Genomic DNA, 288,358 nt, shown 5'->3' on the forward strand with positions numbered 1-288,358 from the left:
AAAGTTCACAATGACATTACCCTTTCTGTTGATGCTAAATGTCCTGTTGTATTAGTGCTGCTAGATCTAACAGCTGCTTTTGATACAGTGGACCATTCGGTCCTTCTGTCCCAGCTAAACCACCATCTTGGCATTCGCGGTGCAGCACTTGAGTGGTTCACCTCGTACCTAACCAAAAGGACCTTTTTAGTACAGATAGATGAACTATCATCCTCCACTGCTTCCCTGTGTTGTGGAGTACCCCAGGGTTCCATTCTTGGGCCTGTCCTGTTTTCACGCTATATGCTGCCCCTGAGGTCAGTTATAGCTAAATACAAGCTTGCAGTCCACTGCTATGCAGATGATGTTCAGATTTTTTTACCTGTAATGTCAAGGAAACATGACGCGCTTGAATCGTTGTTTGATTGTATTGCAGATATCAAGTTGTGGTTAGGACAAAATTTTCTTCACTTAAATGAAGAAAAAACTGAATATATTTTGTGTGGTGAATCTGCCCACTTAAATTTTGGCTCACTGACCTCAAGGCTCAGAACAACTGCTAAAAATCACAGGGTCATTCTTGACAACACTTTTAAATTTGACAAACAAATTGACAGTGTGGTCAGAGCAAGCTTTTTTCAATTACTTCTTTTAACAAAAGTCAAGACATTTTTAAATCGCAATGATCTTGAGAAAACGATTCATGCTTTTATTAGCTCTAGAATAGATTATTGCAACTCACTTTATGTTGGTGTCTCTCAGTCGTCCCTGAGTCGCCTCCAACTTGTGCAGAATGCTGCAGCATGATTTTTAACCAACACATCCAAACGCCAACACTTCACCCCAGTCCTTTATTTGCTCCACTGGCATCCTGTTTTTTTTAGAGTTGATTTTAAAATTTAACTTTTTGTTTTTAAAGTTCTTAATGGCCTCGCCCCGCCCTACCTGGCCGAACTGTTGATGGTCCGAAATCCAAACCGGGCCTTGAGGTCATCTAATCAACTCCTTTTGGAAGTTCCGAAAACTAAATACAAACACTGGGGTGATTGGGCCTTCTCTGTTGCTGGGCCCAAACTGTCGTACAAACTGCCTCCTGATATGCGCACCATTACTGACTTTGGTCTTTTTAAATCCAGGCTTAAAACATATTTATTCAGACTGGCTTTCAACTCTTAGTAATGTTGTGACACATTATCATTATTTATATTTTGTTGTATTAATGTATTTTATTCTATTTTATTCTCCTATTTTACTGTTTTAGTATGACTTTAACTTGTTTTTAATTTGATCTTACTGGAAAGCACTTTGGTCACCTTGAGTGTTGTAAAGTACTAATTCTCTAAATGGCTGTACATGCCTATCCTGATCATGGCACCCTTTGTAACTTAAAGTTTAGCCCCCCTAGTGGAAGTTAAAGCATAATACATCAAAGTTAGGGCTTCAAATGACCTTCATATTGATATAATGAATCACATTGTACTGTTTTTGTCTTCAGAGTTACATTGTGTACTTGACATTGGTTATGTGGTGGTAAAGCACCATTTGTTTTTTATAAGTACAGGTTTGAAATAAATGTGGTTTGAAGTACTTCTCCCATCTTTGAAGTAAGTTGACAATACTGAGCTAGTGTTTTTTGCCATTTATTTATTGGATTAGGAACTGGTTCTGCCACCTAATTGTCACAAAGAAAATGTTATTTCTTTGCCTGGAATGTTCGTAAGTATGAAATAAACGTATCTATATATGCTGATAAGCAGGTGGTGCTGCAAGGCCGAGTTACGAATAAGATCTGTGAAGAGGCAAGCCCTGCATTCTTAGTAAGAATTATTACTATTTTTTGCAAATTAGTGAAATTCAAAATTGATAAGTTCACCATGATCCTGTGAAGCAGATGGCAGGGTCTCACTTGAAAAGTTAATAGTTTAATATCTTTCTCAAAACTAAAGACTAGATCCTTTTCTACAATGTTTGTCTGTGTAAAGATGCTTTTCCTAAACAAACGGGAGGTGAAGAGGAGGAGGTGGTATTTCAGGTTGAGTCTCTGTAATGTTGCTGACGGCTGTGGACACTTTTATTAACTACTGTCAATGTTTAACTGCCTCTTTATTGTCCCTCAGAGGAGTGGACCTTGTGCTGCAGCAAGACGCCAACATGAAGACACATGCAGGTAAAACAAAAACACACTTTGGGTTTTAAATGTATAGTTTTATATTATTTTGATGATAATTTCTTGCATTGCTACTTAAATAAACATATGTACAGTAGATGAACTTCAGAATAAACCTAGAACTTAACTAGCCATATACTTTGCAAGTCGTCTTCTTTCAGTCTGATTTCCAGTACTGAAATTGTATATATAGATAAGTTTCAAATGAGATAAATAGTAAATAAGCTCCCTAGTAACATTGATCTTAATTGGTCTTAGTCACAAATAGTTTTTTGCTCTCAATTTGATGTAGTTTTGAAATTGTAGATGCCAAAGCAGGGTGACGGTAGCTCAGTTGATTGAGTGTTTGTCGTCTGATCTGAAGGTTGGCAGTTTGAATCCCCTTCTCGACATAAACATCATTGGTTGAGCCACTGACCTAAAGATTGGAGATGCAATTCCAGCTCCCACATATATATATATATATATATATATATATATATATATATATATATATATATATATATATATATATATATATATATATATATATATATATATATATATATATATATATATATATATATGTGTGTGTGTGTGTGTGGGGGGGGTGTATATATGTATGTATATGTGTTCTTGGTTCTTTACTTTTTCTGCTTTAATAGTAAATCAAACATATTCAAAAATGTTGTTGTTAGGGCTGGTCAGCTATTAGTACTTATTCATACCTTTTTTAAAATTCATTCTTTGTGTTTAGCCTCCCAGAACATTTTGGACTTTCCTCGGTAAGCATTAAGCATTATCTTGTGAATTTCATGTCACTGTTCTGTAAATTACAAATTACTCAGTTTCCTCTGATGACACACCGACACTGACATACTTCTTATCAGATAACTTACAACAACATACTTTTTATAGCTTTTTCATGCTCATAAAACTGAAGCCACATTCACTCTGGCTCCCTGGTTGTTTTTAATTACTTAGAAAATCATTGCATGGAGAAGGGACAGTGCCAGGTTTTTTTCCCAAGTCAAAGGTTTTTAGAGTACATTTTTGAACCTATATATATTTATTTTAAGTTTAATAACACGTAAGAAAAATTAAAGGTACACTATGTAACATTTCTTCAAGGAGATGTTGCTGCTTTACTTGGAATGTTCCACTGGTAGCTTAACATGCATTCTAACTGTTAGCGGTCTCGCCTCTCCACAGATCTGATTGACATGCCCTGGTTTGGTCCTGGCTTGGTCCTGGTCTGATCCCCTAGTTTAGTTGGCATGATGGCATCACTTGCTTGCCTTCATGGAAATAGATACATTTAATACCTCTCCATGGCAGCAGGTGGCAGATTCTTCAGAAAAGTTACATAGTGCACCTTTAACCCTGGGATTTTTGCCAATAAATTTGCATAAAGAGATAAATAAGTAATCATGAAATATTTCACTCTCACCCACGTTTTCTACAGCTCTAGCGATCTATCTCATCTGATTTGTTTTTATCAATTATTACAGTTACCAGTTATTACTACTTATCTGGTTGTTTGATTTATTAACTCAAACATGTCATTATAATATAACTCATGTCATGTTTTAGCTTTACATTCAATCCAAAAGAAGGCATTGACAATCCAGCTTTGAACATTAATGATGACGACGGTGAGTGATAAAACGTATCCCGAGCCCCTGATTAAGAGTCCATTCAGAAAATTATTTACAAATTCTCTGTTATGTTTGAGTTTAGAGCAGGTTGTGGTACCCCGGCTGCTCCACCTGCACCGCATCGAAGGGCAGAGTTTTGGCTTCTCTCTCCGATGGGATGATGGTATGGGGAGCAGTGAGGGGGGCGGTCCAGAGGGGGGTCTGGAGGTGAGCGTGGTGCAGCCCTTTGGTCAGGCTGAACAGTGCGGACTGAGGCTCGGAGACAGAATCCTGGAAGTCAATGAGGAGGATGTCATCAATACAGACTTCAACAAGGTCTGTGTTTATTTATTATTATAACTATTATTATATACTATTATTTACTATATTACCAGAGTTTAGTAGAAGACTTAGGGTGTATTGACATTTGGTCTTGGTTTGGTCCTGGTCTGATCCCCTAGTTTAGCCCTAGTCTAATCTGGCTTTAGTCCAAGTTTAGCCCCAATTTTGATGTAGTGAAGTGCTTTATTTAATCTTTTGTGTCAGATTAAATTGACAATTAAAAATCTGAAATTGCCTCCAAAGTGTCGCCCAGTTTTTGAGCAAAATTCATTAAAGTTTCTTATTTTCAGTTTTTGAGTAATTAATCATTTAGTTTTTTTCTTTGACCTGCAGGTGGTGAGGAAGATCAAATTCTGTGGTTGTCATCTGTTTCTGCTGGTGTTGAGAAAACACGAATATGAACAGGTAGCAGCATCAATATAAGCTCAAAAATACTTTGCTGGTGTCATCTGCATGTTTCCATAGATGTTGCTAAGTTTTATGTCATTTTGTGGAACATTTCAGGCAACACAATTCCATGGAGACAGTTTGAGCCACTCCACATGAAAACTTGTATAGTGCCCCTTTAATGCAATATACACAATTAAAGGCACTGTGCCTGATTTTTAGTGTCTTAAAAAACATGAAAAACAAAGCTAGTTAATTTTGAATGGTTTGCACTAGTCCAAAGTTATTCCTCACTTATATACATTCCGAGGAGCCAGTTATTCACTGAAATTACTTTATAAGCACTTTTAACAACAATAGAGCGGAGTTTTGCCGTGACAGTAAAGCTAACAACAACTAGCATGCAAATGCACACTTCCTGATTATCAGACAAAAAAATGCTATATAATTACATGTAGACAGCATGCAGCAAACTTATTTTGACCTTAAGAGCTGCTTATACAATATATCTGAACTGGTACAAGACAAATTTAGCTCAAATGTATGGAACGATTATTCAGTATTTCAGTATTCAGTATTTGTCCACTGACCCACAAGTTGATGATGCGATTTCAGCTCCCACAGATGAATGCTGTTGTTGTGTTCTTGGGCAAGACACTTAACTCGCCTCGCTCCTAGTGTCTGTGTGCACTGCTGTATGAATGTGTTTGTGAATGGGTGAGTGGTTCCTTGATGTAAAGTGCTTTGAGAGAAGTGGAAAAATACTATATAAAAATATGACCATTTGCCATTCATCGGTATATATTGAGTGTATCTGACCTGCTCTCTTTGCTCTTGTTTCTGCTCTTGCCTCCGGTCTTGTCTCTGGTTCAGGCCGTGTCTTCAGATCTGGATTTAAAGTCTTTAGTCAAATCGTTTAAAGGGGAAAATTTCTACAGACCGAAACTGTGCCACATCAAACGAGACCCTGAACATGGCCTCGGCTTCAATCTCATCACACTGGAAGGTACTTTTTTAAGACAAAGAAACTATAACCTACATAGAGCATTATTTTATATTTTGCTCCTGGCTGACTTCAAAGCTGACTTCAAAGCTTTTTATTTTGTTTGTTGAAAAATTTGACATTTTTACCACAGCATGTATGACCCAGAGCCTGAATTTGTATAATAATCAAAAGTGAGCAGTGGGCAAAGATAGGGGCTAGGGGAAACTTACTTAAGCCTCGATGGAAGGACAATACAGGATTAGTTAAACATGCATAAATCAATCAGTAGGATTCAGCTGTGTTGTGTAGTCATTTGGTACAAATGAAAAATCTGCTACTTGCTAGTGGCAGCTATTCATAGGAGGGGCCGACAGCTACCCAGCCCTATATTGTAATAATGTTTACACTGACATCTGCTCCCATTGGGCACCACAGTTTTTTTAATGCCAAATCAGCTGACTTCTTTCTTTTTTTAAGTTGTTTTAGAAGAATGTTGTGATTTAAAATGTGTGAATTTTAACATAATTATTCACGGGTGTTGTAGATTATGACTATATAGCAGACACAAGCACAACAGGTCTTCTCTAAACATATGGGTGTGAGTGCATATGCAGATTGGCACCATATCAATGCCAGACTCCAGGTATCTCTGGCTTCATAATTATAATTAGTTTAATCCAGTATATTCAGTTGCACTTATTTTGCACAGAAGTTTAGATAGCCATATGTTTTTTTAAATGTGCTATATCCATAAACCTTCCCTTGTAACAGTTAAGTGAATTCTCAGGTCATAGAGGGCAGTTCATAGTTAGCACAGACAGCAGAGGTCCTGCAGAGAGAGCTGGAGTCTGCAGTGGGGACAAACTCATCTGGATCAATGGGACCAGAGCCTCTTCACTAACACAGTCCACCCTCAACAGAATGGTAATCACACAGTATCATGCACAACACACTTCACAAAAGATCAAGGTTTCATTTTTTATTTTTTTTCGATAACTGTTAATTACAAAAACATTGGACATGATAATCAAGTTGTTGATGTTTTCATTTAGTGTTTTGGTTCTCTTAACCCTTATTATCCAGTCAGAAAAACAGAATGAGCTCCTTACATTGGATTGCCAGATCTAAACCCAGAAGAAACCTAAATAATCCTCACCACCGGAACCACACAAGAACATCCACAACATAGTTGATTCAGTGCAATATCATTTGCTTTATGCTTTTTTTCTTGGATAATTTAAACTTGGAAAATTTTTTCTTTTTTTTTTTTTTTTTTTTTTTTTTTTTGATTTATTGGGCTTTTATTGAAATTACTGGCTATTATTTTGGTTATTTTTTTGTTTAGTGATTATGAAGATGTTGGAGGCTGTAAAATTTTTTCCTTTGACCATAAAGTTGGTGGGTCATTTCTTCTCACTGAACTCAATGCTTGTACTTGCGTTGTGTCCTTGAGCAAGACACTTGTAACAATATTGTCTATTCCAGTCACAGTGTGAAGCTGGTTGCAACAAAAAGTATGTTGGCTTTTAACATGTTGTAACTGTAACTGTAAGGGAGCATACGATAACATATTATTTTTGTGTACATTTTGACTTTATACAACTAGACTATTGCAATAATAATAATAATAATAATAATAATAATAATAATAATAATAATAATAATAATAATAATAATAATACATTATATTATGACTCTTCAGTCAACAGAATCCTAGAGTACTACAACAAAAAAGAACTTTGAAATACTAATTGCTAAAAGCTAAAAACATCAACAGTAAGCTTTTATAAATAAAAAGGTCTTTAGATTAGCTTTAAAAAAGTCCAGGCTCTGTGTGGCTCTCAGCTGGACAGGGAGGCAGTTCCAGAGTCGTAGTCCAGCTGAACATTGTTCTTTCAAAATATATCGTAATTCAAACTAACAAAATTGATTTATTTATGCTTGTTCCCAGATGAGAAAGAACCCAGACTCAGTGACTCTGTTGGTCATAAACAGTGTCAGTGAGGAGTGTTTTATAAAAAGGAAAATGCACATTGTCCCTGAAGTGGCCGAGTGTCGTAATTTCCCTCATAAAGCCAGGACCATGAACCTGGCCAAAGGGAAAGATGGATACGGGTTTCTACTTAGACAGGAGCGGATTGCCTTCAGTGATAGAACAGGTAAGGAATACTACACAACACTACCGACATATAAAGAAAATATGACAAGGGCAAGGTGTATTAATTGTGTTTATGTAGTTGTACTACATGATGTACACTTTGAGGGGAAGGTTTATTTACCTTTATTCACAGCAAGATACACTGCCTGGTCAAAAAAGAAAGGTCACACACTGTAATATTTGCTTGGACCACCTTTAGCTTTGATTACAGCACACATTCGCTGTGGCATTGTTTCGATAAGCTTCTGCAATATCACAAGATTTTTTTTCCATCCAGTATTGTATTAATTTTTGACCAAGACCTTGCATTGATGATGGTGGAGTCTGACTGCTGCGCAAAGCCTTCTCCAGCACGTCCCAGAGGTTCTCAATGGGGTTAAAGTCTGGATTCTGTGGTGGCCAATCCATGTATGAAAATGATGTCTCATGCTCCCTGAACCACTCTTCCACAATTTGAGCCCAATGAGTGCTGGCATTGTCATCTTGGAATATGCCCGTGTCATCAGGGAAGAAAAAAATCCATTGATGGAATAACCTGGTCATTCAGTATATTCAGGTAGTCAGCTGACCTTATTCTCTGAGCACATACTGTTGCTGAATCTAGACCTGACCAACTGGAGGAAGCTCGTATCTTTTTGCTTAGTTGAATCCAGATGGTGACTTTTTTTTGGGTCAGGCAGTGTATATTCACAAAATGCATGAGAATCCATATTGTCTGGCTTCTGCTGTCTGGCCCAGCACAACAGTTGGACAGAGATTTGACCGAACAGGGCAGCATTTCAGTTTGGATAGAAGCCAAAGACATAGAGTCCATAGAGTTATTTGGGTAACTCTACACAAGATTCCCTGTTTTTGGAAGAAATATCCAAACTGATCCAAAAATTCTGAAACTTAGGCATGACAAGGCGAGGCAAGGCAAGTTTATTTGTATAACACAATTTGTACACAAAGTAATTCAAAGTGTTTTACAGAATAAGAAAGACATTAAAATCACACAAATCAAAAGATAAATAATCACAAATAATCACCATAAAATTGACATTAAAACAGACGATTAGAAGAGTGGAGAATAAAAACCTTTCAGGCATATGCACAGCTAAACAGAACAGTTTTCAGCCTGGATTTAAACATCGCCAAAGTAGAGGCCTGTCTCACATATTCAGGGAGATTGTTCCAGGTTTTAGTTGCATAAACAGATACCCCATTTTTATTTCTGATTCTGGGCACCAGCAGGAGGCCGGTCCCTGAAGTCCTTAGAGTGTGACATGGTTCATATGGCACTAACATGTCGAAGATGTACTTTGGTGCCACAAAGACTTGTACACAAGCAGAGCTGCTTTAAAGTCTATTCTTTGAGCTACAGAAAGCCAGTGCAAAGACCTGAGCACAGGACTTAAGTACTCGTACTTCCTGGTTCTAGTCAGGACCTGAGCAGCAGCCTTTTGGATGTGCTGCAGCTGTCTTAAGGCTTGTTTGGAGAGACCAGTGAGCAGGCCATTATAGTAGTCTAACCTGCTGGAGACAATACATGGATAAGTCTCTCTGAGTCTGGTTTTGACAGGATACCTTTGATTTTTGTTTTTTAGAAGGTAAAAAGCTGCAGATGTTATTGATTTGATGTGGCTGTTAAAGTTCAAGTCTGCTGACACTTTCTCTATGTTTCTGTGGGGCAAAGACTATGACTTCAGTCTTGTCTGAGTTTAGCCGGAGAAAGACATAGAGACATAGACCTGAGTGTCATATGCATTGTTTTGGTAGGACACATTATTGCTGCGTATTAACTTGCCTAACGCCAGCATGTAGATATTGAACAACAGGGGTCCCAGGATTGAACCCTGGGGTACCCCACAGGTCAGGGACCTTTTATCTGAGACAAATTTTCCAATTTCAACAAAGTACTACCTGTTTTCTAGATAGGACTTGAACCATTTTAGTGCCATTCCAGAGATGCCCACCCAGCCCTCTAGTCTCTGTAAGAGGATGCCATGATCCACAGTGTCAAAGGCAGCACTCAGATCTAACAGGATCAAGACTGAGACTTTGCCTGCATCAGTGTTCAATCGGATGTCATTTGTCACCTTGATAAGAGCAGTCTCAGTGCTGTGTTGGGGTCTAAAACCTGACTGGAAAAAAATTTAAGGAGTTGTTAATTTGGAGAAAGTTAATAAGCTGTTGGTAAGCAACTTTTTTGAGGACTGTGCCTAAAAACGTCAGATTTGAGATTGGTTGGTAATTGTACAACATTGTGGCATCAAGACTGCTCTTCTTTAGGAGAGGCTTGATAACCGCAGTTTTCAAAGCTCTTGGGAATGTTCCAGATTTAAGTGACATGTTAACTATGCAAGCGAGTGATAACAGCAAACTACTGAGCACAGACTTGGCACATGTAGATGAACTCACACTGGGGACGATCTCTTGGACAGTTTTGTCAGTTACAGGTGCATAGTGAGTCAGTTCTAAGTGTCTAGGTGGGTGCTGGGTAGTTACTTGCTTCGTGGAATTAGTGGCATTTTTAATGCCCTGAACCTTGTCATTAAAGAATACTGCAAATTCATTGCACTTAGATGTGGAAATTAGTTATAATGGTAGTGGAGCTGGAGGGTTTGTTAATCTGTTTACTGTTGCAAACAGGACACGAGAGTTGTTACTGCAACTTCCAATAATGTCAGAAAAATACTTCTCCCTTGTTCTACATAAACTGTGGTTGTACATGTGCATCTTTTCTCTGTAAATCTCATAATGAACCTGGAGCTTTGAATTGCGCCATTCCTGCTCACCCCTCCGGCACTCCCTTTTTTGTGCCCTGACAGAGTCTTCTTTCCTCCATGGTGCTTTCTGCTTATCTTTAACCATTTTAACCTTCATCGGGGCAATGGTGTCCAGAACATTCGAAACACTCAAAGTCACAGAGTTCAACAAATCATCAAGTGTATGATATGCTTTGCATATCATTGCATTCAGCTCTCAAATGTGCATAAATGCTGTATTAGCGTTTTCCCAACAAAACATGTGTGAAAGAGAAATATTTTATTGCAATATTCCAAAAATTGCGATTTTATTGAAAATTCACCATGACCACATCCAAAGTCATATTCAAAATGTAATTGATAATCTTTAATCCCACATGAGATTAGTGGTTTTTGGCCAAATTTGAAGTGTTCACAATGAAAGCTGTGTGAGGAGATTGTCCTAAATGCGAGGGTGTGCGCTTTTGCCATTCCTAGGTTTAATCTAATATGGCCAACTTCCTGTACCATATGTATATATCATTTTTGTCATGTCCTGACATGTTCTATTTTTGATACAAGTTTCAGATTTTTATGTTGACTTTTTTCCGAGTTGGGCTCCCATTGGCCCAATGAAAATCAACATTTGAGGGGGCTGAGTCGTCTTTGGTTATTTTTTCTCGGGGTCTTTGGTGATAATTAGAGCTCATCGAGTTCTAATTTTTGATACCACTTACTGCCATGTCGGGGCGTGTTTACTACTTGATTTTTTAAATTTTCCATGCTCCGGACGCGATTTTAATGAGTCCCTCGCTGGGATGTTGTCCCAGGCTTGGGCCTAATAATAACTCTTTACAGGAGATATATTATGTAGATTATGCTGTTGCTAAATACCAAACATTTGAATACAACTCTACATATTTCTTTGATGTCTGCTGTGTCCAGTGCATGTGCTCCGAGAGGTGGACAGTGGTAGCCCGGCGGAGGAGGCTGGGATGGAGGATGGAGACCTGCTGTTGGCGGTGAACAGTGAACCAGTAGAGTCTATGGAGCACGAGGAAATAGTGAAACTGATCAGACAGAGCGGGGACAGGGTCAGCCTCACTGTGCTGTCTATGAGTGCCAGGGACTTCTACAGACAGGTTCGTATTAATTTATTAAACATGTACGCTAATCCTGAATTACATCAATCACAACAGTACAAAAAGATAAAAGCTAGCATTCTAAATCGGCCTTTACAAAACAATTAAAATACAAAAAAGCAGATAACATACGGGCAATGCAGTGTAGACTGTTTATTCATTTGGGCATACTATTAAACACGCATAAGGACACAAATTTAAAGGTATCACCGTGTAGCTTTTCACTGGGTTTTTATAGCTAAAACACCTTCAAAAACATGCCTTACTTCGAGAAGGGTCACCCCTTCACATTTAACTTACTTGCTTGTCTCCATTGAGATACCAGATAGGTAGGTAAAATACGATACTGTGGAACAATGCAATAAAATCTCTATGGAGACAAGTAGGTGACGGACCCCCACCAGAAAAGTTACATTTTACACTGAAATTCTGTTTTTGTGTTTAGTTGGGTATCCCTCCACTGTTATTCCATCAGGATCTTGAAGAAAGTTGCAATGAAAACGTTACACAAAATCAGGTGATTTTGACCTCACACAAAGCACAGTCTTTTGAATAAATGTAGGGTTATATATTCTTGACCATATTGCTTTTCTGTTTTTAGATGAACCCAAAAGTTGAAGTATTTTTGTGATGGAGTCTGAAGAGAAGAAGGGAGGAACAAATAAATGTCCTTTGTAAGCCAAGGAAGTAATTAATGTCAAAATTGTAAAATAAGAAGTTCAATTATTAACCAGTATATCAGCTGTCTATAAATTGTATATTGTACATATCCATTTTACATGAAAAATTTAATGAATGTCTCATTTAGTTGTGCTATGCTTCCATCTAGTCTAGCTCGTTACTTGAATGACAAACACGTGTAATGCTAGTAGACCTAGGCCCAATCCTAATTGTACTCCTTAGCCAAAGGAGCCAAGGGAACATAATTTTGGAAGGGGTTGCTGAGATATTGAGATAATTTTGCATTTACACTTTCACCCTTTGCCACCAACACAAACAGCTTCTGGACTCCTGTGGTCATGCGTACGAAGTAAATCAGACCACAAAAAATCATATCACACTACAGTTTGAGGACAGCCTTAGCGCTCTTACTCTCTATACTGCATATACCCCTATGTACCCCTAATGTACGGTAACACAACCATGGCTAGATTCTTTTATTCTGTTTTATTTTTGCTTTTCTACCTCTGCTTTATTTTTCCTGTACTTGTTGTTTTAGCTCCAAAACAAGGATAATCGGATTTTGACTGTGAATGTAACAGCAGCCTAGCAGAAGTAGGCCTGCGTGTTTAAATATTTACTCATTTAGACAAAACTGACATATAACTAAATAAAGTTTTTGTTGTACGGATGTATGCTGGATGTGAAGAAAATTGTGTAGTATAAATGTAAACAGTGCTTTCATAAAAATCACATCACTTATCACTTAGTATTGCTCATTAAAACAGATAAACACTGATTTATTTTTTGCAGTTTTTTTTATTTTTATTTGCACTTGAAATTTTTAACAGTAAAGAAAAAATTGAGTTAATAGTTCATAGGCCTGAAAGACCTCCTCCAGCTTTTCCAGGGCTCCTTACAGACTGTCCGATTGTCCTGTTTGTAGCTGGGTTGATACATTCCCCTCTGTTCCTTGTTGTGGTGCTCCGTAAAGGGTTTGTCCATGTATTGTCTCCTGCTCCTTCACTTGTCACTCTTTGTACGACCTAGAGAGGGGCCATTGTAAGCGCCTTGGTTAGCAGCACGATGATTAGCAGCATGATGATTAGAAGCATGTTCATTAGCAGCACCTTGGTTAGCACCTTGATACACTGGAGCACAAGTGGGCTGGACCCGGACCACCCTCTCCTGGGCTCCTGAGATATTGACTTTAATGACCAATTTCTGTTGTTTGGTCTGAACTGGTCCCTTCCTCTGGACCTTTGTGTGACGGACTGGCTGTTTCTTGTAGTGGTTCACCAAGTCCTTCTTCCACACCTTCTTTAAGTTTTCCTCCAGGGCTGACTGGGTTTTTGTTGTTTTTTGAAGTATCCTTTTTGGACCAAAGCCTGTAGGATGGGATTGTGCTGCTGGACACTGGTAGTCCTGCTCTCCATCCCTGGACAGTTCAGTGCAGGCCGGTAGACCATGTTATTTTTGAGAATGATGCCTTCACAAATTGTCAGGCAAGCCATCCCAGATGTGATCCCCTACATCATCTCTGCTGTGTTGTTTTTCACAAGCTTGGCAAATGAGACAGAGGTTGGCACTACACTGGGAGTTCTCGTGTTTAAACCACTCCTCATTAGTGGTTTAGAATAGGGCTTTGGGTACAACTCCCTCTGACCTCTCCACTGGTGCACTGATGGCATCTTGTTCATGTGGTCCATCGTATCTGCTTTTTCTTTCTGAAATATGTGGCAATCTCTCTCACGTGTTTGTGTAAAGTGAAGGTATTGCCTGTCTGTCTTACATACAAAGAACCAGTTCTGGAACCTGACATAAAGACCTTTTCCAAAACTGAGATCACTGCAGGTCTCAGCAGCGCCATAGTAACTGAGCCACTGGTAAGTGCAATATATTTATTTAGCATATTGATTTACTTTTTAATGTATTTTCAATTTATTTATTTATAGATCTCAGGATTGAATGTTAATTAAAGCTGCAAGTGGCATCAAATGGCCCTCACAGCCTGCACTTTGCACTCGGCCGACCCGGCACCCCCTAAGAATGGTGCTAACATGCCACTTTCTCTCTGTGCTATGTAGTGTTATGTAGAGTGAGGTATCGCCATGGCAACACGTACAGCATACAATACATTTCAAATTACTACAACTGATTAGTTGCATTACATTACATCACCCTTTCTTTGAGTCTTTTAAGACATAATAGCAGGTTAGTAAATCTACAGTGTTTCAATATGCATAAGTGCACAAATTATGCTATAAACTTGCTCTGAACATCAGAGACTAACTCAAAATACATTTACTTTAGTGAAAACCTTCTTTGAATAAGCACCATATAGGCTCAACTGTAAACATTTAGAACAATAGCCTAACAGCTCATCTTTTAGTTAACATAGTCTGCATATTAGTTAGATGGTTTTACAACTTTACCACTTAAGGTTTTGTGGACTGGAGTCCCAGTTGAACTATATTTCACTAGATCATTTAGATCAGTCATTGGATCCACTGATGAGGGAGATGAGTTTGGCTCTCCATCACAATCGACCGGTTGGTGTCCATCTTTCGCAGGTGTGGCTGGGGCACTGAAGATGGGTTTTGTATTATGGCGGTTCCTTCTCAGTACTCCTTCTGTTTGAACCAAGTACAATCTCGGGAAATCACACTGCTGCAGGACAATAGCTAGCTAGCTTTATCCATCCCTTTTCACTGTCCAGTTTCACTGCAACACTGAGCCCTGGTTGAAGTTCATGTAATGGTTTGGTACCATACCTGTTGTTGTAGGTGTTTTTATAGTTATCTTTTATTCTCTCATCAGTCTGTCTTACAAGCTGAAGGTCAGGCCATACTGGTTGAAACTTTGTTTCCAAGGTTGGGACTGTTGTTCAGATTTGTCTGCCTAACATGAGCTGAGCTAGGCTCATGCCAGTTACCTGTATGGGAGTCAGCCTACAGATCATGAGCACTAAGAAAGGATCAGACTGTCAGAAGTGCATTTAGATGTCTGCACAGCTCTCTCTGCCTCACCATTAGCCTGTGGATAGTGAGAGCTAGTGGCAATGTGCTTTATATTGTAGTCTTTGACGAACTGCATAAAACAAAAGACGAAGTTTAAATCTGTCAACTGCACAAATCGTTGTAAGAGTGAAGACGTTCCGCTTCTCATCCAAACCACTTCTTCAGTTCTGGTCAGAATGTCTCATGCCCCCATTCCTTCCTTGAACAGGAATGGGGACCTGAGACACAATCTCTCCCCCATTTATAATTCCATCCTCAGACCCAGAACAATGAGAACAATAGCAGGTTAAGGGTTGAATAGGGTAGTTTCAGCTGGAACTGAAGACAATAGATATTTACATCCAGTGTGGTTTGCCCCTCCCTTCAGAGAGATATAAGGCAGTGGCCACCAGCGTTCTGACCAGAACTGAAGAAGTGGCTTGGATGAGCTGCGAAAGGTCTGTACTCTTACAACAATTTGTCCAGTTGAGAGAATTAAACTTTGTCTTCTGCTGTGGATCAGACATGGACGACTGAGGGATTACACAGAAAAACTACATAAAGGTTCTCCCTGACAATAGGGAACCATTGTCAGTTACAAGTTCATTTGGACATCCCCATCTTGCGCAGATGTTTTTCAGGCATGGTGTGAAGTTAAAGGAAATATTTTGCAAGATTTCCAATAAAAAAATAAAAAATAAAAAAAACTTGAAAGTGCAGCGTGCACAAGTATTCAGCCCCCTTTTTGTTGAATGCAGCCAGAGGGATTTGTGCCCAAAGCCCTACTCTAAACCACCAATGAGGAGTGGTTCAAACAGGAGAACTCCCAGTGCTTTTAGAAGTTGCCTGATGATTTTGAAAAGATTGAATGTTGACCTAATGACTAAAAAGAGTCCACTTGTGTGTAATCTTGTCTCAGTATAAATGCTGCTGTGCTGGGAAGGCCACAGAAGTTTGTCAAGAGAGGGTTGGGGAGCAAACCACAAAATGAAGTCAAAGGAGCACACTAAACAAGTCAGAGTTGAAAAAGTTGTGGGGAAGTTTAAAACGGGGCTTGGAGATTTCCCAAGTGTTGAACATCTCAAGGAGCACTTTTCAATCCTTCATCCTCAAATGAAAAGAGTATGGCACAACTGCAACCCTACCCAGACATGACTGTCCACCAAAACTTACAGAACAAACAAGAGGAGCACTCATCAGAGATGCAGCCCATGATGACTCTGGAAGAGCTGCAGAGATCCACAGCTCAGGTGGGGGAATCTGTTCACAGGACAACTATTAGTCATGCACTACATAAATCTAGTCTTTATGGAAGAGTAGCAAGAAGAAAGCCATTGTTGAAAACCATCCATGAGAAGTCTTGTTTACAGTTCACTAGAAGTCATTTGGAGGACACAGCAAACATGTGGCAGAAGGTGCTCTGGTCTGATGAGACCAAAATCAAGCTTTTTCCCGTAAAAGCAAAATGCTATGTATGGAGGAAAACTAACACTGCACATCACTCTGAACACACCATCCCCACAGTCAAACAGTGGTGGCAGCATTATGCTGTGGGGGTGCTTTTCTTCAGCTGGAACAGGGAAGCTGGTCAGAGTTGATGGAAAGATGGATGGAGCTAAATATAGGGCAATCTTAGAAGAAGATACAATACAAATAGGAAACATCAAAATGGAGGGGGTGGCTCTTTATATTCACCAAAGTCTTAAAAGTAAACAAATTGATAACATGTCAATAGCAATCGACAACCTCTTGGAATGTATCACTGTGGAAATCCAAATCCGAAAAAGTAAGAATATACAGGTGAGCTGTATCTATAGAGCTCCTGATTCAAGTATAGATCTTTTTACTGAATCAATGGAAAAGTTGGAAAGACCTAGTTTTATGTGGAGACCTAAATATTGATGTATTGAAAGCTAAATCACTGAGCCAAATTGAATATTTTATTAATGCAATGTATAGTATGATGCTGCACCCAAAAATAATCAGACCAATGAGAATAACGGTCCACAGTGCTACACTAATTGACAACTTTTTTACAAATATCATAAGTGACAAAATTACAAGTGGAATCTTAGTCAATGATATTACAGGCCACCTACCGATTTTCATGTTTCTTGAGGTAAAGGACAAGAAAGCATACCAGTGTAACGGAAACATAACCAATTATAGTAGGGCAATCACTTGTGAATCCATAATGCTCTCAAGCAAAGTCTTAAGTCACAAAAATGGGAAAAAATTTTAAACAAAAATGATGTAGACATTGCATATAATAATATTATGAGGGATTTCAAATCATGTCTTGACTTGCACTGTCCCAGGTTAAAAACGAACCATATTAAACAAAACAATCATAATCCTTGGATGACAAGTGGCCTGGTTAATGCCTGCAAAAAGAAAAATATGTTATACAAAAAAATTATCAAGGCCAGGACAAAGGAATGTGAAATCAGATACAAAAAGTATAAAAATAAATTGACTGATATAATGAGGAAATGCAAGAAGGATTACTACAGGACTTTGCTCGACAGCAACAAAAATAATATAAAAGTATTAAAACGAGATAATTGATGCTAGGCATAAAAAATGTAGTTTTGCTGAATATTACACACACAATGATGTATATAGTAAATACACAGGAAGTGGCTGAAAGCTTCAACAAATATTTTGTAGAAGTTGGGCCTGAACTAGCCAAAACAAATGAACCATCTATTAATGATCAAGGAGAACAAGCTGCGATCTATGAAAACTCCAATCTCAGCTCCCTCTTCCTCAGTCCTGTCGATGAGACTGAGATCATCCAGGTTGTGGGACGGTTTAAGAGCAAAAAATCACAGGATTATGATGGTTTAGATATGAGTTTAATAAAAATAAATAAATAAATAAAAACAGTCATACATGAAATAGTCAAACCTATAAAACACATACGTAATTTATCTTTTATGACTGGTTAATTCCCATCAAAATGAAAATTGCAAAAGTATTGCCAATATTCAAAAAGTTGGAAATACATTCTTTTCTTGATTACAGGCCTATTTCACTGTTGCCTCAGCTATCAAAAATCCTCAAAAAACTTTATTGTGACCGCCTTAATAACTACATAAATCTACTACATGATAGCCAATACGGCTTTACAGAAAACCGTTCCACTGCACTTGCAATGATCGACTTGGTGGAGGAGGTGAGCAATAGCATAGAAAAAAACAAATACGCCCTTGCAATTTTTATTGACCTAAAAAGACATTTGATACGATTAATTATTCTATCTTAATCAATAAATTGGAGAAAAAGGGTATCAGGGGCTGTGCACTGCAATGGCTCACATCTTATTTATTAAAGCAGTTTGTTCAGATGGGAGAGCATGTGTCCACCTTGAGGCACACCACATGCGGTGTGCCTCAGGGTTCTGTGCTCGACCCAATTCTCTTTCTATTATATATAAATGATTTGCACTTCATTTAAAAAAAAAAACCTTAAACTAGTGCTTTTTGCAGATGACACTACAATTTTGTGTTCTGGGAAAAACCTGCAACAGGGAAATGACTAAATTAAAACAATGGTTTGACTGTAATAAATAGTTGCTAAATTTAAAAAATAAATAAATAAATTTATGGTTACAGGAAATAAAAAAAATTGATACTGAACTCAAAGTGATCATAAATAATGAAATACTTGAACGTGTTGATGAACATAATTTCCTTGGGGTTATTCTTGATGATAAACTATGCTGGAAGCCACAGTTTACTAGTGTGAAAAATAAAATAGCTAAATCTATAGTAGTTTTGAGGAAATCCAAATGTATGTTGGATGAAAAAGCACTATATACTGTATATTGCACATTAATACTGCCATATCTTAATTACTGTACTGAGGCATGGGGAAATACTTATAAGACAAATGTGAATAATATCTCCATCCTTCAGAAAAAGGCAATAAGGATCATTTGTAATGCTGGGTACAAGGAACATACGAATCCACTGTTTTTTAAGATGAAAATATTGAAATTTGAAGATATAGTTAAATTTAAAACTCTGCAAATTATGTACAAAGCACGTTACAATCTTCTTCCAAATAATATCCAAAACATGTTCCTAAATAGAGATAATACATATAATCTGAGGGGTCAAATGAACAGTGAAACAGTGCATTTGTACTACCCTGAAAAGTATGTTCATTACTCGACGTGGAGTTAACCTATGGAATGAACTAGATGAAAGCTTAAAATGCAGCGTTCCATTAGCAAACTTTAAAAGGATGTACAAGGTAAATGTATTTAAAAACTATGTCACTGAAGAGGGATCATAGTCAAAACTATGAATACTCACCTATGGTTTGGTAACAAGTTCTGTAATGTACATTTTTATCAGGTTTCTCTTACAGTTACCATACATGACTAGTGTACTATCATGTTTATTCTGGCTGGGCCAAATCTGTGTGCATCTATGTACACAGACAGACACATACACATAACACATGCATGCGCATGCACACGCACACGTGGTGTGTATGGGCATGTGCATGGATTAAGATTGACACGTACACTTTACACATAATACACGCATGCACATGCGTATGCACACGAGGTGTGTATGGGCATGTGCATGAATTAAGATTGACACGTACATATAACACAAGGTGAATTAAGAAACGGTACGTCTGTATTTATTACTTATTCAAGTTGCAAATATTAAATGTCTGTGTAACTGCGTATTCCCTGATTGACAGACATTTTTAAGTGTGTATCTGGTCGGGGCACACCTGCGCACAGACCTTCACCACTGCTTCAAAAACAGCCTTTTACAGCCTTTTAACTATTGGATGATTTGTTGTTTTTCTTGAAGGCTAACTTTTGCATACTTAGCTCTGTGTTTGGTGTCAAAATGCTGACATAGATTGTACTCTTTCACAACTGACCCTGCCTCATAATATAAAAAAAAACATACAGGTTTTTCTCCATGAAGCACAAACTTGTATTCACCATCACCTTTCTTGAAACTGCCTTCCATGCCTACAATTTTCCTCTTCCTACACACATGGGGATCATTATTTGCAAATATTTCTCAGTTCCACTTGTTGGGAAAATCTCATTAGTTTATGGCCAATGCACACATTAAAGCAGCATAGACTTATTTTAAAATGACAGTCATGCCTTTTACCTTGTCAGGGGCACATAAAATGATGTGGCGGGCCACATTTGGTTCCTGGACCTTGAGTTTGACACACGTCTTACAGGTTAGCGCGCCACATAGGAGCGCGCAGTATCACATTCAGGTTTACATTACCTGCAGTTTAACCTTCAGAAAAATAGTTTATTGCAGAAACAATTCAATCAATTAGGTTGTTCTCACACTGCCACTAGTTGGGCCAATGTGAAAGAGCTCCGAGCGCGAATGCATTATACCACAGTAAACCACATTAAACGGCCGGTCCGAGAAGCAGGAGATCTCGGAGCAGCTCCACCCGCGCTCTGGAGTGGGGCGAGTGCGGTGTGAACGCGGCCGATCTCGGGCCGACTTACGCAATGACAGTTAAAGTGCTTGGAATTGAGGGAAAAAAATAATGTATACATTTCTTTGAATGGGCGCTGCAGAGCTGCTGTTTGAAACATTCGTCTGACGAGGCAATTTGGATCAACTTAACACCAGTTTCCATAAGGAGATTGGTCTGATATGGCGTCATCGGGCTGTCTTCAAGTTGGGAGCACGTAAACAGAAATTGAGGGCGCGTAGACAGAAATCGAGGGCGTGAAACTAAAAGTGGGCTGTGCAAATGTGAACGCCTGCGCCCTCTCTGCCTGCGTCCTCTCTGTTGCGCAGACCAGCGTGGGCCTTATGAAGACACAAGACAGATAAGAAGGACCCTCCTCATACCCACACATTGGGGGACCCTAAAGCTGTCAGCATGCACATCTCAGGGCTCTCTACTTCTTAATCTTTCCGGAGAGTCTGTTGCTTCATTGTTTACTTTACCTGTCTGGAACTCATTAAACCCTTTCTGACTTTATGTTTCAGTCTCTTGGTCGTCTTTGACACACACCAGAAACAAACATTCTTACATGTTGATTAAAGCAATTCTCATGTTCAAGCCCAAGAGACAACTTCTGTTGTGATTTTGGGCTTTATAAAAAGGAATTGAATTGAAACTGAATTGAGTCAATTTGGACAGTCATGAAAAACCCAAACGTACGTTTATTCTTTATCGTAGAATTTGTAATTTTACAATCTCTACAATTTAATATCAGCGTACAACTGCCAAATGGACTAATTGTACAGGGAGAAAAAAAGCGCGAGCGCAGACAGAAAAGGAGAGGGCGCTGGAGGGTAAACAGCGCGAGAAGATGCCAACACCTGTCTCTGTCTGCGCAGGTGAACCTGGGTCTGGGTGTAGCGTTCCAAAAGCTTTTTCTCCGCCGCCACCACTCCTCCTCCGCGTACAGGGTGTATTAAGCCACAGGTGAAAGAAAAGACCAACCGCGTAAAGGAGAAGAGAGCGTATGCGCGCGTATTCAAGGGGCTCTGTCAGCTTGAAGTACGTTGTCATAGAAATAAGTTCGGCGATCAGCTGATGGACTCTCACGTGGCTCACGGTGTTTGTTTGGGGTGAATGATGGGCGGTGTTTGTGAACAACGCTGAGCCAAAAGTAAAGTAAACAGAACTTAATCTGGTGCGCGCTGGGGTCGCTCCAAAGAGCCACTAACATGTGCGAAAACGACCTTAAATGAGAATTTGTTTATTTTGATCTTATCTCTGTTAAAAGTAGATCTAGTATTGCTCAGGACAGATGCAGTACCAAACTTTGGTTAACAGAGCCTTCCTGCGGCCCAGGTAATCTAGCAGCACCCCTATTTTCCGCGATTATGCCCTTAACCCCTTGCTTTATCCCTTCCCCTTCATTTTGCGCATTCACAGCTCACGCCCCAGTCCAGCTACTCTGCTGCTGTGGAGTTTATAAAGTTTACCGGGGCAACAGACCTGAGTTCACATTTACGCCGCATATAACTGCTGTCGTGAGTCAATTCTCGGAGTTCCAAGCACCACGGCACGGAGACTGCCTCTGTCGCGCTACTGTGAATGAGGGGGAGAGCCCCCGTACGAAGGAGAGGACTGCACGGAACACGGTCCCTCTTTCCCGACTGTTGAGCCGCAGAGAGCGGGGAGAGCAGCGGGCTGAGCGCGAGGGCTTCACGGGGGGCGTCTCTCTTTCCGGCTTTGGGGTCAGCAGCGGTGTGAGAAGCAGCGGAGCAGAGACAGACTTAGCGATGAAGCAAACCCATAAGAAATAGTTAAAGAAGCCTATAATTACAGCATCAGTCTGTACAAGTTCACAGCATCATTACATTACAATATAGTAGCCTAATCATTAGTGTGTGTCACTGAGCTTGTTGTATGGCATATCATAATACCTAGTCCAAATTATTAATACATAATTTATCCAAATTACAGTCCCTATAATAAACCGTAAAGACCTGTATAATATAATAATATAGACTGGTATAATAATATAGCCTAACAATATATTACAGCATATTAAACTATATATTATGTTGTGTCCAATTTCCAAATGCTGGGTTTTCAGACCTTCCCATTAGCCCTCATTTTAAAGGGATAGGAGGAAGGGGTAAGGGTACAAAAGAGAATTGGGATTTGGCCCTAACGTTGAAATGAACTATTATCTTAACTTTTATGCAATGCGTTTACATCACGTCAAAGACAGCGATTGCATCACAGCTGTCTAACAAACCCACAGGAAGTTAGAAATTGGCTCTATATTTCAAGTAGTTCCTATGTTGTCTTGGATAAATATGGTTTACTTAATCCTATTGGTTCAGTTTTGCAGGGTACTCTTAGTAGCCTTAAGTGCTAAAAGTTAGCCCTATCACCTAAGGATGCGTTCACATGAAATATAGGGACTAAAGTTGGATTAAACCCAAAACTAAATCAGTGACTAGGCGAGGGTTTAACCTGGACTAATAGTTTCTGAATGGGCAAAACTCCTTAAAATACGGATGGAGACTGCATGCTCTCACTTGTTCCTTTCAATTTAAGCTTTGTGTGTCCTCTTCTCTTTTGGAAAAAACACCGCAAGTCACTTCTAACCTTTTATTTATAATGTTATGAAATACGCAGCGCTTGGAGGCGGAGCATCTACCGGAATCCACTCCACTCCCACTTCCTCCGTTCACGAGCTCAGAGCGAACTTCAGACCCGTATCTGTCTGTAGTGTTCCCGCGTGTCTCCCCTCACCTCCCGAGACCGTGGGACCGTTTAGCTCGCGGTGGAGAAGAACGCAGCGGAATTGGCATGGGTGCTTAAAACTGTATGTGCGACTGTGTGGGGAAACCAGCGGATAGTTTTGACAGACGGGGAATTAACTGAACATTAACATCTGGCAAGTCTGTGCCGCTGCCTCTGCCGTCATGTAAGTGACAGCTCCCAAATCACTCTGATCTGGGAGCTGATTTTGTCTGTGTCTGCTCTTACGCGCTGTATATGATTGTAAGAACAGCCTTTCATTTCGTCTTTTGGCAGATGTTTTGTTCACTATACTATGTAGCAATGGAAAAAAAAAGTTCAGTCTTTGGTTAATTTGTGCTTAAGTGTTGGCAGTGGTTGGTCTGGTTTGTAGGCTCGTGGTTTGCACTATAACAACAATAACCTTAATTCGTTTGTTTTCGCACTAGATCACTATTTCTCTATGGAATCATTTTTATGCAGTTTTCTGAATGATAATGTTAATAAGACATAAAACAGCCAGATAAACACGTTTTCATTTTGATACGACGAGAATAGCTTGAATTTAAATTATTGCTTCTAAAATGGTTAAACCAATGTTTTAGTTGTGTTGTAACCTGTAAAATGACAATGAGACTATTCTTAAACAGATTAATTTTGACGTCCCTGGTTTATAGCAGGTTTATTGCATGGTTTAATATAGATTTATTGAGTTGACTATATGAGTGGGGCTTGGCTTATCTTAGTTCAGGTTAACTGGTCAGATGTATGTGAATTTGGTCCTGTGTGAATTATCAACAAGGCTATTTATTATGTAGGACTTATTCTCAGTTCAGATCAGGTTTTGTCCTTACATTGGATAATCCTAATTAGTTTAATGTACACTGTGATACGTCTTTACAAAAGATAATAGCACAATAAAAACAATGCATTCTAGTGTTATTATAAATATAGTCTAATTCTAATTTACATATTCACAGTCCAGTCAGATTTGGACTTTATGTTGTTTTTTATAACCCAATTTATTTCAAGCTAGTTTAGTCCCTGTATGATTTTAATTACATAATCAGGTGCTACTGTTATTGCTTTTGAGTTACAATGTATTGGTTCATTCCTGAATTAGTAATCAGTAGTTCATTAATTAAACTGGGTTAAATCATGATATAGTCCTGACTAATTTCCATTTTCACATAGTTTAAATATGTTTGTCATTCTTTGCTTTGGTTTAGGTTGGAAAAATATTTCAAGGACAAGTTAAATTGGACACTTTGGTGCCACAAATGCTATTTAATAATCTGGTAGCAAACTTTTATACACACACACACACACACGTGCATCTGTTTTTAATGTTCTATATGGACTTAAATAATTATTTAGTTTTTTTTGTTTTTTTTTTGTTTATATTGTATTTTGAACAGGGCACCAATGCAAAAGAGCGTCTAAGTGCTCTCATTGGGTCTCCCTGTATAACTAAAGATAAATAAAACTAAAAACAACGTGTCATATTGAGACATAATGTGGTACAAGAATAGCCTTTTTTCATATTAATTACCCTGAACCGTTATGACTCTTACTGCAATTTTATATTGAGCTTGTTTCTAAGTGAACATGGTTGGCTGTCATTGGTCTGACTGATAATGTGATTACAGTCAATCTCATCTCAGTGTGCTCTCTGCTGAGCTCTGCACAAACTCCACCTGCCTCTCTCCTCTTCATCCTCCTCATCTTCCTCATCATCCTCATCCATGTCGAACTGCAGATCCCAATCAAAAAGATGCCTGCTTTTTAAGTTGAGCTTTGGAGCTAAAGAGTATGGCAATATTACACTGGCTCCGGCCTGAGTCTAAAGGGGTGCAAATGTTGGCCTGTCACAATAACACATTTTGAAGTTTGATATACTGCTGAAGTAAATATAGACAATAAACACAATAATTTGAACCACAAAAACTTTTCTAAATGTACAATCCCAATTCCAGTGAAGTTGGAACATTGTGTAAAACGTAAAAAATAAAATAAAAATAAAAACACAAAAAAAACAATACAATGATTTGCAAACCCTTTTCAACCTAAATTGAACTGAATAAACAATATAAACATATTGAACTGAATAAACAAAGACATGGTATTTAATGTTCAAACGGATAAACTTTATTGTTTTTATGCAAATATTCACTCATTTTCAATTTGATGTCTGCAACACGTTCCAATAAAGCTGGAACAGGGGCATGTTTACCACTGTGTTACATCACCTTTCCTTTTAACAACAATCAATAAGCATTTGGAAACTGAGGACACTAATTGTTGAAGCTTTGCAGGAGGAATCATTTCCCATTTTTGCTGAATGTACAACTTCAGTTGCTCAGCAGTCTCCGTTCTCACATTTTGCGCTTCATAATGTGCCACATATTTTCATTGGGAGACAGATCTGGACTGCAGGCAGGCCAGTCTAGTACCTGCACTCTTTTACTACGAAGCCACACTGTTGTAACACATGCAGAATGTGGCTTGGCATTGTCTTTTTAAAATTTTTTATTTTATGTATGATTTATTTAAAGATTTTCCAGAATAAATACAAAACAAAACAGATTACAAAGAAAGGTGCAGTATCCAAGGCTAATATCAGAGATATTACCAAAGATATACAGTTTTAAATGTACACACTTTAAAACATATATACACAAGGCCAACAGATGGCTTACACAGAAAAGTGCCTATCCCCTCCCCCCCCAAAACAAACCCCTAACAAATGAATGAGAGAGAAAAAACAAAACAAAGAACACAAGAATAAAAAACAGACAGAATATGCGCTACTAAAACACTTAGCAAAGTTCGATCAACCACTTGATATCCATGTATAGGTGGAATAGAAGGCAGTTCATGGGGTTATCTCCAGTGTCAAAGACATAACATGATCTAGAAAAGGTAACCAGACTTCAGTAAATTTAGAGTCAGACCCTTTGAGAGAGTGCCTTATTTTCTCCAGTTTCATAAAAGAGAGTGCATCTTTTATCCATTGAGAGTGAGTAAGTGGGTGAGGGTCTTTCCAGCGCATCAGGATGGACCACCTGGCCAACAAGAAATGCGACAATATCAGCAAAACAGGGTGACAGGGAGTGATTGGCTGGAAGAATCCCAAAAGAGCAGTCAATGGGGACCGCCAAACTCCAGCATTACAAATAATAGAAAGAGAGTCAAAAATAGTGTCCCAATATGTGGATAAGGCAGGGCTGGTCAGAAACATGTGAGATTGGCTAGGCCTAGATTGCATTTTACACAGTTGGAATTGGTGCCAGGGAAGATTCAGGCAAGCCTACTCTTAGACCAGTGCACTCTATGGACCACTTTACACTGAATAATACAGTGCTGTGCACAAATTGAACAGGAATGAATACGTTTGAGAACGGACCTCCACTGTTCATCATTGATCTCCACCTCGAGTTCCTCAGACCAAGCCACACGAAGATGATCAGATGTGACATCCAGAGAGGAAAATAACAAGCTATATATTTTGGAAATTGCACCTTTCAGAGAGGGCTTGATTTCCATGACAGTATCGAGGACAGTAGCATCAGGAATACTAGGAGAGCAAGGAAAGTGTGCCGATAAAGTTTCGGGCATTGGGCAGATTAAAGTTTGAGGATAGTTGGGCAAAAGAAGCCAAAACCCCCTCCACATAAAAATCCTTTACAGAAATCAATCCACGGTCCTCCATATATCAAAAGTTCCATCAGTAAGTGATGGAGGGAACAGAGGATTAGAAGAAAAAGGGGACAGGCGAGGGATTCCCTGAAACCCAAAATGTTCTTTAACCTGAGTCCAGATTTTAAGACAGTTCATGACTATAATGTTGTTAGAATATGTTGTAGGTGATGATTTAAGAGGAACGCACAAGAGGGAGAACAACAAAGCAGAATATCCTCTATTGGCTACCAAATTGGCATGTCATCATTATTATGGCACCAAAGTAACATTGACTGGATATTAACAGCCCAATAATAGAATAGAAAGTTTGGTAAGGCAAGGCCTCCATCCTCCCTGCCTTTTGCAATGTAATCTTCCGTATTCTGGGAGGTTTTTTGTTCCATAAAAATTGTGCAATAGAGCTATCAAGAGATTGGAAAAAATGTTTAGGAATAAACACTGGTATACGTTGAAAAAGATAGAGAAATTTAGATAGTATGTTCATTTTAATGCAACTAATTCTACCTGTAAGAGAGAGAGGCAGCATGGACCAACGATGCAGGTCCTGAGTAAACTGGTCAAGCAATGGATTAAAGTTGGTCTTAAAGAGATCTGAAAATTCCCTGAAAATACTTGATACTCTGTAGAGATACTTTAAAAGGCAAGCTGGCAAGAGGGTATGCAGTGGCAGCTGGATTGACCAGGAGAAGTTCGCTTTTATTAAGGTTCAATTTATAACCTGAAATTTCCCCAAATTCCTTAAGTAAAGTCCAAACTGGGGGCTTAGAGATATCTGGGTTTGAGACAAAAAGCAACAGGTTATCAGTGTATAAAGCTACTTTGTGAACCAAACCACCCCTCATGATGCCATGCATGGAACTGGATCTGATGGCAGCTGCAAGCGGCTCTATTGCGAAGAAGAGAGGAGGCAGGGGGCAACCCTGACAGTTTCCCCAGCCTAAAGAGAAATATTCAGAAAAAATATTGTTAGTGCAAACACAAGCCATGGGATAGGCATATAATAATTTGATCCAAGATATGAACTTGTCGCCAAAACCAAAGCGTTTCAAGGTGTAAAATAAATAAGGCCATTCTACCCGGTCGAAAGCCTTTTCAGCATCCATGGAGATAACTATTTCAGGGGTGTCGGATGTCGATTGGGAGTATAAAATGTCCATTAAGCGCCTGACATTGTGATATGAATGTCTGGTCTTAATAAACCCTGTCTGGTCAGGACTAATTTTTGTAGGCATTATTAGCTCCATATGTTTAGCCAACATTTTCGCTAGAACTTTAACATCCGCACATAACAATGAGATAGGACGGTAGTTACTGCAAAGACGAGAGTCTTTATCTTTCTTTAAAATAAAGGAGATAGTGGCATGCCGCAAAGTAACTGGGAGGACACCAGAGTCTGCAGATTCTTGTAACATGTCGAGCATCGGGGGGACAGCTTATCAATAAAAACCTCTTCTGATGGAAAACCATCAGGACCAGTTTTCCCACTCTGCATAGACATGATGGCATTCTTAAGTTCACCACTGGTGAAGGGCGCATCCAATTCAGCTGCTGTATCTGGCTCAATTGTAGGCATAGAAAGGTGTGCGAAAAAAGTTTCATAAGAGTTGTCAGCTGGTGGACATTCCATTGTGTATAGAGAAGAATAAAAGTCCTTAAATTGATCATTAATGGTCTGAGGGTGTGACTGTGTTTGTGACCGACCACGCAGCCTTCTCCCAGTAGTGAAATTGTCATTCCTGCCTGTAAATTATGTGTGTGTAGGATATTGTTGTTAGCCAGTTAGCGGGAAATCTGCTGTTGTGCATCTCATAGGCTAAGGCGTTGCTGTCAGTGTGTCTCACTGTCGCTGCGGTGTTTGCTACATTTTCGGCTAAATTATCAAGAGAGCCTGGGCATGGAGCTGACGGAACACCGGTCTTTCACATTTGTAGAAGACCTGAGCAGCATAATAAAACCACAGTTGGTAACAGTCTTATTCAATGCAATTTATAAAATTATTATCCCTAAACATTTCACATTTTATTTAAAATTAATGCAGATTCATAGATACAATACTCATGGCCTATGATCCAGAGGCTGTAAAGTGTACAGCCATGTGGCCGTGACAACAGAAACGTTATTTAAAAAGAGTTTAAGGAAATGTCTGATATTTCAGGGTAATGTTTAATAATCTTTCAATTGTTGGATGTTTTATTGAATATTAATCCATGTTTGAATTCACTTTTTAAGTTGCATAAATGTCTTTTTTTTTCCAATGCACCACCACAGTGTTCAATTTTATGTATTCATAAGGTTAATATTTGGGCTTTTTGCCTCTTCCTGCACCTGATTTAAAAAAAATAAAATAAATATAAATAATAATAAATAAATAACGTAATAGTCACAAATAACGGCAACGTGCCTGTGATAAAGCCTATAATTATTTCATTTCATCATTATTGTCATTATTCAGGAATTTGGATTTACATTTAGTCTGACTGTGTTTTATGTTTTTTTCTGCAAAGGCTCTTTAGACAAGTTCTTTGCCATTGCAGATGAAGTGACATCCACATCTTAAGATGCTGCTGAAGATGCTGAATGCCTGATGATAATAACTTATTACTTAAGTAATTTATCAGAATGTACACATTAGTAATTTATTAATATAAATAAATACAATATGGCACTCAACACATGGCCTAATGTTTTTTTGTGATATCAACACAGAATGTTACAGCCAATATTGTACTAAATTATCTATACTAATCTATTAACAACTGATAGACTTCAGTCACTTACTCTTGGCAGTGTTTATCATATCAAACATAAATATGTAAAGGAAAAAGTATGTTTAGTGGGTCTTAAAACTGATTTAGTCTAAACAGCTGTTTTTTGTAAAAATATCTATCATATAGCTTTTACAACCCGTACATACATTCTCATTCTCACATTCTCACTAGCCAATAGGGCCACATTATAATGCACCAACCTATTTCGATACCGGTACTGTGTCTGACGTAAGATTCTTGATGTCTATGGTGTGTTATTTATACAGCTATGTAGAGATCTGTGCAGTATCAAGATGCAATGAGGGATTTGTGTTGCTGATGTGGTGAGGGCCCCCAAGGCACACTCTGCTTAGGGCCCCCTAAAGGCTAAGGCCAGCCCTGGCTGTAATCTTCGTAAAAGCAGATCGGATGGTCCTTATAAGATAGGATTCTTCTCCCGCGGGCCTCACAGATGATCAGGTCTTTCACTTGGAATCTGTGGAGACGGAGGATCACAGGACATGGCTTGGCTCCTGGTGCAGCACGGTCAATCTCCGGTGGAGAAGGGAGCACGTTTTCACCAAATACCTCTGCCAGAAGTTGAGAGAAGAAAGCGGTTGAGCAAGGACCCTCTATGTTCTCAGGTAGGACTCAGGTAGGACAGTCTAAGAACAACGTTTCTCAATGTACAATTGCAAAGAATATAGGGATTTTGTCATCTATGGTCCATAATATCAAACGATTCAGAGAATCTGCAGAAATCTCTGCATGTAAGCAGGAAGGCTGAAAACCAACAGTGAATGCCCGTGACCTTCGATCCCTCAGGCAGCACTGTATTAAAAACAGACATGAATGTGTAAAGGATATCAGTTAACACAGTTCATCTCCAAGTGCAAGTTAAGTGCCATGCAAAGCGAAAGTCATATATCAACAACATCCAGAAACACCGCCGGCTTTTCCAATTGTTTTTGGAAATCATAAACTTCGTGTTTTGCAGGCCAAAAAGGAAAAGGACCATCCGGATTGTTATGATGATGGTATTGGGGTGTGTTATGATTAACTTTCACATCTGCGAAGGCACCATTAATGCTGGTACATACAGGTTTTGTAGCAACATAAGCTGCCATCCAAGCAAAATCTTTTTCAGGGACGTCCCTGCTTATTTCAGCAAGACAAAGCCAAGCCACATTCTGCATGTGTTACAACAATGCGGCTTCGTAGTAAAAGAGTGCAGGTACTAGACTGGCCTGCCTGCAGTGCAGACCTGTCTCTCATTGAAAATGTGTGGCACATTATGAAGCGCAAAATTGTTGAAGTTGTACATTCAGCAAGAATGGTAAGAGGATTCCTCCTTCAACAATTCAACAATTAATGTCCTCAGTTCCCAAACGCTTATTGATTGTTGTTAAAAACAAAGGTGATGTAACACAGTGGTAAACACGCCCCTGCAGACAAATTGAAAATGAGTGAATATTTGCATAAAAACAATAAAGTTTATCTGTTTGAACATTAAATATCATGCCTTTGTAGTATGTTCAGTTCAATATAGGTTGAAAAGGATTTACAAATCACTGTATTCTGTATTTTTATTTTTTTTAAGTTTTACTCAGCGTCCCAACTTTATTGGAATTGGGGTTGTACAATATTGTTAAAAAACATGAGCTGCAATAAATAACTGAAACAGTTTAATAATTAGTTTGCATCTGTAATGAGTCATAGAAATTATTAATTCACCTCAGTAATTTTACAGCTCAAATCTTATCATAAATCCAAAAAATAACCAAAAATTTCTCAGTAGTGCAAAGAAAATGTTCACACAATAAATACTGATCCTCAAAACATATTGTTCCCTCTAATGTATATTGAGCGATAAGTCTATATTGTAATTATCATGACAGGACTGGTGGCTGTGTATTTAAATAATGCATAAGATTTATATATTTTGAGTCCCAAAGATTCTTCACATTATTTATTCACTCCACAATCACTCAATCACTCTCACCACATTTAAAATAGGCAAGGTAGGTGTTAAGTTTGATAGATAACTTTAATGCCGGATGCCTCCTATTCCAGGCATGTCCCCTCAGGAGGGCACCCCGGGGATGACCCAGGACACGCTGGAGGGACTGTGTCTCTTGGCTGGTTTGGGAGTGTCTTGGGGTCCCACCGGAGGAGCTGGAGGAAGCGTCTGGTATGCAGGAAATCTTTGAGTCCCTGCTTAGACTGCTGCCCCAGCAACCTGGTCCTGGGTAAGCAGAAGAAAATGGATGGAGATAATGGTGTACTGTGGAACATTTCAGGGAAAGAAGACATGAATAAAAGCAGTTGGCATACCATCCATTAGAAAAGTTGTATAATGCATTTTTAGTACAAACAGTGAACTTGCCAACTACAGGTCACCCTGCTTAACAGCCCTAGTGCATTGATTTAACAGCACTCTAAATGTGTTATAACTGATGAGTCAAATAGTAAGAAACAGTGATCTGATTGTTAACAGTGTTCTGGATGCTGGTTTACTGTGGTGTCTTTTGACTGGGGGTGTGGGCTTATGTGTGTAAAAGATGGGTCCTCTGCAGCTCCATAGTTTATGCCCCTCTAGGGCTCCACTACCACTGCCTGATCATCACCACGGCACATTAACTCCTTCTCCTCCTCCTTCTCATCTGCTCCATCTTTCTCTGTTTATGTCTCTCCCTCCTTCTGTTCTCAAAGAGTTTAGTTATTTTAAAATGTATACTATTAAAACCTAATTATGAGATGTTATTTTGTAGTGTTTGCTTGGTATAGTATATTCGCAATTATCACCATTTACTCTTGCATTTTCCACTTAAAGCCGCACTGTGTAACTTTTCTGGGATGAGATGTTCTTGCTTTGCCTGGAATCTCCAACAGTATATGGCATTACACATATCTAAATTTATTTCATTACAGGTGGTTGCATGCTTTCTTACTGTGAGCACTAACATCCATGGTGATAAACAGACAAGATACATAGTGGACTTTAAAGGGCAGTCGTTATGGGTTTTTCCATGACCGATATCGATTGTTTAGAATCTAGAGGAACCTCTGCCGATAACCTCTGCCAATATTTTGGGCCGATGGGTAGGACCGATTTTGATTATTTTCCCCAAATTATGTAATTAAAATTGACTACAAACTTACCCACAGCTGTTTTTTGTACAGTTTCTTGTGTATTTTTTACACAGCCAATTGATCAAAACAAAATAACTGCCTCTATTGAAGATTTAAGGCCAATAGCCGATATGATAAAAGGTCCAAATGTTGTCCCGATATATAGGTATATCTCTAGTCATTTTAAAACATTGCACTCCAAGAAACCAAATAAAACGCAATGATTTAAAATGCTTAACGTTAAGTTATACTTTAGGAATGAACCAGGCCTAAACAAGAACTGATCAAGATGTAGAACTTGTTAGAAATCTGCTTTACTAGGACATAAACCACCAGTATGCCATGTACATCACTACTGCTGAATCTAGAGTCTACTGCTGAGTCTCCGTTTAATAGATACAGATACTCATTCTAAACAACATTGGAAGGAGGCCAGAATATTTAAATTCCTTAGCTATAACTTTCCATAAAACCAAACTGATGACAATGTTAATTTCCCAAAAGTGTTGATTCATTCTTCAGCAGAGTATATGACTGCAGTGTGAATCAAAGACGAGGTATTTGTGGGGTTCTAATGACAAATACTTAATACTTAATAGTACTTAATAATCTTTCTGCAGAAATTTTTGTAAACTGTTTTATGTCAGTTTTTTTTTATTTATTTATTTTTTTCGTATTTGTTTGAGTGTTGGAGGAGGGGATAAGTAGGCCATAAGTGAATTTCCACTATGTTTAACTGTTCTCCATATTTTTCTTATTCTTATTTTTTGTACTAGTATTCAAATTTTCTTACTTAATTTATTTCATAGACAGAGCCCTTCTAAGGATATGTGCTGTGTTCACTCATGTATAGAGATGTTGCCTGGTTTTAGCTCTATGTACTTGACCATTCCCTTTCTAATGGATCCAAGAGCTCTCACAATCACTGGGGCAATTGATGTTTTTAGTCCCCACTTTCTCTTGATTTCTATCTCGAAGTCGTTATATCTGCTAATCTTCTCTGCAGTTTTGACAGATGTGTTTATGTCAAGAGGCACAGCCATTTTTATGAGGAGGCAGGTTTTGTTGGTCTTGTTTCCTAGCATATGTCAGGTCTATTTGCTGCTATGGTCCGGTCTGCGTGGATTGATCTGTCCCAAAGAATTGTGATGTCATTCTTTTCAACAGCAATCTTAGGCTCGTGCTTGTATCATTTTTCATTCACATCAATAACATGTACTCTGCAGATGTAGGCTTGTCATGATAATTACTATATCAACTTATGGTTTCATATATGAAAACTGGAACAATATCTTTTGGGGCTCAGTAGTTATCGTGTGTACAATTTCTTTGCACAAGTAGTGAGATTTTGCCAGTTTTATTAGAGATATTTTCACTTTTTAGCCTGTCGGGTACCAGCCTTAAATGTCCAGCACAGGTCAATATTTTATTTCGACCTAAAAAAGCCTTATTTGAGCATTTTACTGTGAAGAGAACACTGCATAAAATGTGACTACACTGTTCTCTCATACATTTTGTAGTAAATCACAGTTGTGAATGAGTTTGTACTGAATTCAAATGATATAATTTGGGAAACATTACCTAAATTGGCCCCATATAACGCCCCAAAAATATTGACAGAACTTATCAGCCATCGGTTTCTCTGAATTCTAAACAATCGATATCGGCCTCAGTCATGGAAGAAAACCATATTGTTCGATCTCTTTTTTTATATAATAAGGTAAGATTTGAGCAGTAGTGGGTTGAATAAATCACTTCTATGGCAATTTATTAGTTCATGGTGTTTATTTTTTTTGCAGCTCAGGCCTTTTACTATAACTGTCTATTTAAAAATTGGTTTACTGGGATTATCTTGCTTTGTTTCAGTGGATTAAATAGTTTCAATATTATCATTTATGACAATATTTCTCTTTATATCATGCTTCCAAATGTGTTATCATGACTGGCTTATGCAGATGTTCCAGTGAATATAGGCTGTGTCGATGTATATATTAATTTTTTGCTAGTGCAGGACATCTACCAACCAGATGATCTATTGTTTCATTGAAAATTGCACATAGTCTGTGGGCTGGTGTTTTCCTCTTTGATGATTTCATGTTGGTAGCACCGTGTGGGAGACTCTGATCTTGCGTTGCTATGAAATGCCTCAGTCTTTCCTCTTTCGCCAGCTGGTGAGTTTTTTTTCCCGGTCAATATGAGCCTGCTTGACTCCTTCGGGGGATTTTCAATTTACCTTTTTAGTTTTCCATTTTGATCTCATTCTGGGAAGTGGTGGATGATGTACTCAATTTTGTTAACTTTTTTTAATTAAATATCATGGCTTTGTAGTTTATTCAGTTCAATATAGGTTGAAAAGGATTTGCAAATCATTGTATTCTGTATTTTTCTTTTTTTTAAGTTTTACACAGCGTCCCAACTTCATTGGAATTGGGGTTGTAAGTAAAAGTATTTAAGTACCCATTTAAAAATGTACTTCAAGAGTCAAAAATAAAACAATTTTACACTAGTGTTGTTAATTTGTTAATGTGTTAAATGAACTGATTTTGATACAAATCATACAGATGTTGGTCAACAATAGCAATCCAAATACATTAAATTTTTCTCCTGAATTTTGTGTATATATTTTTGTTTGGTTAAAGCTGAAGCTTGAACTCAAAAACGTTCCTTGTTTGCAGATTGAGTGGAGTCTCAAAGTCTCTTACAAACCAGAGCAGGGGGCCCATGGATTCAAGGTATTTTTCCAAGCTAATGGCACTGGTTTTATATAAGAGCCCAATTTGCAACTGGTATTGCCAAGATGTTCATAGATTCCATTTTATTGGCTGAGTTTAGTTTTAAGGATCATTTGGGTTCTTTGTTAATATTCCCTCCTGATCTGCTCCTTCATTGTGGAGTGTTACACACCCTCACCTTCAACTACTCCTAAATACTTGTATGTACCCTCTTTTTTAAAATCCTGGATGACAGTACTGACGACGTTGTTGTTGTTGTTTATATTATTATTATATTTTTATTATTATGTGTATAGGTTTATTAATGTTGTCTACTGTGGCTGGAGGGATATTTTTATTGTTATTATGTGTATAGGTTTATTAATGTTGTCTACTGTGGCTGGAGTCACAGGCGTTTTATTACCTGTGTTCTGATGAAATGTGAGATAGCTAAAAAATGTTCTGTCAGCAATTAAAAACAATGCCAAAGTCAAATTAATTTTGAGTTGTTTATCATTTAAGCTGGTGGCCAATTTAACTTAAAGGCCTTTTATCCCATATAGTGTAATGTAAAAGCAAGAACATAGCAGGATGAGAACCATGTGGAAACAGGCAGTTTGTTATGGTCCAATATCAGTGAGAGAAGGGACTAACGGGGTGGAGCTAAGAGTTCAAACTAAGTAACATGTTCTTCACTCATGGTTCAAACTGGGTACAGCACCTTTAAACCATAATTTTAACTGTTGTGATTTTGCAATGTATGTTCTTAACCTTATATTTGTGTTCTTTCAGGACTTTCATCCCTTCAGTCTTCATTCTTTTGCTGGTCCTTGATTCTCAGACAGCTGTCAGTCAGTCCAGTGACCCGTTAGGTGAGTATGCCTTGATTGGAAAATGGTGCTTTTTACATGGGATGGGTGGCTGAGGTTAGATCTGCAGACAGGGGACCTATTCCATTAAATTGGCAATTGCTCCTATAGCAATCACAATTTTGAAACTCATGGATAGGAGCCATTTTCAGTACATTTCACCATTGATGTTGATGGATTGATTTTAATTGTTAATCGCCACGGTCACTGTGCAATGGATAGGAGGACCAAAAAAGAAATGTATGGATGTAATGAAAGAAGACATGAAGCTAAGTCATTTTTTGAGTCTAATAGGAACAGTAACAAGACCTGCTCTGTAACTGATTGTCTAAGATTCAGTAGTAAGAATTCTGTAAAAGAAAGTATAATCAAATGACATGGCCTCTAAGTGAATGAAAGGCAGACAAAATAAGGTTGGTTATATGAATGATTGTCTTATATTTTTTCTATGTATATATATTAGAAATGCAATAATAAACATTTATATTACCCCCCCCCACATATATATATATATATATATATATATATATATATATATATATATATATATATATATATATATATATATATATATATATATAAATAAAAAAGGAATAAATAAAATGACAACTTCAGTTCACAGTGAAGTCAGTCCCATGAGTTCAGAATGTCCGTATGTGTGTGCACGCAAAGTCTTCCAGACTGAGTTTAAAAGTTTGTTTTAAAGCAAACAGCAAGAGAGAAAAGAGTTTGATCTCCTACAACAAAGTGGTGTATGGTTAGCTCGCCATCACAGTTGAAGTTGAAATTGCCAGAAATTATTGATAACAATAATTTCACATTTCTAAAACTCAAAGTGCACCTTTAAGTTAACTGCCTTTGTTTACAAAAGTGTCCTATAACTTCTAAAAGGTTTGGCCTTTAATTCGGTAAAAATAGAATTACAAGTCAGTCCGTGTTTAATTAATGCAGATGCAAATTAAGTTGTACTTGCCACACACTAGCGTTAGCATAGTTAGCCGTAGCTCTATGGGGTACAACAAGGGGCTCTATGGGGTACGACAAGCTTAGCCTACCGAAAGTGGTAAACTCAAACAAACAGCGGTTTAAAACAACAGAATGACTCACTGCTGAGCGGAGGGTTGAATGCGTAGTATGAAAGCAGTAGAATCAGATTTAGGCTTTAAATGATGAGCATGCTGACTCCAGAGCACGACCAGGACGAGCCACAGTGAGCAGCAGCGGGTGCACCGGAAGCAGGAAATGACAGGGGCACGCCAGGTAATATAGAGCTCACCGATGCGGTAATAGGTGGGGCATTTTAGGTCACGTGGGTTACATGTGGGAGTTGCAGTATTGACTGGAGTTTGGCTATGGCTCTGCAGAATCTCTTGCAGTCTTTCACTGGTCCCTGCTGAATGATTATTATTCAGACTCAGGCCACAACAGCCTACTGTGGGCTACTAAATATAATACAACAATCCCTTTGAGGTAGATGATATACCCAGTAATTCTTAATAAATGTTGCATATCTTTTAAACAACATTCACAGTGTTATCAATATTTCGAACGTATTGGCCTCCCTTAATGATCATTTACTTTTTTCTATCTTGGGGAAACAAGTGTAGGATTTGTTATGCAGTCGTCATGATGCTTATATAAAGTGGCATGTCAGAAAATGAAGGAATATCAATGTTACAACAGAAATTTCAAGAACCATCAAACATAATAGTTAGGGTAAGGTAATGGTAAGGTTAACAAGTAACAAAAATATATATGATAAATACGTTACAAATAATGATTTAAAAACATAATTTGCTGTAGGACACTGCAGAAGGCTTTTTAATGAGACGTCAGCCCTGCTCCACATTTACATCCTGTAAATGTGTCCTCAGAGAGAGATCAGTTACATAGAGAGAGACAGGACTAAAGACAGAGCCACAATGGATGGACCAGAGACAGGACCATAGATCGTTGGGGTTTAGGCTAAATGAATGAAGTGATTGAGCTCTCAGACAAGTGTTTAAAATGACCTCTAAATTTTTCATCATGTTTAATAATTAAAGATCAACAGCTAATCTACAGGCTTGATTTAGGGGTGTCTGGTACTGCGGTATGGGTAAACAACTGACACAGGTATATACTGATACTACTATATCCTTTATAAGTAGGCCCTTCACGATAACAAAGTTCACGATAATAAAGTTTGAAGCCTAATATACTTGCACAAAGATATATAGTGTGATAAACAATATTATTGAAACTACTTTATTCCTCTTGACACAATAACAATAAACCATAATAATCCCTTCTACAAATAAGTAAATATGACTCAATATAAATTCCCTCAAAATAAATAATATAAAAAGAACCAAACTGATTACTGACTATTAGAAATGACTAAGTGAAATCTATTAATGTTTTATACACTGTCTGGCCAAAAAAAAGTCACCACATGGATTTAGCTAAGCAAATAGGTACGAGCCTCGTATTGGATAATTACTGCATGGGCAATTATCTTTCACCTGGCAACAAGTTATTTAAACCCAACTGGTGCAATAAGTTGCTTCTCATTTCTTAAACAACCATGTTGAAAGACACATCCTTTGGTCATGGAAAAGATAGATAGTTAGTCTGTTTGAGAAGGGTCAAACCATTGGCATGCATCAAGCAGAGAAAACATCTAAGGAGATTGTAGAAACTACTAAAATTGGGTTAAATGTTCGACAAATTGTTAAAAACTGAAAGGATGGTAGGGACCGATCATCTTTGAGGAAGAAATGTGGCTGGAAAAAAATTCTGAATGATCATGCTATATGTCTGGGGATATCAAAGATTCAGAGTTGGGGTAAAAAGTTGAACAAAGTTCATTTACAAACACAAAAATGTAAATGTAGATTAGTTGCAGAGTAGTTTCAAGGAGCGGGATCACAGGGGATACATGGACGATCCTGTGACGAGTGTCAGATCCTTGGCCTCTTAACCGTATCTCTCCAGCTCTGCACTTGGTTGGAGAACCTGTCTAATGTCTGGTTCAAGATCTTGATGGCCGTTAGGTGGTTATGAACATCTCGAGTGAGGCGGGCACTGGTGGCCTGCAGGTGTCGTGGGTACCTGAATCTCTGCCCAGCTCTAGCCTCAGACAAAGAAGGGAGGGGGAAAGACAGCACAAAAACACAGGGCAGACTGGGATCTTGACAGATCATCATCAGTGATCACTTAAACGTTTGGTGAAATCAAATCGAAGAAAAACACTGGAACTCAGAGCTTTGTTTAATAGTGAAAGTAAGAGCATTTTCATACGCACAATAAGAAGGGAACTCAAGGGTTTGGGACTGAACAGCTGTGCAGCCTTAAGAAAACCACTAATCAGTGAGCCTAACCGGAAAAAAAGGTTTCAATTTGCTAGGGAACGCAAAGATTGGACTCTGGAGCAATGGAAGAAGGTCATGTGGTTTGATGAGTCCAGATTTACTCTGTTCCAGAGTGATGGGGACATCAGGGTAAGAAGAGAGGCAAATGAAGTTATGTACCCATCATGCATAGTGCCTACTGTACAAGCCTGTGGAGGCAGTGCTATGATCTGGGGTTGCTGCAGTTGGTCAGGTCTAGGTTCAGCAACAGTATGTGCTCAAAGAACGAGGTCAGCTGACTACATGAATATACTAAATGACCAGGTTATTCCATCAATGGATTTTTTCTTCCCTGATGGCATGGCCATATCCCAAGATGACAATGCCAGGATTGTGGTTCAGGGAGCATGAGACATAATTTTCACACATGGATTGGCCACCACAGAGTCCAGACCTTAACCCCATCTTGGGGATGTGCTGGAGAAGGCTTTGCGCAGTGATCAGACTCTAACATCATCAATGCAAGATCTTTGTGAAAAATTAATGCAACACAAATCTTCTGCTCCTGAGAAAACCACAGAGCTGTATGATCCACTGACCAATGACTGCCCACAAATCAGAGGACAGCCCATTTAAGCAGGACAATATCACTAACACTGCAGTTTCTCAGTCATTTTTATCAGCAAACTGCACACATACACTAGAGCTCTCAATTGTGAACATTTATGTTAGTGTTTTGTAATTTTCAAAAGACTGATGATAGGGAGTTGACAGTTGACAATATTATTTGCTTTCAATGTTTGGGATTCATCAAAGGTATTATGGATTACTCAAGCCCCCAAACAGCATTTTGTGTAGGGCATGGAGCTACTTCTACCTTGTTATTCTACCTAGGTCGCCTCTCCACAAATCTGACCTGTATCTTGGCCTAGTGTGCATGTGTCTAACTCAAATGTGGCCCGTCATGTCATTTTCTGTATAAATGTAATAAATAAAATGAATACATTTATGATATAGTGGTAATCTAATTTTAGTCATTAAAACTAAAATAATATTCATTTGCAGGTTTACAAAAACATTTAAACAAAAAGTACACACAGCAACAGTAGCTTAGTTGGTAGAGTGTTTGTCCACTGATCCAGAGGTTTGTGGTTTGAGTCCTGCCCCTGACCTAAAAACATAATTTGTATAGCGATCAAATTCACAGACCCACAGGTTGGTGGTGTGATTCCAGCTCGCAATATGATTACTGTCATAGTGTCTTTGTGAATGGGTGAGTGACCATGGGTAGAATAGATAGGTTAACTCTGTCTGTGTTAAAGGTATAAGGCATAATATTTTTAATAGAAAATACCATCATATTGCCTTATATCTGTAGAATGTTTTCATGATCATTACATTTACATAGAGCCCCTAATGCAAAAACACACAACCATAATGGTCCCATTGCATGCAGTGGAAAGAGCTCGGTGAGGTGAAGGTGACTGTGGATGAATGGGTCGAGCGGGAGTACAGGAAGAAGTGGAGAAAGCGGACACAGAGTAGGAGCAGAGCAGAGCCGTGTACGAGCAGGTTTTAATGGGAAGACTAATACTGTAGGGCTGTGAAAGTGACAGTTCAATTACCCACACCCCACACGAGCTCCAGGGGGAGACAAGAGCATTAATCCTGTACACTCAGACTGTTTTACATGTTCAACTAGACTGGGATGCACCATGGAGTTCCTGTTTGTATGCAATATTTTGAGGACTTTTTCTCATCCAAAAGAGATACCATTTTATTTCATATTGTTAATTGCTATGGTAACAGAGTTCTATCAGCGAAACTGGAATTTAGTCATTAAAGCAAAATCAACTTTTTGGAGCTTTCTAACATGTTATAACTTCCCTCATCAAAAACATGCCTGAAGAGGGTTTAGATGTCATCAATGCATGTTTGAGAAATTTAGAGATGTCTCCCTGGTCCTATTGGAACCCTCCTTATGGTTAGCTGTAATGCTCCAGCCACAATATACAAAAGCATGATGATACAAAAATAGTACAGGTTTACAAACTCGATAAGATGTGCAGTAGTTTCACTAGTGGAACGCTCACCGATTGCAATGTGACAGCGCTTTGAAGGGGGAGTTTTGACTCACTGTTTCAAAAACAAAAGTGAAACTTATAAAACATTTTCAAAATAATAATATAGTAACATGCTGATCTGACTAATATGTGTTAGCTGTTAATAATAAGTGTAATACCGCTTCGTCTTTTCTATTGAATATTATATAGTATCACTGATTTTTCTAGCCATAATTTACAGCATTATTAATGTGAAAAATATTTTGGTACAATATATGTGTGGGTGACACAAAACAGTTGGGAAATATAATTAAAAATAAAAGCAAATTGCCCTGATGAAGGCACTGTCAATCACATCTATTTTTGATTACCTTGGCCTCACTCTAGCAGAGCACTTGTAGATTTTTCTCTTGACCCACTAATGTACAGTCTTTTTCATTTTTTTTCAGATGGGAAACTTGTTGGAATATTATATAGATTTTTATAATATTTTATAATATAATATAGATTTTTTTTTGGTCATACAAATATTGAATATTTGACTATTTATAGTAATTGTATACGCAAAAGTATACAAAAGTATAAAGTGAAGTAGTTCTGTACTGGTTATTTTAATGTTCAATCAATGTTTGTGTGATACTTGAACCATGATCACAGGGCACAATAGCCTGGGATCCAGACTGGCTCTCTATATATTCTATATAGAAGATCTCTGAGTCTGGGCACCATCCTCTTCCCACTGTCTCAGGCCAAACTCAGACAGAGCAGTGTAATCAAGCTTGTGTAGTGACACAAGGGAAATAAGCAGCTTTGTAGTCATCCATCATTTAGAACAGTCGCTTCCAACGTGGGGTCCGAACCCAAATTTAGGTCCCCAGGGGTTTGTGGAAAAGAGGACCAAACTAGATTGTGTGAATTTTAATGAAGGGATTTTTTAACCACATATATTAGCATACATTGTTCAGTCAAGACAGTAGCTTCTCAGTTGGGAACCACTGATTTAGACCTTCTCTCACTTCAGATAAGCACTGTTCAGTGTGTTCATTAATTTGCGTGTCTCTGATTGGCTAATCTACCTATCAATCATGCATACCTGAATGTGAGGAAAAGAAATAAGGGTCCAGACTGTGTTATTGTAATTGTAAAAACATTGGATAGATTGCTAAATTATCATCAGTGAGACAATAAAAACAAGTTACAATATATTAATTTTGTCCTGATTGTCCATCCCTACTCTTCACTGTTACATACCATTTTCTTTAGTCCCCCTAGCGCCACTTTTTAGATTAGCTGACCTAGACCCTTTCCTTTTATAACCTGGTTAACCTTTTTGGCTAATTACTTCCCAGCTTAAGTGCACGCCCCTTTCGACTCGTACTTTTATTTCTGTTCCCAGGGGTAACACTGCTCCCTGTCCATGTTTAGAGCACAGATTATTTCCTATTGGCCGTCAGCACCTGGTCGCCCCATTGCCTTGGAAACACGGGGTTGTTAGCAGGATCATCACATAGTGGCCACTCATCATCTTCTGCCCTTCTTAACGAGCTCCATCCATTAAAACATCGACCGCACTGACAGATTCTGCGCTCCTTCTGGCACCACGGCAACGACAAATTTAATTAATATTTATTGGAGAATTATTAAGTCCAGACACAACCCCAATCTTTTCCCAATCCATTCCAAGTGTTTAAAGAGATACAACATGATTAGCTTGTACTGTTGCTTTGTGTTATGGTTAATCCAACACTCAATATCAACAGCAATCATGCTTTTGTCTCATGATTGCTTAAAGGTGCACTATGTAACTTTTGCAGTGAAGGGTCAGTCACCTGGTTATCTCCATCTCCATGGAGACAAGCAGGTGACACCACAGGTTAAGGAGTATTTTGTCAATACAGTAATGATACCAAGACAAATTTGGGACTGAATGTACAAAATAAAAAATCCTAAGGTCTAAAATGTTTAAAGGTGCACCATCTGACTTTTCTAATAGATGTTTCTGCACTGGCATGTCTCCATGGATATCTTACTGCTTTGCTTGGAATGTTCCACAGTGTTGCATTAAACCTTGCATGTATTTACTAAATTACTGCTACAAACCTCTTGAAAAAACATTCTTACTGTGAATGGATTTGCCTCCTCTCAGAGCTGACTTGAGCTAACTTTTGGTTTGATGGAGCAGAATTTAAACTGGCTACTTAGCTCTAATCTCAGAACATCTGTCTTTTACAAAACCTTCTTGTCCCCATGGAGACAGATATGTATAATGTCATACTCAAGAACATTCCAAAAGCAGTAAATCTCTTTGGAGAGAAGGAGCTTCAGTTTTAGTGTTGTAATAAGTAAGTGTAGGAGCAGTGCCTTTAGTTTGCCTGGTTAAAGGGGTGCCTTCGGCTTGGACTCTCTCAAACATTAAGTGCTGCAGTTTGGCTCAGGACCAAGGGCAGAGGCAGAGATGTGGTTTAAAACAAGCTGCTGCTGCACTGCTCTTTAATATCAGACTCTTTCAGTGTCCTTCAAAATGTGGGGCTCAAGTGAACACTCTTTATGCTGTATGCTGATAGTAAGTTAGTATTGCAGATTTTACTAATTTATTTATTTGATTTGTTGTTTCCAAACTAACTCTCACTTTATTTCATAGTTTGGCTGGGGGTGCGACTTACACTCGGATGCGACTTTTATGTGAATATTATTAAAATATATAATTTCACATCTTTGTTATTCTCACACTGACAACCGCGCAAGGGCACTCTAGGCTTGTGTACTAGTATGGCAGCCATATGGAAATGATGCTTCATCTACTTCCGGAGCAGGCGGAGTTTTCAAAAGCGACACTGAGAATAAAGAATTTGATGGATTTAGTGATTTGGAGTAAGAGCGAGAGTAAACTTGTTTGCTTGTTTTTTATGCTTTAGTTATCTGATTAACTGTTAAGATCTTAGGTTAACATACCAGACACATATTCAGTTCACGATCTATGCTTCATGTAGTTGAATAAATGTGTTATGTAACGTTTGTTTATTCATGTTACATTCCACTTGTTTGACCACAAGATGGCGACGGTGTGCTTGTAATACCTGTCGGAAAATGTACTTGACTCGTTTTCTTTTATACATTTCAGATTTAATTTCCCCCTTATTTATAATACCATAAAGGTGATCATTTCATTTCATTTGGAAAACTACTGTGAATGTTTATCAAAGTCTAGTTAAAGGTCACAAAAACTACTTCCTGTTCAGCCTTTTATGCTAATGCCTGGTCTGACCCAACAGAGCCCTATTGAAGAAACAATTGAAGTAAAATATAGTTTTTAGTTCACCGGTTTCTTTACTAGCTGGCCAAAGTGGCATGTATATTTTCCATGCGTTCATATGCAGTTTTGTGTGTATATGTAATATGAGCCAGAGCTTATGTTATATTTTATGTGTTTGATAGTTCTACGGTGTGAACTGTGATGACGAAGTAAGACCACAGTGAAAAGAACTCATGCTGGCTTGTCCACAAACACGAGAGTGTTTGTTGAGAGACACATGTTACATTAGCCTAGTTATCTGACACACCTTATCTGTCATAACGTTAGGCACGAGGGACCAAAAAGACTGAACTCTGGGAAGTTTTAACAGTGTTTACTTACAAAAATCCAAAAACGGTAAATGACGGTAGATTAGACGATGTGCCGGGAGTGAGGAGTTAGCCATGGTACAAGGAAAAAGCGTGAGTAGCTGAGTCAGAGAAAGGGAGAACAGTACCAGTATAGGGAAGCAGGGTCGAAGACGGGAGAGCTGAGCTGATCCAAGGAGCGGGATCTGGTGAGGAGCAAAAGGTATCCGCTAAGCAAGGTAAAAAGCAAGAAAAAACATGAACTGAGCCAAGAAAAGTATATCCACATGAACACGCGGACGATCTGGCGCCGTGTGTCAGGTCCTGGCTCCTCTTATCCACCGCACGTGCAGCTGATTGTGATTGCTTCCAGGTGCGCATGGGAGGAGCCAAGATCTCCGCCCAGCTCCAGGCTCAGACATGTGAGGGAGGGGGAAAGGACAGCAAATAAGGTAGGACAGACAGGGATCGTGACACTGACTAACTATTAATATCTTACGTAAACATACCAGACATATTTTCAGTTCTGTCTATGCTTCATGTAGCTGAATAAATATAAATGTGTTATGTTAGCATGCTGTACTGCTATTCAGCCTGTTCTCCTTTATTTAAAACAGCCTCTACTTCATTAAAACAGCATCCGGAGCTCGGTATATGGCAAAAATCAAGTAGCAAACATGGAAGACGACTCGGTAGCGCCCCCTCCAACTTTGATTTTCATTGGGCCAATGGGATTACGACCTGGAAAAAAGTCAACGTAAAAATCAGAAACTCACATAAAAAAAAAAAAAAACGACCATATCAGGACATGACAAAAATGATAAAATGGCCCCACCCTAAAATGTATAGGAAGTTGGCCATATTGAATCAAATCCGGGAATGACAAAAGCACACACCCTCGCATTTAGGACATCTTCTCTCAAACTGGCAAAAATCAGTTAATAAACATGCCTCGACATGCCAGTGAGTAATATAAAAACTTAGAACTTGACAAGCTCTAATTGTCACCAAAGACCCTGAGAAAAAAATAACGAAAGACGACTCGGTAGCGCCCCCTCCAACTTTGATTTTCATGGGGCCAGTGGGAGCCCGACCTGGAAAAAAGTAAACATAAAAATCTGAAACCCGCATCAAAAAATAGAACATGTCAGGACACGACAAAAATGATATTATGGCCCCACCCTGAAACATACAGGAAGTCGGCCATATAGGATCAAACCCGGGAATGACAAAAGCGCACACCCTTGCATTTAGGACATCTTCTCTCAAAGTTTTCTTTACAAACACTTCAAATTTGGCCAAAACACATTCAACTATATAGTCTGATTAAAGATTATCAATTAAATTCTGAGTATGATTTTGGATGTGGTCATGGTAAATTTTCAACAAAATCACAATTTTTAGTAAATTTCAAAATCATATTTCTCTTTCATATATTTTTTGTTTGGAAAAGGCCAATACAGCATTCATGCAGAGTTGCTGGCTGAAACCAATGATATCCAAATCATGGCACTATCCAACAAATTGACTTTCTTCAAATTTCATTTTCAAAAATTCAAGAAAATTGAATTGTGGTGGACTTATTTTTTTAAGGCCTTATTTTTGATGGGGCACACTGTGAGAAAGTCACATGACTGTAGCTTTTATAGTTTAGGAGAAAAATAATGGGTAGGGAAAAAAATTCCATTATTACTATTTAGGCCCTTGTTGACCCCTGAACATTAACGAAAAGTTTATTTTATTGGACCAAAATTTGAAGGTTGGTGAAATATTCATTATTTTTATGTGCAAAAAAATACATGTTTCAAAATGACTCAATAGCGCCACCTCAAAATCAAAATACATTACGCCAAAGAGAGACCTTTTTCATTGTAGACAAATGAAATTTAGTACAAACCTAGCTCATGTCAATACAAGTACAAAATTATATTATGACCCCACCCTAAACTCTACAGGAAGTCGGCCATTGTGGGCGGAACCCAATTTTTTTCAAAATTTTACTTATCCCATTTGAATTTTTTCATGTCATGAATTTTTATTCCAGAAACTTGCAAATTGCACAAAATGACCTAGAGCCATGTGGGATTATAGGCTGCTCTCTTGATTTTGCCATAGTCATAAAATGTGGGTGTGGCCAGCCTGCAAAGAGAAAAGACATTTTTTAAAGTATTACTTTGCACGTAACTGAAACTGATGCAGTGTCCTATTGCCTGGCATTAATATACATTTTATACAGAATGATGAACGCATTGATATACAATTTACATAGCTGAGACATGACTTTGCTCCACAGCACCCCCTTGAAATTTTGAAAGAGACCCAAAAAAATTAACGTAAATTTCGGACTATAGAGCGCACCTCAATATAAGCCGCACCAGCTAAATTTGAAAAGAAAATCAATTTTGTACATATATAAGCCGCTCCTGAATATAAGCCGCAGGTTTTCATATTGTAACATGAGATATGAACACGGGATGAACACACCTGCAGGTTTAGACAATAAAGCTGCACCAACATGGAAAATCTGCTTTTATTTCCTCTGAAAACTTTTGTCGTCTTTTTACATTGACCAAGTTGGATTCATTGATGCCGAGCTTACGTGCAGTGGCTCTATTTCAGGGGTCGGCAACCCGCGGCTCCGGAGCCGCATGCGCCTCTTTCAGCCTTATACTGCGGCTCTGCATGGTTTGGGAAAATAAATTTTAAGTATTTAATTGAAGTGTATTTTATTTGTGTTACCTCTTTTTTATTGTAGTTTAAATTGGAACATTATTATGATCTTAAAATAAAATTATATTTTCTTATTTTGCGTTGCTCAAAATAAGCGTCATACTCGCGGAACAATGTTCAAAACAAACACCGCTCATGTCTCACAGACACAGACACTGACACAGCTCATAGTCCTGCGTAAAGAGCCCTGATTTTCAGACACTGCGCACAGGGGTCAGGAGCAACTTTCGCCCGTCCCTAATGACACACTAATAAGCTCGTCCGTAGATGTATCATGAAAATCCTGCTGGAAATCGCCACAGAAATCTATTTGATGTAGTAGCAAGTATATTATCTGCTCTTGTCTCCGCGATGACGTTTCACGTATAACACATCAGACATGTCGCCCAAAAGTAGAGCCACAAGCGAGCGAAAATGAGCCAAAACAAAAGTCTTTGGAGAGCTTTTAACAAAGGGGAAAAGGCCAGCTGAGGAGCCAGAAGAGGAGACTACGACCTCCAAGAAAAAGAAAGATAAATTTAACAGACAATGCCTACTTAAAATCTGGGTTTGTCGCTACAGATGACTCTCACGTACAGTCCGCTCTGCATAATATGCGGGAAAAGCAAATGAGGCAATGAAACCTTCAAAACTGCTTTGGCACATGGAGAATAAGCACCTGGGAGTAAACGATACGAACGAACGATTTTTTTTTAAAGAAACTGCGGAGCAGAGTAGACATAAACACATAATCAGCTCAGAGCTCATACTGATGCAGCGGTTTGGTGAGTTGTATTTTTTTATGCACTTAAGTTATTTTTGCCATATTTATCTGCCACGTGTAGAAGGCTTGTCCGTGAAAATAAAACCTACATCATTCCGTTACATTATTATTATTATTATTATACACAGTATTATCTTCATTTTAGATGTCAAAAAGTATTTGCGGCTCCCAGTGTTTTATTTTACGTGGAAAGTGGGTCCAAATGGCTCTTTGCGTGTTAAAGGTTGCCGACCCCTGCTCTATTTCCTTCTTTATCTTAAAACCTGCATCATATCCATTTCATGATGCACAAAATGATCGTTCAAAAATCAAAACTAGTGAATTCTTCCCCACGTCTGTCTCACTTTTATGTTTACAGCTAGAGAGCGCCCCCCAGGGGCCGTTATCCAGTAAAATTCTATAAATATGCCGCACTGCTGTATAGGCCACAGGGTTCAAAGCTTGGGGAAAAAGTCACGGCTTATAGTCCGAAATTTACGGTACGTTGTCAAAAACAATTGAAATTTGACATGGACATCCGTATTGCCATACTGAACAAAAAAGCCAAGGAGAACATACCTCTATTTGCAATTGTGTTGCCATGGCAATGTCCAACATTTGTCATAGAAATACATGGGTTTTGGTTAAATGGGATGAAAAAAATTTGTTTGTCATAGACCATTGAAGTCTAGTATACATATTCCACTCTTCATACTGAACAAAAATCAATGAAGACATACCTCTATTTCCAACCGAGCAGGCATGAAAATGTTAGAAATGGTCTCATTGGAATGAATGGATGAATACATAGACGCTGATAATGGGGAGAGGGGCGAAGTAAGTGGGAAAGAAGAGCAGGATCTTCACAGTGATGTCTACCCTGCAGTCGCAAGGGGTGGCGAGGGCCTTTATCACTTCTTGCAGTTTTAATTTATTGTTATTATTATAACTTGCCTTTAAAGATAAAATGCTGTTTTGGTTTTTTTTGTAAAATCCCCCAAAATGCTATTTATAGTCCAGTGTGACTTATATATGTTTTTGTCTTCATTATTATGCATTTTTTCCCTGGTACGACTTATACTCCAAAGCAGTGTGTAGTCCAGAAAATACAGTATATTTTCTATGAGTAGTTTAAACTGCTGTGTGTATGCCAGGCTCTATGCTGGCCTCAAGTTTGGTGATAGAGTTCCTTAATATTATACAAAATGGATAAATCTTGATCAGTACTTATTCATTCATTCATTATTGTACTGTTGCAACACTGTATTTTTCCCACTATGAGACAGAGCACTATAAGCTTTCTTCTCTTATTATTTTTAAAGACATTGTGCTTTTGTCTGTTGTATAGTTATAATCTCTGACACCGAGGATCATGATGCTGCATTTTGGACAATTTAAATCGGAATTCTGATCAGCTAAAATTAAGTTGTAAACAATAAATAAAAGTATGTTGCCCCGTTACGATACATCGCCATAAAGGTTATCACAACAAAGCAAAGCATGCTGTCAGCCACTCCTATGGATAGTTTATCTTTTCATTTTTACCAAAATGACTACACAACGCTGCAGAATCCTTACTGTTTAAGAAAATAAAATTGGAAAACGAAGCAAGTATACAGTAGAGCAGTGGGTGTAAACTGGTGGTGGTGAAAAGAGGGGTAGATTGGAGCAATGGTGTGCAGGAGAATAAATATCACTCAAACATGCATGAATCCCTCTAAGCACAAGTTTGAGTAAAAAAAAAAAGTATATATGATTCTTCCTTTGTGTCCTTCAGAGCCCATGTGTTATGACTGGGGGGGGTCCAGTGTGGTGCACGTTTTGGTGGAGCAGTCTGGTTTCCTGTCCTGTCCACTCTTCTCTCACCCGGCTGTCTACAACTACTCCTCCACCCAGAGCACAGGACACAACCTATTCTGGTACAGGGTCCTGGAGGGACAGGACCTCGAGCAGCCCATCACCAAGAGGTACAAGGAAAGGTTTAAATACTAAAGGGAACAGATAAGGTTAAAACATTGCACTAGCTAACTAAATCATTATTAAAGAATATGTATATAACCTGCACTTAAAACCAAAATTAACTCAAATTAAAAACTGGAATGCCTTTCGGATTGACTATTCAGAACCATTTGATTTTGGGCCTTTTGGAACTGTTTTTACAGCTTGTCCATTTGAACTAGCTGTAGCCTATGTCCATATCATGCTATGATATGCTATAATTAATTAAAGATTTAAACTAAAGTTTAGAGATGCATCTTGAAGTCTATGGGGCTGCTCTATAAATTGCCTGTGGATGTAAATGGAAGTGGCTGAAGTGAAACAGATGGAGCGTCATGTAATGATTTCCACTGCAGCTCCCCGATTAGTGTCAGTCTCTAAATTTGTACTGGCTTCTAATGGACTGACCCTCATTTAACCTGTTTTCTCTTTTCTCAGACTGATGTAGTTTTGTGTTACAGTGCTAGGCTCAGCAAAGACAGAGACCGCCTGTGGCTACAGCCGGCTAATGCTAATGACACAGGACAATACATCTGCATGATACGGTATGCTATAGCACAAACACAACTAAAGTACCATAATTATAATAAATTTAGATATAATTATAATCAAATAATTGTCAGAATTTATAGTTTTGTCATCTGTCGCCATATTGGTTTTAGTTGCAAATGTAAACAAAGGTAAACTCCAAAGGAAATCTGCAATAACTGCCCTGTATGCCTATGGCGGAATGTTCAGCAGTTACCATGGTGACACAATGTACACATTAGGAACAACTACCAATTGAGAGGGTCTTATTTTACAGTACAAAATGACCTTACCTGCTGTAGTAGAGCAGTGCCTTGGCGTCACACCCTCAGGGAATGTCAATGACATCAGCTGCAAAGTATCAATTAATGGAAAAGCCTTAGATAAAACCAGTATGACAGCGACGGTCCTGGTAATCATGCATATCTGTGCTGAGTGCCCTGCTTGATGTTAATTGGCAAAAAAACAATGGGTATCCATCTTTTCTTGTAAATGTATACATTGTGTATAAAAAAATTGTATTGTAAAAGTCACACTTTGAAACAAAATCAGGCTGCTACAGACTAGTAAGGGTTGAAATAGGTTTGTAACCTACTTTCTCATTTCACAAGTTCATGATCAAGTATGCTAGCTGGGAAGCAAAAAAACATGTTTTATTATTTGTGTTTTTCTGTAACAAAGTGTCACACTTCCAATTGTGTGACATATGCTTGTGTGGGAGGTTCTTTCCACATTGCCAAAAATCAATCTTGTGCAAGTCACCAACCTAGTATTTTAATTTCTTAAATTTTGCTGTGTAGTTTATTCAGATGTGGAAATACAGGAGTGGTTTTTCCCCCAGTACACCATGGTTAGATAGCATCACCCTGTTTCCCTGTGTTCGATGCTTTGTGCATTAATCAGCTTAAGTGGCTCTGAAGACCTGCTGCTGCCACTGTACTAATGCAGATCCTCACAAAGATGTGGCAGTCACTGGCCCACTACCCACACCACACAGCTGTATATTGTGTGAGGGGACCTACAGTACACACTAGGGCTGCACTATACATCATAATTGAATCAAAATCGCAAAGGCTGCGATTATTTAGCCAATAGGACATTCTTTGAAAAGAATGACATTGCATGATACATAAAAAAAAAAAAAAAAAAAAAAAAAAAAATCTTGGGAGCTGTAGAGTTATCAAAAGTATGGAAAATCAGATACTAAAACTAGCATCAAAACAAAATACTTATTTGACCAGGTATCAACACTAAAAAGTTACATTCACAGGACAAAAATGAACCTTTCCTGAATAGCTTTAGAATGAGCTGTATCAGAACAGGCATAACACATAGACCACCTACACTCCTGTGGACCACTGGAACTGTTGTAACAACTGACATGGGGACCAAAAGAGACAGGAGCAGTTTAACAATGTTTATTTTACAGGTTTTAAATGTGCTAATGAAGGTAGATTCATAAGATAGTTTAGAGCAGGGTTGTTTGCAGTACATCGTGGGCAGGGGGGTCAGAGACGGGGTGAACAGTACCGGTAGAGGTGAGCTTGGTCGGAAGGTGTGAGGTTCATACCGGTCATGTAGAGCTAAGTAGGTCCAGGGAGCAGGATCTGATGAGGAGCAAAAACATCCAGTTTAGAAATGAGTGGCAAAATACAAAAACAAGAGATAGAGCTGTGCTGCAGTGGATACGCAGACAATCTAGCACTGAGTGGCACTGAGGCTACCTTTGTCCTCCCCAAGTGCACCATGATTGGCAATTAGTTGCAGGTGTAAATGGGAGGAGCCCAAGTCTCCGCCCAGCTCCAGGCTCTGACACAGAAGGGAGGGGGAAAACAGCACAAAACAAGGCAGACTGGAATCTTGACAGGAACCCACCTGGACAGCTGAGGAATTACCCAGATATAAGGTCACATGGTAAAATAAAAGAAAGTACTATGATTTAATGTTGAAAATTACATTCTATTGCTATCATCGTGATATCAGAATCGGTATTGAGTCTATTCCTTAGTATTGGAATCAAGTTGTATCATAACACTACTGTAGAGTAGACCTCTACAAACACATTCTGAAATTCATGGGCTCATCAAATTCATGGGTTTATCAGTTCATATTTCAACAGAATCCTTTTTTAAACATAATGTTATTAATCTAGATTTGCTGTAGTTAACAGAAAAAATAAATTTTTTGCTAAAAATGTGCTGCCCTAAATATAAACAACATTTTAACTACATTAAAAGTAATACTCCAAATTCAAATCATTTCACACCATGTTATTTTTCAGAACCACATTACTGGTGCTGCAACTGAATCATTTATAAAATATTTGGATTAAATTATATCTGATAACATGAATCTAATCATTTTTTTCACCTTAAACTTTTGTCTTGTATCTTAACTTTTTTATAGTAACTCTTAAGAAATATGATGGTGGAAAAGTTTTACTCTTTTCCAACAATGCTACTTTCGTTTGCTCTGGGCAGCTGTACAACCAGAAACTAATAACTAATATAGCCTCTTTATGAGGTAGAGTCCAGCACAGTGCCAACTGAAAACGAAATTATAATTACTGAGGTGCTCATAAACAAATTACAATATGGTGGAAAATTATGAACATGGTATAACATAATTGGTAGCTTTACCACACACACACAATAGCATCATTAAAGGGTATATTTAAACATTTTAGTTTATATATATATATATATAATATATATATATATATATATATATATATATATATATATATATATATATATATATTTTTTTTTTTTTTTTTTTTTTGAATAGGCATTTTTCTAGATTTTGCCTGCCTGTCAACTCAATTTAGCCAAAAATGACTATGCTTTGATGCCGGTGATAGGATAGTATTTGTTGAATATTTGACATTGTTGTTATTGTAATAAACCTAAAAAAATCAAGTGTTGCAAATGTGAAACAATGTAGTTCAGGTAAATATTTAGATAGGTTTTTTAGGTCAGTCAGTGCAGCTTCAGACCGCAGATGGAGAAATACAGATTGGCCCAATGTACTGATAGACTAAACTTCCTGTGTGGTCATGTGCCCGCCTACTTCCTGTTTCTCTTCCAGAAAAATACTAGATGTCTTCAACAGTCTCCCACTCATTCAGTTTAACCTTTATTTAACAAAGAAAGTCTCACTGACTTGACTAAGCTCTTTTTGCTCCAAAACTGTGAGGGCAGTGGGGGAGGAGGAGGGGTCCGAGGTGGGTTTGGCTGTGATGTCCATGATGGTGAGGGAGGTGGGGGAGGCATAAAAGCTATTTAACTTTTCTGCTAATTGTTTGTTGTCCACAGTGGGAGGGGCTTTGGGCCTGTAGTTGGTGATTTGCCTAAGCCCAATAACTTTTGAATGCTTCAGCCCACGGATATCAATGAGGGCTCTACTGAAAGCTTACACTTAGAGCAGGGGTGCCTTTTCATCGAGGGCCATATCTTGAAAAATATTCAACACGGAGGGCCAAAGACCAGTGGTCAATACAGTGGATAATTTAGATGGGTACATTTAACATACTTTAAATAAGGCTTGAAATATTAATATTAGGTCTGTATGACAATGCAATGTGATGTTATTTAGGTTATATTGGTCGGATTTCTCAAATTTGCAGTAAAAAGTAGTGATTATGATCAATTGTGCCAGTTCAACTGAAGGCCTGAGGGCGAATAAAAATTGGTCTGAGGGCCACATTTGGCCCCTGGTCCATAGTTTGGACACCCTTGACTTAGAGGAATCTGTGTCTGCACACCTAGCTGCTATATTACAGATGTAAATTTATATAGTATATCAAAACACAATACAAAATGTATATTTGTATATAAAATATAGTCAAAACAGGTGCTATGGGTCAAAACAAATATATATTTACAAACCACACACTGCAAACAGTAAACAAACACACACACTGCAAACTGAAAATCACTGCACATGATTATGGCTGGTCTGTGTCATTATAGCAGTCTATTTGTTGCTGGAAGCACAGGGGTATATTGCAGGTTAAACATTTCACTGGAGTTTTGGCATGTCACTTGCACTTCAACCTGCCCTGTGTGTCTTGTTACTGCCCGGATTGATGTACACAAGACGATGATACTTCTCCCTACTTCCTTCTTCCTGTTGTGGTTCCTGCCTCTTCCAGCTCCAAAACAAGAGTTTCGCTGAAGGCCTTTTTGTGCATATAGGAATTTTACTCTTTGATTTAATGTGTCCTTTATAGAGACTGAATGCATTCACAATGGCAATGTCCACAAAATGGTAAAAAAGATGTCTTGTACCATTTCTTTGATTTGTGTAAAACATCGTAATAGCCGATGACCGCATCTGATAGGTCAATGTCACCCATGTGCCTAAGGAAAAACACAAATGTGCACCGAAGCCATGCTGATGATTACACACAATATAGTTTACCTACAATTAAGTCAATAGCAGAATAAACTACGCTTACCGATCAGGAACAGCATCTAATCCATCAAAACATAAGGTCCTCTACTCCTGAGTCCACTCTGGAATCTTCACTTTTTGCCATGAACTGCTCCGGGTCCGAGATGCCTCTAGTTTAACTTGTACAAACATCCACAGTGTCCTCGATCGTGTACTTCCTTTGCTTTGTGCACCCAGTACGCACAGATTTCTGCATCCACCCAGCTTCATTTATGCACGCGTCCAGCTCCATTTGTTTATGGAAAACCGTGGCATGCCATTCATCGTCGTGTTCAGCTGCTCATTTGCTGTAAGGGGAAAACATCACTAAATGTGTGTAATGTAACTGGTTTATTCTACAAGGGTGAGAGTGGGGTGTAAACTTTCAGTCATCTGTAGCACTGAGTCGCTGTCTGGGGCTCCAGTAAACCACAACCCCCACCTTACTGGCAAACATTGGTGTCAATCACAAGCTAACACATTTGTTTAGCACTAAGGAAGAAAGTTGGCGCTGTCAGAATTTTATTATGCTTGAAATCGACAAAAAAAAATGCAAAAAAGTGACGGAGCAGATTTCACGTTTGGAATACTCCTGCAGCAGATTGGACATGAAGGTAAAAAGAAACATGAAAGTAAAAGTGACGGCCTGGGAACCGTATGTCTGCTCATTTTCTGTTGCAGGACCCCCTTGAAAAAGAGATCATGCATCGCAAGGGGCTATCCTTAATAAAATACTAATCAAAAACTGTTACAAACCAATTACATTACATAACTTTTGTCACAATACATAGGAGAGGAAACTCATTTCTTTTACTGTAATGTTGCACAGTATGGCATTAAACTTTTATTATCTCCATGGAAACAAGTAGGTTACTAGTCAGCTCTGTGGAGAAGTGATTCTTCTCATCATAACATGCAACGCAATAATATCTCCATCGAGAGTAGCTGACAAGGAAAAAAGTTACATAGATGTTAACAATCATGACTGATAATTTTATTTGATTATATGTCATAAAATGCAAAATTACATGAAATACATTTGTTTTAGATTCTGGTAAAAGATATTTTTCAAAGTAAATAAACTCTTTATTGTGGTTGCAGGAATAAGACATCTTGCAGTAAAATTGCGATGCGTCTCACTGTGCTTCGCCCTGAAGACGTCACCCATGGTAACAGTTGTGCACCTGCAGTTGCCGTGCCAGTGACACACGAAGTGATTCCCTTTCAGAAAGGGAAGATCCTGGATTGTCCTGATGCTCAGGAGGCCACCAAGATGGCCGACAGCCTCCCCACTGTGACCTGGGTTCATCTGACAAAAAACAAGGTTAAAATATTTACAATGATAATTTTAGATCAAGACCATGGGCATGTTTTTTTTACACAAAGCATTTACTGGAAAAACAATCATATGTTGTCAAAAACTTAATAACAGTGTTTAAAAAGTTATGGTGGCAAAAGGGTCCACAGTAAAACTTGCTAAATGCGTTTGATTGATTCACTGCATTGATTTCTGAAACCCAGGGAGCTGCCAACTTCACTTTTATTATCAAGGCTCTTTCTCTCCCACCCAATCAAATTTATTACATTATTATTTTTAAGGGTGCACTTTGTAACTTTTCTAGTGGAGCGGCTGCAACTTCCTGTACATAGGGGTATTATTGCTTTGTCTAGAATGTTCCTTAGTATGGCATTAAACTTGTAAACTTGCAGGTGATGGCACCAGGCCAAGATACAAGTCAGATCTGTGGAGAGATGAGCCCATTCACAGTTAGAATGCATGTATATTTGAGTTATAAAAAAAAAAAAAAAAACTCTAATTGAAGAAATGAGATATTATGTCAGTTTAATGCCATACAGTGTAACATTACAGACAAAGCAATAAAATCTCCATGGAGACAAGCTCGAGACATACCCCCTCCAGAAGAGTTATATAGTGCAGCTTTAAACTACCTTCACAAATCCATACTTGGTTATGATCAAATGAAAAATAGCATGTTAATACTTGCTTTTGGCTGATGATTAAAGTCCTTGGCATTGTATGTTGACTGTAACACTGACTAATGATGTGTAAAATTCACTCTGCATACTGGCTCTTGTAAAATCTTAAATTCAGCCTTGAATTTCAAAAAGCCATGAAGGCACACTATAAATTCGCTTTGGTATGTTTAGACCGACTCACACTACACTCACTCTATTACTCACATTATTGATATGACAAAAATATAACCACACTTGTTGTGGCGGCAACCCCTGAACCCAGTGGTGGACACTGGAAGTAAGGGATGCCGTCAGGCTGAAGAAGGAGTCCTATTGAGCCTTGTTGGTTTGTGGGACTTCTGAGGCAGCTGATGAGTAGCGTGCCGCGACTCGTGCTGTCACGGTGGCATAAACTCAGAGTTGGGAGGAGTTTGGGGAGGCCATGGAGGAGGACTATTGGACGGTCTCAAAGAAATTCTGGCAAACGATTCGACGCCTCAGGAGGAAGAAGCAGTTCTTCACCAACATTGTTTACAGTGCGGGCAGAAAGCTGCTGACCTCGACTGGGGATGTTGTCGAACAGTGGAAGGAATACTTTGAGGATCTCCTCAATCACACATCTTCCAAGGAAGAAGCAGAGACTGGGGACCCATCCGATAGTCGAACCTTGGATTCAGGAGGAGCAGTGCAGTTTTTGTCCTGGTCGCGGAACACTGGATCAGCTCTACACTCTCCATCGGGTGCTCGAGGGTTCATGAGAGTTTGCCCAACCAGTCCACATATGTGGTTTGTGGATCAGGAGAAGGCATTCGACCGCGTCCCTTGTGGTTTCTTTTGGGGGGTGTTCCGGGAGTATAGGGTCCGGGGCTCTTTGTTAAGGGCTGTTCGGTCCCTGTACGACCGGAGCAGGAGCTGTGTTCGCATTGCTGGCAGTAAGTCAGACCTGTTCCTGAAGCATGTTGGACTCTGCCAGGGCTGCCCTTTGTCACCGGTTCTGTTCATTATATTTATGGACAGAATTTCTAGGCGCAGTCAGGGAGGGGGTCTGGTTCTCAAACCACAGGATCTCATCACTGCTGTTTGCGGCTGATGTTGTTCTGATGGCTTCATCGAGCCTGGATTTGTAACAGGCACTGGGGCGCTTTGCAGCCGAGTGTGAAGCGGCTGGGATGAGAATCAGCTCTTCCAAATACCAGGCTATGGTTCTCAACCGGAAAAAGGTTGCTTGCCCTCTCCGGGCTGGTGGGAAGTCTCTGCCTCCAGTGGAGGAGTTCAAGTATCTTGGGGTCTTGTTCACGAGTGAGGGACAGATGGAGCGTGAGATTGACAGGTGGATCGGTGCAGCATCCACAGTGATGCAGTCGCTGTATCGGACCGTAGTGTTAAAGAAGGAGCTGAGTTGAAAGGCAAAGCTCTCGATTTACCGGTCAATTTATGCTCTTACCTATGGTCATGAGCTCTGGGTACTGACTGAAAGGATAAGATCGCAGATACAAGCGGCTGAAATGGGCTTCCTCCGCAGGGGCGCTCCCTTAGAAATAGGGTGAAGAGCTCAGTCTCACGGGAGGAGCCAGCTGAGGTGGCTCGGGCATCTGCTCATGATCCCTCCTGGACGCCCTCCTAGGGAGGTGTTATGGGCATGTCCCACCGGGAGGAGGCCCTGGGGAAGACCCAGGACACGCTGGAGAGACTATGTCTCTCCGCTGGTCTGGGAACGTCTTGGGGTCCCACTGGAGGTGTCTGGGGTGAGGGAAGTCTGGGAGTTCCTGCTTAGACCACTGTCCCTGCGACCCGACACCAGATAAGCAGAAGAAAATGGATGGATGGATATTACTTTGTTAAATGAATGTTTGTTTGTTTTTTTAATGCCAGAAAATGTATTCCTTGAGTGTAAATTGTGCCTGCATTTTAAGAAGGAATTTTGTGTTTTGAAGATAGAGGCATTCTGTTTTAGAACTCAGGTCTTCCTGTATTTTGTTCTAAATTTTTAATCTCTATGGCAGCGGTCCTGATCTTTTCATTGTTTCGCCTATGGATAGAAAATACCTATCCACTGATCCACAGTTAGTTGAGGGAGCAATTCCAGCTCCCACAGATGAATGCTGTTGTTATGTCCTTGGGCAAGACATTCAGTCTACCTTGCCCCCAGTGTCTGTGTACACTGGTGTATGAATGTGTGTGAATGGGTGAGTGGTTCAATTAATGTAAAGTGCTTTGAGTGCCTTGAAGGTCAAAAAGCGCTATATAAAAATGTGACCATTTACCATGTTTTGTTGATAAAGCCATGTCATTTTATTTAAAAATAATTGGTGGAGAATGGTGTAATCATGTCTTCTTGGTGTCAATTATCTAATCTATTATAGTCCAAAATATGTTCTTTCTGTTTTTTCTGCCCTCAGAAGTGTGACCAATTCCCAATCCGTTCCCCTGAACGACAGGTGAAGGGCCTGTCCCTGCAGGTGCATATCATGACGGAGTTTTTTCAAGGTCTGTACTTCTGCACCGTTCAGTACCAGCGCAGAGGAAGAGCTCTCACTTTCACTAGAGTCATCAATGTCTCCGCAATCAGTAAGCAACCATTCAACACAATATTATTGATATTACACATTGCCACATGAGATAAAGCTCGACTGTGTAACTTTTTTGTAAAAAAAAGTTGGATGTTTTTATTGTTTATTTGTTTATTTTCTTTCTGACACAGTCCCATCCATGAGCAGGCTTGTATCTACACAAAATTCAGTTTTGGCCTCCTTTTGCTTATCTGTTGTCCTTTCCTTTTATAATATTCCACAGTATGGCATAAACCTTATCTCCAAACAAAATGTTCCAAAGTAACATGCTATTTTTATGGAATCATGCAGGTGACATGCCACCTGCAGAAAGTTACACAGTGTTGCTTTAATATGGTTTGAATTAAAAATATTAATTAATGTATTTAATATTATATATTTACCTGTTTTTGCCTGGTGTATTTTTTTCATTTCAAGACAAAATATCTACACTTTTAAAAGCCTTAATAAAACATGAACACACACACACATATATATATATATATATATATATATATATATATATATATATATATATATATATATATTTTTTTTTTTTTTTTTTTTTTTTTTAAGAAGGACTCAGACTTAGAAACTACTTATTTAACTATTACTTAATCCTCTTAATTAATCCTACTAACTCCTTGCCCTCATGTCTTCATTCAACATCAGCATGAAACATTCTTAATAAACAATTTGTTAATTATGAATTAGGTTTTTGTCAATGCTTTATTAAGTCTAATTAAGGTTTATTTGTCACAAAGTGGTAACATCTAAACTAGTCAAAAGTTCTGTGAATTTAACTAACAGCAGTGGCGTTAAACTGGTCCTATGCCGTTTTCTTCTGTGTGTTTCAGACGACATAGGAAATCTAACTATTTTGCAGCCGACCAAAGATTATGTTTTCAACGTGAAACAAGGTAATATCCTCTTTGTAATTGTCTACACATATACACAAATAACAACATTGTATAAAATGTATTTATAAAGGACTTCTTGATAGACTGCTTGAATATCTCACTTGCTTGTCTAAAATCGATACAGGAACTTTTAATATAAGATCTCATGACTGTCTACATCTAAAAACTGGCCGCACAAGAACTGAAATGGGAAAAAAAGCTTTTGGTTATGTTACTTCCCAAAAATGGAATATATTTCAAAAACATGCAAAACTGGATAGATTGGTGCCACTAATGCACTTTAATAATCTGCTGGTGAACATTCATAATCACACCTGCTCCTGTATTTATTTGTTTTAAATGGAGGTATGTAGTTATTAGGTTTTTTTTTAATTTTTTTTATGTTTGGGTTTTTTTTTCTGCATTTTAAACAGGACACCCATGAAAAGGAGGGTCTGAGTGATCTCAAAATAAAGAAAGTTCACTTGGGTATGGTCCAGTGATGGGGCAGGACAGACGTATAAGATAACAGATCTCTTTTGTGCAATTTCAATATTCTAAATAGATTATAGTGTTGCCCACAAACCCAGTTCAGACTTCAGACTGGTGCATGCCATAGTTTCCATGATCAAAATGCTTCATCTGCTTTGCTTAAGTGTAAATGCGGTGGATGACCTGGCTGGAGAGGCCATTAGTGCAAATTGGCAGCCATGATTCAGTTTGCTTGAAGTCGGTTGTGGCTACAGAATAGGCTTAACATGAAGCACCAGAAGATTCTTGAAAAGCGCATTGTAAATCTGTTGTGTTAATAACAAAAAGGCTACTAAGCTAGTAGATGACCCAGCAAATTGAGCAAATTAAGATGTGTAGTTCTGTCAATGCCTTATATCTATCTGAGGATGACTTAGGGTCTACACAGACAATGCACAGCCCAGTTCATTTTATACCAATAAGCGGACTGGTTTTATTTCTTAGAGTCCATTTTAGGCAATAGATTAGACATAACTTTACGGCCACAGACAGGTAAAGTGAATAACACCGATTTCTTGCTAGGTTAAAGATTATGAGAAGTTTGATATCAACCTGTCCACGGACTGAAGGTGGCAATTACTAGTCTTACTACAATCTTGCACAAACATATTACCTATTTGTGTAGATCAATGTTTTTTTTATGTGCATTGTTCCTGATAAAACTAAACTGATTTTGAAAACTAGATGGCTAAATCAGAGGTTCTCCAAAACTGCAGCCTTGTGGGGTGTTCCCAATCATTATCAATCAAGTCTCACCCAATCTCCCAGAATACCTTTTTGGTTTCTGTGTCATACCCATACTGCTCCTCTCCTGACTGCTCCTATAGTGGCTCATTCCTAAATCTTAATTGGTTTTCTGTGGGAGCACCTTGCACAGAGACTGAACATTTCCTAAGTTAATCACACGGTCCGCATTAGTGGATTTTCCCACCCGCTGCTCGTAAAACCGCGGGACCTGAGTTTACGGCCTGTGACTGTTTGATGAATGGCCCTGACACTGTCCCAGGCCATACTCTTAGTTTTAGCCACGACAGCAAGTTTTATCAGCACTGTTTTAAGGGCCAAATATGATTAATTTGCTTTGATTCACAATAAAGCTGCCACATATCAAATGAAGACACAGAGCTCGGGCCAAAGACACACAAAACATAAGCAAAAGGCCCATACATCTAACCCTGATTTCACTTGACATAACCCACTATGTCAGTATCCCCCTCCCTATTACAGTCTACTTTCCAAATACATACGAAAGGTATAAGGCACATTTTATTGTCACCATAGAGACAATGGTTCTCTGCATTTGATGCATTCCTGTATGCCACTGTGGCAACATATCAAGAGCATTGAAATATATTTCCAGATCTTAAGCTAGGCTTGGTTAGGACTAACAAGCTGAAAGACTTGCTTATTGTGTATGTTTTAAGCTTTTAAATGGTCTGTATCCATAGACTGTATATATAAATAGATAAAGCTAACCTGCTGGTCTCTGCATTCCAAATAGGAAGTGAGTTTCTAGCTCCATCAACTAGAATTCACTCAAACTATCTTTCTCCATAACTGCTGCTGTAAGGCTCGTCATTTTGGTCTTAAAATGTTCATAATAAAAAAATGTGCTGTACATGATCCTGGTGTTTTTATTTCACTATTGTGTCCATAAAACTAGAAATGAACATTAATAACAGACAAATCAGGCACCTTCTTTCCCCAAGGTTGCTCCTGTTAGCATTAGCAAGTTTTGATTGACAGTGTTGCTAAGCGGCCACTGGGTGCTAAACCAGTTTGTGTAGATTTTGTTAACTGAGAAAAAAAAATAGACTGAAAGACATAACCTATGCATTTTACAAAGCTTTCTGTTGGGTAATAACTAATACAGAGTGTACTGACAGGGTCAATCGTTTTCATCAGCCTAAGAATCATGGGAAACAGCTGCCTGATACTATGCCACTTGATTCACTGTCATGGTGCATTTTCAAGAGTGAGATTACAGCACAATGAAGGTAGAAATGGGAACTTTGTGGAAACTACATGAGACTATCCCAGACAGTTGTTTCTGTGTCATGGTGCGATATCATGGTTTTGGAAAGGACAAAGTGGACCAAGCAAAAGGTCACACTGAAACATGTTGCTCAACATTAGTAAAAAAAAAAATATATATATATATATATAATGTAATATTGTTTATTTATTTATTTATTTTATAACATTTACTTATGTGAAGCACTTTGGTCAACTGACGTTTAAATGTCCTATTTAAATAAACTTGAATTTAATTGGTTATTAAATTGTTTATTGTGCAGATGAAGAAGCACGTCTCGTCTGTACAGCTCTGTTCCCGTATCTAAACACTCCGTGGGAAATGTGGTGGACTATTGACGGCAAAACTGTGGAGCAGTTCAATGACCCGAGGTTCTCTAAAACAGCCAGGTACAAAACACTCACACTTAAGGTGTATGCATCACACTTGAGCTGTATGCATTACACTTGAGCTGTATGTATTACACAAGGCCTGCAGTGATTAATTGGAATAATCATGACTGTTCAACTATTAAAATTGTATTTTAATAATTGCAATTGGTAGCTGCTTTAAATGCAGGTGTTTGCTGTAAATTAGTTACTAATAGAAATGATCAGATTCAGCATTTGTGAATTTACCTTTTGAATATTTCATGTCAAAGTATAATGTAATCAATGGAGATTTTCCCTCATTTGGCAGTATGACATGATCATGTTGGCAATTAAAATAATTGTTAGTTGCAGCCTTAAATTACAGATTATCTCTTTCTTTAATTTTTCACATATATGTTTTGTGTGATTTCTGTAGAAGACTGAAGGAGGACTATGGGGATCGTACAGAGCAGAGTGTCTTGATCATTCAGGATTTCCAGAGGGACGATTTGAACCGAGAGTTTAACTGCTCTGTGAAGAACGGCTGGGGCAACATGACCCTGCGCGCCAACCTCAAACTCGAAGGTGAGATGTCAGCATTGCATATTATTATATTATGTATAGTATTATTCTTTGGAAGAGTGTTTCCCAACCAGGGGTACGGGGACTGATGGAGGTATGATTTTATATGGAGTTAATATAATTAATTGAGATTTAGAAGCAGAACCACTCTTCAACCTCCTCCTGCTCCTCTCTCGAACCACAGCTGGGGAGGCGTTACATGCCTAAGACAGAGCCCCCATCTTGAGTGTCTACCCACGCTCCACATCTATTCATATGGTCAATACATATCTTTACCGTATACCATTGTTGTGGTCCTTGCTAGTGACAGAAAGTTGGAAATTAATAGTATTTGAATATTCAGCATTTTTTATAGCACATCTTATGTTAATGTTTCTGTAGGATATGTAGACATAAATATAATTAAAATAAGAAAATATGATTACAATTTGCAATATATGGATTTTTTTTATTACTAAAACAACACCAATACACAATAGAGTGGTACTTAAAGTGAGACAACACAGGACAAAATGGTTGGGACAAAAAGAGGACCATGTGGTAGCCTACTAAATAAACAATTTGATAGGCCTTTTCAGCCTTTATTAAAATTGAATTCTCTCAACTGGACAAAAGATGTTTTGCCATTCATCCAAGTGACTTCTTCAGTTCTGGTCAAAATGCTCCAGCAGTTTACGTTGCATTTCTTTTTTGGTATGTCTTCTACTGAGAAGAAAAAAAGAAAAAAAAAAACAGTTAAAACTCCCTACATTGCATTATTACGTTTACATAATACGTTACGTATTATGTTTAGGTCAGGGGTTCTTAACCTCTTTGACCTTGGGGCCTGACTTTTTCTGTGCAAAGTAACCCGGGACCCAATCTCATATCAAATGCATTATAGTATACTGATTCTGGGACCCTCAAGGAGGTGGTCGTGGTCAAGGTGGTCGTGGCCCTACTTTGGGCCCAGGTCCTATGGTTAAGAATCACTGGTTTAAGCTACTATTGGTGCCACAGTTGTTCTGGGACTGTCTTCCATTGGAGTTAGAAAATTTACACTGCCTTCTGATTACCACCAATAATGACTGCATGTAAAATAAATGATAAATACATACTCAGTTACACATACATAGCAATAAAATCTTCAACCATACAAATATACACAATTTTTACACTAATGTCATTCCTTAACCGTTCATGTTATACAGTGATGAATATTTAACATTTTCCTTAGAGATTTCAGACTCAAATGCTGGTATTGCTCATGTATTCTGTCTCTTCAGTCTCCCTGCCCTCACTGGAGCTTGGCTGTGGTCTCGGAGTCACGCTCTTCCTCATGCTCCTCCTCTTCATCATTTATCACGTGTTCTGGCTCGAGCTGCTGCTGCTCTACAGGTCCTGGTTTGGCACAGATGAACGACACACAGGTGAGTACTGCCAGAGGACATTTAAACAGGTCTCTTTTAGGCTTATGGGACAGATGAATAGTGACAGGACATTAAGAGCAGAGAGTTGGAGTGTGCACTGGTTTAACACTATAGTGGCAGATGCTATCGTCACCAATAAAGCGCGGTTGCGGACTTTCCATTATTTTATCTCCACAACCAATTGTTCTGTCATGTAAATTCAAACGGCGTCTCAAAGCAGAGGCATGGGACTATTTAAATATTTTACCGTCCTTATGGTAATTTGTGTCCATTGTCCCTCAAAGGTGACAATTAGAGCGCAGATGCCGCTGGGATTTTCCCAGTCACTTATTTGGTATGTCAAAGAAAAAATATGGATGGATATGTAAAATAGAGGTAGTTGTGTGAAAAAATGCAGTACATTCTGATACTTCCTTTAACATGATTTTTATGGCTAAAAAAATAAAAGTCCAGGCGAACTATACAGCTCTATATTGTGCTCAGTCTTTAAAGGGTTAAGCCCACACAATGTAAATATGCACTACAGATAAGCTATTATCAAATACACTAGTGCAAAAAGTCACCTGTTAGAAAAAACATAACATACTGGTTGAGTCTACCTCCGGCCAAATGTAAAATTCTTTAGTCATGTTAGGGTCTGACTAAATACACAATTGCATAAATGCATTGCTAATAATGAACTGTTTTTCACCATTTCCTCTATAACATGACCTCAACTTAGAGGTCGGTTAGGGTTAGGGGTTAGTGTTAAGGTTGAATGGGAGGGGGGAGATTCAGACTCAGGGTAAAACATTAGAACAAAGTTGAGAGTCGTGTCGTATGCAGTAGTTTTGGAGCAGGTTGTGGGTCATGAGGTCAGAGGCTGGGGTGTTCGTATCGGTCAAGGCGAGCTGGATCTGAGCCTGAGGTGTTCGTACTAGTCGTGCAGAGCTGGGTTGGAGGTGGAGGTGCAGAATAGTTCCAAGGGGTGGGATCTGGCGAAGAATGAGCAATAACCAGCTGAGTATTGAGATCATAAATGCAAAAACTAGACAGAGCCAAGCAGAACAGTACCATGGTGGATACACGGTCGAATAAACCAGAGAATGACATGAAAGGATGACTTGTGGAAATACAGGAAGAGGACTAGACGATCTGGCAACCTCTCTAACAATCTTCAGCCCCTTTGTACTCCAGATGCTGAGGCTTGATTGGAGATCGGCTGCAGGTGTGTACTGGGTAGTGCCAGAATCTCCACCCAAAAGGAAGGGGGTTAAACAGCACAGAACACACAAAAAAACCAAATCCTGACAGGTTATCAAGTATCAATTGTATTATCTATAATCAAAACTATTAAAAATGAGACAGAAACATCTAGTTTAATCTTCCAAATAAGGGTATAAAGTAATATATATCTGTTATATATTTGTTTTGTTTGATAATTTTAAGGCTTTTTGTACTTGAGCGTCAAGCAAGACATTTACAGCTACATTTTAGCACGTTTCTGATGCATTTTTGTCAGTTTTGCCCAGCCTTACGTCATCTTATGAATTACTTTTAGATACCAAACTAGTTTAACCAAACATATAGTTTTCCACAATTTTTCTTTCATTCTTTAATTCGCCTGTCAATAACACACACTGGCATTTGGTATACAATTGTACAGAAAGTGACCTTTTTTCTCACAGGATAAGATCAGTTCCCAGTAACACTATAGTCAGCTATGTTTCCACTCGATAACACCCAGCTTCCTGTACAGAATGATAAATATATTTCTTTTCATGTTTTTTTTTTTTTGTTTTGTTTTTTTAACAGACGATAAGGAGTTTGACGTGTACATCTCATATGCGCGAAACACCGAAGAGGAGCAGTTTGTCCTATCCACGCTCAGAAGTGTCTTGGAAAATGACCTGGGATACTCTGTGTGTATCTTTGACCGGGATAGTTTACCAGGAGGAAGTGAGTTTATCTACAGAACACCTGAATTACCCATAACACCACATTACATTAACCCATTCCCTCATTAACATATATTGTACTGTGGAAGGATGTTGTGACTTGAACTGACTGATTTGAACACACTAGGGTGACCATCTGTTCATCTGCCATTTAAGCCACTGTCCCACCTCCCACTAGGGAATGTCCCGTCTTCATTGACTGATTGATTGATTGATTTTGGTTTATTTGAATAGGGATGGTTTAAAAAAAAAAAATCTAAAACATCTGTACAAAACATTTGTAGCACACCAGCCTGATGAATGCATCATGAATGAATGCTTATAGCCTGAGCTAATTTACAACACTTTTTAACTTACAACACAGATAAATAAGTGGGATGACACTGATGCAAGACAACTACAATACCGGACACAGAGTCACATCTTAAGGCAAATAGCATAGGCAAGGCAAGGCAAGTTTATTTGTATAGCACAATTTGTACACAAAGTAATTCAAATTAAAACAGAAGAGTGCAGAATAAAAACCTTTCAGCCGTATGCACAGCTAAACCGAACTGTTTTGAGCCTGGATTTAAACATTGTCAAAGTCGAGGCCTGTCTCACATCTTCAGGAAGACTGTTCCAGGTTTTAGTTGCATGAAACTGAAACGCCAATTCCCCATGTTTAGTCTTGACTCTGGGCACCAGCAGGGGGGCAGTCCCTGAATTCCTCAGAGTGCGAGATGGTTCATATGACTCTAACATTTCAGAGATGTACTTCGGACCTAGGCCATGGAGAGACTTATACACAAGCAGAGCTGCTTTAAAGTCTATTCTTTGAGCTACAGGAAGCCAGTGCAGAGACCTGAGTACAGGACTGATGTGCTCGTACTTTCTGGTTCTAGTCAGGAGCCGAGCAGCAGCGTTCTGGATGTATTGCAGCTGTCTTAACACACGTTTGGAGAGGCCAGTGAGCAGGCTGTTACAGTAGTCTAACCTACTGGAGACAAATGCATGGATAAGTCTCTCTAAGTCTGGCTTTGACAGTATACCTTTGATTTTTGCAATGTTTTTTAGGTGGTAAAATGTTGCAGATGTTACTGATTTGATGTGGCTGTTAAAGTTCAAGTCTGAGTCCATTATTACCCCTAGATTTCTAGCCTGATTTGAAGGTTTTAGAGAGAGAGACTGGAGGTGACTGCTAACACTTTCTGTATGTTTCTGTGGGCCAAAGATGATAACTTCACAGGTCAGGGACACCTTATCTGAGACACACTTTCCAATTTCACAAAGTACTCCCTGTTTTCTAGATAGGACTTGAACCACTTTAGTGCCGTACCAGAGATGCCCACCCAGTCCTCTAGTCTCTGTAAGAGGATCCCATGATCCACAGTGTCAAAGGCAGCACTCAGATCTAACAGGATCAAGACTGAGACTTTGCCTGCATCAGTGTTCAGGTGGATGTCATTTGTCACCTTGATAAGAGCAGTCTCAGTGCTGTGGTGGGGTCTAAACCTGACTGGAAGATATCAAAGGAGTTGTTCATTTGGCGAAAATTAGTAAGCTGTTGGTAAACAACTTTTTCAAGGACTTTGCCTAGAAACAGCAGATTAGAGATTGGTCGGTAATTGTTTAACATTGTGGCATCAAGACTGCTCTTCTTTAGGAGAGGCTTGATAACCGCACTTTTCAAATCTCTTGGGACTGTTCCAGATTGAAGTGACATGTTAACTATGCAAGTGAGTGGTGACAGCAGACTGTTGAGCACAGACTTTAGAAATTTAGTGGGTAACACATTGAGGCAGCATGTAGATGAACTTAGACTGGTGACAATCTCTTGAACAGTTTTGTCAGTTACAGGTGCAAAGTGAGTCAGCTCTAAGTGTCTAGGTGGGTGCTGGGTTGTTATTTGCGTAGTGGAATTGAACTTTTATTGAATTTTGAATTTTTAATGCTCTGAACCTTGTCATTAAAGAATACTGGAAAACTCATTGCACTTAGATGTGGAAATTAGTTCTAACAGTAGTGGAGCTGGTGGGTTTGTTAATCTGTTTACTGTTGCAAACAGGACACAAGAGTTGCTACTACAACTTCCAGTAATGTCAGAAAAATACCTTTGCCTTGTTCTACATAAAGTGTGGTTGTGCATATGCATCTTTTCTCTGTATATCTCATAATGAACCTGGAGCTTTGACCCGCTTGGCCCTCCGGCTTTTCTGTGCCCTGACCGAGTCATCATTCCTCCATGGCGCTTTCTGCTTATATTTAACCATTTCAACCTTCATCGGGGCAATGGTGTCCAGAACATTTAAAACACTTGAAGTCACAGAGTTCAACAAATCATTGACATTAGAACATGAGGCATTTTCAAAGTGCATCATTTCCAAGAACAGTGCACCTGTTTTATCATTTATGTGTTTCCTTCGAACAACAGTAGGACCAGCCGCTGGTTTGGGAATAACAGACAGGTCAGAGAAGACACAGAAATGATCAGACAGAGCAACATTCATCACACTGACATTTGAAATATTTACTCCTTTAGTGATAAGCAGGTCCAGAGTGTGTCCTCTGTTGTGGGTGGGCTCGCTGATGTGCTGAGTTAGACCAAAGGTTTCAAGGACAGAACTGAGTTTAATGTTTCTGTCAAACACATTATCCACATGCACATTAAAATCACCTGTAATGACTACGACTGAAAGCATCTCAGTAAAATCATCAATAAAACTCAGACAGTGCTGGGGAGGTTTGTATATGACTAAGTAGAGTATGGAGGGGGGTTGTTTTAGCTCCATTTTAAAGGAAACATACTCAAAAGATGAAAACACCCCAAATGATAATCTGTGAGTAACTAAATTATCTCTAAAAAATGCACCACCTCCACCTTTTTTGTTTACTCGTGTTTCAGATTCAAATTTAAAGTTGGGTGGACTTGATTAGACTAGAATTGCATTGTTTTTGTCGAGCCATGTTTTGGTTAAAAACATAAAATCAAGAATAAAAGAGGAAATAAAATCATTAATTAATGATGTTACATAAAGATCTGACATTGAGTACAGCAAGTTTCAGATTAGTTTCAGTAGGACTGGATCCTATCTTCTTACAAGGAATGTGAACTAGATGTCTCTGATTGGACAGTCTAATTGTCCTTCTGTTAATCAGTCTATGTGGTGTAACTGTAGATATAGCTCCATCACAGGGCCTCAGCATGATATTATCTTTATCATGACTGTATGTCCTGAGACAGCAGAGGCCCTGTGTGTCCTAGCTCTTTGTGATAACAGCTCTGGGGGAGGGCAGGGAAGGGCGAGCTGGGGGAAGTTTAGGTGAGGGACCAGGTGAGGGCCAAGGAGGTGGGTACGGGGTGGGTAGTATAGTTGATGCCAGAACTCTTGATCGCACTATATTAGGTGTGAGAGGAGCCATCTTAATTCCTGATCTGATGAGGCTTTCTAGATGGTTGGGAAGGGCCATAGGTGAAGGTGGGGAGGAAAAAGAGTGAGGAGTCCCTAGAGGGAGTAGATGTAGGAAAGGGGGCCCAGGGCTGGTCTGTTGGCAGGGGAGGTGATGGGGGTGCTGCTGGGGCTGAAACCTCTATTGGGGCTGTCACAGACAGCTTCAAGGCTTGTGACGAGGGCCCTAGGGGAAGTGATGCTGGAGATGAATCCTTCACTTGGGAGGGTGGTGCTGCTGACTTTTTCTCTGGGGGAGATGGTTGTGGTGCTGGTGGTGACTCTTTCACTGGGGGAGGTGGTGGTTGTAGTTGCGGTGCTGCTGGTGCTGCTGGTGCTGCTGACACATTGGCTCCGTCTCTGGCTGGCACAGCAAGAATGCTTCACGCATTCTTTTTTTCTCTCACTGGGCCAGGACCCTGTCCAGGCCGGTTTCTCAGAGCGTGGAGGAGGTTATCTGTCAACACTCTCACTCCACCTCTGCTCAGGTGCGGGCCATTTCCCTTGAACAGGTCCTCTCGTTTCCAGAACAGATCAAAGTTCTCAATGTAATGCAGTCCTCTGGATACACATTCGTTGAACAGCCATGTGTTCAGCTGAAGCAGCTGAACACAATTGTAAAATTAGTTCATCTTCCTTCTGTCTATGCTAAGAAGAGGTCCATTGATGAATGTCTTAACCTCCATTTTATCAAGCTCCCCAAATAATATAATGAACTTCTTTTTTAAGAATTCAGTCTCATTCATTCTGGTGTCAACTGCACCCACGTGCACAATCAGCTGTTTAGCTCCTTGATATGTTGACAAAACTTTTGGCAGGAGTTTTGTAATCTCAGAGACAGTGTGACTGGGGTAAGAGCAGGTTTGGATTCCTCTGTGGCTCACATCTCTGATGGCACCATCTCCTAGCAGCAGCGTATCTCTGACCTTGACGTTTGGCATAGATCGCCTTTCTGCCACTGCTCTTTTGCCAACTTCATTGCTCATGTTTTGTGACAAAAATCCATTTTCTGTTTGTATATTAACATCAACATCAGTCTGTGACAGTGGCAAAAATCTGTTTGTAAGTTGTATTTTGGGTGATGTAACTATATTAGCATTGCCTCTTATCACTTGTTGCATTGGCTTTTCATTCTTGTCTTTACAAAATTTTGGAAAAGACACCGTATCACTCAGGTTTAAGTTGAAAGTAGCAGTTTTTTCACCCTCTTCTTTGAAAGTAACTGTGGGTTGCTTACCACTGGAAGTCACAGGGAGCGTCTGGTGAAGTCCTTTTTCAGATTCTAAAACAAATATCCATGCTTGTAACTCATTCATTTGTTGTTGATAGTTCCGACAGCGTTCGCAGAAAGAATTCCTTTGGTTTCTTCCCCCGGACATGTCGCTGGCTCGTCAGAAATTTGGTTAAAAAATGTAAAAATGGTTTAAAAGTCTTGGTTTACTTAAAAGACAATCATTAACTAAACAAATCTTCCAGCACTGGAAGAGGTAAAATGATTTAAAAAGTAAGTAAAGAAGGAAGCTGCAGGACTAAGCAAGGTTTGTGTCTGCACTCTTCAGAAGCAGGAAGTCAATAGCATAACATTATATCTTCATATATTATATTTGGACGTCCTGGGTTTCAGGGTTGTAATATTTGTAATTTGTAATTTCAATCTCTCTGTGCATTGCAATTGATAAAAACAAAAAACAATCATAGGCCATATTGTAGTTATTATCCATGATCCATGATGAGTCCATGTCGGACCTACAGTTTGAAATGGTCACCCCAAAAGACACAATCTAAGTCAAATAAGAGAAAGAACATTTAACATTATGATACTTTAGGTCTTCCTCAGTGCTGTATCTTCATTCATCCTTCCATTTGAGTCATTTAGGTTAAATAAAGATGGACTGGTGTAATTCTGTTGCCATTTCTAAGAAGAGAAATGAAAGTGTCTTACAGAAAATATGGCTCTTTGCCAATGTAGTAACTGACACATGTGAGATATGGATCTCAAAAACTTTCAAATACACAGAGTTATGGAGAAAATCTGCATTTTTTATCTTTAATCTTGTGTGGATGGGTGTTTTTAAAAATTAAAATATAGAGGGGGTGAATGACAGAAAGTGAGCTCTTAGTTGTAATATTAAAGGGTACATATTGTGTAAAATGTATGAACTTGATTTCAACAGCATTTCCTCATAAACTTGCTCAAAGTTTTATTTCGATTGCTTCATGCAGGTTTGAATAATCTGCAATTTGTATTGTAATATTTGTCTTATATTCAAGGCCTATATTTAAGACCTATATTCAAGGCCTATATTCAAGGCCGTAGAAGATTTTCTATTTTCATCTACCCCACGTACAGCTTATTAACTTATTTTTCACCTTATTCTGTAAGTTGCCTTGACAGCAACTAAGTTGTATGTGGACTACAAAGCTATTTTAAAACCTTACAGAGAATTTGTGTGTTGTTGGGTTGTTGGTCACATGAACTTTGAACATATTACACTAATCACCTTACTTTATATCATATTTTAATAGCAAACCTTTTCTCAAATTCTCCATTGAAATGAATGGGATACCTGCTTAACCGGAATTGCCACCACAAAGAAAGTGCACTTTAAGTATTTAGAGGCAAAAGTGGGCATGGCCGAATAAAGTCAATGCTCCAAAGCATAAAATTGTAACATAAACTCAAATTAATTATTTTTTGGGCAATTGTCCCAACTCTTCCAGCCCAGTTCATCTTTAAACCTTCCATTCTCCATCCTCACTCATCCCTCTCTCCCACAGCCATCACAGATGAGACTCTGAGTTTTGTGGCACGCAGTCGGCGCCTCCTGGTGGTCATCAGCCCCGGTTACGTCTTGCGGGGGTCCCAGGCGTTGCTGGAGCTCAAGGCTGGGATCGACGGCATGGCCCTGGGTGGGCACCTGAGGGTTATTCTGGTGCAGTACCGTCCTGTAAAGAGACAGATGTGGGTGAGAGAGCTGAGGAGGGCCCGGGTGGCATTGGTGTTGGTTCGTTGGCAGGGGGATGAGTCCAAACAGCTCACGTCTCGCTTTTGGAAGAGGCTGAGAGTGGAGTTACCTTTGCAGAGGAAAGCTGAGGAGACAGAGGGGGGTGGTAAGGATGTAGCTCTGATGAGAATGAGCAGTCAAAACTCTCAAAGCTCTCAAACTGGACTCATCTCACAGACAACCAAGAGCCCGCAGACTGTGTACAACTACGCAGCGTGACATCTGCTGTACTCATATTCATGTGTTACAGAATGATGAGAAATTAGGACTGTTGCCATAGCAATTAACAATTTAAACTAAATATTACATCTTTTCACTGTACTTTGTTCAAAATACTACTGTATAGAATTCTAAGATGGAACACTGGAAATGGAAATGTGATTGACCAATATATTGCACATTATCACTAGTTTATATCTACAGTACGTGCTCAGTGTCAAGCACCACTGGGCAGGGGAAGCTTAAGTATTCAAGTAACTGTGCTTACTTTGTCTGTGATTTAATTGTGAAAAGTTTTCAGTTTTTCTCAAACAAGGTATAAAATGCTGAGATATGATATCAGCCAAAGCAACAACATTTTGCTGGGCTGATATTTGCAAGTACTTGTATTGGTGAACTTTTCTGTTTAAAAAGTCCCTAAATTTAAATTTAATTTCCATTTTCAAACAAGGACCATTAGCTAGAGAAAGAGTGTTGCAGACAATCAAAAGCCCAAAGATTGATTTCAAAAGCTGTATGAACACAGAGCCTTAAACATGATCACAACTTCTCAACACAAAATATATATGCACAGAAATACTTTTTGCCTACAAGAGTTTAGTGAGGTTTTTTTTTTAAATTACAAATACAGCAGGACCATACAGTATTGAGGGTAACATAATAGGACAATTCATTCTTTAGTCTAATCATTTTTGCACAAGATTTACATTAGATTTTACATTTACATTTTAATCCTTGGACTAACCTGACTTGCTACAAAGCCCGTTTTATCAACAACAATTTACTTGTTAAAGTATGAATTATTAATTATTATTATTATATTATTAATTGCAATGCAGCTATAGCTTTTATCTGCTTTTCTAACCCACACTAACACAAGACTAGGACCATAATATATGGACTTAGCACTCAATTTCACGTGTCATGTTTATACTGTTAATATGCAATATATCTACTGTTTATGAGACACTTTTATAACTTTTTAATTTTACTTTATATAAACCTGAGGTATTTTAATTGTATAAGGGAGATATGTTGTAACAATGTATTTTTGTTATCTTATAAGTTACCATAGACGTCTGAAAATAACTGCATTCATAACATAAGTTGATTCGTAGTTTGTCCATAGATGGTAATAATTACATTATAAGTATATTATTATGTCCAAAACCACGTTTAGTTATAGCGTTTTCAACAACAGTGAACAGTCTTGACCAGGGTGAATCTCCTTTCTATGGATTCAATGTTGTCTGTATGCCAAAATGTATGGAATTATGTGTGTTGTGGAAAAATTACAATTCCAGATGAATAATAATCCATTTGCGAAGCCCAGTGAGTTTTGAAATACAAAAAAGGTTTATTCTTTGTTATAGCAGATATAGACAGCACAGGGCCCAGGCCTGCCCTGGCGACAGACTGGTAGCCTTTCAGCATCCTGAGTCTCTCCTAGAGCATCTCTCACCCTGGTCCTTAGTCTCCCTTCCTTCCCTAATCCCCCTGAGCATCTGAGCTCCGAGTATTTATACCAGAATGACAAAGTTGCATACATTTCAAAGCAGAGTGACTTTTGTTTCATACCCATACGATAATGCACTTTTACACTTGGACAGGTACAACAACATAGAGATTCCTGTAGGATGGAGACAGAGCCTTCACACATGTTAATGTCTGGTCTGGGTCTGACACGCTGACACAAATCAAATGCTTTTAAAGACATACAATGAGAATATTTTCTTCACAAAATGAATATACTTACATTTTCATCACACTTTTTCTCTTTTGATTATTCATTAATCATACTTCATAAACAATCATTGTCACAAACATACACAGAAACGTTAATTGTTGTGGTCCAAAACACATCTGAGCACGGAGGGACAGAGTAGGGGAGACTAAAGACTCGGGGAAGAGATGCTTTAGGAGACACTCGGGACGCCAAAAGGCTACCAGTCTGTGGCAAGCTCAGGCCTGGGCCCTGTCTTGACGGTATCTTCTGTAACTACGAATAAACCTTTTTTGTACTTCACAAATGGATTACTTTTCATCTAGAATTGTAATTTTTCCACAACAATGTGTAATATATATTTTATATATTTCTATATCATTATCCTTAAATGGCTGCACTTTAAGCTTCGGAGCAATATTGGCTTTTTTATATTGTCGTCAGTGTTAATTCAGAGCTACTTCAGCTTAATTTATTTAATGCATCTTTATTTATACAGGGAGAGCCAATGACAGTACTCAGACTTTTTATGAGCACCCTGTTAAAATACAGAACAGTACAACCAAAAATAAAATAAAACAAAATAACTACATGAGCAAGTTTAAAACTTTAAAAAACAGTGCGGTGTAGGTGTGATTATAAATGTGCAGATTATTAAAGTTCATTAGTGGCACCAAAGTATTTAGTTTTCATTTCCTGGAAATTTATTCCAATTTTGGGAAGCAAAATAACCAAAAGCTTTTTCCCATTTCAGTTCTAGTGTGGCCAGTTTTTAGATGTAGACAACTATTGAGGTTGTTATTGTGTTAAAAGTTCCCATATCAAAGTTCAACAAGCAAGTAGGATATTCAAGCAATCTATCAAGAAGTCTCTTATAATATATTTTATATAGTGTTGTTCTCTTCTGACAGATAGTGATGGCCAACTTACTTTTTCATAGAGTGTACAGTGTTTGGTTTAAATTCTGCACCTGCTATGGAGCGAAGGGCTGAGTGAAAGAATATATCTAAAGGTTTCAAAGTAGAGGCTGCATGTAGATTATATCTTCATAATCTAGTTGGAAAAGGTTGCTTGAACAATTTATTTTCAGTAATTCAATGGGATGCAGTTTTTGTTTCTAGAATATAACAATAATTTATATTTTAAATGGTTACATAATTTTGAGATATGTATTTTAAGACTTACCGGTAAATATTTTTAGAAAAAAAATCATATACTTCATTCAATGATAATTTAAGATTTTTGAGGGAATTTTGGATTTCATTCAAATATTGCTGCAGTTTTTAATTTGCCTGATCTGCAGCGAGAGCGCAATAGCGTTGTCTGCATATAAATGTATGAGGTTTTTCTATTAAATTGCAACCAATTTATTAACTAATTAATAAATATAGTAAAAAGTAGTGGTATTACACAATCTCGTTTCTTGTTTCAAGAGCTGTGAAAATGTCATTTAAAACTAGTATTTGCCGTGACCTCCCTATGCCCTTTTCTCAAGCCTGGCTAATAAGACTTCAAAAGGTCTAGTTGGAATAGAAATTAGTTATGTGAGATTTCTTACACCATATGGCTTTGCACACACAGAGTATTTTAACATTATTCATTACATTTTATTTAGACATATTACAACTGTCCCAAACACTGCAAATGAGAGCTTTGTTTATCACTGTAATGCTAACCTATTTTAAGCACTTTGTATTTCTGCCATTTCTCTTGTTTATAATTTACAATTAATCTTTATCTTATTTTTAAAGTGTTGTTTGCTTAAATGTATGTACTGCTCAAAGTATTTGGTTTGGGAGAATCACTTGAACACTTTGTCAATAAAATGTTTTACTGTCAAATTCATTTCAACTCCATCTCATCTTCCCATGCATGACATCAGGTAGGGTCACCATTTCAATATTTCATTACTCACAGAGGTAAAATATTTTTCTTTAAATCGTTATAATTATATTTCTACTGTCTAATTGTCACCAGGGTAGACAGGCTTGTATATGTCAGGCTTTGTATCACGTCTGCTGGGATGAAATTTTTTAAATTAATAATTATGCACTTACCTTACTACAACTACTACACTGAAAGCACTACAATAACAGATGTAGTGAGATCAGTCTTACCTCTATTAACAACAAATTATTACAAAATGGATTCTTATTTATGATTAATTGGGGCATTGTGTTATTCACTCCTGACTAATGGTAGCCAGAGCTGCCCTTGGGCTGACTGACACAGATGTGACTGCCAGGGTGGACAGTCTCGTCAACCAATCACTAATCACACTTTACAGTTATTCATTCTAATGTTCAAAGTACTTTAAGTGTCTTGCACTTAATGGGAATAGGATTTGAACCATCAACCTTGGGTAAAGGTAACAATTGACTTCTCCAGCCATTCTTACAAGTCTTAGTAGCTTAGAAAAGGCTATATATTACACTTTGTTGTTTATTAGTGTTATGTATGTATTAATTGTTTTTTCTCCAATGTAGATTTATCTGAGTGTGTGCTTCGGTTGATGCAGAGAAGTAGACGTCTCCTTTTTGTCCTTAGCCCTGAGTTTTTGGCTGAGAAAAGCTTCAGTTTATTCGAATGTCGCCTGGGCTTGTACCTGGAACATGCCCACAAAGCGAACATTGTTACCGTGGGTTATCGTTCTGTTAGCAAACTCCCCTGCGTTGAAGTTGCCCAAATTCGGAAAGCAGCAAGTGTTATGGTAACATGGAGGGGAATGAGATCCGAATCACCACGGTCACGATTTTGGCTGCGTTTACGTTTAGCGCTACCTGTGCGACCCCTAGCATTGGGTCGAAGGATGATTGACAGCACCTCATCCCATTCAGATTTGGCAGCATTTGTGCTTCAAAAACACTATAGAGAAACTGCCAATCAGGGAAGGGCACTCAGGAAGTCATTAGCCAATCAGAGTAGAGGGAGCAGGCAGGCTTCAGCAAATCAGAGTCTGCGTAGAGAGAGACAAGGCATGGTTACAGAGGCAAGGAGATGTTCCGGTTCGGTTGAAGTCGAAACGGAGCAGTCACTTGACCAACAGGAAGTGAGGCATGTTCCTGTCAATCAAAGTGGCCCCGCCCTCATGACAGATGTAACCAATCAGATGGGCGTTGGGTTTCCTGATCTGAAAGTTAGGTCTGAGCCTGTCAATCAAATTAGTCCCACCCACTTGACAGATCTGGCCAATCAGAAGATCTGTGCTCCTGGTATGGACGAGTCGTGTGATCTATCGGCAGTGACATCAACTCCTGTGCATCAAACTGCTGCTGCCCTTTTACCACACCCAGCCAAACAGCTGTGCGGTGGTCCTCCTGATCCCACCCCTTTACGTAACTCTACTGAAACAGATAAGGCAGTTATAGTCTCCACCACTTTTACAAGTGACTCTGCCCACATACTTGACCCCACCCTTTCATCGAAGTCCCCATGTGCGATTCTAACAGACTTACCTCATTGTTCAAACAGTAAAGACCTGGAACCCACCCTGTCCCCTGACTCCTCCCCCTTCACAGACTCCACCCACTCTGAATGTCAACAGGAAGGTGAAGAAATGCAGCAGACCAATACTGCAACATAACAGCCAATGTTATTTTCTTTCTTTTTTTTTATTTTTTTTTTTATTTTCTATTATTTTATATATATTTCAACAGATTTTATAATGCATATTGTGTATTTTAATGTTAATACTGCTTATAATCCTTTAAGTATATGTCTTATTTCTATGTAATTATCATGTTTATCCAATGGAGATCATGTGAATGTGAATTTTTTTTTTACATCAATTATTTAAATGTAAAAAGTGGCATAATGTATTTATTAAGAGCCCATATTTCTTATTTATTAAATGTTGAGGTCAGTGTCCATGCAGAGAAGCTTTGTACGCAATATTTTTATTGTGCATTAGCTTGACCAGCCAGCCAGATTTAATGTTATGGCAAACTTTTTACATGGAAATTATTCATGTCTAATTCATCTCTGAAGTATTTAAGTGAGGTGAAATATTTAATCAAGTATACATTGTCAGACCAATTTGTTTTCTGATTGCGTATCTATTCAAAAGCGTTGATGCACCTACTCCTAATACACCTTGAAAATCCAACCAAGGACTTGAATCATTCTTTAGTATGACAGGGCAAAGTAATGTACCAACTGTTTAATGCTTTTAAACACTCAATTGTACATTTACTTACACATTTATGTGAAAAACGTGTATGTCAGTAAACCAGTTTATTTTAAATGCATGGTTCTTTTCAATGTCAAACAGAATAATTGTATATTAATGTATCAATGTGTATGGTCTTCAATGAATGTTTATTTTCAGTTTTGTCCAGATGATAGAATACATTTTGTAAGGTATGTGAGTTAGACTGCTTAGTGGCCTGTCTCCTTCTCAGGTGAGTTTTCAGTAAGCACAGGTGTGATCAGCAGGTGTCAGTGTGGGACCAGAAGTATAAGGTTTTGAAGGTTTCCATTCTCCCAAATACAAGAGGGTCAGAAAGAAGAAGCACGCCAAGTATCTAAACATGGAAGTGGACAAGTAATCACGCTTTTCAGCAATAAGGTTCTGACTTTAATCACCACGTGTTTTTGTTTGGAGTTGGCATGTTATTCTTGTGTCTGAGTGGGTTTAATTAATTCAATAAATGCTAACTAAATATATTTAATGCCATACAGTGGAACATTCTAGGAAAACAGGTGGTGGAAGATTCACCCGAAATGTCCGTGTAGACCCTCAGTCGTCCAGGTCTGATCCATAGCAAAGGCGAAGTTCAAGTCTGTCAATTGGACAAATCGTTGTAGGAGTGAAGACGTTTCGCTGCTCATCCAAGCCGCTTCTTCATTCCACATGTGGAGAAGGCCTTCTCTGCTTGTGGATATCCAAAATGCGCCTTCAGTAGATCTAAGAGAGCTACAAAACAGGACAACAGGGAATCTGAACCTAGAAGGAAAGGTGCTACCATTCCTTACACAGCAGGTGTGTCTGAAAAACTTCAGAGAATTTTCAGACAGTATGAGATTCCTGTCTTTTTCAAACCCACAAATACTTTAAGCCAAAAATTGGTTCACCAAAAGGACATAACCCCATAAAGAAATGGTAGTAATAAAGTAATAAAAGTAATGTAGTCTACTCCATTCAGTGTAGTGAAGAGTGCAGTGAGCGTTACATTGGAGAAACTAAACAGCTACTCCATAAGAGGATGTACCAACACAGGCGTGAGAGTTTCTCTGGACCCCAGTCCGCCGTACATCTCTATCTCAAAGCCACAAACCACTCCTTTGAGTATAGTGAAGTTCAGATCTTAGCCAGAGAAAAGAAATGGTTTGAGAGGGGAGTTAAAGAAGCTATTTTTGTTAGGAAAGAGAATCCTTCCTTAAACAGGAATGGGGGCCTGAGGCATAATCTCTCCCCCATCTATAACTCCATCCTCAGACCCAGAACAATGAGAACAATAGCAGGGTTGTTAAGGGCTGAATAGGGCAGTTTCAGCTGAAACTAGAGACAATAGATGTTTACAGTTTCAGTGTAGTTAGCCCCTCCCCTCAAATATATATAAGGCAGTGGCCACCAGCGTTCTGACCAGAACAGAACTTGGATGAGCAGCGAAACATCTTCATTCCTACAACGATCTGTCCAGTAGACAGATTTGAACTTCGTCTTTTGCTTCACCAGAACTGTTACATAGTGCACCTTTAAACCTAGCAATACTAAGTGAATCAAGAAAGACTACACTACTCACTTGACACATTATGCAGTGCTAAAAGAAAAATTTAAGTTGGCAAAGTTCTTAATTTCATTCACAGCAAAAAGGTTCAGGATTCAATTCCTGGCTGGTCCTACCCTGTTAAGGTGGTTTTCCCCCCATCAATTAATCCATTCATCATCCATTTTCTTACGCTTATCTGGGGCTGGGTCAAGGGGGCAACAGTCTAAGCAGGAACTCCCAGACTTCCCCCACCCCAGACACGTCCTCCAGCTCCTCCGGTGAGACCCCAAGGCGTTCCCAGGCGAGCTGAGAGACATAGTTCCTCCACCATGTCCTGGGTCTTCCCCGGGACCTCCTCCTGGTGGGACATGCCCGGAATACCTCCCTAGGGAGGCGTCCAGGAGGCAGCTTGAAGAGATGCCTGAGCCACCTCAGCTGATTCCTCCCAATGTGGAGGAGCAGCAGCTCTACTCTGAGCTCATCCCGTGTGGCTGAGCTCCTCACCCTATCTCTAAAGGAGCGCCCAGCCACCATGCAGAGGAAGCCCATTTCTGCTATTTGTATCCACGATCTTGTTCTTTCGTTCATTACCCAAAGCTCATGACCATAGATGAGGGTGGGAACGTAGATTGACCAGTAAATCAAGAGCTTTGCCTTTCAACTCAGCTCCTTATTTTCTACAACAGTCCAATACAGAGACCCCATCACTGCGGACGCTGCACCGATCCACCTGTCAATCTCATGCGCCATCTGTCCCTCAGTCTTGAACAAGACCCCGAGATACTTGAACTCCTCTACTTGAGGCAGAGACTCTCCACCCACCCGGAGAGGGCAAGCCACCTTTTTCCGGTCGAGAACTATGGCCTCGGATTTGGAGGAGCTGATTCTCATCCCAGCCACTTCACACTCAGCTGCAAACTGCTCCAGTGCCTGTTGCAGGTCCTGGCTCGAAGAAGCCATCAGGATAACATCATCTGCAAACAGCAGAGATGAAATCCTGTGGTTCCCGAGCCAGACCCCCTCCGGCCCCTGGCTGCACCTAGAAATTCCATAAATACAATGAACAAAACCAGTGACAAAGGGCAGCCCTGGCGGAGTCCAACATGCACCAGGAACAGGTCTGACTTACTGCTGCAATGTGAATACAGCTCTTGCTCCGGTCGTATAGGGACCAGACAGCCCTTAGCAAAGGGCCCTGGACCCTATACTCCCGTATCACCCCCCAAAGGACACCACTAGGGACACAGTCGAATGCCTTCTCCAGATCCACAAAGCACATGTGGACTGGTTGGGCAAACACCCATTAACCCTTGAGCACCTGATGGATATAGAGCTGGTCCAGTGTTCCACGACCAAGACAAAAACCATACTGCTCCTCCTGAATCCGAGGTTCAACTATCGGATGGTTTCTCCTCTCCAGTACCCTGGAATAGACCTTACCGGGAAGACGGAGGAGTGTGATTCCCCTGTAATTGGGACACACCCTCTGGTCCCCCTTTTTAAACAGAGGGACCACCACCCCGGTCTGCCAGTCCAGAGGTACTATCCCCGACTGCCACGCAATGTTGAGACGTGTCAGCCAAGACTGCCCCACAACATCCAGAGACCTAAGGTACTCAGGACGCATCTCGTCCACCCCCAAAGCCTTGCCACCGAGGAGCTTGCCAACCACCTTTGTGACTTTAGCCAGGGTGATGGACGAGACCGCCTCCAGTTCCCCAGTCTCAGTGACAGTGGGATTGAGGAAATCTTCAAAGTATTCCTTCCACCATCCGACAACATCCCCAGTCAAGGTCAGCAGTTCTCCACCTGCACTGTAAACAGTGTTGGTGAAGCACTGCTTCCCCCTCCTGAGGTGCCGGACAGTTTGCCAGAATTTATTTGAGGCCGTCCGATAGTCCTCCTCTACGGCCTGCCTGAACTCCTCCCAACCCCAAGTTTTTGCCACTGCGTCAGCATGCGCTGCGGCACGCTTGGCCCACTGGTACTCGTCAGCTGCCTCAGAAGTCCCAGAAGCCAACAAGGCTCGGTAGGACTCCTTCTTCAGTCTGATGACATCCCTTACTTCCGGTGTCCACCACCGGGTTTGGGGGTTGCTGCCGTGACAAGCACCGCAGACCTTACGACCACAGCTACAAGCGGCCGCGTCAACAGTAGAGGTAGAGAACACGGCCCACTCAGAATCCATCTCCCCGGGCTCCCCCAGGATCTGGTAGAGGCTCTCCTGGAGGTGTGTGTTGAAGACCCTCCTGACAGAGGGCTCCGCCAGACATTCCCAGCAGACCCTCACAATACTCAAATAATTGTAGGGGCGACAGTCGCTCAGTGGTTAGAGTGTTGGTCCCCCAATCCGAAGGTCGGAGGATCGAGTCCCGCTTGGACCAAGTTCTGTCATTGTGTCCTTAGGCAAGACACTTCACCCACATTGCCTAGTATGAAAGTGGTGTGTGCGCGAATGATAGGTGGTGGTCGGAGGGGCCGATGGCGCAGATTGGCAGCCTCGCTTCTGTCAGTCTGCCCCCAGGGCAGCTGTGGCTACAATTGTAGCTTACCATCACCAAGTGTAGAAATGAATGAATAATGACCATAGTGTACTGCTTTGAGAGGCTTTGACAAGCCTGTAAAGCACATTACAAGTGTAAGCCATTATTATTATATTATTACAATACGCTTGGGTCTGCCAGGTTTGTCCACCTTCCTCCTCTGCCAGTGGATCCAACTCACCACCAGGTGGTGATTGGTTGACAGCTCTGCCTTTCTCTTTATCCAAGTGTCCAAGACACGTGGCCGGAGGTCAGATGACACGACAGGAAAGTCGATCATCAACCTCTGACCTAGGGTGTTCTGGTCCCTTATCCACCCTTGTGCTCAAACATGGTGTTTGTTATGGACAAACTGGGGCTTTCAGAGATGCCCAATAACAGAACACCACTCGAGTTCAGATCAGGGAGGCCGTTCTTGCCAATCACGCCCCTTCAAGTGTCACTGTCGTTACCCACATGGGCACTGAAGTCTCCCAGGAAAACAACGGAGTCCCCGGAGGGTGCACTGTCTAGTAACCCTCCCAGGGAGTCCAAGAAGGCCAAGTACTCTGCACTGCTGTTCAGCCCGTAGGACAACACAACAGTGAGAGACCTGTCCCTGACCCGAAGGTGCAGGGATGAAACCCTCTCGTTCACCGGGGTGAACTCCAACACAAGGCGGCTGAGAAGTGGGGCAATAAGCAAGCCCACACCAGCTCTTTGCCTCTCCCTGGCGGGCAACGCCAGAGAATTGGAGAGTCCAGCCCCTCTAAAGGAGTTGGGTTCCAGAGCCCAAGCTTTGTGTGGAGGTGAGGCAGACTATATCTAGCTGGTAACGCTGAACCTCCCGCACCAGCTCAGACTCTTTCCCCCCAGCTAGGTGACATGTCCCCAGAGCCATGCTCCATGTCCTGAGATCCGGTCGTCGAGGCCCCCACCTTCCACTGCCGCCCAGATCTTCTTGCACTGGCCTTCCATGGATCCTCCTGCAGGTGGTGGGTCCACAGGAGGATGGCCCCACGTTGCTCGTTCGTGGTGGGTCTGGCCGGGCCCCGTGGGGAAAGGCCCGGCCACTAGGCGCTCGCTGGCGAGCACCCACCCCAGGCCTGGCTCCAGGGTGGGGCCCCTTTAACGTCAGTCCAGGCAACGTAACTGGCCTTGATCGTGTGCTTATCATGGAAGGCTTCTGAACCGCTCTTAGTGGACCCCCTGGACCTGTTTGGACTCTGATAACATAGCTCCCATTCAGGTGCTCAAACCCCTCCACCACGTTAAGGTGGCGGTTCAGGGAGGAGACCTTTCATTGTTTATAATATATAACATTTTGTTTAAATGTTCAGTTACTATGACAGTCCTAACTGTTGTATAATTCTGAAGCCCATTTTGCATTTTTAAGGTTGTAGGCAAAGTAAATTTCTTTGAGAGCATATCAGAGTTCCACATTTAAAGAATTCAGGTTACAGTGCTGGTTTTACTTCAGTTATATTATCAAATGTAAACTATCTGTACCAAGCAGATATCCTCGGCCCACTCTGATTATGGGTTGTGTGAGTTGTCGGACTCAGGTTTTCTTCAGACTTCCTCCAGAACAAAGCTGTGATTTAGTTTCTTTATTGAAGGCGTCAGAGGGGTGTTTGGTCTGGTTTTGTTCAGCCTAATGCCCCTTAAATCAGCTTTGCGTCGCACTGCAGAGAGACAGTAATACAACATGGCTCAGATTACGTTCAACTATTCCTTTAAATGCACAAGACATTATAGATATTTCCAGGATTTTTTTCTATGAACTTTATATGCACTATGTCTTTTTGTCTTTATCCTCAATAGTTTACAATGACACCTAATTCTGGCTGTAATATGGAAAAATATTATCGTTTTTTTATAATAATTTTTGACTGAAAATAATACAAGAAAAAATAATTAGGTAACACTTAATAACAACTATCTTAAAGCTGGACTTTTTTTTTTTTTTTACTGGACTTTTCTAACTGTAAATATCTTTGCATTGTTTTTGGCACGATAAATCCACCTGAGTGATAGTGTATTTCAAATTTTCAAATTTAAAATAATGTGTGCATTTGTAGTCCTAAACTACCTAATTGGAAACTACAGTTTCCAATTAGGTATTTAGGCATTGGAGTTACATCTGCTGTCAGAAATGGGAATGAGCAGTAGGAAAGAAATAAATGAAGCCCCAACGTGAACACGACACAAGCTAAAAGACCCATGTGTTCATTGTGAACATATTTGACCAGAGATGGTGGTGATGGTTTATGGGCTTAAAGAGAAGTCCAGAGTTCGCCCTGTCCTAACCATAACCATTTAAAGCACTTATGGTTAAATATGTATTTTGGGGGTGCCTGAAGCATCTGTTGTCTATCTCTGCTTCAGAAAAGCTGCTTTTCAATATGGCAAACACAACCTAAAGAGAGTTCTCCTGGGACACCCTGGCCTTTTTTATACTTGGAAGCATATGTGATCATATTGCCACATTTTTATCAAAAAGGAAAAAGAGAAAAAGCACTTTTGAGTCTGTTCTCTGACAGTGTATTCTCATAAGCAAACTGTGGAAGATGAAAGTGACTTTTTTCTGCTTTAATTAAATAGTTACTAAGCCTGAATGAACTAGATTGTTTTAATAAACTATTTGTTCATCATTAATTAAGTCTTTGTTCATGCTGTATTAAGGCTGTGTTAAGGTTTAGGGAAGGTAATTGTTATAAAGCCATACCAATGTTTACTGTGAATGTTTGAAATAGAGGAATCTGTCCTTTTGAAACATGGTCACATGGTTTTTGAGAAGCTGTGTATTTGAGTAAACAGTCAAGTTACAACAGAAATAGGATATGCTTTTTTTTCCAGCAACAAGTAATTCATCCTTGTTTAAATGCCTCTTGGGCTTTTCCATCTTATTTCCATCCAGCTCTATTCAGTTTTGTAGATTCAAAGTGTCTCTCTTCACTGACCTTTAGTGAGGTCAGGTCTAAATGAATGCAGCGGATGTTGTTGTGTGTCAAAGTGTCTCGTATCTCACTAGATGACAGATGGCTAGTGAGCTGCAGCCTGCATTAATAAACGCTGAGCAGTCATTTCCTATCAGCCACCACTGCTCATCACTCCAGCTGAGTACAGAGTGTCAGGAGGGACAAACTACCCTGTCACTCTGAGGCATCTCCTGATCCAAACAGATGATATAGCATTGCTCTTAAGAACAGCATTTTTTGTTTTCAAAGACACAAGAGTTCAGCTCTGATTAGTTACGATGACATCATCTTAAAGCTGTATGGGAAATGTATTCAATTGACTGAATTTATATTTCCACATAAAAAATTTGACATTTATGAATCATTACACAATGAGTACTGTCGAGTGTCTTGCATAATGGTACTATGTCTGAAAGGTGAAGTGTTTTGCCCAAGGACACAACAATTGTATGCCCTGTCATCAACACTGGCTATTACAGGCACACCGAAAATCTGATCATTATCTGATTTCTGGAGTTATTATTGAAATGCTATGCCAAATGTCATATCTGATGTGAGTAGCATGATTTCTGAGCCCATCATTACCTCTAGATTTTTTTAGCCTAATTTGAAGGTTTTAGAGAGAGAGACTGGAGGCGACTGCTGACACTTTCTCTATGCTTCTGTAGGCCTGAGTTGTCTGAGTTTAGCTGGAGAAAGTTCTTTTGCATCCACACACTGATCTGTTGGATGCAGTGGCAGAGTGAATGAGACATAGATCTGCATAGTTGTGGTAGGACACATTATTGCTCTGTATTAACTGGCCTAATGGTAGTATGTAGAGATTGAACAAAAGGAGCCCCAGGTCCCCACAGGTCAGGGTCATTTTATCTGAGAAACATTTTCCAATTTCAACAAAGTTGTTGTTGTCCTAAATAGGACTTCAACCAGTTTAGTGCAGAACACTCTACACTGACACAGTCATTATCACTGTATTATCTGTGTTAATTGATTAGCAACCCAAACTAACCAACTAGACTGTGGGAGTGTAGTTCCCATGAACAAATTTTGCATATTTTTGAAACTCAAATTAACTAATTGAAATGCATATACCTTAGGCAGCAGATTTTTTTCTATTATATTAAAATTAATTCAATAAAATGTCCACGCTTTCTGTTGTTTTAATTGCCAAGTTCAGTAATGGTATAGTGTGTGCAGGAATAATGTGAGAGTAAACTGCTGCAGATTCAGTATTGATCTGTTGCTGTTCCTTTAAGTGCTTTAATCAACTGTGCCATTTTTGTATTGATCTGAATACACACACAAACGGGAAATAGAGCTAAGATGGATGACACAGCAGACTCTGGAATAATCACACACTTTTATTAATGCTTCACAGATAAAATTATAGTCTCTCCATTGGCCGCCTGGACCACATGGGAAAATATGTGGATATCAAGTTTATAATGTTCAGTAAAAGAGTCCCATTTGATTATGCATTGTTATCACAGAGACTTGAATTTCATCATTGCATCTGTGGGTGAACTGAACTGTATTGGAGGCTATTTGCTTCATTTTGTGTTAGAAATGAGAAGGTTAACATGGGAGGCGAAAGAGATTAGTTTGAGGATTAATGGTATCTTACAATTTGTCACATCCCTAATGGACATGGGATCAATTACATTTGAAAATACAGTCAATGGATTTATTTCTGTTGAATGAAAAATTGTCTATTTTCAATCTGCGTTTGTCTATCCAAACTAGTGTAAGAATGGTACAGTTGCTACATGCTGCTAGGCCTCATTGAAATTTCCAGTGAACCTTATTTTAGGGTTAAGAATTGGCTGCTGCTTGTCACGATTTGTCAACTCTTGAATGATTACTGATTAGCAATTTCTGTTCGCCAAACAAAATATAAAATATACATAGTGTTGGCAAATTGTTACAGAATATTGAATACTGTCATATATTCCATTACACAGCACAATCAGAATACTGTATTCTGAATACTTAAAATCCCTTTACTCACTACCACACATGAAGAAAGATTTAGTACTGCTTTTCTAAATTAAATTTAAAGAAATAAAATACATAAGAAACACAAATGAAACGAACAGTTACCAAAATTAGTATTCTTAATTTTGTATAGCCTATATGCATTTATACTGTCAAATATTTTTGAATGAATCTGTAGAACCAGTTACTGCAGTTAAATAGTTTTCATACATTAGGCAATGTATGAAAACGATATAACTCCTATATCTTTTATCCTCATTTATCTCCTATAGGGAGCTGTTGAATAGCTCCACTCTTTATTGTTTTTGTGCAGTGTGGTCGGTTGAAGTTGTCTCACTTTCCATTGTTGGAAAGCACAGTGGAGTGTGCCGCCACTAACACGATTAGGCTCCGATTTCAACAACAAAACATTAAGCACCAGTCAGTTTCTGTCAGAGGTTTCAGTTTAAGGAAGGCGATGATGAAAAAAAAGGTGCAAATGAAGCTTTCTAAAGTACTGCTGTGGTGTATCATGACATCTGATTGTGTGCCAGTGTCAGGATTTGGAGACATCATGTTGAGATTGTGTAATAATGCACACAATAACACGTAATGGATGTGTGGGTGAATAGATAGATGGGTGAATAAAAAGATGAATAAATTGATGGGTGATTTAATAAAAGGACAGACAGACAGATAGATAGACAGACAGACAGACAGACAGACAGACAGACAGATAGACAGACAGACAGACAGACAGACAGACAGATAGATAGATAGATAGATAGATAGATAGATAGATAGATAGATAGATAGATAGATAGATAGATAGATAGATAGATAGATAGATAGATAGATAGATAGATAGATAGATAGATAGATAGATAGATAGATAGATAGATAGATAGATAGATAGATAGATAGATAGATAGATAGATAGATAGATAGATAGATAGATAGATAGATAGATAGATAGATAGATAGATAGATAGATAGATAGATAGATAGATAGATAGATAGATAGATAGATAGATAGATAGATAGATAGATAGATAGATAGATAGATAGATAGATAGATAGATGGCATAGATGTAGTAATTGAGTCCCAGAGTTGGACTTGTGGCTCATTTACCAGACCACTTCATGAAACACATGACTCCAACACCTCTGTATATCTGCTTTAAAAAAAAACATGTTTTGAAATTATTATTTTGAGTTCAAAGTTACTCTAAAGTGTGATTTAAGCCGAGGTCACAATCATCTTCCCCAAAAACAAGGGAGAAAAAAAGTGCTCCAAAAAGTAGGTAGTTTCTGGTGGGAATTCCCAGCAGGGCCCACTGAAAGAACTCAGCTATTTAAATAATGAGGAAATGCTTTGTGAATGAGCTGGACTTGCATTTAGATTTGGCTGTAGATGAAAATGACTCAACTGGGATTGAAACTTGCACTGGGAGCCAATGTATATGACATGGACTCAACTCTGATCCAACTCTGACTGGATGCCTGGCAGATCCAGAATAATATCTCTGTATGTTTTAAACAAAATGATATAAGACTGATTTCTATGGCTACTGATACATCTCAAACCTGGTCAAATGTGATCATCTAAACAAATGAGTTTTTTCAGTGACACATGTGAAACGAACAAGCTCATTGGTCACCTATGATTTACAAATGAAATCCAAGTTATCTCAGATTCGTTCATTGATTCTGCAGAAACCTGTAATGTATTTCAGCCCCTTGTGATTTTTTTCCCCCTTTATTATATCTGCTACGGATAGACCATGCATGTCCCTGATTGACTAATCCACCTGTCAGTCACAGTGACCAGACTCACATCTTCGTAAAGTTAATCGATTTCAAGTCTCTACTTAAACTGTTTGCTCATTTGACCTCTAAACCCCAATGTACTGAAAATGATACATGCAGTTTTTATTGTAGGGGACTAATAATACAAAAAGAAGGCACTGTTGTGCAATCTCCAAAATGCAACAAAGTTCTGTAAAAACTGAAATTCTTGACGGATTTAAACTATTCCTCTGTGCGTGTCCCAAACTCAGATTCACAGCTGCTGTTCACTTGTGTTCTTTTTAAGATAGGACTGGTCTGTTGAATTTAATGTGAGCCCAACCTGGTGCCAGAGGTGTAGAGTGACTATGGCATCGGGCCAGTGCACAGCAGCCCTATTGGGTAACACTGCATTCCTTACACGCTTAATACACGCGACCGCCACCACTCACTGTTAATGAGCAAACTCCAGGAAGTAGACCACACCAAAACACAGCGCAATAAGGTTGTAATTTACAGCTGCCTATGGAAGAAAGAGTATTAAATGACAGGGGAATGATAATGGATTTAAATGACCATAACACTGGTCAACACTAAATTTATTGTCTAAGATTTTTTTGCTGATTTAGGATAATTTTGATGTGTTGAATCCAAAAATCACATTGGTTTTGCTCAATCAGGTCAATGTTCTGAACTAAGATACATATTTGTTTTTGGACGATTTTGTTTACATGTATGAGTATTTTCACGTCATATGATGCAAAATTCTGTTATATTTCTCGCTATAAACAAATTCTGAAGATTTTGCATGTGCTAACTTATGACTAATTGTTTGTTTTTTTTATATTACAAGTTAATGAAATGGCTTCGACTAGAAGATCTTGCAAAAATAAGCCTGACATATTCTGCTACATCTGCGGTGAATACACCAATGTTCCTAACAGGAATCAAGTCACAAGTTTCATAAAGCGTGCTTACCATGCTTATTTTGGTACTAAACTTTGTGACCAAGATGAAGCTTGGGCGCCACACATGGCATGCAAGTCATGCACCGAGTATCTGCGTCAGTGGACTAAAGGCAAGAAGAGTTGTCTGAAGTTTGGAATTCCCATGGTTTGGAGGAAGCCGACATCAATAGCTACTTCTGGGCTATTGATGTGACTGGGATCAACAGAAAGAACCGAAGCAGCCTCAAGTATCCTGACCGTGAATCAGCACGTCGTCCTGTAGCTCACTGTGATGAAATTCCAGTACCTGTCTTTGTACAAGTTCCTGGCATCAGTGACAAAGATTCCTCCAGTGTGGTTTTAATGATGATGCTCCACATCCTTTTTCTCAAAAGGAGCTAAATGTTCAGGTTTTTTGAGAATCTGGGATCACTGAGTGATGAGCAGGTGGAGAGATTCCATCAGGACATAAAAGAGATGGAGACCAGGTATCAGGGATGCAGTCATGATGGCTGATTACTGTTGGACTCTGAAGAGAGACATCCCTGCTGCTGAGCATTCAAGGGGTTCATAAAAACAGAAGTTCATGTCCTGAATTTTGCACAATGATAACGTAACGTTCCAATTTACATGTACTTACCTTTATCAATTAACATAACGTAACATTTAATTAATACATTCTGTTAGAAAACTGTTTTTTATCTCCTAAAACATTTTTTTGATGAGATATATTAAAGAAAATCAACTGATAATGTCACAAAATTGTAATCAATTTAGTCAGAAGATCTGATTTTTCTAAATCAAATTAGCATAAAAACCTGACGTGACTGAGAAAAATGGATATCATTTTTGGATTCAGCGGTGCTAAATGGTCCTAATTCAGTTGAAAAAACACAGACAACTTTCAAAACTGTTTTTGTAACCCGGTGTAATGCTTTATTTTTACACTACTATTTTCATAGGGTTGTGACTGAATTTGACATAATAATACGGAGCAGTGTTGCTGTAGACTATATATAAAATCTACAAAGATTCTCAAAATGTGAGTACTTCAATTGATTTATAGTTGTAGCATTTCTTTAACTACTGATCCACATTTTGCGGTCTTTGTGTTAATCCTTGTTTAGAACTATGGTGATGGTGTCTTGGTTTAGCCTTGACTAGTCCTGTTATAGACCTGATTTAGATCTGGTGAAAAGCCAAATAGTTATAGGTGGTACTAAGTGCATAAACTAGTGCTGATCTACTGAAATAAAACCCAACTATGAACAGAGAGGGCACTCTCTGTTCATAGTTGGGAAAAAGAAAACTGGAAAAGAAGAAAACTGCAAATTTAAAAAACAGCTTGCTGTGGAAACCTCTGGACATGTCTGTAATGAGGTGCTTCATCATATCAAGGTCCTCCTTTCCCTCCGCATAGCCTTAGAGACAGCCGCGTGTGGTGGTTAATGTTTGGACACCTTTATCTGTTACTGATTGTCGCTCAGAGCTCCATAAGTCTGTGTTAAACATTAAACTCTGTTCAGACCTGGCTCCATACAGATTAATTGCAGACACTTTTATGGCTGTCTTATATATATTTCTGCATATTTTAGTTTTTTATTTATTTAAAAATCGTATTAAATAATCTATCCACAATTCCCATCTAAGCATCTTTTAGTTGGTTCACTTTATATAATGTTATTTTTTCAGGCAGGATTTTCAACCAATATCGATCATCTCCAAGCCAGAATTAACTTAATTTACCCCCACATTGACCAGTTTCTCAATATTTGGGGTGCACAATGCTAGATAAGGGGACTCATCTCCAAATCTTGAGCTATAGGCATGGTTAGGACTACCTTTGTAGGCACCCAAATTTTACAAAACCCAAACCCACAACATTGCCCCTTTTGTTCACAACTGTAAAAGTTATAGCAAAACTTTGACAATACTTTTACTTGAGTAGTATTTCTATCTCCCTTATTAGTTCCGCATGCTTCTTTTGACTGTAGTGTTTTCCCCTAACTGCCCACTACAACTCCAAAGTCAAAGTTTAGCAGCATCCTCCACTTATACATGACGCATTACCCCAAACCATTTCATTAAACCAGAGTAAAGCCATAAGTGCATACCATCACAGACTGTGTCAAATTGTAACTCACCAGTTTGTCTATGCCCTCTTCTTTCATTGCAGTGTTATTTGACAGTTAATCATGTTTCAGCAAAATTCAGTTTCTAGATTTGTTTAAGAGCACAGATCATTATAATGGAAAAACTTTTACAGTTTTACACTAAAATAAATGCAATGTTAAACCTATTACCTTACATATATTATTACATTTTCATACATAGTAAACAGAAATAGAAAAAGATGACCTATACTTAACGATGCCCATTGTGGGTCTGAGATATTATTGTTTTGCCCATAAGGTTTCACAGTATGGCATTAACTTTTCTTTTCCAAAATAGACAAGCAGGTGATGCCACTAGGCCAGGGGTGTCAAATTCACTTTCACCAAGGGCCACATCAGCAAAATGGTTGCCCTCAAAGGGCCAGATGTTACTGTAAGATTTAGTTACATTTATACTGTAAGTATAAATGTAACTAAATGCAACCAAATGTAATGTAAAATAAATAAAACTACTTTTTAACTTGTTGTTGAACTGTGTTTCTGTTTTCAAGTTACTAATATTGCATATGCATTTGCATAGATGTAATATATATATATATATATATATATATATATATATATATATATATATATATATATATATATATATATATATATATATATATATATATATATATATATATATATATATATATATATATATATATATATATATATATATATATATATATATATATATATATATATATATATATATATGGCTGTGTAACTACATATCTCATACCTTTTTAATTTACCTTGTTTTTACAGAAAATGACATGACGGGCCACATTTGAGTTAGACACATGCACACTAGGCCAAGATACAGGTCAGATTTGTGGAGAGGCGACCTAGGTAGAATAACAAGGTAGAAGTAGCTCCATGCCCTACACAAAATGCTGTTTGGGGGCTTGAGCAATCCATAATACCTTTGATGAATCCCAAACATTGAAAGCAAATAATATTGTCAACTGTCAACTCCCTATCATCAGTCTTTTGAAAATTACAAAACACTAACATAAATGTTCACAATTGAGAGCTCTAGTGTATGTGTGCAGTTTGCTGATAAAAATGACTCTGAGAAACTGCAGTGTTAGTGATATTGTCCTGCTTAAATGGGCTGTCCTCTGATTTGTGGGCAGTCATTGGTCAGTGGATCATACAGCTCTGTGGTTTTCTCAGGAGCAGAAGATTATGGGATATGTAGTTCTTGGGAGACAGGACCTAAAGGTCAAAGGTAATATACATATTTCTGGTGTTAGCAATATCACCTTCAATGCGATTCAAGACCTTTTTTATTTATCCCTTATTTATTATAGTCAGGCATCAATTCTACAAAAGTGAGGCAGAGCGGTGTTATGCGTGCTACCATTCCTTTAGCCATCCTGGAGCACAAGTATCTTTTTTATTACTTTCTTTTCATAATTTCATGGTGAATGAACATATGCTTTTTATTTAAATTCTGCTAACATATTGGTAAGAGGCTGGACTTTCTGTTATTGTTAGTAGCTCGTTCATTGTCACAAGACTTGATACACACTTACCTGAATATAGCCAATTCCTGTCTTACGTTTCTTGCCTCCTAATTGAGCACCCTAAACAGTGGCAGCCTGCTAGGTCCCCATAATATTGTCTCACCACAGACGAGCCCACCCTGAAACCTGAACTCCCACTTTACGGATCAGGGCAAACTGGACCGTGTTGGAAACAAGTGTAAAGCGTGCAGTAGACAAAGGCTGTTCACCTGTGCACATAGTGACTCATTATAGAGGTACTTCTGAGGTGAGCCAAGCTGTCAAAGTTGTGCGAGAACATGCAAGCAGGGCCGTTCCCCTGAACCTGAGCCCGGATTGGGTTTCAGGTCTTTGTAATGACCCCTCTGTTACATTCCCCCATCCCAAAGAGTTCCAATCTGTTGGACATCTGCATGGGACCACCACTGTTATTATAGATAGACCACTGGCTTGGACACGAAGCTCAATCCACTTTCTCTCAACCCCTTCACCTGTCTCTTGGGATGCATGGAGGCCCGGGACCTCAGTTAGTTGAGAAGCCTCGCAGTGGTCCCAGGAGGGGGAGGGGGGGAGGCTTTTGTTCCTGTGAGTTAAGAGTGGTTAAAAAGGAACAGGACTTAACAAGTTTCACTTTGGTGGTTCTTTGTACTAACTTAACTAAGCTTAACAAACACACTGAAGTCAGGGCTGGGAAGCTTTGTTATATGACTATGGTCCAAGTCCATAAAGTGAAATAATATGGAAAACAAATAATTTTCAACTGCTGAAACAAAGTTTGTCAAACAAATGAATAAATGGTTTGTTGAAAACAAAAGGCAGCTATGTCAGTCTCATAGTAAATTTCAAACGTTTGTGATTGGTGTGTAATTTTATTGGAAAATAAGGCACTATTACATTTGGACAAAATTACGTACAATCCAAATGTCTAAGGAGATATTTATTCAAGCAATACATCCATAGATCAACCTATATTAAAAAATCACTGGTTTTGCATTACATCTTACACTGCTTGGACTATGGTATATGAATGCAAATGAGATGCTATTTCAACTTCTCAAATGCAGCAAGATCCAGTTACAGCTCTGACCAGTGCATACCAATGTTGTGTCCTTGAGCAAGACACCCATATTGTCCTGGTGTGATTGGTGGTCTTAAAGGGGCCGATGACTTCCATTGCAGCTGTAGTTATAGAAAAAGCTTAACTCCGAAAAGAACAATTAGGTGCATTAACAACTTTGAGCATCTGACACTGAAAGATCATGCAATATAATTATGATTATTATGTTGTGTTTGTGCTAATTTTATACATGATAAGTGACTTCGAGTATAGTTTTTTTTTATTTGTTAGAATACACACATCATTAGAATACACATTTCTGGGATTCCCTGTGTTACTTTTTAACATGTAAAAAGATTACCAGGTGAAACATGCAAATAAAAGAATGTACATTTTTTACATTTTTTCATAAAAGATGTGTTATTTTATAGTACATCTCACATGTCACAATGTGTTTTTCACTGTCCCATTTAGTAAACAAGGCAAAACTTAAGTGATCAACAGCTAAAAGTGCTTTGTATTCATAAATTCATGAAATAATACATTCAACAAAAGACAAATGACAACATTACACAGACATTTCTGAATTACAAATGCAAATCTGTAAAACAGTGTATACATCAATCATAAATCATTAGAATAAATTATAATTTGGTTCAAAATGGGGATTTCAAAACAGTGCAACAACTTGATATTTTTGGGCCAGTTTCTTTGGCAGTTGTGACATCCTAAGGCAGTGTGACTTTTGTTTTTCATAAACAATAAATAGCATTTGAAATGTATCTTATGGGCAATGCTCTCTGAAAAAAATCTGCAGTACTTCAGCACTTTTTACACTCTTAAAGTCAGATTAAGAATAAAAACTATACCATAAATAAACATGTAATAAATATAAAAATTAAGAATATTGAAAAAAAAAAACATTAAAGGTATGACAGTCAGTATATCAAACAATTCAAATGAGGTCCAAGGCACTATTGTAGGCAGTATGAACAATTCTAATACACTTTTTAAGCTGAGCAATTACTATGGAAATCCAGTTTTACTGAGTGCATACAGTTTTAAGAAAGCGATCACAAATAAACCTCACATTTGTCTGTAACTGGTTAAAAAGCAAAACCCTGCAAGGTATTTGTTAGTTACTAGAACATTGCAATCTTATGTTTTTTTGTTTTGTTTTTTCTGGGTAACACATTTAATTATCCTTAATAAAACATTAACCAAGACTTAATAATAAACAACTTGTTCAATAGGAATGATTCAGACTTAGAAACTACTTAATGAAGGTTAAGGTACACTTTATTGTGCATTTGACCCATGTCAAATGCAGAGGGCCTCTATGTCGTTGGGGCCTCTCCTGTAGAGCAGTGGGCACCACAGTGCAGTGCTTGGGGACTTATATTTTTGATCTTTCAGTCCCTCAGACCTTCCTCAGGTATGAGGAAGGTCAGTCTTAACCTTTCAGTCAAGTGCCTCTCTCCTCTGATGCATCTGTCACCCAGTCAGGTGTGCAGAGTCTACACAGAAGCAAACTGGAGGAAACCCACAAAAACACAGAGAGAAACATGCAAACCCCAGGGATCAAACCCGAAACCTTGCTGTGAAAGCACACTCTTACTAAACTTACTCATAAAATCTTAATTAGTTATGACCTTAAGTAGTTATGAAGCCTGAAAATGAATTCTTAATAAAGTATTTGTTCATTATAAATAAAGTCTTTGTTTATGCTTTATAAAGGCTATTTAAGGTATAGTTATTATGAAGTAGTACCATATATTTAGTAGTCTATTCATTGCATACTAAAATTGCCTATTCACTTTCTATGGCCGGTCTCGGGGCACCCAGGTGAAACTGCATCGCCCTTTGGTGTCTCTCCTCACAAATGCTTGACCATGTGGGAAACTATGTGTTTTAAGGCTATGGTTGGGACTCAAAGACATGCTAAACGCCAAAACTGGTCTACTGCTCCTCATCAGACTGGCGCCATTTTGATTTGATTTCTTTGGAGTTGAACAGAACTTTGGCAAGAAGTGCAATCTCTCCATTGGACTATAGTTGATTGTTGTATGAAAAGGCAAAGGCCATTGACTAACTTCTGGTTGGGATTTTTCCATTGTAAAGGATATATTTGGTGACTGTCCATTTGAATATGTATAACAGGTTGAGTTGTAATCTTTAGAACTTGAAAAAACTGTACTTACATTAGCAAACCCACTATCTTTTCCATCTTGGTTTTCACTTGGGTTTGGGGAGGCTTGAAGCATAATGGCAGTGATAGGTGACTGGTAAACATTACAGCTGTCAGTATTGTGTTCTAATGGTGAATGATAATGATTAGTGATATTATTATTATGGTCTGCCCCTGTGTCTATAGTGTCTTTGTCCTTTAGGCCCAGGGTTTTAAGGACCCACAGATCCAGACTGGTTTCAGATGGTTCAGATTCTGAGCAGATTTCGGCCGTGAGATTTCGACAGACTCTTTTAGAGATGGGTGGAGTGAAAAATGACAAGTTTCTCTTCCTCTTCCCATTGGCACACAGCGTCTCCAAAAGAAACAACAATTTTAATTACACAAAAATGTTAAATTTTCTGGTTTTCAAGTATCTTTCAAATTAAACCAAACCTACACATGGGTTTCAAAGTGATGAAAAACTAGAACCATTGTCATAACAGTTATACATACAAAATATTATATCTTTCAAATGACATCCATATATGGGAAAAAGTTATGCAACTTAAACTAATATTGGCAAGAAATTGAATAACACAACATATTTTTGAGGCAATATGTATTTTTTAAACTGTTCTTGACACAGTAAAAAAAAAAAATCTGTTCATTGAAGCTTCACTATTTCAAAACTAGCCACAAAACAGCACTGTTCAAGTTGCTAGCATGACTGACTTGATTGTGTACACCCTCACCTTGGCCTTCTCCTCCAGGTCCTTTACAAGCGATGAGTTCAAGAACTGTCTGAGTTTTTGGTTTTCTTCCTGGAGTCGAGCCAGTTCCTCTTCACGCTGCAGAAGTGTGTCATGCAGCTAAAATACCACAAACACTTATTTAGTTATTGCACTAATGTAGGGTCATTGTAAGTGTCTTTATTCTCAGATTGACATGAATTTAACCCATAAGTCATAGGTCTACCTGTTTGTTTTTCTGTAGGTGAGGAGACAGCTCTGTCCACATTGCACAGGAGACTGAAGGGGCATTGTTCTCAACATAGCAGGTTTCTGAAAAGACAAACAAACATTAAATAAAAAATTGTATAAATGAGTATATAGTTCAGATTTGGAATGTACAAGAAAAGACAGTAACACCTGAAAATAATCTTCTGTACCAAACTACGACTACTTTTGATAGTTTTTAACAAGATGCCAGTATTGATTTGTTAAGGTTAAGGTACACTGTATCATCCCCATAAAAAAGTGTCTTCTGCATTTGACCCATCCTTCAAAGTCATCTGTAAATCTTGAGCTAGGGTTCCATTAGCTTAGATCTCTTGAGAATACAATGCATTGAGAGCAGGGACACTTCACAGTTCACACCACACAGGGATTCAATGTAAAAGTGGTATTCCCCTGATAGTGTCTGAGCTGTCCAGAGGAGACACTGGGGACTTTGGACATCCATCACAGTAAATGTGTTTAAAGTCTGGTTTGAAAGGGATCTAGGAACAGTGACAGGTGAGGTGAAAAACATTGATGACCTGTTACCATGATGGGAGGGGAGGTGGTGTTTTGTCCTTGAAGATTATTGGTTAGAAAAAAGAAAAATGGACATTGAAGATGAGTGATTTTGAGTGAGGTTACAATGGGTGGTTTTGCTGTTGCTGTTAAAAGAATTTGAACTGCATATAAAATGAATGATATGTCTTACCTGGTTACAAGCCAGTGTTTATTCCTTTATTAACTCATTAATTTCATCTAGAGGGGCATTTTTCATAAGTCTAACCCAAATAAATACACAAATGTTAAAACTTTTGTGTCATCAGAAAAAAATCAACAAAACAAAAGAGAAGACGATAGGGGAAGATTTGTATGTTATTGCGTTTATTCATGTTTTTATACTTAAATTTTATGGAATAGCATCAAAGGAGCAAACTATTGCTGGGTTTCAGATGACACCAGAACATTCTATAGGCCAATAATATGTGATACAGATTGGAGTAGCTCAAATGAATATTGTTAAAATGCTGATTTTTGTTGTGATGCAATGGGTTTTTGAGTCAAGTCACTAATAGAAATAATTAGGCACAGAATTTGTGAGTTTATCTTTTAAATGCTGTATTTCAAAACAAGGATAAGGGAAACTGTCTTTTGCTCCCAATTTGGAAGTATGGCATAATCACATAGTTACATGTTTTAGAGATGAAGTTAGAGACCTCAGGGCAGTTTAGATTTGGACATGAACTGAGGACAAAATTGTGTGCGTTTTCATTCAGTGACCTCTAATGGATTTTAGATGGAACTGCAGCCTATTTTTATGCAGCGTGTGGTCAAATGGTATGGACTCAAATCTAATGCAGGTCGGTCTAAATAAACTAGCTCTAACAACTGCAACAACACCACGAATCACGTCAGGTCTTATAGGTCATATATTGTGTCCTATATGTCAATCATTCAAAAGTCACCACTGAAAGCGTTTGTTTTAAACTCACCCCAAAGTGCAGACACCTCGTGCCGACTCTGGCCCAGGTCAAAGGGGTCATGGGACCAAAATGAGGCCAGTGTTTCCATGGAGACGATAACAAGCAAGCCAAAAAGCCTCTAAAATCTGTTGACGAAGAAAGATTTACGTTTCCATGTTATAATGCAGTAAATTCATTCATAAAAGTGCGCTAATAGAGAATTTGAATTTTTGAATTTTTCATATTTTTTTGTGGCTGGTGGCAATGGGATTTTATCTAGATTGTTCAGCCCAGTAGCATGAGAGCAAAATAACCTAAAATGTTCATCTTTTGCAGTAAAATTTTCATAGGCTATTTTTTAAATCATATTTTATTTCGTCCCGTTTCCAATATCATTCCTAGTTGCACGAATTCAATGAAGAGCAACTGATCTGTAATCCTACATCAAGATCAAGTGCATGAAAAGCAACGTGCAAATTTGCAACAAACAAAAACGTCAGATTAACAAACAGAGGCCTGTTGTAAATAATTCATTTGAGTGCACAAATGAAAGCGCACGTTTCTTAGAATGCACGTTTCTTAGTCAGGCCTGTATAGTATCGCCACATTTTTCTATGTTATTACGTGTTTATAAAGCGTGCATAGAATGTTGTTTGTTTGTTTTTTTTGTAGTTTTTTAAAAAATTCAAAATTAGATGCAAAATGTCAGTGATACAAAACTCACTTCAGCTCAGTCTCTCTGCGCCGTGTGCATCTGTGCGTCAGCGCTTCTCTACGCTCCAAGCGAGTGCTGCTCTGAAGAGTCGCGTGCGGGTCTGGATGAAGTGAGCCCTCCCGAGCAGAGGTGAAAGGGTTCATGTGCATGGGCTCACTCTACTCTGCTCACTGGCCAATCAGCAGCGAGGGGCAGGGTTGGAGGGGAAGGAGTGACAATTCTGCAGATGGGTATCACTTTAATTCAAACAATATATTGTTTCACGTTTGATTTTTGTTTGTTTGTTTGCTTCCCTAGAAGAGTAATTTGGGGGTTGCTTGGTTAAATAAAGAAAAATGGTCAGAATTTATAGAGTTTTTTTGTTTGTTTGTTTGTTTGTTTGTTTGTTGTTTTTTTTACTTCAAGGCACTCAAAGCACTTTACATCAAGGAACCACTGGACACAGGAGGAAAAGTAGGTTACATGTTTTGCCAAAAGACACAATTACAGTTTTCAGCTGTGGGAGCTGGAATTGCACTACCAACCTGTGGGACAGGGGATCGAGCTGATGAACTCTTTCTGTCTAAATGTTGTTTTATTGGCCTGCCAATTTATATGCAGCATTCATTAAAAACAAAATACAGATTTGTTTAATGTGCACTGCCCTGTTAAATAAACCACATAAATAAAAGGTGCAAGCTTCTCAAAGTAAACAGTGAGGGTTAGGACAGCTGGTTCAAATATAAAATAAGGTGTTCTTTGAGAAATAAAAAAATAAAAAAATAAAAAATACAACTTAAGCTAAAGTTAAAGTATAATGTGTTAGTTTAAATGCAGAAGTGATTAGCGTCTAATGCTCTGAGACCACATTCCTCAATTCAAACATTAACAAGACACAGACACCACACAAAGATGGGCCATAGATCAGACCAGATGATTAGAACAAATTCAATGTCAAATGTGGCCAAATACAAGGATTAGTGACAGAAAACCCAACAATTCCCTTCTTTGATTACTTAGATAAAATGTGAGGTGATTTAAGATTTCGACAAAAACTGCATCAAAATTAGGTCTAAACTGAGACTTATTCTGGAACTAAACCTGGACCACACCAAGCGTATACCAGGACTAGAACAGAACCAAACCAGGTCTACATCAGAACCGAGTCTACATCAGAACTAAACTGAGCTCAAGCCAGGAGCAAAGAAGAACATGCATGAATGCATCCTTACATAATATATATAAAACTGGTATGAACTTTTATTCAAATACCAGACTTACAAAAATGATGTATATTACTTGTTCCAAGCAGACATTTTCATCTTTATAAACCTTTTTGTGGGCAGCACATTACAAGAAATAGACCATGACATGAAGAGTATGTATGCACATTTACAGTAGCAAACTAATTATGCAAAATCAAATTTTCAGAGCTTTTAGCCATGTTATAGCCCAGTTGTTTCCCCTTCCAATTTACCCTCTTGAAGTTGTATATGAAGCGATTCATAAATGTTTGAGTAATCTTTATACTCATGTATTCAAAGAGTCCAGTCCTCATTTTCACCACCACTGGCACATGCCCACTGCTCTGTATTTACTTGGTTCTCCAATTTTATTTTCTTAATCGGAGATATGCATAGGATTCCACAGATTTGTGTAGTTATTTTTGCACAAATGAAAAAAACAAACAAACTGCTACTTGCTAGCATATTGTGCATTGGGAGTCATTTTAGATGAATATTTTTTCATTTAATATTTAAAATTGCCAAATTATAACATCCTGTGATGTGATAGATTACAACTATATAGTAGACTCAAAGCTGTGTTGGTAACATGCTTTCTCAGATCAAACCCAGTGCTGAGTTAATCCATGTTTAATTTAATGAACAGCAGTTGTTTCATGGCCTGTTTAAAGGAGTAGACACTTGCCCAGCCTCAGTCTGTCCTGGGACTCCAAACCCTCACAACAGTCCCAGGCTAGTGCCAGGAATCAGCCGCCCACAGAGGAGGACACAGGATGCCAATTAAGCATTAAATCTGACTTTTCCCATTAAGTCTTTGTGTTTGGGAAGTGATTGTTGAGGGAGGTGCCCACCTGCAGATACCAGTGAAGATAGCGCGCTACACTACCCTGCTCAGTGTCCAATTTAAATAAAAAGAAGAAGAAGAAGAAGAAGAAGAATGCATTTATTGTCACTATACACATGTACAACACCATACACATGCACAGCGAGATTAAAAACAACTCACCCTCCAATACAGACAGACATGGGACACTACAACACAATATAACTAAGATAGCTAGTGCCCGACATTAAGACATGTAAAACATTTAAAACACCCCAGACTACAACTCTCAACAAAGTCAAAAAATACCATTCATACAGACCATTGTGTACCTAATCTTTCATTATTGATAGATTTTTTTATTCTGCATATTATATTTTTCTTTACTATTAATATGCCTTCATTCTATGCACCAAACATGTTTAGTTGATGAATTTGCCTTATCTGAAAGTACTATCCCAATCATATCACTGAAGGACAATTTGCTGTAGAAAATCTCTTTCTACGCACTTTCAGAAAAAACAAAACACATTTTTGGTCTTACAGCACTGAATGGAGAACTACCTGCACTACATTCCCAACCTTGAGGTCAGGAGTAAAATTCTGAACCACAATTTGTGTCAACAAAGTTTCTGAGAAAGTTCCAGTACAGAGTTCTTTGGAAAAAGATCCAAACTAGACAGCGTGAATTTGAATTACTTAATAATTTTTGAATGGGTGGCATATTAATATTTTCTCTAATGTATTTCATAACATTGTAAAGCATTACATTTTCTTTGACATCTTTATAATAATGGAAGTAATACTGTTTTTAAGACAGTAGCTTCTCAGGTAGGATGTTAGGGTTGCCAATGTATCCACAGTCAAAATAAGGGTGCCCAATGGTAAAAAACAACAGCAACAAGGCAGTTCCAAATTAAAACATTTCAATAGGAAAACAGGGGTGGAATTTTCTTCTTTCCACTCCTTTTTGAGCTTAAATAAAAAAGTGACTTTTATACTTGTATGTATACTTACTTCTCGTGTTCATTAACCTGCTCCAAATGAATAAAAATTTCAAAAGTACCTAACTATAGTTGAAATCAACACCACGCCAAATCAAGGACAAAAAACATTAGCGGATTGTCAAGCATAAAACCAAACAAACATTTTCTCATGTTTGGTTTATAATGAGCATTTCTTTGTTGATTGAAACTTGCCAAGATGAAAGCCCAGCTCCAAAAATGCCCTTTCAAAGCATAAAGGGTTCTGGGAGTTTCAGTTTGTGTTGTAGTTTGGGACATGTGGTCTGACAATGGTGGCGTGTGTGTTTTTACTCAGAGGGTGTGAGGGGGCTGGATCTTCCCGCTGGGACTCTGCGTGGACCCCATCACATCAGGATTAGACCAGGATTAGACTCATGTCTGGCCCGGTCTACACCGAGTTTACCAGCTGGACCTGTTCAGACTTGGTTAAGTCTTTATTCATCCTATAAATTCCCACTTATTGTAGGGGGATAACATTGTCCCCTGGGTCCACTTCCACTGCTCTTAAAACTCCACAGGCTCCTTCTCATATAAAACTGCACTTTCTCTACTCTATAAAACTTCTTATTCATTGATATGATGGTTTATTGATTAGTGAATTGTGTTTGGATATTACCTGATTGATCACTGGAAAATTTACCTATATTGAACTAGAACCAGGAAGTACGAGCACATAAGTCCTGTGCTGAGGTCTCTACACTGGCTTCCTGTGGCTCAGAAAACAGACTTTATAGTAACTCTCCCTGTGTACAAGTCTCTCCATGGCATAGCACCAAAGTACATCTCTCACATGTTAGGGTTACATGAACCATCTTGCACTCTGAGGACCTCAGGGACCGACCTCCTGCTGGTCTCCAGAGTGAGAACTAAACATGGGTCATCAGCATTTCAGTTTTATGCAGCTAAAACCTGGAACAGTCTTCCTGAAGTTGTGAGACAGGCCTTTACTTCGACATGTTAAAAACCAGGCTCAAAATGTTCATCTTTAGCTGTACATATGACTTAAGGGTTTTTTATTCTGCACTCTTCTCTTTTAATGTTAATTTAATAATAAATATTTATGTTTTGATTTGTTTGTATTGTGATTTTAATGTCTTTCCTATTCTGTAAACCTCTTAGAATGGATTTGTGTATGAATTGTGCTATACAAAACTTACCTTGCCTTGCTTTGCTTTAATTCACTTCAATATTGTGATTCTGAGTGCTGCTATCTACTAAGGCCATATGGTTAGATTTCTCTTATTATTATTGTATTTATTTTGAATAAGTAATGAAAGATGCACTATGTAACTTTTCTGAATGAGTTTCTGCCTGCTTGTCTTCATGGAGAATCTATTGCTCTACCTAGAATATTCCACAGTATAGTTCTTAAATGTATCTTGCGTTTATTCAATTACATGTGTTTTTATTGCTCAAACATACATTAAAAGAAGCATGCATTCTACAGTGAGTGGACAAGCCTATCCACAGACCTGACCTGTACCTTCAAATGTTTCTGTCTTTGGAAATATGTGTAAGTTTAATTCCATATGGGGAACATGCCAGGCAAAGCAATGTCATCTCCATGGGAACAAGTAGGTCAAATTCTGTAAAAAAAAAAATCCAGTCTCGTCTAAACTAGTCTAAGACAGATATGGTTTTCTTTTTCCACAGTTCGGATCATTCCAATGTTCAAATCTTTATAATTGCTTTTCATTTTCAATGGGTAAAATATTGCATATTAAATCTCTAAGTACAATCTGTGTCTAATGATAATGATACAAATTTGCCATTTCTATCAGAAATTCACTGAACATAAAACAGATACCAATTAAAGACCTATGTGTAATGCTAAAGATCAAACCAAGTCAGTTATGGTCAGCATTGTTCTCTCCTCATCTAATGATGGAGCCCAGCACAAACAAAGGTTCACAGTAGGAGCGGAGAGAGGGGTAAAAGTCATGTTTAGACTAGAGGTGTCAGTCTGTCTGGCCTCGTCATTAAGATCTCAGCAGGGGGCGGAGCCTAGGGTCCAGGGGGGCAGGGCCACATCTGCTCAGAACCTGGTTAGCCTCAGGTAAAGCCCACCTGTGGATGCTGCACTGAGCTGAAGGCGATCAATAAACATAGGGGCTATCCATGGGTTTCAGAATGATGAAAAAATAGGACACTTTACACACAAGGAAAGCATATTTCTATCAGTTTAAACCTTCATTTAACAAAATAAAGGTGTTGTCATTTATTTCTATTAGTTTAATCACATCTATTGTGTAATTTAGACATGTTTTGGCCCTTACTAATTAAAAAACATTCATTTTGTCTTCTTTTATACATTAGCAACTTGGGTTCTTTGTGAAGACAATACAGTAGTAGATGTATTTACCTTGTTGACAAGTTGCAGCTGCTAGCCTCACCCATTTCCTCAGTGTTGACTATTACATTTTAGCAATAACAAATATGCATGAGTGCTTGAATGCTGCTTTTAATACTGAGGGTGAATGAAAGTACAAAGTTGAGCATAAAGCCCATGCACTCATCGTTGCAAACCAATAGGCTCTATGCCCTGTAGGCCAATAGGGGTCCTGTAGGGGCTCGGGCCTAAGTAGTATATGTCCAGATGTATTTTTCTCTGTGATTGCGAACCAAGTATTCTATCTTTGCTCTTGTCTTAGGATCTAGTAAAATAGGCTAGTTGCCATATAGGCCTTTAATAACTATTTAATTCAATTTCTAATGAATTCAAATTATCCAAGAAAACTCAGACAGAGGAAAACATAATGATCATTTTTGTGAATTTCATCTGAACTTGAGCCAAGCCTGGAGGGGCCACAACACCACTGTCTGCATGGAAACCAATGTTTGTAGTAAAAACAAACTCATTCATTCATGACTCCAGTGGTTATTTATGAACAAGAGCCAAGGCAGTGCAGACAATGGACTCTAAGTGAGGAAGATATTAGCATGTCTGCTTATACAGTATTATGTCTACTTACACCATCCTGAACAGACACAAAACAGTGATTTGGCTTCATTATAAGGCTTTTAGTAGAATTTGACCTATGCACCCCTCACAGGAATTCTAGAACTCAAGAATACGTAAAAGTGATATGTATTTTCCCTGCAGTGGGCTAAATGCAAAAATTAGGTACAGATCTTTGGCCTTTTAATCTTCTGAGTTATCTTTTTGTAATGTTTTGTACCCATATAGAGGGGTATTAAATTAGGTTAAAAACAACAACAACAACAAACAAACAAAACAAAAACAAAACTTTGGAAACCACTGAGTATAATAGAACAAGTCTGTTTTTAAGATATCTTATCAATATCTTTTTTTTTTTTTTTTATTGTACAGAGACTTTATGGACACCCCGTGTATTCTATGTAGCATCAGAGGGACACGTAGTTCAGTTTAAGAACGTTTTTTATTCTGTCCAAACGTTTAGAGATAAAATTGTTAAAACCACTGTCCATTTCATTTTGTGCCAAAGCCATTTAAAGCCACGTGAATGTAATCTGAGGACAGCCCAATGATTGCCTCCCATCAGTGTCAAAGTGACGGGATTATGAGCGATAAAAAGACGCCGTGTTCCTGTCAGACTAAAGGACAAATCGGGACACCATAAAAGTTAGACCATGCATTTATAAGAAGTAGTACAACACTTTGGTTCTTCTTGATGCAGCTCCTCCACGTCGAAAGGAGCCAGCTGAGGTGGCTCGGGCATCATTATTTATATTTTGTTGTATTAATGTATTTTATTCTATTTTATTCTCCTATTTTACTGTTTTAGTATGATTTTAACTTGTTTTAATTTGATTTTACTGGAAAGCACTTTGGTCACCTTGAGTGTTGTAAAGTGCTCTATAAATAAATGTTGATTGATTGATTGATTGATTGATTGATCTGTTCGGGATGCCTCCTGGTCTTCTCATGGGGAGGTGTTCTAGGCATGTCCGAGGAGAGAGACCCAGGACGCTCTGGAGGGACTATGTCTCTCGGCTGGTGTGGGAAGTCCCTGCTGACTGTTGCCCTCGCGACTCGGCCCCGGATAAGCGGAAGAAAATGGATGGAGGAGAACACTTCGATCAGACAGTTCCCTCTGTTTTTCAAATAGATTTTTTTTTTTTAGACATGAAATATTGTTATGATGTATTAAATGTCATGATAAACTCGATTTTGATCCTAAGGAATAGACTCGCCACTCAATACCGATTCCACAGCACAATTGCAATTAAAAACACTCTTTATTTAGGGAGTAGGAGGTTTTCGACATAAATTGTAGTACTTTCTTTTATATTAACATGAGGCCTTATATCTGTGTAATCTCTCGGTCGTCCAGGTCCATAGTGGTCCTATGTGGTTTTATACACCTCAAGATCATTCTAATGTTATTCAGGAAAGGTTTCTGTCCTCTGAATGTGACTTCTTAGTGTTGATATGCGCTCAAATAGGTTATGCACTGTTATGTTTTAATATTTTGGCGAAGGCAAAGACAAAGACACAGTTTTATGAGTCTCCCTCTTGTGGTTAACGTTGCAACAGTAGATTTGACCAGATACACGTGTTTTTCATGAGGTAAGATAAGGCCTATTAGATAATTACAGTAACTAATGCCTTGGATGTAAAAAAAAAAAAAAAAATCAAAGCAGTTTATAAGGCAATATTAATCTTGGTGGTGGCAAGCTACATTGTGGGCACAGCTGCCCTGGGCTGCCAATCTGTGGCAGCTGAGTAACACAACAACAGTATTTTTTATATTTTATTCTTTAATCACAGAAAAAAAATAAAATAAAATAACTATCAGTGTTGAGTGACTTAGTCTAAAACTGTTTGACCACAGCCCTGATTCACTGTGACAACTTTGTCATATTTATTGTTGGTGAGTTAGTTGTCCACTGGGTAGAGCATAAACCCACTGAATGTGTTGCTCTCCAGTGTTGTGCAGATTCTGCGTCCTGACACAAGCCGGAGGTAAACCTGGTTTCCCTTCTCCAGCAGCAGGATCACATGCTGAAAAGAAAAGACAACACAATACAAGTACAAAGCATATGTGAATGAGGTGAATGAACAGAGCGTGTCATGTCAGTGGTTTAATATCACACCTGAGTGGCACTGTCCTGGAAGTCTTCTCTGTTGTTCTCCCAAACAGCCACTACTGATCCCCCCTCCGCAACTAGCTCCACCTAAAGAAGCAAAGAGCAGATTTATTTTACATATGGATTTATTACACATTTAAATGGACCTATGCAGTTATTTGTTTTGAATGTTTTTGTTTGTATTGTACTGTATTTTAAGAGCTCATGAAAAAGAGAGCCTGGTACTCTCATTGAACCTCTCCCTATATAAATAAGGACACATTGTGTCCAGGTTCTTTAGATAGACACAAATGTCTATCTAAAGAAACTGGGAATGTATTTTTCTGGGAACCATAGACTGTTTAAAAAGTGGAGTGAGTGTGACACCCATGGCGTTTGGCTACAGTCAAATGAAGTTCATCAAGGTTAGAGGCCATAGGATGAATTTGGAGTAAAGTTGCATATTTGGAATTCAGACCACAAGTATCATAGCAACCAAACAGCCAATCTGGAGTGAAGCTGTTGAAGATAATGCCGCTTCCCACCCACACCGCTGGTTTAGCAGGGGGCGGTGGCTTAGCAATACTGTCAATCAAACCTGTTGCTAACGCTAACAGAAGTGACCTTGGGGAAAGAAGGCTCGTGATTTGTCTGTTATAAATGTTCATATCGAGTTGCGGACACAAATAAAAATACCAGGATCATGTAGAGTTGGTCAGTGTGGACATTTTAAAACCAAAATGATGAGCCTGATAGAAGCAGTTACAGTGAGAGGGATGATAGTTTCCTAATGTAAAGTGAATCGGAGCTGATGAAGCCAAGTTGATGGTCACTTCCTATTTGGAATACAGACCCTACCTGGCTAGCTATGTTCATTTAACTATGGAAACTAAAGGAGAATTTAATTTGTGAAATGGGTTAATCCATGGCTAATGCATCTCTATGGACATTTTGCTAACCACAAAGATGGTGGATGTCTCTCTTTTTTCTCTTCTCATCTGTTTTTCCCTATCTTCCTCCAGATGAAATGATTATTGCTTAGTGAGTTGTTACCTTGTGATACATAAGCTCAGTCTCTTTAACCAATGAAGTAATAGTGAATGAAAACACATAGGCGCCGTTTCTTGGTGCAGTAAATGTTCCTGAAAAAATAAGAATAGAAATAGCATCATTGTGTATTGATTTGTTTGAATCTCTAATTCAATTCTATGATTCCACCTTTTATTTTTACTTGATCCATTTATTCATTCATTCATTCATTCATTCATTCATGAATTGTTTATCTTACATAATAGTTTGTCATATAGATCTTCACTAAATTCATTGATACTGGAACATTTAATACCAGATCACATGACTGCATAAGTCTAAGGACCAGCTGCACCAAAACTGAGATGGGAAAGAAGGGTTTTAGCTATTTTGCGTCACAAAAATGGAATACACATAACTTTTATTGAAATTATACTTATACTGTAAATTATACTTGAGTAGTTTTCATATACCCTATTTTTATTCTTACTTGAGTAGTATATTTTACAGTGTAACAGTTCTCTTACTCTTGTTATAAAAGTTTTGGTTAGTCTTCCTACTATAAGTAACCTTTATATTATTAACGATGTGAGCATTTGTGGCTTTTGCTCCTTCAGATATGATGTACAATGCATTTTTGTGCTATATTCTTTCACAGTTCCAAATTTATGTTTATGTTATGCATTATGTTGTCCATGCATTTACTCTACTGGATTATTTTAAGCAACAATACTTTTTACTTGTGTGCAGGTATTAATAACTCTACCCCCTCTTGTGTAAATCAGTTCATATTTGAGTTGTATAGTGTCTTACCCAGGGCTTTGTTGTATCCATTGTAATCGTTGAGCAGGACCTCTCCAAAGGGGATGGGTACATCAATGTTGAAGGGGCCGAAACAGGCCATGCCACCAGTGAAAGACGCAGTGGCAATGTTGTTCTTCATATGGGCCTGGAATGCTACTTTCCTCTCAGCTAAGTATAAAAAATACACATATTCAGATACTTTCAAAAAATATGAATCAATTTGAGGCAAAATCTAAATTTTAATATGATTCTTAATTTAGTGATGCAGTATCAGTATGTCTAGGTGCAGAACAGGTATACAATATTTCCTCACAAAACATTGACAGCGCTGTTTTTTCTAACCTCCTGTTCTCCACGGAGATGTTTTATTTGAAATGTTCCACAAAACTGCATAAAGCTAAGAAATCTCCATAAGAAATCATAGGAAAACTATTTGTTTGGCTAAGGTTGTAATGGGGTTAGTTTATATAATAAAATATTCAAACAAATATAATAACAATTTTACAATTGTAGATAACAAGTTGTCTAAAGTTGGCATTTTAGAAGTCAAAATGTCAAGATATGATTAGGGCAGAAGTAAATGAAGGCATCTATGAATAAAATAGACAGAAATCCTTTAAAAAAAATGTAAGTAAATTTTAACTAAGACATTTTGATTTGAACGTTTTGACGAGAGTGACCCCATGTTTTGACATCCCAGTTTTTGAGCCCTGTGTCCCATGTCCCAGTATTCATCCAAAACCACTGATTTGTCCCAGTTTTATACAAGAAATGTTACAGGTGTAACTATTTTTGACCAATTCGATACCTGCCAATGGTGAAGAGGGGACTATATTTAGGCGGTCAGTATATAATCCCACAGATTATATATGGACCAGTCAAGAATGCACTATACCCAACTACTAACCTGGGTGTGTCCCAGTTTTACACAAGAAATGTTCCAGGTTTAGCTATTTTTGACCAATTTGAATTTTGAATTTCTGGTCACCATACCTTTAACCATTACATAAACAAACATAGGCCCCATATCTATTAGCCGTACTTGTGAGCTCCTGCACTTCTGTCTTGAGCTTGTTGATTCTCATGTAAAGGTCCTTCATGCGTTCATACACATAGTTCTCAGTCTGATACATGTCACTGGCTCCACAGCAGCAGCTGCGCTCAGAGGTGAAGGCACAATCACAGTTCATCTTAGCACAGGTCAGAGGGGTGTTAAGGGTCACTGATTGGAAAAAAGAAAAAAAAAGAAAAATTACTGGGAGTTACTCGTTGTTAAATTGTATTCTCTTAATTTTATGTCCTTTTGTAGTAGTTGAAGTACTTTTGACAAGATATTCTAGGTCTAGGTACAGCATATACCACACTGAGGACACCTAAAAATTTACAAAAAACAGCAAAGATAAAAAAAAAAAAATTAAATAAATAAATAAAAAAAAAAATAAATAAAACATTGTTAGGATTTTTTTTTTTTTTTTTTTTTTTAAATATCCAAATTACAACAAGCAAGATGGTCTCATTTTAAGTCCAGGTTTTGTGTATTTTAATAACAGTAACTTACATGCCACCTCTTTCAAACTTGCAATAGCAGAAACCTGGCCCTGCACCAGACCAAGGAGAGACAGCGCTCCCAACAGGAAAAAACTGGACATCACGCTCATCTGGAAAAGAGCATGCACATTCATTGTACTTAGTTTGTATTATTTACATATTTAAAGTGTTGGTTCATGCTTCTTTGTAAAATGGCTTGTAATGAGCCTTTTTATCTTTATTACTAACACATAAAATTCCACTTGTTACAATTTGAGGCATCTTTTATATTTCATTATATATATATATATATATATATATATATATATATATATATATATATATATATATATATATATATATATATATATATATATATATATATATATATATATATATATATATATATATATCCTTCAAAAATATTTGCAAAATTTTAAGATATGTTTTATTTTTTGTTTTTATTTTTTGTTTGTTTTGTCACACTTTTATTTTTATAAGGCAATGCATTTTACAGTGATAAATCAGTAAATTGTAAAGTCACTGATAACTTGTCATGAGGTACGTATCTCTGCTCCTGTTTTGCCTCCCTGTGTGCTCTTCCCCCTCCCTCACCTGCCTGAACCTGGAGCTGGGCGAAGCTCCCGGCTCCTCCCGCGCGCACCTGCTTCCCATCTGGGTAATTATCACCACCTGCCATGGATAAGAGGAGCTGGGAGAAGACACTCGGTGCCAGATCGTCCGCGTGTCAACGTGACTATTCTTGCTCTGTTTTTGCATTCTTGTTACTTACCTTTTTGATGCTAATTGTTGTTTGCTGCCTCCGAGGTTCTGGTTCTCCTGACCTCCCCAGCTCCTGGTCTCTGGTTCTGTTCCTGACTCCGCGCTCCTGCTCCGGTACAGTCAAACTCCTAACGTTCACCTCCCTGTCTCGTCCTGGACCCCGGCCACTCCATGCCTCCGGTTCCGGCTCCCGCTCTCCTGTCCGCCCTGGCTCGGCTTCCTCTGGTTCTGTTCCCGGTCCTGTCTTCATCCCACTCCCCGCGGTTCCCTGTTCCCGTCTCAACTCCCCCCGACGCGCCCCTGGGCCCTCGCTCGCACCCTGTTCCGCGACGCTTGTCGGATTACTGGACTATTGTTTGATATTTTCACTAACTGTAAATAAAACACTGTAAATCTGCCTCGAGTTCTTCACCTCTTTGGTCCACCCTACACTGGCATTACGACATAACTTTATGAAGTTGAACTCAGATTATTACAGTGTTGTTACAGAATTGATTCTTAAGCACCGGACAGTTTAATATATGTATTTTCCCCCCCCCAAAAAATGCCAGTGTGTAACCTTTTATGCCTCTCTCTTATAGCAACATTTAAAAATATTTAGCAAAGTATATATTTAAGTATATTAATCATATTGAATAATTATCTGCCAATTATAATGTATGAACTTACTGTTGTTCTCGATCTTCGTTCTTCTCAAGCTATTGAGTTAGTTGATCCCTCCTCTGTTTCAAATGTTATAAACATTCAGTGACGTTGACTTTTCCCCAGTATTTTCTCATGGACACGCCCCTCAGTTTAACATTAGCTCCACCTTCACCTACTCAGGTATCCCACCTGAGCATCAAGTAACAGGTCACTTGTTTTTTAGTAGAAGTCCATTCAGAATTAGTTTTATTTTGAAATGCAAACTTTTTCATTGTCCCGTTCACAGGTAAAGTTGGACATAAAAGCTTTTGTGAAACCGCGGCGTTCAGTTGCAGTTTTAGCTGAAAACATTGATCGTATCAGAATGTCCTATATACCAACCAGTGGAACAAAAACAAGTATGGGAACTAAGAACTGTTGCTGGCCCTATTTGAAACATGAATTGTCAGTACATGCTTGGCAAGATATCTATGTGATGCCCCCAGACAGTTTTATCAAATATTCCGATGTTCATTCCATTGTTCATGTGTATACAGTGTAGGTTATGTCAGATCAGCTTTCAAAAGGTGAAAGTGTTCAAAGTTTCAGATAGTGCAATGACACGAATAACAACATGTGGTTATCTAACTTATGAGTGATAAAAATTTAAATGACTATGATATTGTTTTGAGAATGTTCAAGAGTATGGCATTAAACATATCTATCTTGCAATTGCAGATTTTGTATTGCTCAAAAACATAGATTTTCTGTCAACCTGCAATGTTGCCTCTATGGAGATAGATACATTTAATTCCATACTGTGGAACATTTGAAGCAATAACCTATCCATGGAGATAAGCTGCCATCAGAAAAGTTGTGGAAATAACACTGTAATTTTGTCAGTTTTATTCATGGGTTTCAGCTTTCTGTTATATGTGACATTTTGACAAATTTTACTATTCAAAACATAATTGTTTGTTCTATTGCTAATTGCTATATGACAACAGTGCATTTTTCATCATTCTGAAACCCATGGATACTGAAAAGATAGGTGGCAGTATCACCTCATACCAAGTTAGCTCGCTATTGGTTTTAATGAAGTCTGTTATGTGTTTATTGTACTATTTTAAAGCTGCTTCGTGTCTAGAGTCCCTGGTCAACTGTCCTGATTCCTTATCGCCTCATCAGATACTGTACAGGTGAAATAATAATACTGGGCGGCTCTCCATAGATCTGTGAGCATTCCCTTGATCATAAAAGCTTTGACATTTCAACACAAAACACTGAAGTTTAGAGTTACTACCCTGACAGAACTGTTTGAGTTAGTGACTAGACCCAAGAACTCACTGTATTAGACCAAGCGTCTGCATTTTAACAAAATTCATTTTCATATTAATATTAATATTATTCATTTGTATAATATTATTAGCCTATAGAATGTTGTTATGTAATACAGCAATAGAGGTTATTCAGATGACATTACAACCTTTGGATCTTTATGAGTGAGTGGCAACATTATATGAGTGTCTCCTGTAAAAGTTTAAAACACAACTAAAATGTGAAAGTGCTGCTGCAGTCTAAAAACAAATATAAAAGTCTGTAAAATATTTAGTTTTTAGCCATAGACTGTATATATGGAAATAGCTAACCTGCTAGCCCCCATGTTCCAAATAGGAAGTGATCATGGGCACTCTTCTGGCTCCAATTCACTTTACATTGTAAAATTGTTGCCCCTCTCTCTGTAATTGCTGCAGTGAGCCTCATCATTATGGTATTAAATGTTCGAGGCATTTTTTGAAATAAAATGATGTGAGTGCATAACCTCTATAAGTTAAAGTGGCTTAACTGTTTTTTCATGTTTCTGAGTAAAACTTGTGTTACCGCTGTATAGATATACTGTAGCAGCTATTCGGATCAAAATAAGTCGGCTGCGTGTTGTCTAAATAGAAAGCATTTTATTATCAGATTATCAGAAAATGCAATGTAAGTATACTAGGCGTTGTTAACAAGTTATCTTTTCACAATTTTAAGACAGTAAAATCAGGTACAACTCCTTAATAGACAATTAATACACAGTTTTAATTGAAAATAGAAAAATCCAAATGAAAATGCACAGGAAATAAATAAATCTTTTTTTTTTTTTTAATCTGGAACATAGACTCTGTATATAAATGGACAAAGCTAACACACTAGCTGCTGCGTGTTCTTAATAGGAAGGGCTTATGGGCACACTTCCGGACTATTTTAACTTTTTTTTTGTTTCCTTTTTCTTTTTTGTTAAAAAAAAGTAATGAAGTAATAAAAAGTAAAATGAATTGTAATAATAAATTATCTTTTATACATTTTGTCTGATTTTCATTTCAGCTTCTAGATCTTGAACTTTACTTTTTGTGTTTTCAATAAAACATTTTAATTCTCATGTCTTTGTCTATTTTTATCAAAATTGTACCTGTGTTGTCCTTAAGTCTTTGTAGTTTGATCATAACCCATGGCTTTCAAGCCCCCACGTGCCCTAGATGTCCCACATGTGCAAAAGCAAGAACATCTCAACACAAACAGGCGGTGAACCCCGGCCAGAAAAGTTCAAGTTCAAACCTTTTATTTCAATGAATCATTGACTGCCCAAACTATTTCTGTTACCACAGCTGCCCTGTGGCTGACTGACTGAAATATGGCTGCTAATCTCCCAAAATAAAACAACTGAGTCCTTTACCATTTTATCTTTATTATTTTTATGAATAACTTCTACAATGGTTGATTAAAAAAAAAAAAAAAACATATACTGCTTTAAGCATTGGTAATTTGTTACAGCAGGTTCATCTGGTTTGGAGCTATTCTTCTATCAGCTTGGATTAAAGAATTAGAAATAAGGATTTAGCATTTCATTTTTCACTACTCGGCATAAAGCAGGAAGCCACTGAATACATTGTAGTGGTCCTTTATCATGCAAAGTAAGCAGCCAGCTTGGAGTTTGACCATCACTTCATCACCAGCTTTCAGATTGATCGTGATGGACACCGTAGTACTGTCTTCATGGTCAAAGGTGTGGATATCATGAGAACCAGCAACCATATCACCATTCACATACAGAAGCACACAGGACTGTTCGTTTGTTCCTTGTCCAGCATCGTGAAAGACTGAAACAGAGAGGCTGTAGACACCTTTAAAGGGGGCCTTGTAAATGCCTGTGTTTGAGTTATAATTGTTGCCCAGGTTAGTGAAGACCTTCTTGTACTGGATGGGTATTGTATTTGAAAAGGGACCCAGACAGTTGAGGTTGTTGCTGTTATCAAACAAAGCAGCGGTGAAGGCAGACCGCCGAGCTACAAAAGAGGAAAAAAAAAACAAGTCAAATAAAAATGAATCAAAGGAATTAGATTTATTTGTATCGCTCAGACTAAATAATGAATATACATAATACAACAGCATATGGGGTTTCACACTATAGGAACCTTTTTCAGTTTCTGAGAGTTTTTTAAGGTACAGTATTTAACTTTCTGAAAGTGACATGTCACCTGCATGTTTCCATGGAAACAGAAAGTTAAAACTATACTTCGGAACATTCTACATGGAGATAGATATGTTGTATGCTATACTATTGAATATTATAAAAGATACAAGGCTCTCCTTCAGGCCAAATAAGACTCAAGATTGTGGAGATGCAAGCCCATTCACAGTGAGGATGTATGTTTTTCAGTGCAATAAAAACAACTCAGAAACATTTTATTGTATTGTACCTAAAAGTTACATAGTGTGGCTTTAAGTATCATCTCCATTTTGACATGAGTTTACAAAAGGTAAGGACTAGGGTCACATTTTAGGAACGTTTTTTTTAGCTCCTTCTCTGGGGCTGGTCATTTGCAGTCAGGCCAGGACACATGTACAAGGCTACGTATTAGGTTTTTTGTTTTTTTTTTGTTTGTTTGTTTTTTAATAAACACAAGTGTAAGTAGGGAAGTGGGCAGAGAAAAGGAGTATGTGGAAATATTTTTCTACCACTGAGATACAAGACAAACTAATGATGTGGAAACACCATTATAACATGATTAAAAGCTCATAAAAGTAGATTTTCTGTTATAATATTTCCCCTTTAAGAATGGCCTTTTGTCTTCAAACATTGTTCCTTACTTGTTAGGTCCATGTAAGTTTTATGGGTTTGGTTGAGTTCTGTCTCCAAATCATCCAGTTTTTTGATGAGGTTGTGTCTGATTTTATCCACTTTTTGCATCATTAAGCAGCACTGGCACGAACCCGGGTCTGTCTCACACTCTGGGAACAAGATACAGCTGCTGTAAGTCAGAGTAGGCCTTATAACCATGGTCCCGCTGATCACTCACATTAGAGTTTGCAGTTTGCAATCTTAAAAAACTGAAAAAGATGGCAGTAGGTCTATATAATTCTGAGTAACAAGTAACATAGGATCATTCATATATTATATATATATATATATATATATATATATATATATATATATATATATATATATATATATATATATATATAATATATTATATATATATATATTATATATTATATATATATATATATATATATATATATATATATATATAATATATGAATAAACAACTATATCATTCATATATATAATATATGAATGATCCTATGTTACTTGTTACTCAGAATTATATAGACCTACTGCCATCTTTTTAGTTTTTTAAGATTTATATATATATATATATATATATATATATATATATATATATATATATATATATATATATATATATATATATATATATATATATACACTCACCATTCATTCATTCCAAACTTACCACTTGTTGATGAATCCCAGTTAACCCAGACTGTTGGGGGAATCTGCTTTGACCAGTCAAATCCAGCACTGGCGACCAGTTTGACTGCAATCAGCAACAACAGCACTACCAAAAGAGAAACAAACAAATGCAAAGTTTAAAATACTTTTTTGTTCACTTCAGTTCAATGCATTTTCATATAGCCCCAAATCACAGCAGCAGTCATGTCGCAAGGCTTCACAAAATTGTTGATTTAACCAACAGAAAGTCAGAAAATCAAACATTCACAGGAAACATGAAAATGCCCATGAGGGCCCCTGTCCTTAGACCTTCGATTTCAGCAAGGAAAAATGGTAAGGATTTCTCAAATATATTTGACTTTTTCGGCACCAAGGCTGCTTTAATCATCATCTGGTACAAACAGAGAGAAAACAGATTAAATTTGTATTTATGCTGAGACTGCCAAGTGACTTTCTATAAAAACCTGAAATAAAAAATAAATCTTTTTTTTTTGTTTTGTTTTGTTTTTACTGATACAACAGAGGTACCTTTAAATAGCACTAAGGAAAACAAGTCACTATGGTTTAAGTAAATATAGTTAACATATTACTATAGGACAAACTTTGTTACTTTTCAAGGGAACTCAAATGGACATAGTAGCTTAAAAATATTTGTAAAAACTATTATTATATTGTTCTTTAGATTAAAAAAAAAAAAGGTTTGTAATAAAGTATATATTTAATTGAACACAATTTTAACACAGAAATTAGGCTGCAATCTCTAACAAATGGAGAATCCTTACTTTTGACAAGCGATGGTCATATGACATTGAATATTTAATTGCTCTTGCTCTGAATTATTATTTTTCTGTTGTCTATGCGCGGTTAATCTTACCTTTCATTTTGTCTGAGAAATGTGGAGGCTTTCAGAGGAGTAGACAGGTTTCACACTGATACCAAAATTGAAGCTTTTAATATATATGTGGTTTATGGCCCCACCCTCTTTCTGATCTCTACAGAGAGGGATATCCTAGGAAAACTTTTTTTCAACTTTCTCCCTGTTTTACAGTAACTTTGCACGCCCTCCTCACCTCATCTGGGAAATATCAGATGTCATTTACAATCGGTTTATCTGATTGAGCTCCACAGAATAAACACAATATACCAACACCACAGTTTCAGGGTCAAAGTGACAATATAACGACAAAACCTCATCATCAGCTTGTTCCAGCTATGGTAGACCACACAACATGGGCTTAGAGAGTGATTTACTCTTGTATTAGTTCAAAACCAATCTGAAGAATGTTATGTACTAAGTAATACATTTGACATCTGCAACCTGAGTAATTTTGTATTTTAAATGATTTCAATGAATAGACCAATTAACCCAAATCTTATGTTTTAAGGAAAAGCAGCATTGTTCTTTAATTTCATTAATGATCACACTAATGTTGCCTAAAAGTTCAATTTAATGAACTTTTATTATTGTCCGCGGTTGCTCCAAAGACATTGCAGCAAACTCCCAAATGAATCAATCATGTCACATCTTGGCTTGGCCCTTTTGAAAGAGTATGTTTTAAAATCGGTCAGATTTACAAAGTGATGCACGATTTTTCCCCTGCTGTGCCTATAGGTTTCATCAGGAATCCAGAATTGTGATAGAAGACTGATTTGTGAGAGGAGCCAGAGGAGATTAAACCATGTATAAGTAAAAAAAACCTGCGATAATGACAGTACATATATATATATACCTGGCAACAAGACTCTCAGCTGTTGTGTTTGTCACTGCATGTGTTGTTTGTGCTCTTAATGTCATGATTTTTTTTTTTTTTTTTTTTTGCTAATACTTGCTTTTTGACTAATGCTTAATTGTGTATTATGAAATTGTACAAATCCTGTTTGAACTATTTAATGTAATATAATCATTTGATTGAGGTGTATACACAACAACACCTTATTTTGTATTCATATGGAGGAATCAAAAACACATGCTTTTCATTGTCGTTTATTAAAGTTGACAAGCTGCATTGCATATTTAATATTCTGATTACAACTTATTGTGAGAAAATCAAACAAAGACTTACAACTCAGTATACAGTTTAGTTTTGGACAGAGGACTGTTACAATTACGGAAAATATGAGCAAATACTACATATATTTAATTTAAGAAGACATCAGACCAGCTTGGATTGCTTTGCTCAATCTGTTGCATACAAGAGATAACCAGTATATGTATTGTAGAGATTATCATGAGCGCACATTACGCAACCGGCTGGCTGTTCCACGTAGACCACATCCCCAGCTTCCAGGGCCAGAGTTAGCGATACACTAGCGCTGTCTTGTGTATCGGACGTGGCTTTCTCCATCAGGGTGTACTTCAAGTTCCCGTTAACCATGAGGGAGGCACAGGACTTGTATCGGCCGAGGTTGTACATGGTGATGGCGAAGCTGTAGACCCCTTTCCGAGGTGCAATGAACTCTCCGTTGGTGGGGGTGTAGTTGTTCCCCAGGTTGACTCTGACAAGGTTGTATAGGACGCGAGCGGGACTAGAGCTTATGACCGGGTTGTTGCAGTCCTGTGTGGAGTCACTGAGGATGGCTGAGAAAGACGTGCGAGATGCTAGGAGGAAAGAAAAATGAGAGAAAAAAGTAAAAGTTTTTGTTTTGTGTGACGCCCAATTTAATTATCACGTGGCCAGTTTGCCTTTGCTTTGCATTTTTAACATTATGTAATAGCCAATTTATATTGCACAATGTATATTTATATTTGGATATGATTTGGATATGATTTTATTACCATAAATAATAAAATATGGCATTCTTTCTAAAATGACATACTTTTTGAAAGGTACCAAACTATTTTTTTTTTTTACAATTGTCAATTTTATATTTCTTTAAATTTATAGACGCAATTTGAATGCAATATTTTTCCAGACTTCAGAAGGTCAAGTTTGTGAAAATAAAAACACAATAATCCTTCATGTTTACCTCTAATAGCATTGAGAGCCTGCTTGGCTGCAGTGAGCTCCTTAGACATGTGCTCGTAGGACATGTTGAAGAAATGGTTCATGCGTTCGAGCTGTGTTGTGATGAGACAGCAGCCACATACACCTGATGTGCAGGCTGCACAGAGAAAAGATGACATTTAAGTTAGTAAACCAAATTAAAACACATATGGGAATATTTTCAGCATTGTCTCACTTGAGCTCTGAGCTCTGGCCAAGTTGCTCCCCATTACAACACACAAGACCACAAAAGCTGCTAGGGAAGAAAAATCAGTCAGATTTATTCTAGAACACTGCAGAAACATTATAGTTTAAACCATTTGAATTCAGAGTTATTTTTTTGTTTCCATTTTTAAATAAATTAAATGCATTTTTTTACAACACATTTTTTTTTTTTTTTTTTTTTTTTTTTACAAAAATAAAATTACGTAAAAAGTAAGATCTTAAAAGTAAGTAAAAACTAAAAACTTAATCAGTTCACCCAGTTGTTTGATCAATTTCATCTTATTTCAATATATTTTAGTTATTTTTGAGGGCAAGTATATGCAAGATAGTAAGATAAAATACATCAAATAAAATGTTAACTCAACTTGGTGAAACCATTCAAAGGAAGATTAAACCTGAATTCATTCATTTTAACTAAGATAGATACATGTTTTATTCAAATAACATATCTCACCTTTCATGATGGATCTTGTATACAGCAGCTATATTTTTCAGAAGTAGCAATGTTTTGGTATGACTGACTTCAAAACCACTATCATATATACCCTCTCATAGCTCCTCCCTGGGTACTTTACTTTTATTTGTTTTCTTTGTTTATTTTAAGTTTTTTTCTTGAAACTGTATCACTGCATTCACTGTATCCCACACCCTGCAGGGATGAGTTCGTGGCACACGGGAGCCGACTATTGTTTGTGAAAATAGGCTGGATATAAGACAGGGAAAGAGGTAACATTATGGGATGGGTATGTTGCTGTATATTGTGCTGTGTTTTAGAAAGAAAACCAATCATGCTATACAGTTTTTTGTTTTGTTTTTTTCAAGATTTAGGACAATAAAAGATACAAGAAGTCACCTGTTAGAGAATTATACTGAGGAGGTCAACCTTTTCGTCATGTGTCTGATGAAATCAGCCAGTCACAACCTGCTGCCTCTGCCTTTCATCCAAGCACAATATAAATGTACTGTCTGTCTCGCGTGTTTTAGATGACCCAGCAGATGGCCAGTCTTCTTTATCCAAGGTAATACATAGATTATAGTTGCAAAAGCGCTTTTAGGGGAAAGGTCCTCACAAAGTCCACATCAGGAAGGAATCGTCTCTCCACACTCATGGTGGTAATGTACTATTGTAGCCACAGCTGCCCTGAGACAGACTGACAAAAGCAAGGCTGACAACTTGCACCACTGGCCCCTCCAATCAACAAGCACACACACACAGAGCACATTCACTCTAGACAGTATGAAGTGTCTTGCCTAAGGGCATAACAACACCTTTCACCAGAGCCATTGCTGCTCCACTGTGACACCTGATACTCTTCATCCAAGTTCAAGCAGTGACAAACAAGTCTCACCTCATCATGCCATTTTCATAAATTCATAGAACATCAGTCTCCAGCATCTTACTTTAATAAATGTTCATTCACACACTATATGGGGAAATATGTATACATGTAATAACAACAACTGTATTTATTATTTATTTATTTTATTGCAAAGACACAAATCTTCACCAATGCAAATAAAACTGCAGTACATGCTATTCCCCAACCAACATTATATTTTTCATTAATTAAATGAGAATTCTAGCCACTGTTGTACATTCCTATTCAGTGATGTATAGAGCAGGAACTCACTCAGTATATTCTAGTGGTTGCTGTTATCACAGAGAGAGCACACTAAACAGTGTGTGTAACTGTATATGTGCATGTGAGTTAGAAGGCAATGTGGCTTAAAAAGGCATACTGATGTTGTAAGATCACAATTAAAATGACATGGTATGCATGGTATGACCTGAATAAAGCAACTCATGAAAAATAAATGTAAAATGTTTTCATTTGATTTCTCCAGAGTGCTCACCAAAAATGTATGTTTTTATTAACTTAAATACAAACCTACTAAAGACAAACAGTTCATCACTTTTTTTTCTAGATTAGTATTTAAACTCTGTCATAGAAAGCTTGTTTTATTATTTTTGTCTCTCTATCAATTAATCAACAATATTAGATTTTTGAGTAAAATGAATATTGAAAGCCATTTTTACAAAGAAACAAAAATCCATATGAGGTAAAGTAAACTGATAGATTTCATCATATCGCTTAGTCCCACTCAGGACAAACACCATATACACCATATTGAATTCAATTCAAAATGCTGGTGATGACACTGAGGAGTCTTCAGTAGTTGTTTTCATGTGAATCTCGGGTTGACTAAGCCAAACTTTAAACCACACTGATGTGATGTCAGTGAAAGAATTGGCTCTTTTGAACGGTTTCTTTACGTGAATGATTGGAACATTTTTTTAAAAGAACAAAATATTTTTCTTATGCATTTTTACATTGATTAATGCTGAACCAAAAAAAAGAATCAGGCCTTGCCACTTCTATTTTGGTTTGAGTCTGGCATATAAATAAATATAAAAAGAGAGTTAGGGTTAGATTGTTTTTGATTGGTTGGTTTGATTGGTTCTTTGAAATGAACTGGCCCAAAAGATTCAGATTCCATAAAACAGCCAAAAGTCCTATGACCAAACCACACCTTCATTTGTTTAACCTACAGTTGAAACCAGAAGTTTACATACACTATATAAAAAGAAACATACCCACTCTTTTTTTCTCTGACATGAAATCACACCTAACTTTTCCTGTTTTAGGTCAATTAGGATTAACAAAATTATTTCTATTTGCTAAATGCCAGAATAATGAGAGATGGATTTTTTTTTTTAGACAATCATTACTTATTACCAATCCTCCTGACAGAACTGAGCCAAGTTTGTAGGCTGCCTTGCTCATGGTGTCATCTTTTTTGTGAAATTCACCAGTCCCTCCTGCAGCAAAACAATCCCCATCCCCATATTTCACAGCTGGAATGGTATTCTCAGACTTGCAAGTTTCCTCCTTTTTTCCAAACATAACGATGCTCAGTATGACCAAACAGTTCAATTTTAGTTTTGTCCACGGGACACGTCTCCAAAAATGAAGGTGTGCATTTACAAACTGTAATCTGTTTTTTTTATGTTTCTTTTGGAGTAATGGCTTCTTCCTGGTAGAGTGGCGTTTCAGCCGATACAGTACTCATTTTACTGTGGATGGAGATCTTATTGTATGTAAACTTCTGACTTTGAAGAAAGTAATTAAATACTGTCTAAAAAAAAAATCCTTCTGGTATTTAGCAAATAGAAATCATTTTGGAAATTCTAATTGTCCTAAAACAGGAAAAGTTTAGTCTGATTTCATGTCAGACAGTGAAAAAAAAATGTATGTGTTTTTATATAGTGTAAACCAATGGTTTCAAACGTATGTGGTTCACTACATTATTTAAGATACATGAGAGGCCACTGAAGGTGTGCTCTCTCCCACATATCAGGCATTGTGTCACCTGAGAAAACTGTTCCCATATGATAAAAAGACAACTGGCAGCCATCACATTTTCCATGCAATAAATACAGAGGACTTGAAGTAGTGTAAGTTATTGTCTATTTTCCAGAGAGACTCCAACCTCCAATGTCATATTACCCAAGATTCATCAACCCTTTAGTACCACTGATATCTGCTTTCAGAGGTATAAAGTGAAGTAAAAACCTAAAGCTGCTCTATTAAACTGGTACTTGTCTTATCACTTATAGGTTATGATCGTTTTTATTGCTAATGAAAATAACTTGAATAACATGTTTTCTTACTGACAATAGATTCACCTTTCCACAGTTATGAGCAGTCGCCTGACCTAGTGGTGTCACCTGTTTGCCACCATAGAGATAGAGAGCCATAAGTGGAACATTCCAGGCAAAACAATAATATTTCCAAGAAAACAAATATGGTATACACTGCAATAGAAAATGTATGTACATTTTTTGCATGTTTTACTTGCAATATGATGTAAATGCACATAACCAATGAACATGCAGTTATAAATATGCCAGAAAATATATTTCACAAAAGGAGATATTATAGTGAAGGTGTATGGAGTTTAAAATCAGTGGAGCACTTCCTGCATTACCACATGATTTCACAAGGTGGAACAGAGTGTTTTGTTTGACTCCTAAACTCCTAGCCTAAATATGCAAGATTTGTGTGTTCAACATGTGTAAGTGAAACAAAACAAAAGGTATGTTTTTGAGGAAGAAACAACATAGATCAGAATTAAGTGTAATATGGGCCCTTTAAGTGTTTCAACTGTTCACTTTATACAAGATTGCTTTTAAAGCTTCCTTTTTCCTTAATAACTTTGAACACTGTAAGGTAATACTGGACATATATAGGCCTTTAATGGAGAACAATGAGACTCTCTTAGTCTGTGGTGAAGCTATCTGTAATCTTTAATATTTACACACAAAATGCATCAAAACATCAATACATTCAGTGATTCATTTAGTATTTAGATTGGATTAACAAATTGAAATTTGACTCTAACTGTAGGTGAGTCTGTTTTTAGAGACTCAGAATACCCCTCAACATGAAACAATAAGGCATAGGTAAAAAAAATTCAAATATAAATTCAAAGTATTCAATGAGTCTATAGTATATTCTGACATCCACTAATGCTTATGTATTTCTACTCAGTGGTATAGAGCAGGAACCCACTGAACGTATTGTAGTGGTTTTTGTTATCACAGAGGAAGCACCCTATGGGGAGATTGACCGACACCATTTCTCCCTGTCTCAGTTTGACCACTATGGAGGTGGTGGCGCTGTCCTCTTGGTCTTGCATGTAGAACTCCCTGGGTCCGGCCAGCAGATGTCCATTGACCTGTAGAGAGGCACATGCAGCGAGAGTGTTCCCAGGGGCCCCGGCATCACTGTAAACTGTGAGGGCCAAACTGTAGACCCCAGTGCGTGGGACAGTGAAGACTCCACTGGAGACGTCGTAATTGTCACCCATGTTGAGGAAGATGTGTTTGTAAACAACAAGGGTATCATCTCGGAAAGGACCATAACATGTCTGCGTGTTGTCAGTGAAAAGGGAGACAGAGAAGGCACTGCGAGTGGCTGTGGGGGGAGAATAAGAGTTCAAACATGATAATTCATCCCAGACTGTGGCATAAGCAGACTCTACTTGCTTTTATAAAAATAAAAAAAATACAAAATTGCGAAGACATTTTTCAACAGTAAAAACAGTTAAATGAAAAGCCGCTGGTTGCTACAGTGAAATGCCACTATGAAGACATATGGCATCTCAGTTCTGTAATTTGAAAAGGAGGTCAGTGGGCCTATTTCTATTATTAAACTGTTTTAGATCAATTTTGTATTCATAATGAACCCAATTTGACTGCAAAATGAATCCAGTGATAGTTTATGGGCATAAAAATTGCATAGAAGTCTGTAGTTTAACCTATGACACAACAAAACGAACAGAGTATTTTTGAGTGCTCAGAGAAAACAACTTTGGATTAATGGATTAATGAAAAAAGCATGAATAACGCAAAAATACAACTCCAGGTATCTTTTTGTCAAGGGAACAACAGTACAACATGGTTAAAAATTGCACAATACGTGTTCTTTAAAGTTAAGATTTAAACTCACATCTGAACTGGTTGAGAGTGTCCATTGCTTTGTTGAGTTCATTCTGAAGTTCCGCGAGGCTCTGGTTAAAGCTCCTCTTCATCCTGTCGATCTGCTGATGCATGAGACAGCACCCACATGACGCCGCGTCGGCCTGACACACTGACAAAACACGAAACAAACATGAAATTAAATGAAAAATTGAAAAAAAATGTAATGCAATGTTATGTATTTAGATTAAAGATATAGATTAAGAATTACCATTTGTTGTTGCCATGTCCTTTGAGCTTATACTGCCTGTGTCAGGGTTAGTCCAAGCTCCACCATTCCAACTAAATCTATTCTTAAATTTTGTTATATAATCCTCTTGGGCTAGCGCCAGTCCCAGAACACACAACAGCACAGCAGCTGAAAAAGAGAGGAATACAATGAACATTTAGTTCACAAAACATTTTTTTTTTTTACATCATTGAACAAGTTACATGGTTAGACACTTGGTGTTCTGTACTACACCTAAACTCATTGCTTCAGTCTGGTTTATAATCGCAATATCTGTCAAAAAAAAAAGATTCAGTACCACTTTAAAATAACTACAACTTAATTCTTAATAATTAGCCACAATAAATATTAACTAACTTAATCCAATCCTGAGTCACATTTTCATGTATAATTCAAATGTTTATAACTATTTTAAATTTAACAAAAGAAAAATGCTATTAGAGCTATCATAACTATATTATTGTAGTTGCTGAGTAACCGCTACCAGTTTATTTCTATCTTACATCCAGTTATTATAAAACATCGAATAAATCTGTAAGCGTCGACAAAAGCAAGTAATGGGTGAAATCCAAAAACTGAAATAGAAGGGTAGCTGGGTAGTATGATCATCAAAATCCATCACTGGTTTTGTTCACATGCACACCAAAATCTGATTATTATCTGATTTCTGGACCTTTAAGATTATTTTAACAACATTCAAATAGCAAAGTTTGATGCGAGTTATCAAATGATGTTTAGAAAGAAATCTGATTGTTTTAATATTTGCATGTCATTTTAAATGTATTTTAAACCCAAAAATATGCAAATAATCTGATTTTGAGAGTGAATGTAACCGCAGTATAGCTCAGTTTTGAAACTAATAACTTGGATATGTCACCCATCTCTTTCTTCCATTTAAGCTGATTTGCTGAAACTCACCTTTCATTTTCATGTTGACAGACAGCTTGACCGAGGACTTTCTCATGTGGAGCTGGGAGCTATATATGCAATAGTAAGGCTATTGTATCCAACTTCAACCACACCTTAGTCCAGTTCTGTTCTATGGGTTGACTACGTTGACGACACATAGGACCACTCTCAGGTCAGGTGTGCCCAATCCCACCTTTGAGGCATTGTCCCGGGGCATTTAGGTCAGGATATCATCTGTCCTTTAGGGAAAACTGTTCTCCAATGTATGGAAAAGCATACACAGGGATTCACAATATTTAACAATGATATTTAACAATGAAAGGATCACAATCTCAGAATACAGTGCAACCATGAATTTATTTTGTATACAGGCTATGATCATGAAAGATCTGTCCCTCTGATACACCAACTATAGTATTTAAAAAAATTGAATCAATGCACAATGCCATCAATGGTTTCTGGTGACAGACGTGTTTAATGCCATTATGATCAAAGAAACATTTCCATGGAAAGAAGGAGGAGGAGGCCCTCTTTCAGGCCACATAAGAGTCAGCTGTGTGGAGATGCAAGTCTGAACATAATTAGGATTTGAGTTTTTTCCCTGTAAAAAAACATCCAAAATGAAAAATGCATGGTTTATTTAAGTCTATTCTATGAAAGTTACACGGTGACACTTCATCTTTCTCAAATAACCTTCAATTGGAAAACTAGAAATGCTAAGGTCCTTTCACTGGAAAATAATGACACGTCTTTATGGGGTGGTTGTATATTTCAGTATAAAAGGCAGCCATACATCAGTTTGTCCATTAATTAAGCGTATTAGATGAAAATAAACACATGCGTTCAGTAGATATGCCCTTAGTCCAGGTCACAGATAGTGATTGTAGCGCCTACCCCAGCCCAGAACCTAAACCCTGGGTACAGTGGTCCAGTGAAGTCCACCTGGTGTCTGTGGATGAGATCAGCCTGGTTTTTAGTGACCCTGTAAAAGGCCAAGACCCCCGCGTGTTGATCCAAATACACCCCAACCCGCTTGGCTTTGGGAGAGCCCAAAAGTTTCTCCTGATTACTGTGCCAAAATGAAAATCCATTCCCAGACCAGTACAGGCTCCAAGATTCAGGGTTATGTCCTAGTCTGCTCCTGTCGTCAGCGCTCCCACGGTCCATCTCCTTATAGGCCACACCAATAGTCACCTAAAGGAGGATAAAGTGTGCAATAGTCAGATATTTAAAGTGCATATGACAGGTTAGACTACTCATTTCACTAAAACACTGTATACAAACATAATTATATTTAACATTTTACTAGGTCTACCAAGTTGTTGTTTTTTTTTCATTTTGTTGAAGTTTATAATTTGACATCCAAATTACATGAGCAGTGGATAGTACATATGTAGTGGTATTTCTATAACTGTTACCTAAACTATAATGTTAACAAGGCCCAAAACTTGTTATGATTATACTGATACAAAATAAAAATAAAAACACCTTTATTTTGTTAATGTCAGAAAATGCCTTCCTTGTGCGTAAATTGTCCCCATCTTTATCTATTCTATAAAGAAGTACCAAGTCAAAGGTATACCATAACGCTATTATAATAACTTCTGAACTTACTTTGGTCCCTGTCCACTCCACCTCCCAGTAGTACGGGCTACCTCCCAGGGCCTCTCTGCATAGGACCTGTCTCCAAAACTGGAAGCGTTCTGGATGTTCACGATAGTTCATGTTTTCAGCTTTAAGTGTGGCTTTCCGACCACCGTCTAAGAGTTGGACATGACGATATGCAGTGTTGAGGTCCATCGTGGGAACAAAACGGTCTGAAAAAGAATACAAAATTAAAAAAGGTAACTGCTTAGCACCACTAGAGGTTAACATGCTTTTATTATTATTATTATTATTATTATATACAAGGGTATACATATATTAACTCACATTTCAGCATTTCATCTCTAGTCTTGGGTTCAAGGCTTACAGGCCCCACTGCAGCTACAGTCACAACTAGTATAGGACAGGATTAGACAGGAGTCCATAAGAGGTTCATGCGGTATATGACCAAGTCTGGGATTTTAAATAAAAGGGGCAAGATGTACTTTACCTGGGAGTCGCAGAGGGAGTGGAGGAGGAGGTGCTGAGGCTTCAACTACACAATAAAAAAATAAAAACAAAGATTTTTAGGGGATCTATCACATAAATGTACCTTTTATGAGGTTAAAGCCATGTTATAATAGTTTTCCTTCCTGCATTTCATTTGATTCATGCATAAGTAATCACCCACCTCTTCTTCCTGGCATTTAATACTAGCTATAGAGGATATCTTTCTATTTTATTGTTGTTTTTCCTATGCATCGTGTTATCTATATGTTTCTTTGTAGCTATATACATTTCTTTGTTTGTTTTTTTTTACTTTTACATGAAGCACTTTGGTCAGCTGAAGTTGTTTTAAATGTGCTATATAAATGAACTTGAATTGAACTGAATCATGCACTGTTTTCGAAACTTGGATGCTCAGAAAAGTTTTATTGAATTAACCAAGAAAAAAAACTAAAACATAATACAGTGGGTACGGAAAGTATTCAGACCCCCTTAAATTTTTCTCTCTTACACACGTGGACAAAATTGTTGGTATCCTTCGGTTAATGAAAGAAAAATTCACAATTGTTACAGAAATAACTTGAATCTGACAAAAGTAATAAATGAAAATTCTATGAAATTTAAGCAATGAAAGTCAGACATTGCTTTTCAATCATGCTTCAACAGAATTATTTAAAAAAATAAACTAATGAAAGAGGCCTGGACAAAATGATGGTACCCCTAGAAAAGACTGAAAATAATGTGACCAAAGGGACATGTTAATACAAAGTGTGTCCACTGATTAGCATCACAGGCGTCTACAATCTTGTAGATCAGTCTGTGGGCCTATATATAGGGCTACAGGTAGTCACTGTGCTGTTTGGTGGCATGGTGTGTACCACACTCAACTCTTTCCTTTGCTTCCTCTGGTCCATGTTGTCTCAGGAGATAAGAAAAATTATAGGCAAGCATGTTAAAGGTAAAGGCTATAAGACCATCGCCAAGCAGCTTGATGTTCCTATGACTACAGTTGCATATATTATTCAGAAATTGGACGTGGATGTGGCCGCAAGAGGAAAATTGATGACAAATCAAAGAGACGGATAATACGAATGGTAACAAAAGAACCCAGAAAAACTTCTAAAGAGATTAAAGTTGTCATATCGCACCATACGTCGTTGTTTGAGCCAAAGTGGACTTTATGGGAGACGACCAAGGAGGACACCATTGTGGAAAACAAATCATAAAAAAGCCTGATTGGAATTTGCCAAGCCACAAAGTTTCTGGGAGAATGTCCTATGGACAGATGAGTCAAAAATGGACCTTTGTGCCAAGGCACATCAGCTCTATGTTCAGATGAAGCATATCAAGAAAAGAACACTGTCCCTACTGTGAAACATGGAGGAGGGCCGTTATGATCTGGGGCTGCTTTGCTGCATCTGGCACAGGGTGTCTTGAATCGGTGCAGGGTACAATGAAATCTAAAGACCATCAAGGGATTCTAGAGTGAAATGTGCTGGCCAGTGTCAGAAAGCTTGGTCTCAGTCGCAGGTCATGGGTCTTGCAACAGGCCAATGATCCAAAACACACAGCTAAAGAGGAAAACATTGGACTATTCTAAAGTGACCCTTCTATGAGCCCTGACCTAAATCCTATTGAGCATCTTTGGAAGGAGCTGAAACATGCCGGAAAAGGCACCCTTCAAACCTAAGACAACTGGAGCAGTTTGCTCATGAGGAGTGGGCCAAAATACCTGCTGAGAGGTGCAGAAGTCAGTTACAGGCATCGTTTGATTGCAGCGATTGCCTCAAAAGGTTGTGCAACAAAATATTAAGTTAAGGGTACCATCATTTTTTTCCAGTCATGTTTCATGAGTTTATTTTTTTTTTTTAATAATTCTGTTGAAGCATGGTTGAAAAGCAATGTCTGACTTTCATTGATTAAGTTTCATGGAACTTTTATTTATTATTACTTTTGTCAGATTCAAGTTATTTCTGTGACCATTGTGAGTTTTCCTTTCATTAACCAAAGGATACCAACAATTTTGTCCATGTCTGTATATTACAGGTATTTGCTAAAATCATTTAAGTTATTATTTTTAACAAAAATTGTTTACATTTTTGCAGAATCATTAAAGAAAAACTGAAATATCACATGGCCATACATATTCAGACCCTTTGAGTATTTAGTAGAAGCACCCTTTTGAGATAATACAGCCATGAGTTTTTTTAGGAATGATGCAACAAGTTTTTCACACCTGGATTTGGGGATCCTCTGCAGATCCTCTCCAGTTCTGTCAGGTTGGATGGTGAACGTTGGTGGACAGCCATTTTCAGGTCTCTCCAGAGATGCTCAATTGGGTTTAAGTCAGGGCTCTAGCTCGGCCATTCAAGAACAGTCAGAGTTGTCCTGAAGCCACTCCTTCATTATTTTAGCTGTGTGCTTAGGGTCATTGTCTTGTTGGAAGGTGAACCTTTAGCTCAGTCTGAGGTCCTGAGCACTCTGAAGAAGGTTTTCGTCCAGAATAATCCTGATCCATGTACTTGGCCGCATTCATCTTTCCTTCAATTGCAACCAGTCGCACTGCCCCTGCAGCTAAAAACACCCCCACAGCATGATACTGTCACCACCATTCTTCACTGTTGGGACTGTACTGGACAGGTGATGAGCAGTGCCTGGTTTTCTCCACACAATCCGCTTAGAATTAAGGCCAAAAAGTTCTATCTTGGTCTCATTAGACCAGAGAATCTTATTGCTCACCTTTCAGGTGTTTTTTAGTAAACTCCATGCAAGCTTTCATGTGTCTTGCACTTGGAGAGACTTCCGTTGGGCCACTTTGCCATAAAGCCCCGACTGGTGGAGGGCTGCAGTGATGGTTGGTTTTCTAGAACTTTCTCCCATCTCCCGACTGCATCTCTGGAGCTCAGCCACAGTGATCTTTAGGTTCTTCTTTACCTCTTCTCCCCGATTGCTCAGTTTGGCCGGACAGCCAGCTTTAGGAAGGGTTCTGGTTGTCCCAAAAGTCTTCCATTTAAGGATTATTGAGACCACTGCGCTCTTAGGAACCTTAAGTGCACCAGACATTTTTTGGAACCTTTGGCCAGATCTGTGCCTTGCCACAATTCTGTCTCTGCATGTCAGAGCAAATGAGAATCATGAGGTCAAAGGAACTTCCTGAAGAGCTTACTGTGAGCTATAAGGTTTTATATAGACAGGTGTGTGGCCTTCTTAATCAAATCCAATCAGTATAATCAAACACAGTTGGACTCCAATGCAGGTGTATAACCATCTCAAGGATGATCAGAAGAAATGGACAGAACCCAAGTTAAATATATGAGGGTCACAGCAAAGGGTCTGAATACTTATGGCCATGTGATACTTCAGTTTTTCTTTTTTTAATAAATCTGCAAAAATGTCAACAATTTCATGTTTCTCTGTCAATATGGGGTGCTGTGTGTACATCATGAGGGAAAAAATACTTAAATGATTTTAGCAAATGGCTGAAAAATAATAAAGAGTGAAAAAAATAAGGGGATCTGGATACTTTCTGTACCCACTGTATATGAACCCAACAAGTATGAGTTACTTTTTACCTTGAGGAACAGTGGGTGCCACAGGACCTGTAAAATATGAAGAGACATGTAACAGATGCCTGCTATAATGTACAGTGAGATGTGTAAGTTTACAAGTAACTTACCTGGAAGGACTGTTTCATAAACTGAAAAACAAGAAGACTTAGGAGTGAAATTTAATACCCAGAAAAAACATTTTTACAGTTTGCGATGCTTTACCTACCCCTGTTCTGTGTCCCATTGTGAACTGTTGCTGGTTCATAGTTGGTTTCTGAAGTTGGAGCTTCATTGTTCACTGCACCAAAATGTATGCCAATGGCCATTTTAATATAGCAACATACAATTATCAAAGATATAATTCTGCTTTGGCTTAATTTTAAGTGAATTACAATTAATATCTAGCAATCAGACAGTGAAACTTGACTGACTTCTATCAAAGCATTGTGGCCAGTGTCCTGTTTTATGCTGTACTGTGTTGGGGTGGGAGCATCATCATGGAGGACAAACACTAAACAAGCTGATTAAAAAAGCCGGAGTAGTGGACATTATAATGGAAAAAAGGACGAGGACCAAACTTTGAACTGTTCTTTCTCATACAGACCATCCTTTCCACAGCATTTTAAATGAACTGAAAAGTCTTTTAGTGAGTGAATGGTGATGAGGGTGTTGAACACCTCAAAAACTTACTTGTTACAACTTCTTACAGCGGGTCTGGAACAGAGTTGTGTCTGGTGTCTTTTTCTGTTGGTGTTCATTTGTGCACATATAGTTTGTATATGAGTCCACGGCATTTTAGTGTCCTCCTAAGGGATTATTTTATTTATTCATTTCGAGCAGATTAATGAAGGCATGTATCCAAGTACACTTAATGCACTTTTCACATATTTTTTCTTATTTAAGCTTGAAATGGAGTGGGAAGAAGAATTATATTAAATCCCACCCCTGTAATAAAGCATCTATCCATCAATACGGTGGGATGATCTTGGATGCATTTGGAGATATATATATATATATATATATATATAATTAGTTATTATGAAAAACAAAAGAAACAAAAAAAAAATTACTTAAAGCAAAACCGTGTAACTTTCTGGAGGTGGTATGTCAAAAACATACTTGAAAATGTTCTCCATTGAGAGATGTACTCTAATAACCTGATATTTTCCGTTTAGTTCAAAGTTGATAGCTTTTGTTGTTCTTCCAACTGTTTATGTGTTGTTGTTAATGTAACTGTTTTTGTATGTTACATTTGGTTGATGTGAAGATTCTATTCATCAGTGTTCAGTCTGTTTTGGAGACCGGCTCTAGTAAGTTCAGACTGCTGTTTTGTTGTCGTTTTGGCATGAGTTACGGCCTAGAGTAGCCCTAGTGTTCAGAAAATAAATTCTGCGTGTTTCCTTACGCCAGAAAGCTACAGTACATTTTATGCCATACTGTGGAATATTATAGACAAACAAGAATTCTATGGAAACAAGCAGTAGCTTTATAGAAATATTGTAAACAATGTCTGTAAAGACTGTATAAATTGTCAATGATTTTCACTTATTAGCCCTCCAAAAGCATAGTAAAATATGACAGTTATACAGTAAAATTACAAATATGTACCTATAGCCTGGATCTTGGTGACAGCGGCTTTACACTGGTCTTCAATGGACACTTGTAGTTCTTTCAGGGCTGAACGAACTGAACTCACAACTGCTTCCTGGTGCCCAAGACCAAGCTCAGCATCAGTATGGCCCAGCGGTTCCACCAGGAAGAAGTTCTATAAAACAAAAAATTTACCTCCAAACCTGAACAATCAAGAGTGCATCATAATTGACTGCACTGTTTTTAAGATATTATGAAATAAGGATACCAGAGGATATAAACAGCCACAGTAGCACTACAGAATGATCCACTAAGCAAAGAGCAAATAAATAGGCCTGGAATTTTAGACCCCTACAAACATGTTCTGAAATAAAGGCTAGTCCTAATTACAGTAGTCAAACTAATCAGTGATTGTTTTTCCCCATTAGTTGACTATTAATGCTCTGGATCCAAACATCAAGTTCACACAGGAAGAGGCCAAGGAGAACAAACTGGCCTTTTTAGATTGTGCAGTAACAATAGCAGAGGATTGGTGTCTCCAGGTAGAAGTCTTCAAGAAACTCACACAGACACTGACCAATACCTGCTGTCTGATTCACACCATCCATGGCAGCACAAACTGAGTTATAGTACGTACTCTACAACACAGAGCTCAAGTGGTGCCCATAACACAGAGGGAAAAATGAAGGAGGAGCAACACATGGAGAAAGCCCTCTCGGCTTGTGGATATCCAAAATGGGCCTTCAATAGGTCTAAGAGAGCTAAAAAACAGGACAAGAGGGAAGTTGAACCTAGAAGGAAAGGAGTAAATATTCCTTACTCAGCGGGTGTGTCTGAAAAACTTCAGAGAATTTTCAGACAGTTTGTGGGTTTGAAATAGACTGGAATCTCAAACAACTTAAGACAGAAACTGGTTCACCCAAAGGACAAAACCCTGAGCCATAAACAAAGTAATGTAGTCTACTTCAATCAGTGTAGTGAAGAGTGCAGTGGCAGGGAATGTCACCTCACTGGGGGGAAGGAGCCTGAGCTTGTGTGGGAGGTCGAGTGTTTAGCAACTAGATATAGTCTGCTTCAACTCCACGCATAGCTTCGCCAAGCGTGCTGCAGCCCGTGTGGTCACAGAGGCAAAAGCTTGGGTTTGGGAGGAGTTTAGGGAGGCCACGGAGGAGGGAGAAGCAGTGAATCAACACGGTTTACAGTGCGGGCGGAGAGCTGCTAACCTCGATCAGGGATGTTGTCGGGCGGTGGAACGAATACTTTGAGGATCTCCTCAATCCCAACGTCAAGTCTTTCGAGGAGGAAGCAGAGACTGGGGACCTGGAGCTGGACTTGTCCATCACCCTGGCTGAAGTCACTGAGGTGGTTGGCAAGCTCCTCATGGCAAGGCTCCGGGGTTGGACAAGATCCGTTTGGAATACCTTATATCTCTGGATGTTTTGAGGCTGTCTTGGTTGACACTTCTCTGTGACATCGCGTGGCAGTCCGGGAAAGTACCGTTGGACTGGAAGACCATGGTGGTGGCCCAGTGTGAACCGGCTGGGATGAGAATCAGCTCCTCCAAATCTGAGGCCATGGTTCTCGACTGGGAAACGGTGGCTCTTGATTTACCATTCAACCTATGTTCATGAGCTCTGGGTAATGACCGAAAGGACAAGATTGCAAATACAAGCTGCCAAAATGAGTTTCCCCCGCAGGGTGTATGTATGTAGTTTATTTGACAGGGACAATGTACATTAAGTAACATCTCTGTAAATGCCCCAGAATGAGCCAGACAGGCTATTTTTCATCTGTAGTCCCTGGACAGATGGTAATTGATCACCCTAAAACATAGTAAAGATTAGATGGGTAATGGGTGGGTGAGGAGCTCGGTCACATGGGAGGAGCTCAGAGTAGAGCCGCTGCTCCTCCACGTCGAGAGGAGCAAGCTGAGGTGGCTCAGACATCTGTTACAGATGGCCCCTGGATGCCTCCCTGGGGAGGTGTTCCGGGCATGTCCCGGGCAAGTCCCACCGGAATTAGCTCCCGCCCGGGTGAGACCCAGGACACGCTGGAGGGATTATGTCTCTCGGCTGGCCAGAGGAGCTGGAAGACATATCTGAGGTGAGGGAAGACTGGGAGTCTCTGCTTAGACTGCTGCCCCTGCGACCCGTTTCCAGATAAGCGGAAGAAAATGGATGGACATCAGCAGGAGGAGGGGAAAACATGATTTATGGTCTTTTTGGCTGCAAGAATTATCGCAATAAATCCAAAAAGCTATTTCAATGGACAGTTAACAAATCACAAAGGCTGCAATTTTTGAGATACCATAATTTCCTCCACAACCAACAAAATATCCTGTGTGCACTTTTGAACAAGATTCACATGTTCTGAAATACATGTGATTTTTGTATAAGTTTGTCACTTCATACCCTTATTTAATTTCTCCTAATCACTGTAACGTTATCCAAGTGCAAAGTGCATTGTGCAAATGGGGGCTAGAGGAGCAGCATCTCCTCCAGCAGCAGAACATGGTATGATTGTTTCAGGCGCCTTTTATCCTGTCCCACTAAATACCGGTAGATAAAACTACTGTTAATTAATAGGGGTGTTTAAAAAATAACATTAGCTCTTTAAAACTCAAGCCTCCATAAAACCAAACCAACCCAATAAACCAAACCAAACTTTATATATTAAAACACATAAACCCTAAAACCAAACACCAAATATACTTAAAACCCATAAACCATTTAAAAAGCCCAACATGCTTCCTCTACACATTCCCTGCCTTGGTCCTATCCCGGAACCTTTTTAAGGGAGCTTGTTTCCCCAGGAACTTCTTTGATACCTGGACACAAGGACACAGGCGGCAAGTAAAAAAATTTTAATTTGTATTTTTTTAAAGTGCAAATAATTTTCAAAGTGCTATGTGCTATTAAAGTGTACGTGCAATTTAAAGTGCATATAGAGAAAGGTGCTGTTAACTTGGTAACAAATGGACTGTTTGTTACAGTCACGTTTAAAATATGAACCTCAAACTGCAATGCTTGTCAGAATAGTCAGATATTTTTCCCAAGTCGTTCAACCCCTTGTTGCAGAGGCAGGAAAAGGGTGGAGCGTATGGTCTTTACCTTCAGAAAACAGATGTGGTCCTGCATGTCAGCCAGCCTCTGCAGCTCCTCACTCCTCCAGTGGAGCCGTACCACCTCTTGCTCCATCCGCTGCACCTTGCCCTCCAGCCAGCTACCCAGGGACGTCTCGTGGGTACCGAGCGCCTCCCCGACCTGGGTCCCTGTCACATTCACCACTTTGATGAGGTCTGAGAAGAGATCTGTATTCTCGATCTGTAAGGCTTGGACCAAGACCTGGGCAGGAAAATATATAAAGTAAATGAGAAGACATATTATAGTCTATTTTGGTTGGTTTGGTTATTATTTAACTTGTGGATGTGGATAATTATTTCACATTTTACAATACTGAGCTAAAATAGCTTAATAGCAAAAATGGATTTATCTCCAATACTGCAGAGGGTGCCAAGTACCACCACAGTACCTGTACCTCAGTTTGAGAAACAGGTATACTACAGCGCGTTATATTTACTACCTTAAGATGTTTGGCCATATACGGTATCTCCTTCAGAGCCCGTTCCGTCTGTTGAACATGACGCTGAACTTCTAGCTGCATTTGGACAACTTCATCCTGGACAACCAAAACACTCAATCACAATTAGGTGAATCAAAGCATGAGCAGATTCTTCATTATAATATTCTACACGTAAATTAGTTCAGAAAGATTTAAAGCAAAGATGGGTTTCTTTAAAGGGACACTACATATTTTTCCTGGTGGAGAGTGCCACTTGCTTTTCTCATCCAAAGCATGCTTTCTCGCTTTCTCTCTCTGATATTGAGGCAATCTTCAACAATGAGAAATATAATAGAACAAATGTGAGGTGAAACATTGTAAGGCCATATTGTGGAACATGGAAAAACAATATGTCCAAAAAGACAAGTAGATAGTGATAGTGGAATCAGAAAAGTTACATAGTGAACCTTTAAACCCATTGTATTTAATGTATATGCATGTGAAAACAGTGCTGTAGACAGAAAAGGGCAAAAAAAAACAAACCCTCAAATGGATAAACAGGCTACATGAGATATCTCTCACTGATCAGGAGTCCATTGAACAAATATGTGATATAACTCATCAACTGTCCTACAGTTTTCTTACAAATGTTTATTCTGCATTGAAATGCATGTGATGTTTAGTCATTGTGATAGACTGTCAGGTACAACCACATTTTTGCCACATGACATAAACTATTGAGTGTCATCAGAGGTGACGTCTGCTTTGATTCATTTGTAAAATGCGTATGATCTACAGTCCAGATAACTACAATAAAACTTTTGTCAGATTATATTGGCAACATTAGGCTAGATCACACATTCAAAATAACATATGACCAAATAAAACTATTAAAAGTCATCATTGACAAAATAATTTGTTCTTAAATTACAGGTTACAAATGTAATTGATATTAACGTTTATTATTGTATTATTTTAATATTATAAATAAACAATTATATAATTATATTTTCTTATAATTGAGAACAATCTAGAAAAGGCTTTTTTCTGCACTATCTGTTGGGATAATAGTGATTACCCTAATTATCACAATTATACAAAATCCCTACCTTTTTTATCATGACAAACAACATTAATTATTATCCCATTCCTACATTGAGATATGCATTTAGAGCAATTTTTGACCAATAAACCTTTAATCTACCATTGCATCAACATTGTATTGCTTTTGTACTTTTGCTTACCTGTCTCTGTGTCCTCTCCTCCCCAGGTCGGACCACCCGATGTCCCCTGTGTCCATACTGACGACACAACGCACACACACACTCTCTATCCTCATGACAGAACAGGTCTAGAGGTTGGTTATGTTCAGGGCACATTCGGGGGGGCTACAGTGAGAGGCAGTTGAGGGTAGATACACCCAGGCTGCGGCCCATCTCCTGGCAGGACATCCATGTAAATGGGCAAAGATGGAGGAGCATTAGATGGCTCCTTTTGTCTAAGACTGTTGGTTCTTAATTTCTCCATTGCCTCCACCAGAAGAGTGCTTTTAGCCAGTGATGGTCGTGGGTTGAAGACTTGCCTGCATTGTGGACAGCTGTATTGGCCTTGGCTGTCCTTCTTGTCCCAGTGGTCTTGGATGCAGACCAAGCAGTAAGAGTGACCACATGGTAGAGTGGCAGGGTCCCTCAGGGTTTCCAGACATACAGAGCAAGTAAAAGTCTCCTCTTCTGTCCAAGGTGACGCCATTGGGAATAGATTGCTTCTTCTGTAAAAGTCCAAGAGAAGCCCTGTAGAAAATTAATGAAAATATGACGATGTTATGATCTCAGTGCATTAAGACATAAATTACATGCTGCTCAAAACTGAACCTAGCAGAGCCAGGGTGGAGCTGGCCCAACAGGTTGAGCTGAGTTTCAGGGCACCTCCCACACAAACCCCCATTCAGTGTTGAATCAACAACACACATGCAACACGGTATGTGAAGGTGTGTATCCTCCCTACTTGTCTCCATGAAGAAGCTTACAATGCTTCACTTGGAATGTTCCACAGTATGGTTAAAAGTATCTGGCATTTATTTCATTACAGGTGGTTTGATTGTCCACAAACAGATTGAAAAAACACGCATTCTTATTGTGAGCAGGGACACCTTCGCAGATCTGACCTGTAACTTGGCCTGGAAGCGCAACGTTTGCCAAGGTGAAGATCGGTTTAATGGCATACTGTGGAAAATTCCAGACCAGGCAAAGCATTATCATCTCCATGAAGACAAACAGACGGTGTAACCGCTGACAAAAAGTGACATAGTGCATAGTGTTGGCTATAATAATTGCTCATTTAGATCATATGCAACAGGCAAACTACCATCCCAAGCAGAAAAAATCGGTAAAACGTGTTCTTACAAGTGGGGATTCCCAGCATTATGACATAACATAATCCCTAAATAGCTAAATGATAAGTACATTACAAAACATTAGCAAACGTTAGCTCACGTCCAAAAGAATGGGCACGTCGTCATAACTGCACTGCACATGACGCCAGTGGACGCCATCTTAACTCCTGGCAACCGGAAACAGGTCAGAGCCCGGAGCAGCTGCTGTTTACGCAACTTTCAAGGTGAGAACTATTTTCTTTCTAATGTCATTTTTATTTCGTTGATAGGTTGTTCATTAACCCATTTCCACAAGAGGTTTACTCCCCCTTCCAAATTGGGCTTTAGTCGCAGTAAAAGCAGTCTTAATACGAGTTTTGCGGCTTTATGCTCGATGTTTTGCGGCTTTATGCTAGATGTTTTGCTAACCGGTGAAGTAGCCCGTGGAGTAAAGTGACAGTTGGAATTATGATAATGACAAATTATGTTTTAAAGATATACATAGGAATAAGGCGTGCAAACTTGACACTTTTACGGACACATAAACCCATAGTTTATTGTGGTTGCTGTTGTCCATGCAGACAAACTTGTTAGGACCGCTGTTTGTTCATGTTTCTTTTGAGACTACACTGGAATAAAATATCTAAACACACTGCATAAAAATCGACATTCTACGTGTTAGATATGGCAGCTCATGTGTCACAGTTTTTTGTTATGTATTTATGCTATTGTCTTTATGTCATGTGACCCCCTTCATTTTAATTATTTTCATCTGTGTATTCCGTATAGTATAGTACAGTACAGTACAGTAACTGTGACTCCATTATTAACCATACTCATAATCATACTGGTGAATTTGTGCTTTGTCTTCAGATCTGTTTGTTAATACAATACTAAATCTCTTTTTATTTATCTATCTCTTTCCACAGGATGTTCAGAGGCCTTCAGTTCTTGAATTGGGCTTGTCCCATGCGGTCTCTGTTACAGCAGAGAGAGTCTCACCTCCCTGCCATGTCCCAGTATGCGGTTGCTACTTTACATGGACCTAAGAACCTTAAGAAAAGACAATCCAAAAGATGCCTTCAAATAAGATCTCAAATGTTCACATCCAGTTTTGGAGGACATTCACTATTTGATTTAGATGCAAGAAATATCAAGCCATTTTGTGACTTCTCTCCCAAAGTGTCTGGTACCTTTTTAAACACGGAGCGTAAACAATGGAAAAGCACTATAGTGAGAGGTAACAATGACTGTACAGACTGTGTGCAATCTCGGAGAAAACTCTGGATTCAACAACATTGTTACTCCTATTGTGATCCCCTTAAACCAAGCAGTTTATGTTCTAGAGCTAACCTAACAAGATATTTTAGCACATCCGTGTCTAAAGTTGGCATTTTTAACCATCATCCTATACCATACAAATTTCACCAAACAAGACAAGTTTACAAGACAGTCCCAAGGGAAGATTGTGCTTGGAGAGAATGCCTATCTTCTGAGAATGAGCAAAGATGTCGACAGATTCTTGAACCAAACTTGAAACTTTACGAGGTGGAGAAGGTGCGGAAGGGTCCCAGTCTAAGTTTGGGGAAGAAGCAGGCGAGATGGGCGTCAGTTTTGATCAGTCTCTGCAGTGTGGAGGAAGAACCAGCATTTCTATTCACTCTGCGCTCCAGTACACTGCAGGGCAGGCACAAAGGAGACGTCAGGTGAGAGGTGACACAAAGACAGGCTTGTGTTTAGATGTAACTAAAGACACATTATTATAATGATAGTGATGATATTATTGTTATTATTATTACCTCCGTATTCATCTCAGTGTGAATAATGTACATTATGGTGGGAAGGCCCATTTTTAGAAATGCATTTTTTTCCTTATCAAATAATGTTCTGGGACATAATATAATTATTTCAAACCAACCAGAAAAAAAATACACGAATACCTTCCTACACATATCATTTAAAAAAAAAAAGTTCAAACTAATAGGGTTGTTGTTGACCAAAAAAAAATCAACTAAAACCATGTCCTGCCAATCAATTAGTAGACTAAAAATGGGAAAAGCAAAAGCTCTAAAAACGATTACGCATCTTGATGTATCTGACCCAAACTGCACTCACAAGACTAAAACTGCACAGATGTTCATGCAAAATAGCTATTTATGCAAAAAGTACTAATGTATTTATATAAAGGCAGATGAACATGAGTTTAATCTACCTTTTTACATACAAATTCCAAAAAAATGCCAAATATTGAGCTAACTCACTCACTAACATACTTTATGACCTAAACATATAGCCAGGCCAGCTGAGAGACATAGTCCCTCCAGCGTGTACTGGGTCTTCCCCGGGGCCTCCTCCCGGTGGGACATGCCCGAAACACCTCCCCAGGGAGGCGGCCAGGGGGAATCCTGAACAGATGCCTGAGCCACCTCAGCTGGCTCCTCTCCACGTGTAGGAGCAGCGACTCTACTCTGAGCTCTACCCATGTGACTGAGCTCCTCCCCCTATCTCTAGCCCAGCCACCCTGTGAAGGAAACCCATATTGGCTGCTTTGCCCTTATTTGTATTTGTATTTATTCAGTGTGGTTATGTTGCACTTTTTCACCAAAGCAAGTTTCTAGTTTGTGAACTGTGTTCACAGACTATGGCAATAAAAGTCTTCTGATTCTGATTCTGATGTGTCTTCGATCTTGAACACTGGTCCGGGTGACGTAGCTAGCCTTGTTCTTCCTCTTATTATATCATTAGTCTGACTAGGGCATTATTCAGTTGTGCAGAGTGGAGTACAAAAAATGGAGCAGTAATGCTGAGAGATTTCTTTGCAGACTGTGTGTAGTTGCAGCTGTTCCCTCGTATCTCTTGTGGTCTGTTGTAGTTTTGCAGGAGGGAAGAGCGATCCTTCAGACAAAGACGTGGTGGCCACAGCTCTGAGAGAGGCTAGAGAGGAGCTGGGCATAAACGTGGGAGCAGAGCAAGTGTGGGGCATCCTCAAGCCACTCAGGGAGATGGTACATGACAATTTCAACTCTCCAAAATGCAACACAAAGAAATCCCAAACAAACCAAAAACATGCACTGTAGGTAAAGTCCTCCAGCTAAGGTAGTCCTGACCAAGCGTAGCTCTAGATCTGGAGATGGGTCCCTAACAGGTGTAACCTCATCGGCATTGAAGGATGGGACAAATTCCCCTATGAGGACAATAAAGTGTACATTAAAGAGCAATGCAGAGACAAATTATGCACAAAGAACTCAATTTTATACATTGATTTAATAAAATAGACATTTTTATATGTCAAATCATAACTATTGTGTCATTCAGACTAGTTTTGTCCCTTGTTAACATTATAGTTGCTAGGTAATTGTTATGGAATTACCTCTATCAATGTCATATTGCTGTGTGAAAATGAAACTCAAATTACAAAACTAGGCAAGAGTTTCAATAAAATCTTAAATATAACCATACTAACTATATATATTTTTTCTGACCTTTCATAAGCACTTCAACCTTAACTTAAAAAAGTGAGATTCATTGGACATACAGTAGTGTCATAGCAAACTCACTGTTTTTTTAGATACTGACGCTGACATTTCCACATGCTACTATAAACAATTTGAGAACTAATTATAGCTCTGTTTCTATGCATTACATGTTCAAGCTTGGTAGAGTAGTATTAAATTACACATTTATATTTTACCCCAGACAGTTACAACATGCATATATGGATAGCTTTCTGAAATCTAATCTTAACACTCCTCCTGTCTTTCTTTGTATTCACAGACTGGAATGATGGTTGCTCCGGTGCTTGCAAACTTGGGTCCTTTAGAGGAGCTGTCCTTCAAACCAAACCCTGGGGAGGTACGGCCATGAAGCTACTCTATTTATTCCTGCATTTTAAATGAAAACAAATTAAGAACACAGTTTGAAAATAACATTACTCAAATACAAAGTAGAAATTATTTATATTTCTTTACTCTTAGTAAGTGTGTGTGTGTATATGTGTATATATATATATATATATATATATATATATATTATACACCCCCCCCCCCCCACACACACACACACACCCACACACACACACACACACACCCCCACACACCCCCACACACACACACACACACACACCCACCCCCACATACATACACACACACATACACCGTACATTTCGGATTATAAGCCGCTACTTTTTTCCACGCTTTGAACCCTGTGGCCTATACAGCAGGGCGACTTATTTATGGAATTTTACTGGATAACGGCCCCTGGGGGGCGCTCTCTAGCTGTAAACGTAAAAGTGAGACAGACGTGGGGAAAGATTCTGCTCTGAAGAATTCACTAGTTTTGATTTTGAACGATCATTTTGCGCATCATGAAATGGTTATGGTGCAGTTTTTAAGATAAAGAAGGAAATAGAGCAGGGGTCGGCAACCTTTAACACGCAAAGAGCCATTTGGACCCACTTTCCACATAAAATAAAACACTAGGAGCTGCAAATACTTTTTGACATCTAAAATGAAGATAACACTGTATAATAATAATAATAATAATAATAATAATAATGTAACGGAATAATGTAGGTTTTATTTTCACGGACAAGCCTTCTACACGTGGCAGATAAATATGGCAAAAATAACTTAAGTGCATAAAAAAATACAACTCACCAAACCGCTGCATCAGTGTGAGCCCTGCGCTGATTATGTGATTATGTCTACTCTGCTCCGCAGTTTCTTTAAAAAAAAAAAAAAAAGAAAAACTCTAAAAGCGTATCGTTTAATCCCATGTGCCGAAGCAGTTTTGAAGGTTTCATTGCCTCATTTGCTTTTCCCGCATATTATGCAGAGCGGACTGTGCGTGAGAGTCACCTGTAGCGACAAATCCAGATTTTAAGTAGGTATTGTCTGTTAAATTTATCTTTGTTTTTCTTGGAGGTCGTAGTCTCCTCTTCTGGCTCCTCAGTTGGCCTTTTCCCCTTTGTTAAAAGCTCTCCAAAGACTTTTGTTTTGGCTCATTTTCCCTCGCTTGTGGCTGTACTTTTGGGTGACATGTCTGATGTGTTATACGTGAAAAGTCATCACGGAGACAAGAGCAGATAATATACTTGCTACTACATCAAATAGATTTCTGTAGCGATTTCCAGCAGGATTTTCATGATACATCTACGGACGAGCTTATTAGTGCGTCATTAGGGACGGGCGAAAGTTGCTCCTGACCCCTGTGCGCACAGCGTCTGAAAATCAGGGCTCTTTACGCAGGTCTGTGTCAGTGTCTGTGTCTGTGAGACGTGAGCGGTGTTTGTTTTCAACATTGTTCCGTGAGTGTGACGCTTATTTTGAGCAACGAAAAATAAGAAAATATAATTTTATTTTAATAATCTTCCAATTTAAACTACAACAAAAAAGAGCTAACGCAAATAAAATACACTTCAATTAAATACTTAAAATTTATTTTCCCAAGCCACGCAGAGCCGCAGTATAAGGCTGAAAGAGGCGCATGCGGCTCCGGAGCTGCGGGTTGTCGACCCCTAAAATAGAGCCACTGCACGTAAGCTCGGCATCAATGAATCCAATGTGGTCAATGTAAAAAGACGACAAAAGTTTTCAGAGGAAATAAAAGCAGATTTTCCGTGTTGGTGCAGTTTTATTTTCTAAACCTGCAGGTGTGTTCATCCCGTGTTGATGTCGTGTTGGTGCCAATTTTCAGGCACAGTTTAAAAAAAAAGCCTGTCGGTGCACTGTCTTTCTGTGTAAATATCTCATGTTACAATATGAAAACCTGCGGCTTATATTCAGGTGCGGCTTATATATGTACAAAATTGATTTTCTCTTCAAATTTAGCTGGTGCGGCTTATATTCAGGTGCGCTCTGTAGTCCGAAATTTACGGTGTGTGGGGGTGTGTGTGTATGTGTATGTGTATGTATGTGTATATATATATATATATATATATATATATATAATATATATATATATATATATATATATATATATATATATAATGGACAAAATATCTGAAGTTTATCTAATTGGAAGGACAACACATTAACTAATGCACAAAATGTGACATTTAAAAATTGTCAGCATGAAGCTTCAACTTGTAGCCATGCCACATGAAAATTAGGTCTAAAGTAGGATTAAACCCGGAATTAGACTTGGGTTAGACCATGACTATGCCAGCACTGTAGAACAGGCCCAAACCAAGTCTACATTAGGGGTAAACCAGGACCAAACATGACCAAGCCAGGACAAGTGTGAACTACACTGTTGCACAATATTACAATATTACTCAACTAAAAGTATGGTGTCTGAAAACGACTCAGAGGTAGAAAATGTATTTGAGTAACTGTTCCTAAGTCCTACCCATCTATGCCTATAGGAGCTCTCTGCCACATTAGTGACTTATCCCTTCAAATAATTGTGTTTTGTAAGGGAAGTGGTTTGGTTGGGTGATTAAGTTATTGTTAAGTTGGTTATTGTTTGTTTGTTTTTGTAGGTGGAGGAGATCTTCACCCTGTCCCTGTCTCACTTGTGTAACCCTGTGAATCGCGGTTACACACATTTTCGCACTGGAGACAAGTACGGCTACACTATGCCTGTCTTCAGGAACGGGAAACACCGAGTCTGGGGCCTGACCGCTGTGGCCTTAGAACACACTTTAAAAATCATCTGTCCTCCATAACACCTAAGCACTACTCTAATGGGAGCTGGTGGGGCTGCATAGTATTGGTAAAACTATGATAATCTGAACAATGGATGTACTTAAAGGTGGTCTATGTAACTTTTATGGAGGAGACGTTATTGCCTGTAATGTTCTACTGCCATTTAACTATATCTCCATGGAGACAGACAGGCCGTGTTACATGTCAGATCTGTGGAGAAACACAGTGAGAACGCATGTTTTTCAAGATGGTTTTGAGCAATAAATAGACCTGGAATTGGATAAATGCAAGATGGACAAGTTTAATGCTATACTGTGGAACATTCCAGGCAAAATGATAACGTCTCCACAGAGACAAGCAAAACTAAAAAGTTATAGTGCACTTTTAAACAAGTTAAAAAAATTTAGATACCGGTACTTTTTACTGGTCAAAACAAGCCATTGAATTATGACAAAACCAAGACTTCAGTGGGACTAAAAATGACTGAACCTGAGCTTAACCATATTCAGAACCAGAGTCAAATACAGTGTGAACCAAGTCTTTGATAACATTATCAAAGCATTTATTATTCCCATTTTCACTTTTTAATAATTTAAAAGTATAGTTTGTTTGGTTATTAATCCTTTCCTGCACTGATATTGTGCTGCCCTACTATACACAACACACACAGCCAGTTTCAGCTGAAGCACTTTCTGAGCCATTTTTATGTATTTATAGTATCATTACTTATGGAAAGTATTTTTTAATTTGTCCAGGATTATGGATAAAGTTACATAATCCAATTACAAACATTAAACCTATTTATTACCATTTATTACATGTTTTAATAGTCACTGCATCACTGTTCTTTAATAAAGTTATTATTATCCTCCTTTTGCCTTGGGCTCTTGATATTATACACTGCCAGACCAAAAAAAAAGTCTCCACCTGGATTTAACTAAGCAAATGGATACGAGCCTCCTCAGGTCTAGGTTCAGCAACAGTATGTGCTCAGAGAATGAGGTCAGCTGACTACCATCATCAATTCAAGATCTTGGTAAAAAATTAATGCAACACTGGATGGAAATAAATCTTGTGACACTGTAGAATCTTATTAAAACAATGCCACAGCGAATGTGTGCTGTAATCAAAGTTAAAGGCGGTCCAACCAAAATTAGATTGTGTGACCTTTTTTTTGGCCAGGCAATGTATCTGAAGGCATTAACAATATTTACAGAAAGCAATGTATTTCTATTTAAATTAAATAGTGCTAATAATATAGATGGGCAAAAAGTTGGTTGGTAGACTTTATTTTCCCCTTAAAGAAATTGTTCTCTTACTTTGACCCTTTGACCCTAAACCCTTCCCATGCCAGCATATTAGTCAGGAGTACCTTGCTGGAGGATTAAACCATTTCATGAGACTAATAAATCTACAGTTGCTAACATTATTTGCTTTCTTTCTTAGAAAGAAAAAAACCCCCACAGAAAATATACATCAGAACATTTGAACATAGATGCGTTATACAGTAGATTATAGCCAAAGGAACAACATTTCCATGGAGACAAGCAGGTGGAGGCCCTTCTCCAGGCAAAGTAAGAGTTAGGTCTGTGAAAATGCAAGTCTGCCCACTGCAAGGATGCTTGTTTTTCAGTGCAATAAAATATCAAGAAATATGCTTTTATTTCAGTCCACTCAGTCCAGAAAATTACAGGGTGACGCCTTAAGGCACTGAGCACTCCATAGTCTCTTGTGAATCCCTCAGCAGGTTACAGTTAAAGGGCCAACTGAAGGAGAGCGTGTCCAGAGCGTGACTGCACTGCTTTTCTGCCGCTGTGCACACGGAGCGACACGGCTGTATGACGCCCCCTAGTGGATTACACTGGGGAAGAAACATCCCACATAACAGTCTTCTGAGGGGCTCGAAACAGGCCAGCTCCATCAGCACCTGGTCCAACAAAAGAAAGAAATGAGGTCAGGGATAAAACATGAAACCCAATCGTGTCAGATGGATGGTTTTGTTACATGAGATAAGTGTAGGGACACGTGAATGAAAGTGCACTGGATGCGGTAATGGCATGGAAAAAAAAAAAAAAAAAGTATGTTAATATGTTTGTGTACATTTCGGAGATTTGATCCTTAAAATTAAGCAAGTTTAAGGCTGTGTTTACTACATTATAACATTGGAACTACACCAGAACTAAACCAAGACTAGAACAGAACCAACCCATGTTTACATCAGAGCTAAAATGTGCTCAAAGTGGGACCTTATAAGGACAGGTGTCAATGCACCCTGATGAACTAAAGCATGATAGTTCTGAAAAAATGTGAGTTATCTTATTATTATTATTATTATTATTATTATTATTATTATTATTATTATTATTATTATTAATTAATTTATTTATTTATTAGTTTTAGTTATTAGTTTTATTTATTAATCATATCTTTACATACTAGTTTAACATAGTTCATTTACAGAACAAACCCATGCATTTTCTCCTTGAAAATGCCACATTTGAAGCTATGTATATGTTATAATTTATATCTAGGCTTATACACTCACCTGAAGGACTATTAGGAACACCATGCTAATACGGTGTTTGACCCCCTTTCACCTTCAGAACTGCCTTAATTCTACGTGGCATTGATTCAACAAGGTGCTGAAAGCATTCATAAGAAATGTTGGCCCATATTGATAGGATAGCATCTTGCAGTTGATGGAGATTTGTGGGATGCACATCCAGGGCACGAAGCTCCCGTTCCACCACATCCCAAAGATGCTCTATCGGGTTGAGATCTGGAGACTGTGGGGGCCATTGTAGTACAGTGAACTCATTGTCATGTTCAAGAAACCAATTTGAAATGATTCGAGCTTTATGACATGGTGCATTATCCTGCTGGAAGTAGCCATCAGAGGATGGGTACATGGTGGTCATGAAGGGATGGACATGGTCCGAAACAATGTTCAGGAAGCCCGTGGCATTTAAACGATGCCCAATTGGCACTAAGGGACCTAAAGTGTGCCAAAAAAACATCCCCCACACCATTACACCACCACCACCGGCCTGCACAGTGGTAACAAGGCATGATGAATCCATGTTCTCATTCTGTTTACGCCAAATTCTGACTCTACCATTTGAATGTCTCAACAGAAATCGAGATTCATCAGACCAGGCAACATTTTTACACTCTTAAACTGTCCAATTTTGGTGACCTTGTGCAAATTGTAGCCTCTTTTTCCTATTTCTAGTGGAGATGAGTGGTATCCAGTGGGGTCTTCTGCTGTTGTAGCCCATCCGCCTCAAGGTTGTGCGTGTTGTGGCTTCACAAATGCTTTGCTGCATTCCTTGGTTGTAACGAGTGGTTATTTCAGTCAACGTTGCTCTTCTATCAGCTTGAATCACTCGGCCCATTCTCCTCTGACCTCTAGCATCAACAAGGCATTTTCGGCCACAGGACTGCCGCATACTGGATGTTTTTCCCTTTTCACACCATTCTTTGTAAAACCTAGAAATGGTTGTGCATCAAAATCACAGTAACTGAGCAGATTGTGAAATACTCAGACCAGCCCGTCTGGCACCAGCAACCATACCACGCTCAAAATACCACGCTCACACCCCTAAATACATTGAAGCAACTGCCTTGTGATTGGTTGATTAGATAATTGCATTAAGGAGAAACTGAACAGGTGTTCCTAATAATCCTTTAGGTGAGTGTATATATGATACAGGGCTTATTTGAATTATTGCAAATAACATCAATTTGCAAATTGCTATGGCAACTGTCCTAGTTCATGATTATAAAAGCTATGGATATGCTATAAAGAAGCTCAACAGTTTTTCTATATTAGCATTAAAAGTCTGTCCCCTCCACACTTATCACAGGTGCTGTGGTTTACCTGATAGTGTCGCAGCAGTGAGGCGGCCTCTGATTGGTCGGCAATGGACAACCAGATGTTTGGAAACGAGGTGAAGTTATAGGTCAGACCCACACACATGTCCACCTCGATAACTTCACAGGACGAGGCTGAGAGGAAAAACACAAGCTCAGTTGCAAGTGATAAATACTTTAAATAATTGACACATTAGATCTTTGGAGATCATATTTTTTATTCTATTCTATTCTATTATTGTGCCATAAAGTAAACAGTCACTAGGTTAGGGATAAGATCAATCATATTACCATGAAATAGACTGACTGAAGTGTCCCTTTTCCATGAGTAACATGTAATTACTGTTATTGCACTTTTAAAATAAATTACAATATAAGTTACACTAAATAAAAAGTTCCTCTATGTTACTTTTCTGGTGGAGGGTCCACCATCTGTTTTTTTAAATTGATATGTTATAGTTTTGCCTTGCATGTTCCACAGTATGGCATTAAATGTATCTATCTCCATGGAGACAGCAGGTGGCATCAAATTACAGTTCAGATCGGAGGAGAGGTGATCCCACTCAATAGTTAGCTCTTTAGCCATAAAAAAACCTGCTATTGAATAAATAAAAAATTAAAACTATAATGCCATACTGTGGAAATTCCATGCAAGGCAACATTTCCATGGAGACATCCAATGGAATTCCAATGGAATCATGCTTTGCCTTGATTATCAAGCTACTTTTACATTAATACCAATCTGCGTAACTCAATAGTAAAATAATTTTTGACAACAACAACAAACCAGGTTGAAGTTTTCTCATGTCAGTTTTTGATAACACTTTGAAAGCCTTGTCCCTGGTATGGTGTAAGTTGGGAGAAAGGAGACTAAAGCTTAGTGTGATATTGTTCATAGTTAAGGTAGACTCACTGAAGGGGGGATAGGTGAAGTTATCACAGTTTTGTTCGTCTTCTCCGTTTGTGCAGTCGTTCCATCCATCACAAAGCCACTCCCTCTGGAGACATTCCCCAGAACTGCACGCAAACTGCTCTGGTCTACAAGTCCCTGAGATTATCCCAGATATACAACTATTATAGAGCCAATAGATCATGAGGATTAAACAGTATATTAAATTGCATTCTCATTCTTCTTGATTATGTCATATTTTAAGTGATTTACTGTGGAAGATTTACTTTTGAAATAAATGATCAAGTCCTCAAATATTGAAACTTATTGTTATTTGTTAAGGATTGCCACCACAAACATATCATATTTTTCTGATGTCTTTAAGTGTTTTCAACTGACAACAACCAGGTCTATGGGGTTAAGTAATGGCACTACTTTCTAAAACTATTATGAAAAAATAATTAAATTTTTTATGTTAAACTTTGTGCCAGTATTAGGCAGCAAGATTAATCCCAATTGAAATGTTTAGCCTTTCCAGTTGATTTGCTGAGGCGACAACACTTTACACCCTTAACAATTAAGAACATTTATTACAAAGGCAATTAAGAGATCTTAATCAGACTTGTTCTATTGTACTCAGTGGTTTCCAAAGTTTTTATCTTATTTAATACACCTCTCTTGATCAATGTTTTTCTCAGATGTTCTTGGTCACCCACTTCTCTTTCTATCTAACACTGTTCCTGTCTCCAAATCTGCGTATTCGATTTTGTCTCAATAAACCATGATACACAATGTTCCTTCCCTTGAGGAGTAGCCATTTCTTGGGGATTTATTAAAAAGGATGCCTCTTCAACAGGATGCCTGACATACAAAAATGCATTGTGATTAAAACTTTTATAACCACAGAGTACAATAGGACATAAATCTAAATAATATATATTATCAATTGCCTTTGTAATAAAATTAAAAAATTATAAATAGACATTATGGACACCCTGTATATTACCATATACTTTACTTACTGTCTAATAGGGACACAGCCTGGTATGTTGCATTGAAACCACTGTCAGTCAGTCCCTCATCAGCCACAAACACCAGAGTCATGTGACATCCAGAGGAGGTGATGTTTGGAGGAAATGAGCTGCCACAAAATCTGAGTCATAAAAGACAAATCAGAATCAAGTATATGGTATATTGCTGTCAAATGGGATGGTCCTGTCTAGATATTGGGGCTGCGCAACTAATCAAATTTTAAATGGTAAGTAATCAACGTGGGTCTTTTTAATTGACTGGTTTCTATAGTTTCAGGCAATCCCGAGTAGAACTGGGTAGAATAAACTAGCCTACTTTGTGTGATATTTGGGTGGAAAGCAGTCAGTCTTGTAAACAAAGAGCATATTCATGTAGTTTTAAGTAAAATAAATAAATCAAATAAAAACACCGCGATAGATACATGTCATTTCGCAGCGAAACAACAAACATTTTCAGTTGACAGATTTAACTTTAACTTTTACTATAGATAAATATATACAGTCTATATTGCCTAACCTCTAATTTCAAATTTAAGGGCAGCAGTGCCATAGTTAGTTAAGTATCTACCCCCTAACTGAACGGTAGGCATTTAAAACCTGACTGTCACTCTGTGCCTATGCCAGAATGCGCTGTAAATGATTACTGAATAAAAAATAGGGTGACCAGATTTTCAAAATTAAAAACTGGGACATACTCGGGTTGGAATGGTTGGTAATAATAAAACTGTGATAAGGCTGTGTAGTTAAGAGTTACAGTAGTTAAGTTATTAGGCACTTGGCCCATTCTTAATTTACTTGTGAATCAGCGTGTAATATGAGAAACTTCTGTCATTAAAACTGAGTGCAATTTTTGGCCTTCTTCAAGCATAGTTTTCTGTATTTAAACAAAAACAATTGACAATATATTACCCCTTTTACTCTTGAAAATGATCAAAAATAGGGACACCTGGGACATGTCTTATATAAAACTGGGACAAATCACTGGCTTTGGATGAATCTACTGGGAAGTGGGACACAAGGCTCAAAACTGGGACTGTCTCAGGTAAAAAAATGTAGTTACAGGGCAACTGAGCTATTGTCAGTATACATGCGTGTGGGGAAAATGAGTTTAAGTAGATGCTGATGTGGCCATTATTCAAGTGTTCTTCCTATAGACCTAAAAGTCACATCTTTATAACAAATAACCAAAGCGTATTTAGTTTCTCCTTTGTCTGACATAGTGTCGATGTCCAGATAAAGTTAACTGCATAAAAGAAATATGTTTTAATTGTACAAATGTCCCAGTTTTTAGACATAACTTTGTATCACAAATAAATACTGCACCTTCCCAAAACCCGTGCTCTCATGTCCGCCCCATCGTGCACCTCCACGTAGTCGAACTCACACATGTCATGAGGCTCGAGGCTGAAGTTTCTGAAGCTCAGTGATACAATATGGCCTTCGTCTACAGAAATTTGCCAAATGCACAACTACAACATAGAAAGACAGATTAAGTTTATATTGCACTTATATAGAGCGTTTTTGCCTCAAATCTCAGAGTGAGCAGACAAGACAAGGCAGGTGAAGTGTCTTGCACAAGGACACACCAGCAGTATGCACACAGCTGTGAGGTTAAATGCCACGAGGTGATAGTAAATATATTAGTCCCATGGGTCTTTGAATAACTTTAAAAAAGATATATTGTTAATGTAGCCTACCTGTTGGTGAGGGTATAGCAGTGGATGGTTGGGACTTGCTATAAAACCATTTGGTCCTGTTTTCTGTCCACCACAATCTGTCCAAAAGTATATATAATAACTATCTATCAAACCGTTTCTACATAATAACAAAATTATGTTCTAAATATTAATCTAAACCAGTATTTCCCAAATAATAATAATAATTATCAAGATTTACTTTGGTCTATTAATAATAAAAAAATATACCATGTACCATTGTGTTTGTGGCTGCAGTTGTCTTCATCGGTTTGATCATCACAGTGAGGATGACCATCGCACACAGACACAGGGAGCAGACAGCGCCCCCTATCGCACATGAACTCATCCTTCACGCAGCTCTCTGTTCAAAACACAGGTACAGAAGTAAACTACTATAAAAGAATGAGAGCTGCGTGTTATATGTCAATGAAAATTTCCCCAATGCATATTACAGACACACTGGATTATTTACCGTAACAAAACTGATATTATAGTCCACTTAGGCTACAGCTAGTTAAACGTGCTTATGAATAACCATACATTTATCCTATAGTTGACAATAAGATTACCATAACAATATAAAAGAAACAAGGCATCATATAATACAAAAGTGAATTATTTCTTGGTTGGGTTAAAACAGGTATGGTAAACTTTTATATTAGACAGTGACAATCATCACAGCAAATTCAATATATCTGCCTCCAAATACAGGACATAGCATTACTAACTGTGTCCAGGTAAAACAGCCCTGTACTGAGCGGTGAAGCCGGAGCCTGAGATGCTGCTGTCTGAGCGAAAAGTCACCCACACTGTACTGCTGTTAGTGTTCACTGTGGGAGGGGCCACATTTCCACAAAACCTGCAAAAAGAAAAAAAAAAAAAAGTCTTAAAGTCTAAAAAGTGTTTTAAGTTAGTCTTCTAGAGTATTATTTGCCCCTGACATCATTATGAAACTCTAGGCTAATTGGACTTCATTAGGCATTAGCATTTGAATTCCTCGAATGTCTTTAATATGTTTTAATTAGGGATTAGGAGTGCTACAAGTCTCAACCCTTGGTATATAGGCCTATGTATATAGTTAGTCATAAAACTTGCCTTGGGTATAATAGATAAACATTTTATAGTGTTGTTGGGCATTTAAAGTTTAATTCCTGGAGAATGCCTCCGTTTGTACATGGACTTTACCTCAGCAATTCTTAATGAATGCGAGATCTCAGCTGCATAAACCCCCTAAGACCTGCCATATAAAATAAAATTATCAATTATTTACAAAGGAAAAAAGCAACCTTTTAAGTTAGCATGAGTATGTAAATCTACATAACCTACATAACCTTTGTGATGATTATTTGCAATCAGCACATTTAAATTTAGTAAAAGACACAGACACATTTGAATTTGAAATTTCTAGGGCAAAGAAGATGATAAACAGAGAAATGGTGCCATCTAGAGGCAAAGGTACAAACTGACTATCTGACTGGCTAGGAAGATGAAGATAGATACAGTTTAACATTGCCAATCTCCTGACTCCCTTTTATAAGTGTGCATTCCCAGTTTAATGCTATAAGGTCAATGTATGAAATCTCTCTCTCTCTCTTTATCTATCTATCTATCTATCTATCTATCTATCTATATATATATATATATAGTGTATGTGTGTGTGTGTATATATATACATACATATATATATATATATATATATATATATATATATATATATATATATATATATATATATATATATATATATATATATATATATATATATATATATATATATATATATATATATATATATATATATATATATATATATATATAGTCGAAGGACACAACAGCAGTATTCACTTGTGTGAGCTGTGATCAAACCGACCAACCTGTGAGTCATTGGATCTGAGTCTGCCAACTTCACTTATGCTGGGAGACAAAGAGAGGGATTTTAACCACTAACCTTAGGATCACACTCTATCTATGGACCCACTACCAAACCTATTTAGCCTTTTATATGGTACAGTTTAATTATAGCCTGAAGAGTACATAGCTCTAGATGTACCTGGTGACAAAGGAGGTGTGTTCAAGCTGCTCCTGCACCTGGAGCCAGTCAAACAGACAGGGGGATGGTCCCTCCACAGACAGTGTAGACACATGAATCTGGACCAGAGCCGGAGCAGAGACACGGATCACCCACACACACAGAGAGTCTGGAGGGTACGAGCCCGGGTGATTAGGGGAATTGAAACTGCCCTCTGCATCGGTCAGGACTCCTCCACAACCTGATGGAAGTGAAATAAATAAAATCAAGCTTTGATATTAGCTACTACTGGCCAAGTTTCATTTTAGAGTATATAAGTCACTCTTTAAAGGGCCCATATTATGCTACTGTCTGATCTTTGTTATAATGTTGTTTCCTCATCACAGAAATACCTGGAGTATTTAGAGTGAGTTCTTCTCTCAAACAGAAAACATTCTGTTCCACCTTGTGATGTCATGTGGTGCTCGACTGCTGCATTTTTAAACTCCACACACCTTCACTAAAATCATTTGTATAATTTCAGTTCTGGAAATGCCAATCTCTACTGAAATAAAGGTGAATGTTAGCTGAACTTGAAAACTACAGCTCCATGACATCACAAGGTTGAACAGATCATTCTGAGTTTTGCAGATGTAGATAAACTAATAATAAAGGACTACTCAAACATGTGTGAATGAAACAATGAGATAACAACATTATAACATGGCTTAAAGCTCACAAGAGTCAATTTTGAGTAATATAGGACCTTTAAGACCTACACTGCATTGACTCCAGTCCTAGACTTCTTTCGAATCAGTCACATACTCCATAAAGAAGACTGAATTACTAGTAGGAAAAACTGAAGAAGCAACTTGGATGAGTGGCTAAATATATTCATTCTTGAAAGCTTTTGTCCAGTTGTGAATTTGAATTAGCTATCAGTTTATAGACTCATTTAGTTGAGACACCGATATCTTACTGGTCTGAGGTATGGAGGTCTGGGTGGATGGGTGAGCAGTGGTGCTGGTTTCTGATTGGTTGCTGTGAGTGGGGGTGGGCAGTGAAGTGTGAGGCATGGTTGCCGTGGAGATGAAGACTTCTGAGGTGACTGTGGTCAGCTGCTGCTCTAAGACCTCCTCTTTTATCTCTAGGACCAAATGAAAAATATTAATATAACCTTTAGTATCTCTTGTTGTGATATTGTGGGCCTATATTATTTTTTTCCCAATCTTATAATAAAGTGCTTAATTCCAAGGCAACATGCTGTATACATTTTAGGAGATTTTATGTGCATAGGCCCATTAGTCACAAATATATTAGCAATATTTATAATTTATATTTAAACTTTTGACCGTGGGAAGAAATAAAACAGGACAAATTACAACTAGAAATTAACTAAAGCTTAACTCAGTGTAACAATATAGTTTTGACTCACGTGTTAGTATCAGAGCCAGTGTCAGTCCCAAAACAGCCAGGAGAAGCAGAGCAGCAGCAGTGAACAACAACACCCCCCATCCACAGCCTAGGCACTGCAGCCTCTTCACACAAGCCCCAAACAGGCTCCAAAAAGGACCTCAACCGGAAAGCAGAGAACGTACTACAATGACTTTGTGTACTTTGATTTGCTTTTGTGGACTTAAGACAGAAATGTCTGAAACAAATAAATAAATAAACAAACAAACAAACAAACAAACAAAATTCAAACTAGCTGCCTACCTACTGGTTATAGGGTGAATGCTTATAGATTGCGCCACTCCCAGGCGTGGGAGCAAAGGTAACACTCCTGCATGGCTCAATTGGTAGTCGGTTTTCAACAGTTTATATTTCGTGTCGTGTAGTGTTGTTATGTTGTTATTTGTGCAATCTGTAACCCACGTGACCAAAATTGCCCCACCTATTACTGCACCGGTGAGCGCTATATTACCTGCGCCCCTTTCACTGACTGATTCTAGTGCTCCCGCTGTTGCTCAATGTGGCTCGTGCTGGTCGTGCTCTGGATTGTTCTCACCATTTAAAGCCTAAATCTGATTTTACCCCTTTCATACAACGCATTCAGCCCTCCGCTCAGCGCCGAGTCTTTCTGTCATTTTAAACCGCTGTTTTTCGAAGTGAACCACTCTCGTTATGCTAAGCTATGTCGTGCCACATAGAGCTACGGCTAAATATGCTAACGCTATTTTGCACCCGTATTCATTTTAAATGTAGACGTTTGGGCTGCACGATAATGCCTAATTCTGATTTATGGCTGATTGTGACAATCATTGCAATGGCGATTAGCTATTTCATTTTGCTACTTTTTCAAAGTTCACATTTTAAACATATCCAGAAGAAGTGACAAACATACAAGAATAACATTATAGGACACTTTGTACGGATCTAAAGTTAGCCGTTTTAATGCAGAATACAATATGATATCTTGTTTGAAGGAAATTGTGGTACTTCAAAAATTGCAAGATTTGCTAATTGCATCTTTAACAAAGGAGAAAAATTGTCAATGCTTTATTAGAAATTTCACTACAAGTTCACTTGTAATGGCCTCTAAAATTATAATATAGCTTAAGTCTTATGTTTTTAATATTGATGTTTTGCTGCGAATGTACTAACTATGACAATGAATTCAAGGTTCACTATCATTTTAAGGTGAAAAGCATAGACTATAAAGAAGTGGACAAAGGAAATGTGATGTCATCCACAGCGTTCGGCTCCAGTCAAATGAATCTCATCGAGGCTAGCCATTATAGAGGTGAATTTGGAGATGAGTTCCATATTTGGGTTTCTGACTGCGAATATCTTAGCAACTAAAGAGCCAATCTGGAGTGACGCTGCGGAAGGTAACGCCCTTCTCCCCCCACACCGCTGGTTTGGCATTTAACAACGCTGTCAATCAAACCTGTTGCTAATGCTTGCGGGAGTGATCTCGGGTAAAGAAGGCGCCTGATTTGTCAGCTGTAATGTTCATATCATGATTTAAGGACAGAATGGCAAAAAAAAAAATACCAGGATGACCTCACTTGTTTGTTTTCTGAGAATCTGCTGCACCTACTGGTAACTTGTTTGCCATGTAGCAATAAAAATATACTAAAAACCTGGATTATTCTGGTTGGCCACATTGTACTGCTATTATTTTGAACAATACTGTATCTGTAGACCCACCATTGAAAAAGTTAGAGTGCACCTTTTTTAAAAGTTTGTTTCCTTCTGTGTTTAGACTCACTGGACGTTGGTGGCTTGACGGGCTCAGGGGTGGAAAAGGTCGTCCTGAATCCCTCCACTCTCTCCTCTCTCTCTCCCTCCAGCTCAAAGGCCGGGTTACAAAATACATTCTGAGGAGCACAATTAAAAGGCATGCAAACAATGACCACAAGCAGTGACAGCCCATAATTGTTAAAGGCTGTCTGGCTAAGATTTATTTTTCCTTTTAAAAATCTTATAAATGAAAACAAATGTATAAATTGTAATGATCTGACATTGTTTGTAATTCAGAGTTGACAGCTTTTGTTCTCATAACTTTTTATTTGTTGTTTAAGTAACTGTTTTTGTGTGTGACACTTTGTTGCTATGCTGACAAGTTAACTGTTTTGGAGACTGGCTCTCGTGAGTTGAGACTGCTGTTTTGCTCTTGTTTTGGCATGGGTTACAGCCTACAGTAGCCCTTGTGTTCAGGAATTAAACAAGAATAAATTTCCTTACAGCTGAATGCTACAATTAACTTTTATGAATTATTAGCATGTTAGCATTAGCAGCTTCATTAGATATCACTAGACTTTATAATATAAAATACATTGCAACGAACTAATTTGTTGGTGTTGAAATAAATTATTAGACTAAAGCGTTGCACCAGCAGCCCCCCCCATATTTTAGAATCATTTAGTTTTCAAAAGCCCTAATCATAAATTCTGTGTTGTTCCAGGACTGAAGCTAGTGTTTGCACAGTAAAAGTATTGCACATTTAACTCTTACCTTATAAATATCTGAAGAATCTTCATATACTGCTACTTCACTAAGGTCCGACATCTCAAACCCTTAGTCATAAAATCCAGTTGAATCCAAAAGTCAAATATTCACCAGGCAGGCACATCAGCAAAGTAACCCACAGCTCTGCATGCATTGTTGGCGCATAGTGTTATAACAAATTTACATGGATTTTTTTCTAAATCAAAAATATACTTGTTTTGGGTAACTTTTCACCATTTTTACCTATAAAGACTAAAAAATAAATGTGTAGTTGAGTTAAGTTTAGTAAAAGACAGAGTTTGAGCAAAGCCAAGTCAGCTGAGTGGACTGAACCAGTGCGTGGGGAAATGGGGGGGCCCCCTGGTTTAAATCTCTATAATCCTCTCAGTGATAAGCTCTGAAAGTTTACTTCACATGCTAGTACTTTACAAATTCAATAAACCTTCTCGGGGAGGGTTCATCGCCTGCTTGTCTACATGGAGATGTTATTCTTTCACCTGAAATGTTCCACAGTATGGCATTAAATGTCTCACAAGCAGATGATGCTACCGGTCCAAGTTGCAATTCTTATTTTACTTACTTGGTATGTGCAGACTTTTTTCCTTGTCATTATTGCTCAGAAGTACCTTTTAAAAACATGCCCTCTTACTGTGTGCTGGGGCCGCCTCTCCACAGACCTGGCCTGTTACACCCAGAGTAGTTTAATTCCATACTACTATGAAACATTTTATAATTTGTCATTTTATATCAGATAGTACTCGAGTTATTATTTCTGTGCTTTTGTGGTTATTGGGCCTGTATTACACATTTTTAAAATCTGTTATAATCTTGTTTATAACCTTGTGATGTCATCAAGTGGTAATATAGGAAGTGCTCCCCTGTGGTTTTACCCCATACACTTTCAGTAGAATCATTTTAGACATGGAACTGCCAAACTTTGAAACTACAGCTATTATTTTAGCCTCATTGTAACTTCTTCACTCATCGGTGCACCCGGAGATCTCAATTGAACAGAAAACTTTTTTTAGTATTTCAAATAAACAACTTTTTTTCCTGAAAGTGGGCTGGCTCTTCCCAGCAGAATTGCCCAATGCAAGCTTCTACTTCCTATTTTGGTGCTCTATATTAATTTGTAACCACTCGTCAAATAAACTAGATGTGGTTGGATACTTTGGAACAGCTCTTTAAATAATGTTGGTCAAGTTAACTCTGTGGATTTTATATGCATCAGTCCATAAAGGTATGGCTTTGGTGAAATAAAATGTTGTGTTATTTTATTTTCTAATTTTGTGATTTATTTTTTTCTTTTTTCTTTAGTCTACAGTGATTTGCAACCTCGAAACTGCTCTACCTCTGGCGGTATTAATGGCGGACATGTCACATATTCAAAGGTGGGACATAAACCGGATTTAGAAAAAAAAAACATATTTAAAGGTGTACTCTGCAACTTTTCTGCTGTGTCAAAAATTTTCCATTGTGTGGCATTAAATTTATGAAATCTCCATGGAGACAAACAGGTGGAGAGACAATTAAGGTACACTGCCTTGCCAAAAGTCACCACCAAAGAAAAAGGTCACACTCTAATATTTGGTTGGGCTGCCTTTAGCTTTGATTACACAACGCATTCGCTGTGGCATTGTTTCAATAAATCTTGTGGCATTGCAGAAGTTTATTTCCATCCAGTTTTGCATTAATTTTACACCAAGATCTTGCATCGGTGATGGTAGAGTCTGACTGCTGCGCAAAGCCTTCTCCAGCACATCCCAAAGATTCTCAATGGGGTTGAGGTCTGGGCTCTATGGTGGCCAATCCATGTGTGAAAATGATGTCTCATGCTCCCTGATTCACTCTTTTACAATTCGAGCCCAATGAATCCTGGCATTGTCATCTTGGAATATGCCTGTGCCATCAGGGAAGAAAAAAAAAATCCATTGATGGAATAATTTGGTCATTCAGCATATTCGGGTAGTCAGCTGACCTAATTAAGCACATACTGTTGCTGAAACTAGACCTGACCAAATGGAGGAGGCTTGTACCTATTTGCTTAGTTAAATCCAGGTGGTGACTTTTTTGGCCAGCCAGTGTATTTTAAACATATAAACACTAAATGAATGAAAAAAAAAAAAAAAAAATGAGATAAAGGCAGCAGACCTTCCACCAGTACAGTTAACAGTTCACTCTGTGTTGTAATGTTGTGATATTTGGATATGTCAAGAGGTGATAGTTAAGAATAAAGCAATCATTTTAAAGTCTGAGCTAGTTCTCCTGTTTTATATGAATAGAAACTGAAATAAAATTGACCTCATCCACAGGGTGGGCAGGAGGGAAGTACTCTGACCTATCACTGCAGACCAGGTCAGTACCCTTTCCCTGTGAGCTCCAGAACCTGCAGCTCCAACGGATTATGGACCACGATGAGACTCTTCAATGGCCGGCCAGTCACACGGGCTACATGTAAAGGTATTGTACATGACTGAAAGGTTTTCATTCTGACTTCTTTTGATTTGTTTGATTAGTTTGTTTGATTTGAATGCCTTTTTTTTTCTGTAAAGCACTTTGAATTACTTTGTGTTGAATGAATTGTGCTATACAATTGCCTGTATATGCAGTTAACAACAGACATCGCTATCTTTCATCATCTATATAGTGTCCATAAAAAAGGTGTTTTTATTCCTCAAATATATATAATGAAACACATGCATAAGTACTATGAGTGGGGTCACTTCTCCACAGATCTGACCTGTAACTTTAGAAATTTAATGCCATGCTGTAGACCACTCTAGGCAGAGAGAGACAAGCAGGGCCCTTGACCATAAATGTTACATAGTGCATCATGAAATAATATCACTGAATAAACTACATTTTCATATTTGTTATAGATGTGATGTGTCCAGCTCAGCTGCAGTTGGACAATGGTGACTTCTGGCCCAGAAACCAGTGGTTCAGAGTGGGGGAGGTCCAGAGTTTCTCATGTGGGGGGGGGTTCATGCTGCACGGTACGACCCACAGAAACTGCACCATCACTGGGGAGTGGACCGGGACCACTCCTGTCTGCCGCGACTATGGTAACATTATCAGATCTGAAACTACATTACAGAAACATAACGGAATTATAATTATTGATTTATTAGATTAGTTTTAAGTTGGGAGAAGATAGTTTAGATGTATTTTGAGTATAATTTACCTTAAGGGCATGCCTTATCAAGGAATACCTTGATAAATTGCTAAACTATAATTATTGATAAACTATAAAAAATATTCTTAATAGAATATTTATTTTTAAGGGTAGTTTTTGAAATATTACATAATAGTGGAGACACGGTTCACTTAGTCCTTACTATTATTGGAATCATGTTTCAATTTGAGTTAATTTTTTTTGTTAGAAATGCCTGATGACTGCGATGACCCCGGGACACCTCCAGGAGCCCAGAGTCAGTGGTTCTCAGGGCAGTTCCTGATTGGAGACAGAGTGAGCTACAGGTGTCAGAGTGGACTGCAGCTGCTGGGATCTGCTCACAGAGAGTGTCTGGAGCACAGGGAGTGGAGCGGCACTGCCCCGAGATGCCAAAGTAAAACAAAACACTAAAAGATCATTTAAATCAGTGTTTGTTACACCGTGGTACGTGTACACCTGGTGGTATATGGGGGACCTATGTAGTTTGAGTTTTTTCATAGTTAGAGACAAATCTATCTATGTTTTTGTCTTTTTAGTTGGGTTAATAATTCATTAGAACTACTTTATTTATGGGTTTGTCTCATTGTAGACCTACTTTAGCCCCCTGGTTTACGCCTGATAAAACTAGATTTGCTCAGCTCATTATGATTTTAATTATGAGATAAACACATTTAATTGGCATAATGTTTAAATTATGCTTATGTTGGGAATATATTGAATGCATGTTGATTTCTTCCAACTAGGAGTAGATGCAGATAGCTAAAAGTTGGTAGTTGGCTATGAATGTAAAAACAAATTTACTGTAACTTTTGTGATGGCCTAAGACTATGACTTCAGTCTTGTCTGAGTTTGGCTGGAGAAAGTTGTTTTGCATCCACACACTGATCTGTTGGATGCAGTTGCAGAGTGAATCCACTGGTCCATATTCACCTGCTGTCAGTGAGACATAGATCTGAGTGTTATCTGCATAGTTGTGGTAGGACACATTATTGCTGCGTATTAACTGGCCTTACGGCAGTATGTAGAGATTGAACAACAGGGGTCCTAGGATTGACTTCTGGGGCACCCCACAGGTCAGGGGCATTTTATCTGAGACAAATTTTCCAATTTCGACAAAGTACTCCTTGTTTTCTAGATTGGACTTGAACCAGTTTAGAGCTGTACCAGAGATGCCCACCCAGTCCTCTAGTCTCTGTAAGAGGATCCCGTGATCCACAGTGTCAATGACAGCACTCAGCTCTAACAGGATCAAGACTGAGACTTTGTCTGCATCAGTATTCAGGCGGATGTGATTTTTCACCTTGATAAGAGCAGTCTCAGTGCTGTGGTGTGGTCTAAAATCTGACAGGAAAGCATCAAAGGAGTTGTTCATTTGGAGAAAGTTAATAAGCTGTTGGTAAGCAACTTTTTTAAGGACTTTGCCTAAAAACGTCAGATTTGAGATTGGTCTGTAATTGTTCAATATTGTGGCATCAAGACTGCTCTTCTTTAGGAGAGGATTGATAACTGCATTTTTCAAAGCTTTTAGGAATGTTCCAGATTGAAGTGACATATTAACTATGCAAGTGAGTGGTGACACCAAACTGTTTGGCACAGACTTTAGAAATTTAGTGGGTAACATATCGAGGCAGCATGTAGATGAACTCAGACTGGTGACGATCTCTTGGACAGTTTTGTCAGTTACAGGTGCAAAGTGAGTCAGCTCTAAGTGTTTAGGTGAGTGCTGGGTTGTTATTTGCTTTGTGAAATTGATAGCATTTTTAATGCCCTGAACCTTGTCATTAAAGAATACTGCACACTCATTGCACTTAGATGTGGAAATGAGTTCTAACGGCAGGGTTTGTTAATCTGTTTACTGTTGCAAACAGAACACGAGAGTTGTTACTGTAGCTTCCAATAATTAAAAAAAATAAAATCTTTCCCTTGTTGTTGTACCTGCGCATCTTTTCCCTGTAAATCTCATAATGAACCTGGAGTTTTGACTTGCGCCATTCCTGCTCGGACCTTGCGAACTCCCTTTTCTGTGCCCTGACCGAGTCATCGTTCCTCCATTTCTGCTTATCTTTAACCATTTTAAACTTCATCGGGGCAAAGGTGTCCAAAACATTCAAAACATTCAGAGTTCAACAAATCATCAATATTAGAAGGTGAGGCATTTTCAAAGTGTCTCATTTCCATGAACAGTGCACCTGTGTTATCATTTTTGTGTCTCTTTTGAACAACTGCAGGACCAGCCGCTGGGTTGGGAATAACAGACAGATCAAAGAAGACACATAAATGTTCAGACAGAGCAACATCCACCACATTGACATTTGAAATATTTATTCCTTTTGTGATGAGCAGGTCCAGAGTGTGCCCTCTGTTGTGGGTGGGCTCACTGACATGTTGAGTTAGACCAAAGGTTTCAAGGACAGAACTGAGGTCTTTAGTATTTCTATCAAACACATTATCCGCATGTACATTAAAATCACCTGTAATGACTAAACCATCAAAGTCTGTGTATACGACTGAAAGCCATCCATCCATTTTTTTCCGCTTTATCCGGAACAGGGTCGCGGAGGCCAGCAGTTTCAGCAGGGAAGCCCAGACTTCCCTCTCCACACACACTTCCTCCAGCTCTTCCGGGAGAATCCCGAGGCGTTCCCAGGCCAGCCGAGAGACAAAGTCCCTCCAGGGTGTCCTGGGTCTTCCCCGGGGCCTCCTCCCGGTGGGATGTCTCCCGAACACCTCCCTAGGGAGGCGTCCAGGAGGCATCCGGAATAGATGCCCGAGCCACCTCAACTGGCTCCTCTCGACGTGGAGGAGCAGGGCTCTACTCTGAGCTCCTCCCGTGTGACTGGCTCCTCACCCTATCTCTAAGGGAGCACCCAGCCACCCTGCGGAGGAAACTCTTTTTCGGCCGCTTGTATCAGCGATCCTGTCCTTTCGGTCATTAAAGCATCAAAGCTCATGACCATAGGTGAGGGTAGGAGTGTAGATTGACCGGTAAATCGAGAGCTTTGCCTTCCGGCTCAGCTTCTTCTTTACCACAACGGTCCGATACAGCGACTGCATCACTGCAGACGCTGCACCGATATACCTGTCAATCTCACACTCCATCCGTCCCTCACTCGTGAACAAGACCCCGAGATATTTGAACTCCTCCACTTGAGGCAAGGACTCTCCACCCACCTGGAGAGGGCAAACCACCTTTTTCCGGTCGAGAACCGTGGCCTTGGATTTGGAGGTGCTGATTTTCATCCCAGCCGCTTTACACTCGGCTGCAAACCGCCCCAGTGCCTTCTGCAGGTCCTCGTTTGATGAAGCCATCAGGACAACATCATCTGCAAACAGCAGAGATGAGATCCTGTGGTTTCCGAACCAGACCCCCTCCAGCCCCTGGCTGCGCCTAGAAATTCTGTCCATAAATATAATGAACAGAACTGGTGACCAAGGGCAGCCCTGGTGGAGTCTAACATGCACTGGGAACAGGTCTGACTTACTGCCGGCAATGCAAACACAGCTTCTGCTCCGGTCATACAGGGACCGGACAGCCCTTAGCAAAGGGCCCTGGACCCCATACTCCCGGAGCACCCCCCAATGGACACCACAAGGGACACGGTCAAATGCCTTCTCCAGATCCACAAAACACATGTGGACTGGTTGGGCAAACTCTCATGAACCCTCGAGGACCCGATGGAGAGCATAGAGCTGGTCCAGTGTTCCGTGTCTGGGATGAAAACCACACTGCTCCTTCTGATTCCGAGGTTCAACTATCGGTCGGATTCTCCTCTCCAGTACCCTGGAATAGACCTTACCGGGAAGGCTGAGGAGTGTGATTCCCCTGTAATTGGAACACACCCTCCGGTCCCCCGTCTTAAACAGAGGGACCACCACCCCGGTCTGCCATTCCAAAGGTACTGTCCCCAACTGCCACGTGATGTTGCAAAGGCGTGTCAGCCAAGACAGCCCCACAACATCCGGAGATTTAAGATACGGATCTCATCCACCCCCGGAGCCTTGCCACCGAGGAGATTACCAACCACCTCAGTGACTTCAGCCAGGGTGATGGATGAGTCCACCCTTGAGTCCTCAAACTCTGCTTCCTCCTCGGAATATGTGACAGTGGGACTGAGGAGATCAAAGTATTCCTTCCACCGCCCAACTACATCCCCAGTTGAGGTCAGCAGCTCTCTGCCCACACTGTAGACAGTGCTGGTGAAGCACTGCTTCCCCCTCCTGAGGCGTCGGACGGTTAGCCAGAATTTCTCCGAGGCTGACCGATAGTCCTCCTCCATGGCCTCCCCGAACTCCTCCCAGCCCCGAATTTTTGCCTCTGCAACTGCACAGGCTGTGGCACCCTTGGCCTGACGGTACCTGCTTCATCGTCGGCTGAAAGCATCTCGGTAAAATCATCAATAAAATTTAGACAGTGCTAGGGAGGTTTGTATATGACTAAGTAGAAGATGGAGGGGGATTGTTTTAGCTCCATTTTAAAGGAAACATACTCAAAAGATGAAAACACCCCAAATGAAAACGTGTGAGTGACCAAATTATCTCTAAAAAATGCACACACACCTCTACCCTTTTTGTTTACTCGTGTTTCAGAATCACATTTGAAGCTGGGTGAAGTTGATTCCACTAGAAATGCATTACCTGTGTTTTTGTCGAGCTATGTTTCGGTTAAAAACAAAGTTAAGATTAAAAGAAGAAATAAATAATTAATTAAAAATGACTTGTTACATAAAGATCTGACATTTAGCGCAAGCAAGATTAGTTTTAGTAGGACTGGATGTTATCTTCTTACAGGGAATGTGAACAAAATTTCTCCAACTGTCCTTCTGTTAATCAGTCTACGTGGTGTTACTGTAGATATAGCTCCACCACAGGGCCTCAGCCTGATATGATCTTTATCATGATTGTATGTCCTGAGACAGCAGAGGTACTTGTGGTAACTTCTGTGATGGTACTAAATATTGCTCCTTTATTGGTGTGAAAACTTTGAGAACCATTGATTTAGTTAATTTACTTCTTTTAATTATAATGTTCATATATTTTGCCTTATATTGTTCTTTTCTCATTATTACCCATAGGCCCATACATGTTTGACTCACCCACTGCAGCAGCAGCAGCACTGGCTGGATCTCTAGCAGGAGTCATGGATGTACTGTCTCCAGAATTCATTAAAGATAAAACAGGTCAGACAGGGCTGGGGAAAAAAAAAACAAAAAAACAACCCAACATTTAAACGTCTTAACATTTTGATTTAAGGCCCTGTACCTGTGTACTGTCATATAATTCAGTGTTTTAATTGTCTGAGAATCCTTACCATGCTTGATTGTTATTAGTTTTACTGTGGTAGCAAAACTCCGATCTGGCCTCTGAAAACTGTGAAAATATAATATTATAATATAATATTATTATAAACTCATCAAGGTGAATGGATAAGATGTTCGGAATTCATAAGGTAAGTGAGAAATATGTTTGGACCACTGCAAACCATTTAAAATGAATTAGTTCTGTTTTCACATTTTTTATTTTTCTTAAATCAAGATACAGCACTTTTAAAATAAAATCTGACTCTGAATGTTATTTAAATATGTATCATGAATAATATAAAACCAATATTTCTCAGAAGTTGTAAGTATTTTGTTTTTTCTCTTTCAGCAAATTTTCAGCGATCGATTGGGATCTCTGCAGGGAGTCGCCTTAATGTGTTCATCGTTCTGGACACCTCCGGGAGCATCACGGCAACAGACTTTAACTCATCCAGAAAGGCCACCATCGATCTCATCAGAAAGGTTTGAGTAGCTTTGCAGTCGGGGACATCGGCTATAGATGCATAGAATATTGTTTGTGTTTTCTCCCCTTATGTGTTCTCTGTAAACACAGCCTTGAGGGAAAGTTGTAAAGCTTTCAAAAGGTATAGAAATGAATTGCAAAGATTGCAAAGAAGAGGTTTATAGTCACTACATTTACATGCACAAAGAAATCCAAGTGTGTTAAACAACTAAATTCAACTTGTCTTTACCCTAAAACTCTTGTCCCACTCGACAGGCAGGCCAAAGAACCAAATAGGAGCGAACAGGGACTATGAGGTGGAACAGGTGGTTGCAGTAACTTGGTAATTATAGCTGCAAAATTTTAGTGCTTATGCTAATAAAAACAGCTATCATACATATAACCACACTTTTGGCAGAAATAAACAAACATGTCATGAGCGTTAAGCATTTTATTTTCAGACATGCTAGGAATTGTGTTACTCACAAATTATTAGCTCTCCGCAGCAGAAATATACATTGAAGCTAAGGTAAGTTTAGATTTTCACTAACGTAGCAGACAAAAACAAAGTAACATGTGGTCAGTGGATGCACGGTGTAGAGCTGTAGCTAAAATGGGTCTAAACAAATGTCTCATATTTAAGAATAAGATATTGGGTGTGGTCAACTGGATCACAGATAGGTCTAAGTTATACTAAAAAACAGGTGCTTATCAAGGTCCTTGGAGGGCAGATACTTAGTAGGCAAAAATGCAAAGTGACATGTTTCATATTTTCCTGGCTGTATCTTACCTTGTGCTGTGAACATCTCTCCTAGCCTGCACTTAATGTAAATCGAACTGCACAGATATACATTAAGTGCAGGTTAGGAGAGGCCAATACATCTATGGGAGAAGCCAATACATCCAAGTATATATTGGCTTCTCCCACAGACTTTATAAAGAAGTGGAGTAAGTGAGTGTTAAGTCCACCCATAGCATTGGCTCCAGCCAAATGAAGCTTATTGAGACTAGTGGTTACAGGGGCAAATTTGGAGCTGAGTTCCATATTTTGAATTTTGACCGCGAGTATCATAATAACCAAAGAGCCAATCCAAAGTGAGGCTGATGAGAGTAATGACCTTTCCTCACTGCTAGTTTAGCACGGAACAGCAAAGCTGTCAATCAAACCTGTTGCTAATGCTAGCGGGAGCGACTTCGGGAAAGAAGGCACTTGATTTGTTGTTAATGTTCATATCTTTATTTACAGACACAAAATAAAAACCCCAGGATCATGTAGAGCGCATTAATGTGAACCAAAATGATGAGGCTCACTGCAGCAGTTACAGAGAGGAGTGACAATTTTTCAATATAAAGTGAATTGGAACCTGAGCTGATGCAATTGGAAGTATGCCCATGATCACTTATTATTTGGAACATGGTGGCTAGCAGGTTAGCTATGTCCATCTATATATACAGTCTCTGGATTCTTCAGATGTGTCACTGGGATCTTTGAGATTCGATTCTATCTTGCGTTTTTTTTTTTTTTTTCATTATGGGTGCTTATTGATCAAAAATACCTTGGAAAACAGGCATTCTTACTATGAGTGGAGTTGCCTCTCTATAGATCTGACCTACAATTTCGCTTTCTGACGCCACTGCTTGTCTCCAAGGAGATGGATACATGCATTTACTAAAATATTTGCTTGCTTGCATTTCTCACTGAGGAATAGTTTCTGTGGATTTGTCATTATGGTATTGAAAATGACTTTATGATCTATAATGAGATTGAGTTCCAATGTTACTGGCACATCCAATCCTCCAATTTTCTTGCAGCTGGCAACATATGAAGTCCAGATTAGGTACCATGTATTGTCTTTTGCCACTGAAGTCATTGACATCGTGGACATCCTCAACATCTACACCCGTGACAATGAAAACCGGGTCATTTCCACTCTGGAGGACTTTGACCCAAAATGTAAGGACCTTTATTCATAAGCATGCACATACTTCATACCTATAACTAGGTACTACTAATCTTAACTACATTCACTTTTTGCTGGGGGTTCTGTCACATGCTTGTCTCCATGGAGATCATTGCTTTGCTTGGAATGGTCCACAGTGTGGCATAAAGTCATATTTTGCATTTAATTAGAGGTGTTTTTTATTGCATGAAAAAATGCGGAAAGGTCCCCGCTTCTTTTTGTGAGCAGAGGACCTCTCCATAGACCTGTAACTTGGCTTGGTGCTGTCACCTGTTTGACTCCACGTACGAGCCTTCTCCAGTTGGTCAGGTCTAGGTTCAACAACAGTATGTGCTCAAAGAATGAGGTCAGCTGACTACCTGAATATACTGAATGACCAGATTATTCCATCAATGGATTTTTTCTTCCCTGATGGCACGGGCATATTCCAAGATGACAATGCCAGGATTCATCAGGCTCAAATTGTGAAAGAATGGTTCAGGGAGCATGAGATATCATTTTCACACAGGGATTGGCCACCACAGAGTCCAGACCCCTTAACCCCATTGAGAATTTTTGGGATGTGCTGGAGAAGGCTTTGCCCAACAGTCAGACTCTTCCATCATCAATGCAAGATAATGGTGAAAAATTAATGCAACACTGGATGGAAATACATTTTGTGACATTGCAGAAGCTTATTGAAACAATGCTACAGCAAATGTGTGCTGTAATTAAAGCTAAAGGCAATCTAACCAAAGAGAGTGTGTGACCTCTTTTTTTTTTTTTTTTTTTTTTGTTTATTGGTGGTGGTGACTTTTTTTTTGGCCAGGCAGTGTAGATAAGTTTAATGCTATACTGTTGAGCATTTGAAACAAAGCAATCTTCAAGAAAAAAGCAGGTGGCAGACCAGAAAAGTGACATAGTGCATGTTTAATGAGAAAAATGTGGAAAGGAAACAAGTGAATATTGTATCTTCAAATATGATGTGAAGCTCAGAAAACATGTATTGGTTTTAAAGAAGTAATAATAATGTAGTGTTCTGATGTAAGGAATCACACCAAATTTCTAATGGTTGTTTATTTTTTAACACAATGGTTACTGTCGTAAAGCCAGGTAATTGGGACAAAATAGTGCAGTACTCGGGAAAGGTTTACAGTTTTTATTTACAAAATGTGAAATACAGTTCAAAAACGTGGGTAGATCTGGCGAGAAGCAGGAGGCTGGGTGCGGGCGGTACAAAGGGGCTGAGGAGGTGGACAGAGCCGGGATGGGGAGCAGAGCGTGAGCCGGGGTTCGGGAACGGGGAATGCTGAGGCAGGGATGCCGGGAACAAGACGAGACAAGACAATACCAGGACTGAAACAAAGCCGGGAGCGCAGGAGCCGGGAGGAACCAGGGAACGGGATGTTGACACATGGACATCTGGCCCCAAGCAGGATGTAGATATGCAGACGATCTGGCCCCGAGCAGGATGTAGATACGCAGACGATCTGGCCCCGAGCAGGATGTAGCTGCGCAGACGATCTGGCCCCGACCAGGATGTAGATACACAGACGATCTGGCCCTGTGTGTCTGGTCCTGGCTCCTCTTATACCCGGCAGGTGGTGTTGATTGTGCTGATGAGCTGCAGGTGCGCTCGGGTGGAGCCAGGTCCCCAGCTCCGGCAGGTGAGGGAGGGAAGGAGCAGGACAGGAGGTAAAACAAGGACAAGAATAGTGTGGATCGTGACAGGTTACTGTAGGTCGTAACTCACGCCAAAACAAGCACAAAACAACAGCAGCCTCAGCACACTCAAAACAGTCTCCAAAATAGACCATTTACTGATGAAAAGAACCTTCACGTCACATACAAAAGCATTTACATTAATAACAACGCAAACAGTTACAAGAACAACAAAAGGTGTCAACTCTGAACTAAACACAAAATTTCAGATTATTAGATGTTAATGTTTTGCTTGATATAATTTCCACAGGCCTGAGTCATTTTTATAACATTGTACTGTGTTCTTGTATCTGCAGGTCATGGTCCAAAAACTGGCACGAACCTTTTTGCTGCATTGTCTAAAGTCAATGAGAAAATAGCTTTTTTAAAGATAAGTGAAAAGAAACACTTCAATGAGACACAAAATGTAATCATAATACAAACTGACGGTAAATCATTTTGTTCATTCATTAACATCTAAGCAAATATAGTCTGTTACAGTTGTAACATACTATATTTACTATGTTAACTATTTTTATTTGTTTCAGGTTATTCTAATATTGGAAATAAGTCATCTCTTGCATTGAAAATGATACGGAGCACTCTTGGTTATAACTACACAGCCATTGACCACACCCATGAGAGGCTGTTAGGTATTTTTGGGGTTTTTTTGGTATTAAAATTACAGGTATAGATACAGTCAGTAACCAAATGTAGTATTCGCCTTCTTCCGGAAGTTGCGTTGGGGGCCGCCATTATTGTTCAGGTTGTATTATTTTGATCTTCGACTCTATATGGTTCTAAATGGAGAGATTTGGTGCATTGTTGACTTGTTGGTGAACATGAACAGTTTACCCAAATCAACCTACTTTATGTCATATGTCACTCAAATTCTCCATTAAAATGAATGGGATTCCTGCTTAACTGGAAGTGCCACCACCAAAGAAACTGTGGTTTAGTGGCATTTAGAGGAAAAAGTAAGTGGGGCAGAATAAGGTGAATATAGTTTGGCTATGTACAGAGAAGGGATAGTGAATATGTGGTTATTTATTCAGTGTACACCGATGCCAATAAATATGGGGACTAGAGGAAGACAAATGTGACAATGATGGTGGGGATAGTTGTTGGAGTTCTTGATGTTTTGTTTGTTATTTCAGATGTTTATGTGTTTGGAGTCGGCTCCAAAGTAAAGAAAGAGGAACTGAACTCTTTGGCCTCAAAGAAACGTGGCGAGGAGCACCTTTTCATTTTAGAAAACTACAGCAACCTTGGAAAAGTGTTCAACCAAATCATCAGTGAGTATAGACTATTTCATTCACTGTAGGTGACACCAATACTATCTCAGAATAATATTATTATAAAAGTGCTTGTGGATGGATAAGCACCTGCTTATTTTCATGGAGACGCTTTTGTTTTGCCTGGAATATTCCACAGTATGGCATTAAACTTATTAATGTAGGATTTAGTTAGTGCTTTTGTTGCGCAAAAGTAAAAACATGCATTTATTGTGAGCGGAGTTGCCTCTCCACAGATCTGACCTTTACCTCACCTATGAGGTAAAGATCTATGGAAATACATATGTTTATTGCCATATTGTGGAACATTCCAGGCAAAGCAATATTTCTATAGAGACAAGCAGGTGCCATAGCCTAACCCAAACCCTTGACCAAAAGATTGCCATCTTTACCATCTTCTCAAGCTACCACTGTCACATGACCATAAACACCACTGCTATATCCCCTACTTCTCTCACCCATACTCAAAAGAAAACATATGTTACAATAATTTTATTTTTTAACTGTTCTAGGTGACAAAACAGTGACAATTTGTGGACTAGCCCAAGAGGATGTGCCAGATGACAGTAGCTTTTACACTCATCCCTGGCATGTTACCTTTGCAGGGGTAAGAACCAGTTTAGGAATCGTATCATGTATTTATTTTATGTATTTTATTTGTTTCCTCTTTTGAAGAATTGGACAGAACAAAAGTGCTCTGGATCCATTATAAGCCAAAACTGGGTGCTGACAGCTGCTCATTGTTTTGGCAGGAAAGGTTCAGACCAGGTCCCTCACAAAATTGAAATAAAATATGGTGAGTACAGTGTGGTGCTGTAAATTCTTTATCCTTTTTATTTATTAGATCAACAACATGTTTTAAAGTTCAGATATGGGTTCAAATAGATTAAGAAAGTAAATGTGTGTGTGTGTGTGGGGGGGGGGGGGGGGGGGGGGGGGAGAGAGAGAGATCTATTACTACCATAGACTTTAAAATTAATATGACAGTTTTAATTATACATTTCACTAAAAACATAATATATATGCAACATTTTGCTGTTTTTGTCAAATCTTGTTGTGAAATTTATAATTTTATTTTCTGATTGAACATGTGCAGCATAACATCACATGAGTGTTACTTGCTGTTACCATGTAAACAAGGGCCAAAGCAAGTATTTTTTGTGGAATAAAAACATATAACATCACTCTTATTTTCTTAAATTAATGTTTAAACTGCCAGAAGAATCATTGTTTGCACACAGATTTCTATTGTGTTTTAGATGGAATTTTGTGTATTGACAACATAGACAGGGTTATTACTACTTTGCCACATTCTATATTTTTTTCAGCTTTCCTTCAAAAACTCCCTCTTGACTTGTGTCAAACTGCAATAAACCAGATACTATCCCAACAAAAGCATGTAAACCTGTCATACAAACTTAAACTTGTATGTTGTATCAAATATCCTATCTATCAGCTAAATAGAAGATTGTGCTTTTACTACATTAATTATGGATAAAAATACACTGAATGATTGTATATTTCTTCTGTAGGTAATAAACTCTATGGTGAAAGCAGTGTGATGTCCAAACAAGTGATAATGCATCCCAAATACAATGTGGAAGGCCTTAAGCAGAGGAATGTAAAGGAGTTTTATGACTATGATGTTGCTTTAGTGGAGGTGGATACGCCCATACCTTTGTCATGGAAAGCCAGGTGACTTAATATTATTTCACATTTATAAAAATATCTAGGTACATTTAGCCATGGCCTTAGTTAGCCCTCCTAACAGTAATTAATTTGTTTACCTATTACTATGGTAATGCTCACAGCGTAGTGATAAACTGTTGCCGGACTACCTGTGCGGTTATACAAAAATAATGCAGGATAGTTAGCATTAGAATTTTCACTGACATTGGTATAAGCACTTTTCACAACTTTCAGAGACCACAACAGCAGCAACCAGTAGCATGGTAACAGTGCACCAGTGTTAGATCCTAGTTCGCAGTTAATAAGTGTTTTGTATTTGTTATTCCATTCAAGTGAGTGTGTAGCAATGCTTTAACGAATGATAATCTTCCAATAATATGCTCAAGATTACATTAGATCAGGGGTGTCCAAACTAAGGCCCGGGGGCCAAATGCGGCCCTCAGACCAATTTTTATCGGCCCTCAAGCCTCCTGCTGAACTGACCCAATTGATCATAAGCAGTACCTTTAACAGCAAATTAAACTATTTCTACCACTATAACCTCAAACATCACATTGCATTGTGATAGAGACCTAAAATGAATGTGTTTCAAGCCCTATTAATATACAGTGGCTCTGTCAAAGCTGCGTTTAAAGCACCGTGCTGCATTGATCACTGGTCTGTGGCCCTCCGCTTCAAATATGTTTTGAGGTGTGGCCCTCGATAAAAAAAAGTTTGGGCACCTCTGCATTAGATAGTTTTACATAATCTAAAAGTACCGTGCCAAAATGGACGATTGTCTCTATCTATGTAGACTATGCTTCTGTGACTGTTTCACTTAATAATAATAATAATAATAATAATAATAATAATAATAATAATAATAATAATAATAATAATAATAATAGGTTTTGTACTCTCACTATAGGCCTATTTGCTTACCCTGCACTGTTCCGGCGAATCGAGCCATGAAGAAAGTGAACTCTACATGTGAGCAGCACAGTAAGTACTTTATTCCTGCCAATACATTTATATTTACAATACAATATATTTAATGTTGATAATTTGGACAAAATATATAAGAACTATATAAGAACTATAACTATGTCAATATATTAATATTAATATCTCTGTGCAGGGAATGAACTGATTTTGCTCAATCGGACATCTGTTTCATTCATTCAAAAAACTTCACAAGGCCTCAAGCGAAAAGAAACTCATATTCACATCGGAAATCAGGTAAAACAGACAAAATAAACAGGGTTATTTAAACATGGCTGAACAATTTTACCTCCCATTTCAGAGGAGAGCTTGTGTGGAGAAAGCCAGGAATACAATCAGTGATGCAGAGGTAACATTGGAGGAGTATGTACCGGAACGGTTCTTCTGTTCTGGGGGAACTATAAACAAAAAGGACTCCATCACCCGCAAAGGTCTGGACCAGCTCAAAACAATGAAATTATCAAATCAATATCAAACTATAACAGAGAATGAGAGATTAAATGCAGCATGTTTGTTATAGGAGACTCTGGGGGATCTCTGTTTCTTGAAAAGAGAAAGCGCTTTTTTCAGGTTTGTGAGTTTTAAATATGGTTTGATATGAATTTTGTTTTTCTACCAATATCCAATATTTGCTTTCCTCATGTGGCCGATAATTGTTGTTGTTTATGACTGGTTTATAATCTATAATACTCACAAAGTGAGGTAAGTTTATGCATTTACTTTCACTTTTGTAAAAATGTATATTGAACTGGGGATCATAGGACTATTTCAGGATACACTGTCATAATCTTATTAATCTACTCTTCTATTGAAAACAAGGTCTTTTAGTGAAATTAGGTTAGGGTTAGGGTTTAGGGGTTAGGATTAGACAATAACATAGTTCAAATAAACACTATTAAACCTGATTTAACATATTTTTCTACTTGAAATTATTTCTGCTGTCAATTTCACTGTGGAGTCTGTTGTATGCTTATTTTGGGGGTCCCTTCCTGAAAAGTCAATGGCGTTAATAGCATTTTACAGGTAATGTAAAGACAGCTCTTAGTCGAAATTTATATCAACTGACTAATTATTTTATTTAGATTAAAAGGATTTATATGCACCAGAAATTAGTAAATTTAATACGGATTACATACAGTGAGGCAAATACGTATTTGAACAACCTGGGATTTTGCAAGTTCTCCCACTTAGAAATCATGGAGGGGTCTGAAATTTTCATCTTAGGTGCATGTTCACTGTGAGAGATATAATCTAAAAAAAAATCTGGAAATCACATTGTATGATTTTTAAAATAATTTATTTGTATGTTACTGCTGCAAATAAGCATTGAACACCTGAGAGAATCAATCTTAATATTTGGTACAGTAGCCTTTGTTTGCAATTACAGAGGTCAAATGTTTCTTGTAGTTTTTCATCAGGTTTGCACACATTGTAGGAGGGACACTGTAGGATGGCCCACTACTCCACACAGATCGTCTCTAGATCAGTCAGGTTTCTGGGCTGTCACTGAGAAACACAGAGTTTGAGCTCCCTCCAAAGATTTTCTATTGGGTTTAGGTCTGGAGACTGGCTAGGTCACTCCAGAACCTTGATATGCTTCTTACGGAGCCACTCCTTGGTTATCCTGGCTGTGTGTTTTGGGTCATTGTCATGTTGGAAGACCCAACCACGACCCATCTTCAATGCTCTAACTGAGGGAAGGAGGTTGTCTCCTCGCAATACATGGCCCCGGTCATCCTCTCCTTAATACAGTGCAGTTGTCCTGTCCCATGTGCTGAAAAACACCCCCAAAGCATGATGCTACCACCCTCATGCTTCACAGTAGGGATGGTGTTCTTTGGATGGTACTCATCATTCTTCTTCCTCCAAACACAGCGAGTGGAATTAAGACCAAAACTTTCTATTTTGGTCTCATCTGACCACATGACTTTCTCCCATGACTCCTCTGGATCATTGGCAAACTTAAGACGGGCCTGGACATGTGCTGGTTTAAGCAGGGGAACCTTCCGTGCCATGCATGATTTTAAACCATGATGTCTTAGTGTATTACTAACAGTAATCTTGGAAACGGTGGTCCCAGCTCTTTTCAGGTCATTGACCAGCTCCTCCCGTGTAGTTCTGGGTTGATTCCTCACCTTTCTTAGGATCATTGAGACCCCACGAGGTGAGATCTTGCACCAAGTTGTTTGGCAATTACCCCGTAGCCCTTTCCAGCCTTGTGGAGGTCTACAATTTTGTCTCTTGCACATTTTGACAGTTCTTTGGTCTTGGCCATGTTAGTAGTTGGAGTCTTACTGATTGTATGGGGTGGACAGGTGTCTTTATGCAGCTAACGACCTCAAACAGGTACTTCTAATTTAGGATAATAAGTGGAGGTGGACTTTTTAAATGTTGACTAACAGGTCTTTGAGGGTCAGAATTCTAGCTGATAAGACAGGTTCAAATACTTATTTGCAGCAGTAACATACAAATATGTGATACCAAAAAAAAAGTGATTTCCAGATTTTTTTTAGATTATGTCTCTCACAGTGGACATGCACCTAAGATGAAAATTTCAGACCCCTCCATGATTTCTAAGTGGGAGAACTTGCAAAATCACAGGGTGTTCAAATACTTATTTGCCTCACTGTATTAATACACAATTTCTTGGTACGTTTTCTGCATAAATACCGGTAGTTGTTTTTGCATAAACTCTCATAGGTAAAGTTGTAAGGCAAGAAAAGTTTATTTATATAGCACAATTCGTACACAAAGTACTTCAAAGTACTTTACATTATAAAAAAGACATTAAAATCAATCAACAAATAAATAATCACAAATAATCATCATAAACTTAACATTAAAAGAGAGAAGTGCAGAATAAAAACCTTTCAGTCATATGCACAGCTAAACAGAACCGTTTTGAGTCTGGATTTAAACATTGTCAAAGTAGAGGCTTGTCTCACATCTTCAGGAAGATTGTTCCAGGTTTTAGCTGCATAAAACTGAAACACTGATTCCCCATGTTTAGTCCTGACTCTGGGCACCAGCAGGAGTCCAGTCCCGGATGTCCTCAGAGTGCGATAAGGTTCATGGTAGTCTTGTGAGTGCAGGTTGTGTCAGATACAGAGATACATAAAAGTTTTGAGATCTTTTGCTTTGTCCCCTTTGTAGACTAATCGATTGGCCAGACATGTCTTTAGTTGATATGTTGCTTTGGTGCAGGTTGGGGTGGTGAGCTGGGGCACTCACGGCTCCGACGATGTTTCCAGTAAGTTTCCTCCATCGGATGCTCGGGACTTCCACATCAATGTTTTCAAAATGATGTCGTGGCTCAAGAAATATTTGGGCAATGACATTCAATTCCTCTCTGATGTTAACTAGATACAGTGCTTGCAGCAGTTGAAAATGAAATAACATGCTAAATAAAAATATAAATACAGTAATGTTAAAGTTTCCAGTGGATTTGACATTTTTGAATGTGATATTTCAATAAATCAAGCACACTGTGGTTATGTTTTGTAATCTCTTTTATTACACTGTGATTCTCAAATCATGTTAAACAACAGAATGGATAAGTGGATATTTAATGCTAATCAAATTAGGCCACAGACTGACAGCACCCGAATAAAATATGAGAAAATCATTAACCTCATTGAACAACACAATTATGTCTCAGCATTTATTTCAATTACTCTGCAAAGTGTTACTCCCATTTAAACACTTAGGCTGTTGGTCTGTTAAAGTCATGAATTCACTCTAAAGCATTCATTTTAGTTATATGGAGCCAAGGGGCCAGTCCAGGCCAGCAGGATAGAGAGTCTTGTCTCAGTGCCGCCGTCTATTGGCCAACCCTAGGCCTTGAAAAACCTGGTAAGAACCATCCTCACAGTCTCAGAGAAGGTCACACAGTACAGGTTCATCTGGCCTTTGTTGTCACTGGGAACATCCTTGATTTTGTGATAGGTGCCGAATACACTCTTTATGCAATGCCAGCCAAAATTCTCCTGGAGCTGCAAAACCAAACCAAAATAGCAGTGACTATTGAATGTGCGAGTGAATGTGCACACACTTGTGAGAGTGAATGTGCACACACTTAAAGGCTCAATTCCTGATTTTAAACATCTTACAAAACAGAGCTAGTTCATTTTAAAACAGTTTGCAGCACTCCAAAGTTATTCCTCCCTTTCCTGACACATTCATAGCATTTTAATTACACAGTGATTCATTTATAAGTGCATCTTAAAAATTTTACAGTCCTGAGCAGAGTTTTGGTGTCATGCCACTGCTAATAACAACTAGCATGCTAACAGTGCACCAGTCTTACATCATGGTCTGTGGTCGATAAAAGTCGCTTTATATTAGGTAGCACAGAGTGGTCTCATTTTGACCCTAAGAGCTACTTGTACAATAAATTAGCACTGGGGCAGAAATAATGTACTTACATAACAAATGTTGTACAGCCCCTCTAAGTCACAAGTTACTTGGCAATAGGTTCCTTTCACCACAATAATTTGAACATTGAAATCAATAAATGCAAATCTGAAAATAAAATCTGCAAAAGAGTTCAGTATCTGCAGTAGCAAATATTCCAGTCCTGTGTGCAAAATGTCATATGTAGACTTGAAACATTTAGGAAAATTTTACATCACAAACATTTTACCTGTAAGTATGTCACCCACTCTTTCCACTTGTCCAAATTTCTGCTGTTTTTAATGTAAGTCAATAAGACCTTTACAATTTTCTGAGCTCAAATCTGTGTGAACCTGTGTAGGACAAAACAGACATTCATCATTGTTAATTTTAGTGATTAATCGATTAAAGTCTATTGTGTAACTTTACCATATCTCTCGGGATCTTCAGTACAGTCTCTTCCACATACACAGACCACAGGTTGTTTGCAGCATCAGTGGTATGAGGTGGAAACTCCCAGCATCCTCTCTGCTGATTGTGTCCCAGTTCATGTATTGGACCCCATAAATCTTGGTGTTCTTTTGCCATCACAAAATCTTCAGCAGTGGCATTGTGTGCCATTATGGGGTACCTTGAATGCAACCAGCCTGAAAATGCAGACATTATTGTTTAATATTATGGTGAATGAGAGGGGTTGTTCTGACATTGCTTGGTAGGATTTGACTCTTGTAATTGCTTATTGCTTGTGTGTGGCCAATAGCATCCATACATTTTGTTGTGACAAAATAATGCCATTCAGTTAGGCATCTCAAAGGGGTTGACAGCTCACAGAATGCAAGTTTGGGGCTGGTGTGAGTCACAGGGAGGCTCCCAGGACACCCCACCACTGTGCACATACTGTACTATTTATTTGGAGGATAAGCCCATTGAGATGCACCACAATATGAGAACAAGAAAGACAGAAACAGTAGAGTAGACAGTAGGCTACATAAATTCAAAGTAAAGCATAGAAAAAAGATAAATAGAGAATAAGTAATGTACGAACAATGCTAATACAGAATTCAAAAAACGGTCAACATAAAATGATGCTGTTGGTGACTGCTGACGTCATTTCCGGGTGAGTGCATTCTGTTTTGCGAGTTGTATATCTAGCGTCTCTCTCCTGAAATTGTTAATCCACGAATCTTTACAATTTTAAAAAGCAGTTTCTAACATCTACACTAGTGCCTGAATACTTCGCTAAACCACCGAAGTTTCATTCAGCACCTATTGCTCCGCACTTCGTGGATTAAGCCCCTCTATCTCTCGGTTCAGCCTGAACTTGCCTAGCCGACTAGCATCATGGTTAAACCTTCCTCCTCTTCCCATATAAATAGCTTGTAAAACCGCATACTTTCACCTGCGAAATATAACTAAAATTAGAAATATTTTACCTAAAAACGATGCTGAAAAACTCATCCATGCATTTGTTACTTCCAGAATTGATTACTGTAATTCTCTGCTCCCCGCCTGCCCCAAAAGTACTATAAGGAGCCTCCAGCTGGTCCAAAATGCAGCGGCCAGAGTCCTAACAGGAACTAAAAGAAGAGACCACATCAGTCCTGTACTAAAATATCTGCACTGGCTTCCTGTCAAGCTTAGAATCAAATTCAAAGTCCTCCTCCTGAGATACAAAACCTAAACGGTATGGCCCCATCCTATCTGCAAGATGCTATTGTCCCGTACCAGCCAAACAGAGCACTCCGCTCTCAGAATGCAGGACTTAGGATTAGTGGTTCCTAGAGTGTCCAAAGTACAGTGGGAGGGAGAGCATTCAGTTACCAAGCTCCTGTGCTATGGAATCAACTCCCTGCTGATGTTAAACAGGCCCCCACAGTCTCTGTATTTAAGACCAGGCTTAAAACCTTCCTATTCAGTATAGCTTATGACCAGGTTACTTAGTGAGGGAGTTAGGGACATTAAAACCTGGGATAAGATAGGCTGCAGTAGGAGATAACTAGCTGGGGGAAGTATGGCAACCTGAGCACTATCCTCTGCTTTGTCCTATTTTCTCATCAGCAATGCTATTCACATGTTGTCCCCTGTCCCACTCCCCCTGTGGAGTGTATCTCTTTCAAATGCCCCGATGACAGCTGGACCCTCTCCTCCTCCCCGCCTGGCCCTCCTCCTCACCTGGCTCTCCTCCTCCTCGCCAGGCTCTCCTCCTCCTCGCCTGGTCTTCCTTCTCCTCGCCTGGCCCTCCTCCGCCCCCCTCCCTCCTCATCGCCTGGCCAATTTTTCTTGTTTTGTCTGATTTTTCCTGTTGTTTTGTTTTTGTGTGTAGGCAGCACGGTGGCTGAGTGGCAACACTCATGCCTCACAGCAAGAAGGTTTAGTTCGATTCCCGGGTCGCCCAGGCCTTTCTGTGTGGAGTTTTGCATGTTTCTCCCCTTGTCTGGATGGGTTTCCTCCGGGTACTCCGGTTTCCCCCATCAACCAAAACATGAACGCCCTTCGAGACAACTGTTGTTGTGATTTTGGGCGTTACAAAAATAAATTAATTGAATTGAATTGAAATGATGGTGAAATTAATTACAGGGGTTGTGTAAATACTGCACCAGAGCATTTTTAAATGAAAGGACAGAAACTAAAGAGTTAACAGATAAGAAAACTCTTAACTGCTATTCTAGATCTTGACTTTTTGGTCATGAAACAAAGCTCTGGTGCACAGTTTACATGACATACAAAAATGATGTGTAATTCATGTAACATTTCTCCTGCAAAGATCTGCACATCACAGACAATGCGCTCCTTTCTCACAAACTTGGGTGGGATAGCAGCCAAGTCAGCCACAGCCCGCATGATCTTGTCGTAGACAGCAGCTCATTGGGACGGTTCAGACTCCGGACCACCTCTGAGGGCACAGTCAGCATGATGTTCTCATTCTCCCGCTCTGCCCAGGGAGAGGGGGTGTATGCAGCACAGACCACTCAGACAGAGAGGTCACTCTGTCTGAGTGGTCTGGTCAACTATTTGTGAGTTGTTTTGTTGTTTTGTTGTGTGGGTGGAAGTCATTTCTTTTGCCGCTTTTGCAAGCACTGTACATGTCTCATTCACTGGTAATAATCATGTGCAATACTGTAACATAATGTGAATCATCACTGATACAATTCTTGGAAGTCTCCTTACCTGCTCTTTATTTATTCTATCCATATGCTGCTTTTGATAACCATAGTCATAATCACTTATTGTACAGAATAGTTTTGTAGCCTATGGCTTTACTCTGCTGGCACTGTGTTGTGTTATCATTTTGTCTGTTGTAGTTATTTATCTTGATATTGATTGTTCTCAAACTTTGGGTTGCAACAATGAAATCCCCCCCCCCCCCCCCAAAAAAGCCAAAAGGCAAAAAAAGATTAGCATATCTTCATTGACTTACTTGATTTATAATATGGAGCAGGCGCAGCTTTTTGAACTGCGACCTGTGTTTTAGGAGGAGCCATCAGGTAAATGAGGCTGCCCCAAAGGTTGTGCACCAGCATCTTCTCTGAAGTGACTGGGAACCTCTCAAAGACACATGGAGCCCTCTTTAAATTCTAGTGATTGAGGAAGTCTGTATGGCCACTGAACTGCACCTGAGAATATCAGGAAAAATAATAAAACCAATAAAATGACAAATTTTGGCAATTCAGCCCACTTTACTGTTTAGTCTCTACCTGCCATCTTCCATTTGTGATAATATCATTTGGTATGGATATATAGGTCTTCATTCCAGGAGAAAGATACAAGCTGGTACTGATCCACTCCTTATGATCTACCAAAATGCAGAATTTTAACACCAATACCAACACAAACCATTTCTTGATGAATATTTTACAAGTATAATTTCAAGAGCAGTCCTAACCTCCTGTGTTAAATTTGTTCCATTGATCTCCAACAGTCTGCAACACTGGATTGTCATTGATGAGAAAACCCACAAGCTCCTCCTGACTGGGGCAAACCTTATATACATTATATACAATATTTAGGAGGAAGTGGTCTTTGGCACTCTTTGCAGGAAAACTTTCAGTGTATGTTCATGTCTATGAACAAAAAAATATATTTATGGTTTAATGAACACATTATGCTGTGAAGAAAACAGCTTTATAATAAAAAATGGGACCTTTGACTTCCTTTTCAAAACTGCAGAAACAAAGCTGATTCAGCATAATATGCTCTTATTAAATTTCAAATATGTCACATGTATGCATTTGCATTACTTAGCTTTGTGTACCTGTGGGAATCCTGTTTTCAAGATATATGTGAGGATGTTCGCAATCTGCTGGTGCGAGTTGCCATTGAAACTTTCCATATGAAGGAAACTCACTCAATCATCTCTCAGTTTTGGAAGATACTTCTCCTCATGTTGAGTCAGCTCTTCAGACACACAGCCAACAAAATGGTACAGAAGCTGGTGGTACGTTTCTTTGATGGACACGCTTGTATCTGGAGCTTTGTAAAGGCCTCCTCCAATTGTTCCAGACAACAGAGTCAAGCCCATTTGGTTTGTAACAGAATGTTTCCTAAAATACAGTACATAAATATAAACTCACAGCTACAAGTCCGCAAGTCTGCTTGTAGACATGATGGATAAAGACCCTATGCCAAACGGTTGACCATAGACTGAGCTGGGTGTTTCAAGAGATTTGGCAGGAGCTACTGCTGCATCCTGTGTGCGTGTGTATATATGTGTGTGTGTGTATGCATGTATATGCAATAGGTAAGCAGCTTGGTGTGAAGAAATCAACTATGGGAGCAATTATTAGAAAATGGAAGACATACAAGAACACCGATCTGAGGCTCCATGCAAGATCTCACCCCGTGGGGTCAAAATGTTCCCAAGAACGGTGAGCAAAAATGCTAGAACCACACTGGGGAATCTAGTGAACGACCTGCAGACCTGCAGAGAGCTGGGACCAAAGTAACAAAGGCTACCATCAGTAAGACACTACGCCGCCTGCAGTGCCGGACATGTCCCCTGCTTAAGCCAGTACATGTCCAGGCCCGTCTGAAGTTTGCTAGAGAGGATTTGGATGATCCAGAAGAGGACTAAAAGAATGTCACCAAAATAGAACGTTTTGGTAAAAAACTCAACTTGTCCTGTTTGGAGGAAAAAGAATGCTGAGTTGCTTCCAAAGACCCCCGAACCTACTGTGAAGCATAGGGTGGAAACATCATGCTTTGGGGCTGTTTTTCTGCAATGGGACTAGGGCCACTGAGCCGTGTAAAGGAAAGAATGAATGGGGCCATGTATTGTGAGAGTTTGAGTGAAAACCTCCTTCCTATCAGCAAGGGCATTGAAGATGAAACATGGTCTTTCAGCATGACAATGATCCCAAACATACTGCCTGGGCAACAAAGGAGTGGCTTCATAAGAAGCATTCCAAGGTCCCGGAGTGGCCTAGCAAGTCTCCAGATCTCAACCCATAGAAAATCTTGAAGTTGAAAGTCTGTATTTCCCAGCGACAGCCCCAATACATCACTGCTCTAGAGGAGATCTGCATGGAGGAATAGGCCAAACTACCAGCAACAATGTGTGAAAAATTTGTGTAGACTTACAGAAAACGTTTTACCTCTGTCACTGCCAACAAAAGGTATATAAAAAGTATTGAGATGAACTTTTGTTATTGACCAAATACTTTTTTCTCATTTTGTTTCTGATAGTTGAAGTGTACCTATGATGAAAATTATAGGCCTCTCTCAGTGGGAGAACTTGCACAATTGGTGGCTGACTAAATAACATTTTTGCCCCACTGTATATACATATTATAATACATGTATATTTTATATATAATGACATAATTTATGAGTTATGATACTATTTGTTGTTATGTACAGCCATATGTCTTGTTTGTTGTTTTGTAAGACTACATAACTTTTTTCTTCGAGCCCCTGATATTTCTCTAGTTTCTCATGTTCCTTTTTCCTGATGTTCCCATCGCTTGGTACTGCGATGTCTGTTCTGTTCTTTATCCACCACCACAGTGTCCAGTTGGTTCGCCATCACCTTTCTGTCAGTCTGTATCTGGAAGTCCCACACTATCTTGGCTCAATCATTCTCCACTACCTTTGGAGGTATTTCCCATCTTGATCTTGGGGTTTCCAGTTCGTACTCTGCACAGATGTTTCTGTACTCTATGCCCGCCACTTGGTTATGCCGCTCCATGTATGCTTTCCCTGCCAGCATCTTAGACCCTGCAGTTATGTGCTGGATTGTCTCAGGGGCCTCTTTGCACAGGCTACACCTTGGGTCTTGTCTGGTGTGGTAGATCTAGGCCTCTAGCGCTCTGGTGCTCAAGGCCTGCTCCTGTGCAGCCAGGATGTTCTTCAGTCCAGCTTTCTCAAGCCATTGGTAGGATTTCTTGATATCAGCCACTTCAGTTATGTTCCAGTGATACATCCCGCGCAGGGGCTTGTCCTTCCATGATAGTTCCTCCAGCACCTCTTCCTCTGCGTGCCACTGTCTGAGACATTTGCTGAGCACGTCATCTGTTGGGGCCTTGTCCTTGATGTACTTATGGATCTTGGATGTTTCATCCTGGATTGTGGCTCTCACACTCACTAGTCCTTGGCCTCCTTCCTTACAGCTCGCGTACAGTCTCAAGGTGCTGGATTTGGAATGGAACCTGCCATGCATAGTCAGGAGTTTCTTGTACTTGTAACTGTCCTCGATGTCTGTTATTGTCCCTTCTGGATGGAGACCCCTTCTGTGTGGACTACCTTCCCTCTCTTTGTCACCATCCGGCTACACTTCTCAAGCCCGAATGACATTCCAATGTCTGTGCTGTAGATCCTGGTGGTGTGGATGAGTGAGTTGATGTCTCACTCATTCTTAGCATACAGCTTGATGTCATCAATGTAGAGGAGGTGACTGATGGTCATCGAGTTTGCAACCCAGGCATTGCACAGGTTAGTCTTATGGGTTCTGCAGTCTCGGGCGACTGTTCGGTCAATAAGGAGCTGGTGTTTGGCTCCCCTGGTATATTTGCTGATGCCCTTCTGTGCTGTTGTCATGTATTGGTTCATGTGCCCACTTATCTTAGCTGCGATGATGTTGTGGAGAGACAGGTTATTGACCCATAGTTCGATGGGACTGTACCCTTTGAGGGATCCTTCTGGATCAGGATCGTACGCCCTTCGGTTAGCCATTCAAGGTGAGTCCCATCCAATATCAGCTGTTTGTGCTGCCAGGCGCTCATGGAGAGCAGTGACCTTCTTTAGCCAGTAGGTGTGGATCATGTCAGGGCCTGGTACAGTCCAGTTTTTCATGCCTGAGACTCTTTTCTGGATGTCTGCCACTGTGATGGTGACTGGATTCTGTTCAGGAAGGTTGCTGTGCACTGCTTTCAGAGCCACCAGCCACGGTGCATCGCTGTTATGTGATGCCTCCTTCTCCCATATACCTTTCCAGTACTGTTCGGTTTCCAGCCTTGGTGGGTCTGCTCTGGTGTTATTACCCTGCCATTGAGCGTACATTTTCGCCGGTTGTGTTGTGAACAGACCTGTACACAGACACTGTGACGTCATACATTCAATTCTGTGAGGACAGCATCATTCCATCATGCACCAGGGTGACTTTTAACAACGATAAACCCTAGTTCACACCCAGACTGAGACATCTGAGGAGAGAAAAGGAGATGGCTTACAGGGCAGAAGATCGTGAAGGCTACAGGCATTGCAAGTATGCGTTTAGCAAAGAGGTGGAAAAGGCTAAAGCAAAGTACAATACACATTTGGAGCAGCATTTCTCCACTAACGACTCTGCTTCTGTCTGGAGAGGGCTTAGGCAAATCACCAACTACAGGCCCAAAGCCCCTTCTGCTGTGGACAACAAACAACTAGCAGAAAGTTAAACAGCTTTTATGCGAGGTTTCTTACACCCCTCCCCCTCCTTGCTCACTACCATGGATATTACAGCCAAACCCACCTCAGACCCCTCCTCCTCCCCCACTGCCCTCACAGTTTTGGGGCAGGACGTGACTAAGCTTTTCAGGAAGCAAAATCCCCGTAAGGCCGTGGGCCCAGACGATGTCTTTCCTTCCACCCTTAGACACTGTGCTGAGGAACTGGCTCCTGTCTTCACGGACATCTTTAACACCTCCTTGGAGTCATGTCACGTCCCAGACTGCTTCAAGCTGTCCACCATTGTCCCCGTCCCCAAAAAGCCCAGGATTACTGGACTTAATGACTACAGACCTGTGGCACTGACGTCTGTAGTCATGAAGTCATTTGAGCGCCTGGTCCTGCACCATCTCAAGTCCTTCACCTCCCCCCTCCTGGACCCTCTGCAGTTTGCCTACAGAGCCAATTGGTCTGTAGACAATGCCATTAACCTGGCCCTTCACTTCATCCTCCAGCATCTGGACTCCCCAGGAACCTACGCCAGGATCCTGTTTGTGGACTTCAGCTCTGCATTCAACACCATCCTCCCTGCTCTGCTCCAGGACAACCTCGGCCAGCTCAACGTGCTTGACCCCACCTGCAGGTGGATCACTGACTTCCTAACGGACAGGAGACAACGCGTGCGGCTGGGGAAGAATGTCTCGGACACTCGGACTATCAGCACAGGAACTCCACAGGGCTGTGTACTTTCTCCCCTGCTCTTCTCCCTGTACAGCAACTGCTGCACCTCCAGCCACGACTCCGTCAAACTGGTTAAGTTTGCGGATGACACCACCCTCATCGGACTCATCTCGGACTCGGACATCTTGATGAGTCTGCCTACAGGAGGGACCGGCTGGTGTCCTGGTACAGCAGCAACAACCTGGAGCTTAACGCCCAGAAGACAGTGGAGATGATCGTGGACTTCAGGAGTCACAGCCCACCTGCCTCCCCTCACCCTGATGGACTCCCCCATCACCACTGTGGACTCTATCCGCTTCCTGGGCACCTGCATCACCCAGGATCTCAAGTGGGAGCTGACCATCAGCTCCCTCATCAAGAAAGCCCAGCACAGGATGTTCTACCTTTCCTCAGCTGCCGGTCCAGATGATGGTGCAGTTTTACATGGCCATCATTGAGTCCATCGTACCGAGAGGCAGCCATAAGTACCTTACTGTTCATTACTAATGGGGAAACACTGGTTTCCGCTTAAGAGTAACTGACAAGGGACAGAACTGCCCTCAAAATTAACCTCCCTGATGCTGCTCATGACTGAGGCATAGGCCTGCTGTGGACACAGACATGATGGAGGGATGTGAAGATGTGTGGATCAGGCTCTGAAAAAGCACACAGTGAAGGGGAGTGAGCACTAGCGCTTAAAAACACAAGCAAAAACTTCTTTAAATGTACATAAAAGTATTTAGTAATTACAAGTAGTCATGCAATACATTTTGATTTCAGTAGTTTCTTGCTCAGACTTAATAAATGTAAAAAAATAAATACATTTTAAAAAATCACATGTAAAGCATGCACAGAAAATCCATTGGATCAAATAGAGTTTGATCAAAACTTCAGATAAACAAAAAACAAGGGATCAGTGCAAGGGGATCGTAACATTTTGACATTAAAGTTGTAATTTTACAAGAATAAATGCACAATTTTATAAGAATAAAGTTGTAATTTTACAACCACCACAACCAGGGTGCAAGTACGACAGAGGGTCACATTGCCAAAACCCGTTGGAATGAGTTTAACTTTATCTGCCATTTGGTAATTATGGCTTTTAATTATTTTGTACTTTTTGAGTGCTTCAGTTTTTTTCAACTTCAAATTAGAGGATACTTTACTTGGACTCAAGTATTACACAAGATATGCTACAAACTACTGTGGTGTCCTTGAGCAATACACCTCATCCACCTTCCTCATGTATTATATATTGGAGGTGGTCGGAAGGGCCCTTGATCACAGCAGCTTCAGGCAGACCCTTTTGTGAGCGTTCACATAAAAGTAGATGGCTCTCTTCCCATTTGTACTGTTTTAATGAAATGTATAAAATATTAAGGATATTTTGGCAAACTGCACAATTAGCTACATCAACAAGGGAACAACCCCATTAATAATCTTAAAATAGTTCTAAAAAAAACTTTTTTACTTACTGTATATTCTCTGGCTCTGCGTTGTGTTCTGTTTGTTGTGGTAAAGATGACTTAGTCTTGGTTCAGAAGGTTTGCTGTTAAACAAATATGAAAATCATAAACTGTTGTGAGTTGAGGGATCCTCCTCCTTAAAAGCAAGGTGTGGCCACAAAATAACCTTTACACCCCTTACAGTGGAATGAAACAGGAAATGTGTAATTTGGTGTTAAATCTGATTCTGTTGCAAGTTATGAGGGTGTTTGTTTCTTGTGGAAGTGTCAAAACAGACCATGAATCTGAAATGTAAAAAGTCAGAAAAATCTATTGAGTATCATGATCATCTGGATGATCATCTGGTCATCAGAGTGTTACCTTAGTGAGCTCCCACGCAGTACATCAAGATAAGAGTAATAGGGAAGTGTATTGTTAAATGTGGATACTATGACTTATTTTCTGTTAAATTGTGTCACTGACTCTGCAGAAATGAGCTGTGAATCTTTTTGTGTGAACATTGTACCAGTGACTCTGCAGTGTACTTAACTCGTAACCACAAAAAGCACAAACAATGTTGGAACTACATTCGCAATGTTTTTTTTGTTTTTTTTACTACATTTTGTAAAATAAAAAGTGTAGCCTACTCTAAAATGTCAAAAGTATGGCCAGGACATATAGATAGTACTAGTGCCCAATATAAACCTTTTATCAGCATTTGGTTTAGTTATACTTTAAAGGAGCCTTAATGGAAAAGATAAAAAGAGTACACAAAATAGCTTATTCAAACAGACCCAATAAGAGGCCATTATTCCAGTGGCTATTGTCAGTTTAAATGTTAAATTGTAATACATTACTGACGCATTAAAAACAAAGGCCTTATGCCTAACAAATAAAGTTCAGACAGTTTCTTTTTAAGTATTTATTATTGAATACACACATTTACATTTATTCAGTTGACTTCTTCTATCTCTAGCAGCTTGTGTTGAAAACACGACTTATTTCTATCCAATTAACCTTCGGAGAACTGCCTGAACAGGGCTTCTGATTGGCTGTCTTTGAATCTGGGCACAAAGTGAATCTGAAGTATCTCAGAAAATCCTTCTGAAAGCGTAGGTGCCACAAAGTGTTTCCTGTTGAAGATACAAAAAACAACATTAAAGGTCCTATATTATGCAAAATTTACTCTTGTAAGCTTTAAGCAATGTCATAATACTGTTATCTCCTCAAAACATATCTGGAGTTGTGTTTTGTTTCATTCACACATGTTTGAGTAACCCTGCATTATTTGAATGTCTATGTGTTGGCAGCGGCAGTTTTCATATTAACAGCTCCATTCACTTTTTGTTCAGTAGCAATTGGCAATTTCACAGCTGAAATTATCCAAATTATATTTTCAGGTGTATCGAGTTTAAAAACACAGTGGAGCACTTCCTGCATTACCACATGGCATCACAAGGTGGAACAGAGTGTTTGAGAGAAGAACTCATCTTAAATATACAGTGCTTGTGTGTTAAACATCTGTGAATGAAACATAACAAAACTTTGGGTATGTTTATGATGAGGAAACAACATTATAGCATGGATCACAAAACAGCCTTTAAAGATACTGTAGAATTTTAAAATGATCAAGCAAGTAATGAGCCAACAATAGCCTGCAACAGCATAATTAACTCAAGTTGCACATATCCAGTGGGAAGCATATGTGGTAAATGTTTTTAAAGACTTGTCAAAAGCAAGTGTAGTTGCAATTGCCTCACCTCAGTCACCATCTGAGAGTGTTGGTTAAAGGCCCCATATTATGCTATTTTCTGATCTGTGTTATGTTGTTTACTCGTCAAAAACATGTTTTGTTTCATTCACACATGTTTAACACACAAATTTTGCATATTTAGGCTGCATGATTGACTTTTATCAGTTTTTATATTATAAGAGCTTTCCACCATCATTAACTTGAGAGTTGTCTTTTGATTGGTTCATGAATGTTTCCGTAATCCTTAAAGTGGAACTAAGTGCCCCCTTTTTGCTACTGAACCGTGTATATGGTGTTTTAATAGCATAATCTACTGTTCTTAGTCCTTTTTGGCAACTTTAATGTAAACCTAAATGGAAAAAATGCAAATATTGTTCATTTGGCTTAATATTCCACACTGTGGCATAAAATGTATCTATCTCAACAGAGAATGTTCTGAAGAATGCTTTTAACTTTCTGTTTCCATGGAATCATGCAGATGACGTGCCTCCATCAGAATGTTACATAATTTTTAATGAATCATAAAATCATCTTACTTGTAGCTGTAGAAAACCATATCATTGACTTTTACATGTTTGGTTTCTGATGGCGTCATTTCCCGAAACTGTAAAAACAAGAAGGCATTTCATAGCATAAGTCAGAGTTTACATTGTAAAACAAAGCTGCATGTCCAGCACAATACTGTTCACCCTGTACTGGCTACAGTATGCATGAGACTCTATCATGGCCACTGATGTATAGAAGGCTTTTGAAGAATTTGCTTGTCTTTTTAAAAAATATTTGTAATAACAAGAAGCCTAAAATGTTGTACACTAAATTGTTTATGTCAGTGATACCACAGCAGCAACTAATGGGGATCTATATAAACAAATAAACAAGTCTTACCCTGTTGTTGTGTTTGGCCTGCTCCAGACTCGCAGTGAACTGGAAACATCGACATGGCACTCCTGCAGCTTTTGCCACATCCAAATAACTAAAACAAATATTAAACAGACATCCAACAAAGTCACTATTTAAAGGTATAGTATGTGTCTTTCTGGAGGTGGCATTGAAATCGAGAAGGTGGTGGGTGGGGGTTGATTAAAGACTCTTGTCTAGAATGGTGCAGCTCACCTGCTGACAAAGCACAGACCTGCACTGGCTCCCTATTTCATATTGGGTGCAATTCAAAAAGGTTATTGATAGTTAAAAATGTACATATTGTGACTTTAACTTGAGTATTTCAATGCCCATAAATACTTACAGGACAATGCACAGTAAGATCGAGAAGTGTTTATCTGTGCAACAATTGTGAAATTGTAGTACAGGGGACATGAAAAGCATGTTGTGTTTGGCTGTGATGTCTACAAATATTTAGTCCACTTCAAGGGTTAAACTCAGGAAATAATATTAGACTAAGCAGAAAATATCAAATTTTAAACTGTTTATTTGATCAAAATAAAATGACTTGATTTATAACAATAATGTGCTATCTTGAACTTGAGTATTTTATTCCAATTTTATTCCATGTATTTTATTTTATGTATTTATTTAAACGACAGTACACAGAGAGATGCTCTGCACCCGGTTTAGCTACAATCTATTTTCCATCTGCAGGTTTAAACAGAAGACATCAGCTTATTTACATACAAGAACCTCTCAAATACATTATATCAATCAACATGTCCTCAATAGCAATGCTTCCTAAAATTATAAGTATCCAGTTCATCATTATGCATTTAAAATTGTCAAAATGTATTAATACTACTAAAGGTAAATACTAGAGAAATGAAAAAGGTAAGAAAAAAACTGTTTAAGTAAATATAACTTGTTATTACCCAGCTCTTCTTGGTTTATATATATTTTAGTTTTACCGTTTCCGTGACTCTGGGTCTGGGTTGGTGTTGTCCACGGCAACACTGCGTCCTTCTTTCAGCGTACGCTCACAGGCTGCGACACAACTCTGCCACGACCCCAATGTGTCCTAAACATAGACTGAATATTAGACCTATATGCTTGAATAAGGTTTAAATAATAGTAGACTGATCACTTACTCTGTTTACATACACGTAGCCCTTTGGAATAACATGAGAGTGAAAGAACGTTGATTTTCCAGCTGTGAGCAAATAAACAAAAATGAAATGTGAAAATGCAAGAATTGTTTCATAATAATAATAAACAAAATTTAAAAAGTACAAAGCTGGGCTAGTTCCATGTAAAGTTGTACTTAGGGCAATTGGTTGAATTTTGATTGAGAAGATTGGGATTCAGTCATTTCTAATCTTCATGGTATGCTGTTTTTACAGTAAAAGCATGTGGTTTGGAGCAGAGGTCAGACTTTGGTAGAAGAAATTATCTAAAAATAATCTGATATATATAAAAAAAAAAAAGTCCAAATCCATTCTACAAAATTTCCAGATTAGTACATAGGAACCCTGTACTTTTCTTATTATCCATATTTATAACTTCATTATACTTACATGCAGGGTAACCTACAGCCACAATAATCTCTGGTTTGTCTGAGATGAGAGAAGCAGATGGTGGGTCATACAATTCATTACAGTCAAGCTTTCTCTGGAGAAATCAAGAAAATATAATATTTACAAAACAGGACATTATTTATTTATGTAAATGTGTAACAATAATAATGTATTTCCTATGGTAGTGGTGTATGTAAATGATCAGAAATATTAAACATGAGATCAAAATGATTAAGTTTAATAGTAAATTGAAATACTTTGTCTTACAGGGTCAAACTCAGGTAGACTGTAGGGGGCGCTCTTCCATCCCAGAAAGTACTCCTCAGGAGTGTGGAACTGTAGTCCAATATTGAGGGCAAACTTGAAAAGAAAATCAGTTCATTAGAGGCTTGTGTAAAGGTTTCACATACATATTTACTTATTTATTTAAGAAAAGGAAATATGCCAGATTACAGCCTTGGGCTAATTTCCATCTGCAAACCATTTGGCGGGTTGGTGTTACAAAAAATAAAACAAACACACATTATTTACAGAGACTATGTACAGACAGAACAGGTGAACAAGGTACGGCGTAAAAAGGACTCATCGAAGGCCTAGGCCCGCATCATCCTGATCCTCGCTGTCATGAATGTCATTGCTGTCAGCAAAGGTTTCATAAAGCGTTTTAGCTTTTGTGCAGATGATGTTGGTATCAAGCATAATGTTCTTTTTCCTGCAGTCACTGATCCACAAACCTAAAGGAGACTCCATCCTTACAACGGTCTTGTTGTGGTAGTTACAATCCTTTTTACAACTTATTGCTGCTGTTGTCCTTATGTTATTTTCCCCCTTCTTGATGTGCCGAACCGAAGATTCATTTATTACGTAATGGCACCCTACAGCCAACTTCTACCTTCCCTCAGCATGGCCAGAAGTCCAACTTTTTCTGCAATGGTTTGCATCTTCCTCTTCCTTTTGGACGTGGGCACAGGTGCCTTTGTCGGTGCAGAACATTTCATCGACAAAGGCACTTGCATTCTGGGTTTTGTCGGGGAGACAACTTACAAACATCCAGCACTTCAGAGTCAAACTGCAATCAGGCATTTATGTAAATTTGTCAAGCTTAATGCATTCTGTACTGTACAGGAGACGCCGCATGTGCCTTACCCAATCAGGACATTGAACACAATGCTCATTCATACACTGTAAAAAAAAAAAAAAAAAAAGCATGCAAAATTGCACAAAAGAAAAACCGGCGAAACAGCGAGACGGCAAAAGGTGAACCGCAATACAGCGAGGGACCACTGTATTGAAAATGTCCAGCTTTAAAACATTTCATCTGACACATGATCACATGTCTTTACATGTGTCATTCAACAATTTTTATAATCTTACACATCTGTCACTAGAGGAGAAGTCCTTCTTTTTCCCAGGAGCCCAGTTTTTTGGCCTTCCTGCAGCATCTACAGGAGAAAGTGAAAAACAAAAACATTCAAGATTTTGTGTATAAAACATGTGTATAGGTTATAACATTTCTTACAAAAACTCTGCTTTGCAAAATTGTATTTTATACATTTTTAGCAATAATTATAGTGTACCATTTGTAACAAGAGTGTAAAAGTGTGGTGGCTTGACAGAATAGATAGGGCTGTTTCCTAACCAGCTAGGAATTCAGATTTGCATTTTAACTTCTTAATTACGGCAACACAGAACAGGTGTCAAGGTGTATTTTGTCTTGGCTCAATGTTCCTTGTGAATACAGTCTCTCCTTTCATTAAATAACATCTTAAAACAGGAACAAAAATTGTATGTAAAACTAGCCAAAAAATGTTACCTCCAACATAGAAACTCTTTGTCTTGTCAACAGGAACTCCTTCATTAGCCTGTGAATATATAGACAAATAGTATGTTAATCCTGTGTGCTATGTGTCAAAATACTATGATAAATGATGTGAACAACCTTCTCACACAAATGAGTCCACATTCCCACCACTGGCTTCCTGTACATGCCGGAACCGCTCGCTACAAAAACCTTAAACAAAGCGAAAAAAAATAATTTTATCTATAAATGTCATCCAAATCATTCTAACCATCTTCCCAATATGCAAACCATATACACGAAAAAATGTTTTCTGTGATGTTTCTTTGACTGGACCATACAGGCCTCTGCTTTTTTCTTAAACTACTTTTGATAGATAATACTCACTGCACAAGAGCTCCTGACTTAAGATGTCCAAACTTAGTAGTCAAACCCTCAGACTTTGGCTCTTGTAAATCTTATTCAGATTCTCATTCTCCATACTCATTTTGTGTTCCTTGTGATGCAATAACCTTATAAATAGCTCTCTTGCAGCATACAATATCCTATCCACTCTGATCATTTTGATCTGTCACAAGACAGTTGGCCTACTGCAAGCAAACACTGTATATCCTCATCTTTTTCACAAACATTCACCTGATGTCACTGCTTGTATCACTCCTAACCTGCTTTATTGTACAATAAGCCGTTGCCTGTTTTTTGTTTTAATTACACAATTACACAAGTTTGCATTACCCTCTTACTCATTTATCTTGGTCTTGTTGGTTATCAGAGTACACTCCACACACTCCATTTGCATATTTTCCATAGGCAGCAGTGACTTTTTTCTGTAGTGCTATCTATAGAACATACCAACGCAGTAGAGAATATGTGACACGTCTCAAGACCTCATCGACTCATCACTAGGATGAAGTTTTTGGAAACCCGATCAACAAGAAGTAGAACATTTTATGCTTTTTCTTTATTTCCATGACTATTTATATTGTAGATTCTTACTGAAGACATCACAACTAAATGAAAATGTGAAATAACTCAAACATATTATAGATTCTTCCAAAAAGCCACCCTTTAAATTGGTCAGTGCTTTTCCGACTCTTGGCATTACACTAATGGATCCCAACCAGGCACACATGTGAAGAGCAAACCGTTTGGCTATTTTGAGAAATCTCGATCTAAAATATAAAAGAGTTATTGACATTTTTTACTTTGCTACATAATTCCATATATCTTGATTTATATATTTGAGGTCTTCAGTGCATATCTACAATGTATAAAATGGTAAACATAAAGAAAAAACATTAAATTAAAAGGTGTGTTTAAACTTTTGACTGGTAGTCTAATTTTGCTCACCTACATCTGAGCAAAATTGACCGTGAGCAAGAGGACCATGAATATTCGTATTGATCATAGGTTCCTGAAAAATCAATGTTTAAATAACTTTTATAAAAAATGCAAAATGACTAAGAATAAGACTTTTTTGCCCCCCCTGCATGATGTCACTGCAGCATCAATACTCAAATGTACTCCTAAAATAAAAAAATAAAAAATATAAAAATGACATGATAGTAGGCATGTTTTAAATGTGATGTAACACTGATCAACTGTTTAATCAAAACTTTTTTTTATTTTTTTGTAATTGTGACAGCACATATACATACATACACACACACACACACACACACCCACACACCCCCACACACCCTCCCCCCCCACCCCCACACACATATATATATATACACATATATAAGGTTAGGGGTTTTTATGCATTGTCCCTGATCAAATAAATATATTCAAATAAAAACAAACCTGGACTGACAGCTTTAGTGTGGCAAGAATGTCCTCCACTTTAGACTTGAACACTTCTGGCCTCAGTTTGCCTTTAGCGATTCCCATTTGGTTTGTGAAAAATACAACCTGCAGGAAAAACAAAATGATTTAATATTAGTGAACAAAAAAGATATGAGCCCACGGTACACACTGAAATAATTAGATTAAAATAAGTTCCAGTAAGTTTCATAGAACAGTCTTTGTTACCTTATACCCTTTCTTGAGCAAACTAGCAAGTCTGGGCTGGATCTCAGGATAAAGAATTCTAAAGGAGAAACATCAAAGATATTGCAGATTTAACAGTAAGGGTACAACAATTATTACATAAAAATGGAAAATTTGAACTCAAACACAGCTTCAATAGTGGCAGATGTTCTGTAGACTGTATAATGGTGAGGTAGGAATGGAACCCACAACCTGACACGCACAACATAACATTCGTCAGCATCACCTTACAGCTCACCTCCAGTCGTCCGGTGCTGTGGGAAACACTTTTCCAGACTTAGTGGTGATGATGCAGCCATCTATGTCAAATCCAGCAATCTAGTTAAACAGCAAAGAGGAAATGGTTTCAGATTAAAGTTAAACAAATAAAAAATATTGTTGGATTTACTATAAAGTACAATAAGTAAAATATGTCAACATGTCTTTCTCAACAGTGAGACTGACAAAGTTTTCTTCTATTGTCTTGGTGATGGACTACATGTCAAAGATTTAAAGATGCACTACATAACTTTTCTAGTGGGGCATCTGTCAACTTGACACTATGGAGATGTTCTTACCTTGTCTGGAATGTTCCACATTATGGCATTAAACTTGTCTATAATGTATGTATTTAATTATAGGTGTTTATATTTCTAAAAAAATACCTGGGAAAAATGCATTCTTACTATTACATTTTCCATTTCATGTTATAATCAACATTTCGATAATTAGGTCAGTCATTGGGTTCTACAGAAGATCTATTTTTCTACTCTGCACAGTCTAACAAAAGAATCAGTAGCTATTTAAAAACACAATCTCTGATCATCACGTTTTGTCAATATTTGTTATCAATTAATGTAGGGAGTGATCCACACCTTGTCACTTGCTTTGACTCCGGCTGCTGTGTAAACCATTAAATTGTTGATCTGTTGCCAGTTGCTCTTGGCACATTCCTCTGAAGCCCGATTAGAGTTACTGGAGTCAGACATAGAGCGTGCTGCCAGTTTTTGTAGCTCCTTCAGCGCCTCCTCCGCCATCTTCTCATTTTCATCATAATCTTCCTCCTTGGCTCCTATGGCTGATTTGAGGCGCTTCATTTCAGGATGGTCTTTCTCTGGGCTCAGCGATCGCTTTGAAGACTAAAATAATAATTAAAAAAACACAAGTTCAATATATTATCATGAATTATTACAATATTAAATGGTAGGTTCAAAGATACAAAATATGCTATTATGTGGAAGGGGTATATATATTTTTAAAAATCTTTTGAAATCTGTGTAATCCCTCAGTCGTCCAGGTCTCATCCATAGTAAAAGCCAAAAGTAAAATCTGTCAATTGAACAAAAAGTTGTTGGAGTGAAAACTTTTCACTGCTCATCCAAGCCACTTCTTCACTTCCGGTCAAATTGGACACTGCCTTATCTGTCTTATCTTATCTGAAAGGAGGCAGAAGAGATATACAGTGGCTTGCAAAAGTATTCTGGAACTTTTTCAAATTTTGTCAACCCACAACCACAAATTTTAATATTTTTTAATTTGCATTTTATGTGAATATGTAGCACAAAATGGTACAAAAGTGTGAAGTCAATACATTGTGGAATCACCTTTTGCTGCAATTACAGCTGCAAGTCTTTTGGGGTATGTCTCCATCAGCTTTGCACATCTATAGACTGAAATTTTTTCCCATTCTTCCTGGCAAAACAGTTCAAGACCGTTTGTGAACTGCAGTTTTCAGATCTTGCCACAGATTCTCAATTCGATTTAGGTCCGGACTTTGACTGGGCCATTCTAACACATGAATATGTTTTGCTTTAAACCATTCCATTGTCGCTCTGGCTTTATGTTTAGGATCGTTGTCCTGCTGGAAGGTGAACCTTCGCCCCAGTCTCAAGTCTTTTGCAGACTCCAACAGGTTTTCTTCCAAGATTGCCCTGTATTTTGCTCCATCCATCTTTCCATCAACCCTGACCAGCTTCCCTGTTCCAGCTGAAGAAAAGCACCCCCACAGGATGATGCTGCCACCACTGTGTTTGACTGTGGTGATGGTTTGTTCAGAGTGATGTGCAGGTCCTCTACACATAGCGTTTTGCTTTTAGGCCAAAAAGTTTGATTTTGGTCTCATCAGACCAGAGCACCTTCTGCCACATGTTTGCTGTGTCCTCCAAATGACTTCTAGCGAAGTGTAAACAAAACTTCTTATGGATGGTTTTCAACAATGGTTTTCTTCTTTCCACTCTTCCATAAAGACCAGATTTGTGTAGTGCACGACTAATAGCCGTCCTGTGAACAGATTCCCCGACCTGAGCTATGGATCTCTGCAGCTTTCCCAGAGTCACCATGGGCCTCCTGACTGCATCTCTGATGAGTGCTCTTCTTGTTCATTCTGTAAGTTTTGGTGGACAGTCATGTCTGGGTAGGGTTGCAGTTGTGCCATACTCTTTTGATTTCTGGATGATGGATTGAACAGGGCTCCTTGAGATCTTCAACACTTGGGAAATTGTTTAGATCCAATCCCCGCTTTAAACTTCACAATAACATATTCTCTGAGCTGTTTGGTGTGCTCCTTTGACTTCATTTTGTGGCTTGCTCCACAACACTCTCTTAACAAACTTCTGTGGCCTTCACAGCACAGCTGCATTTATACTGAGACAATATTACACAGACATGGACTCTTTTTAGTCATTAGGTCAACATTCAATCTTTCCTAAATCACCAGGCAACTTCTAAAAGCAATTGGTTGCATTTAAGAAAAAGGGGGCTGAATACTTTTAAGTTTTTTAATAAAAAAAAACAAAACGGAAATCTTGTAAAATATTTCCTTCCACTTCACACTTGTGTGCCATTTTGTGTCAACTGAAAATGTATTTAAATTTGTGGTTGTGACTTGACAATATGTGAAAAAGTTCCAGGGTTATAGTTGACAGATTTTACTTTTGGCTTTTTACTATAACACACCAGAACTGAAGAAGCGGCTTGGCTGAGCAGCAAAACATCTTCACTCAAAAAACATTTTGAATTTCATTTTTTGAAAAATGAAAGTGATGAAATATATTTGAGTTACATTATTGGTCTTTCATTCCATGTTATTACTTGAATAAGGGATTATTAACAAATATTTACCTGGGGATGACTCGTGAAACAAAATGATTAAACTTTATCAACAGAAAGTGTTGATGTGCAGGGCTCTGGACTTAATGCAAGTGTGAGTTTGTCTGAGTTTGTCTAGTCACAAGTTCATTTACATGGCAACAAGAGAAGGGAACCGACATTAACACATTAATACATTCATCACACGTTCTGATGTAGACTTGGTTCAGTTCTAGATCTAATTTAGTCCTGATCTAGGCCAGGTTTAGTTCTGGGTTTGGTCACAGTTCAGTCCAATTTTGATGTAGTGTATGTAATGTAATGTTGTTAAACAAATACTACCTTTATAGGAGAAGTAGGAAAGAAATCCTTTATACTCCTCTTTGGTTGGTGACTCTGGGCCTCTTTTTCAGCTCCTTTAGTTTTGTATTTTGCTTTAAGTCCAGTGTGTTTTGCTCCAGAAGAGGTTCCATTGGAGTTCACGGAGTAATGCAATTTAAATGGGTGGTTCTGATTCACCAAATATAAAACTCCTCCGTGACTCAGGGTCCCTGACTGACCCCGAGACAGCTTTTCATTTTCCAGATAACTAGGGTTGGGCCCAAGCTATGGGGAAATAAGAAACATAGAAGTTATTGCAAAACATGTTCAATTAGTTACATCAAGATAAAACCACAATGTTATTTGTTCAGCTGATACAAAGGTGTCTACTAGTGTCAGAGCCAATTTCTTTCAGTATTGTCAGGATCCATTGTAAACAACACAACAAGGTAAGCACAGTAAAACTGTTTCTGTTTAGGTATGTTGTTATTAATATCACAGCTGTACGTAAGATTCTCACCTGGGTTATAATGACAGACTTTTCAGCAAAACAAGCCACTACCTTAACTGTAACAGAAAATGAAAGTATGTCAACAACCAGATATAAATAGCTGTTCCAGTCTGTGGAAATTGTGTGAATAATGAGTTTCACGATTGTTATTGTAGCATAAACGTAGGAACTATTTGCCTATTTTAGTTTATTCTAAGATGTTTTGCCAATTTGCAAAGATTTGTTATATTTTAGCTATGTTAATATTACTTAGTCTACTATGGCCGCCAGGAGAGGCAGAAAATAGGCCTTTGATCATGTAATCTTAACTTGGAATAAATCTATGGAAATACATCTCTGGAACTGGACACTGATTATTTAAGTTGTGAAACCATCTACCCATGGCGCCCTAAGTGATTATTTGCGTTATGTTTAGTCTTAAGTTTGCTCACCGCTTTTGTTTTAGTTTTCGTTGACAAATAGTCTCTACACTGCATTTTTTCCCCCTCAGATTTAGTTTGTTAGTTCTATCAGCTCATGGTTTTCCCAAAATGCTTACTACCAAACGGATTCAATGTATACATTCTCCAACACAGGACATTCGCGCACAATGCACTTCTCCAGTCTCACGCCTTACCCTGGTGTCTGGAGCATTTCTTATCCGTGACTCCGGTATCTGGACCCCGACCCAAGATCACTGCTCTCCCGTCTTCAAGCGGGACTCTCAGCCCGGAACCACTGACCAGAGCACACGCCATTACTAAACAAGTCGATTATAATTTGAGAAGGAGCTATAATTAACAAGAAACTGAAAAATACCTAATTTTTAACACAAACTTTGGTACTTGCACGCGTAGCCGCGTACAATGGGTCAATACAAAATAACGTCGACAGGAAACTATAGCCGTGATTTAGTTCCACTTTTTGGTTCCGCCTCGAACATGACAAGCGGATGTTGTGGTTGAAAAATTTGCTATTAGCGAACATTAGGCGATTCAAATTATTCTCCGCTGTTATTAAACTGTTATTTTAATAGATCAATGCTTCGCACACGAACTTCGGTTAAACCAGTGGTTCTCAAATAGTGGGGCGCGCCCCCCTGGGGGGCGTATGACTCCGCGTATGACACTGTAGTACTGTATGTGCTGTACGCAGCGCGTGCGCAGCGCGCGCGCGCACAGCAAAGAGCAGGAGAGAGCGAACAGATCGTGACACAGGGCAGTGAACAAGAAACACTTTTGCTAAAGAGACACTATGGAAAACATTTTAACAGGGATGAAAAGAAAGGCGGATATAGACGGAGGTAAAGTCACCCGAAAAATAAGACGAGGAAGTCTCATGAAGAGTATTTAGCGCTTGGCTTCACCGTGACTCCGGTGGGACACGAGGATAGACCGGTGTCTGCTGTGTCTGAAAATGTTGGCAGTGGACAGTATGAAGCCAAATAAGTTAAGGCACCACCTCATTACACCTCAGTCACGCTGATAAGACGCTGGAGTTTTTTCAGTGTAAACGTGCCAAATATTGCCAACAATCATCCCGCTTTGTAAATGTCACTTAAAGCAGCAAGCACTGAGCATCATATAAGGTGGTGTACCAAATTGCTAAATTACTTGTTTTAATTTGATATTTATTTAATTTTAATGTATTATTTTGATATTTATTTCATTTTAATTTAGTCATTTGATGTTTATTAAATTTTATTTTTTATTTGATATTTAATTCAATTTCATTATATAATTTCATTTATTTTATTTTATTTTTTTTTTTTTTATAGGGGGGCATGATAGAAAATAATTGAGAAGCACTGGGTTAAACCAATGTATACTCTATGTATACAAATGGTACTGTAAACACCAGTCATTACTTTTGAAGTTGTGGTATCTGGTCTTCTCCCACTCCAGTCAAAGGGTGACTAAATGTGATTTGCTGTATGCAATTTAACCACAAAGTGTTTATGAAGAACTATAAGGTACGACGGAATATAAGGCCCTGATGACCCAACAGGTGCGGTGTATCTCTGCATAGTCTTTCTACACCAGGGTGAAGGAGCTGAGCATCATAATGCTTTATGATAAGTTTAGACAGAGAGTGATCTGCTGCCAGCACTATAGGATCAATGCTGTCTGGCTTTACATCTGTGGCCTGACAGAGACAGCCTGCAACTCTGATCAGACCACTGAGGCTGTCATACTCAGAAAAGAGAGCACTCACATCCCGCTTGAGTGAATAGGGCGTTCTGCTCGGAGGGCTTGGAACTCCTTTGGGAAACTATTGGTCTGTGCAGAACGGAGGAGCTGTATCTCTGCCTCCAGACGCTCTGCTGCAGGGGACTGGTGAGCGGCCAGGACCAGGTCATCCAGTAATGTGTATTATGCTGGATCTGGGAGGCCCGGGGGAGAGCTGCGTGACCACAGAATGCTGCCTTCCTGAGTTCCTCACTGTCGTAGTCTATAAGATCTGTTGGGGGCTTTGGCCATGTGTCCTTGGTCTGAGTCAGGAAGTGTGAGCCTTGTGACCAGAGGCCGGGGACAGTTAACTCTGCCAGAGATTTGCCTCTAGTGATATCATTAGCAGGGTTATCGTAATACCACTGCCCTAGGAAGGTGATGTCCTGAAGCTCGAGTTCCCACAAATACTTTGTAACGGCAGGAGCTGGACTGGATCCACTTCAGCACTGTAGCGAAATCTGTACACAAGTAGACTGGACTGTAGGAGGATGGTGAGTTCTATTTGGAGCATCTTAGCTAGATGGGCTCCAGTTAGCGCAGAGCACAGCTCCAGTCAGGGCACTGACTACCCTGGACCGCGCCATGACATAGAAGGTAGAGATGTGCACTTGCTGTTCCATCACCCTGAGATAGACTACAGCTCCATATCCTTCTCAGTGGCGTCACAGAAGATATGAGCCTCATATGTAACACTGTTGCTATTGGGAGGATGAGCATAACAGCAGGGCATGGTGATGTGCTGGAGGTGTGACAGCTCACTCTCCTATTCAAGCCAGGACTGGAGCAGGGTGCCTTGTATGGGATTGTCCCATCCTATTTCTGTGCTCCACAGGGCCTGCACAATTAATTTTGCTCTTGTGGTGTAGGAGCAGATATAACCCAGTGGGTCATATTGACCGGCAAGTACTTTGTGCACATTACGCAGTTTAACAGTGGTGTAAGACACTGGACAGTGCTTGTATCCCAGAACATTGGTTGGGCAGTGCCAGCTGAGATCCAGTGATGACTCCTGTGGGGCAGGCCGCTCTGTTTCACCATCTTGCCACAGGAATCACAAAAGGGGACAGTCCTCCGGGAGCAGTTGGACCTGGTGAAACATGGCTTTGGTGTCTCCACTCACAGCCACAGGACACTGCTGGAAGCGGAGTAACACATCGAGTAGTGTGGGCCCCAGTGTAGGCCCAGGCAGGAGGTAGTGTTTAAGGAAAGTCCCCTGGAACTCAAAGGAGCAGTTAAAGCCCACTCTAGCATTGTTGTTATGATGTACTATATGGTGTGGCACGTACCAGGATTTAGAAGAGTTATGAATCTTTTCTGGAGTCAGCTTAACTACAAAGCCAGAGTAGACTAACCTCTTGATCTCCTGGTTGTACGTGATAGCTAGGTCAGGGTTCTTATCTAATTAACTTTCTGTGGATCTTAGGAGCCTTTAACTACTTCTGGAGAGATCTGGAGCTGTGAAATCTTTCCTCCGGAGCAGGGGAGTGGCATATCTCCCTACTCAATGTATAGGGACTCTGATGCTTTTAGCCTCTAGCATGGCTAGCTTCTCTGTCTTCTTTAGAGTGTGTGAGCTCTTTCTCTGGTCTGCAGAGGGGAGCATCTAGCTGCCACAGACACTTAACCTTCTGATGGAGGGTATCAACAGGAGAAAGGCATGACAGGTTCAGGCAGTGCACCTATCCTTGCTGTGCGGACAGCCACTGAGGTAATGCTCTGTCCCTTCACAGTAAGGGAAATAGGGATTAAACTTCTGCTTCTGCTTAGAGGGGGGCAGAATGAGGAACTTGTGCCTTCAGCTCTGTGTTGGGTTGTGCTTGTGCATGGTCTAAGCTATAAAAGATGGAGGTTGACTTACTCTGTGGCTTGGGCCCTGCGGTGGATCTAGGATGGCTCCTCTCTTGGCATGGCCTGTCTACATGCTGAGGCTGCGTGGCTTGTCTTGAGAGCTGCAATACTTATGATTTACACTCCAGCCATTCAGAGAAGTCATACATGTTGTATGTGTGACCACTGCTACTGCAGATGGTGCCATGTGTGATACAGTACTCAGTAAAACTCTCTGTAGCTAGGAGGGAGCTTAGTGATTAGTCTGTCCACATGTGAACCACACTGGAGCTCAGAGGCTGCCACATCATCCATTGAACTGAAGAGGCCAACCAGACTAGAAACTTCAAGGGAGAAATCTTCAAAGGCCTGAGAGTCACCAGCTTTAAAATGAGAGCAGTTAAGGATGGCACTCAGCTCACTCTGGACTAACATCCTCAGCTGTCCATACCTCTCCTCGCAAGCTTTCATAGCACTGCTGTGGCCGTGAATGTAACGACGGGCCATCTGTAAAGTACATGGATGCTCCAAGTGATCCAGCAGGATGTAATATTTATACTCCTCTGTACGATGAGCATGTGGCCCCAGTAAACTGTCCAGCTCCTTATTCAAGAATGCAAAGTCACTCTCTGAACGTCTGAACGTCAGCAGGTTAGGTTTGGGGATGCCATATGCAGATGCTACTATCATCTCTATCAGGTTAGGCTGGGTTAGGCTGCCAGAGAAGGATGATTGGTGGCAGGCCATGGTGGGGAGACGAAGGCCGATAGGCATGTAGAATAGTAGTGACTGGCTGCATCAGTAGGAGGAGCTACATATGACTGGTTATAGTAATAGCCTGCTGCACCTCTGTAGTCGGACGATACCTCTGGATCCAGTAGGCCGTGTTTATCAGAATCAGAATCCTTTTATTGCCATCGTTTGTGAACACAATTCACAAACTAGGAACTTATTTTGGTGATAAAGTGCAACATAAAACATAAAACACACTGAATAAATACAAATACAAATAAGGGCATGCACGAAGTTAAAAAAAAAAAAAAAAGATATGCTTAATGTTAAAAGTCCACCGGACTTCATTTCCCAGGGTGCACCTGCTGTTTTTGTAGTGCCGGAAGGCCCGTGGCCCGTGAGTTCAGCAGAATCATTGTGGTGTGGTGCGGTGCCTCGTGTTCTCAGGTCATCCTGCCTGTCTTTGTGTGTATGCGTACCGTGTGCGTTATTACGAAGTGAGTATTGTTTGGAATTGTTTATCTACCCATTTTATATAGTTTTGACCATATTTTTCATCGTTGCATTTATTTTATACTTAACGTTTACTTAGAAGTTGATTTATTGTGTTAGAGCGCCTCCCCGTGGTTCCTTCCCGTTATAACATGTAATTTTCTCTGCTCATTTCAATGTATACTTATCAATGTTGCTAATACATGTATACTTTGTTTTCCTTTCAGATAACCACACGCACACACACCCACACCCACCTATATATGGACACCACCCTAACCTACCTGTATAACAATCAGTCCCTCAATACCACCTGCTCTCTCCTCCTGAATAAACTTCCCTCGACTATCTAATCGGAGTTCGCCTGTTCCTTCTAACCGAGGACAACTCAGTCGGAGACGAATCAGAAAACAGTGCATGCCAGACGCACACAGTACCTTACACTTAAAAATCAAATAAAATACTTAAAGGTAGAAAATATATACAACAGCAGCATCAGAACAACAGTGCAAAGATGACTTATTAAAGTGACCGGTGTTATAAGTGTCCAGTTTTGTGCAAATATTATAAAGTGTTCATGAGACAAACTGCAGAGGGGAAGAAACTGTTCTTATGGCGAGAGGTTCTGGTCCCAATGGACCGTAGCCTCCTGCCAGAGGGAAGTGGCTCAAACAGTCCATGTCCAGGGTGAGAAGTGTCAGCTGCTATACGGCCTGATCGCCCCAGAGTCCTGGAGATGTACAGGTCCTGTAGAGATGGAAGGCTGCAGCCAATCACCTTCTCAGCAGAACGCACAATGCGCTGCAGTCTCTGTCTGTCCCTGGCAGTGGCCCCAGCGAACCACACAGTGATGGAGGAGGTGAGGATGGACTCAATGATGGCCGTGTAAAACTGCACCATCATCTGGATCGGCAGCTTGCCTTTCCTCAGCTGCCGCAGGTGAAACATCCTGTGATGGGCTTTCTTGATGATGGAGCTGATGGTTGGCTCCCACTTGAGATCCTGGGTGATGCAGGTGCCCAGGAAGCGGAAAGAGTCCACAGTGGTGATGGGGGAGTCCGTCAGGGTGAGGGGAGGCAGGGGGGCTGTGACTTTCCTGAGGTCCACGATCATCTCCACTGTCTTCTGGGCGTTAAGCTCCAGGTTGTTGCTGCTACACCAGGACACCAGCCGGTCCACCTCCCTCCTGTAGGCAGACTCATCGCCTTCCGAGATGAGTCCAATGAGGGTGGTGTCATCCACAAACTTAACCAGTTTGACGGAGTCGTGGCTGGAGGTGCAGCAGTTGGTGTACAGGGAGAAAAGCAGGGGAGAAAGTACACAGCCCTGTGGAGTTCCTGTACTGATAATCCGAGTGTCCGAGACATTCTTCCCCAGCCGTACGCGCTGCCTCCTGTCCGTCAGGAAGTCAGTGATCCACCTGCAGGTGGAGTCAGGCACATTGAGCTGAGCGAGCTTGTCCTGGAGCAGTGCAGGGAGGATGGTGTTGAACACAGAGCTGAAGTCCACAAACAGGATCCTGGCGTAGGTTCCCGGGGAGTCCAGATGCCGGAGGATGAAGTGAAGGGCCAGGTTAATGGCGTCGTCTACAGAACGATTGGCTCTGTAGGCAAACTGCAGAGGGTCCAGGAGGGGGGAGGTGAAAGACTTGAGGTGGTGCATGACCAGGCGCTCAAATGACTTCATGACTACAGACATCAGCGCCACAGGTCTGTAGTCATTAAGTCCAGTGATCCTGGGCTTCTTGGGGACGGGCACGACGGTGGACAGCTTGAAGCAGGCTGGGACGTGACATGACTCCAGGGAGGTGTTAAAAATGTCCGTGAAGACAGGAGCCAGTTCCTCAGCACAGTGTCTAAGGGTGGAAGGAGAGACACCATCTGGGCCCGCGGCCTTACAGGGATTCTGCTTCCTGAAAAGCTTAGTCACGTCCTGCTCCAAAACTGTGAGGGCAGTGGGGGAGGAGGAGGGGTCCAAGGTGGGTTTGGAGGTAATGTCCATGATGGTGAGGGAGGAGGGGGAGGGATGTGAAACTTCAAACCTCGCATAAAAGCTGTTTAACTTTTCTGCTAGTTGTTTGTTGTCCACAGCGGGAGGGGCTTTGGGCCTGTAGTTGGTGATTTGCCTAAGCCCTCTCCAGACAGAAGCAGAGTCGTTGGTGGAGAAATGCTGCTCCAGTTGTGTATTGTACTTTGCTTTAGCCTTTTCCACCTCATTGCTAAAAGCATACTTGCAACACCTCTAGCCTTCACGATCTTCTGCCCTGAAAGCCATCTCCTTTTCCCTCCTCAGATGCCTCAGTCTGGGTGTGAACCAGGGTTTGTCGTTGTTAAAAGTCACCCTGGTGCATGATGGAACGATGCTGTCCTCACAGAACTGAATGTATGACATCACAGTGTCTGTGTACTCATCCAAACTGTCTGTGGCAGCCTTGAACACATCCCAGTCTGTAGTGTCCAAACACGTGCGAAGCTCCTCCACAGCCTCACTGGTCCACTCCACTTATAGTCTGCTAGATGCCCCGGAAGCCTCCTCGCCCTGCGTGGATGGGGACTATGCTGTGGACTATGATCCAGAGGAGCCGCACCCTTGTTATCAAGATGGTAAGTGAAGTAACTATCTTGGTAACTCAGCCAAAGATGATCTAGCTTGAAGGACCACTTGTAAGGTACTGTGTGCGTCTGGCACTGATTACTGATCCATCTTCATTTGAGTTGTCAAAATGTTATGGCTTTATTCTCGTAGCGCCCGAATAATAATATTTTTAAGTGACCCTCATACTCCGTCGTACTTTTGTCTCCAGTAACCACATACAACATTACTTACATGACAAACTAATCTCAGTAGGCTGTAGTTAATGTTGGCTTCCAGAATTAATTGAAATAGTATCTTTTTTTAAACATGGAACACAATAAGATTGTGGTTGTTTGTTCTCATGAGATGAGCTGACACCTGAAAATCAAACGTCATTTTACAATGTTTAATGTTACTGAATGTCACTGGGTCAGTTGTGCTACTTCAAGTGAAGCTCACATTCCTTGTTTTCTTTTTAGACCCCTGCCGAACCCGTACAACAAGTTCTTTGAGTATGTATGTATTCAGTCTGTTATTATCTTTCAGTCTGAAGGGAACTTCAGTGGAAGACTTCATACAACCTAAGCCAGTCGACCCATTTTAAAGGTAAAGTAATGTTATACATATTAATACGATAATAGATATACATACTGTTCACTTTTATGCATTTGCAATTACATCACTGCAATAACTGGTGTTATTGTTATAAGTACTGTGTGAATGTGGCACGCACTGATTACTGATCCATCTTCAACTAAATTGCCCTTGGTCAGAAGGAACGGGCAAACTCCACTTGTAAAGTTCATTGATATTTATTTAGGACGAGGGAGCAGGTGATATTAAGGGAATGATTATTACATAGGTAGTCGTGTGGGCTTGGGTTCGTGTGTGTGTATGTGTGGTTTTCTGAAAAGATAGACAAAGTATATATCAGAACAACAGAAACACCAGTGATACAGTGAAAATAATAAAGAAAAATTGCATGCTATTACACAAATGAACCACAGGTGGGCGCTCCAACACAATACATTAACTTCTACATTAACCTTGAGTGTTTGTAACAATGCAATAATGGCCAAATGGGAAAATCTGTCCAAAATGGGTCAATACATTTTCTACGGATAGATATAGGGGAGAATATTGGCTGTTGGAAAGGAATGGACAGTGGGTGGACACAATTGATGCGTTGTTACGAGGTAATTGCATGTGGAGCATTGCAGTGTATATTTGCTATACATCAAACGATACAAAATTACACATTTGTAAATAAACTGGCAAAATGCAACATTCATACCCATTTACAACAATACTTACTTGTATGAACGCACACAGTACTCATACATACGATTAGGCAGGATGACCTGTGAATACCTACAATAATAACAGGTGCATCATGGTAATGTAGTCTAACTTTGACTTAACAACTTTGTAATCTCAAAATTTGTCCTTGACCCTTGCTTTAATACTACTGGAGAGACCTGTCAGGAACTTGGTTTTGGTCATGACTATCCAGCTGTACCTTTTGCTTTTCATTGATGGGGAACTAACGTAATAATGCGATAATAATGCTAATATTACTGTTGTAACGGTGCGGGTTAGGACCAAAGTATGCGGACTCAGAGCGGGTTGACAGTGTTTATTTACAAGTCTATGTGAAAACAGTCTTAAACAGTTCAGGTAACACACACACGAGGATCCAGGAAGCAGGAGGCAGGCAGGACGGACGGAGAGCGGGTCGGGAACAGGAAGCCGGGGCTGAAGTGAAGACGGGAGCGAGGACGAGACCAGGACAGACAGGGCCAGCGTAGTCCAAGGAGCGGGACCCAGGGTAAGAGGCAGGCGGAACGCCAGAGACCAAGACAGGCAGAGCGGAGGGAGATGACTGTACCGGAGAGTAGAGGCAGGTGCAGGAGCGAGCGAAGGCAGGAATGTTTTACACGCGGACGGTCTGGCTCCGAGTGTAGTCTGCCGAGTCTTCTTATACACAGCAGCAGGTGATGGTGATTGCGCTAATGCGCTCCAGGTGTGAGCAGGAGGAGTCATAGAATCCGCCCAGCTCCAGACAGACAGGTGAGGGAGGGGGAGAGAGAGTACAGGAGGGCAGCACAGACATCATGACAATTACATTTTGAACAGCTTAGGCAAGGTAAAGTACAGTACACTATACAGGTATAGGTGTGTCACGATATATTGCAGGCGATAATACTGAAATTAATGTGTGCCACTAATATAATAACCCTAAAGTACAATTATCCTCAAAACACTTCTAAATATGTATAAATATGTTATATAGTTTAAAAACAAACTGCAATAAGTAAATAGCAGAATGAAACACTTTAATAGTTTGTATCTATAATGAGTCAAAGAAGTTATTTATTCAACCCTCCACAGCTAAAATCTAATCGTAAAAAAATAACAAAAAGTTTCTCACTAATACAAAGAAAAAGTACCCACAATAAATATTGAGCCCCAGAAATGATAGTTCTATATTGTTGTTAATTCGATATAGTAATTATTGTGACAGGCCTCTATACAGGACTACCTTAGCTGGAGAATTTTACCTGTTGTGCATGTTTTGAGTAGCTTAACCTTTTTATTCTTTGTTTTGTCTGTTTTTCCAACAGGACTCACTTCACCAGCCAAACATGTCCTCCTCTGAAACCACACCCACTGAACAACAAGCCTATGCCTCCATCATGAAAGGCCTGACAAGTCTGGATCTTTCAGGCTCATCCATCCCTTGTCATCTAACCATAACTGGGGACCATGCTTTCCCATTGGTCATAAACTGCGAGGGTCAAGTTATCATGGCAGCTTCAACGTACGGTTCAGGGAGAATTGTTGTGTTTGGCCATGAATCCTACTTGACAACATTACCAGAATTAGTTGAAAATGCTTTACTTTGGCTTAAAGGTGATCAGACTGTTAACATGTCTGTGGGGGTTCATACATTGGTCATGAATGTAGCTGAGAATCTCTCAAATACCAGTTTCCAAGCCAAAGTTATGGACAGTTTTAGCAGCGATGAGGGCTTTGGTGTGTACGTTACAAATGCCTATAGTTTTGAGGGGAGAGAGAAAGACTTAATAGCGTTTATGAAATCTGGAGGAGGGGTTCTTATAGGCGGGCAGGCTTGGTGGTGGGCATCGCAGCACCCCAATGATAACGTTCTGCAGCAGTTTAGCGGGAACAAAGTGGCTGGAGTGGCTGGGATCTACTTCACTGAGCATTACAGAAAAGGGGAGTGTCTGACTGTAGACCCTCATATCCCATATTCCTGGAAGACTGTCAGGTAAGTGGCACAATACAGATTTTTTGTTTAATAATTTGTTATAGAGAAAATAGCTGTCTCTGGGCTTTAGCCATTTATTTATACTTGTGAACATATAGTTGAATAGATGAAGGGCAGAGATTAATATTACTCAAAGGTTGAGACACTGAATTAAATGGCCAATATTACGCTATTTTCTGATCTATGTTATAATGTTGTTTCCTTGTCAGAAACATACTCAGAGTTGTGCTGTGTTTTATTAATAAATGTTTAACACCCAAGGTGTTAAACAACTTACTTAGGTTAAGTTCTTCTCTCAAACCGAAAACACTCTGCCCCACCTTGTGATGTCATGTGATAGTACTCCATAAACTCCATACCTTTTCACCAGAATCATTTGGATAATTTCAGGCCTGGAATTGCTGATTTCTATTGAACTAAAGGTAAAAGGTAGTTGTTGTTGTTGAAAACTATTGCTTCATGATATCACAAGATGGAAAGAGCCTTTTGAGCTTTGGAGATGTAGACAACACAACAACATGAAACCCTGGATATGTTTTTGAGGAGGTAACAACATGGCTTAAAGTTCACAAGAGTCAATTTTGCTTAATATAGGACCTTTAACTCTATTTAACTCACTACCAGTTTTTGCCTCCAATTAAAAAGACCAGTAATTAATGACATATTAACCATAAACCGTGAAACCAGTACTATGCCAGTATTTTAAATTCAACCATAGAATTTTGCCCTATCCTTAAGCTAAATATGATATGACAAAAGTCTTATATTTAAATATTTCATTTTACATCCTATTTCTACTACTAGGTGCCTTAGGTGAGGTACACCATGCATTTTATACTTTGACAAAACCACCATTCACACACATTTGTCCTATAGTTAAACAAAACGAAACAAGGAAGCCATGAATATCACATAGGATTTACAAACGCCTCCCAAAGTAAACGGTTATATATAGCTTTATAAATTTCCAGGAAACCCAAGTATAGCGTTTTCTTATTTCCATCTATTAAGCTTGTATTGTACATTAATAAACATTTCATGGTAGAAAATCATTTTCTATTTCAGACTGTGTAACGACTTTAAGGACGACTTGGAGTTTTTACTTCAGGGAGTGACTGAGTTTGACATAAGTGGAGGTACATTTTCTGAGGTTTTGGTTCACGGGCCACTGTCTTTCCCCATCACCACCAACCCAGGTGGACAAGCCATGATCGCAGGGGGATACTACGGAAAGGGGCGGGTTATAGTGGTGTCACATGAAGGAGTTTTAGGGAATACGGTAAGGCCTGGAAATACTGTGTGTAATAATAATAATATGCATTTTTATTTGCCACTTTACATTTGCACACAAATTTCAAAGCGCTACACAAGAGGTAAAACATAAAAGTGAACATTAAAGACATAACACAACAACAATATTTTTGTTTATCAATCTTATGACAGAAGTTAGAATATTCACCTATTGTTTACAATGTTCACAAGTGGTGAAGCAAAAATAGGATGACCTTATTATTGTAAAATACATTGTTGTAGCCTGAGAGTTGAAGAGAAGAGTCATGACGCTGGAGCTCTAGCAGAGGAGAAGTTTATTCACCATCAGTATAGGACTCAGCACCTGGAACCCTCAACACACTTTATGATAGTGTTGTCTATTCTAGTCTAGTACGGTCTGACTATGCTTCCGTTGTAGGAAGTATTATACCTCTGATGATGCAAGCCTAGATAACAGGGACTAAGCTGGCAGTGAGAGCCCTCAGTACAGCACAGAAATGAAATTTCTCGAACACTTAGTATTCCGACTATAGTTAATATAAAAGACAAGAATTAAGTGTAAGTATTGGTGGCCCGGAGGGATCTTGCCAATACTTACTTTTATGTACAGGGCACTATTTTTGTCTTTTTTCATTTTAAAATATTATCAGAGCATGCAGATTTTGAAGTGACTTCTTTTACTAGTATTCAAATTTTAACTTGTGAATGTCAATGCAGCAAGTCCGTCGCTCGCAATGCATTGTACATTAAGAAACAAACATATAATATCTCTATATATTTTCTATGTGTATATCATGGACATTTCTGATGTGATTGTAACAGTAAGCGAAATACTGTGGTAACATATCATCAAAAGTCTCACAATAATATCGCTGGCTGCAACAATATATCACATTATAAGCTCCTTTGCTTCAATGCAGTTTTGTTGCTGTAACCACAAAAAACAAACAAAACAAAAAAAAACAACTGAGAAACTACATGGACCATAATCGCTTGTTCCATTTCATTGCAGACAGTATAAAGAAGGAAATATAAAGACCTTTTCTTTGTTTTAATTCTTTGGAGTATGGCTGATATAGCTTATCTAGGCATTTTAAAAGCAAAAAGTAGCATTTCTTCAATTCTGTTAGCATCTCCACGATGTTGCAATAAATATTGTATTGTGAAATGAATATCGTGAAAATATTGTACCGTGATATTTGCATATCATTCCTATCATCCCTATGTTATTGTAAGCATTGTATTGGTTATTGAGCCATGTGAAATAGATGTTTAATGATTTAATTGTCTGTGCTTTCAGAATTATCAACTTTGTGTCTCTCTCTATTGTCCCACAGAAGCTGGCTCCTTTCTGGAACAACGTTGTGCACTGGTTGGATCAAGGTCGACTGGGGGTCATTGGCGTTGAAGCTAATAATGCCTTTAACATTCTCTCAAAATCAGGATTAAATTGTCAGAAAACAGGATTTAGATCAGATCTGAGTGTGTTTGTGCGCACGGTCTATGGGGGGGATCACATTCAGAAGATCAAGGAGTTTGTGGCTGAAGGTAGAGGTCTACTGATTGGAGGGCACGCATGGTACTGGGCCCAGACACACCCAGGGCATAACTGTCTCACCGAATTTTCAGGTAAATCCTCTATTATATATGATTCGACTAAATTAGAAGTAATGATAAAAGCTATTTAATATGTTTTACTGACATTTTGAGCTACATTACTATAGCAAAGTAAATACAAAATTATAAAAGTAGTAATCTAAATAAATTTTACAATGTTAGAAGTTGTTTTTTTTATATAGTAACGCATGATTGTATCAACAGAAACAACTTAAGAAACAATTTAGGCAAGACAACTTTATTTGTATAGCCAATTTGTACATCAAGTAATTTAAGTGCTTTACAGAACAAGAAAGTCATTCAAATCAAAACATAAATAATCATCATAAAATTAACATTAAAAGAGTGCCGAATAAAAACCTTTCAGTCATATGCACAGCTAAAGAGAACCATTTTAAATGTATGTGTAAACCCTCCATTATTCAGGTAGGGCTGATATCAAAAGAAAATGTTACTCAACTGGACAATTTTTATTTTTTTTGCTGTAGAAACAGTTTAATACAAAATATCTTGCAGCATATACACATTTATATTTTGGACAGTCAAAGTGAAAAAAGATGAGAATTTATTTTTTAAAAAAAGAATAAGAGACTTTCTGCCTTGCACATATGAAGGGAAAGCAAAAATATGCAAATTGCAAATTAGCTTTTATTCAATCTTGTACTTTAATATGCAACTTGGTGAATCAAATCAATAGTTGTTAGTTTACTCTCTGTATGCTCTCTTAAAGGAAACAAGATCTTGAACCCCATGGGACTGACTATATTGTCTGGAATAGTTGAAGAAGGTCTGTTTCAAGCCCCAAACCCCAGCACTGCTATCAAAGACAACTACCACTTTCGCCACCTCCTGTACCGCTTTGCTCAACATATGATCGAAAACAGAGAAATAACTCCACATGAGGAGAAGTATTTAAAGAAATTAGGACGTGACTGTGCCTGCTTCCTGCAAATGCAGTATGACTGCTATTCACATCTGCTACTAGTGTCCATGCTCACCGACATCCTGAAAGAGAGTGGAATACCACAGGTACAGAGTTAATAAATACACCAACATTTATCATATAAGGAGTAAATAAGAAGCTGTTAACTTTTTCAATTTGATCTTCATTTTACTCCATTGAGATTAACAATCCCTTTTCCAAGAGTGATTAATAATTTCTGATGATTTCATTGTCCTTATAATTAAAATATTTCTTATGAAATATTTCTATGATATTCAAATTAACTTTCTCAACCTTTCACATATAAAACAACCTTCATTCATACAATACAAGAAAAGAAATTTATGATAACGCACCTGTTTTGCCTATTTTAAAATTTAAAAGGTATTGATATAATGCATACTGTGTGCTTTAAATACACTTTAGTAAAGTCTACCTCTAAGTTCTATTTCATTCGTGAAGGAGAAAAATGTATAAAATGTCAAATACCTCAAATAAAAATACTCTTTATTGTGTGAAGGTGTCTGAAGAGTGTCCGGTGAGCAGTTCCAAAGACCATCTGCTCCTATGCTTAGCCACTGAGGTGTACAGGGTCTGCCCAAATCCAGAGGAGCTCGTGGGGTATCTAATCAAGAACATCCCACTGTTACCAGCCGTTTATAACCATAAGATCAAAATTAATGTTAACACTGCAGGTATATTTTCTAACATCCCATGATTACCAGCCATTTGTAACCATAAGATAAAAAATTATGTTAACACTGGAGATATATTTTCTACTATTGGCTTAATGGCAGATTGGATATAATTGAAGTGATGAAGTGAAATCGTAAAAGCCAAAGTTAAATCTGTCAACTGGACAAAAAGTTGTAGGAGTGAAGACGTTTCGCTGCTCATCCAAACCGCTTCTTCAGTTCTGGTCAGATTGCTGGTGGACACTGCCTTATATCTACCTGAAAGAAAGAGCTAACACTGAAAACACTAACATTAACACTGAAACTGTAAACAACTATTGTTTACAGTTTCATGCTTAATGGACCTATATTCAGACTTAATGGCCCTACTGGCTTGCTCTATTGTTCTCTTTATTTTCTTTATTTGCTTTGGGTCTGAGGATGGAGTTGTATATGGGGGACAGGTGATGTCTAAGGCCCCCATTCCTGTTCAAGGAAGGATTCTCTTTCCTAACAAAAATTGCCTCTTTAACTCCCCATTTCTTTTCTCTGGCTACTATCTGTATCTCACTACCTTCCAAGGAGTGGTTAGTGGCTTTGAGATGAGATGTACAGCAGACTGGGGTCCACAGGAGCTCTTGCGACGGTGTTGGTAAATTCTCTTATGGAGTGGCTGTTTAGTTTCTCAAGTGTAACTCTCACTGCACTCTTCACTACACTGAATGGAGTAGATCACTTTACTTTGTTTATAGCTCAGGGTTTTGTCCTTTGGGTGAACCAGTGTCTGTCTTAAGGTGTTTGTGGGTTTGAAATGGACAGGAATCTCAAACTGTCTGAAAATTATCTGAAGTTTTTCAGACACACCCACTGTTTAAGGAATAGTTACACCTTTCCTTCTAGGTTCAGATTCCTTGTTGTCGTGTCTTTTAGCTCTCTTAGATCTATTGAAGGCCCACACTAGATATCCACATGACGAGAGGGCTTTCTCCGTATGTTGTTCCTCCTTCACTTTCACCTCTGTGTTTGCCACCACCACTTGATTTTGCTCACAAATTCTGCTGTGTCCTCAATAGTTTGCTCTGTGTTGCCAAACAGAGGAGCCAGGATGGTTTTCAGATGTTTGGCCACATTATATGTGATGGAGTCTGTGCTACATACAATGGGTCTGAGGGGGACTCCTTCTTTGTGGATTTTTGGGAGGCCATAGATGCAAGGAATGGAGTCACCAGGATAGAGTCTGTAATACAGCTGTCTATCAATGACTCCTTCCTTCTCCAGCTTCTGTAAGAACTCTATGATTTTAATCTTGTACCCACTAGTAGGGTCTTCAGAGGTGGTGGTGCCACTGAGGAGGCTATTCACTTTGGCCTCATAATCAACTGAGTTCAAGATCACGGTGCATCTCCCTTTGTCAGCTACCAAAATGTTGATGCAGTGGTCATTTTCGTGAGTAGTGAGAGCCTTCCTTTCCTCTGATGTTATGTTGGAGGGAGGAGGTTTGGCGCTGTTCAGTGCAGCTGTTACTTTCAGTTTAAGGTTACCAGCTTCTGTTTCTGTAAGCTTATTGTTTCTAATGGCAGTTTGTAATGTGGTCTACTCCATTCAGTGTAGTGAAGAGTGCAGTGAGCGTTACACTGGAGAAACTAAACAGCCACTCCATTAGAGAATTTACCAAGACTGTTGCGGGAGCTTCTTTAAATCCCAGTCCTCTGTACATCTCCTTCTCAAAGCCACTAACCACTCCTTTGAAAATAGTGAGGTATGGATCTTAGCCAGAGAAAATAAATGGTTTGAGAGGGGAGTTAAAGAAGCAATTTTAGTTAGGAAAGACAGAAATGGGGTCTTAGACAGCACCTGTCCCACATATATAACTCCATCCTTGGACCCAAAGCAAACAAAGGGAACAATATAGCTAGCCAGTAGGCCCAACAATAGTTGTTTACAGTTTCAGTATAGTTAGCTCCTCCCTTCAGATAGATATAAGGTAGTATCCACCAGCAATCTGATCAGAACTGAAGAAGTGGCTTGGATGAGCAGCAAAATGTCTGTCACTCCTACAACTTTTTGCCCAGTTGATAGATTTAACTTTAGCTTTTATGATGGATCAGACCTGGACAACTGAGGCATTACACATACATAAAGTGAAATGTTTATTTGCAGATAGAGAGGAGTGGATTAGTACAGGTCTGTATCTGTCTCCTGAGATGAAGACCCATATGTCCATGCCAACCGAAATCATCAAAAAGGGATGGAATGTAAGACTTGGCAATGCCACTCAAAATTCAATATATGCCACCTTGAGAATGCTGAACTTATCTGGTCTATGAAGCTAAGCAGGCCTGGGCTTGGTTAATATTGGATGGGAGACTGCTGTAGAATATAATGCTGTAGTGTCTATAGGCAAGACACATCTTGCCTAGTATGAATATGGGGTGTGAGTGAGTGATCAGAGTAATAAGGTAGTAGTGTAGAGTGAATGAATAATGCACAAAACTGTAAAGCTCTTAAGAGTAATGTAGAGTACAGATATACATTTAGTGGCTCTATTTCTTCTTTATATATATATCTCCACTGTGAATGCTGTAGTCCCAGTGTCTTCGGATTGACTTTCTTTTTCATCACCCATTTAAACTTATGTTTCATTTACTAGGTGCAGATTGGCTGCCAGACTGACCGACTCGATGCTGGCACACTGAAGAGAGCCCCATATGTCTGTGAGAGGTTCCCAGTCACTTCAGAGATGATGTTGGTACACAACCTTTGGGGAGGCCTCATTTACCTGATAGCTCCTCCCAAAACTCAGCTCAGAGGACAAAAGGTTGTAGTTCAAGTTAGTGCACCTGCTCCATACTATCAATCAGGTGAGCACATAAGATTATTTTCAGGGAACAGTAGAAGGAAAAATGATGATAACACAAAAATGCATACCATCTCTCTCCCTAGTTTTTGTTGTTTTGTTCTGTTGGAAATGTCTGTCGCAGCCTTCTGTCAGGGGGACCTTCAACTCACACCTCCAGGAGAACTTCTCCCAGATCCTGGGAAAGGCTGGAGACATGTTCAGAGTGGACCATATTCTCTGCTTCCCTTGTCAATGCAGCTGCTTGTAGCTGTAGTTGTAAGGTCTGTGGTGCATGTCGGGGCGGCAACCCCTGAAGGCAACTATAGGTACTATTGTAGTTGCAGAGGCAAAAACATGGGGTTGGGAGGGGTTCGGGGAGGTCATGGCAAAGTCACTGAGGTGGTTGGCAAGCTCCTCGGTGGCAAGGCACTGGGAGTGGATGAGATCTGTCCTAAATACAGTGGGGCAAAAAATATTTAGTCAGCCGTCAATTGTGCAAGTTCTCCCACTTAAGAAGATGAGAGAGGCCTGTAATTTTCATCATAGGTACACTATGAGAGACAACAAAAAAGGCCCAGGTTTTCACAAAAGGACAAGGTTTTCACACACTGTTGCTGTTAGTTTGGCCCATTCCTCCATGCAGATCTCCTCTAGAGCAGTGATGTTTTGGGGCTATTGCTGATCAACACGGACTTTCAACTCCCTCCAAATATTTTCTATGGGGTTGAGATCTGGAGACTGGCTTGGCCACTCCTGGACCTTGAAATGCTTCTTATGAAGCCACTCCTTCATTACCCGGGAAGTGTGTCTGGGATCACTGTCATGCTGAAAGACCCAGCCACATTTTATTTTCAATGCCCTTGCTGATGGAAGGAGGTTTTTACTCAAAATCTCACAATACATGACCCCATTCTTTCTTTCGTGTACATGTATCAGTCGTCCTGGCCCCTTTGCAGAAAGACAGCCCCAAACCATGATATTTCCACCCCCATGCTTCACAGTAGGTATGGTGTTCTTTGGATGCCATTCTTTCACCTCCAAATCGACAAGTTGAGTTTTACCAAAAAGTTCTATCTTGGCTTCAGGCCATATGACCTTCTCCCAATCCTCTTCTGGATCATCAAAATGCTCTCTGGCTGGCTTAAGCAAGGGGGCATGTCTGGCACTGCAGGATTTGAGTCCCTGGCGGCATAGTGTTTTACTTATGGTAGCCTTTGTTACTTTGGTTCCAGCTCTCTGCAGGTCATTCCCTATGTCCCCTGTGTGGTTCTGGGATTTTTGCTTACCCTTCTTTTGATCATTTTGACCACATGGGATGAGATCTTGTGTGGAGCCCATCAGTGGTCTTGCATGTCTTCCATTTTTTAAATAATTTCTCCCACAGTTGATTTCTTCACACAAAGCTGCTTACCTATTGCAGATTCAGTCTTCTCAGACTGGTGCAGGTCTACAATTTTATTTCTGGTGTCCTTTGACACCAGAAGTCTGACTGTTTCAGGTCATGAACAGGTGTCATTAATACAGGTAACAAGTGAAGGACAGAGGAGTCTCTTAAAGAAGAAGTTACAAGTCTGTGAGAGCCAGAAATCTTGCTTGTTTGTAGGTCACCAAATACTTTTTTTACTGAGCAATTTACCAATTAATTCATAAGAAATCCTACAATCTGATTTCCTGGATTCTTTCCTCCCATTCTGTCTCTCAAACTTGAAGTGTATCTATGACGAAAATTACAGGCCTCTCTCATCTTCTCATGGGAGAACTTGCACAATTGGTGGCTAACTAACTTTTTGCCCCACTGTATCTTAAGTCTCTGGATGTTATGGGGCTGTCTTGGCTGACACTTCTCTACAACATCTAGTGAAGGTCGGGGACAATAACTCTGGACTCTTGGTCCCTCCCTTTAAGAATGTGGACCTGAGAGTGTGTTCCAGCTACAGATGAATCATAGTCCTCAGACGCTGGAATAGCATCCTGGAGAGGAGAATTGTTGTTTTCATCCCAGGCATGGATCATTGGATCAGCACTATACCCTCCATTGAGTGCTTGAGGGTTCATGGGAGTTTGCCCAACCAGTCCCCATGTGTTTTGTGGAACTGGAGAAGGCATTCAACCATGTCCCAAGTGGTGTCCTTTGGGGTACTGCTCTGGAAGAATGACGGGAGCAGGAGCTGTGTTCGCATTTCCGGCTGTAAGCCACACAGGAGTTGAAGTGTGAAGTGGCTAGGATAAGAATTAAGTGGAGGCGCTCAAGTATCTCTGGGTCTTGTTGACGAGCGAGGGAAGGATGGAGTGTGAGATTAACACCTCCCAACATTAATCTCTGCATCATCTTCTTTAGATTTATCAAAAATTTTCTTTTTCTTTTCACATTAACTCTATTTCAAAGATTTTATAATAATTGTCTTTAATGTTACAAATGTAAATTTACAGCATTTGAAGAAACATAATACTGTAATTTTAGCTTTTCCTCACTGTCTGTTATGGTTTGAAAAAGCTTTACTGATCCAAAATCTGCCACATGTGATGCAACTTCGTTCAATTTTCTATCGTCTCTATCTTCAGGAGTGACCTCTATGTCTGAATGGTCTGTGCTGCGTATGGCCCCTGCTCCGTGGGCAGAGCTGGAGTTTGAGAACATCATATTGACTGTGCCCTCAGAGGTGGTCCGGAGTCTGGAAAGTCCCGATGAGTTAGCTGCCCTCTGGGACAGGATCATGAGGGCCATTGCAGACCTGGCTGCTATCCCACCAACATTTAAAAGAAAGGAGCGATTTGTCTGTGATGTGCAGATTTCACATGGTAATAATAATGCACAGATTTTCTTGATCCTGCAGATAGGCACTCCTGACTAATATCTTGAGTTTACAGGTGCTATTGAAGGTGCACCTTGTAACTTTTCTGGTGAAGGGTCCATCACTCTTTTTTCTATAGAGATGTTATTGCATTGCCTGGAATATCCCACACTATGGCATTAAACTTATCTCTTGCAATTTTTTAATTAGGAGGTGTTTTTATTGCCAAGAATATACCCTGAAAAGCTTTTTTTTTTTTTTTCAGTGAGAGAGCTTGCCTCTCACAATTTCAATCTGCAACTTGCCCTAGTGAATTCATCTGCTTGACTTCATGAAGATCACTGTTTAAGTTTAATGCCATACTATGGAACATTTAAAGCTAAGCAATAACATCTTCACAAAGGCAAGCAGGCATCAGAGGTTGCACCTTTAAATGAACCTTATTGAAACCTCTCAAAACAACAGGAACTATTGTCTGTATATAGAACATAAAATGGTGTAAGGCCAGGCTAATAAATCAAAACATAACTCCTTTTTCAGGCTGGATGCACGCGGGCTACCCCATAATGGCACACAAGAGCCCTGCTGCAGAGATGGTGAGTGTTAAACATATGACAACCAATGGACTGTGGGGACCAATACATGAACTGGGACACAACCAGCAGAGAGGATGCTGGGAGTTTCCCTCTCACACCACTGAGGCCACATGCAACCTGTGGTCTGTGTATGTCCATGAGACTGTGTTACACATCCCTAGAGGAAAGGTAAGTAGACAATTTTTAAACCAGTGTTATATCCAAAGCAATTGACATGAAATACTTAATGCAATGTCTTTCAATGCAGGCTCATGAACAGATGGTTTTGGAAAGACGAAATAAACGTGCTGAGAATTATGCTAACAATGGAAAGCAGTTGAATGAGTGGGACATGTGGATTGCACTGGAGACATACATGCAGGCATGTTATTGTACAAGCATTTTTTATAGCCAATCAAATGTTAATCTTCATGCTCATAATTAGGTTCAAAATGCCAAACACCACATGAAGGAGCTAGAGTCTTTGCAATAGACCAAGTCGGGAACCTATGGCTCTTTTGATGACTGCATCTGGCTCTCAGATAAATTTTAGCTGATATTTGTTAACACAATAAGTAATGAATAAATTATACATAAATACAGAAGTAATCAAATCAAGTAATTCTCAAAAATAAAACCATTTGGCTCCGTCTTTATGCGCTACCTCAACTAACACACAGCGCATGCTGCTTTCCCTCGTGCGTGCTATCGCTCCTAAAGTGACGCTAACATATTTACATAAAACTTCAGTAATGACAAGCCAAAACCAACATTAATGCAATAAAACAAGTGTAGCTTATACATATAAATCACATAACATAAAACATAATTTATTAACATTAAAATATTAACAGCAGCATGCGCTCTGAATTTGCATGCACCACCAAACGTAAACCAAAACTTGACTCCCACAGATGTTATTAAAAAAAATATTAACAATACATTCAGAGACTTCTTATACTCTAAAATTGTTGGTCTTGTTTAAAAATTCACACATTTAGTTGTATTCAGAGTTAAAAAATATTGTATGGCTGTCACGGAAATACAAAAAAAAAAGTGACCTTTTTTTGGCTCTCTCGGCTAAAAAGGTTCCCGACCCCTGCAATAGACTGTACTTTATTTATAGGTTTTACCGTCCCATTGATTTTGAATGGTGTAAATGTTATTATTGCTATAACATCTAAGTTATTCCCAACAATAACATGTGCACATAGGCCTGTCAGGATAACAATTTCTGAAGTCCAATATATTGCTACAGAAAATGTCTACTGACTGACACTAACCACTAATAACACTAAATGTACTTTTGTTTGTTAAAATAAATAAATACAGCTGCAATAACAATAGCACAATGGAACACGTTAGATAATTAGTGTTGATAAAGTTGTAGAAATGACTTATTTCACTGTTATGAGGGTTATCTTGTCCTGCAAAAAAAATCAGCATCTCATCATTTGCTTGGCAGATACAGTGGATGGATTGCAGTAGTACTGTTTGTCTTTGATACTTTCTTTCCCATGTGCAGCTGCAGGAAACATTTGGCTGGGAGGCCTTTAAGTTGGTGTTTGCTGCTTACCACAACATGAGCGGCTTTCCCAGTGACAACAAAGGCAAGATGAACCTGTACTGTGTGATCTTCTCTGAAACCGTGGGGATGAATCTGACCAGATTTTTCAAGGCCTGGGGTTGGCCAATAGAGAGCGCCACTGAGACAAGACTCTCCAACCTGCCAGCCTGGTCCAACCACCCTATGGCCCAATATAAATGAATTACACCCAAATCTTGAATCGATTGGCATTTAACAGTAAATTTTCAAAATGTACACCAACCAGGCATAGCATTATCACATTACAATGAAGCTAAAAATAAGCAAAGTAAGTAACATCTTTATTATGACACCTTCCTTAGGGTTTTAACCACTTAATTAAGGGGTTAGGTAATAACTAATAATAATTAAGGTAATAACGTAAGTACTTATTAAGCCAGAGTCATAATGTAAAGTCTAAACATAGTAAGGCTGTCAAATTTATTGATTAACTTTTAACTTTATACCTTTAAAAAAAGTTAAATTAAATATGATTAACCTAATCGCATTTAATTTTTAGAGATTTTAAAAAATGTATTGATTGACAGCCCCAAAATATAGTCATTGTTTATTATGAATGCAAAAACGTTACCCAAATGTCCCTACAAGGATAATAAATGTTCTTTACCTTACTTAGATCCAAGCATCCCCAAAAGTACAGTGCTTTCGGGTTTGCACCAGATTAATTTAGGCTAGTATGTATCAAATTTGATCATCCAAGGCAGGGAAAGTGGTGAACTAGCAACAGGTGATGCTATATTTTTATAATATAGCATCACCTTACATTTGTGTAATCACCAGTGCCTTAAAAGAGCAGGTAAAGGATGTATTGTTTGTCATTCTCTGGCAAAGTAATTTTTTTTCTCAAATGAGCGATGGAAGTTACTGCATATTGCTTATTTCAACTATAAAACTACAAGAATCTTGTAATTTACGGTTTTATTTGACTGCCATGTGCCTTTATTATATATGGTTTATTTATGAAAATTACTATAGTAAATAATTCTGACAATTAACCTGACCTTTGTCCTGATTAACACATTTTACACAACCAGTTTAACCAAGACAATAACAGTAACAATTTATATTTTGCTAATTATACACAGATTATACTAATGGAACTAAAACATAGGCAAGATAAAATCATGCCTAGGTAATTGTAGAAGTAATTCCATAACTGTACCTAGCAACTTGTCGTCAACAAACTTGTCTCTGCACAAGAGTTATGATTAGACTAATAAAAACAGATTACCTCTGTTTCTTAAATTAAGGTATAAATTGTCAGAAAAATGCCTTCCTTTTGTGTAAATAGTCTCTGTATTTTGGACTCACGCACTTCCTGTATTTTTGTACTTTTTTTTTTTTAACTTTTTCCACAAATTGCCATTTAATATCAGATACTATTCCACCAAACAAAGTAATAATGAAAATGGAAACTTGCCAAGTGCATTTTAAACAATGGGTGAAGTGGGTTGGTTGATAGATCAGTTTCTATGCAGACTTCTGGGTGTATACTAGTTGAACTTGCTTGGAGAATCCTTTAGGACAAACATACAGTGGGGCAAAAAAGTATTTAGTCGGCCACCAATTGTGCAAGTTCTCCCACTTAAAAAGATGAGAGAGGCCTGTAATTTTCATCATATGTACACTCCAACTATGAAAGACTGAATGAGGACCTGTATTAATGGCTCCGGTTTGAACTTGTTATCAATATTAAAGACACCTGTCCACAACCTCAAACAGCCAGACTCCAAACTCCACTACAGCCAAGACTAAAGAGCTGTCAAAGGACACCAGAAACAAAATTGTAGACCCACACCAGGCCGAGAAGACTGAATCTGCAATAGGTAAGCAGCTTCGTGTGAAGAAATTACAGCAGTTGTTATGTATAAGGCCCATAACCATATGCTTCCACACTGTATCCAGGAGCTGTTCAGACCTAGAGAGTCGGTATAATCTGAGGGGAACTGGTATCTTCCAAAAAACTATGGCAAGAACTACAAAAAAAACTATGTGCATCTCAGTGACAGGGGTTAATTTATGGAATTGTTTGCATAATGAATTAAAACACTACACATCAATTGAAGTATTCAAAAAAATGTATAAATTAAAAATTCTAGAAAAACATAAAGCAATAGTGTAACTGTTACTATAACAACTGAACTGAACATTAATGAACATAGTATAAACTTTGTCTATTATGTAATATAAATTATGTAATAAGAAAACAAAATAGTAATAACAATAATAATATGTTGATGATTAAAAATAGCACCTATGATAATGATAATAAGGACTTCTAATGATTATTATATATGTAAATATAAACCCAGAGGTAACTGTAAGAATATAAAAACAAATGTATTTCTTCTGTATTGTAAAATTATTTGAAATTGTTGTGTTTTCTCTTGTTGTGTATATTGTTCTTTATATGTGGAATTAGGCAGGTATAAATAAGCTTAGCTTCAGCCAATGCCTTTCAGTCACAATGAACAAATTCTGTGTATGTGACTGTGACAATGTTTATTTATTTTACTGTGTCTGAATAAACTAACTACTACTACTAAGAAATCAACTGTAGTGCGTGACCGGGGTGTGGTTTAACAAATAACTCCTCCCTTTATTATTATTATTTTCAGGTCACTGGTTCCTGGTCTGAAATCATTGCTGTCATGTGAGGCTATTCCATCCATCCATCCATTTTCTTCCGCTTATCCGTGGCCGGGTCGCGGGGGCAACAGTCTAAGCAGGGACTCCCAGACTTACCTCACCCCGGACACGTCCTCCAGCTCCTCCGGTGGGACCCCAAGGCGTTCCCAGGCCAGCCGAGAGACAGCGTGTCCTGGGTCTTCCCCGGGGTCCAGGAGGCATCCTGAGCAGATGCCCGAGCCACCTCAACTGGTTCCTCTCAACGTGTAGGAGCAGCGGCTCTACTCCGAGCTCCTCCCATGTGACCGAGCTCCTCACCCTATCCCTAAGGGTGCGCCCGGCCACCCTACGGAGGAAACCCATTTCAACCGCTTGTATCCACAACCTTGTCCTTTCGGTCATTACCCAGAGCTCATGACCATAGGTAAGGGTAGGAACGTAGATTTACCGGTAAATCGAGAGCTTTGCCTTTGGGCTCAGCTCCTTCTTTACCACAATGGACCGATACAGCGACCGCATCACTGCAGACGCTGCACCGATCCGCCTGTCAATCTCACGCTCCATCCTTCCCTCACTCGTGAACAAGACCTCGAGATACTTGAACTCCTCCACTTGGGGCAGAGACTCTCCACTCACCCGGAGAGGGCAAACCACCTTTTTCCGGTTGAGAACCATGGCCTCGGATTTGGAGGAGCTGATTCTCATCCCAGTCGCTTCACACTCGGCTGCAAACCGCCCCAGTGCCTGCTGCAGGTCCTGGCTCGAAGAAGCCATCAGGACAACATCATCTGCAAACAGCAGAGATGAAATCCTGTGGTTCCCAAACCAGACCCCCTCCAGCCCCTGGCTGCGCCTAGAAATTCTGTCCATAAATATAATGAACAGAACCGGTAACAAAGGGCAGCCCTGGCGGAGTCCAACATGCACCGGGAACAGGTCTGACTTACTGCCGGCAATGCGAACACACCTCTTGCTCCGGTCATACAGGGACCGGACAGCCCTTAGCAAAGGGCCCCGGACCCCATACTCCCAGAGCACCCCCCAAAGGATACCACGAGGGACATGGTCGAATGCCTTCTCCAGATTCACAAAACACATGTGGACTGGTTGGGCAAACTCCCACGAACCCAGGGGGGTCGCAGGGACGCGACCCTCTCGTTCACCGGGGTGAACTCCAACACGTGGAGGCTGAGCTGTGGGGCAATGAGCAAGCCCACACCAGCTCGCCGCCGCTCCCCGCGGGCAACGCCAGAGAAATGGAGAGTCCAGCCCCTCTCAAGAAGTTGGGTTCCAGAGCCCAAGCTGTGCGTGGAGGCGAGGCCGACTATATCTAGCCGGTAACGCTCAACCTCCCGCACAAGCTCAGGCTCCTTTCCCCCGAGGTGACATTCCATGTCCCCAGAGCTAGTCTCCATGTCCGGAGATCCGGTCGTCGAGGTCCCCGCCTTCGACTGCCGCCCAGATCCCTCTGCATCCGCCCCTCATGGCTCCTCTCACACCTGCAGGTAAATATATGATGTAAAATTAATCATTACTTCTCCTTTTTACAAAATGTCATTGCTCTATATATACCAATACTACATTGCAAAAATTAAATTAAGGCAGTTAAAAATTTACACAAAAATGTCTTTTTACATTTACATTTTTCAGTGGTGGGGAGGGTTTTTTTTTTTTTTACTGTGGCTCTGTTTCTCCTCCTTTTAAAACAACCAATTATAAAACTACTACTACTACTACTATTACTAATACTGTATTTTCTTTTAATAAACTTTTAATAATGCTCTTATAAAATTGTATATTTGTTGTTTTTTCAGAGCCTGCAGTGAATACCCACCTCTGTGACCCTCCAGTTTAGTGTCTTGTAGTACACTCTGTCATTCTGTCACTATGTATTCAAAATCCGATCTAGAAAATGCCTATGTCTCCTTAATGAGAGGAATAAAACATTTGGACCTCCGTGGTCCTAGTATCCCATGTGACCTAGTTTTAACTGGAGACCATGCATTCCCATTGGCAATGGATAAACATGTACAAGTACTGTTAGCAGCTTCTATGTACAACTCGGGGCACATTGTTGTTCTAGGGCATGAGGCTTTCTTGGATAAACTACCTGATTTTGTTGGAAGCGCTATCAATTGGTTCAAACAGGGGAAATCACAAAATATATCTGTTGGTGTTCATGTGCATTCCAAACATGTTGCAGAAAATCTCTACTCTAAATTCCAGTTTAAAGTAATGAATGATTTTAGCAGCAATCAAGGCATTGGGGTCTATGTAACTGATGCTTATTGTGTAGAGGGCAAAGCAAAAGACATAATAGAGTTGCATCCCAGTGTATCCCAAAATCCCTGCCTCTTGGATGTCCATAGGATTTCATTGTTTAACTTTTAATGTTGATAAGGGGGTGGAAAGAAACTAAGCACAGTTTTTTAATTAGTACTTTGAGTATTTTTCATGCATGTGAGTACATTATTAGTAGGTTTACCTGAGTAGAAATAGTTAGTACCTTTTCCACCATTCCACCACTGCTATTTCTTTAGCCAGGGTTGCCACAGTGAAGTAGTGATTTGGAAAATGCTGGATGCCCTTCCTGTCACAACCACATGTGTCTTGCCAAGAGGCACAATGATCAATCCATCGACTACTGAAAAACTGTCACCCCCCTGAGTTGTTAGGCACCGACTTCCTGCTAAACCAGTGGTGTGGGTGGGAAGGGCCATTACCATCAACAGCCTGGCTCTGGATTCACTCATCAGTTGCTGTGATACTCGTGGTCAGAATTCCAAATACAAAACTCGGCTCCAAATTCACTGTTTGCTGTATTCTTTAATGACAATGTTCAGGGCATTAAAAATGCCAATAATTCCACAATGCAAATAACAACCCTGCAACCACCTAGACACTTAGACTGGTGATGATCTATTGGACAGACTCGCATCTAAGTTCATCTACATGCTGTCTCGATGTGTTACCCACTAGATTTCTAAAGTGGAGAGAATTATCCATGCATTTGTCTCCAGTAGGTTAGACAACTGTAGGAGTCTGCTCACTGACCTTTCCAAACGAGCGTCAAAACAGGTGCAGTGCATCCATAACACTGCTGCTCGGGCCCTGACTAGAAGCAGGAAGTATAGGCACATAAGTTCTGTGCTCGGGTCTCTGCACTGGCTTCCTGTAGCTCAGTCAAGATTGTAAAGCACTGGCTGTGTACAAGTCTCTCTATGGCCTACCATCAAAGTACATCTCTGCACCCTGAGGATGTCAGAAACCGGCCTGCTGGTGCCCAGAGTCAGGACTAAACAAGAGGAATCAGCCTTTCAGTTTTATGCAGCTAAAACCTGGAACAGTCTTCCTGAAGATGTGAGACAGGCCTCTACTTTGACTGTTTAAATCCAGGCTCAAATGGTTTTAGCTGTGCATATGACTGAAAGGTTTTTATTCCGCATTCTTCTCTTTTAATGTTTTATTTATTTTTTTATTTAACCAGGAGTCCCATTGAGATTAAAAACCTCTTTTGTAAGGGAGTCCTGGTCAAGCGGCAGCAGCAAATAAAAAATACAGTTACATAATTACACAGAGACAAGATAACAGGAAAAAGCAGATTATGAAAAACAAGTGCATGTTGTGGAGTCAGCCTTAAGACCTCTCAGTCTAGATTTAAAAGCATTCAAGGAAATCAACCCTGTCAAGTTCCAGTCTTTCTGCAACAATGTTAATTTTATGAGTGTTAATGTTTTGATTTGTTTGTATTGTGATTATGTCTTTTTTATTCTGTAAAGCACTTTGAATTACTTTGTGTATGCATTGTGCTATACAAATCCCTTCCCTTGTTATCCTGTCGTAAAGGCAGGCAAATCGGACCAACAGTGCAGGACTCGGGAAAGGTTTACAGTGTTTATTTACAGTTTGTCCCGAGAACCAGGTCTGAAGGGCAACATACAGAAAACCAAATGAGCAGGATACAAAAAGGGCAAAACTGCAAAAACAAAACAGGCAGAAGTATTCATGTGAGACACGTGGATGATCTGGCACCGAATGTCTGGTCCTGGCTCCTCTTATCTACAGCAGCAGGTGGTGATTGCGCTGATAGGCTGCAGGTGCATGCGGGAGGAGCCAGGGGCTCAGCCCAGCTCTGGCTCCGGCAGGTGGGGGAGGAAGAGAACAGGGTAGGAGGCAAAACAAGGACCGGGAACGTGCGGATCGTGACATATCCATTGTTTTTGGAAATTTAACCTGACAACAAATATATTTAATGACTTTTAGGAGTTGCCTGATGATTTTGTAAAGATTGAATGTTAACCTAATGACTAAAAAGAGTCCACCTGTGTGTAATCTGTCTCAGTATAAATGTAGCTGTGCTGTGAAGGCCACAGAAGTTTGTTAAGAGAGTGTTGGGGAGCAAACCACAAAATTAAGTCAAAAGAGCACACCAAACAGGAAAAAGTTGTGGTGAAGTTTAAAGTGGGGCTTGGATCTAAAAATCTGCAAACCTGCAAAACTACCCAGACATGGCCATCCACCAAAACGTACAGAATGAACAAGAAAACAAGAAGAGCACTCATCAGAGATGCAGCCAAGAGGCCCATGGTGACTGTGATAGAAATTTAAGTATATTCATGTTGTGTCTTTAAATGCATTTGATCACATGAGTGTGATCACATCAGTCTGTCAAATCCAGACTAGACATTAACATGTGTGAAGGCTCTGTCATATATATATATATATATATATATATATATATATATATATATATATATGGAAATGATGTATAATTTTCTTTCTACTTCACACTTATGTATCATAAAATACAAATTAAAAAAATATTTAAATTTGTGGTTGTGACTTGAAAAAGTTCCAAGGGGATGAATACGTTTGCAAGCAGAACACTCCCAGCATGATTGTCACTGCAAAGTATCAAAAAGAGAATATGAATGGAAGAAAATTTAAAGGCCCTGTACCAGATTTTTACAGTTTCATTCATTTTAGACAGTTGGCAGTGATCCAGAGTTATTCCTCACTGAACTTATACATTCCGAGCAGCCATATTAGTAATAGCAATTCACTTATTACCACTTTTCACAACTCTCAGATACCAGAACAGAGTTTTGCAAAGCTAACAACAACAACCGTGTTAATGTGCACTAAGTAAAGAACTCACAAAAACATGCTTTATAATTAGATGCAGACACAGCAGACTCAGATACATGGGGGAAAAAGTAGAGGACCTTTAAGATTTCCCTGTTGTTTTCTCTTGGAGTCAGTAATCATGAATAATGGTTAAATTGTGATGGTTCTTCACACAAATATCAAAACACTAAAATTTGTTATTGTGATATTCCTAATTAATTTCACACTTGCTTTCCTATTCATTATGTATTATTCCTTGTCTATTATTCTATGTGATATAATATGTCTCATTGTACTCCTTCAGGGAATAAGCTCTTGAAAAAAAGGGGCATGACTCTATTGGAGAAGTATTACGGATGGGGCCTATAAGCCTCCCGTTCCTAGCCAGGCCCTCAAAGACACGTATCACTTCAGACACATCCTACATAAGTTTGCGGGGCATCTGACTAAAAGAGAGAACCTTGGTAAACACAAAGAAGAGTGGCTTACCAAACTGAGCCAAGACTGCACCACCTACCTGCACCTGGACACAAGCAACAACTACAACCAGATCCTCCACACTATCACTGACATCATAAACAAAGCTGGAATGCCACAGGTAAATTTTAACAGTGATTTAAAGGCAAGTTTATTTTTATAGCACAATTCGTACACAAAGTAATTCCAAGTTCTTTACAGAATAAGAAATACATTAAAATCAATATACATTGCTGAACAGAACGGTTGTGAGCCTGGATTTAAACATTGCTGAAACAGAAGTCTGTCTCACATCTTCAGGAAGAATGTTCCAGGTTGTAGCTGCATACAGTTGTAACGCTAATTCCTTAATTCCTAATATTTAGTCCTGACTCTGGGCACCAGCAGGAGGCCGGTTCCTGAAGTCTAGATATGAGTGTCATTTGCATAGTTGTGGTAGGACACATTATTGATGCAAGATTAAACAAAAGGTGTCCCCAAATTGACCCCTGGGGAACCTCACAGGCCAATTACATTTTAGACACATTTGTGTGTGTGTATCCCGCATATTGCTTCTGTGAATTCGACAATGTACTGTATCATTCAGTTTACTCTTAACGCTTAGTAGTGTCCTCTCTATTTGGACTACAATCACCAATAATTAGAATAATGTTTATTCTCATTGCATAACTTGCACCTTCTCTCCAAATTAATATTGTTTGTGTTACAGGTGTGTGAGAGCTATCCTATGAAGACTCCTAGAGACAAGTGTCTGTTGAATGTTGGGACAGAGGTGTACAAGGCTTACCAAAACAAAGATGAATTAAAACTGCAAGCAGTGATAAAGGCCCTTGCGACCGCGGGGTATAAGCCACCGCGAAGATCCTGCATTTCGTTCCCGCTTACATCGCCCCTCCCCCCCAAAATCAGCATCTCAGTAATACTACTCCTTTCATTCCAATGAGACCATTTATGACATTGTCACGCCTGCACGGTTGGAAATAGAGGCATGTCTTCATTGGCTTTTTTATTCAGTATGATGAGAGGAATATGTGTACCAAATTTCAATGGTCTATGACACAGTAATTATTTTTCATCCCAGATAAACAAAACCCATGTATTTCAATGAGAAATGTCAGACGTTGCTATGGCAACACCTTTCAAAATAGAGGTATGGTGTCATTGACGTTTTTGTTCAGTATTGGAATATGGATGTCCATGCCAAATTTCAAATGTTTGTGACAAAGTAATTTTTTTATGTGCCATTTAAAAATTTCAAGGGGGCGCTGTGGAGCAATGTAATATTTGATATGTGTAAATTGCATATCTATGTACTCAGATCAAGATTTTGAACAAAATGTATATTAATGCCAGAAAATAGGACACTGCATGTTTGAGTTACGCACCATTTAAAACTTCATAAAAAGTATTTTTAATTTGCAGGTTGGCCACACCCACATTTTATAACTTAGAAAAATCCAAGAGAGTCGCCTATAATTCCACTTGAGTCTAGTTCATTGTGACAATTTTGCAAGTTTCTTGAATGAAAATCCATGGCGTTAAAAATCCAAATGTGAGAGTTAAAATTTTGAAAAAAAAATGAGGTTCCGCCCACAATGGCCGACTTCCTGTAGGGTTTAGGGGGGGGGGGGGTCATAATATAATTTTTTACTTGTCTTGACAAGTTCTATGTTTGTACCAAATTTCATTTGTCTACGATGAAAAAGGTCTCTCATTGCCGTAATGTAATTCGATTTTTGAGGTGTCACTATTGAGTCATTTTGATACGTTAATTTTTTTGCACATGAAAATACAACATTTTTTGCCAATCTTGAATTTTAGGCCACAATTTAATTAGTGTAGAACATCTATTTAGTCTACAACAAAGTCCAGTACTCTGAACCCCATTTATTTCAATGACACATTTATTATGTTACCACGGTAACATAGTTGCAGATGGAGGTATGATCTCATTGGCTTTTTTGATCAGTATGTCAAGGAGGATGTATGTGCAAAATTTCAAATGTCTATGTCAAACTTTGCAAAAAAAATGCATTGGAGTTTTAGGGGGCGCTACCGAGTCATTTTTCAAAATTTTTATAGACACAAGTAAAAAGAAAAAAATTTTCACCAGTCTTGAATTTTGGGTACAATAAAATTGACTTTTCGTTAACGTTCAGGGGGTCAAAAGTGACTTCAATCCGGCGACCAAAATAAAGAATAATAATAATAATGGAAACGCATTTTCCACCCATTATTTTTCTCCTAAACCATAACAGCTACAGTCATGTGACTTTCTCACATTTTGCCCCATCACAAATAAGGCCGCTGTGATTTTTTTTCACAGGTTCATGACAATTCGATTGTGTTCTATGAATTTTTGAAAATGAAATTTGAAGAGGGCGCTAGAGAGCCATTTTGTGAGAGTGCCTTGATTTGCATATCATTGCGTTCAGCTCACAAATGTGCATAAACGCTGTATTAGCATTTTCCCAACAAAAAATGTGTGAAAGAGAAATGTTTTATTGAAATTTTCCAAAAATTGCGATTTTGTTGAAAATTCACCCTGACCACAGCCAAAGTCATAATCAAAATGTAATTGATAATCTTTAATCACACATGGGTTTAGTGGGATTTGGCCAAATTTGAAGTGTTTGTGATGAAAACTGTGCGAGAAAATTTCCTGAATGCGAGGGTGTGCACTTTTGTCATTCACGGGTTTGATCCAATATGGCCAACTTCCTGTACATTTTAGGGCGGGACCACAATATCATTTTTGTCATGTCCTGACAGTTCTAATTTTTGATGTGAGTTTCAGATTTTGACTTTTTTCCGAGTCGGTCTACCATTGGCCCCATGAAAATCAAAGTTTGAGGTGGCGCTATCGAGTCATCTTTCGTTATTTTTTCTCAGGGTCTTTTGTGACAATTAGAGCTCGTCGAGTTCTAATTTTTGACACCACTCACTGCCATGTTGGGGCGTGTTTACAACTTGATTTTTGCCATTTTCCATGCTTCGGACGCGTTTTTAATGAGTCCCTCGCCGGGACGTAGTCCCAGGCTCGGGCCTAACTACTGCCCTACCTCACTAAAGACAACCCATTGTTGCCCATCCTTTACAACCACAGGGTCAGCATGAACTTAGATACAGCAGGTATGAATATCTACCAACTGTGACAGGCAAGTTTATTTGCATAGTATAATTTGTACACAAGGTAATTCAAAGTGCACAGAATACAGACATTAAAATCACAATGCAACAAATTGAAACATACTCTTATAATGATTATTTGGGAAGAACTGTTTTGAGCCTGGATTTAAACATTGTCAAAGCAGAAGTTTGTCTTACATCTTCAGGAAGATTGTTACAGATTTTAGTTGCATAAAACTGAAATGCTGATTCCTCATGTTTAGTGCTGACTCTAGACACCAGTAGGAGGCTGGTCCTTGAAGTCCTCAGAGTGCGACATGGTTTATATGGCACTAACATGTCAGAGATGTACTTTGAGGCATAGAGAGACTTGTACACAAGCAGAGCTGCTTTAAAGTATATTCTCTGAGTCACAGGAAGCCAAACCTAAGCACAGGACTTAGGTGCTCATACTTCCTGGTTCTAGCCAGGACCCGAGCAGCAATGTTCTGGATGTATTGCAGCTGTCTTAACACTCGTTTGGAGAGGCCAGTGAGCAGGCTGTTACAGTAGTCTAACCTACTGGAGACAAATGCATGGATATGTCTCTCCAAGCCTGGCTTTGACAGTATACCTTTGATTTTTGCAATGTTATTAGATGGTAAAAAGCTGCATATGTTATTGATTTGTTATTGATTTCATGTGACTGTTTTAGAGATGTTAGAGAGAGAGAGAGACTGGAGGTGACTGCTAACACTTTCTCTATGTTTCTGTGGGCCAAAGACTATGACTTCAGTCTTGTCTGAGTTTAGCTGGAGAAAGTTGTTTTGCATCCACACACTAATCTAATCTTTTGAATGCAGTAGCAGAGTGAATCCACTGGTCCACATTCACCTGCTGCCAGTGAGACATAGATCTGAGTGTTATCTGCATAGTTGTGGTAGGACACATTATTGCTGCGTATTAACTGGCCTAATGGCAGCATGTAGAGACTGAACAACAGGGGTCCCAGGATTGAAATGCCCACCCAGTCCTCTAGTCTCTGTAAGAGGATCCCATGATTATCAAAGGCAGCACTCACATCTAACAGGATCAAGACTGAAACTTTGCTTGCATTAGTGTTCAAGCAGATGTAATTTGCCACCTTGAAAAGAGCAGTCTCAGTGCTGTGGTGGGGTCTAAAATGTGAAAATGTGACTGGAAGACATGAAAGGAGTTGTTCATTTGGAGAAAGTTAATAAGCTGTTGGTAAACAACTTTTTCGAGGACTTTGCCTAAAAACGGCAGATTTGAGATTGGTCGGTTCAATATTGTGAAATCAAGACTGCTTTTCTTAAGAGGCTTCATAAATGTCATTTTCAAAGCTCTTGGGAATGTTCCAGGTTGAAGTGACATGTTACCTATGCAAGCGAGTGGTGATAGCAAACTGTTGAGCACAGACTTTAGACATTTAGTGGGTAACACATTGAGGCAGCATGTAGATGAACTCAGACTGGTAACGATCTTTTAGGCAGGTGCAAAGTGGGTCAGCTCTAAGTGCCTAGGTGGCTGCTGGGTTGTTATTTGAATCGTGGAATTGATGGTATGAACCTTGTCATTAAAGAATACTGCAAACTCTTTGCACTTAGATGTGGAAATTAGTTCTAATGGCAGCGGAGCTGGAGGGTTTGTTAATCTGTTTTTGCAAACAGGACACGAGAGTTGTTAATGCAACTTCTCCCTTGTTCTACATAAACTGTGGTTGTACATGTACATCTTTTCTCTGTGAATCTCATAACGAACCTGCAACTTTGACTTGCTCCATTCCTGCTCGGCCCTCCGGCACTCCACGACCGAGTCATCATTTCTCCATGCCGCTTTCTGCTTATCTTTAACCAACAGTGCACCTGTATTATCATTTATGTGTCTCCTTCAAACAACTACAGGACCAGGTTTGGAAATAACAGACATGTCAAAAAAGAAACAAATGATCAGACAGAGCAACATCCACCACACTGACATTTGAAATATTTACTCCTTTTGTAGTGAGCAGGTCCCTCTGTTGACATGCTGAGTTAGACCAAAATCAGTGCATAAGACTGAAAGCAGCTCAGTAAAATCATCAATAAAACTCAGACAGTGCTGGGTTTTAAGATGAAAACACCCCAAATGACAACCTGTGAGTAATTAAATTATCTCTAAATTATCTCCACCCTTTTGTTTACTAGTTGGTAAGTTGGGTGGAGTCGATTCCACTACTATTGCGTTACCTGTGTTTTTGTTTTGCCATGTTGCGGTTAAAAACTTAAAGTAAAGTTTAAAAGAAGAGATAAAATAATTCATTAAAAATGACTTGTTACATAAAGCTCTGACAATGAGCACAGCAAGTTTCAGATTAGTTTCGGTAGGACTGGATGTTATCTTCTTACAAGGAGTGTGAACTAAATTTCTCTGATTGTACATTCCAACTTTCTTTATGTTAATTAGTCTAGTCTGGTGTAACTGTAGATATAGCCCCATCACAGGGCCCCAACATGATATTATCTTTATCATGACTGTATGCCCTGAGACAGCAGAACCCCTGTGTGCCCTAGCTCTTGGTGTTAACAGTTCTGGGGAAAGGCAGGTGTAACCCAGGTGTAAAATCCACTTACCTATAGTAACTGCAAATTCCCATTTCCTGTATATCAGTAAACGCCCCGTATAATCTCAGCCCCCTCACGTGACCACCTCAGCCAATCACACGCTAATGGCGCTTATACAATGCAGCTGCGCTTCTCTCCAGTCAGAGCTGGGAGGAAGCGCAACAGGGCAGCTGCACAGGAGCCACTACCATTATCACGGACGCTGAGTAAAGACCGCGGGTTCTGACGCGAACAAGGGGATTTGGCCAGGTGTGCTCGGGTTGGGCACAATATTTGATGGCGAGCTAGGAGCCCTACCAAGAACTGGAACATCACATTCAACTCTACAGCCTTTGCGGTCTGGTAGGAGGCTGTTGCAGCCTGTCCCTTCCATAGACTCAAACATTCGCATTCACAACCTTAACATATGGACAAAAGGGGAAATTTTATGGACAATTAAGCCCATATCAGTGGCAACCTCATTTTTTGTTCTATTGTATGCCCATTTTTGGGAGATGATATGCTGATAGTGCTGCATTGTTGTTGTATTGTGTGACCTAAACTGTGAAAGTGCACTTATTTTTGCCTTACTCTAAGGGTAAAATATTGAGACTGATACTGAAATCCTGCAGATTTTGTAAATATTGTGTTTTTGTGTGTTTTACGTTTCACTTGCAATACATGGTACCAACCACAAAGTAAATCTGTTCGTCTGGTTTATTGCACTGCTCTCCCACCTCCCAGTGAGCCGATACTTAACTCTTCTGATTTAGCCCAACGCTCAACTCAATATCCAAGTCCAAAATATCAATTCACCCTCTTTCTGAGCCACATGCGCTACATGCGTGCTACAGAAAATGTGGCGAGCTAGCCAGGAGATGGTATAGTAGTGCAATAATACCTGTTTTGTTTTGCAGTCTCACCAACCCCTTTTCAACATGGACATTTTTGAGTCCCTCGGTATTAACATACAAAACGCGGTTATTGTGAGTGCCAGCCCTAAATGTGAAGTTGATGAAGTAGAAGATTTTCTGCTCCAATACGGTGCTATAGAGCGTTCAGTTATGATAAACTCCCCCGAGTCTGAATTTCATGAAATGTTGGTTGTTGAGTTTAAAACATATGCAGCTTTCAATTTCTTAAATCCATTACTGCCGTACAAATTTAAACCTGCACATAATGAATACTGTGTTAAAAACCTGTCAAAAATTCATGCTGCTAGTGTAGGTTCCACAAAGACTAAGACTTACCTTGCTGACTTAAAACAAATGGCTGAGCTGTCTGGTCAAGATTTTGCGGAAGTATTACAGGAACTGATGACTCAAATAAATGAAGCTGTAACTGAACTGCACCCTGTTCCATCAGAAGGCACCAAGGAAAACCCTGTCACTGCACATCACAAAATGGCTGCCGCTCCAGATCCACAACCCAAAATGGAGGCCGATCCAGCTTTATCAACACATAACAAGCCTGCTACTTCTTCCCCCCTGCCATCCACACGACCTGCTGCTGGAATGAGAGAAAGATATCCAAGTAACATAGCCGCTGACTTCAATCCACCAGAAGTGCAGAGATATGTAGTTGAACATATTGTGAAAAGTGATGACATTTCCATGCGCTCACACAGGTTATGCACATTCTCCGGAAGAGTCCCCCGCCCACAGCATGAGGTGGACTATGACACATGGCGTTCAGGGGTGGACCTCATTCTGAAAGACTCTGCCATTTCGGACACCCAGCAATCCAGGTACATCCTCGACAGTCTTCTGCCACCTGCTGCAGACATAGTGAAACATCTCAGCACCGACTTGCCGGCAGAAATTTACATTCAACATCTTGACTCGGCGTATGGGACAGTACAAGATGGAGAAGAACTCTATGTTAAATTTATGAGCACTCTACAAGACTCCGGGGAGAGACCATCTGCATATCTACACCGATTGCAGGTAGCCCTGAGTTTAGCCGTCAAGCGGGGAGGAGTGAAGCAGAGTGATTTCAACAGACACCTGCTCAGTCAGTTTTGTAGGGGATGCTGGGATGACAGTCTCATCTCTGAGCTCCAGCTGAAGCAGAGGAAGACAAATCCACCTCCATTTTCGGAACTGTTAATGCTGTTGAGAACTGAAGAGGACCGTGAAGCAAACAAGGCTCAACGGATGAAGCAACATCTGGGAACATCTAAGAGAGTTGCTGCTCAAGCTCAGTTCGCAGTGGAAGAAGATGGAGTGTGTGCTGCCATTTCCTCCCTCTCAAAACAAGTTGCGGAACTGCAACGGCAGCTGGCCGCTCTCACTGCCTCCCAGTCCAGTTCTCATTTCGCTCAGTCTCATCCAGTCCCAAAGCCACACCCACAACAGAAGATATCGTCATCATCTTCGTGTCCGAAGCCTGGGTTCTGTTTTCGTTGCGGAGAAGATGGACATATCAAGCCACAGTGTGTGAACCGTCCTAACCCGGCACTCGTTAGCTCCAAACGCAAACAATACAGTGACAAGAAGCAACAGTGGCAGCAACAAAATCAACCCCCACGCAAGCATTTAAACTAGAATCAGTTCCTGTCGTGGGACACACAGGAACTGCGCAGGGCCAACACTGTCCCGCCAAGAAAAAGCAAGCTCATTGTGCAGAATTACAACAGCTCAGTCCAGGGCCAACAACAAGGCTGCCTAAGGGACTGATTGGACCAAGATGCACGGCAGAGATCAATATTTCTGGTCACGTTCATCAGTGCCTGCTCGACACCGGATCACAAGTGACCACGATACCAGTTTCATTTTACAACCGCCATCTGCATGAACAGCCCATTTATCCACTGCATGACCTACTTCAGGTTGAAGGCGCTGCTGGTCATAACGTTCCATATCTTGGTTACGTCAGCATAACAGTACAGTTCCCCAGAGACTTCATTGGCAAACAACGTGACATCTCCACACTCGCTCTAGTTGTTCCAGACACCCGTCCCGATGTTTCATCTATGCTACTTATCGGCATGAACACCTTAGAGCCGTTGTATGAACAATATATTGGCGAACACTCTTCATTTCAACCCAGCACTCATGGGTACAGAGCTGTTTTGAAGACCCTACAGCTGTCACACCAGCAGAAGGATCAAGGCAACATTGGAGTTGTGAGATTACTCAGCAAGTCTCCAGTGTGTGTACCGGCCGGCCGCACTGTTGTCATCGAGGGCTCAGCTAAAGTCTCCTCTCCACCTTCAAGCCAGAGTGTCCTCCTACAACATCCTGCTTCCACCCTGCCTGGTGGTCTTTGTGTCAGCAGTTGTCTCATCTCTCTTCAAGCTTTTTCCTCTCACAAGCTTCCTGTAGTCATCACAAATGAATCCGAGCAAGACGCATTCATTCCACCCTACAGTGTTGTTGCGGATCTTGAGACCTACCACTGCATCCTCAATGAACATCGGGTCACTCATCCTCCAGCTGGGAGAGCATCATCCAGCTTGAACATCGACTTCGGTGACTCTCCGTTGCCAACAGAGTGGAAGGAGAGAGTCAAAGAGAAGCTCAACGCGATTTCGGAGGTTTTCTCACAACACGATCTGGATTTTGGATGCACAACAGCCATCAAGCATCATATTCCACTCCATGACAGTACACCATTCAAACAGCGTGCTCGGCCTATCCATCCTCAGGATATCGAAGCAGTCCGTCGTCATCTTCGGGAGCTTCTGGAAGCCGGGGTCATAAGGGAATCATCATCACCCTTCTCATCTCCTGTCGTGGTGGTTCGAAAGAAGAATGGTGATATCAGATTATGTATTGATTACCGTAAATTAAACCTCCAGACCATAAAAGATGCATATGCCTTACCCAACCTTGAAGAGTCATTTTCAGCCCTATCTGGTTCCAAATGGTTCTCAGTTCTTGACCTGAAATCCGGTTATTACCAGATTGAAATGTATGAGGAAGATAAACCCAAGACCGCCTTTGTTACTCCCCTTGGATTTTGGGAGTTTAACAGAATGCCCCAAGGTGTCACCAATGCTCCAAGCACATTTCAGCGGTTGATGGAGCGGTGCATGGGTGACCTCCATCTGAAGGAGGTGCTTGTATTCTTGGATGACCTCATAATCTTCTCTAACTCCTTGGAGGAGCACGAATGCAGATTACTGAGAGTCTTGAACCGGCTGCATCAATACGGGCTGAAGTTGTCAACTGAGAAGTGTCGATTCTTCCAAACATCTGTTCGCTACTTGGGACACATCGTGTCAGAACGAGGCATGGAGACAGACCCGGAAAAGATTGAAACCATAAAAACCTGGCCAATCCCCACCACGCTGAAACAACTGCGTTCTTTTCTGGGCTTTGCAGGATATTACCGCCGGCTCATCAAAGACTACGCCATCATAGCCAAACCACTTAATAACCTAACTCGAGGGTATGCTCCTGTTCAAAAGTCAAAGAAACCGGGACCTCACAAGACACCTACCTACAATCCAAATCAGCCATTTGGAGAGCGCTGGAGTCCCAATTGTCAGTCGGCTTTCGAGACCCTGATAAAGAAACTCACCACCGCTCCAGTCCTTGGATTTGCAGACTCCTCTCGTCCGTACATCCTCCACACTGATGCAAGCGTGACTGGTTTAGGAGCTGCACTTTACCAGGAACAAGAAGGGAAGCTGAGGGTCATAGCCTACGCCAGCCGTGGGTTATCACAGAGCGAGAGCCACTACCCAGCCCATAAACTGGAATTTCTGGCCCTTAAATGGAGTGTGACCGAGAAATTCCAGGACTATTTGTACGGAGCAGAGTTCACCGTGGTCACTGACAGCAACCCGCTCACCTACATCCTAACCTCTGCAAAATTGGATGCCACAGGTCACCGTTGGTTGGCTGCCTTATCTACCTACACCTTCAAACTCCTGTACCGGGCTGGTAAGCAGAACATCGATGCTGACGCGCTCTCGCGACGCCCTCATCTGTGCTCTAGTGGAGAAGCCCCACAAGACAATGAACTTCTGAATCAATTCATCTCCCAGCATACAGTGGATTCTGATGCCATCTCAGGAGAAATTGTGAATGCCATCTGCCAAAATCATCTGGTTCGAGCTTCACAGCCGGAGGACCAAGGGCAGATCGGTCTCACCCTCGTTGAGTCCCTATCCATCAATGCTGACACCCTACTTGACAGCTACATCTCCGAAGATCTCCACCAGTTGCCATTTATCCCTACTCTCGACATCAGAGAGAAACAACACTCAGATCCCTCCATCCGAGAGCTCATCCATCAACTTGAGACGGGGGAGAAGATCCCACCTACTGTAAGAGCAGAGCTCCCAGAACTTCCCCTCATGCTTAGAGAGTGGTCAAAGTTGGAGCTTGTGGATGGGATACTGTACCGACGGAGACAGGATAATGAGGATCTCTCATATCAACTCGTCGTCCCGGAAGATCTGCGTCCACTGGTCCTGAGAAGTCTCCATGACGACATGGGCCACATGGGGATCGATCGTACACTCGACCTCGTCCGTACGAGATTCTACTGGCCCAAAATGGCAACAGACGTGGAGCAGAAGATAAAAACTTGTGGCCGCTGTGTGCGCAGAAAAGCCTTACCGGAGAGAGCTGCTCAACTTGTCAGCATCATAACATCACGACCGCTTGAACTCCTTTGCATGGATTTTCTCAGCCTCGAACCCGATTCCAGCAACACTCAGAACATCCTAGTCCTCACTGATCATTTCACCAAATTTGCCGTTGCCATCCCCACGCCCAATCAAACCGCAAAGACTGTGGCAAAAACCTTATGGGAGAACTTTATCATCTACTATGGCATTCCAGAGCGAATACACACAGATCAAGGGCGTGATTTTGAGTCAAAGTTAATTAAAGAACTTTGTGAGGTTGCTGGCATTCAGAAGAGCCGCACCACGCCGTACCATCCGAGAGTAAATCCGGTGGAGCGCTTCAATCGGACATTGTTGCAAATGTTAGGTACCCTGGAGCCAAAACAAAAGGCAAGGTGGAAGGACCATGTCAAGCCACTGGTTCATGCTTATAATTGCACCAGAAACGAGGTTACGGGGTTTACTCCCTATGAACTCATGTTTGGACGAACCCCTCGGTTACCAGTTGATATTGCATTTGGGCTGCCAGTGCGGGACCCTCAGAACAAGAACCATTCCCAATACATTCAAGCTCTGAAATCAAGGCTCCAAGAAAGTTTCAAAATTGCTGCCAAAAACTCCTTGAAATCTACCGATCGTAACAAAGCCCGATTTGACAGTCGAGTAATCCCATCAGCCTTGGTACCAGGAGATCGTGTACTCGTCAGGAATGTCCGCCTACGTGGGAAACAGAAGCTCTCTGACAAATGGGAGCAAGAGGTCTATGTTGTAGTCCATAGAGCAGGAGATCTTCCAGTCTATAAAGTGAAGCCAGAACATGGCAATGGACCAATGCGGACACTGCACCGAGACCTCCTCCTGCCATGTGCCTTTCTCAAGGACAACAATAACTCGCAATCTGAAACAAATTCACCTGTCCAAAGGCCCAGAACCCGACAGCAAATGAAAAGAGCAAACCTTGCCACCGACATTCCTGCTGAAGAGGATGACAATCCAGAACCATTAACACCTTACCTGAGTTTGCCAACAGTCCATTTTACAGTGGAGAGACAATCTTCCATTCCTGTCTTGGATCCACCCACTGAGAATGACAGCCAAAGGCTTTCAGCCTCCGATCATCCAGTTGAAGCTGAAGACCAAAGGGAGCCACCAGCTTCCTTCTCCAATGCTCCAGTCACCGAATCCAGCAGTGAACAGTCTGATGTGCAAGGAAATGAACCTGAAACTGAGGAAAACCAACCGGTAAACTTACCTGAAGAGATACCCACTGAACATTCTGTCGTTACAGCTGAAGGTCCTGCTGACGAGTCCAATTCAGTTAAGCCACCTGACAATGACTCTGACGTAACCCTAAGACGTTCACAACGCCAGAGAGCACCACCAACAAGACTCCATTATCCCACCATGGGCAATCCACTAATATTAGTCGTCAAAACCATGTTACATAGTCTATCGGATGCACTAGGCATCAGTGCTAACGTCGATAACTGTCCTTCGTCCATTTATGACGTTTAACATGCAACGGGACGTGCACGGTTTAAGGCGGGGAGGATGTAACCCAGGTGTAAAATCCACTTACCTATAGTAACTGCAAATTCCCATTTCCTGTATATCAGTAAACGCCCCGTATAATCTCAGCCCCCTCACGTGACCACCTCAGCCAATCACACGCTAATGGCGCTTATACAATGCAGCTGCGCTTCTCTCCAGTCAGAGCTGGGAGGAAGCGCAACAGGGCAGCTGCACAGGAGCCACTACCATTATCACGGACGCTGAGTAAAGACCGCGGGTTCTGACGCGAACAAGGGGATTTGGCCAGGTGTGCTCGGGTTGGGCACAATATTTGATGGCGAGCTAGGAGCCCTACCAAGAACTGGAACATCACATTCAACTCTACAGCCTTTGCGGTCTGGTAGGAGGCTGTTGCAGCCTGTCCCTTCCATAGACTCAAACATTCGCATTCACAACCTTAACATATGGACAAAAGGGGAAATTTTATGGACAATTAAGCCCATATCAGTGGCAACCTCATTTTTTGTTCTATTGTATGCCCATTTTTGGGAGATGATATGCTGATAGTGCTGCATTGTTGTTGTATTGTGTGACCTAAACTGTGAAAGTGCACTTATTTTTGCCTTACTCTAAGGGTAAAATATTGAGACTGATACTGAAATCCTGCAGATTTTGTAAATATTGTGTTTTTGTGTGTTTTACGTTTCACTTGCAATACATGGTACCAACCACAAAGTAAATCTGTTCGTCTGGTTTATTGCACTGCTCTCCCACCTCCCAGTGAGCCGATACTTAACTCTTCTGATTTAGCCCAACGCTCAACTCAATATCCAAGTCCAAAATATCAATTCACCCTCTTTCTGAGCCACATGCGCTACATGCGTGCTACAGAAAATGTGGCGAGCTAGCCAGGAGATGGTATAGTAGTGCAATAATACCTGTTTTGTTTTGCAGTCTCACCAACCCCTTTTCAACATGGACATTTTTGAGTCCCTCGGTATTAACATACAAAACGCGGTTATTGTGAGTGCCAGCCCTAAATGTGAAGTTGATGAAGTAGAAGATTTTCTGCTCCAATACGGTGCTATAGAGCGTTCAGTTATGATAAACTCCCCCGAGTCTGAATTTCATGAAATGTTGGTTGTTGAGTTTAAAACATATGCAGCTTTCAATTTCTTAAATCCATTACTGCCGTACAAATTTAAACCTGCACATAATGAATACTGTGTTAAAAACCTGTCAAAAATTCATGCTGCTAGTGTAGGTTCCACAAAGACTAAGACTTACCTTGCTGACTTAAAACAAATGGCTGAGCTGTCTGGTCAAGATTTTGCGGAAGTATTACAGGAACTGATGACTCAAATAAATGAAGCTGTAACTGAACTGCACCCTGTTCCATCAGAAGGCACCAAGGAAAACCCTGTCACTGCACATCACAAAATGGCTGCCGCTCCAGATCCACAACCCAAAATGGAGGCCGATCCAGCTTTATCAACACATAACAAGCCTGCTACTTCTTCCCCCCTGCCATCCACACGACCTGCTGCTGGAATGAGAGAAAGATATCCAAGTAACATAGCCGCTGACTTCAATCCACCAGAAGTGCAGAGATATGTAGTTGAACATATTGTGAAAAGTGATGACATTTCCATGCGCTCACACAGGTTATGCACATTCTCCGGAAGAGTCCCCCGCCCACAGCATGAGGTGGACTATGACACATGGCGTTCAGGGGTGGACCTCATTCTGAAAGACTCTGCCATTTCGGACACCCAGCAATCCAGGTACATCCTCGACAGTCTTCTGCCACCTGCTGCAGACATAGTGAAACATCTCAGCACCGACTTGCCGGCAGAAATTTACATTCAACATCTTGACTCGGCGTATGGGACAGTACAAGATGGAGAAGAACTCTATGTTAAATTTATGAGCACTCTACAAGACTCCGGGGAGAGACCATCTGCATATCTACACCGATTGCAGGTAGCCCTGAGTTTAGCCGTCAAGCGGGGAGGAGTGAAGCAGAGTGATTTCAACAGACACCTGCTCAGTCAGTTTTGTAGGGGATGCTGGGATGACAGTCTCATCTCTGAGCTCCAGCTGAAGCAGAGGAAGACAAATCCACCTCCATTTTCGGAACTGTTAATGCTGTTGAGAACTGAAGAGGACCGTGAAGCAAACAAGGCTCAACGGATGAAGCAACATCTGGGAACATCTAAGAGAGTTGCTGCTCAAGCTCAGTTCGCAGTGGAAGAAGATGGAGTGTGTGCTGCCATTTCCTCCCTCTCAAAACAAGTTGCGGAACTGCAACGGCAGCTGGCCGCTCTCACTGCCTCCCAGTCCAGTTCTCATTTCGCTCAGTCTCATCCAGTCCCAAAGCCACACCCACAACAGAAGATATCGTCATCATCTTCGTGTCCGAAGCCTGGGTTCTGTTTTCGTTGCGGAGAAGATGGACATATCAAGCCACAGTGTGTGAACCGTCCTAACCCGGCACTCGTTAGCTCCAAACGCAAACAATACAGTGACAAGAAGCAACAGTGGCAGCAACAAAATCAACCCCCACGCAAGCATTTAAACTAGAATCAGTTCCTGTCGTGGGACACACAGGAACTGCGCAGGGCCAACACTGTCCCGCCAAGAAAAAGCAAGCTCATTGTGCAGAATTACAACAGCTCAGTCCAGGGCCAACAACAAGGCTGCCTAAGGGACTGATTGGACCAAGATGCACGGCAGAGATCAATATTTCTGGTCACGTTCATCAGTGCCTGCTCGACACCGGATCACAAGTGACCACGATACCAGTTTCATTTTACAACCGCCATCTGCATGAACAGCCCATTTATCCACTGCATGACCTACTTCAGGTTGAAGGCGCTGCTGGTCATAACGTTCCATATCTTGGTTACGTCAGCATAACAGTACAGTTCCCCAGAGACTTCATTGGCAAACAACGTGACATCTCCACACTCGCTCTAGTTGTTCCAGACACCCGTCCCGATGTTTCATCTATGCTACTTATCGGCATGAACACCTTAGAGCCGTTGTATGAACAATATATTGGCGAACACTCTTCATTTCAACCCAGCACTCATGGGTACAGAGCTGTTTTGAAGACCCTACAGCTGTCACACCAGCAGAAGGATCAAGGCAACATTGGAGTTGTGAGATTACTCAGCAAGTCTCCAGTGTGTGTACCGGCCGGCCGCACTGTTGTCATCGAGGGCTCAGCTAAAGTCTCCTCTCCACCTTCAAGCCAGAGTGTCCTCCTACAACATCCTGCTTCCACCCTGCCTGGTGGTCTTTGTGTCAGCAGTTGTCTCATCTCTCTTCAAGCTTTTTCCTCTCACAAGCTTCCTGTAGTCATCACAAATGAATCCGAGCAAGACGCATTCATTCCACCCTACAGTGTTGTTGCGGATCTTGAGACCTACCACTGCATCCTCAATGAACATCGGGTCACTCATCCTCCAGCTGGGAGAGCATCATCCAGCTTGAACATCGACTTCGGTGACTCTCCGTTGCCAACAGAGTGGAAGGAGAGAGTCAAAGAGAAGCTCAACGCGATTTCGGAGGTTTTCTCACAACACGATCTGGATTTTGGATGCACAACAGCCATCAAGCATCATATTCCACTCCATGACAGTACACCATTCAAACAGCGTGCTCGGCCTATCCATCCTCAGGATATCGAAGCAGTCCGTCGTCATCTTCGGGAGCTTCTGGAAGCCGGGGTCATAAGGGAATCATCATCACCCTTCTCATCTCCTGTCGTGGTGGTTCGAAAGAAGAATGGTGATATCAGATTATGTATTGATTACCGTAAATTAAACCTCCAGACCATAAAAGATGCATATGCCTTACCCAACCTTGAAGAGTCATTTTCAGCCCTATCTGGTTCCAAATGGTTCTCAGTTCTTGACCTGAAATCCGGTTATTACCAGATTGAAATGTATGAGGAAGATAAACCCAAGACCGCCTTTGTTACTCCCCTTGGATTTTGGGAGTTTAACAGAATGCCCCAAGGTGTCACCAATGCTCCAAGCACATTTCAGCGGTTGATGGAGCGGTGCATGGGTGACCTCCATCTGAAGGAGGTGCTTGTATTCTTGGATGACCTCATAATCTTCTCTAACTCCTTGGAGGAGCACGAATGCAGATTACTGAGAGTCTTGAACCGGCTGCATCAATACGGGCTGAAGTTGTCAACTGAGAAGTGTCGATTCTTCCAAACATCTGTTCGCTACTTGGGACACATCGTGTCAGAACGAGGCATGGAGACAGACCCGGAAAAGATTGAAACCATAAAAACCTGGCCAATCCCCACCACGCTGAAACAACTGCGTTCTTTTCTGGGCTTTGCAGGATATTACCGCCGGCTCATCAAAGACTACGCCATCATAGCCAAACCACTTAATAACCTAACTCGAGGGTATGCTCCTGTTCAAAAGTCAAAGAAACCGGGACCTCACAAGACACCTACCTACAATCCAAATCAGCCATTTGGAGAGCGCTGGAGTCCCAATTGTCAGTCGGCTTTCGAGACCCTGATAAAGAAACTCACCACCGCTCCAGTCCTTGGATTTGCAGACTCCTCTCGTCCGTACATCCTCCACACTGATGCAAGCGTGACTGGTTTAGGAGCTGCACTTTACCAGGAACAAGAAGGGAAGCTGAGGGTCATAGCCTACGCCAGCCGTGGGTTATCACAGAGCGAGAGCCACTACCCAGCCCATAAACTGGAATTTCTGGCCCTTAAATGGAGTGTGACCGAGAAATTCCAGGACTATTTGTACGGAGCAGAGTTCACCGTGGTCACTGACAGCAACCCGCTCACCTACATCCTAACCTCTGCAAAATTGGATGCCACAGGTCACCGTTGGTTGGCTGCCTTATCTACCTACACCTTCAAACTCCTGTACCGGGCTGGTAAGCAGAACATCGATGCTGACGCGCTCTCGCGACGCCCTCATCTGTGCTCTAGTGGAGAAGCCCCACAAGACAATGAACTTCTGAATCAATTCATCTCCCAGCATACAGTGGATTCTGATGCCATCTCAGGAGAAATTGTGAATGCCATCTGCCAAAATCATCTGGTTCGAGCTTCACAGCCGGAGGACCAAGGGCAGATCGGTCTCACCCTCGTTGAGTCCCTATCCATCAATGCTGACACCCTACTTGACAGCTACATCTCCGAAGATCTCCACCAGTTGCCATTTATCCCTACTCTCGACATCAGAGAGAAACAACACTCAGATCCCTCCATCCGAGAGCTCATCCATCAACTTGAGACGGGGGAGAAGATCCCACCTACTGTAAGAGCAGAGCTCCCAGAACTTCCCCTCATGCTTAGAGAGTGGTCAAAGTTGGAGCTTGTGGATGGGATACTGTACCGACGGAGACAGGATAATGAGGATCTCTCATATCAACTCGTCGTCCCGGAAGATCTGCGTCCACTGGTCCTGAGAAGTCTCCATGACGACATGGGCCACATGGGGATCGATCGTACACTCGACCTCGTCCGTACGAGATTCTACTGGCCCAAAATGGCAACAGACGTGGAGCAGAAGATAAAAACTTGTGGCCGCTGTGTGCGCAGAAAAGCCTTACCGGAGAGAGCTGCTCAACTTGTCAGCATCATAACATCACGACCGCTTGAACTCCTTTGCATGGATTTTCTCAGCCTCGAACCCGATTCCAGCAACACTCAGAACATCCTAGTCCTCACTGATCATTTCACCAAATTTGCCGTTGCCATCCCCACGCCCAATCAAACCGCAAAGACTGTGGCAAAAACCTTATGGGAGAACTTTATCATCTACTATGGCATTCCAGAGCGAATACACACAGATCAAGGGCGTGATTTTGAGTCAAAGTTAATTAAAGAACTTTGTGAGGTTGCTGGCATTCAGAAGAGCCGCACCACGCCGTACCATCCGAGAGTAAATCCGGTGGAGCGCTTCAATCGGACATTGTTGCAAATGTTAGGTACCCTGGAGCCAAAACAAAAGGCAAGGTGGAAGGACCATGTCAAGCCACTGGTTCATGCTTATAATTGCACCAGAAACGAGGTTACGGGGTTTACTCCCTATGAACTCATGTTTGGACGAACCCCTCGGTTACCAGTTGATATTGCATTTGGGCTGCCAGTGCGGGACCCTCAGAACAAGAACCATTCCCAATACATTCAAGCTCTGAAATCAAGGCTCCAAGAAAGTTTCAAAATTGCTGCCAAAAACTCCTTGAAATCTACCGATCGTAACAAAGCCCGATTTGACAGTCGAGTAATCCCATCAGCCTTGGTACCAGGAGATCGTGTACTCGTCAGGAATGTCCGCCTACGTGGGAAACAGAAGCTCTCTGACAAATGGGAGCAAGAGGTCTATGTTGTAGTCCATAGAGCAGGAGATCTTCCAGTCTATAAAGTGAAGCCAGAACATGGCAATGGACCAATGCGGACACTGCACCGAGACCTCCTCCTGCCATGTGCCTTTCTCAAGGACAACAATAACTCGCAATCTGAAACAAATTCACCTGTCCAAAGGCCCAGAACCCGACAGCAAATGAAAAGAGCAAACCTTGCCACCGACATTCCTGCTGAAGAGGATGACAATCCAGAACCATTAACACCTTACCTGAGTTTGCCAACAGTCCATTTTACAGTGGAGAGACAATCTTCCATTCCTGTCTTGGATCCACCCACTGAGAATGACAGCCAAAGGCTTTCAGCCTCCGATCATCCAGTTGAAGCTGAAGACCAAAGGGAGCCACCAGCTTCCTTCTCCAATGCTCCAGTCACCGAATCCAGCAGTGAACAGTCTGATGTGCAAGGAAATGAACCTGAAACTGAGGAAAACCAACCGGTAAACTTACCTGAAGAGATACCCACTGAACATTCTGTCGTTACAGCTGAAGGTCCTGCTGACGAGTCCAATTCAGTTAAGCCACCTGACAATGACTCTGACGTAACCCTAAGACGTTCACAACGCCAGAGAGCACCACCAACAAGACTCCATTATCCCACCATGGGCAATCCACTAATATTAGTCGTCAAAACCATGTTACATAGTCTATCGGATGCACTAGGCATCAGTGCTAACGTCGATAACTGTCCTTCGTCCATTTATGACGTTTAACATGCAACGGGACGTGCACGGTTTAAGGCGGGGAGGATGTAACCCAGGTGTAAAATCCACTTACCTATAGTAACTGCAAATTCCCATTTCCTGTATATCAGTAAACGCCCCGTATAATCTCAGCCCCCTCACGTGACCACCTCAGCCAATCACACGCTAATGGCGCTTATACAATGCAGCTGCGCTTCTCTCCAGTCAGAGCTGGGAGGAAGCGCAACAGGGCAGCTGCACAGGAGCCACTACCATTATCACGGACGCTGAGTAAAGACCGCGGGTTCTGACGCGAACAAGGGGATTTGGCCAGGTGTGCTCGGGTTGGGCACAATATTTGATGGCGAGCTAGGAGCCCTACCAAGAACTGGAACATCACATTCAACTCTACAGCCTTTGCGGTCTGGTAGGAGGCTGTTGCAGCCTGTCCCTTCCATAGACTCAAACATTCGCATTCACAACCTTAACATATGGACAAAAGGGGAAATTTTATGGACAATTAAGCCCATATCAGTGGCAACCTCATTTTTTGTTCTATTGTATGCCCATTTTTGGGAGATGATATGCTGATAGTGCTGCATTGTTGTTGTATTGTGTGACCTAAACTGTGAAAGTGCACTTATTTTTGCCTTACTCTAAGGGTAAAATATTGAGACTGATACTGAAATCCTGCAGATTTTGTAAATATTGTGTTTTTGTGTGTTTTATGTTTCACTTGCAATACATGGTACCAACCACAAAGTAAATCTGTTCGTCTGGTTTATTGCACTGCTCTCCCACCTCCCAGTGAGCCGATACTTAACTCTTCTGATTTAGCCCAACGCTCAACTCAATATCCAAGTCCAAAATATCAATTCACCCTCTTTCTGAGCCACATGCGCTACATGCGTGCTACACAGGGAAGGGCAAGTAGGAGGGAGTTTGGGTGAGGGACCAGGTGAAAGACGAGGGGGATAGGTGGGTACAGGGAAGAGTTCAGCAGTTGCCAGAACTCTTGATTGTGCTATATTGGGTGTGAGGGGAGTCATATTAATTCCTGATCTGATGAGGCTTTCTAGATGGTTGGGAAGGGCCATGGGTGATGATGGATTCAAAATATATATTCAAGTATATTATGTTATCTCACTGTTCATTTAAAGGTAATGTTCACTCTTTATTATAATCATTATATTCAACTATGTAAACTATGTAATCTGCACTAATGTTTGTTCTTGAGTCTTGCAGAAAATGTCTTGTGAGAGTGCAGGATCCCACGGGAAGAAGGTCACTGTGAAACTGAAACAGAACTAGTGTTTTGTGCGAAAGGAACGAGTGACCTTGTGGAAATCAAAAACAGAATATATTTCTCTGTGAATTTCCTCAAATGTTTATACACTGCTTGCAAAGTATATGCTCCCCCCCCCCTTCAGATGTGTATGTAACTAGGGTTTCCTAACTTTAATAAAAGAGGTGAAAGACGGTCTGGGCCCCAGAAAGGGTGGTGGTTTGTAACTGGGGTTTTTGCCTCTCCGCTCTTTCTCCTCAATATTGAGACAAAATAATCTCTCTTGTCTTCTCTTCTCTTTTGAACTTTAATATAGGTAATATAGGTTTTGAACCTATCAACTTGGTCCTTCGAGCCGGATTCCAATATACCGGAGGACTCCAGCGGATGTCGGAGACCCAGGAGAGACTGTGCGCACAGCATCCGAGACCTTTTCCAGGACTGGCTCTCTTATATCTTTTGGAGTCTAAAGGTTGACGGGATACCGAGGGAGAGAGACGAGACGAGTGAGTAAGTCTTGCTTTAAAAAAACGGTATGACTGGGGGTCATGCGCGTAGAAAAACCCTAATTATCCTAGGCTCCAATTAGGTACTAAAACCTACTAATACTAATAGTAGTAGTAGTACTAGGGACGGATACGGAGTCCCGTTACCGGGTAAAATAGTGATATTTTACTGGCTGGTACAAAACCGTGATAAGAGGGACGGATGCGGAGTCCCGTTACCGGGTAAAATAGTGATATTTTACTGGCTGGTACAAAACCGTGGAATAAAAAGCAAGGGGGGGTGTGAGTGAGAGAGAGACGTGTGAGTGGAGATTCTGAACCACTAGGTGACGAATCTCATACCAAAAAGGTTGGGGAAATACGGTGTATTTCTGTGGATGCAGAGGCAAGATCTCTCCGCCTGCTGAGGCTAAAGTGAGAGATACCACACTAATCACTCGTACCAACCTGTTGTTGTTGTATTCCAGCGATAGAGACCTCCCTAGGAGTTAAAAGCTGGACCAAATTTGAGGAAATAAAAATGGGGAATAAAACTGCAAAGTTAACACCAAAAGATAGTCTAAAAATAAAAGACTGGAAAGCCGTGCACGCAAAATATCCTGAAAAATGTACACAGTTAGATTTGTGGGTAACAAAATATAAATTTGAAGGCGAGTTAAAATCTTCTAAAATAATGGAGCTCCAAAATAAAATACAAAAAAAATGCAAAAATAAAGAATATGATATGTGTAAACAAGGCTACTATCATTTGGAAAAATGGTTGGAATTAGCACAAGCCAGAGAAAAAGGCCAAACACAGGCAAAGCGTAAGCAACAAATTATGCTCAATACAAAGGAGGAAGATGATTTCACCACTGTAATAGCTGCTCAACCAGAAACACCGGTACAGCAGGCTCAAGCCGAGATAGAGGGAGCAGTAGCGGGAGGGGAGCAACAAGTGCCCCCGCCTCCGTATCACCCATATCAAGAGGCAACAGAGCTATTACACCAGATGAAAACTACACAAACTAGAAGTGAGGCAAAAGCTAAAGGTGAAAAAATTGAATTTAGTAAAACCATGGGAGCTGACCCTGTAGTCATTACTACTTATGAACAGCCTAATGAAGCATCCAAGCAGGAACAAACTTTCATTATGCCTACTGCCCCCATGAGTACAGAGGAACAGGTCACAAAACCAAAAGCAAAATCAAAACACCGGACAACAAAACTTTTCCCTATGATACAGGTTGCAACTAATACAACCTGGTGATGAAAATGGTGAAAGACACCCAGAAACAATTTTAGTGCATAGACCCTGGACAGAGAGTGACATAGATGATGCATTAAAAGGAATTGTTTCACCCATGGAGGATGTAATAGAGTTTTTAGCAGCTATGGACCAATTGAAAAAATCATATAATTTGAATGGACAGGAAGTAGAGAGAGTATACAGAAAGGCTTTGGGACATCACTGGGCATCTGTTAGAGGTGACTGGGATCATTTGGGGGGTACAAATCATGCAATGCATGCAGATAAAGTGGTAAAAAACAAACAGAAAAAGGAAAAAGAAAGCCAAATTTTCATACTAGAGGGAGCACAAATACTCTACAATACAGGTAGAGGTAGGGGACAGAGAGGACGTGCTCGTGGTAGAGCTGGTAGAGCACGGGGGAGAAATGCTTTTCAAAGAACACCCGCTAAGGTGCAAAATACCAATGACATAGACAGTTGTTGGTGGTGCGGGAAAACAGGCCACTGGAAGAAAGACTGTCCAGAGTGGCCAGGCTATCAAACTAAGAGACGAGGATATGACAGTGCACATGGCCAGATTGCATGACTAGGTCAAACACCTGAAGGATTCTGGTTAGATGACACTGACGATATACCTAACCTATTTACTGACCCAGGGGGCCAGGATTTAACTGAAAAGGACTTAAATATGGCAAATCAACAAACTTATGACCAAGAAAAAGCACAAGAAGGAAAAATACTAGTTGATTTACAAGCCGCATTAGGGTGCGGACGCACCTTACCAAAAGTTACTCTACTAGTTAATGGGGTACAAATTTCTTTCTTGTGTGATACTGGTGCGTGCAAAACCACCATGAAAACTCACACAGTGGGGAGTCAATGACTGTAAGAGCAGCAAATGGAGAAATAACACATGTTTCACTGACAAAACCTGTCATGATACAAGATCCAAAGGGAAAAACAATAAAACTAGCTGTATTGTATTTTCCGGACTGCCCATTAAATTTGTTGGGTCGTGATGCATTGGTAGCTTTAGGATTAGTCCTAATCCCAGATAACACAGGTAACATACAAGTAAAAAGAATGAAAGAAGTTCAAACCAACAACTTATATGTTATTCACCCAAATGACAAGGAAGTACTGTTTCCCTGAAATGCATTAGAACTTACACAAGAAGAGGAGGCCATATTAAATGATGTACCACAGTGTTTGTGGTCAAAAGGGCCATCTGATGTAGGTCTGATTAAAGGGGTAATACCGGTGACAATTAGACCCAAATCTGAATACAGACCTTGTTTGAAACAGTATAAATTAAAACCTGATGCTATAGAGGGGATTAGACCAGAAATAGAAAGCTTAAAACAAGCAGGGGTAATAGTGGAGTGTGATGATTCACCTTGTAATAGTCCAATATTTCCTGTGAAAAAACAAGCACCATCTACAGGATGGAGAATGGTACAGGACCTACAAGCTGTAAATAATGCAGTAATTCAGCGAGCACCGTGTGTGCCAGATCCACACACACTATTAAATTCACTCAGATCAGATGCTGAGGTATTTACAGTTGTAGACATTAGTAATGCTTTCTTCTCTGTGCCTATACATAAAGATAGTCAATTCTGGTTTGCATTCACTTTTGAGGGACGTAGATATACATTATCTCGATTGGGACAGGGTTATTGTGAGAGCCCAACGATATATTCTCAGGCTATGTCAACTAACTTAGCAAAATTTAACCCACCTAAAGGAAGCCAAGTACTTCTGTATGTGGATGACATACTTTTGGCCTCCCCAGATAGAAAAACATGTGAAATAGATTCAATTGCACTACTAAAATTCCTAGCAGAAAATGGCCATAAAGTGAGTAAAAATAAGCTTCAACTTTGCAAAAATACAGTGAAGTATTTAGGACATAGTTTGAGTGCTGCAGGCCGTACAATAATAGCAGGACGTAAAGAAGCTATACTTAAAGCACCAAAACCTCAAACAAAGAAACAAATGATGTCATTTCTAGGATTAACTAATTACTGTAGACAGTGGATAGCTAATTATGCTGAAATCACCCATCCATTGAGTAAAATGATGTATGATGTACCAATAAATATGCATGACAAACTACAATGGACAGAGGAGAGTGAAAAAGCATTTACAGAAGTAAAACAGGCTTTAGTTTCTAGTGCTGTATTAGCACTTCCTGACTATGACAAACCTTTTGTGCAAATGGTAGACTGTAAAGGTCATTTTATGACATCAGTTTTAACACAAAAACATGGGGATAAGCTCAAACCAGTAGCATTTTACTCCTCCAAATTAGACAGCGTAGCATGTGCCATGCCACCTTGTGTTCGAGCTATCTTAGCTGCATCTTTAGCTGTAAAAGCTAGTGCACTACTGGTACTTTTCCATAGATTAATACTACGTGTACCACACGCAGTATCAGCACTGCTGTTACAAACAAACTTTTCCTTTATGTCCCCAGCACGCCATTTATCTTGCATGACAAATCTATTATCACAACCTCATTTGACAATAGAGAGATGTACAACTTTAAATCCTGCCACATTAATGCCATGTGAAGATGATGGTGAATCACATAAATGTATTGAATTGGCAGAAGAAACTACTAAGTGTAGACCAGATTTGTCTGATACACCCTTCCAGGAAGGACAAAAACTATATGTAGATGGTTCCTCCAAAAAGACATTAAAGGGACAAAATCAAACAGGCTATGCAGTAGTCACAGACACAGAAATATTACAAGCAAAAGCGTTGCCCCATACTTATTCTGCTCAGGCTGCAGAATTAGTTGCGTTAACTGAAGCATGTAAACTTATGAAAGACAAAATATGTACAATATTTACAGACAGCACTTATGCTTACTCAACAGTGCACACATTTGCTAAATACTGGCAACACCGTGGAATGGTTACTTCTACGGGAAAACCTGTAGTGCATGCTGAGTTATTAAAGGCACTGATAGCCGCAGTACAACTTCCTAAAAAGCTGGCCGTATGTAAATGTGCAGCACACACTTCTGGTACAGATGCAATAACAAGGGGAAACTCCTTTGCTGACAAAACTGCTAAAAAAGCAGCAGAAAATCTAGTGCATGTGGCTAGTCTAAAAATAGACCAGGAACTGGACATAGGACTGCTAAAAGACATGCAGCAGCAGAGCCACATACAAGAACAGCAGATGTGGTTAAAAAAGGGAGCTAAATTAAATGATGACATTTACGTATGACTAGACGGAAAACCTATTTTACCAAAAAATCTTTTTAAATATGCAGCAATTTTGACACATGGTGTCTCCCATGTATCAACAGTGGGGATGGTAAAGCATATAGGTCAAATATATACAACGTATGGATTTAATAATTATGCAAAAAATTTTTGTAGAGCATGTCTCATATGTGCTAAACATAATCCACAAGGAAATTTCAGACCAAAAAGAGGAAGTTTTCCAAAACCAAAATATCCTTTTCAAGAAATACACATGGACTATATACAACTAAATAAAAGTGAAGGAAAACAGTATTGTTTGGTAATAATAGATGCCTTCTCTAAATGGATAGAGTTATTTCCAACCAAAACCACAGATGCGCTAACAGTAGCAAAAGCATTGTGCAAAGATATCATAACTAGATATGGAATACCAGAAATAATACGATCAGATAATGGAAGACATTTTGTAAATGAAGTAATCACAAACATAGGGCAATTATTCTGTATTAATTTAAAGAATCACTGCGCTTATCACCCCCAAAGTGCGGGATTAGTAGAAAGAATGAATGGTACTATTAAAAACAGATTAAAAAAGTGTATGGAAGAAACTAAAAGACCATGGACACAGTGTTTAGACCTGGTAAAATTGTACATTAATGTACTAGGTGGACAGGGACTTACACCTTTTGAAATGATATATGGACGGGTTTATAAATTACCACAGTTTAAAGAAATATGGAAAGAAGAAAGTGAACATAATCTAGCTGATTATATGCAAAAAATGTTCAAAAATCAACAAATGAATGCCGACCAAGACACAAACCTTCCTTTGCAGGAAGCAGAGTTGGTGAAACCAGGAGACTGGGTCCTGATCAGGAGTGTTAAAAAGAAACATTGGCACTCACCCAAGTGGGAAGGACCATTCCAAACCCTAATAACAACGACATCAAGCCTAAAAATAGCTGAGCGAGACAGCTGGATTCATATGTCACATTGTAAAAAGGTGATACAGAATGACGTGTAAAAAAATAACTTATGCTATTTGCATGTTTATGCTCACTATGGCTGCAATAGTGCTCACACTGGCATTTTGGTATGGGTTAGCACCTTTAAGATCTGTAAAACTGCCTGCTCCTTCAGGGACACCAATACAAGCTGTGCACTCCTACATTTATGTGGGAGATCCTACATGGATGCATACATCCAATTTGACCAGGCTAAAACGAGAAGTTAAAAAAAACACAGATCAATGCTCAAAAGAAAGACAATACAGGTTTGGAATTCAAGTTTGCATACCAATTGGAACTATCACCACAATTACTATTCCTATAAGTAGTCTTACAGCTAGGAAAGATGCACAAAATGGAATAAAATACGCTAATGACTATTGGTACCTTACTAATGATATTCAAAACCAAGGGTGGGATACATTAGTAGCTGACCAGGATAATACATGGACACCGACACAGGCAAAAACTGACTGGGCAGGTAGGCAGGCAGAGCTCCTAACCTTAGCCAAATTCGAATCCAATCTACTGGTAACAATAAATAACATAAAGCAAAATTTGACTAATAATGGTCAAGAATGTTGGATGTTTTTGCTGAGACCTCATATAACAGGGATAGATCCTATTTACAAATTAATTATATGTGAAATGTTACAAACCTCTGAACCGGTTCTGAGTCCCAGGCTGCAAGGTAGCGGAATAAAAATTAAAGCAACAGTAACTTTTACTAAAGAACAAGTGTTCAATATGGCAACTGGTGTATCTGATTTTGGAAACAATTGGCTAACAATGATAGAACAGGCATCAAAATACGTTAATAAAGACTGTGTTGCTTGTATGGGACCCAGACCACTTTTGAGAATGGTACCAACACCTCCTGAATTAACAGTGCAATGTGTGGAGGATATCTTAACTAAAACAGTACCAGAGGCAGAGTGCGCAGAGTGGGATGCAGTTTACCCACTAACTAAACCTGAAAAACACAAACCAATATTTGAGGCCAAATTGCCAAAAGGAAATTACACCTGTATCCAACGCTCAAATTCGATAACAAATGTTTTAGGTAATATTGATGGAAATCTATGTGAAAAAAATCTGACTACAAATAAAGCACTACCCAGAATGCGCAGTGACATCTACTGGTACTGTGGAGGGAAAATACTTAGAGCAAATATGCCAAATGAATTTACTGAAGTATGCGCTCTAGTTAATCTGATAATACCTATAGAAGTAATGTCAATAGAACAAGAACAATTAACAGCATTGATTGAGCAACAATCTACTGAAAACCATGCTAAAAGATCTAAAAGAGAATACAAGGGACGTTGGGGAGAAAATGACCCGACGTATATTGATGCAATTGGAGTACCCAGAGGGGTTCCTGACGAATATAAATTAGTTAATCAAATAGCCACAGGATTTGAAAACATTCCTTTAATAGCCGCTTTAATTCCAATCACTCCCAATAAAAACGTAGACAGAATAAACTACATCCACTACAACGTCCAAAAATTGGGAAACTACACACAGGAGGGGTTTGAAGCAGTGCACGAGCAATTAAGCGCCACCTCACTTATGGCTTTCCAAAACCGCATAGCTGTTGACATGCTCCTGGCAGAACGAGGAGGAGTTTGTTCTGTTATCGGGGCCAGCTGTTGCGTGGTCATCCCTAACAATACCGCTGCAGACGGAAGCCTGACTAGAGCTATAGGCAGCCTGCGTGCGATGAATAGACGCTTAAAGGAGCAGTCTGGGTTGAGTACCCCCTTCTGGGATGACTGGTTAAGCGTATTTGGGCGCTACAAAGCACTGGTTTCATCGGTCCTAGTATCAATCGCTGTGTTTGTAGCCATTTTAACCTTGTGTGGATGTTGTTGTATCCCCTGTCTCCGTTCTTTGATCAATAGGTTAATAACCGCTGCCATCTCACCCGCACCTGAGGACAAAGGGGTGCAGATGTACCTATTGGAGGGCAGTGATGACGAGGACCCTGAAGGAGTACTGCCAAAGTTATTCCAAGAAACCCTCTAGGTGTAAGAACGAATGAGCCGGTAATTAAAAATCCTAGGGGAAGAAATTACATGGTGATGTGTGTGATGTCACAGTTCGATAAACAGGGGGGAATGATGGATTCAAAATATATATTCAAGTATATTATGTTATCTCACTGTTCATTTAAAGGTAATGTTCACTCTTTATTATAATCATTATATTCAACTATGTAAACTATGTAATCTGCACTAATGTTTGTTCTTGAGTCTTGCAGAAAATGTCTTGTGAGAGTGCAGGATCCCACGGGAAGAAGGTCACTGTGAAACTGAAACAGAACTAGTGTTTTGTGCGAAAGGAACGAGTGACCTTGTGGAAATCAAAAACAGAATATATTTCTCTGTGAATTTCCTCAAATGTTTATACACTGCTTGCAAAGTATATGCTCCCCCCCCCCTTCAGATGTGTATGTAACTAGGGTTTCCTAACTTTAATAAAAGAGGTGAAAGACGGTCTGGGCCCCAGAAAGGGTGGTGGTTTGTAACTGGGGTTTTTGCCTCTCCGCTCTTTCTCCTCAATATTGAGACAAAATAATCTCTCTTGTCTTCTCTTCTCTTTTGAACTTTAATATAGGTAATATAGGTTTTGAACCTATCAGGTGAAGATGGGGAGGAAAAGGCAAGGCAAGTTTATTTGTATAGCACAATTCGTACACAAGGTAATTCAAAGTGCTTTACAGAATAAGAAAGACATTAAAATCACACAAATCAAACATAAATAATCACAAATAATCATCATAAAATCAACATTAAAAGAGAAGAGTGCAGAATAAAAACCTGTCAGTCATATGCACAGCTAAACAGAACTGTTTTGAGTCTGGATTTAAACATTGTCAAAGTAGAGGCCTGTCTCACATCTTCAGGAAGACTGTTCCAAGTTTTAGCTGCATAAAATTTAAACGCTGATTCCCCATGTTTAGTCCTGACTCTGGGCACCAGCAGGAGGCCGATCCCTGAAGTCCTCAAATTGCGAGATGGTTCATATGGCACTAACATGTCGGAGATATACTTTGGACTTAGGCCATGGAGAGACTTATACACAAGCAGAGCTGCTTTAAAGTCTATTCTTTGAGCTACAGGAAGCCAGTGCAGAGACCTGAGCACAGGACTTATGTGCTCATACTTCCTGGTTCTAGTCAGGACCCGAGCAGCAGCATTCTGGATGTACTGCAGCTGTGTTAAGGCTCGTTTGGAGAGGCCAGTGAGCAGGCCGTTACAGTAGTCTAACCTACTGGAGACAAATGCATGGATAAGTCTCTAAGTCTGGCTTTGACAGTATACCTTTGATTTTTGCAATGTTTTTTAGGTGGTAAAAAGCTGCAGATGTTATTGATTTGATGTGGCTGTTAAAGTTCAAGTCTGAGTCCATTATTACCCCTAGATTTCTAGCCTGATTTGAAGGTTTTAGAGAGAGAGACTGGAGGTGACTGCTGACACTTTCTCTATGTTTCTGTGGGCCAAAGATGATAACTTCAGTCTTGTCTGAGTTTAGCTGGAGAAAGTTGTTTTGCATCCACACACTGATCTGTTGGATGCAGTGGCAGAGTGAATCCACTGGTCCATATTCACCTGCTGCTAGTGAGACATAGATCTGAGTGTCATCTGCATAGTTGTGGTAAGACACATTATTGCTGCGTATTAACTGGCCTAATGGCAGCATGTAGAGATTGAACAGCAGGGGTCCCAGGATTGAACCCTGGGGCACCCCACAGGTCAGGGACATTTTATCTGATATACATTTTCCAATTTCAACAAAGTACTCCCTGTTTTCTAAATAGGACTTGAACCAGTTTAGTGCCGTACCAGAGATGCCCACCCAGTCCTCTAGTCTCTGTAAGAGGATCCCATGATCAACAGTGTCAAAAGCAGCACTCAGATCTAACAGGATCAAGACTGAGACTTTGCCTGCATCAGTGTTCAGGTGGATGTCATTTGTCACCTTGATAAGAGCAGTCTCAGTGCTGTGGTGGGGTCTAAAACCTGATTGGAAAACATCAAAGGAGTTGTTCATTTCAAGGAAGTTAATAAGCTGTTGGTAAACAACTTTTTCAAGGACTTTGCCTAAAAATGGCAGATTTGAGATTGGTCGATAATTGTTCAATATTGTGGCATCAAGACTGCTCTTCTTTAGGAGAGGCTTGATAACCGCAGTTTTCAAAGCACTTGGGAATGTTCCAGATTGAAGTGACATATTAACTATGTGAGTGAGTGGTGACAGCAAACTGTTGAGCACAGACTTTAAAAATTTAGTGGGTAGCACATCGAGGCAGCATGTAGATGAACTCAGACTGGTGACAATCTCTTGGACAGTTTTATCAGTTACAGGTGTAAAGTGAGTCAGCTCTAAGTGTCTAGGTGGGTGCTGGGTTGTTATTTGTGTTGTGGAATTTATGGCATTTTTAATACCCTGAACCTTGTCATTAAAGAATACTGCAAACTCATTGCACTTAGATGTGGAAATTAGTTCTAACGGCAGTGGAGCTGGGGGGTTTGTTAATCTGTTTACCGTTGCAAACAGGATACGAGAGTTGTTACTACAACTTCCAATAATGTCAGAAAAATACCTTTGCCTTGTTCTACATAAACTGTGGTTGTACATGTGCATCTTTTCTCTGTAAATTTCATAATGAACCTGGAGCTTTGACTTGCGCCATTCCCGCTCGGCCCTCCGGCACTCCCTTTTCTGTGCCCTGACCGAGTCATCATTCCTCCATGGCGCTTTCTGCTTATCTTTAACCATTTTAACCTTCATCGGGGCAATGGTGTCCAGAACATTCAAAACACTCGAAGTTACAGAGTTCAACAAATCATCAACATCAGAACATGAGGCATTTTCAAAGTGTATCATTTCCATGAACAGTGCACCTGTTTTATCATTTATGTGTCTCCTTCGAACAACTGCAGGACCAGCCGCTGGTTTGGGAATAACAGACAGGTCAAAGAAGACACAGAAATGATCAGACAGAGCAACATCCACCACATTGACATTTGAAATATTTACTCCTTTTGTAATGAGCAGGTCCAAGGTGTGTCCTCTGTTGTGGGTGGGCTTGCTGACATGCTGAGTCAGGCCAAAGGTTTCAAGGACAGAACTGAGCTCTTTAGCGTTCCTGTCAAACACATTATCCACATGTACATTAAAATCACCTGTAATGACTAAACCATCAAAGTCTGTGCATATGACTGAAAGCATCTCAGTAAAATCATCAATAAAACTCAGACAGTGCTGGGGAGGTTTGTATATGACTAAGTAGAGTATGGAGGGGGATTGTTTTAGCTCCATTTTGAATGAAACATACTCAAAAGATGAAAACACTCCAAATGACAATCTGTGAGTAACTAAACTATCTCTAAAAAATGCGCACACACCTCCACCTTTTTTGTTTACTCGTGTTTCAGATTCAAATTTGAAGTTGGGTGGAGTTGATTCCACTAGAATTGCATTACCTGTGTTTTTGTCGAGCCATGTTTCAGTTAAAAACATAAAGTCAAGACTAAAAGAAGAAATAAAATCATTAATTAAAAAGGACTTGTTACATAAAGATCTGACATTGAGCACAGCAAGTTTCAGATTAGTTTCAGTAGGACTGGATGTTATCTTCTTACAGGGAATGTGAACTAAATGTCTCTGATTGGACAGTCTAACTGTCCTTCTGTTAATCAGTCTACGCGGTGTAACTGTAGATATAGCTCCTGTGTGTCCTAGCTCTTGTTGATAACAGCTCTGGGGGAAGGGCGAGGAGGGGGGAGTTTGGGTGAGGGACCAGGTGAATGAGCAGGGGGGAGTTTGGGTGAGGGACCAGGTGAGGGCCGAGGAGGCGGAGCAGGGGGGAGTTTGCGTGAAAGACGAGGGGGGATAGGTGGGTACGGGGAAGAGTTCAGCATAGTTGATGCCAGAACTCTTGATCGCTCTATATTAGGTGTGAGAGGAGCCATCTTAATTCCTGATCTGATGAGACTTTCTAGATGGTCGGGAAGGGCCATAGGTGAAGGTGGGGAGGAAAAGGAGAGTGAGGAGTCCCTAGAGGGAGTGGATGTAGCAAAGGGGACCCAGGGTTGGTCTGTGGGCAGGGGTGACTTGTTCTCTTGGGGAGGTGGTGGTGCAGCTGAATCCTTCGCTGGGGGAGATGGTTGTGCTGCTGGTGGTGACTCCTTCGCTGGGGGAGGTGGTGGTTGTAGTTGTGGTGCTGCTGGTGGTGCTGACACATTGGCTTGGTCTGTGGTTGGTGCAGCAGGAATGCTTCTCTCATTCCTCTTTTCTCTCACTGGCCCAGGACCCTGTCCAGGCCGGTGCCTCAGAGTGTGGAGGAGGTTATCCGTCAACACTCTTACTCCACCTCTGCTCAGGTGCGGGCCATTTCCCTTGAACAGATCCTCTCGTTTCCAGAAAAGATCAAAGTTCTCAATGTAGTGCAGTCCTCTGGCTGCACATTCGTTGAACAGCCATGTGTTCAGCTGAAGCAGCCGGGTAAATTTGTTCATCTTCCTTCTGTCTATGGTAGGAAGAGGTCCACTGATGAAAGTCTTAACCTCCACTTTATCAAGCTCCTCAAATAATTCAATGAAATGCTTTTTCAAGATTTCAGTTTCATTCATTCTGGTGTCAACTGCACCCACGTGCACAATCAGCTGTTTAGCTCCTTGGTGTGTTGACAAAACTTTTGGGAGGAGTTTTGTAATCTCAGAGACAGTGTGACTGGGGTACGAGCAAGTTTGGATTCCTCTGTGAGTCACATCTCTGATAGCACCGTCTCCTAGCAGCAGCGTATCTCTGACCTTGACGTTTGGCACAGACCGCCTGTCTGCCGCCGCTCTTTTGCCAACTTCATTGCTCTTGTTTTGCGACAAAAATCCATTTTCTGTTTGTATATTAACATCAACATCAGTCTGTGACAGTGGTAAAAATCTGTTTGTAAGTTGTATTTTGGGTGATGTAACTATATTAGCATTGTCTCTTATCACTTGTCGCGTTGGCTTGAAATTCTTGTCTTTACAAAGTTTTGGAAAAGACACCGTATCACTCAGGTTTAAGTTGAAAGTAGCAGATTTTTCACTCTCTTCTCTGAAAGTAACTGTGGGTTGCTTACCACTGGAGGTCACAGGAAGCGTTTGGTGAAGTCCTTTTTCAGATTCTAAAACAAATATCCGTGCTTGTAGCTCAATAATTTGTTGTTGATAGTTCCGACAGCGTTCGCAGAAAGAATTCCTTTTGTTTCTTCCCGCGGACATGTTGCTGGCTCGTCAAAAATTTTGTTTAAAAAAAAAAAGTAAAAATGGTTTAAAAATCTTTGTCTACTTAAGAGAAAATCATAACTAAACAAATCTCCCAGCAATGGAAGAGGTAAAATTATTTAAAAAGCAAAGTAAGGAGGAAGCAGCAGGAGCAAGCAAGGTTTGCGTCTGCACTCTTCAGAAGCGAGTGAAGAGTCCCTAGTGGGACAGTTGTGGTGCTGACACTTTGGCTCGGCCTCTGGCTGGTGCAGCAGGAATGCTTCTCCCATTCCTCTTTTCTCTCACTGGCCCAGGACCCTGTCCAGGCCGGTCCCTCAGAGCAGGGATGAGGTTATCCATCAGCTCTCTCACTCCACCTCTGCTCTGGTGTGGGCCATTTCCCTTGAACAGGTCCTCTTGTTTCCAGAATAGATCAAAGTTCTCAGTGTAGTGCAGTCCTCTGACCGCACATGCATTGGACAGCCATGTGTTCAACTGAAACAGACGGGTAAATGTATTCATCTTCCTTCTGTCTATGCTGGAGAAGAGGTCCACTGATGAATGTCTTCCATACTTTATCAAGCTCCTCAAATAATTTAGTGAAATCCCTGTTGTGGAAAAATTACAGTTCTAGATGAAAAGTAATGCATTTACGAAGCTCGGTGAGTTTTGAAATACAGAAAAAAAGGTGTATTCTTTGTTACAGCAGATACAGACAGGACAGAGCCCAGGCCTGCCCTGGCCACAGACTGGTAGCCTCCCAGCCTCTCCCCCAGTTCCCCTCTCAGTCAAAGTCCAAGTCTCAACAACCCGGGCATCTGAGCTCTGACTATTTTATACCAGAATGACAATGCTACATATATTTCAGAGTGACTTTTGTTTCACACCCATGAGATAATGAACTTAGACAGGTATTACAACAATGAGTTTCCTGTGGGATGAAGACAGAGCCTTCACACATCTTAATGTCTAGTCTGAGTCTGTCAGACTGATGTGATCTCACTCATGTGATCAAATGCATTTAAAGACATAACATGAATATACTTAAATTTCCATCACATCCCTTTTCAAGATTTCACTCTGTTCCATTCTGGTGTCAACTGCACCCACTTGCACAATCAGCTGGTTAACTCCTTGGTGTGTTAACAGAACTTTTTGCAGGAGTTTTGTAATTTCAGAAACATTGTGACTGAGATACGAGCAAGTCCGCATTCCTCTGTCTCTCACATCTCTAAAATGATTAAAAAGCTAAGTAAAGAAGAAAGCAGCAGGAGCAAGCCAGGTTTGCTTCTGCACTCTTCAGAAGCAGGAACATGTACCAACACGGTACATGTTGGTACAGTTGATAGATTGTTAAAGGTGCACTATAACTTTTTGGGTAGAACCACCTACTTCAACTACCTACTACAAAGCAATAACATAACCACTGAGATAAGGAGGTGGCTGACCCTCCACCAGAAAAGTTAGATAGTGTACATTTAATTAACTATTTGGAGTTACAATCATTGAGTAGTTATGTGGTAGGTTTTTATACCAGCTGCCCTTCCTCCCACATACTTATATATTGTTATTGAAATAGGCAACGTTTGCTAATTGTCTTGACTTGTATTTGAGATTTTAACTGACAACCCACTAATCCACTGCCACTTCACATTTTGACATTTTACTAAATACAGATTAAAATTGTACTCAAGCGGAAGTAAACCCTAACAATACAAATTTTAAGCTTGTAATGAGCTATAATAAATTTGTCAGCACATGTGGAATGCATCAGATTAACTCTTTGGGAAAATTCAAATAGTTGTTTCTACTCATTGCAATACTGAATCAAATAAGTTTTATGAAACCTGTCTATCAGGTGGAGAGGAGTGGGTGAGCACTGGCTTGTATCTGTCTCCTGGGATGAAGACCTATATATCCATACCAGCAAGCATTGTTGACAAAAAGTGTAATGTACCGTATATTGATCAACATATAGTTATCATGTAATCATGCTAGTTACAATTATTAACAACTATTTTCTATATATTTGTAGGTGCAGATTGGATGTCAAATGGACAATCTCATGAAAGCCAATGTGTTGAAGAGGGCTCCGTGTGTCTGTGAGAGGTTCCCAGTCTCTTCAAAGATGATGCTGGTGCACAACCTTTGAGGAGGGCTTAGTTACCTCGTTGCTCCTCCCAACACTCAGGTGCAAGGGGTGGAGGTCGTAGTTCAAATGGCCGTGCCTGTTCCATATTACAAATCAGGTGAGTGAGTGGAATTGTTGTTTTATTTCTGTGCTCTTTGCTTGAGTCCAGATACAGTGCAGCTGTTTAGAATGTTGCCAACCATACACTTTCAATGAACTTAAATCAGAATGAAGACAAAAGGATAAGAAAGAAAACCTCTATGCAATTTTTGTCTGCCACCTACTGGTCTCTATGGAAATGTTATTACTTTGCCTAGAATGTTCCAATAGTATGCCATTCAACTGTATAATCTTGTATTTATCCAATCCGTTGTTTTTCTTGCACAAGAATACATTGCAAAATACAATGAGTGGGGTCACCTCTGCACAGATCAGACTTGTAACATTCCTTGGGGACTGAGAGAGCCATAACAGAGGGAATGAAATGACAGACCAAATATATATTATGTGGAGAACAAATATCCCTTAATGATAGAGAAATTGCTGTGTGTTACCAAGGGCAGTCACTGCCAGCTCAATGATTCTTGATGATGGCCTACATCATCCATGGTATAATTCTCCCTACAACGGAATCTTAGCCAGACTGGACAGGAAAACATACTATGAAACATTCTAAGTAAAGTAATTTCACCTCCATGGTGAAATCTGCACCAGAAAAGTTACATAGTACACCTTAAAAAATAAAATTTAAAAAATATATATGCATACATGGTTACCAAATATAACACAAAACAGTTTCTAATGAACAAGTAGTAGTAGTTGTACCAAGTCAGACAGGTTTTCATGTTTTTCTAGTTAATGTGGGATAGTACCTGTGGTAAATATTTATCATAGTTAAGCGGCAATTTATAAGGGAAAAGTGGGAAATTAATAGTTGAAAAATTGAGCAATTTTTCTTTTTATGCTCAAAGAAGGATTTTTTTCTGCAAGTTTAAAAATTCATTTAAATACATAAATACATAAACAAAATGTACCGAAACAGCATAACAGTGCTGCCAAATTAAAGTTAACATACTAAAGTAGGTTGACACATGATTGACACATTTGTAAACAAACACAAAAGTAGTCGCATTATTAGCGGAGATTCAACACGTGGCTACGCGGAAATAAACCGCAAGCTAATATGCGCCAAACTCGGCACTAGCTTTGAATTTAGTGCATCTTAATGGTACATAGGACAGATAAAGTTTTGGCAGAACTCACCACTGAGCTATGAGTGAGCAAGAATGTGAAAAATAATGTTTAAAGCCAGTAGTAGCTGTCCAGTCCAGTCTAGTGTAATCTAACGTGTCATATGCTTTAAGGACCTGACCTTAAGGACCCTCTTTTTGTTTCCCCAGGAGTGATGTCTCTGTTGGACTGGCAGCTCCTCCGTACAGCCCCCTCTCCCTGAGTTTGAGAACATCATACTGACTGTGCCCTCAGAGGTCGTCCGGAGTCTGGACCATCCTGATGAGTTGGCTGCTATTTAGGAAATAATCATGAGAGCCATTGCAGACCTGACTGTAATCCCACACAAATTTAAAAGAAAGGAGTGGGTAGACTGTGATGTGCAAATCTCACATGCTTTCATTGGTTAAATTTCATAGAATTTTTATTTATTATTACTTTTGTCAGATTCAAGTTATTTTTGTGACCATTGTGAGTTTTTCCTTCATTAACTGCACCTTTCATTAACTTTCATTTTCATTAGAAAATGACAAAAGACCATTTTAGAAAACAAATACATTTCATTTAAATTTGAGAAAATACACAAAGAAACCATGTACAATCTATATAGTAGTAGATTTTTATTTTATTTTTTGTTTGTATCAAAATTACTATGTGTATCACTGATTAAGAAAATAAAATTGAAGGTTGAAGTAAGTACAGAGCAGTGGGTGTAAGCCAGTAGCGGTGAAAACGAGAGTTGATTGGCAAGATGGTGACAATAAATAATGAAAGTAAGAGATTAAAGACATGCACAAACCACTTCAAAAACAAATTTGAGAGGGGAAATGAGAAGGAGAAACAACTATAATATGATTAGAAGCTCTGAAAAAACTATTTTGCAGAATAGGTCTACTTTAAAGAACACTTTATTGTCCCCATAGAGAAATTTGTCCTCTACCTCTAACCCATCCATCTACACCTCTTAAGCAAGCTTCCAGGAGCAGTGGGCGCACAGTGCAGCACTTGGTGAGCCATTTCCAGATCTCCAGAGTTAGTTTTCATCAGGGCCTTAGCTGTGCATGTGTGTGCTCTGTGTTGATAGTGGAAACCAGAATCAAACCCATAACCTTCTTGTTGTGAGGCATGAGTGTGAGCCACTCAGCCACCATGACACACTACAGTTTGTCAGGCCGTGCTGTCACCTATCAATTTGAACACAAGGAAAAGTCTCTCACCTCAAAGTTTAGTGTGCTGCTCATTGAAACCCACTGAGACACAGGCAGAAACATGCAAACTCCACACATAAAAGCAGTGCAGTGTACACAAATGCTACAATAGTGACCTCTTAATCATGAAAACCAGGTACTGGAAGTTAATGTGTTATTAGTTTGTAACTGTTATATATATTTCACAAGAACTATTCCACTGAACAAAGTGCATTGAACACAAAGGACAAAAACACTCAATTGGCATTTCACAAGAATCACAAAAACAACATGTATGCTTTAAGAAAATATTATATTAGGTTATTAGGTTCATGTTTTAGTTGATGGGGGGAAACCGGAGTACCCGGAGGAAACCCATCCAGACACGGGGAGAAACATGAAAACTCCACACAGGCCTTGCTGTGAGGCATGAGTGTTGCCACCGTGCTGCCCAAACACAAAAACAGAGAAGAGGGGTTGGTCTGGTCTGCTGCAGGAGGAGCCCTCGTCACCACCAGCTCTGTGGGAACAAACAAGACACAAGAAGAGGGGGAGCAGAAAACACAATATCTGATCCCTAACATTTTATATATGTTTTTTTGTTTGCTTGCTTCACACTAAAACACAAGAACCACACTATTTACATGCTATTTACAACAGAAATCACAGAATGATCACTAATACACACAGCACTATACTTAACATCAGGCATATTTTGGCAGATTTCTTAATTGTTTTTTTTTTTTGTTTTGTTTTTTTATTTCACACTAAAACACAAGAATCACACTATTTACAACAAAACACTTATGTATATTATGATACAGTGTCATAGTTAGTTGGCATCTGTGGAGTCAGAAATGACAGAAAACGGGACATGGATGATCTGAGGGCCCCTGCAATAGCAGCCGCAAGCGTAGCAAAGGGAGCAAGGAGAGCCTTAGCAGGAGGAGCAGAGAGGGCCTTAGCAGGAGGAGCAACGCGGGGTTTAGCATAAGGAACAGGGCGGGCCTTAGCAACACGAATACGGAGTCGCTTAGCGGGAGGAGGACGGAGGGGCATGGAGGGGGCAGCAGGGAAGGGCATGGCAGGGGCAATGGGGGTGGGCATGGCGGGAGCGGACGGGGTGGGTATGGTGGGAGCGGACGGGGTGGGCATGGCGGGAGCGGACGGGGTGGGCATGGCGGGAGCAGCGGGGAGGGGCATGGCGGGAGCGGCGGGGAGGAGCATAGCAGGACTAACAGGGAAGACCTCAGGAGGGGGAGCAACACGGGGTTTAGCAACATGAATACGGATCACCTGAGCAGCAGGGAGGGGCATAGCACAATGAGCAGAGAGGACCATATCACGATGAGCAGGGAGGACCTTAGCAGGAGGAGCAACGGGGGCCTTAGCAAGACGAATATGGAGCAGCTTAGCAAGATGAGCAGGGAGGGGCATCGCAGAAGGAGCAGGGTGGATCTTAGCATGTGGAGCAACGCGGGCCTCAGCAAGACGTATACGGAGCAGCTTAGCACGAGTAGAGAGGCGCATAGCACGAGCAGCACGGAGGGGTGTAGCCGTAGCGGTGGGAAGGGGCATGGCGGGGGCAGCAGAGGTGGGCATGGCGGGAGCGGCGGGGAGGAGCATAGCAGGACTAACAGGGAAGACCTCAGGAGGGGGAGCAACACAGGGTTTAGCAACATGAATACGGATCACCTGAGCAGCAGGGAGGGGCATAGCACAATGAGCAGAGAGGACCATATCACGATGAGCAGAGAGGACCTTAGCACAATGAGCAGAGAAGATCTTAGCACGATGAGCAGGGAGGACCTTAGCAGGAGGAGCAACGGGGGCCTTAGCAAGACGAATACGGAGCAGCTTAGCAAGATGAGCAGGGAGGGGCATCGCAGAAGGAGCAGGGTGGATCTTAGCATGTGGAGCAACGCGGGCCTCAGCAAGACGTATACGGCGCAGCTTAGCACGAGTAGAGAGGCGCATAGCACGAGCAGCACGGAGGGGCGTAGCCGTAGCGGTGGGAAGGGGCATGGCGGGGGCAGCAGAGGTGGGCATGGCGGGAGCGGCGGGGAGGAGCATAGCAGGACTAACAGGGAAGACCTCAGGAGGGGGAGCAACACGGGGTTTAGCAACATGAATACGGATCACCTGAGCAGCAGGGAGGGGCATAGCACAATGAGCAGAGAGGACCATATCACGATGAGCAGAGAGGACCTTAGCACAATGAGCAGAGAAGATCTTAGCACGATGAGCAGGGAGGACCTTAGCAGGAGGAGCAACGGGGGCCTTAGCAAGACGAATACGGAGCAGCTTAGCAAGATGAGCAGGGAGGGGCATCGCAGAAGGAGCAGGGTGGATCTTAGCATGTGGAGCAACGCGGGCCTCAGCAAGACGTATACGGCGCAGCTTAGCACGAGTAGAGAGGCGCATAGCACGAGCAGCACGGAGGGGCGTAGCCGTAGCGGTGGGAAGGGGCATGGCGGGGGCAGCAGAGGTGGGCATGGCGGGGGTAACGGGGAGGGTCATAGCGGAAGTGGCGGGTAGGGGCATAGCGAGGGTAGCAAGGAGGGACACGGCGGGGGTAGGCAAGGCGGAGGCGTGTGTGTGTATTTGTGTAAATGTGTATGTCTGTATGTGCAAGAGTGTGTGAGGACTTAGCTCCTGATGTGAGGACGTGTGCAGGAGGTCTGGACGTCCGGAGCAGAGCTGGGCTTTGTCTCACACAGATCTGTGGAGAGAAACATTTGTGTCAGACACTGATACTACAAACAGCGCTCACATACAAGAAAGAATACAGCAAACCCAACAGAAGGAACCAAAATGACAAAACTGTAGAGACCAAAACGCTTCTCATGTTGGTTTCTAAAATTTCAGTTTATGCCAAAAGCTGAACGCACATGGTAAAACAGCAATTGTTGAGCTCTTTGCATACATGTTAAATTAGAAGATACTGTTTTGTTATGTTTTAATAAACCCAAATGCATGTGAATGTTTTGAAATAATACATTGGTAGTTGGCTTAACCCAGTTATTCTGGCCTCTCAGTGTCTAACATGTCTGCAGTACTAGATCAACAGTGATTTTGATCAACAGTATTTTGATTATTTATCTAACTCTAATGTATTACCCTGAACTAATATAGTGAATTTGTCATGTTTTAGGTCAACTATATTTGCAGAGTGAAGACATGTTACAGTGCTTTTATGCACAGAGGTACCTAGTACCTGCAAAGAAACTGCATTCAGCGCATCCTCACAGCGCTCGCGAGCGGAGCACTGGTTTTCTCACGCGCACAATACTGACCTTTGAAGTGAGTAGGTCAAAGTTCACCTTAACTTATCTAAACTTCACGTATAATGAACATATGTTTAAGATATTGTCATTTTGAAATCTATATAAACGCAAGGGTGATTAAAAAAAATAGCAACAGAATAAAATTAAATTTTAGATGCAGCTCATTAGTGAGTTGTGCTATTGCGTCATCTATAACAGCCTGTAAAATATGATCTATAACGATTTAGCAGTTTTTGTTTTTTTTAAGCAAACTAAGATTACATTTAGTTATCACAGGATTACTGTCACTACTAACTGCTTTTAGTCCACTTTCATCCAGACTACTGCTCTTTGCTCCAGTAGGCCCAGGTGAAAGTGGCGCAGATACATGCCCCAGAATGGAATAAATATGATCAGGATAATAAATAAACATAAATCAGGAATAATAGTACCATACACTGAATAGATAAGAGGATTAGAGCTGTGACTCACGGGGTCAGGCCCTCTCCCAAAATTAGCCAAGTGCGTTCATCTGCTGATAGCTAACAGTGTATGTACCAAGCTAACAGTGTATGTACCAAGCTAACAGTGTATGTAGCCATGGTAACAGTACATGTGCATTATAGCCACTGCACTGAGAATGGATTAGCCCAAAAGTGAATTCAACTTATGAGTAGGCCAAGTACATTTTACATTAAAACTAAATTACTCAAGTTGTTGTAAAGATACATAAATAATTACTCAAGTAAATACAGTATTATTATCTGCTGTATTTGACTACTGAGCACTACAGCCTCTGCCTGTAGCCTGTACACACAGACTAATCGTTTTCATTTTGTATGAAAAGGAAATCAAACACAGAAGGGCACACATTTCTTTGAATAAACTCACTGTAAGCTTGATCTGGGTTTTGTTAAAATGCCATTTTGATATATTGGTTGTATTCTGTGTAAAACCCCATAACGTGAACATGAAAAGTGACAAACCTCACCTGTTTTCCTCACAAACGTCTCTATTCCGAGTCAGGAGGCGGTCAGTAGACGTCTGGGTGAAGTCTGAGTCCAAAGTTAGGTCTCCTTTCCGAAGAAATCGTCAAATGAAGTCAACAAATGCAGATTTTTGTCGCAGCCGAGGTTTGCAAAATTTGCAGGGATACGGGAGTGTTTGAAACACGCGCTTGGCAACAAGAGGACGCAGGTGCGCACTGACGTCACCACGCGTGCGTCTTTGCGTCATCTATAACCAGTTTTGTTAAGTAAAAGTCCACATATAGGAGCAAAGAAAGTACCTGTTCAAGATATACTTAAAGAGTAAGAAGTCATTTTGCGCATATGTTGAGGTCCTGTAAGTCTTCAAATGTATTGATTTTGATTAATAAAGATTTGTGCTGAATTTTGTTCAATAAGAACGACTCCATCTAGTTGGTTTTATTTGTATATTTTTGTTTGCTCAAATTATGAACGTGTTAAAAATAAACCCTCAACCTTTTCAGCAGAGCTCAAACAATAGTGAGCATACTTTTACTTTTCAGCTCAGTTCAAAAATGTAGTAGAGTAGAAAGTACAGATACCTGCTCTCAAAGTGAAGTACAGGTAAAAAGTATCTACTTTAAACTTTACTTACTTATTTTCCACCAGTGTATATAACCCAAAGCCTGTTAAATATGATCAATAGCTCCTATTACATGGCATCATAGGCCGACCTGTCTCGATGTCGGGACAGCAGACTCTCTGTAACAATTTGCTGAATGTCCCTCTCTGTTCAAAGTCCACTAGCTTAAAATATCCAGGCTGAAATTAATAAATGTGTCAGATTTCTAATGTGGCCTGTTCATCTTTGTTTCCCAAACTAAAATAATCCAAGTTCCCTGTTAATACTACTGACGGATTGTACTTTGCTCCAGTAGAGGTGACAGCTGTGCAGATACCTGCTCTGATGTCCTCTGTGCTGTGGACACCTGTGCAGATGAACATGTGGACAAAGTTGTTGGTTCCCTTCGATAAGGAAGGTTGTCCAGACTTCTTATATACGTTTATTTTTAAAATAGTTCTGTTGAAGCATGGCTGAAAAGTAATGTCTGACTTTCATTGGTTAAATTTCATAGAATTTTTATTTATTATTACTTTTGTCAGATTCAAGTTATTTTTGTGACCATTGTGAGTTTTTCCTTCATTAACTGCACCTTTCATTAACTTTCATTTAGTCATTTAGTCATTTAGTTTGTCATTAGAAAATGACAAAAGACCATTTTAGAAAACAAATACATTTCATTTAAATTTGAGAAAATACACAAAGAAACCATGTACAATCTATATAGTAGTAGATTTTTATTTTATTTTTTGTTTGTATCAAAATTACTATGTGTATCACTGATTAAGAAAATAAAACTGAAGGTTGAAGTAAGTACAGAGCAGTGGGTGTAAGCCAGTAGCGGTGAAAACGAGAGTTGATTGGCAAGATGGTGACAATAAATAATGAAAGTAAGAGATTAAAGACATGCACAAACCACTTCAAAATTTGAGAGGGGAAATGAGAAGGGGAAACAACTATAACATGATTAGAAGCTCTGAAAAAACTATTTTGCAGAATAGGTCTACTTTAAAGAACACTTTATTGTCCCCATAGAGAAATTTGTCCTCTACCTCTAACCCATCCATCTACACCTCTTATGCAAGCTTCCAGGAGCAGTGGGCGCACAGTGCAGCACTTGGTGAGCCATTTCCAGATCTCCAGAGTTAGTTTTCGTCAGGGCCTTAGCTGTGCATGTGTGTGCTCTGTGTTGATAGTGGAAACCAGAATCAAACCCATAATCTTCTTGTTGTGAGGCATGAGTGCGAGCCACTCAGCCACCATGACACACTACAGTTTGTCAGGCCGTGCTGTCAGAAACAGTCTATCTACAACAAGGAAATGTTCTGTCACTGGTGCAGATGTTAAAGAGGGGGTATTTTACTTCTGGAGAGTATTAACTGCTAACAGACGACATATTTAGATCACAATGTTACCTTTTATTGTTTTGAAAAGGCTATATTCACAGAAAACAATGTATTAACATGTTAAATAAGTTTCAGTTTTGTTTGTGACGCTCAGAGTCTCCCCTCTCTTTGCTCTCTGCGTCAAGTCATTCCCCCTTCAGAGCACTATCACAGCACAATCAGTGTGCACCCCGCTATGAAACTACACATCACATCAGGTTTGTCAAGTTATTGTGTACTGTTTGGTATCATGCTTTTGTATATTTGTGGATGGAGCATTGGACAGAAACGTTCAGCTAACTGTAAGGAGGGTTTGAACGGACTCAAACATGCATGGATGACATTTAAAACCACTTGAGGCATGTTTTTGATGAGGGAACAACATTATAACAAGAAAACTCCAAAAAAGTCGATTTTGTATAATACCCCTCTTTAAGTAAATACATAATTACACACATAGACATAGATATTCTGATTATTTCAGTGAAATTCTATCATTGAAGAAACAAGGCCTGTTAGTTGTGTAGTTTTGAATCACCATACATTTTACCGTTCCACCATTCACCTGCATTAGTGAAGTGAATTCACAAACGAGGAGATTGCTTGGTGAGGTGCAACATCAACACTATCTGACACTTTTCTAATGATACAGGCTCACAGACCTAAAGGCTGAATGTCACTGATTTTTACTGTCTTAAAAATGTGAAAAAAAACAAACTAGTTCATTTTAAATGATTTGCAGCAGTCCAAAGTTATTCCTCACGGACTTTAAGCAGAGCATCCTAACTACTCACCACAATGAGTAATGTATGAAGTTTTGCAGTGATGGCAAAGCTAACAACTAGCATTTTTTCTGATTCTCTGACAATAAAACACTATTATTAGAGCTTTTTGACCTCAAAGCCTGCTAAATAAACTTGCTTTTTTCTACTAAATTGTATATAAGGTGTTCTAATAGCATGGTCTACGTTCTGACTCCTTTTTTCTATCTGACATCATACATCACTGCCCTGATTACAGCCAACAAAGTTTGAAGTGTGGAAGCCTGTTTGATGAATCATAGGCAGTGTCCCAATTCGCCAAATGCACCATTCGAAGTACTCCCCTAAGTACCGATCGAAGTACCCGGCCGAAAATGTGTACTCCTCAGTGTAACCGCCATCTTGTCGAAATGGGACATGCCTACACCACGGACCGTACTTCCACCGGTGTCTTTGCGCGTACGTTACATACATTATGTACATTATTTTTTATTATTTCGTCGCACCCGTTTATTTCTGTTTAGATTGAATATCAATGGGCAAATATAACGTTCAAGGTGATTTTTTCTCAATTGTAGCTACTTCATAACTTTAACAAAATATACCTTGTGAAAACATAATAACAGAGATCATTTTTACATTCATAGTCTATAAACCAGAGAACACTGATTAGTTGTACATAAAGTTGGGACATTAAAGTTTAACGATTCGGTATTTGCGCAGGTTTCATTTGATCTGTGGCTAAACCACTTTAATACCAGTAGGGGGCGCTGTTTACCTTCTATGCCGTGCCAGTTCATTAGGCCCGAGCCTGGGACAACGTCCCGGCGAGGGACTCATTAAAACCGTGTCTGGAGCGTGGAAAATGGCAAAAATCAAGTAGTAAACACACTCCGACATGGCAGTGAGTGGTGTCAGAAATTAGAACTCGACAAGCTCTAATTGTCACAAAACACCCCGAGAAAAAATAACGAAACACGACTCGGTAGCGCCACCTCAAACTTTGATTTTCATGGGGCCAATGGGAGCCCGACTCGGAAAAAAGTCAAAGTAAAAATCTGAAACTCACATCAAAAAATTGTACATGTCGAGACATGACAAAAATGATATTATGGCCCCGCCCTATAATGTACAGGAAGTCTGCCATATTGGATCAAACCCGGGAACGACAAAAGTGCACACCCTCGCATTCAGGACATTTTCTCGCACAGTTTTCATCACAAACACGTCAAATTTGGTCAAATCCCACTAAACACATGTGTGATTAAAGATTATCAATTATATTTTGATTATGACTTTGGGTGTGGTCAGGGTGAATTTTCAACAAAATCGCAATTTTTGGAATAATTCAAAAAAATATTTCTCTTTCACACATTTTTTGTTGGGAAAACGCTAATACAGCGTTTATGCACATTTGTGAGCTGAACGCAATGATATGCAAATCAAGGCACTCTCTCGCAAAATGGCTCTCTAGCGCCCTCTTCAAGTTTCATTTTCAAAAATTCGTTGAAGACAATCGATTTGTCGTGCACTTGTGAAAAAATTCACAGGGGCCTTATTTGTGATGGGGCACAATGTGAGAAAGTCACATGACTGTAGCAGTTTAGGAGAAAAATAATGGGTGGAAAATTTTTTTCCATTATTATTATTATTATATGTGCCGGATTGAACTCATTTTTGACCCCCTGAATGTTAACGAAAACTCAATTTTATTGGATCCAAAATTCAAGATTGGCGAAAAATTTTGTTTTTTTAAATTCCTACTGAAAAATATTGATGATTGATGCCCGTTTGCGCATGCAAAGCCCGATTTTGCTCAAATTCGAATCAGTTGTAAAACATTCCAGCCTAATTCTAATGTTTGTGAAAGAATTAAATTTGGCGCGACAGCACCCCCTACAGAATAACAAATAAATTTGTATGGAAGGCTGAAAATTTAGTTTTTCTAAATGTTACCAAATTTGACACAAAATTCCATTGGGTCATCCCAATCAATAAAGTCAATCAGACCCATGTGGTTTTTTGCACCGTGTTGCCATGGCAATGCGCCAAAGTGCCAATGTTATCCTAATGGGAAACCTTCCAAATTTTCATACATTTCAAAGTCTTATAACGACTTATGACCGTCAACGACGAAAAATATTAGTTTGATGGAATAATGTGAAATTTGGCACAATGACTCTTCATGTCATCCTGATCAAAAAAGTCAATCAGACCCAAGTCATATTTTTCACTGGGTTGCCATGGTGATGCGCGAAAGCGCCCATGTTATCCTAATGGGAAAATTTCCAAATTTTCATACATTTCAAAGTCTTATAACGACTTATGACCGTCAACGACGAACATAAAATTTGGCACAGTGATTCTTCAGGTCGTCCCCGACAAAAAAGTCCGAGGGGCCAAGTTTGTATTTTGCACGGTGTTGCCATGGCGATGCCTGGAAAACCCATGTTTTTGCATTTTGTGCATCAGCACTTCCAATGTGTTTTGACTTGTTTGGTGACAAGTGCAGCCCAAAGCCGCAATAAAAAAGGGACAAGTGGCGCGTTAGCACCACCCACAGGGAGTGCCGGGTTGGCCGAGTGCGAAGCATGGCCCGCGAGGGCCGTTCGATGCCGCTTGCGGCTTTAATTATTGTTATTATTATTATTATTATTATTATTATTATTATTACTGGACAAGTAAAATATCAACTTGCATGTATCATCAGATCAGTTGATCCTTCCTTTATATTGACATTGACACCACTTACGTTATTTTACTAAAACAAATAGTATTATGTTTAGGTTTTACTTAACTAATATGATTAGATGTACTGTGTCCAATTTTCTTATAAAATTGTAATCTGTATGTTGCTTTTCATTCAGGCTGGATGCATGCAGGCTATCCTGTCATGGCTCACTGCGGACCAGCTCAATCTATTGCCAGTGTTGAAGATATAAAATTCAAGCCTATTTGGGGCATCATCCATGAACTGGGCCACAACCAGCAGAGAAGATGCTGGGAATTCCCTCCTCACATGACCGAGTGCACATGCAACTTATGGTCTCTGTATGTGTATGAAACGGTGATAGGATTCCCAAGAGAACAGATATTTCATGTTTGTGTCCTTACTCTAAATAAATGAATATATATTTTTGTTGGCAAATGAGACATGGAACTGTGTGCCAGTTTTAGTTGTATGGATAGGCCTATGGGCAGTTAAGAACGTATTGATATGAACATAAGCCATTTACTATAGTAGTATGTTAGACAATGCTCACAAAAATGCTAATCCTTTCTTACTGTCAGTCAGGAATGCCAGTCACTCCACCACCATATAGCCGCATCATACTTACTTGCACCAAAATATTCTATGTTTGTGTGTTTGTTTTAATACAAATTTGGCTTTGTAGTTTGAATATAAATGTGCAATATATGACTTAAATCTTGATTCTATTTACCGCAGCACACTTGTTTTATTACTTTTGACTGTTATTATACCCACCACTGTAATCTGTACAGCGGGATTGGCTATACACACCCACATCTTCATTTACAAAGCTATAAAAGCAAACATCCCCAGTATCTCACCTCCCTGATTCAATTCAGTTCTCATCATTACCATACCAGGTTTCAGGACAGACTGATCTTAGCAGTACCACAAATCTACATGGAGCAAGGGAAAGCTGGTTTTAGATTTTATGCCCCTAATTTATGGAACCGTCTCATAAACCAACTCAAACTAACCAGTGTAATTTAAACACACTATATCTGTCATCTTTTCAGACCATTTTAATCATTTTAACTGAAGCCTGTGAACCACAGGTTCAGTAAATATTTGAATGTACATTTTACTATGCATTTTATTAACTGTATATGTTGTATCTTTAATTACGTACTCAGGACTCCCTTGTAAATCCAAGATATCCCATTGAGATTGGATCTCAATGGGATGTCTTGATAAAAATAAATAAAATAAAAGTAAATATATAATGACATACTGTAAATAATAGTTGAAAACTTAACTAGTGGTAAATACATGTAGTGGAAAATTACACAGCATAACACAATATAACCCACTCTTAATATTCAAAAGCCTTTTCACATATGAGAAAACATGTAAGCCACAAGGCAAACAATGAAACAAGCTAATAAATACACCTTTTCATACATGTATTATCATATTTTGCTCCTTTGTTCTCTTAATAGTGTGAGGCAGTGATGACAAAAGAGAAGCAGATTATGGACAGCAGATTATGTGAAAAAGGGTCGAGACTTGAAAGACTGGAACACGTTTGTGCCTTTGGAGACTTATGTTCAGGTTTGTTTTATTATTGTACAATATGAGCTGTTCTATCCT

General features: G+C 39.7%; 14 protein-coding genes and 1 pseudogene across 15 annotated transcripts; 6 read left to right on the forward strand and 9 right to left on the reverse strand.

Annotated features, from left to right (window-relative positions):
- Positions 1 to 2,037: 2,037 nt before the first annotated feature.
- Positions 2,038 to 12,912, forward strand: LOC117380335 (Na(+)/H(+) exchange regulatory cofactor NHE-RF4-like). The gene is made up of 11 exons (XM_033977127.2): positions 2,038 to 2,146; positions 2,883 to 2,910; positions 3,719 to 3,780; positions 3,866 to 4,098; positions 4,438 to 4,509; positions 5,365 to 5,497; positions 6,264 to 6,400; positions 7,428 to 7,635; positions 11,306 to 11,502; positions 11,948 to 12,019; positions 12,104 to 12,912. Exons 1-11 carry the CDS (start codon positions 2,131 to 2,133, stop codon positions 12,131 to 12,133), a joined length of 1,188 nt encoding a protein of 395 aa, XP_033833018.1. The 5' UTR covers positions 2,038 to 2,130; the 3' UTR covers positions 12,134 to 12,912.
- A 10,463-nt stretch (positions 12,913 to 23,375) lies between these two features.
- Positions 23,376 to 75,035, forward strand: LOC117379849 (interleukin-1 receptor accessory protein-like). 2 transcript variants are annotated; one of them, XM_055226153.1, is made up of 13 exons: positions 23,376 to 23,577; positions 35,647 to 35,703; positions 36,475 to 36,554; positions 50,796 to 50,985; positions 51,478 to 51,561; positions 57,080 to 57,302; positions 60,355 to 60,523; positions 61,362 to 61,424; positions 64,232 to 64,358; positions 64,756 to 64,904; positions 66,167 to 66,310; positions 68,105 to 68,248; positions 74,454 to 75,035. In XM_055226153.1, exons 2-13 carry the CDS (start codon positions 35,693 to 35,695, stop codon positions 74,897 to 74,899), a joined length of 1,830 nt encoding a protein of 609 aa, XP_055082128.1. In that variant the 5' UTR covers positions 23,376 to 23,577; positions 35,647 to 35,692; the 3' UTR covers positions 74,900 to 75,035. The 2 variants fall into 2 exon arrangements, with proteins under 2 accessions (XP_055082128.1, XP_055082129.1); XM_055226154.1 differs by lacking the exon at positions 35,647 to 35,703.
- Positions 75,036 to 99,089: 24,054 nt separating this feature from the next.
- Positions 99,090 to 102,006, reverse strand: gmnc (geminin coiled-coil domain containing). The gene is made up of 5 exons (XM_033976560.1): positions 101,928 to 102,006; positions 100,415 to 100,500; positions 100,192 to 100,308; positions 99,471 to 99,812; positions 99,090 to 99,269 (listed from the first exon to the last, which is right to left on the reverse strand). The coding sequence occupies exons 1-5, from the start codon at positions 102,004 to 102,006 to the stop codon at positions 99,090 to 99,092; spliced, it is 804 nt and encodes a 267-aa protein (XP_033832451.1).
- An 8,488-nt stretch (positions 102,007 to 110,494) lies between these two features.
- Positions 110,495 to 114,220, reverse strand: cbln18 (cerebellin 18). Its single transcript, XM_055226027.1, has 6 exons — positions 114,127 to 114,220; positions 113,611 to 113,790; positions 112,578 to 112,736; positions 111,789 to 111,877; positions 110,763 to 110,843; positions 110,495 to 110,670 (listed from the first exon to the last, which is right to left on the reverse strand). The coding sequence occupies exons 1-6, from the start codon at positions 114,215 to 114,217 to the stop codon at positions 110,545 to 110,547; spliced, it is 726 nt and encodes a 241-aa protein (XP_055082002.1). The 5' UTR covers positions 114,218 to 114,220; the 3' UTR covers positions 110,495 to 110,544.
- A 4,056-nt stretch (positions 114,221 to 118,276) lies between these two features.
- LOC129456734 (uncharacterized) lies at positions 118,277 to 121,216 on the reverse strand. Its single transcript, XM_055226018.1, has 4 exons — positions 121,172 to 121,216; positions 120,299 to 120,403; positions 119,631 to 119,771; positions 118,277 to 118,825 (listed from the first exon to the last, which is right to left on the reverse strand). The coding sequence occupies exons 1-4, from the start codon at positions 121,176 to 121,178 to the stop codon at positions 118,395 to 118,397; spliced, it is 684 nt and encodes a 227-aa protein (XP_055081993.1). The 5' UTR covers positions 121,179 to 121,216; the 3' UTR covers positions 118,277 to 118,394.
- A 1,116-nt stretch (positions 121,217 to 122,332) lies between these two features.
- Positions 122,333 to 124,010, reverse strand: LOC129456733 (cerebellin-1-like). The gene is made up of 4 exons (XM_055226017.1): positions 123,961 to 124,010; positions 123,478 to 123,534; positions 123,265 to 123,399; positions 122,333 to 122,896 (listed from the first exon to the last, which is right to left on the reverse strand). The coding sequence occupies exons 1-4, from the start codon at positions 123,965 to 123,967 to the stop codon at positions 122,475 to 122,477; spliced, it is 621 nt and encodes a 206-aa protein (XP_055081992.1). The 5' UTR covers positions 123,968 to 124,010; the 3' UTR covers positions 122,333 to 122,474.
- A 4,041-nt stretch (positions 124,011 to 128,051) lies between these two features.
- Positions 128,052 to 129,324, reverse strand: LOC117379852 (complement C1q-like protein 4). The gene is made up of 3 exons (XM_055226100.1): positions 129,260 to 129,324; positions 129,020 to 129,160; positions 128,052 to 128,485 (listed from the first exon to the last, which is right to left on the reverse strand). The coding sequence occupies exons 1-3, from the start codon at positions 129,273 to 129,275 to the stop codon at positions 128,052 to 128,054; spliced, it is 591 nt and encodes a 196-aa protein (XP_055082075.1). The 5' UTR covers positions 129,276 to 129,324.
- Positions 129,325 to 130,655: 1,331 nt separating this feature from the next.
- Positions 130,656 to 143,503, reverse strand: ftr86 (finTRIM family, member 86). The gene is given in 13 exon segments (XM_033976562.2): positions 130,656 to 131,380; positions 131,801 to 132,003; positions 132,119 to 132,184; positions 132,282 to 132,326; positions 135,850 to 135,876; positions 135,954 to 135,974; positions 136,052 to 136,123; positions 137,434 to 137,590; positions 140,526 to 140,759; positions 140,998 to 141,093; positions 142,221 to 142,358; positions 142,360 to 142,766; positions 143,379 to 143,503. Coding segments are annotated over 13 exon segments (1,821 nt in total). The 5' UTR covers positions 143,398 to 143,503; the 3' UTR covers positions 130,656 to 131,044.
- An 8-nt stretch (positions 143,504 to 143,511) lies between these two features.
- nudt8 (nudix (nucleoside diphosphate linked moiety X)-type motif 8) lies at positions 143,512 to 150,863 on the forward strand. Its single transcript, XM_033977633.2, has 5 exons — positions 143,512 to 143,592; positions 144,277 to 145,053; positions 146,220 to 146,352; positions 147,122 to 147,199; positions 149,829 to 150,863. Exons 2-5 carry the CDS (start codon positions 144,278 to 144,280, stop codon positions 150,012 to 150,014), a joined length of 1,173 nt encoding a protein of 390 aa, XP_033833524.1. The 5' UTR covers positions 143,512 to 143,592; position 144,277; the 3' UTR covers positions 150,015 to 150,863.
- Positions 150,864 to 151,694: 831 nt separating this feature from the next.
- mfrp (membrane frizzled-related protein) lies at positions 151,695 to 163,506 on the reverse strand. Its single transcript, XM_033976563.2, has 13 exons — positions 163,453 to 163,506; positions 162,707 to 162,815; positions 160,928 to 161,065; positions 160,472 to 160,639; positions 159,535 to 159,754; positions 158,213 to 158,343; positions 157,720 to 157,845; positions 157,485 to 157,561; positions 157,111 to 157,256; positions 155,779 to 155,909; positions 154,781 to 154,915; positions 153,875 to 154,002; positions 151,695 to 151,921 (listed from the first exon to the last, which is right to left on the reverse strand). The coding sequence occupies exons 1-13, from the start codon at positions 163,504 to 163,506 to the stop codon at positions 151,697 to 151,699; spliced, it is 1,788 nt and encodes a 595-aa protein (XP_033832454.1). The 3' UTR covers positions 151,695 to 151,696.
- Positions 163,507 to 164,578: 1,072 nt separating this feature from the next.
- Positions 164,579 to 183,772, forward strand: si:ch1073-280e3.1 (complement factor B). The gene is made up of 19 exons (XM_055225921.1): positions 164,579 to 164,686; positions 164,764 to 164,837; positions 165,759 to 165,906; positions 166,326 to 166,511; positions 166,830 to 167,015; positions 171,694 to 171,798; positions 172,268 to 172,401; positions 174,194 to 174,335; positions 176,340 to 176,471; positions 176,571 to 176,675; positions 177,180 to 177,317; positions 177,830 to 177,924; positions 177,993 to 178,113; positions 178,850 to 179,012; positions 179,914 to 179,987; positions 180,124 to 180,224; positions 180,289 to 180,418; positions 180,508 to 180,557; positions 183,192 to 183,772. Exons 1-19 carry the CDS (start codon positions 164,638 to 164,640, stop codon positions 183,348 to 183,350), a joined length of 2,292 nt encoding a protein of 763 aa, XP_055081896.1. The 5' UTR covers positions 164,579 to 164,637; the 3' UTR covers positions 183,351 to 183,772.
- LOC117379855 (TRPM8 channel-associated factor homolog) lies at positions 183,772 to 193,575 on the reverse strand (annotated as a pseudogene).
- Positions 193,576 to 195,320: 1,745 nt separating this feature from the next.
- pnkp (polynucleotide kinase 3'-phosphatase) lies at positions 195,321 to 207,326 on the reverse strand. Its single transcript, XM_033977574.2, has 17 exons — positions 206,981 to 207,326; positions 206,374 to 206,420; positions 205,875 to 206,138; positions 203,321 to 203,584; positions 202,705 to 202,784; positions 202,449 to 202,506; positions 202,221 to 202,328; positions 200,556 to 200,627; positions 200,430 to 200,478; positions 199,991 to 200,058; positions 198,884 to 198,976; positions 198,617 to 198,710; positions 198,191 to 198,252; positions 198,011 to 198,120; positions 197,043 to 197,130; positions 196,694 to 196,761; positions 195,321 to 195,537 (listed from the first exon to the last, which is right to left on the reverse strand). Exons 1-17 carry the CDS (start codon positions 207,099 to 207,101, stop codon positions 195,417 to 195,419), a joined length of 1,767 nt encoding a protein of 588 aa, XP_033833465.1. The 5' UTR covers positions 207,102 to 207,326; the 3' UTR covers positions 195,321 to 195,416.
- Positions 207,327 to 214,677: 7,351 nt separating this feature from the next.
- Positions 214,678 to 230,185, forward strand: LOC117379962 (TRPM8 channel-associated factor homolog). The gene is made up of 12 exons (XM_033976653.2): positions 214,678 to 214,805; positions 216,824 to 217,491; positions 218,557 to 218,770; positions 220,101 to 220,392; positions 221,111 to 221,409; positions 221,844 to 222,018; positions 224,158 to 224,252; positions 224,648 to 224,858; positions 227,399 to 227,635; positions 228,169 to 228,392; positions 228,472 to 228,585; positions 229,729 to 230,185. The coding sequence occupies exons 2-12, from the start codon at positions 216,845 to 216,847 to the stop codon at positions 229,969 to 229,971; spliced, it is 2,751 nt and encodes a 916-aa protein (XP_033832544.1). The 5' UTR covers positions 214,678 to 214,805; positions 216,824 to 216,844; the 3' UTR covers positions 229,972 to 230,185.
- A 16,556-nt stretch (positions 230,186 to 246,741) lies between these two features.
- On the forward strand, positions 246,742 to 257,817 carry LOC129456715 (uncharacterized). The gene is made up of 5 exons (XM_055225820.1): positions 246,742 to 250,578; positions 252,550 to 253,414; positions 253,459 to 255,720; positions 256,699 to 257,711; positions 257,758 to 257,817. The coding sequence occupies exons 1-5, from the start codon at positions 246,742 to 246,744 to the stop codon at positions 257,815 to 257,817; spliced, it is 8,037 nt and encodes a 2,678-aa protein (XP_055081795.1).
- Positions 257,818 to 288,358: the final 30,541 nt, after the last annotated feature.

This window comes from Periophthalmus magnuspinnatus, chromosome 13, assembly GCF_009829125.3.
Source record: "Periophthalmus magnuspinnatus isolate fPerMag1 chromosome 13, fPerMag1.2.pri, whole genome shotgun sequence".
Classification (NCBI taxonomy): domain Eukaryota; kingdom Metazoa; phylum Chordata; class Actinopteri; order Gobiiformes; family Gobiidae; genus Periophthalmus; species Periophthalmus magnuspinnatus.

Excerpts from the sequence above, each read along its gene's own strand:
- LOC117379962 (XM_033976653.2), top strand. The coding sequence starts at position 216,845 with ATGTCCTCCTCTGAAACCACACCCACTGAACAACAAGCCTATGCCTCC. Across the intron at positions 218,771-220,100 it reads AAGGAGTTTTAGGGAATACG|AAGCTGGCTCCTTTCTGGAA; the intron begins GTAAGGCCTGGA and ends ATTGTCCCACAG. Across the intron at positions 227,636-228,168 it reads TGATGTGCAGATTTCACATG|GCTGGATGCACGCGGGCTAC; the intron begins GTAATAATAATG and ends CTCCTTTTTCAG.
- mfrp (XM_033976563.2), bottom strand. The coding sequence starts at position 163,506 with ATGTCGGACCTTAGTGAAGTAGCAGTATATGAAGATTCTTCAGATATT. Across the intron at positions 158,344-159,534 it reads CACACCTCCTTTGTCACCAG|GTTTTGTGGAAATGTGGCCC; the intron begins GTACATCTAGAG and ends TTCTTTTTGCAG. Across the intron at positions 154,916-155,778 it reads GGCTGTGTCCCTATTAGACA|GGACTTGTAGACCAGAGCAG; the intron begins GTAAGTAAAGTA and ends GGATAATCTCAG.
- si:ch1073-280e3.1 (XM_055225921.1), top strand. The coding sequence starts at position 164,638 with ATGTTGGTCAAGTTAACTCTGTGGATTTTATATGCATCAGTCCATAAA. Across the intron at positions 164,838-165,758 it reads GACATGTCACATATTCAAAG|GGTGGGCAGGAGGGAAGTAC; the intron begins GTGGGACATAAA and ends CCTCATCCACAG. Across the intron at positions 174,336-176,339 it reads GGAGGACTTTGACCCAAAAT|GTCATGGTCCAAAAACTGGC; the intron begins GTAAGGACCTTT and ends TTGTATCTGCAG.
- LOC129456734 (XM_055226018.1), bottom strand. Across the intron at positions 119,772-120,298 it reads CTGGGATTCATCAACAAGTG|AGTGTGAGACAGACCCGGGT; the intron begins GTAAGTTTGGAA and ends TCTTGTTCCCAG. Across the intron at positions 118,826-119,630 it reads AACTTACATGGACCTAACAA|CTCGGCGGTCTGCCTTCACC; the intron begins GTAAGGAACAAT and ends CCTCTTTTGTAG.
- nudt8 (XM_033977633.2), top strand. The coding sequence starts at position 144,278 with ATGTTCAGAGGCCTTCAGTTCTTGAATTGGGCTTGTCCCATGCGGTCT. Across the intron at positions 145,054-146,219 it reads AGGCACAAAGGAGACGTCAG|TTTTGCAGGAGGGAAGAGCG; the intron begins GTGAGAGGTGAC and ends GGTCTGTTGTAG. Across the intron at positions 146,353-147,121 it reads TCAAGCCACTCAGGGAGATG|ACTGGAATGATGGTTGCTCC; the intron begins GTACATGACAAT and ends TTGTATTCACAG.
- LOC117380335 (XM_033977127.2), top strand. Across the intron at positions 2,911-3,718 it reads AACATTTTGGACTTTCCTCG|CTTTACATTCAATCCAAAAG; the intron begins GTAAGCATTAAG and ends GTCATGTTTTAG. Across the intron at positions 7,636-11,305 it reads TGCCTTCAGTGATAGAACAG|TGCATGTGCTCCGAGAGGTG; the intron begins GTAAGGAATACT and ends TGCTGTGTCCAG.
- LOC129456715 (XM_055225820.1), top strand. The coding sequence starts at position 246,742 with ATGAACACCTTAGAGCCGTTGTATGAACAATATATTGGCGAACACTCT. Across the intron at positions 255,721-256,698 it reads TGCAAAATTGGATGCCACAG|ATCAAGGGCGTGATTTTGAG; the intron begins GTCACCGTTGGT and ends GAATACACACAG. Across the intron at positions 257,712-257,757 it reads AAACTGAGGAAAACCAACCG|CTGAAGGTCCTGCTGACGAG; the intron begins GTAAACTTACCT and ends CTGTCGTTACAG.
- gmnc (XM_033976560.1), bottom strand. The coding sequence starts at position 102,006 with ATGGAAACACTGGCCTCATTTTGGTCCCATGACCCCTTTGACCTGGGC. Across the intron at positions 100,501-101,927 it reads CGAGGTGTCTGCACTTTGGG|AAACCTGCTATGTTGAGAAC; the intron begins GTGAGTTTAAAA and ends TTGTCTTTTCAG. Across the intron at positions 99,270-99,470 it reads AAGATAGTGGGTTTGCTAAT|AAATCAAATCAAAATGGCGC; the intron begins GTAAGTACAGTT and ends TCAACTCCAAAG.
- LOC129456733 (XM_055226017.1), bottom strand. Across the intron at positions 123,400-123,477 it reads GGCCAGAGCTCAGAGCTCAA|CCTGCACATCAGGTGTATGT; the intron begins GTGAGACAATGC and ends TTCTCTGTGCAG. Across the intron at positions 122,897-123,264 it reads GGCTCTCAATGCTATTAGAG|CATCTCGCACGTCTTTCTCA; the intron begins GTAAACATGAAG and ends CTTTCCTCCTAG.
- pnkp (XM_033977574.2), bottom strand. The coding sequence starts at position 207,101 with ATGGCGTGTGCTCTGGTCAGTGGTTCCGGGCTGAGAGTCCCGCTTGAA. Across the intron at positions 203,585-205,874 it reads TTCCTACTTCTCCTATAAAG|TCTTCAAAGCGATCGCTGAG; the intron begins GTAGTATTTGTT and ends TTATTATTTTAG. Across the intron at positions 197,131-198,010 it reads GACCCAGAGTCACGGAAACG|TTATTTGGATGTGGCAAAAG; the intron begins GTAAAACTAAAA and ends TATTTGTTTTAG.
- cbln18 (XM_055226027.1), bottom strand. The coding sequence starts at position 114,217 with ATGTCCAGTTTTTTCCTGTTGGGAGCGCTGTCTCTCCTTGGTCTGGTG. Across the intron at positions 111,878-112,577 it reads TGGATACAACAAAGCCCTGG|GAACATTTACTGCACCAAGA; the intron begins GTAAGACACTAT and ends TTATTTTTTCAG. Across the intron at positions 110,844-111,788 it reads CTGAGCTTATGTATCACAAG|GTGGAGCTAGTTGCGGAGGG; the intron begins GTAACAACTCAC and ends TTGCTTCTTTAG.
- LOC117379849 (XM_055226153.1), top strand. Across the intron at positions 36,555-50,795 it reads TCAGTCCAGTGACCCGTTAG|AGCCCATGTGTTATGACTGG; the intron begins GTGAGTATGCCT and ends TGTGTCCTTCAG. Across the intron at positions 51,562-57,079 it reads CAATACATCTGCATGATACG|GAATAAGACATCTTGCAGTA; the intron begins GTATGCTATAGC and ends TTGTGGTTGCAG.
- LOC117379852 (XM_055226100.1), bottom strand. Across the intron at positions 128,486-129,019 it reads CACTCTCAACCAGTTCAGAT|CCACTCGCAGTGCCTTCTCT; the intron begins GTGAGTTTAAAT and ends CTCCCCCCACAG.